This window comes from Mesoplodon mirus (assembly GCF_964341445.2).
Source record: "Mesoplodon mirus genome assembly, chromosome: 6".
In the NCBI taxonomy this organism is placed as follows: domain Eukaryota; kingdom Metazoa; phylum Chordata; class Mammalia; order Artiodactyla; family Ziphiidae; genus Mesoplodon; species Mesoplodon mirus.
Window position 1 is genome coordinate 385,212 of NC_138982.1, and position 288,358 is coordinate 673,569.

At 45.1% G+C, this 288,358-nt stretch overlaps 2 protein-coding genes across 2 annotated transcripts; both read left to right on the forward strand.

Moving 5' to 3' along the window:
- Positions 1–28,526: 28,526 nt before the first annotated feature.
- On the forward strand, positions 28,527–165,123 carry TMEM108 (transmembrane protein 108; the record flags this gene model as incomplete). The annotated part of the gene is made up of 4 exons (XM_082625328.1): positions 28,527–28,566; positions 149,015–150,448; positions 159,731–159,885; positions 164,749–165,123. The coding sequence occupies 4 exons, from the start codon at positions 28,527–28,529 to the stop codon at positions 164,869–164,871; spliced, it is 1,752 nt and encodes a 583-aa protein (XP_082481454.1). The 3' UTR covers positions 164,872–165,123.
- A 3,642-nt stretch (positions 165,124–168,765) lies between these two features.
- BFSP2 (beaded filament structural protein 2) lies at positions 168,766–237,780 on the forward strand (the record flags this gene model as incomplete). The annotated part of the gene is made up of 7 exons (XM_082625391.1): positions 168,766–169,254; positions 205,894–205,976; positions 212,311–212,467; positions 213,449–213,610; positions 227,713–227,844; positions 234,267–234,487; positions 237,606–237,780. The coding sequence occupies 7 exons, from the start codon at positions 168,766–168,768 to the stop codon at positions 237,778–237,780; spliced, it is 1,419 nt and encodes a 472-aa protein (XP_082481517.1).
- Positions 237,781–288,358: the final 50,578 nt, after the last annotated feature.

Genomic DNA, 288,358 nt, shown 5'->3' on the forward strand with positions numbered 1-288,358 from the left:
TCACCTGGCCGTGACTTCAAACCTCTGTTGACCTTGAAGACCTGCTTTTGCAAGTCACTCAGCCCAGCCATCCCACACTACTTGTGTATCTGGGTTTGTCCAGCACTGTCCTTAGGCCAAGCTCTAGTCCTTGTGTGATTTCATATACCTCTCTGAGGGACTGTGTGAAGATTTAATGAACTATGTGCATGGAAAGCATGGCATCTGACATTAAGGCTACACTGTCACCTGAGTCCCTGTAATAGCCTCCTACCTGGCCCTCCTGCTTTCACCCTGTCCCCCCAAAAGCTATTTTCTATAAAAAACCAATAAGATCTTTTAAACATGAACATTCTGTCTCGTCACTTCCTTGCTTAAAGTCCTCCAGTGACTTCTTAATCTTGCCACACTGCTCCTCACCCAAACCTGTGTAGCCCTGTGCCCTCTGCCCCCTACCTCCGGCTCGGATGTCAGTTTTTACAGTCTCGCTCCTTTGATTCAGCCACACTGACCTTCTGCCTCTTTTAACACTCCAAGTACCTGCTGACACTGGCCCTTGTGTACAAGCTGTTTCTGCTTCCTGAGGTGCTCGCCCATTGATCTTCATGTGACCGGCTTCCTCACCCCATCAGATCCCAGCTTAACATCCTCAGAGAGGCAGTCTTTAAGTGCCCAGTCTGAAGTAGCCACATAAAGAGAATCTGTCTATTTACTTGTTCATCTCTTTACTTCCATTAGGAAATCACCTCATGAGGCCAGGGACCTTTCAGGGCCTGTTGTTGTTTTCCCAGTGCCTAGACTAGTGTTGAGAACATAGTAGGTAGGCGATCAATACTTAATGAGTGACATGTGGTAAGTGCTCCATAAATGTTCACTATTAGTATTAATTATATTAGCAAAAAACAAAAAGGTGGAACCTTAATGTAACTGGGGTTCTGTTTGGTCCTGATTCTATGTAGTGACGTGTTCAGAGAAACAGATATCCTGCAGAAAAATATGACTGAAAGCAGCACAAATCTTTATTCACACCCTTAAGAATGTGCCCAAGGTAGGAGGGTGTATTTTTCACCTATAACAAAACTTGTTAAAATCCTGTCTCGCCATTTCTGTTGCTCATCATATCCAACACTCATGGCAGCCACTCCACCAATTTTCTCTTCCCGTCTCCCTGCCAACCCCCAACCAAAGAGCTCTCCTCCAAAACCCATGCCCTGGCTGAGCACCACCAGGTATTTGACCCATTTTCTGAACCAGTGTAACAAAAAGTCAGGAATCAAGGCAGGCTTGAAACCTGGGGTTGGGGAGGTGGGGGTGAGACTAGGGATATTCACAGGTTAACACACACAGAACAAAAAATGGGAAACTGAATAAAGATCTTAGTGAATTCTGAACTGAATGGTATTTAAGAAAGACTATACTAAATAGCTCTACTTGGGAAACATTGACTCTTAGGAACTTTTTATTAGGAACCAAATACACAGAAGGTATATGTCTTCATTCTTGGTTTCCTGCTACAAGGTTTTAGACCTAGGACAGGAGGAGATGTCTCCTATCACAGAGCTTTTCCTCTCTTAGACCCTTACTGACTCTGATTGGATGTAGTTATTAACTTGCTGTATTATTTCATTCTTTACTATTGTGTATTAGAAGCTGAACCTGAAAAGAAAGGGCAACAGTTAGTGGCAGAGAAAAGAACTTGATGCCAGACAGCCTGATGTGAGCGGAGCAGGATGAAGAGTGATCTCACTACCGCAGCCTAACAGCGACCCGATTCCTCAAGTAGGGCCAGGTCCCACTTTACCCCTGACTTTTTTTCTCCAGTAGTGGGTTCTGGCTTCAAGAGCCATCTGTTAGGCTCCCTCAGGTCCAGCACACATTGCAAGACAGACTCTTGAGAAGACAGGCTGCAGTCGGGGAAGCAGGGCTCTACTCTGCCAATCGCCAGGTCTGCCAAAGCAGCTCCCCTGAGCACACTGCTCCAACCAGCTGACCTCAGCTGACTCATCAAGTTATGAGAGGGGTTGGGACAGAAATCATCTCCCTGGGGGATCCTGGCTGTATAATAGCTATCATTTGTATGCAGTTGAATGGTGTACAGAGGAGCAGGGCTCAGGGCTCCCAGCGGCATTCTGTCTGTTTATTTCCGGCAGTGTATGGAACAGTGGGTAGGTGGTTTCCAAAAGGTGATGTGGGCATTATAGTAACGTCTGAGGCTAGGGTTTTCTCCCACCCCATCTAGATTTGGGTCAGAGGTCTACATCCAGAGAACCTGGCTTTAATAGCTGTGGCCTGCTTTCTGATCACACGCCTGTCAGTTCTCCCGTTTCCGCTTGCCGCACTCCTGAGCTTCTCAGCGGCCATCTCCCAGAGAGGACCAAGGGAAGGAGTTAGACGTAAATATTCATGAGGGAAAGAAAGAGACTCAGAAGGCCGGGGTCAGGGAACCCTTTTTCTGAAATGGGCTACTGGCTCCTTGCCTTACTTTTCTTTTCTTCTCATCCATCCTCCTAGAGTAACTTGACATTTAAAGTGGCCATTATCGTCCCCATCCGGTGGGGAAGAGCCAGACAATGAAGGCAACAGAGCCAGGAGAGGTGTGAGAACCACACATGATCCCCTGGAACGGCACAGTGTTTCACAGCCCAGCTTACACTAATCATGGGTAAATGGCCCCACAATTCCTCACACATGCCAGGAGTCAAGGAGGGTGGGATGAGGAGGGCAGAGAATTACAGGTGGTAATGGCTGTCATGGGTGACAGTGGGGGGGGTTGCGGGCGGAAAGGCTGTTCCTGTTTGCCCTTGCCAGGCCGTCTGGGACCCTGCCTGGGGACAGTCCTTCAGGAGCTCGCACTGTTGCCTGATCCCCAGGCCTTTCTGCACCAGGAAAATCAGATTAAGATGATTGAAGGCCGCAGCCTTGAAGGCTGTGGGAGAGGGAGGGTATTTCGGCCCTTTGCCTTCAGGAGGGGTGGAGGGGGTGGTGCTCAGTGGCCTGAGTCTATGAGCCTTTGGAGAACTTTGTCCAATGTGAAGCATCCTCCTCTGCTCTCACCTTTTTCTTGTCTGAGTCAAATCAGCACTGGTCACCAGGTTTCTAAAGCTTGGGCTGCTGGAGAAGGCCCCAGCTTGCCCCATACCAGGATCTGTTCTCTGACAGCTATCTGTTTCAGCCTCAAGTTTCTGATTTTCAGTTTTCTCACTAACCCAAGCTAAGATTTTGCCTATTTCTAGTTACCCTTACCTAGGTTTCATCTTGTAAGTAGCGATCAGAGATGCACAGTTTGATTAACTGTCTCTTCATAATGTTCCTTTTCCTTTCCTTGCATTAGAGTTGGTCTCTTAAGTTGAATTAATTTATAGAGTAGCCATCACAGCTATCTCTGTGTGCCTGCTTTTGTATGAACTATATTTAGTGCCTTTTTCTACTATGTGGCAAGAATACTTTTATTAATCTCAACAGATAAGACCAAGTGTCAAGTCACAGGAAGGGCTGTGGATTTCTCCCTGACTTGTTCTAACACCGTGAAGAGTTTCTTCGCTCCTTTAAAGGCTAGTTCTTCAGGTAACAGAACACGCCAGTGGCTTAACACAGTCCTTAACCCAGCCAGTCTCATGAGCCACGTGGGGAAAGCCTGACACCTTGACTCAGGGAGGGTCTCTAAGCTGAACAGTGAAGACCCAGTAGCCTGTCACTGGTGAGAATGAATGACAAGCATTGTTCGTATTGGAGCTTAAGAGGCCAGCGGGAGGCAGTGTGATACAAAAGGAACACTGCACTTGTAGAGAGTCCTAGGTTAGGGAGCACCCTCACTCTGCCAACTTACTGGCCACAGGACATGGTCGAGATCTTTAACCTGATATTGCTCCGGTATTAGTGACTACTGTATACCAGGCACCACATTTGGCACTGCTGATAGAGTTGTGGACGTGACAGGTTTTGCAGCTAAATGTGACAACCCTGGTTATTTTAGGGGGCTTCTTATGTGAGTCACTTCTTCTATTAACTTTGTGTTCATAATACAAATATTTCTCCTGAAAATAACATGAGTAACAAGTATATTTTAAAGTTCACATGGAATAGCATTAATATATCCATTCAGGATACCAGATTGAAAAAAGTACATAGCAGTGTAGATGGGGAATGCAGTTTATCTTGTGGGAAAAGATTTCTTTGTGCATTTATTCCCATACAATAGCAAAATGTAAAAACACTACTACCATTGACATGAGGGATATAAGTTGGCGTATTTAAGATAAATTTCATGAAGATACATGCAGCCCAATGTTCATAGCAGCATTATTTACAATTGCCAAGATATGGAAGCAACCTAAGTGTCCATCAAGATGATGTGGTATGTATCTGTGTATGCATATATATATGCGCGCGTGTGTGTATATATATATCTATATAGATATTTATATATGTTGGGTTGGCCAAAAAGTTTGTTCGGGTTTTTCCAATGCATACGTATACATACAATGGAATACCATTCAGCCAGAAAAAAGAATGAAATTTTATCGTTTTCAGCAACCTGGATGGACTTGGAAGGCACTATACTAAGTGAAAGAAGTCAGACAGAGAAAGACAAATGCTGTATGATATCACTTATATGTGGAATCTAAAAAATACAACAAATTAGTGAATATAACAAAAGAGAAGCAGACTCATAGATATAGCGAACAAACTAGTGGTTACCAGAGGGGAGAGGGAAGAGGGGAGGGGCAAGGTAGGGGTAGGGGATTAAGAGGTACAAACTATTAGATATAAAATAAGCTACAAGGATATAATGTACAACACAGGGAATACAGCCAATATTTTAAAATAACTATAAAAGGAGTATAACCTTTAAAAATTGTGAATCACTGTGATACACCTATAACTTATGTAATTTGTTTTTAACATCTTTATTGGAGTATAATTGCTTTACGTTGTTGTGTTAGTTTCTGCTGTATAACAGAGTGAATCAGCTATATGTATAGATATATGCCCATATCCCCTGCCTCTTGTGTCTCCGTCCCAGCCTACCTATCCCACCCCTCTAGGTGGTCACAAAACACCGAGCTGATCTCCCTGTGCTATGCGGCTGCTTCCCACCAGCTATCTATTTTACGTTTGGTAGTGTATATATGTCCATGCCACTCTCTCACTTCATCCCAGCTTACCCTTCGCCCTCCCTGTGTCCTCAAGTCCATTCTGTACTTCTGCGTCTTTATTCTTGTTCTGCCCCTAGGTTCTTCAGAACCATTTTTTTTTTCTTTTTTCTACATTCCATATATATGTGTTAGCATATGGTATTTGTTTTTCTCTTTCTGACGTACTTTACTCTGTATGACAGACTCTAGGTCCATCCACCTCATTCCAATAACTCAGTTTCATTTCTTTTTATGGCTGAGTAATATTCCATTGTGTATATGAGCCACATCTTCTATATCCATTCATCTGTCGATGGACACTTAGGTTGCTTCCATGTCCTGGCTGTTGTAAATAGTGCTGCAGTGAACATTGTGGTGCATGACTCTTTTGGAATTATGGATTTTTCAGGGTATATGCCCAGCAGGGGGATTGCTGGGTCAAATGGTAGTTCTATTTTTAGTTTTATAAGGAACCTCCATACTGTTCTCCCTAGTGGCTGTATCAATTTACATTCCCACCAACAGTGCAAGAGGATTCCCTTTTCTCCACACCCTCTCCAGCATTTATTGTTGGTAAAGCTTTTGATGATGGCCATTCTGACTGGTGTAAGGTGATATCGCATTGTAGTTTTGATTTGCATTTCTCTAATGATTAGTGGTGTTGATCATCCTTTCATGTGTTTGTTGGCAATCTGTTTAACTTCTTTGAAGAAATGTCTATTTAGGTCTTCTTCCCATTTTTGGATTGGGTTGTTTATTTTTTTGATATTGGGCTACATGAGCTGCTTGTATATTTTGGAGATTAATCCTTTGTCATTTGCAAGTATTTTCTCCCATCCTGAGGGTTGTCTTTTTGTCTTGATGGTTTCCTTTGTTATGCAAAAGGTTTTAAATTTCATTAGGCCACATTTGTTTATTTTTGGTTTTATTTCCATTTTTCTAGGAGGTGGGTCAAAAAGGATCTTGCTGTGATTTATGTCATAGAGTGTTCTGCTATGTTTTCCTCTAAGAGTTTGATAGTTTCTGGCCTTACATTTAGGTCTTTAATGCATTTTACGTTTATTTTTGTGTATGGTGTTAGGGAGTGTTCTAATTTCATTCTTTTACATGTAGCTGACCAGTTTTCCCAGCACCACTTATTGAAGAGGCTCTCTTTTCTCCATTGTATATTCTTGCCTTCTTTATCAAAGACAAGATGACCATATGTGCATGGGTTTATCTCTGGGCTTTCTATCCTCTACCATTGATCTATATTTCTGTCTTTGTGCCAGTACCATACTGTCTGGATTACTGTAGCTTTGTAGTATAGTCTGAAGTCAGGGAGCCTGATTCCTCCAGCTCCGTTTTTCTTTCTCAGGATTGCTTTGGCTATGCGGGGTCTTTTTTGTTTCCATACAAATTGTGAAATTTTTGGTTCTAGTTCTGTGAAAAATGCAGTGGTAGTTTGATAGGGATTGCATTGAATCTGTAGATTGCTTTGGGTAGTAGAGTCATTTTCACAATGTTGATTCTTCCAATCCGAGACCATGATATATCTCTTCATCTGTTTGTATCATCTTTAATTTCTTTCATCAGTGTCTTATAGTTTCCTGCATACAGGTCTTTTGTCTCCTTAGGTAGGTTTATTCTTAGGTGTTTTATTCTTTTTGTTGCAATGGTAAATGGGAGCGTTTCCTTAATTTCTCCTTCAGATGTTTCATCATCAGTTTATAGGAATGCAAGAGATTTCTGTGCATTAATTTTGAATCCTGCTATGTTACCAAATTCATTGATTAGCTCTAGTAGTTTTTTGGTAACATCTTTAGGGTTCTCTACGTATAGTGTCATGTCATCTGAAAACAGTGACCATTTTACTTCTTCTTTTCCGATTTGGATTCCTTTGATTTCTTCTTCTTCTCTGATTGCTGTGGCTAAAACTTCCAAAATTACGTTGAATAATAGTGGTGAGAGTGAGAAATCTTGTCTTGTTCCTGATCTTAGTGGAAATGGTTTCACTTTTTCACCATTGAGAATGATGCTGGCTGTGGGTTTGTTATATATGGCCTTTATTATGTTGAGGTAAGTTCCCTCTATGCCTACTTTCTGCAGGGTTTTTATTATAAATGGGTGTTGAATTTTGTAGAAAGCTTTCTCTGCATCTATTGAGATGATCTTATGGTTTTTCTCCTTCAGTTTGTTAATATGGTGTATCACATTGATTGATTTGCATATATTGAAGAATCCTTGCATTCCTGGAATAAACCCCACTTGATCATGTTGTATGATCCTTTTAATGTGTTGTTGGATTCTGTTTGCTAGTATTCTGTTGAGGATTTTTGCATCTATGTTCATCAGTGATATTGGCCTGTAGTTTTCTTTCTTTGTGACATCCTTGTCTGGTTTTGGTATCAGGGTGATGGTGGCCTCGTAGAATGAGTTTGGGAGTGTTCCTCCCTCTGCTATATTTTGGAAGAGTTTGAGAAGGATGGGTGTTAGCTCTTCTCTAAATGTTTGATAGAATTCTCCTGTGAATCCATCTGGTCCTGGGCTTTTGTTTTTTGGAAGATTTTAATCACAGTCTCAATTTCAGTGCTTGTGATTGGTCTGTTCATATTTTCTATTTCTTCCTGATTCAGTCTTGGCAGGTTGTGCATTTCTAAGAATTTGTCCATTTCTTCCACGTTGTCCATTTTATTGGCATAGAGTTGCTTGTAGTAATCTCTCATGATCCTTTGTGTTTCTGCAGTGTCAGTTGTTACTCCTCCTAACTTATGTAATATTGTACATCAACTCTACTTCCATAAAACATAATAAAATTTAAATTTTTAAAAAAATTTTTTTAAATTTATGAAACTGTAGTTGATCCTCTTAAAAGCCATTTTTCTGCATTCTTATTGAACACCTGGGAAGACAGTGGGCTCATAAAGAACAACCTCTCTTTACATAGTATATTTCTATATCACTCCTAAAAGAGTCAAAAGCAGCAGAGTAGAGTGGCTGGAAGGGCTGGATTGAGGACAGTCTTCAGATCACCCTCTCATCGAGATGAATAGGCTTCATGAGGGCTTCTTTGCTTATTTGGAGCCTGAAAGACAGCCCCTGGGATCCTCCAGAGAGAATAAATACCCCTGGGATCCTCCAGAGAGATTGGGCCTCCAATCCAGATTGGGCCTGGGGAGACTTAGATGCAGTATGCACTGGGTGATTCAGAGTAACTGCGAAGAGCATTTTAAGATCATTGACTGTAAAGAGAGTTTACAAATCAATAAAAAGACAATATCCCATTAAAAACTCCTCATGACATACTGGTAAATGAAGAAAAAAGAATAGAGACTGTCTTGTACATATAATCTTACATTTTGGAAAAGAAATATTTACAGGTGTATATAGAATATTAACTGTGGTTATCATTGGATAATATGGTTCTGGGCCTATCTCTAGACTTTTCTGTGTTTTCCAAGCTTTCTGCAGTAAGCTTGTATTTATTTTATACTCAGAAAAATGGTGGTTATAAACAAAACCGTAAAGTATTATCCATGCAGGAAAGGGACTGTGTGCTGTTCACTATTTTATCCCCAGTGGCAGGGCTGTACATTAGAATCACCTGAGAGAGCTCATGAACTATTCAACTTCCTGAGCCTCGCGGCTGGAGATGCTGGCTCAGTTGGACTGGTCTGGTAGGATACGAGGCTGCCAAGGAAAGTGGAAGCAGATTCTAGACTAAGTCATACTAAAGAATGTTATCAGAGCCATCATTTCGCATGTAAACTCCAGGTTCATTGTAACATTGGACAAGATCTGTACTACTCCAGTTGAATATTATCACTGTAACCTTCCGTCCATCTTAGCTCCAGTAGTTGCTCTACGGGGGAAAGATAGATCTAGTTCAGTTTCCCCTGAGATGCCTCACAGGCTCCTGGGACTTGGAAAAGGCAATTATCTGCCAAGTACCAGATGGCTGTTTAGATTGGCCCCGATGAGTAAAAACAGTGATGCCAACAGAAGATGTGATTAGCTTGTGGAATAACAACGGGCCATCTCAACACAGATATACTGGAAACAAGGGTAGGGTTGGATTCAAAAGTTTTTATTTTCTTGAGTGTGTTGACAGTGCATTCATTACTTCAATAGGACTCTGTTGTTAGCAGTGGGGAGATATGGAGAGAGGGCTAACTTTATACCACAGCATTCTCATATTTATTAAGGTAACACTTTCATTAAAACTTCATGGTAAGAGATGACAATGTTATTTTCCATCCACTTGTAAAGAATGGTAGTGTGCTTCCTGGGAGATTGATTCTATCTATCTATCTATCTATCTATCTATCTATTCATTAATTTATTTAAGAATTCCAAAGTAAGCATTTTTAGCTCCATTTATGACTGCTATGGAAAACTATTATTCACACTGTCTACCTATACATACACAGACCTATATTGTATAAAAAAGGAAAAGACAGTTGAGGCTACCCAAATGTTTTAGGCCACCATTCCATTTCTGCTTAGTTAAAAAAAAGCAAGCACATTGAAAGTTTCTAAGATGCTGCCTATTGAAAACCCTGCTGTAGACTCTAGGATCTGCCAGCTCTCAATTAACTAAGGTATAAATGGAGTGAGAGGAAAGATCACAGATAATTTAAAGCATGGTTAAACCAAAACTAGTCAAAATATGGTACCAAAATTTTAATTGTAAACATATTTAGTTCAAAACATGTTCAATATTCAGAAACACATTAACATTCTAAAACATCATCTAAAAGCATAAACAATTTAGGTATTGATGATGTGCAAGCAAATAAACATCATTTTACCTCCTCAGCAAAGAAATAGTCAGAATATTAAAATCAAAAATATTTAAAATCAGAGTTTTAAAAAGATCAAAGTCTGTTAAAATATACTGCTCGTTTTTTTTTTTTTTGGTGGGGGGTTATCACCTCTATTCATTAGTATATATTTTTGATATAAAGACACATCCAAAGATGTAGATATTCATGCTGAATTGTGATGATTTTATTTTTTGACAGACAATCATCTATGCATACCTTTCGGGCATGGTTAATCTTCAGACTGATTTCTTTCCCACCCCTAGATAATGAATAGTTAAACCTCATATCACTCTGACCCATGTTCCTAAAATTTAGGAAAGTGATGAAGATTAGGCAAGTAAAAGCAGTGGTTGTTATTAGCAAGATACAGCTCTGTGAGGTGAGTTGGTCATCAGTTGATATTTTTTTCATTATCTTACTCACTTATTTGTGAGCCTGAGGTCACTGGTTCTGGCTTTCTCCTTCCCCTGTCATCTAGATAATTTACCACCAGATAGATGATGGTTATGGCTATTCCCTCTTGTGAGACCACCAGAATCACAGCTGCCTGCTGAACAGTCATTGACAGGAAGACACTGGAACCCACCAAAAAGATACCCCACATCCAAAGACAAAGGAGAATCCACAATGAGATTGTAGGAGGGGTGAAAACACAATAAAATCAAATCCCATGACCACTGGGTGGGTGACTCACAAATTGGAGAACAGTTATACCACAGAAGTCCACCCACCAGAGTGAAGGTTCTGAGCCCCATGTCAGGCTTCCCAACCTGGGGTTCTGGCAACAGGAGGAGGAATTCCTAGAGAATCACACTTTGAAGGCTAGCGGGATTTGATTGCAGGACTTTGACAGGACTGGGGGAAACAGAGACTCCACTCTTGGAGGGCACACAAAGAAGTGCGTGCATCAAGATGTGGGGGGAAGGAGCAGTAACCCCACAGGAGACTGAACTAGACTTACCTGCTAGTGTTGGAGAGTCTCCTGCAGAGGCAGAGAGTGGCTGTGGCTCACCGCAGGGACAAGGACACTGGCAGCAGAAATTCTGGGAAGTACTCCTTGGTGTGAGCCCTCCCAGAGCCCACCAAAGAGCCAGGTAGGCTCCAGTGTGTTGGGTCACCTCAGGCCAAACAACTAATAGGGAGGGAACTCAGCCCCACCCATCAGCAGATAAAGTTTTACTGAGCTCTGCCCACCAGAGCAATACCCAGCTCTACTCACCACCAGTCCCTCCCATCAGGAAGCTTGCACAAGCCTCTTAGATAGCCTCATCCACCAGAGGGCAGACAGCAGAAGCAAGAACTACAATCCTGCCTCCTGTGGAACGAACACCACATTCACAGAAAGATAGACAAAATGAAAGGCAGAGGGCTATGCACCAGATGAACGAACAAGATAAAACCCAAGAAAAACAATTAACTGAAGTGGAGATAAGCAACCTTCCAGAAAAAAGAATTCCAAATAATGATAATGAAGATGATTCAGGACCTTGGAAAAGGAACGAGGCAAAGATCAAGAAGATGCAAGAAACGTTTAACAAAGACCTAGAGGAATTAAAGAACAAACACCTAGAAGAATTAAAGAACAAACAAACAGAAATGAACAATACAATAACTGAAATGAGAAATACACCAGAAGAAATCAATAGCAGAATAACTGAGGCAGAACAATGGACAAGTGATGTGGAAGACAGAATGGAATTCACTGCCATGGAACAGAATAAAGAAAAAAGAATAAAAAGAAATGAAGACAGACTACGAGACCTCTGGGACAACATAAAACACACCAACATTCTCATTATAGGGTCCCAGAAGGAGAAGAGAGAGAAAGGACCCGAGAAAATATTTGAAGAGATTATAGTCGAAAACTTCCCTAATATGGGAAAGGAAATAGCCACCCACGTCCAGGAAGCACAGAGAGTCCCAGGCAGGATAAACCCAAGGAGAAACATGCCAAGACACATAGTACTCAAACTGACAAAAATTAAAGACAAAGAAAAATTATTAAAAGCAACAAGGGAAAAGTGACAAATAACAGACAAGTGAACTCCCATAAGGTTAACAGCTGATTTCTCAGCAGAAGCTCTACAAGCCACAAGGGAGTGGCACGATATACTTAAAGCGATGAAAATGAAGAACCTACAACCAAGATTACTCTACCCGACAAGGATCTCATTCAGACTCGACAGAGAAATCAAAAGCTTTACAGACAAGCAAAAGCTAAGAGAATTCAGCACCACCAAACCAGCTCTACAACAAATGCTAAAGGCACTTCTCTAAGTGGGAATCACAAGAGAAGAAAAGCACCTACAATAACAAACCCAAAACAATTAAGAAAATGGTAATAGGAACATACATATCAATAATTACTGTAAATGTGAATGGATTAAATGCTCTAGCCAAAAGACACAGACTGGCTGAATGGATACAAAAACAAGACCCATATATATGCTGTCTGCAAGAGACCCACTTCAGACCTATGGACATACAGACTGAAAGTGAGGGGACGGAAAAAGGTATTCCATGCAAATGGAAATAAAAAGAAAACTGGAGTAGCAATACTCATATTAGATAAAATAGACTTTAAAATAAAGATGTTACAAGAGATAAGAAGGGACACTACATAATGATCAAAGGATCAATCCAAGAAGATATAACAGTTATAAATATATATGCACCGAACATAGGTGCACCTCAATATATAAGGCAACTGCTAACAGCTCTAAAAGAGGAAATCAACAGTAACACAATAATAGTGGGGGACTTCAACACCTCACTTACACCAATGGACAGATCATCGGGACAGAAAATTAATAAGGAAACAAAAGCTTTAAGTGACACAATAGACCAGATAGATTTAATTGATATTTATATGACATTCTATCTGAAAACAGCAGATTACACTTTCTTCTCAAGTGCACACGGAACATTCTCAAGGATAGATCACATCTTGGGTCACAAATCAAGCCTTGGAAAATTTAAGAAAATTGAAGTCATATCAAGCATCTTTTCCAACCACAATGCTATGAGATTAGAAATAAATTACAGGAAAAAAATGTAAAAAACACAAGCACGTGGAGGCTAAGCAATATGTTACCAAATAACCAAGAGATCACTGAAGAAATCAAAGAGGAAATCAAAAAATACCTAGAGACAAATGACAATGAAAACACGATGACCCAAATCCTATGGGATACAGCAAAAGCAGTTCTAAGAGGGACGTTTATAACAATACAATCCTACCTCAAGAAACAAGAAAAATCTCAAATAAACAATCTGACCTTACACCTAAAGGAACTATAGAAAGAAGAACAAACAAAACCCAAAGTCAGTAGAAGGAAAGAAATCATAAAGATCAGAGCAGAAATAAATAGAAACAAAGAAAACAATAGCAAAGATCAATAAAACTAAAACTTCTTTTCTTTGAGAAGATCAACAAAATTGATAAACCATAGGCCAGACTCATCAAGAAAAAGAGGGAGAGGACTCAAATCAATAAAATTAGAAATGAAAAAGGAGAAGTTACAACAGTCAACACAGAAATGCAAAGCATCATAAGAGACTACTACAAGCATCTAGCAACTCCATGCCATTAAAATGGACAATCTGGAAGAAATGGACACATTCGTAGAAAGGTATAACCTTCCAAGACTGAACCAAGAAGATATACAAAATATGAAGAGACTAGTCACAAGTAATGAAATTGAAACTGTGATTAAAAACCTTCCAACAAACAAAAGTCCAGGACAAGATGGCTTCACAGGTGAATTTTACCAAATATTTAGAGAAGAGCTAACACCTGTCCTTCTCAAACTCTTCCACAAAATTGCAGAGGAAGGAACACTCCCAAACTCATCCTACAAGGCAGCCATAACCCTGATACCAAAACCAGACAAAGATTCTACAAAAAAAGAAAATTACAGACCAATATCACTAATGAACATAGATGCAAAAATCCTCAGCAGAATACTAGCAACACAATCCAACAACACATTAAAAGGATTATACACCATGATGAAATCCCTTGGGATTTATCCCAGGGATGCAAAGATTCTTCAATATATGCAAATCAATCAACGTGATACACCATATTAACAAATTGAAGAAGTAAAACCATATGATCATCTCAATAGATGCAGAAAAAGCTTTTGACAAAATTCAACACCCATTTATGATAAAAACTCTCCAGAAAGCGGGCATAGAGGGAACCTACCTCAACATAATAAAGGCCATATGCAGCAGACCCACAGCAAGCATCATTCTCAGTGCTGAAAAACTGAAAGCATTTCCTCTAAGCTTAGGAACAAGACAAGTATGTCCATTCTTGCCACTGTTATTCAACATAGTTTTGGAACTCGTAGCCATGGCATTCAGAGAAGAAAAGAAAGGAAAGGAATCCAAATCAGAAAAGAAGAAGTAAAACTGTCACTGTTTGCAAATGACATGATACTATACATAGAGAATCCTAAAGATACCACCAGAAAACTACTAGTCAATGAGTTTGGTAAAGTTGCAGGATACAAAGTTAATGCACAGAAGTCTCTTGCATTCCTATACACTAATGATGAAAAATCTGAAAGAGAAATTAAGGAAACACTCCCATTTACCATTGCAACAAGAAGAATAAAATACCTGGGAATAAACCTACCTAAGGAGACAAAAGACCTATATGCAGAAAACTATAAGACACCGATGAAAGAAATTAAGGATGATACAAACAGATGAAGAGATATACCATGGTCTTGGATTGGAAGAATCAACATTGTGAAAATGACTCTACTACCCAAAGCAATCTACAGATTCAATGCAATCCCTATCAAACTACCACTGACATTTTTCACAGAACTAGAACAAAAAATTTCACAATTTGTATGGAAACACAAAAGACCCTGCATAGCCAAAACAATCTTGAGAAAGAAAAACGGAGCTGGAGGAATCAGGCTCCCTGACTTCAGACTATACTACAAAGCTACAGTAATCAAGACAGTACAGTACTGGCACAAAAACAGAAATATAGATCAATGGAAGATGATAGAAAGCCCAGAGATAAACCCATACACATATGGTCACCTTGTCTTTGATAAAGGAGGCAAGAATATACAATGGAGAAAAGACAGCTTCTTCAATAGGTGGTGCTGGGAAAACTGGTCAGCTACATGTAAAAGAATGAAATTAGAACACTCCCTAACACCATACACAAAAATAAACGTAAAATGCATTAAAGACCTAAATGTAAGACCAGACACTATAAAACTCTTAGAGGAAAACATAGGAAGAACACTCTTTGACATAAATCACAGCAAGATCCTTTTGACCCACCTCCTAGAAAAATGGAAATAAAACCAAAAATCAACAAATGCAGCCTAATGAAATTTAAAAGTTTTGCATAACAAAGGAAACCATAAACAAGACAAAAAGACCACCCTCAGAATGGGAGAAAATACTTGCAAACAAAGCAAATGACAAAGGATTAATCTCCAAAATATACAAGCAGCTCATGTAGCTCAATATCAAAAAACAAACAACCCAATCCAAAAATGGGCAGAACACCTAAATAGACATTTCTCCAAAGAAGTTAAACAGATTGCCAACAAACAGATGAAAGGATGATAAACATCACTAATCATTAGAGAAAAGCAAATCACACCTACAATGCGATATCACCTTACACCAGTCAGAATGGCCATCATCAAAAACTTTACCAACAATAAATGCTGGAGAGGGTGTGGAGAAAAGGGAATCCTCTTGCACTGTTGGTGGGAATGTAAGTTGATACAGCCACTAGGGAGAACAGTATGGAGGTTCCTTATAAAACTAAAAATAGAACTACCATTTGACCCAGCAGTCCCCCTACTGGGCATATACCCTGAGAAAACCATAATTCCAAAAGAGTCATGTACCACAATGTTCACTGCAGCACTATTTACAATAGCCAGGACGTGGAAGCATCCTAAGTGTCCATCGACAGATGAATAGATAAAGAAGATGTGGCACGTGTATACAATGGAATATTACTCAGCCATAAAATGAAACGAAAGTGAGTTATTTGGAGTGAGGTGGATGGACCTAGAGTCTGTCATACAGAGTGAAGTAAGTCAGAAAGAGAAAAACAAATATTGTATATTAACGCATATATGTGGAGTCTAGAAAAATGGTACAGAAGAAATGGTTTGCAACGCAGAAATAGAGACACAGATCTAGAGAACAAACGTATGGACACCAAGTGGGGGAAGCGGAGGGGAGGGGGTGGTTGTGGGATGAATTGGGAGATTGGGATTGACATATAGACAGTAATAAGTATGAAAAAGGTAACTAATAAGAACCTGCTGTATAAAAAAATAAAATAAAATTCAGAAAAAAAAGAAGAGTGACCCCCCCCTCAAGAAAAGCAAAGGCTTCAGGGCAGTAATGTGGAGACTTATAATAAGATGGGTTATAATAAAAACAAATTTTCAGTCTCAAAAAGAAAAATACAAATGGCTGTATTCTCACAATTACCTGATACAGAACTGTTAGTTACCTCATTTACCGACTTTAATGTCTTGATTACCACTTTGGGTGTCAGAAGTTCCCATGACTTGTGCATACCAACAAGACTCTTTCTCCTGAACATTTCCTACAGACTCTGATGATGATAATCAGCACCTACACAGTGTTTACTGTGTGCCAGGCACTGCTCTTAAGTGCTTTTCATTAATCCTCACCAGCAACCCTATAAGGTAAAATTATCCCCATTTTCCCGATGAGGAAACTGAGGCACAGAGAGTTCAGAAATTTTCCCAAGGACATGTGGCTTACAAATGGCAGAACCAAGGTTGGGCACTGGGTTATGGCTCCAGAATTCTCCTTTTAAACATTACCTTTTTCTGCTTCTCATCATAGAAATTATTAAACATTTACTGTTTACAAGGCTAGAATTCATGAAGTTGTTGGAAGTGGTGTTGGAGAACAGCTTGAGTCACATAAACAGCATTAACAAATGAGGAGCTGGTAGAATTAGACAATCATCAGTCAGTAGGTATTTCCAGAGAGAATCATTTGGTTACAAAGGAAATAAAATGAAGCCCTGAAATAGATTTTTTTGAATCACGTTCATTATGTTTGTGCTGTGACCATTCTGTGTGAAGTAAAGGATGTTGTATGGTACTATTGGGCCATTCTGTCTAAAAAACACCCCAAGAAATAGTCAATTTATTCTTTATTCAGGGAATGTTCTTTTCCCAATCGTTTTCAGATAAAGACGATCTTCAGAAAGCTAGGCAACCATAGGAAGTTGACCATGCCAAGTGCCAGTAAAGGTTTAGATGAGTCTCACCTGTGGTCAGTTGTCCAGAAAAGAAGAGCCTGGGTGGCCATACCTATGCCCCATCACCCCGACTTCTTTATTTTTCTTTTATCATAAGAAAGGAGAGAGCCCTTCTTCCCCTAGCAGCCACCCGGGGGCTGCATTGTTCCTTACAACTGCTCTGAACTTGGAAAGCGTGCACACATGTGCTTAATTTCAGTCTAGTTGACAGCTTCCTTCCTTAGTTCTGTGGCTTTTGAGAGCAAAATCTGTGTTCTTTCTAAATACCGAAGGCTTGGGATCACTTCTTCATCACTAAAGTTGCTCCTCCCACAGCCTGGACTCAGTCAGAGATTGTCCTCTAAGGAAGAGACCTCACTGCAAAGAGAGAAACATTTTGAGGCACGTTTAAGTGGAACATATAAAAGTTTTCAAAGAGTGATTCTGTTCCAAGAAAATTAAACTTTTAGCAGACTAAACCCAGAAGCACAAATTTCAGTTGAACAGAGGATTTAGTCTGCTAAAAGCTTAAGCAGTAAGCTTTTGCCTCTGAACCCCAAATCTACCTTCCCTAGCACTCCATCTGGTAGATTTCACCCTGTCTAGGCAGCTCCCCTTGACTTGATTTTCCAACATTTATCTGTCACACCTATCAAGGTCTAATAGTTTCTGCAGGTGCTTGACTGCTAGCTTTTTATTCCAGTTTTAATGGAAGCAGATTCCTTTTTTCCAACAGTGGTAGATCAATTGACCACACTGCATTGAGGGCAGGGAAGGTTAACTTTTCAGGACTGATAGTCCTAACAGAATATAAAAGATTAAATTTTGCTTTTATCTAGGAAAATGCATAGATTGGAGTCTCCCCAGAGGGCTTGTGAGAGCGGGCTCTTTAAAAAGGCCTGCAGGGGTCACACTTTGGGGAGAATAGCCTGAGATTCCCATATGGCTTTAATCACTGGGCACATCTACGCATTAGCAGACCATGCGAGGGGAATCCTAGGAACCCCATGGTCATTAGGTAGCGGTGTACTGTTGTCATGATGTGGTCTTTATGTCTGCTACTTCGAAGGTTCATGATAAGGCATTTTCTTTCCATGTTTTAATAGGCTTGTAGCCTTAAATATACTGCCTTCTGCCTTTATTCGCCTATGTGTGTGAGAGAAGCTGCTTCAGCCAGCAAACCTCATTCTTCCCTTGCCTGGGAGCATAGAGCCCAGCTGGAGGTGTCCTAATACACCTGTCCTTTCAGTGAAGCCTTCTGGAGTCCAGGGAGGATGCCTCTTGTGAAATAGCACCCGGACAAAATATGCCTTGGTAACAGCTGTTTCTGTAGGAGGTGCACCTCACTGAGTTGTGTCCTCTCTGGCACCAGCATACTGAATGTACTGTTCAGTCCAGACATCTATATATAGCAATAGCAGGTGTTAATCCTTAGCTGGAGGTAGAGGAGACTTTATAATAATAACAAAAGTATTAGTTGGGAATGTTTCAGCTCTCACTCTGGAATGATAATATATAAATAAAAATGAATAAATAAATGTATGTGTTCACAGGTATTAAACCAATGCATCTTCCCCTCCCCCCCTTAGAGTCCTGTCTCATTGCAGCTCATCATTCCTAAGGTGCAGTGGGCTTATGGGGTTAGTGCAGGAGACTGGCACGATGGTGGGCTTGAAAGCAGTCAGAGAGGAGTGGGAAGGCCCATTAAATTCCTTTACCTGCTCCTAAGGTAAAGAGAAGACAAGCCTGGAGGGCCCAGCTCACAGGGTTCTCCCACAGTGTGGAGACTGGAGTCAGGAAGAAGAAAACGTGATGTAAGAGAAATAAAAGGTCTGCCTCTGTCCCAGCCAGGGTAAAGATGGGAGGAAGGAAATGGAAAGAGGGAGGGAGACAGAAGCAAGAACAAGAGGGGCATCTCCAGACTTTTCTCTGAGCTCTGGTGTTGGGAGACCGAAGCGTTCGGGGAAGCGCCCAGGTACCAGATTCTATCTCTGTGCTCCTGTTGGGACTGGGGAGTGGGAAGGAGCCCTGTGCAGACATTCTCCATGCTGAGGTGAGAACCAGAAGCATCACAGCAAATGTAGGGGCAGACAGGCAGCCCGGGGCCACATGGTGCTGGGGCACACTTTGAGGTCTGCAGCCAGCTGAGGAAAAGCTAAACAGAAAAGGGGAGTTGGCCAGACCTACCTGGGAGCGTTACTGGAGGTGAAAGAAGTGGGCAGCCTCCTATCAGAGGCCAGAAGGGCACATGGTGACAGGGAAACAAGGGATATCACTGCAGACCAGTGGGTGTGAGGCAGTGCATGTGTCAGGCCTCGTGCAGTGCCTGATGACTCTCCCCACCAGATGCTGGGAGGGCCAGTGCCATTTACAGGAAGAGGGGACGCTATCAGGGAATCTGGATATTTTCTAAAGGAACGTGTAAAATTATTGTATTGGACTAAATTTTAAGCTGGATTGGACATTTAGTTACAGTAAAAGGTGTTACATCAGAAGTGATCAGAACTAATTTTTTACTAAGTGGTTAAAACAGAATCATAAGAAAAGTTATATATGTATATATCGTCAACATTTTATTTTAATTTATTGTAAATGTACATTCATATGGCAATCTTTTAATGCGGGCCTAAGACCTTTTCTTTCTTTACATATTGGTCTTCCAATTAGAGTTCTGTTGCTTATTTCTGGCATAAATCATAATGCTTTGTCTACAATTTCTAGTAGTATTTTCTTTATTACGTCAATTACTATTTGACTCTTGCAATGAAATTTGAGCATAGAATCTTCGAGTTTTTACAGTTAAAAAATATTTTACAGTTGCCTTGACACCTAATTGAAAGCATTGTTAAAGGAAACTTGCCTTAATTAAGTCTATTCAAAGCATTTGATTTAGTTTGCATACAGACAAATCTTTCTCTTCAGGTACTTCTTTCTCATTTCACAGTGTGTTATGCTATGTAACTAAAATAACATGTAAACTGGGCATAAACATATTTGGAGACACAACTGGCTCTTGAAAGCAGACAACGTGGAGATACCCCAGAGAGAAACCTGTTACCTGTGAGTTCTCAGTGTTGCAAGGGAATTGGTCAGTGTGATATGGAGAGGAACGAGGGTGCTGGTTCATTCAGCAGGTCAGTTAACTGGGCGTTGGTTAAGAGTGTGAATAGTGTAACGTTCGTTTTCTCTCTAAGAGCAGATGAGGGCTCAAAAGGAAGACAGGTTAGTTACAGAGGACATTTTCACGGTTGTGTTCTCCCCTGCACTTCTATGTTGCAGGCACTGTGGGTTACACTTTGAAAGCCCACTGCATACATTCTGTGATAAATTAAACAAACCATAAATGTATGTAGCTAATTTGTAAAAGGATATTCAATGGAACACTAATTTTTTTCCCTGCTGACTCTTTTCCATGATATTCTTGATTGCATGATAGTACATCAATAAGGTTTTTCTTTATCATCTATAGAGTTCATTCCAATTTCTGCTTACACACCTCCTCAAAGGTCTCTTCAAATATGATCTTCATTGCTGTATTTGGAAGGAAGTTTGTTTCCTGCCACACATTCTTCAAAATTACAGCTGCCTGATCTACCACTTAATTCAGGTTTGGCTTGACTTTGTTGCTCTGGTTCTGTCTATATTTCTCTACTCTGTGTCCTCTCTCAATGCAATGACTTCATTACTCTATTTCCAGCTACTTTTGGTTGGAAAAGTAACTTTCTGCTTGGGAGTCCAAGCCAGAAACTGTTCTTGCCCCCATTGAATGGACACATGGGTGCCTTCTGTTTAACTCTTAGATTTCACTCTGCCCTTTGCCTGCACTTCTCCCTGTCTTCAGAGGTGTGCCTGATTAACCATTTCATGTCCAGTGCCATGCAGGTTTCTCTTGTTCTGTGCTCAGGCACTTTTTCCCTATGCAGTAGTCTAAGGCCCCCTGAGCCTGCAGTGGAGCAGGTTGAAGGGAGAGTTGGTGAGCTCTTCCTTGACATTCTGCCTGTGTATGCACTCCCCTTCTTGTTTGCAGAGCCAGAGATCCTACAGGTGAACTCTTAGCTGTGGAGCAAGGGGCAGAACTTCAACAAGTGCTCATCAATTTCTCCAGCTATAGGAAAATTCTCACCCAAGAATGAGCAGGTGCCTCTGCTGCCTTTAGCAGATGAATTGAGGATCTTCTCAGTCTGTCAGAGGATGCAGTCTCCAGAGCAGGGTTGATATCCTTCTCATGTTGGAAAGTCAAGAGTAATACCCATTTTTTTGGTTTCATTTGTTATTGTTTTCTCTAGAGCCAATACTGTCCACTTTATTAGGAACTGTTAAGGGTTGCTTCACAGAGTTAATAACAATTTCTGATCCATTTGAGGCACATTTCTGAACATTACTTTCAGAACATTGGAAGTGGGAGTTGGTTAACTCCTCTCAGACCATTTGAATTGATACCACTGTTCTGTTCCTGCTATAAACACAGCTTGTAATTTATTTCTTACTGTCCTAGCTCTGAGTCGTGCCTGCAAAGCCATGTCATGTAAAATGATTTTTAAAAACATCAACTGCTGTGCTGGGGTCAAGTTTTAATACTCTGAAAAGGCTTAGGAATCAAAACCCAGTTGAAAACTAGTCTGTCCTGTTTGTGAGTAGAAATGGAAATGTCAGTCAAGAACATATTGTGACAATCTCTGGGAAATGTGTCGTCCACTGATTTGTGCAGTTATCCCTGGAAAGAGCATATAAGGAAATAAGTCTTCCCAATCCAAATTTCCTTTTGATAAAACCTTGGCAACCACATTGGCAACAGCTTTTCTAATCCTAAATTTCAAGTCTTTAAGAATCATTTTACTGGATGATACATGCTTTGAAGATATGGTATTTTAAATATCATACTGCTTCCAGACATTTGAGATTTTAACGTGCAAATTGGTATATCATTTCTCCTGTGTGTGTGTGTGTGTGTGTATCCTGTCATATCAAGTCAGTCAGTCATATCAGAGAAACAGACCTTAGGCAAGTCAGTTAGCCTCTCTGGGCTGTATCCTCACATTGTAGTGTGAAAGAATTGCACTATATTTTATTTTAAGCATTCCATGGTTATAACATTCTTTTATTCTAATGGGAAAGAATCCTGAGGTCGCATGCTTATGTGTGGCCTGCATGTGGAGATAACGTAGACTAAAGCTTTATCTCTGAGAGCCCGGACTGATAAGATTCACATATGTACAAGGACTGTTCTCTTAGCTTTTGTCTTTTATTTTAATATATGTAAACTGAGGGGAGGGGGTAAAGAAAGATTAAAACCTTTTTTGACTAAATATTAGCTCCACCCCTAAGCCAGTCTTCACCATCAGCCCACCACTGCCAACCCCAATGGCGGAAGCCATAGAATAGAATAGTGTTACGTGGGGCTCCTGCAGGGTTGAGGGTTAGGGAGGAATTCTGGGCCTGGGTCTCCAAGGTGCTCACTAACTCATTCACTTCAGGAGTAGTCTTGAGGGGGATCTAACAGGACAACATGGGTTTCCCAGCAGTTTCCTATCTACATTCAGGGGAGGGTCCTAGTTTACATTAATCTTTGCATATATCAGGTCACTGACCTCTGGAAAGGAAAAAGACAGGAACAAATAATCAATAGGCTTTATGTGCCATTTCTTCCTCAGAGCCATTAAAGGCTGTCTTTTAGATTTAATTCTCTATTTCTAACCTGCTAAGATGAGGACCTTAGCTAGCCCTCACCTCCTTTCTCAATTCTCACACCCCATTAAGATTGAAGCTAATTTGTCACACTGACACTGAAGAGTATTATTATTCAAAGCTGAATTAAAAAGGGAATTTATACAGAACAAAACCAATAAGCCAAGCAGCCTTGACATTTAATTTTCTTGGAAACCTTTCCCATCAAACCAGGAAAGTCTGCACACTACACATTTGCAAAATGAAAAGTGGTATTGGAGGAGGATAATCTCCCTGTAGAAATGATGAGTGAATAATTTGAAAGAGATTAGATGTTACAGACGGTCCCTTCTCCTTCCCTTGTCCTCCCCGTCCCTACCCTGAAATGACATTTGTGAGCTCCAGCTTCTAGAGGCAATCCTGTTTATTTTATTCCTTTTTTTCATAGGCATGGAGAGCTTGGGAAAGTAAAGGACAAGAAATTTTATTTATGTTTTTGGCCATCAATTCCAGGTTTGCACTATTAAGAATATTGCTTCTTGATCCTTAAGCTCAGAGGATCAATGAGCAGTGTCCATCTACCACGAGTTGCCTCAAAATTCTAATGTGAATTATTTAAGATTAGTCAAGGACACTTTCTGGCTCCTAAGGTGGGTTAAACATACAAAAGGAACGATGTCTCAGGATCCATTTACTGCCTTTTTTAGTCAGGATAGGTAATACTGGTTGCATTAACAAAAAGCCAAAATCTCAGTGTTTTGACATAAAAATTAATCACTCACATCCTCATCCAGTGTAGGTTGGCAGGAGTTGGGGTGGAGAAGGGCCCTCCCTGTTCCATTTAGGGACCTAGGATTTCTCTATAATGTAAGTCTGCCTCCTCACATTTAGCATCCCTCCACTGGATTCTCTGTATCTACCTGGCAGCTAAGTTAGAAAGAGAGTAGAGGATGGTGCAGGATAGAGATGGGTCTGTATCCAGGCCACGGACTAGAACTTCTCTGCCACATGGTCCCCCCTAACTGCACGGGAGCTTTGGAAATGGAGTTGGCCTCATGACCTGTAGAAGGAAGAAAAAAGTTTGGTGGATCCATAGTACTAACTCTACCTTGGTTCCCTTTCCTTTTGCTACCCATACCTGTGCACACCATCCTAGTTCTAGGGTGTCTACGTGTAATGACGCCCGGGCGTTTAAATGGACTGATCTAGTGGTTAGGCATATATCCATTTGACCCTATTTTATTCCATTTACTTTTCTCTGGAAGGAGAAGACTGTTACACATAGAAGAGGATTTCTCTCCTGTCAGGGATAAACATGTGTAAATACTCTGCTTGAATCACCGTATTTTTAAAGTGGAATTCTACAGGGAGTGGCTGCTGACTGTTCAGTATACACACATGGGAAGTAAGAGGAGATATCATCCATTCATCTATTATATTAGGAAAATCTTTAAATGATTGTTCCTCTCTATCAAGGTGTTCCTCTGTGGGGAAGAAGAAAACATTATAGGACTTCAAGATAACCAAATGATCAAAAGAAAAACAAAGCCAGAGAGATTTCAGATTAAATGATAACGGAATAAAGTAACACCAAGATGTTTAGTAGCAGATTACTTGATTGCAAATTTGAGACACAGGGTTCTAGACAGATTCATTTACGCCCTTTAACCTTACTCCAAAATTCAAGGTCTAAGGGATTCTCAACTCAAGTTGGTTCTTGATTAAGAAGCAATTCAGACATATGAAGGACTGATTAGATGGAACCAAAAGCAGTAGAGAAACATATTGACAAGGAACCGATAGAAGTCAGGAATTGGCCTGTATACTCTGACTTTTAGTGAATCCTTCAGCAGAGAATGGTGAAGGCATAGACTGGCATTTTATCGAGCATGCTAGTATTCCACAGGGGAAATTTCAACCCATGGACATTTAAGACCCAGCAAATATGGTTCTATATGCTTTTGCTTAGAATCCTTTCCCCAAGAGGAATGTGGGAAAGTACTATGTTCTTATTGATTATAGTACTACCTTCATCTGCCAGCAAAGGCCAGCACTGCAGAAAAATCCAATCGCCATGGCAACAGAGATCTCAGCTTTTAACTTGTTATCACTTGAAAAAGTATTGTTTTCTCTAGCCTTGAATATTGCAGTTTTGTGAATGTGGAGAGTGACCTTTGGCAACAGGGTGTTGTTAGAGCATCTGGGCCAAAGGGCTAATGTCCAGGGTGAAGGCCTTTAGGATTTTTGATATGTCAACCCTGATTTTATTTACATCAGGTCAAGAAGTGATACTTAAGCCATGTTAGATATCATTTTCCTACCCAGGAACAATGACCTTTAAAAAACAATTCAGGAGGTATCTCAACAGTAGAAGCATAAGAAATTTAATTTGTTGAACTTCCCTGAATATTGCCAGACCCCAAAAAATTGGAAGGAGGGAGGAACTAATTAAATTAACCTCCATTGGATGTTACTGCTTTCTTTTCGTGCTAAGTTCTTCTGCTGTTATTAAACCTCTTAGTGGGAGCCAGTCCTGTAAGGGAGGGACACCTGATCACCCTGGTCTAGAAAACTGAGCTTCCCTAGAAGCTGTGCTGTAGAGAAATCACCTGCCATCTCTGTTTTAAGACCTTAAAATGACAGTGAGGGGCTTCCCTGGTGGCGCAGTGGTTGAGAGTCCACCTGCCGAGGCAGGGGACATGGGTTCGTGTCCCGGTCCAGGAAGATCCCACATGCCGCGGAGCGGCTAGGCCCGTGAGCCATGGCTGCTGAACCTGCGCGTCCGGAGCCTGTGCTCCGCAACGGGAGAGGCCACAACAGTGAGAGGCCCGCGTACAGGGAAAAAAAAAAAAAAAAATTATCTTAAAGTTAATTTGGGGGGAAAAATAAGCTCAAAGAACAAGGTAAATCTTAAAAAGAAGAGTAATAATGGAGGACTAATTCTGCCAAGAGTTTAGTTTAAACAACACATATTGTTTAATGAAACAGTGAGCAGACAGAGAAGTAAAACATAACACAAAGTCCAGAAACGGATCTAAATGAAATAGAAAATACCAGAAGAAAATACAGGCAACTATTTATGTAATCCTGAATTAAGTAAAGAAGGCCTTTCTAACCATGGTAATGTGTGTGCTTGTGTGTGTGTATAGTTCTTACAATAAATAAATAAGAAAAAAACCAGCATGCTTTACAGCATGAATGAACCTCAAAAACACTATGCTAAGTGAAAGAGCCAGGCACAAAAGGCCGTATATTATATGATTCTATCTATGTGAAATGTACAGAATAGGTAAACCCATAGTAGATTAGTGATTGCCAGGGACTGGGGAGAGGGGACAATGGGAAATAACTGCTAACAAACATGGGGATTTCTTTTTAGAGTGAGGAAATTTTCTGGAATTAGGTACTGGTGACAGTCACACAACTTTTGAATGTGCTAATAACCACTGAATTGTATACTTAAAGGCTGAATTTTATGATACATTAATTATATCTCAGAAAACATTTAAAGATAAATCAGTTCCACTTGGGGTATCATAAAAAAAAAACCCAGCATGCCAATAGAGAATGATTAAAGAATGTCTTTAAAAAATATTCAGTGACACTTGTTAAAGGTGGCAAGGCATACTTTATTCAGGACCATCTGGATGGGTGCAGGGACCACTGCAGTGGGATTTTACTGTTGGGGGAGAGATTGGGCTCCACTCTGAACAAAGCATGGGCAAGTGGGGATTCATAGCCAAGGAGCAGTGTGGGGTCAGTGGATGGAAAATTACTAACAGGAAGCATCAGGGGTCAGGGGCTTGGCTGAACTGGCCCAACAGCGTTGTTGCTGAAGGCAGGCCAGGCCCGTCATCACCTGGGGGTAGTAGAGTAAATCTGACCAGATATTGAGGGTGATTATATATTGAGGGTTTGGGGTGCTGGTTAAACTGATTTAGCAGGGTTCTTGCTAAAACTAGTGTTACGGAACTCAGGTTTGGCTGCTCACCACTCAAGAGCCAATAATTCCAGAGGCAAGTGTCAGTAGAAAGGAAAGGTGCTTTAAGCAGAAAAGCTGGCAATCTGAGGAGAAGGCAGACTCGTGTCCAGAGTCCAACTCCAAAGATTCTGCTCAGCCATGACAGTTTTTAAAGGGAAAAATGGGGGGAAGACTCTCAGCGAATCATTGAGACAGGAGGTTGGGTTCTGTATCATTCCCCATTGAGTGCAGACTGGCTGACTCTCTCTTCAGATGTCATCTTGCCTACATGACCTGCCTGCACTATTGCTTAGGGAGCTGTTAAGGGTAGAGAGCTAGTCATTCTAGAACTACTTCATTCTTCACCCTTCTTTTTGTCTAGAAAAGAACCAGCAGGTTAAACAAGACATGGTATGCATTCAGGAGGGCATAAGTCAGGAGTTAGGTTAAATTGCCTAATGATCCATTCCTGTAATTAGGTTCTTTTAAGGTTACAATGGGAACAGAAGTGGGTGAACAGGAAAGGGGCAAAAGAGCTGCTTTCACCAGGTTTTACAAGGAAATTCACAGATAGGCCTAGGAGAAGTTTCAGGAGTGTGACGAAATACTCTTTGTCAAATGTGAATTTAAAACTTTAAAAAGACAAATGACTAATAAACCTATAAAATGCAAATTAAAGTAATGAGATGGAATATGTGCTGATTTTCTTGACAAAGATGGAAAGAAAATACAAATTTCCATCATTGGGTAAGTTGCAGTCTAATGGAGATTTTCATAATATGATATTGATGAAGGGCAATTTGGCAATATATTTTAGAAGCCTTAGATTGTGTCCTTGTGATTCCATTTCTAGGAATTTATCTTGAAAAAATACTGTGTACCATTTAAAATAAAGTTGTAAGGTGGGAATTCCTTGGTGGTCTCATGCTTAGGACTCCGCTCTTTCACTGCTGAGGGCCTGGGTTCAGGGAACTAAGATCCTGCAAGCCGAGCAGCGTGGCCAAAAAAAAAAAAAAAAAAAACGAAAAGAAAAAGGTAGTAAAGTACAGTAACAGCACAGGAAGATGTCACTACTGCTAGGGAGAAACATTAGAATGTATAATACATAAAGCAAAACAGACCAGTAGAAGTATACACACGAAAGGCTGAAGAGATAGGTAGTTTGTAGTTTCTTGTACACCCTTATCTATATTTTGTTTAGGTGTATTTTCCAGATGTTCTTCACTGGAGGTATCTTTTATAATCAGAAAATAATAGAAAAGTTATTTAATATAATACAGTTTCAGACTGGTGACACTTTTGGGGTGTTTTGTTTGGTGAGCAATAACAAAACTGAGATTAGAAGTTTCTTGTTTCTCCTGTTTCAAGACTAGAGATGCAGGGGAGAAGAATTGGAAGTCCTCAAAAGTTCCAAAGCCAGATTCTCACCCTCTAGTTGCCCATATGAGTGGTATATGTAGTTTCAGAATCTAATTGATTAATTGGTAGTTTTATAACATAGACTGTACTATGGTATATTCACTCCAAGAATTTTTCTCTTCAAATCAGGTATTTTGGGCCTTACAACCAGGATCATATTGAGTGGAGTTCTTTCTGATTCTTGACTTGAATTCTGCTTCCCAGATGTAACAGTTTTCTTCTCCCAATTTCCTAGACAGAATCATGAATAAACTGGAGGACAAGCAGGACCAGATGATACCATGAAGAGAAGTTTACAGGCCCTCTATTGCCAACTGTTAAGTAAGTTGATGTCACATTTCTTCTTTCCTAGAACAGATCAATGTTATAGTTTGCCCAGTGCCAGAAACTTACACACCTTCTGGAGGAAGACCAGGGTTTGGTCAGTAAAGGACAGTACATTTTCCCTCTGCTTCATCTAGGTACTTGAATTATCAAGCATTAAGTCATTCTACTGCCTTGGGCATCAGTTACTGTACATAATTACTGTAGGCTTTGTTATGATAATTCTAAATTGGCACGTTAAGCACAGTCAATTTGAAAATAAGTGTCAAAAACATTATTACTCTTGGTTTTGTGGCAGAATAAAGGGGGTTCCGGTATGATCCCCTCTGGGCTGCTCGTGAAGAGGGAATGGTGGGCTGTGGGATTTAGTCACATAGAACCTATTACCGTTCAGTGACTGTACAGCCTTTGACTTGGAATGTTTTGCATAGTTATGTGTGCTCTCAGATAATGAGTGGTGAAAATGTGGTTTGTTTAGGTTTGGTGGTAGAATGAAGTGTTCGATCCTGATTTTCTCTGCAGGTTGTTCATGTGTTTTGCCTATTGTGCCACAAAGTGCCAGTTGCTATATAGGGAGTGTGTAGTCTTTGGGATTGGATTGTCACTGAATGAATGTAAAATCCAATACCAGTTGGCGGGTTTGATGTTCAGATTGACACATTTGGGACAACAGACGTTGCTCACTCCGGGTCAAACCAAAGGCATTGAGTTGGGAAAACTTGAAATCCACTGTGCTTGTCTAATTCTTGCTGAGGTAAATAGAGGACCTATCTTTTCTGGGCTGAGTGGCTCCTTGTTAACTTTTGCCAAGGAAATAACATGAAAAGAGATTGAGGTGCAAATCACCAGTCAGCCCTTAGAATTTAGCAATTCAGGTTATGTTGTGCCCCCAGTGCAAAGCACTTTATCTACAGACAGCATTCTGGTTGGGTGTTTTAATTGACTCATTTTTACTATTGAATTCTAATCCCTGAAACACAGATCACGTCAGCCTGATTTCAGCCTGATGGAACATCGCCAAGAGTTTTAGGGACTCTCTCCTGTGCTTTCTCCATGTATTCTATAGGGGTTTTTGCCTTTTTTTTTTTTTTTTAATGATAAGCTTGCTTGTTAGAGAAAAGGCTTTACGGATTGAAGAAGCAGTGTCATCAAGGAATGATTAATTCTGCCTTGATGGGATAGGGAACATTTGAAGGATAAATAGGATTTTACACACACACACACACACACACACACACACACACACACACACACAGATACACCCTCAAGAAGGCAAGGCAGGTTTTACAGGCAAAAGAAACAAGAAATGAAAAAGAGCGTAGTAGATTTAGAAGGCAGTGGAATGTTTGTTGAATTCACCTGTGCTGGTTGTGTGCCCCAGAGTGTGCATACTGTTATAAGGTCATATATTATCTGAAAGGCATCAGAAAAGTATTCTGTGGTTTAGAGTCCAGTCTTATGCTATAACACGTGCCCATCCTCCCAGGTCCAACATATTGGAAAGCTGAAGAGATTTTCCTCAAACACTATCTGGATAGCTGCAGAAACTAACCTTGTCTTAACACTTTTCATTGTTTGCAAGCTTGCCTAGAAACACAAGCAACCCAGATTAGGAGGTAGGTAGTGGCCTTCAATAAACCACACTGATTACTAGGTAGCTGATTGTGGGCTGGAGCCCAGCTCTGTACACGGCTGAAAGGGTGAAGCACTTGGGACTAACTAAGATCAGTTAGTCTGACTTCAGAGAGTGGTTTTCATAAGTTCATCTGAGATGACAGGCTGTTATTTAAAGTATTTTTTTTCATGAGATGAGTTAGATATTTAGTAAAGTCCTAGATAACTTAAACTCTGCCATACATACACAAACAATATCATATATGTCATTGGTCAGCCAATTGTTCACTTATGCCTGGATTAACATTGTCCACAAACAAAATGGTTTTTCAGTGTCTAAAACTGACTTGAGAACTATAGAGTCAACATAAACTTATTATGTTACTTTATTTGACTCAGCCAACTGATGTTTTTAATTTGGAGGGGGGACAGAGTGTTCTGGTTATCTTTTGTTGCATAACAAATCACCCCAAAACTTTGTAGCTTAAAACAACAACAATCATTTATTTTGCTCATGAATCTGCAGTTTGGTCAGGGGTTGGCAGACTCTCTGCTCCACAGTGGCTGGGATCTGGGCTGGAATAAGTCCAAGAGGTGGGGCTTTTTCCCTCAGGCCTTTTCACAGGACAAAGTGCGGCTTCCTCACAGCAATAGTGGCCTCAGGGTGGTCATACTTTATACATGGCACCTCACGGCTTTGAGGCCTGGGCAAAACCTACAAGGCTTCTTAAGAATTAGGCTTGGAAATCCCAAAACAATACTTCAGCCACATCGTATTGGCGGAAGAAGTCACTAAGACCAACCCTGACCCAAGGGGAGAGGGATTGGACTCCACCTCTCAAAGGCAAGAGTAGTAGAAATGTGTGACCATCTTTAGTCTACCAGAGAGTATCTGTTTAACAAGAAAAAAAGTCAAGCACTTCCTAGTGGACATGAGCCAGTCCATGGGGCTCATCAGAGAAACTCCTCCCTCTGGAGTGCCCACTGTGTTCCCAGACCTCTGCTGATGAGTTCGCGTGCGCCATCTCACTCACTCCAGAGGTAAATGCACCAATAAGAAGAAATGTTGGCAATGAGTGAGTTAAGGACTGGCTGAGGGTGAACAGGTGGTGAGTGATGAGGTTGGAATTCACAGCCGGGTCTCTCGGACCTCTTTGTTCATGTCCATTTTTTTTATCCTGCCTGGTGTCTCCACCACACACAGAAAAAATGAGCCGTGCGGCCTCTATGGCTAGACAGGGGGGGTTCTAACCCATGATGGGCAAAGTTTGCATCCTATTAGTGATGTCAGGTAAGGCTGAAAAAAAATCCAAGCTCTCTCTCGTCAGTACATCACAAACACCAGTCATTGAGGCTTATGTGTGCTTGAGGGATGCAGTCTTTGGCAGGCAGGGCAGCTGAGGGTTTAATATTTTACTTTTATTACAACTGACTGTCTCTGCCTTTATTTTATTTCTTGGGCTTCATCCCACAGTGCAATACTGAGTATTTCATCCTGCCAGCTTTAGCCCTTTGGGAAGGTTTAACACATTTTAAACAATACCTTGGAATGACTAAGAGCTTGAGGATGAAGGTGGTGATGAGAACCTTCATGATTATGTAAAAAACAAATGCTGCATTCGTTTTTCCTTTTTAGACCTAAGTAATAAAGTAGGTGTGAAGCTAGCGCCAGGAATACCTGGGTTTTTGAGCTGCCAACCAGGGTTCAAATCCTATCCCTACCACTTATTAGGTAGTTTATGTTAGGTAAGTTACTTAATCTCCGTGTGCCTCATATATAAAATGGGATATGACCACCATGGTATATAGAACTACAGTAAATGCCTCTTCCCTTATTGGGCCTTCCTGTCTGCAAGAGAAGGATACAGCCTCTCTAGGAGCTCTGCTGTAACTGACATTTGGTTCACAAAACATTTTTACAGAATTTTTTTTTGAATTTTATTTTTTTATATAGCAGATTTTTATTAGTTATCTGTTTTATACATATAAGTGTGTATATGTCAATCCCAGTCTCCCAATTCATCCCACCACCACCACCCTGCCATTTTCCCCCCTTGGTGTCCATACGTTTGTTCTCTACATCTGTGTCTCTACTTCTGCCTTGCAAACCAGTTCATCTGCACCATTTTTCTAGATTCCACATATATGCGTTAATATACGATATTTGTTTTTCTCTTTCTGACTTACTTCACTCTGCATCACAGTCTCTATGTCCATCCACGTCTCTACAAATGACCCAATTTCATTCCTTTTTATGGCTGAGTAATATTCCATTGTATGTATGTACCACATCTTCTTTATCCATTCATCTGTCAATGACATTTTTACAGAACTTGATCCTTACAAACCTTATTAGGCAAGCAGAACATTAATTATCATTGGTCTCATTCTACAGAGGAGGGAGTTGACACGATCAAGGCTGCCTTTCCCAGGCCATGTCACAATTTTTTTTAAAGTAATAATGGAAAATAAGGAGCATCATCACAAATGCTGAAGAATGTGACATTATTGGAGAGGCGCTGAATTCTAAGTTGAAAGATTTGGTCTTAGTCTGGGTGCTGTGTACTGGAAATTTGTTGCATTACTTCTTTTTTTTTTTTTTTTTTTTTGCTGTACGCGGGCCTCTCACCGTTGTGGCCTCTCCCGTTGCGGAACACAGGCTCCAGATGCGCAGGCTCAGCAGCCATGGCTCACGGGCCCAGCCGCTCCGCGGCATGTAGGATCTTCCCAGACTGGGGCACGAACCTGCATCCCCTGCATTGGCAGGCGGACTCTCAACCACTGCACCACCAGGGAAGCCCTACTTCATTTTTAAGAAGACCAAGACAGTCGTTTTGAGCTCATGAAAATAAGCTTTTATATACCAATATCTATTTAAGTCAAAGTTGTTTGGATACTTAGAGTTAAGGAGCAATTATGTTCAGTAAGTTAAGCATTTGCTCTACACCCAGGCATCTGTATTCTTAATTTGTACTCTGTGTTATTGGTACATCTTGCTTGTTCTTGCATCCTCGGAATATGCTGAACTGTGTTGACCATACAAAAAGTAATTCTTTGCTCAATCCAGAGAACTGTTCATGGGTCCCTGTTACTCAGAAAGTGGAAGAGAAAGAGAGCTCCTGCTGTAGATTTGGGCCCCTAACCTGTAGAATTTAGAAGGTAAAAGATATCACCTTTTTTGTCCTCTTTACCTGGCCCACGGGGATTGCATCTGTCTCAGACTTGAATTATGCACACACACCCCAAAATCCATATTACTCAACTCTCTAGACTCTTTCAGGCATAATGAGAAGCTGGTTGAGAATGGAGTTCATTTCTATTGGGATGATCTGCATCTCATCTGATCTCTGGAACTGGGCAGAAGCCCCTAAAAATCCTTTACGGTGAGCAAAATGTCTTTGGTGCTTTTTTAGCTCTAACTAGCACTTTTTGCCAACCAGCTACCCAGTGACTTTATTCGTCCCTCCAGTCACTTCTTAAACTAGAAATATCCACATAGTAATATCTTCCACAGGGGATTAACATTTCCCCTCTCTTTTTCCTCCATGCTTAGCCTTATCCCATAGTAGACCCAGAGTCCCACCATGGTACCTACCCAGACCAGTTGCCCGACTCTGGTCTGTGATCTGAAGTTCTCATGTATTCATTAAGGCAGAAAGCAATCTGACTAAATTAATTAATGCCAAGGTGTGCTTCATTGGCTAGGGAGCTTCTCCATAACTTTCAGGGATATTTGCATTTTTAAAGAAATTAATTTTACCTTCTCAAGGCAAATGCTGTGTTGGTGTCATTTTAAACCATATTGAGTATAGCAGTTTAAACAGATAAGTTTCCCAGGGCCTGTCCATTTCTCTGGATCTCCTTGAGTCAATGGTCTTGAATCTTCATTTCTCTTTCTGGCTTATCTCTTGCCTCTTTGGCCAACTTAAACCAGAAATGATCTTATTTGGCCCTATTTATACCCATCCTCCTGGATTTCCATCCCTGAATAGCTAAAGTCATCTCGATTTGTTCTCTGTTCCAACCTGGATGCAGTTGGATACCAGCTCCCATGGACTCTAACTTGTTGTGAATACATTTCTCTGCATCCACATTGTCTCTGTTTAGTGAAGGGCTTCCTGTGGTCTTGCCTGAACCCTTTTAATAGTTTTCCTTCTTGCTGCCCTAATCTCAGTCCTCCTCCTTCTAATTCACCCTAACATTGCCACAAAATAACACCTTGTCCTCTGCTGATGATCTTTCAATGGCTTTGCATTACCAGGAACAACAGTTCTCCTAGTGTGGTCCAAGAACCTCTCGGGATCCCTGAGACCTTTTCAGGAAGTCTGTGAGGCTCTCCTTTTCCAACTACATTATCTTTTTTTTTTTTTCAAAGAGGTGTATTTTTTAAATTAATTTATTTATTTTGATTTTTGGCTGTGTTGGGTCTTCATTGCTGCAGGCGGGCTTTCTCTAGTTGCGGCGAGTGGGGGCTACTCTTCGTTGCCATGCGCGGACTTCTTATTGCAGTGGTTTCTCTTGCTGCAGAACACAGGCTCTAGGCATGCAGGCTTCAGTAGTTGTGGCACACGGGCTTAGTTGCTCCGTGGCATGTGGGATCTTCCCAGACCAGGACTTGAACCCGTGTCCCCTGCATTAGCAGGCGGATTCTTAACCACTGTGCCACCAGGGAAGTCCCAACTGCATTATCTCTATGGTTTATAGCCTTCAACTATATTGCAACAGATTGAATGCCGAAGGTGATGTGAGATCCAGCTAGCTCTCTTTCATAAGCCAGATATTAAGGAGATTTACAAAAATTAGAACAATGGCACCCTTCTCACTATTTTTTTGTTTGTTTTAGAAATTATGGTTATATTTTATTTAAAATGTTATTTGTTAACATGTAATGAGCTTATTGCTATTTTAATGGATTAATTTTTTTGTTTCTCAGCTTTAACTTTTAGTGTAGTAAATATTAGTGGATATAACCCATATAAACAAAGGCTCTTTGTGGTCCTCAATTTTTACGAGTATAAAGAGGTCGTGAGACCGAGATATTTGAGAACCACTGTCTTCATGGTTTGTTTTTCCTGAGAAGTGAGAGGAAGTTTTCCCTGAAATTAAGGAGGGAGAGGTGGTATGAATCATAACTGACATGGAATTTATGTCCAAACAAGAGCTAAATCCAGAAATATAAGCTCTTTTCAATGTTACAGGCAGTTATAAAGATGCTGCATTATGTTTGCACATGAAATGAAGAATTTTCATTTCCTCCACCACCATTGAAAGTGCTTCTGTCTCTCATTGAAGGTGCCTGGCCATAACCTCATGTGGAGTGACACTGTGGCAGCCACAGTTAAGAGCTCAGATTCTGGATTAAGACTACTTGGGTTCAAATCCTGGTTTGCCACACATTCTTATCTAAATGATTTTCACCTCTTTCCATACAAAACATGCCAATGGAGCATGCCTCCACTGCCAAACAGCTGTTGGACTGTCTGTCCTCCACCCCTTGCAAATCTATCACTCCAGAGACCATGAAAGTAAAAGAGCATTCTCCATTTAGTAGCAAAGAGCAAAGTGCTACCACCAGTGGCTATAATAATGGTAATGACATGTTTGGTCTCCAGTCAGCATTATGGAAATGGGAGGCATCCATTTCATCCACACTGCAATTCAGTATTTTAGACTGGATTACTCTGATTGGCTTTCATCGGTGTTTCTCCAACCTGGATGTACATTAGAATCACCTGGAGAGCTTTTAACAAATCCCCTTGTCCAGACCCACCCCAGATCAATTAGAATCTTTGGAAGAGGGGGTAGGGAGCATGGGACCTGGGCATTAGGTGATTCCAATGTGCAAGCAGGGTTGAGAATCACTGGCTTATAGCAGTGATAACCATGCAACAGAATCACCTGGAAGGCTTGCTTAAATACAGATTGCTGGGCAGTATGCCTGGAATTTCTGATTCAGTAGATCTGGGGTGGGGACGATAATTTGTATTTCTAAATTTTCAGTGATGCTGAAGCTTTGGTCCAGGGACCACACTTTGAGAATCACTGTCTTAGACTAAAGAAGGGCTATCCTGGAGCCAAAGATGCTTTCAGCTTCCCTGCATCACTCGAGCTGCCTAGTGGTGAAATGGATCTTGGAACAAAATCAGGGTCAGTTGGGAAGGCAGAGGAGGAGAGAAGATGTCAGGAGGAGAACCAGCAGAATCACAGTGTTGCAGGGTTAGGAACTGTTAGAACTTGAAGTTTCAGTTACTCCTCAGGATACACTGGAAGTTAGTTTTTACTCTGTTTTAAGAAAGGCACAAGGGCTTCCCTGGTGGCGCAGTGGTTGAGAGTCCACCTGCCGATGCAGGGGACACAGGTTCGTGCCCCGCTCCGGGAAGATCCCACATGCCACGGAGCGGCTGGGCCCGTGAGCCATGGCCGCTGAGCCTGCGCGTCCAGAGCCTGTGCTCCACAACGGGAGAGGCCACAACAGTGAGAGGCCCGCGTACCGGGAAAAAAAAAAAAAAAAAGAAAGGCACAAGGAACAGACTAGCTAAGGTTATAAAGCAAAGACAAAACAAGAGTAGCCCTTGGCTCTTGACTCTTCACTGCAGTGGGCCTATTTTAGAACTTGATTTTATAAGACTATTTCTTCCTTTCATGCTGAATAATTCTTTTGCAAATCAAGAATTTGAGGCTGGATTTTCTTTTATTATGCGAAAATCTGCAAATGTTCTCTTAGGGAGAACAGGTCTCTTTGGTTCTGAAGGTTAAGTCATTCACACAGAAAAATTGAGGAGGTAACACTTTCAAGTGTGACATTAACCCAGGAAGTCTGTGCATACTGGGCCCTTAAAGGTGTCATGTTGATTTAATGTCTTTCACATTTTAAGTTGTGAATTTTAAATTTGCATTAAGTCAACAACTCTCTTATGCAGAATAACCAAACATTAGTAAGGCATTCTCATTGTAAGCAATGTCAGTGAAGACTGAGGAATAAAATATTTTAAAGAAACTCAATTTTATGACTTTCAAGTGTATTCCATTACATAGTTGGCAGGAGCGTAGGTGAGGGAAGTCATGCTCACACATAGGGCTGTTGACTTATGCAAATTTAAATGTTAACTCTTAATGAGTAAATTCAATTTTCTATATGAAAGTACTTTTGCTTAAACATACGGTGGGAGAGAGCATAGAATTTGGATTTAAAGAATGTACTTTGAGCTCTCACGTCTTCTCTTAGTAGTTATGTGACTTTGCACAGAATAGGTAACCTCCCAGAGCTGCCTCGTTTCCCTTAACTGCAATACACAGATGATGAGTATATCTATCTTGAGGATTGTTGTGAGAGTTAAATGATCAGGGTATAAAAACATTTTATAAGTTGTAAAATGCCTTCCAAACATGGTTTTACTACTGTCCTTAAATAACTGAAGTATTTCCTTAAATAACTTAAGTATTTGTTTTGTTGTTAAATTATACTATTGTTTAGTAAATCTCATTTTAAACTTTTAAGAAGAAAATGTGAAAGACAGTAGAGCATGTCCCCGCCCAGCTTCCAATTCAGTAGAACACTCATTAATGCATGTAAAACTCAATGGGGGCTATTCTAACAAAGGGTTTTCTGGCTTATCAGGATCTGATAAAATTCTGGAAAACTGTGCTAAACGAGAGAAGTTGGAGCAGAATTTTTTAAATGAAGAAAAAGGATTTTTTTCCCAGCAGATTCACGTTGGCTTGTAATAAATCTTCAGTGGACGTTTTCTGAACAGTTTAATCATTGCCTTTCCAAATGTGATGGACACTGGAGATTCTTTAGGCTAGAATCCAAGAAGCTCCCCAAACCTAAGCCACATGGCCTTTGCTAGCTCTCCTTTCATGCCTCCCTCTCCTGTTCACCCATTTCTCCTTCCTTTCCTTTGGTTCATCTCCATCACCAGACTTTCTCTTCTCTTTGCTCTTCCCCTTTAGAAGTTTCTGAAATTTTCTCCTGCAGGGCATAAATCCTTTGTCTGCTGCAGGTGTCCTGACAGCTCCTCAAAAGTGAATTTCTTGTCTTTGATCTGGCCGCACCAGCATACCACTCAGGATATCAGGGTGTCCTGTGAGCTGTGGCCAGTCATATTACTCCGCCTACCCCCCAGCATCTTCATCAGTTTCCCCATCTATAAAAAGTTGCCTATGGCTGCCGTATCAAATTAGCACAAACTTGGTGCCTTAAAACAATAGAACTTTTTTTCTCTCACAGTTATGGGGGCCAGAAGTCTGAAATCAAGGTGTCAGCAGAGGTACACTGCCCTCAGAGGCTCCAAGGGAGAATCTTTCCTTGACTCTTGTATTCTGGTGGTTCCAAGATGTTCCTTGGTTCGTGGCTGCATCACTCCAAACTCTGCCTTTGTCGTCACATGGCCTTCCCTGTTGTCCCTGTGTCTCTCCTGTGTGTGTCTCTTGTAAGGACACTTGTCACTGGATTTAGGGCCCACTTGGATCCAGCATGATCTCATCTCAAATATGCTTAACTTCATTATATCTGCAAAAATACTTTTTCCAAATAAGGTCTCATTAGCAGGTTTCTGGGTTAGGACATAGGTAGAACTTTTGAGGGACCACCCCTCAACCAACTAGAGCACGATATTGCTAGACTTCATTGAGTTGGAAATGTAAGTATGTCGAGCACTTAGCACAGAATATGTGCTCAGGAAGTGGTGGGCGTGTGTTGAGGAGCGGGGTCTGAGGAAATGGAACTAGTGAGCTTATGAGTTTATACAGCTTTTTGGAGATGTTTTCCATAAAGTGAGGGCAAGAGAGGGCTGTAGCTAGTGGTGGTTAGAGGACTAAGTGTTTAAAAAACAAAAGCAAAAACAAACAAACAAAAACAATGAGTTGAGCTGGTGTAAATTTCCCAGGAAAGGTTTGCAGAAACTGAGTGCTGTAGGGCTATGAGCTTTAGGGGATGTGAGATGCACGCTGAGGGTGAGCCCCTAGGGCAGGAGCAGCTCTAGCCGTGATTCCCGTGCTGTATATAGTTGGTGCACAAGCTATGTTTCCTGACCTTGCCAATGAATGCCAGTGCTGGGTACATAATTGTGCTGTGTTTGATGAGAAGAGGCAAGAATTAGATTCCCCTGAACTGTGATGAGTGAGTCTAGTTAACACTGAGCATAAGGGCTTTAATGATTTCCCTGAGTTGTTCTCTCAGTCAGACAACTGTCTCCCCACAGGGCAGAGCCCAGGCTCTGTGCTGGCAGCTGTGGGTCTGCTAATTATAAGGTGGCTCAGGAGAGAACCCAGAGCCCTCTGAGATGAAAAGATGCTACAGTTTACTTTGAAATTCCTTGGTTAGATGAAGAAATGAGAGCATACCCACTTTCCCCAAAAGCCAGAGTCCTTGAGTCACCTAGATGGGGGACCAGTATCGTGCCCCAAGTGCCTCCTAGGTCATGCCCCGGCATCCTGGGTTGCAGTGGGAGCTGATGGGAAGGGAGGTTGGAAGCTCTAGAGTGGGGCACTGGAACAGAGATGGTGATAATTAAGACTCCAGCTCTGGCCTGGAGGCCATTATGAGGCCTGGACAGCCTCCGAGGTTGGGGGAGTGCCAGTCTGAAAGAAGCCCAAGTGGCTGGGCAGCTTTCTTGTCTGAACACCTGAGGTCTCATCTAAGCAGCACTCACAAAGGAGGCTCAGAAAAACATAGTCACAGTATGTCTTTGATATGTTATTGTTATTCTGACCTGTGGTAACTGCAAAATAATTGAGCTAAGAAATAAAGCATACTATTTATTTAAATAGCTTAGCCATAGAAATTCCGTAGGGAAAAAATGTCCCACATTTCACCCAAAAAGTTGGTCTCATATTGTTAGGACATTCAGTTTCTCTTTTGGCAAGTGTCTTTGGCCAGGCGCCCTGGAAACAGACCTTGACTCCTAAGAAGTGACTTGTTGGGAAACATTCCCAGGAAACCAACAGGGGCGTAGGGAGTGGGCCTGGAAAGGGAAGGAGGCCCCTCCAGGGTGCCGTATCCAACAAAGCCCCACAGAGGCTGGCTTGGGCTTAGTTTCTCCTGTGAACTCTGGTAAGAGTGCAGGTCACACCTTGGCCTTGTCCCCATCATGGTTGACAGAGCTGGAGCATCCTATTCCCTGATCTGTGGGTCAGTGCATGTGCCAGGCACCGTTTAAGCACTTTAAATTAGTGACATACATGTTATCACATTTCATACACTGAGACACGCAAAGCGTTTGGAACAGAGCTGTAAATTTTGGATTGTTATTATTTCACCACCATTATCACCCCTTCCCTTACTCCTCCTGTTTCTCCAGAGTTAAAGTAAAACCTCATCTCTCTTTTATCTCTAGGACCTTGTTCTCATTCTTATGCACCATGTTACAAATGCGAACCATTACATCTCTGTCCTTTCCCCCACGAGTCCTCCTGCTAAGTCTCCTTTGAGAACCTGTCTGGCGTCCCAGCTGAGGGCTGGAGGTGACCAGCGAAGGGCTGGTGATGAAGGTGTCTTTGGTTAGAGGTGTAATTGAAATCCCCCTGGATGTGGCCCCATGGGCTTCTCCTGTGCATTATTAAATTGGGATGATAAATGAGTGGGACCAGGTATTTTAATCTTTCCCTGGAGATGTGGCTCTTACACATGTGGTCTCCCTGGGAATGTTTTCCCATAGGTGCAACTTTGTCAAGAGTCATTGCCAGCCTGAGGATCCAGATTTCCCCAATCAATGGATCCTTCAAAAATATAAAGTTCTAAAAACTAGGAAATTATTTATAGACTTCTGAGAGAATTGTAGTATAATTATAAAGGAAGGAGGGCAGTCTTTATGCAGAACGTCTAATTGTTCTTGTGAGGAAGCTGATCCAGGTTTTAGAGAAAAACATTTGTGTGTGTACACCAGGGAATTTAGAAGTTTACCTTCTGATGCTACATGAAAATGAGTTGGCTTGATATCAAATAAATTTCATTTTCTTTAAAAAAAAAAGGAGGAGGAGAGGAAGAGAAAGAGGAGGCATCAGATAAGCAATTGCTAAATCTAGAAAGAGATTAGCAGTCAGGATGTTTCCACTTGCTTCCTCTTTCTTCCATTTTCCACAAGATTTTATTCCCTAGAATATATGGAAGAGTCATAAAAGCATATACTTTCAGAGCCGAATGGAAGATCCTTTAGTAATTGTCACCCCATTTGACAGATGAAGCAGTGGATGCCATCCTGAGAGGATAAGTAACTTGTCCAAGATGCAAGCCTGGTTGATGTGAGGGCAGAGGCTCAAACATGGGTCCACGGAGCCAGGTGCAGTGCTCACTCCAGGCTCTCCTTCCACCACCCTCCACCTTGCCTTGTGCTTTAGTCACACTGATTTTCTCTTCCTTCCTCAAGTATTCCAACAACCTGGCGTCACTGGCTCCCTGCTGCTTGGGGCGTGGCCCCCTGACCTCCTCCCAGCAGCTTCCTCTCCACCCAGGCTCTCTCCATCAGGTTACCCTGGTTTAAGTCTTGCATAGCACATGGAGCCATCTGACATTTTCTTTGCCTTGTTTTTTGCATTGCCTACATCTCCTCTTGGAATGTCAGCTACAAGCCAACATGCTGTATTCCCAGCGTTGAACAGTGCCCAGCTCATGAACGTTCCCCAACAAAAATGGCATTAAAACAGAATGAACTGGGGCCTCCCTGGTGGTGCAGTGGTTGGGAGTCCGCCTGCTGATGCAGGGGACACAGGTTCATGCCCCGGTCCAGGAAGATCCCACATGCCGCGGAGCGGCTGGGCCCGTGAGCCATGGCCGCTGAGCCTGCGCGTCCGGAGCCTGTGCTCCGCAACGGGAGAGGCCACAACAGTGAGAGGCCCACGTACAGCAAAAAAAAAAAAAAAAGAATTAACCGGACAGAGGACAAATGGGCAGGTTTCTTGGGTGGTTCATATTGTCAGGTGAGACCCATGTTGAAAGCGGGTGGAGTTATGGTCTAGATTAGTACTGTCTGATAGACATAAAGAACGTAAGTCACAATTTTATATTTTCCAGTAGCCACATTAGAAAAAGTGGGAAGAAATAGGTGAAATTAATTTTAGTAATGTATTTTATTTAACCCAGTATATCTAAAATATTATCATTTCAACATGTAATCACTATTTTATAAATTATTAGTGAAGTATTCTGCTGGCTTGCTTTCATCCCGGCTCTTTGAAACCCCATATGTAATTTGCACTTACAGCACGTCTCAATTTGGACCCTGCATTTTCATCAGAAACACTTGATTGGCATTTAGATATCATAAAATACATAGTTGAAAAATTAGATTCACATACTTATTAAATCTTTTCTAACAATTGAATTTGTTATCAGTTTTTAAGTTTAGTTAAAAATTAATAAAACTTTAAAATTCAGGTCCACAGTCACGAGCAACGTTTCAAGCACGCAGTGCCGCACGTGGCTCATGGCTGCGGGGGTCCGTATCGGTGGCATCTGGCTGTTGGCTTCGAAGTTCCTCTGCCCTTCCTGCCCTCCATCAGCCCCGCGGCACGGAGCCTGGTGGGTGGGGCCCGCCGGGGCAGAGCGCCAGGGCCTTTGCTCCAGGATGAATGACTGGGCCTCCAGCCCATCGGTCTCTGGCCATCATGTTAAGAGACAGGAGTCGGTAAATCCCTTTAAGTAAAGTTGTTTTATTTTGAGTTGTTCTGGAAGAAGGTCAAGGTCAGGGGATTCTCACACTGCCCACAGAGAACGTGTAGTCCAGGGTTGAACACAAAGCACGCATGTGAGCCTCTCTCGAAGTGGGTAGCATCAGGCTCTTGGAGCCCCTCGGGGCTTAGAAAACAGAACATCACATAAAACAGAGGGCCTGACTCTCGAGCAGCCCTGCTTGGGTAGCTGTGACAGTGAGCCATGGAAGCATTGAGAGTTTATCTGTCCAGGAAGGCTTCTTTCCTCAGATCCTCCGCAAGGCCCTGAACTAATGAGCATCCCTCCTCCAAAGCATGTTTTGAGATCCACAGCCCCTCCGTATCCATCTCATCCTGACCTCTACTGCAATCCTGGCCTGGCAGCCCTGCGTCTCCCTCAGTTCCCAGGGAGCTTAATGATGCAGGGGCAGATGAGTTATTTCTCACAACTTTCCTACACTTGTCCAGGAGGCCTGGGTATCATGCCATGAGCTGATTCCACCAGCAACCCCAAAGGAAACTTTCATGGTGCATGCATCCCTTGGGAGAACAAGGGTCATCAGATGTCACAGGCTTCTGTCATGGCTCTAAGTTAATTACGAAGTGACTGTTCTTCTCTGCTAAGAACATTAGCAGAGTAACTCTAATTGAGATATCCAGAGCACAGATGGCCAGATAGGCAAGGGGTCTGATGAGCAGACAAAGGCTAAAGTTTGTCTTGAGGAAAACTATCTCACATAAATTCTTAAATCACAAACAATTTGCAGGTAGAGCTCTTTCCAAACGAATGAGCTATCAAGAATGGAATTTTTAGAAGACATCCCTACTTTAAATCCCACTCTACAACCTCTGGGTAGATCATTTGGTATCCTTCTGTTTTCATTATCTTTCAACTCACTTTCATAAAGAACCTACTATGTATTTCACTCCTAGGCATTGTGCTAGGCACTGGGAGTGAAAAGATGTGAGCCCTTCTCTGCACAAACTCCAGGCTAGTGGAGAGTGCGGCTTCACACAGAGAGCTGGAGTACAAAAGTGGTTCATCATGACTCTTTATCAGACAGAGCACCTGCTGCACGTATGGCTCTGGAGAAAATTCTGGGGCTACAAAGAGATATAAGGCATAATCTACTCTCCAGAAGCTTATAGTATAATCAAGAAGACAGGTATAGAAGATAAAAAGAAAATAGTATGTTTTAGAATATAAGAAGAAGCCACAGGTCAAGCCATGTTCTTAAGTCCAACTTAATAGTAATAAAGATGACGTTTTGATTCAACTTCTGACTCCTCTGTGTATGTTTTAATGGGTTCCCAACTTGGAGCAAGGCAGTGATTAGTCCCTAAAACCAGCACTACAACCAAAGGTGACTAATGAAAACAAGCCATTTATACTTCACAAAGTGTTTTCTCATCTGATATGCCTTTCATCATCCTGACAACCCTGTTGATGGGCATCATTTTTATCACCATGTTACTACAAATAAAATGGAAACCCAAAGAAGCTAAGTGTTGTGGTCAAGATCCTACAAGGAACTTGGACCCAGGTCTTCATACTCCAAAATCTTTACCCACAGTCTCCCATATTTTATCTAAATCACAGTCCTTGTACTGGGAATACCATACAACCCACTGAGGACAGTTGTGCCATCTGATTGTGTGTTTCTTCTTGGAGTTTTTCAACTTCAGACAATGAACTCCTCCAACCTTTCCCTTGCAATATGCCTCATTTTGCTTTAGCAGCTTTGGTGGTTGGTGTTTTTGTCGTCCCCACCCCCTGCCCCTAGTCTGTTTAAAGAAATAAAACAAACTGTAGTAGGATAAGGGTATTAGCTCCCAAGTTGGCTTGGTAAGATTTGGGAAAAGGATGGAGGCAGTGGGCCATTCCTTTTATAAGCTGATGAATCTGGAGTTCATTTAGCCTAATTATTTCTTAGTTAGCAAGCTCTGCTTGTGCCATCCTTATGGCTGTATTTTTAGAAGTCTTAGATTATTATAGCAACTGTGAAAAAGAATGGGAAAAGAAATCTGGTTCCCAATATACATCTGCTTAATTGTTTCTTGAGTTAGATTTGTCTTCATCCAGCCCTCAGAGGATACTGCACCCATCCTTGTGTGGTTGTTGATGGAGCTACCAGCTGATGAGATGTGTTTCAGGGTGCTGCAGGTCCTCCTCCTCATCCAGTGGTTTATTCTGGGTACCAGATGGACCTGGGAGGGTCGAGGTGGAAAAGGCCAAATAAGAAGCGTGCATAACTGTGACATGACATCTCCCTCGTGGTGCCAAGTGAAACATTAACAATTTGTGTTGAGTCTGATATTCTAGCCATGGCACTTGAGCCTCGTTCAAGCTGATGTGATAAGAGGAAGAGATTGTAATGGGACAGCCCCACTGTGCACTGGAGAGTGACAAGGGATTCAGGAAGTAAATAAATATGGTAAATTATTGGGCTGCATCAGAGCAGCCAAGGGCAGGGAATGTTAGCCCTTCAACGGTTTCTCTCACCTGTGGTTAATTACAGAACAGCTCTGAAGGAGTTGTAGAGGAAAACCCGAGTAGGGAATACTCTGAGCATGAAGGGTGTGACCTGACGCTTCACTGCCGCCCCTGCACCCTACAGCAGCCATCGCTCCCCACCTGCCCTGCCGCTGTCCCAGGGGCTCACTTGGTCTCCTCACCCACTGAGCTCCCATCAGCATCTCCCCCTAGGGAACTGCATTCTGTTTTCCATAAGTCCGCGGCACTGAGGGCCTGCCCCAACAGCCTGGTCACCCAGCACTGTGACAGGGAAGTCGCCTTGGCCTGGATTCTCTGGGTGTTCCTAAACTCCACAGCTGAGCTCTCTCTGTCCAGGGTAGGGTCAGATAGGACACATCGTTGGACTTCCCACGTTGTCAACAGCAGCGCTGTCTGTCTCTAGCTGCTTGGTTTTCTCCGGCTCCTCCTCCTGCCAAGTCTTGGCTCTTCTTTCACATCCTCACTGGTTCATTGCTGAGGGGCTACTGTGCCTTACTGCCAGGCCCATCCAACATAGTTTATTTTCCTTCAGCATTTACAGTATTTCAAGAGAAAAAAATGCAAGATATGGTTGTGGGACCAGTGAAATAATCTATTTTGCCTTTTGTTTCCCCAGAAGAAGTATGATACAGTCCAGTGAGGAGAAGGGAGATGATAAAAATATTTTGAAGAAGCTTAGAGTCCCAGAATAATAAAGAATGAAGAAATGCAGATAACAGAGTATAAGGAATTAGAAAAGTGGTCATAGTTGAGTCCAGAGCTACTATGAAGATATGAAATGAGATCAGGGTGGTGGAAGGCTAGGGAAAGAGATGAAAAAGAGGAAGAAAAACGGGAGACGGAAAGTTAAGAGTTGAGAGGATGGAGAAATTTTTTAAGCAACCCCTAATCCTGTAATGTAATTATAGTCATTACATTATGACTGTAATTATAGTCATAATGATGTGGACAGTTTAAAGTCATTATATTTTATTTGCTATTTAATACAATTTTCATAATAGAATAAAAGTCCCCAGAAGCCCAGCATATGGCACTGTAAAAATCCCCTTGATTTGCAAATACCTTGCAAAATCCTGTTGTTTAGCTATTAAGGCTGTCTACTAACTGCACAAGTGGATTGTTGGGGTGAATTTCAACAGGAGTTTGAGGTTGTGAGTGTATCAGAAGCCAAAAATGTTCTAAGAAATGTAAGAAGAAAATAAAAGCCTAAACTGAAACAAATGGGCACCAGGCTTCTAGTTGAATAACAAAGTGTGTTGAATTTGCTGAGTCCAAAAGTCAAAACACTATGGATCTGCTCATTATACTAAATTATTTATATCAATAAAACATAATCAAGGAAACAGCAGACCTTAGTGATGAGTTTTCAAGTTCATCAGAGATTCCGACAATAGTGACATCAGCCATTGATTCTTAGTTGTTGCCATGGCTACTAGATGCCACTAGGATAACCCTGATCATCTTTATTCCATAACTGATGACATTTCAGAGGTGAGTTTATCTGATTAGGAACACTATAGGAAGCATCATCATTTTAAATTAATTTTGTAGTGATTAATTTTCTTCACATTAAGGAATAAAGAGCTTTTAAATTCTTTGAACAATACAGTAATTTAAATGATTATCATGTATACAGTAGGAAACTTTTTCAAAAAAAAGGAAATTTCTCTTTTATGAAAAATGCAGTTACATGTATTTTTCCAGGTTTATTGAGATATAGTTGACATATAACTGTGTAAGTTTAAGGTGTACAATGTGTTGATTTGATACACATACATATTGCAAAATGATTACCACCATAGTGTTAAATAACACCAGCATTACACCGTATAATATACTATTTCTTTTTTTTGTGTGTGTGTGTGTGTGTGTGTGTGTGTGTGTGTGGTACGCAGGCCTCCCACTGCCATGGCCTCGCCCGTTGCGGAGCACAGGCTCCGGACGCGCAGGCTCAGCAGCCATGGCTCACGGACCCAGCCGCCCCGCGGCATGTGGGATCCTCCCGGACCGGGGCACGAACCCATGTCCCCTGCATCGGCAGGCGGACCCCCAACGACTGTGCCACCAGGGAAGCGCCCTATTTCTTTTTTATGATGAGAATATTTAAGATCTACTCATTCTCTTAGCAACTTTCAAGTATAAAATACAGTATTGGGCTTCCCTGGTGGCACAGTGGTTGAGAGTCCGCCTGCCGATGAGGGAGACACGGGTTCGTGCCCTGGTCCGGGAGGATCCCACATGCCGCGGAGCGGCTGGGCCCGTGAGCCACGGCCGCTGAGCCTGTGTGTCCGGAGCCTGTGCTCTGCAACGGGAGAGGCCACAACAGTGAGAGGCCCGCGTACCGCAAAAAAAAAAAAAAAAAAAAAAAACCAATACAGTATTAACCATAATCACCATTCTGTACATTCGTTTCTCAGAACTTATTCGTCTTACAACTGGAAGTTTGTGCTCTTTAACCAATATCACCCCTTTTCCCCCACACCCCTGGTAACCACCATTTTAATCTCTGTTTCTATGACTTAAGCACTTTTAGATTCCACATATAAATGAGATCATGCAGTATTTCTCTTTCTCTGTCTTTTTTCATTTAATTTAGTGCCCTCAAGTTCCATTCATATTATCACAAATGGCATGATGTCCTTCTTCACATGGCTGAATAGTATTCAGTTGTGTGCGTGTATATATATATATATATATATATATATATCGCACCTTCTTTATCCATTCATCCACTGACAGACACTTAGGTTGTTTCCATATCTTGGATATTGTGAATAATGCTGCAGTGAACATGGTGATGCAGATATCTCTTTGAGATCCTGTTTTTATTTTCTTTGGATATGTACCCAGAAGTGGGATTGCTAGATCATATGGTAGTTCTATTTTTAATTTTTGAGGAATGTTCATACTGTTTTCCATAGTGGCTGTACCAATATTTACATCCTCACCAGCAATGCCCAAGGGTTGTCTTTTTCCCATATCCTTGCCAGTACTTGTTATTTCTTGTCTTTTTGATGGTAGCCATTCTAATGGATGTGAGGTGATATCTCACAGTGGGTTTGATTTGCGTTTCTCTGATAATTAGCGATGTTGAACATCTTTTCTGGACCTACTGGCCATTTGTATTTCTTCTTTGGAGAAATGTCTATTCAGTTCCTCTGCCTATGTTTTAGTCAGAGTGTTTGTTGTTGTTGTTTATGTTTTTTGTTTCATTTGTTTTTTGCTATTGAGCTATTTGAGTTCTTTATACATTATGGATATTAACCCCTTATCAGATATATGATTTGCAAATATTTTCTCCCATTTGGGGGGCTGCCTTTTCATTTTGTTGTGGCTTCCTTTACTGTGCAGAAGCTTTTTGGTTTGATATAGTCCCACTTGTTTATTTTTGCTTTTGTTGCCTTTGCTTTTGGCTCAAATCCCCCCCAAAAAAAAATCGTTGCCAAGACCGATGTCAAGGAGCTTTTTCCTTATGTTTTCTTATAGGAGTTTTATGATTTCATGACTTACGTTCAAGTCTTTAATTTATTGTGAGTTGATTTTTGTATATGGTGTAAGATAAGGGTTATATTAATTTTTTTGATATATATCTTTAAGCTTTAAAAATTATGCTTCCTTGAGGTATCAGACCGTCATTGTGATCTCTAACTGTAGGGGTGGGGTGGCTTTAAAATAATTTCAATTCTCTCATCTCTAATTTGTCTCCTGTTTTTCTTCTTTTTTCTCTCATTTCTCAAAGCGCAATTCTTTGGCATTGAGCCACTTACCTAAAATCATATAGTGTATCACTGCAACAAGAATCCCTGGGATTACGTTTGTTTAGTTTACTTCATTAGAGGTCTAGTCTGATTTGTATAGTGCTGCTGGCATGCCTGGTGGGTCGGTGAGCTTCCCTAGGATCTCAGTCAGTCCATAGCCAGCCATTCAGATGACTCAAACAGGTGCTGAAAGAGATTAATAGACAAATATGCCAGGCACTGTGCTAGATCCTGGATGTATCCCTTAAAAAGCAAACAGACAAAATCTTAAAAATCTTACACTCCCTGTGAAAGACAGATGACAGTTATCCTTTTTCAGAAGAAATTTTCTTGGACATTCATTAAGGCCTTGCTATGAAGGTACTGCAGAAGATATAACAGGTCTCTTCTCTTTAAAAGAATTTCGTACAGCCAACCAACAGATATTCATTGTTTTAATCGGTGTAGGTCATCTGCTGTAAAAAACAGCCCCAAGATCACAACGGCCTAGCATAACAAAGGTTTGTTTCTCACTTACCCAAAGTTCCCAAGTAGATGTTTCTGGTTGGGTGGCTTTCCTCCAAGATTTAATCAGGAACCCAGGTTTCTTCCATCTCATGATCCCACTATCTTCAATGCTGGCCTCTAAGACCATCACAGACGGGAGATAAATATTGGATACCTGTCCTCCTCTGCCTAGAAGTACAATAATAAACATGAATTTCTACTCCTATCCCATTAGCTCGATTTAGTCATTTGGCCTTGCATAGATGCAAGGGGACTGGGAAATGCTGTGTACAGCCGTGCAGCCACTTCCCAGAAACAAGTATACACTATGGGAGGGAAATGTGAATCTTGGGTAGTCAACTAGTCATCTCTTTGAAGCTCTACATTTAAAACTCTAGGCAGAAGGATAACTAACTAATGAAACGAGACAGCCTGTCAAGCATTCGATTCTTCTGACAGCCTGAAGTATAGAGTAAAATAAAGGCAATAGGCATGGTTTTTAGAAATAACTAGTTCTAACCACTGTTGCTATGTAACTCCTGCAGCATTGTTTCACTGTTATGGAGTTCTGTTACCATCACTGCCATCATCTGTTGATGTGAGTGACCTTGAAATAAATGAGTGACCAGAACCACATTAATTTCAAGTTTTGATAGACTCGTGGGAGTAAATATTGCTGTCCACAAGTTGCAAAGGATGAAAGGAGAGTAAAACATGATTCGTTTCAGCTCCCTGCTATGGTAGTATTAAAAGAGCTGAAAAAGTCTGGGTGTGTGAGATGAATGGAAACAGGACCATTATCTAAGGTTATTCAGGATGTGAAGTGCACAGCGATAGGGGCACCGTTCAGATGCAGACTGTGTTAATGGTGTCCTCCTGGAATTATGTGGCTATTCTGGAAAGGACTGAAGGAAAATTTTAGCAATGGAAAAATTTTCCTTACTATTTTCCTTACTAAGTAAGGAAAAAAATAGTGTTTTAAACATAGTTTATGATACATTAACTCGAAGTTCACATTGGGACCCAGCAGATAACTTTCCTTTTACATTTTTCTGGCATAAGTTCTGATCAAGTTTTTCTGGAAACAGTATATAAGGAAGTCTTGTTCATTAAGCAGGTATTTCACATTTCTGTGAAGAAATGGAAAGTAAAATCAAGAGGAAGAGAGTTGAGAATAGAAAGAGAAACAGAAGATGGGAGGCTCAAGGAGCTGTAACATACTGAGATTTAAATGAGTGGATGGAGAGACCTCTCTGAGCCTCTGATCATTCATCTGTGAAATGGGAAGCTTAAACGAGGAGGTCTGACACCATTCCTGTGTAGAGTGTTCAAAGAAACATAGAATGTAGAGCAATCTGTTTCAGGGGTTTCTGTTTTACCCAACAAATACCACATAAAACAAGAACAGTAGTTCTGTGACAGAAACACTGGTCTGCGAGTCAGAAAAGCTGGATTCTAATACTGGCTCTGCTACTAATACCATGCTAATACTGCTCTTGCAGTCAATTATTTCCTTGTTCTGAGCCTCAGTATACCCATTTCTGAGTCTCAGTTTATCCACCTATAAAAAGAACATTTGAAAAAGAACATCAGGGACTTCCCTGATGGTCCAGTGATTAGGACTTCTCCTTCTAATGCAGGTGGTGTGGGTTCAGTCCCTGGTCAGGGAGCTAAGATCACACATGCCTCGAGGCCAAAAAGTCAAAACATAAAACAGAAGCAATATTGTAACAAATTCAATAAAGACTTTAAAAATGGTCCATATCAAAAAAATATTTTAAAAAAACACAGGTGTTCTACAAGGTTGTTCCTACTCTTTCTTTAAATATTTACTTATTTATTTATTTTGGCTGTGCTGGATCTTAGTTGTTGCACATGGGATCTTCGATGCAGCATGTGGCCTCTCGGTTGCCCAGTGGCGTGTGAGATCTTATTTCCCCTACCAGGAATTGAACCTGCACCCCCCTGCACTGTAAGGTGAAGTCCTACCCACTGGACTGCCAGGGAAGTCCCTGTTCCTACTCTTAATATTCTGTGATTCTAGAGTTTTTAAATGGATGGGTGTTTTTGCCCTAAGACAAATAAAAAAGATGTGAGTGTCATTGAATCTCCACATTGGAGTCAGACTGCATGGGAAGATCTCACCAAAGAAGAAACATAAGTAAGAGAGTATGTGGTCTTTTCAGTTAGTCTGTCCCAGGTGTTACTGCTTGTTAAACATGTACTAAACTCTTTTTTTAAAAATTTATTTATTTTATTTATTTTTGGCTGTGTTGGGTCTTCGTTGCTGCTCATGGGCTTTCTCTAGTTGCAGCGAGCAGGGGCTACTCTTCGTTGCCGTGCGCGGGCTTCTCATTTTGGTGGCTTGTCTTATTGCAGAACACAGGGTCTAGACGTGCGGGCTTCAGTAGTTGTGGCATGTGGGCTCCATAGCTGTGGCTTGTGGTCTCTAGAGTGCAGGCTCAGTAGTCGTGGCGCACGGGCTTAGTTGCTCCACAGCATGTGGGATCTTCCCGGACCAGGGCTCAAACCCGTGTCCCCTGCATTGGCAGGCGGATTCTTAACCACTACGCCACCAGGGAAGCCCCTGTACCAAACTCTTTAACTCTTTAGGTATGATCAGATTTATACAGAAAACTGAAACACATGCCACCCTTCTGATAGGGTTTTTGAATTCTAAATCTATAGAAAGATTTCTTTTGCCAGTGGTCAATTTAATTTCACCTGTTTTCCTTGTTTACTAAGCTTCCCTTGATTGGCTGATAGTCACCTTCAAAAATGTGTTTTGTATATTTGAAATTTGCTAAGAGAATAGATCTTAAATGTTCTCACCACCAAAAAAAAAAAAAAATTGAGGTGATGAATGGGTTAATTAGCTTGACTGCGGTGGTTATTTCACACTATATCAACATATCACAGTGTATAATTTAAATACATACAATTTTTATTTGTCAATTATACCTCAGTGAAGCTGGGGAAAAACCAAAAGCAAAAACTGTTCTGAGCATCTCCTGTGCATATTGAGCTTTTGTAGTCACTGTGAATATGAAAGAAAATAAAAGGAAAAAGATAATAGGCCTGATCTCATAGAGCTTCTACTTAATTCCAATAGGTATGGGAAGTAGGTAATTGGAGGGATAATTTTAAAAACTGAATTGTAAACCTGGCTGCAGCACTGTTGGGGCTCTTAAACATGTCATGTAAAGGAACATGAGCCATATTCCTATAAAGGAACATGTAAAGGATATTTATTAAGTACTTGTAGGTTGAATGAATGTGCCTAGGAAATATCTACCTGCAACAAAGGCAGCCGATGAACAAACTTATCAGTCACTGTTATGGCTATTAGTGGAGAAAAATAGTAATAACATTAGCCTCCCTTGAGAATTTCTAACCACAGACCTGCTTTCTTGTGGTTTGGATTTTGAATCCATATTACACGTTCAGTATGGGTAACTCTAAGAGGAGATATAAATAAAAATAATGCCCGTGATAGCACTTCTGGGAGACAGCCAAAGCAAATGGAAATTCTCTTGGTAGGAAAGCATCCTCAACCAAAGAGCCTCAGGATACCTACAGATTAACTTCAGCCAAATGTGAGATCTCAATGAAAAGTTACCAAATACATAAGGAAATGAGCTGTAATGGTGGGAGTCAGCAAGAGAGAGAGGAGAGAAAGGAAAGAGATGGGGGTGGGGGAGACAGATTGATTTAGACTGCCAAGGACTTTAGCTATTGGAATTACCAGATACTGAATATGAACTAACTGGAATTCTTACAATCTGTCAATGTTTAATAAATTACTGCAGAATTTAGTGGGATAAAACAACCATTTGTTACACTCATGGAGTCTGTGGGTCAGGCATTCAGGGTCCAGGGGAAATGGTTTGTGTCTGCTCCGTGTTGCTGGGGTCCACAGCTGGAAGGCTGGAGTGACTCAGCCACAGGCTACTCTGAAGGCTCCTTCACTCATATTTCTGGTGGTTCCTGCTGGCTGTGGTTGAGACCTTAGCTGGAGTTATCAGCCAGAGCGTCCAAATGTGACCTCACCTCGTGGCCTGGGCTTCCTCACAGCATGGTGGCTGGTTCCCAGAGCATCTGTAGAGAGAGCCAGGGAGAAGAGTCTCACCTTTTCTAACCTAGCCTCAGAAGCTTGATGTGTGACTTCCACAGCATTCCGGTGGTCAGGGAATTCACAAAGGCTTGGCCAGGCTTGAGGGAAAGGAAAATAGACTTCACCTCTTGATGAGGGTTGGCAAGGTTCTGAGGGGGAGTTTGGCACTAGAAATATTGTTGCAGCCATTTTATAAAAAGATAATCTGTCATAATAGGTAAAAATATTTGAACAAATAAGAGATGGAAGTGGGGTAGGGGGATAATGAGATAATAGACTGTTAAAATTGACCAGTTAGGTTTGAAAAAAGAACAAGCTAGAACTTATAGAATTATAGAATATATAATCATTGGAATTTGAAATTCAGTAGATGGATTAAATAGCGTATTAAATATCCTTTTTAAAAGAATTAACATACTGGAACACAGAGCTTAAGAAAGTACCCGGAATATGTTATAGAGAAATAAGAAGGTACAAAATTTGAAAGTAGTTTGAGACAGGGAAGGTAGTTTGAGAAAGCCTAATAGGTAGAACTGGGGGTTCAGGAAGGAGAGAATAGAGACAATGAGGAAGAAGAAATACTTGAAGATGTAAAAGCTCAGAATATTTTCTAGGATATATGAATGATATTAATACTCAGATTCTGGGAGTACTGTGAATCTGAAGAAAAAAATAAAAGGAACTCCACACCTGAATATATTACAAACAATGAGATTGCAGATAAAGAGATAGTCTTAAAAGCAGACAGAGGAAAAGGTTACCTGTAAAGGAATAGCACTTAAAGAGACCATTGGCTTCTCTACAGCCACTACAGTATACTGGAGACAGTGAAATAATGTCCTCAAAATGCTGGTAGTCGGTAACTGTCAACTTAGAATTATGGATCCAGTGAAACTATCTTAAAAGCATGAGAACAAAATAAAAACATTTTCAGATTTTTTTTGAAATAGAGCATTTCATAGATGGGCCCTTATTTACAGAATTTCTAAAAGATGTCCTTTAGGAAGAAGAAAAATTTTCTCAGAAGGAAGGTCTTAAATGTAAGAAGGAATAGTCATCAAAGAAATTGGCAAACAATATTCTGTATTAAACAGTATAATAATGTCTAATTTGTCAGGTCAAAGAAAAACGAAACTAAAGAAATATACTGGACAATAGTAGCATTTAAGTTGGGAGGGGTTGAACAGAATTAGACTCTTCTAACTCCCTTACAGTGTTTGAGAGGAAGGAAAATACATCAATTAAATTAGACATTGTCAAGGTAAATAGGCATGGCAAAATTTTAAGGGAACCACCAAAAGAATAGAGATAACTTCCAAACAAGTAGAGCAAAATAATTTTAAAAAGCTATTATTATAATAAGAAAAATATATAGTTCAAAGGAAGATGGTAAAAAATGGGCATAGAGAAGTTGAATGAGTACGATAAGGTAGAAATAAGTACAAATATCAATTTGCACAGTAAATGTCAGCAGATCAAATGAACCAGTTAAGTGCTTCACAACTCACGTTACGAGATTACTATACATTTAATGCAAAAGCCAGAAAAGGATAATCTGAGAAAGGAAAATTACTGAGTCAATCTTATGCTCATCCACATAATTATAAAGTCATGGCTTGGTGGGAAGGCTGGCAACCATGAAAGCAGCAAAGAGCACAGCGCCTGCACCTGTCACTCCTGCTATCAGGATGCCTCCAAGGACAAGATCGTGCCTTCTTCTGGTTTATTTCTTGGGTGGAGGTTGGCAGGAGGTCTTTACTGATATCAATTCATTTGAGGCTGTCTCTTAATATTCATGACCTGAGGCTGCTACCCAGTGCCTGTGTTATATAACAGCACCTCTTTTACGACCCAAGATGTCACAGTCTGATGAGTAATGAAGTGCTTGTGGGAGTTATTGAAGGATTAACTGTAGACTCTTAACCAATCCAAGAGTTGCAGGAGATGAGGCACCATCATAAAGAATTTATCAAAGTGATTTGTCTCTGTTGCTGTGGACAGATTACATTCTCATTCTGTCTCTGAAAGTTTATAACCAGTCTCTGAGTAGTTACAAAATGTATTATTAATAGTCCTTAGAAAAGCAATACATTTCGGCATGGTTTAAGCATTGCTCAAGTCCAGAAATTTGCAACAATCAGACCTGACCTCATAATATCACTGCCTCTTAAAATTTGACCCTCCTGAAACAAAACCTAAAGCAGTATTATGTCTCTCCCTTTGGATGCAGAGGACCTACCTGTCATCTACTCAGTGGCATGTTAAAGCTTGAGTTGGCAAATTAGGTTACAGTTACAAGCGTGGATTTGCCTCTCTTCCTTCCTCTCTCTATGAGAGCTGTCACTGAGAAAAGGGCAAATAAAAAGGGATGCAAACCGCTCATAGGATTAGACTGGGTATCTGAACTGGGCAGAGTAGATGCTGCCTAGTTGTAAACTTTGGTCGATTCCTGGTGAAGAGGGAAAGTGCAGGGACTTCTCTTCCAGGCACTGATCTACTTAGTGCATAGCCCTGAGCTCTGCCTATTGTGAGGAAGTCAGAGACCCAGGCAGTTTTTGCTAGAGGAAAGGATCTCCCCAACATGAAGGTCTCCAGGGGGAGTTGTTTCGTGTGTTTCCCTCAGGGACCGTTTGGAAGGGTAAGACAGGAATCAGGTGCCCCTGAGTCCCACGGTGAAAATACCATCCATACTCCACGCTTGTTTCCATCCAGCTACGAGAGGGCATTTTGCAAAGGCAGGAAAGCACACTAGGTGTTTCTCTGGAACCTGGTTTGGAAGGCCGTGTGGTGGGTCCAGGCCAGGAGGAGCTGGCTGCTGGGTCCTGCTCCCTCTTGGTAAGAGTAGGTGAACTAGAGTGGCAGAACTCCAGAGATGTCCCTCGGGTACTGGTGTGTCCATCCCTGTCCCTGAGGCAGCTGTCCATCCACCTCCCACTCCTGCAACTCAGGGGGCAGAGGTGGAGCCCCAGCAGTGCTCACACTCTCCAGCATCGCCAGTGCCGCCTGCTACACGTGTCCCTCCTCCTCAGACCTGCCCCCTCAGCAGTAGCCATCCTTAGTACTTTGAGGAAAGCAAAAGGAATTCCTCATCCAGAGTGGGAGGGCAAGGGAGCAGGGGCAAGGCAGAAAGAGACACAGAGAGCACAAGGAATTGGACATCTTCTCACACTATGAACGAAGGGCAAAACATTGTGTAGGGACACTTTTTTGTTGTTCTTGAGGATGGGTAGGGTTTCTTTTTTGTCTTGGAGGGACACCTCTATTGAAAAAAAAGATGGTGTCGTTTAAGACTCTTGGACTAAATTTGGAGTATGAAGAGCAGTTTCAGGATTAGCTGATTGTTAGTGCAGCTGAGAAAGCATTAAAACAGACCCTGTCTGTGCCAACAGACCTGTGGACGTGCCTGGAAATAGTAGGAGATTTTACCTTTTCTGTTTGTTTTTGATTTAAGGTAAATGTGAAATGCTAAGTTACTCATTTGCTGTTTTCAGAATTCTTCTGCCTGATTTTTACATTGCAAGTGGTGCAGATGCTAGTGGTTAGAAGTAGCAATTGCATTTTACAAAAGAATTGTATTGAAATTTTTCTAGCAATATCATTATTCTACATGTCTGCCTGTTTTAGCATGACAAGAGGAGGTGAGAAACAAAACCAAGCTTTAATATTATGCTAAATCAATTTGACCTTTAATATTGCTGTTTATGCTTTACTGTTAAGTATCCAAGATATCAGTATTATTTTGGTTTAATATGAACTGACTGTGAGCTGTATTAAATAACAAGTGTTTGCCATTTGCGCTTTGACAAGCTTGCATTCAAAACTTGGTCCTATCATTTACTAGCTGCCTCAGTGTCCTCATCTGTCTAGAAGGAATAATATAACCTACCATGCAGAGGGTTGTGAGGATTAAGGGAGATTACTTATCACCAGTTCCACGCACAATACCTGGTACCTAATAGATGCCAAATAAATAGTAGAAATTATTCCTTATTCACATAGCTCTCTAGTAAGGGCTCTGGGCTTGATGACTGTGGTTTAAGCTTGAATGAGAAACTTTGAGGGGAAAAAAGAGCATAATTCTCATTCAGACAGAAGGCTAGACACCTGATGAGGTTCATGCCCAGCCAACAGCCTGCAAGGTCTAGAGCTGCCAGTGAGAACTACCTGAGAATTAAATTCCTTTCCCTTCCCTTTTCTCCTTCAGACTCTTAAATCTAGTAAATTGGACTGGAAATGTCAGAAATCTGAGCTACGTGAGGCCATAGGATATAGGAGAAGATCATGAATTTTCCAGTCCTGGTTCTGCTCTTTACCAGCTGGGTGCTTTAGTTTGTCTCCTCACTTATTAAATGAGTGGTCCAGTGAGGTAGCGTATGTGGAAATGGCAGCAAGTAACAGATACACAGCGCCTGGAGTCCACGTTCCTTGTTCTCACCCAGCCCACCTCCCATACCCCACCTTTGGCTCCTCTTCTGTGTTGGAAAATCCAGTGCTTTCTAGCAGGCCATCTACCACTTTGGAATAGCTTCTTGGTGTCATCCAGGCATGTTTGTTGAGCAACCCTGGAGCACAGAGCTCCACAAACCAGAGACATGCCTTAGGGACGACCAGGCAAGCCCATTCCATAGCCCAAAAGACCATTTCCAGGAGAAAAGTTTTATTCTTACAGTTGTTACATAGGAAACAGTGGGTTGATCTCTGCCTCAAGTGGCTTACAATTCATTGACAAAATGTAGAAAAATTTAAATGTAAGATTGGGAGAAGAAAAGTTTGCACTCATTTAAATAATAATGAGCAGGTTCTTGTTCATGATTTGAGGATAATTATTTTGTTATTTTAGTATTTACAGACCCATATGAAGTAATCCTTGAATTTTCCTTTGGTTTAGTCTTCAGTCTCTGGCTGTCATGATGGGTAGTGTTTTAATATAGGATAGTAGGTCCATTAAAATTCCTCCCAATCACCAAGACCTTCTTGGCACTTAACACATTACTGGTACTAAGCCAGAGTCTTGCAGAATTCAATGTTGTCATCTGTCTGACTTTGTACCTTAATAAACCGGGTCTGTATACTTCCTTTTGCTTCTAATGCTTCTGTAGCCTGTGGTGAGACATCATCCTTTCCTTTATGATAATTGTGTTTTGGTGACCAAAGAAGTGTTTCTGGTGTTCTGAACCTCTCCTGATGGATCTTTTCTCTTCCCTATGAATGTTTGAGGAACTATCAGAGGAAGCCACAGAGAAGTGGACAAGTCCATGAGTGCTGGACTTGCCTTGGCTCAGATGCTTATTGCTTACAGAGTAAAAGCCCCAGTGCTTTCACATATTTATTTAAGAGGTAGATTTATGCAGATGAGAAAACTGAGGCTCAGTGAGGTTAAATCATATACCAGGCTACAGGCTACAAGTAAATAATAGAATTAGAATTTTAGCCCCTGGATTCAGACTTCAAGCCCAGTGTTCCTTTAACTATTACACATTAGCAGTTAGGGGAAATAATGGGTTACCAAAAAGGAAATATAAGTTTTGCAAAAGGAAGAGAAAGAGTAAGTCTTTGAGTCCCGGTATAGTACCAAGTGGCCACTAGTAAGAACAACTTGCATAGGGGCAAAGGAAGTTTTTCGATACCTAGAGGGTGGCTGTGATTCTTATAAATAGGAGAGGCCTCAGGAGAATGGGTCTGGCAGATCAGTCCTTTGAATTGTCCAAACGGTCAAGGAGGCAGTTCCTAAATTGGCACAGAACAGGAAGATGCCCACAGCAGATTCTCCAGGGTCCAGCTGGGTGGATGCCTTGTGGAGACAGAGCCCAGAGCCAAGGATACTAAGAATTGGTTTTGTGGGTTCAAGGGGTGAGTGAAACTCTCATCAGATGTGGAAGATCTATGCCAACTCACCAACTCAGGTATACCTTAAGCCAGGTGTTAAGTGTCTTTGCTTGGCACCTAGCTTGGTTCAGGAACGTGCATTCAGTAAAGTAGTTTCTTGCTTGCAGAGCTACTCGCCTGTGACCGTTTTAGACTTGCTTTTTGTTTTTAATAAAAATACTAGGCTTCTACTGTGTGCTGGGCATCATTCTTGATAGTGAATAATAAATAAGATCTCTGCCTTCCTGGAATGTACAGTTGGGCAATCCCGACAATAAGGAAGTGTTTAAAGTCAGAAAGAGACCCCTACCATGCAGAGATCAAACCAGGTTATTGTGATAGTGGGTGACTGGGTAGCTAGTTTGGTTAAGTGGTGAAGAAAAGCATCTCAGAGTAGGTTAACATTAGACTGAAATCTGAATGAAAAGAAGCACCCTGCCCTGCCGAGGTGAATAAAAAGGAACATGCCAGGTAGGGAAGGGCAAAAGGGGCAAAGGCCCTGAGGTGGGAACATGCTTATAATTGTTGAGGAACAGCAAGGTGGCCAATTGTGTCTGGAGTGTAGTGAGTGAGAGGACCAGTGGAATAAGATATGGTGTACAGGGGTGAACAAAAGCTAGAAGTTTGGGTTAAACCCCCATTGATTGTTTGAGCTACTTATCCACACTTGAGTTTATAAAGAAAGGGATAAGTGAGCCTTTGTTGAGCTTGGTGCTGATGGCAGTAACCGCATCATCTCTAGATCCTGGGATAGTTTGAACAAATGGACAGCGAGAAACCACAAGGAAGAATTGGGGCTCTCTTTGGAAGTGGTAGCTGTTTCATTCATTTATTCATCAAATATTTAATATCTGCTAGATGTAGCTAAGTGCTGGGAATATATAAAGATAAGTTAGAGCTGCCTAGGAAGCTCACAGTCCTGTGTCCTTGTGGGAATGTCCACAAACAGCCCATCTCAAAGTTACATCTTTAAACTGAGATCTTTATGGATACCAAGTCAGGTAATGTCTGTAATAGACACGGCGGCCCTTTGATTTCGGAGTTGGTTGTGGTCTTTCTAAGCAGGAACAATTTAGACCTTTTCCTTAATGCACTTCTGAAAGAGTGCTGGCATCTGCTCTTGCTGGCTGAGGATCGGTGACCGTTGTCTTCCTGCTCTCACTCACCTCTTCTTCCCCACTCATTCCTGAGACCTGCTAGTGTACAATGGCAGGAAGTATGACTCTTTCCCTGGAGGAATATAAAGGGTGCCTAGAGTGCTCTGATTTCCCCTCTCCCAAGATCCAAGCTGCATTCATTTATCACCGAATATTTCCATTTTAAGAAGCTTTAATTCCAGTAAGCACTGATGGAGGTTTGAAGCCCAAACATTTTAATGAAGTCATAAATCAAGAAACCATAGCAGCTCTCTTCATATGTCCTCACACAAAATTATCTGCAGATAGGTTTCCTAAGGTGTTACAGTGCCTACTTCGGGCAGGCAGGAGCATTCCCAGCTTGGGTTTTAATAAGCTATAGTCAGCACAGTCCAAAAGTGGTACGGAGAAACTTGACTTTGTGATTCAAGTGTCAGACACTGCATGCCCTTTTCTCATCCCCATCTCAGATTCTAGCTTTGATCAGACCCAGCCTTAAAGTGGCACATGTCAGTGGGCAAATATTTGTTTCTTTACTTTATCCCTGCCCTTTTAACCGCAGTAACCAGTGTACTCACCATTCACATCAGGTCCCAGATTAATATCCAGCCTCATGTACTCATGGTTGGAATTCCACAGCTATTACCTTTATGTGTTGAAATGAGAAAGTGTGTTATCTACGGACTAAATTCTGTCTTAAAATATTCACTTACTTATAACCTCATACTTAATGCAGTTTTCCTGGGCTCAGTGGCTCTCTGTTTCAACATATTGTGGCTGGTTTATATAGTGTCATGTATTATTTAAATGCATTTATTAAGAAATGGGACATGCACAAGCTTTGCAGATGGCCAAAGAGGTTGCCCTCTGGGCAGATTTTTCTATGAACGGCATCACTCATGATCTCCTCCTCCTCCCCACTTTCATTTACAGAGCATCCTGATGCCAGGCGTTACCATAGTAACATAGAAAGATTGTTCAAACAAAAATGGGAGAGAGACAGCACTGAGCTTTCACCTTCACGGTTTAAGGTTTCTGTGAGCCCACCAACCCAGTCAGAGGGTCTGGAGGAAGCAGGGAGCCCTATCCCCAAGGTTACTGACTATAATTAGAGATAAGAGTGTTGTAATACTTGTGGATTCTGAGAATTCAGTTCATCAGATATTTACTAAGTACCCACTCTGTGTCATTCAAGCAGCAGGAGATGTGGTGCTGCCTTCAAAGAACCTGTAATCTAGTAATCATACCCCTTTCACAGAAAAGGGTTGTTATGCAGAAATCTTAATGAAATTTCCAAAAAGAATCCCTTTATTACCAGGCATCTTTTTTCCAGATCTCCTGAGGATGGGCTCTTGATTCATGATTATAAAACATGAATAGCCTGCTAATGGGATGAAAATGTGATCCTCCATTTGAAATACGTAAACAAGCCTTCCACGTTTTGGGAAGTTCTCTGCTGCTATAGATAACGAAGTGATGGTTTATAGAACTTTGCAAGCCAAGTGCTTTGTTCCCTTGCAAAGATTTTAACCTGTTGAGAATACTGCAGGTGAGGTAGCGAGCGCAGAGGTTACAGGAACTCCAGATAGCAGTGAACTGGAAATTCATGTAGTTTTCTGGAGAAAAATAATCAAAATTCCATGGTAGTAAGTTAGAGGGAATGAATTGGAGTGAAAATTAGCTGAATTCCATTTTTCGCATAAGCAAGTAGCAAGGAACATTTATGTCTTCTGGAGCTAAGTTATTTCTTGAACGTTTGCTACCTCTGAAAGCTGTATCAGTCCTTCAGGTATACTATATATGGTACTGTTTACGACATTACCATTCTATCCTAATTGCAGTTAGATTAGGTGAGTCTTTTCAGTGCTTGGTGAATCTGACTTACAAGTAAAAGTGAAATTTCTTCATGGATCTAAAAGTGTCTTGGTTCATAGATGAGCTCACGATGTTGAGTTATTAAATGATACACATTAAAGAGTACTCACTGATAGTAACAGCTGATTTATTGGTTTAAATGAGTAGTTTATAATCTTGTGTTTACCTCCCTCAAAGTATTTCTGTGTAATAATAGTTTCTCTCAGAAAATGACTCAATTCCATATAGTATTTTTGTGGTGAAAAAGAATAAGCTAAACAAAAATAGAACGTTATAAATTTTTAAAATTTGACCTTCCCCGATGCCCTGAATGCTGCATCTTTACTCTTTGACTCATTGGAAGGGTGAAAAGAAGCTCTCAGAGTGATATTACTCAGAGACTCTAATGATGCTTAAAAGTCAGATTCACTGGTTTGAGTTTTAATTCTATCATGAATTCCAGCCTCTAGGATGGATTTGTAAGCAATCAAATGGCCCAAAGTTAGCAACAGAAGTGTGAGAAGGACACAGATAATCCACGCACTGTGTAGTCAGAGCTTGCAGGCAGCATTTGAGCAAGTTGGAGAGGCCAGTCTGTCGTGCTGTCCTTCTGCAGACCACACAGCCGCTGCTAGAGCACTAGGGGGAGACCCCCTGCCCAAGTCACCGCCAGTCTAGCAATGTTTTCTTCCTCTCTAGCCTGAGAGAAACTATTTCAGAGCAGTTATTTGATGTGTCCGTGGAGTGGTCAATAGCTCATCCTACAAAGGGAATAACCAGTGAGTTATGAAGTATTGGGGATCTGGAGGTGAAAATGCTTAGAGTTTAGATACCTGACTTTAGAGCAGTAGGTAAACAGTGTCAATTCCCCCAAAGAAGGCTGTTCTTAGCCATCCACATTCTCTTGTCCAGTTACTCTTGAGCAAGAACCTCATTTGTAGCTGCTTGTCTGTGGTTAGAGATTCATCCTATGAACTTAGAACTATGACTTTCTCAGCAGGAACACAGCTAACTTGGGTTTAAATTTACAGCCACGGGTGACAACACCATTTTGTAGCAAAGACAGCATCATCCACCGCAAGCTGCCTTTACATTCTGCTCCTTTCTGCTTTGGGTACAAATTCATCCCCAAAACAAGCATTGATGTTCTAAGCACATGCCCTGGCTTTTGAAACAGTCCATGATATAGGTCTAGATTTGTTTGGAGAAAAAAATGAGACCACGAATGTGCAAAGTACTTACCACAAACAGAACTGGACTTGATTATCTGTAAAACAGGTAATGGTGAAATTACCTACCTTAGAGGGTTGCTGAGGGGACAAAACAAGATCATGCAGGGGTGCTGATCAGGAAAACAGTGCAGGAAGCAGAAATCACTCTAGTAGTTCGAGCAGAAAGGGATTGCATAAAGAGGATGAAGTGCTGACTAAACTATTGGAAAGCCGGGACAGTAGAAGTCAGGAATGGTCAGGTCCAAGCACACACCACTGTAGCAGTGATCCAGAGGTCCGGGACCACCACAGCCTCCTCTAAGCTCTGACAACACCATGGCCAGGATACAGGAATGCTGAATACAGCTGCCTCGCTGCTTGTCATTCTGAGCGGGAGCTGACTTGCAGGTCAGTGGCCTCTCGCTTGCTTGGGCCTCCAGGTCTCCTGCAGCATGCGGTACACGTCCAGAACACTGCCACAAACAGAAGTCAGGGCGACACGTTTTAAGCCTCAGCCTCTCCAACTAGAAGGAAGGTGGAACGCAGATTGGGAAAACCAAGTCACATTATTCACCACGACAGGAAAGTGCTTACCACAGTGCCTGCTGGAGTCTAGTTATATTCCTGCTGCCTTTGATGTTCAGATGTAAGGCAGTGCTTTTAACTCCCATGTCTCCATCCGCATTTCCTAGAGCCCTTCGGACAAGTTGATACCTAATGGTACCCAGAGACCCAGGACGGTGGAGGGGTTGTTCTCCCACAAGGCTTGAACTTGACACTCCTGGCTTGGGAGGCCCTGTTGATCTGGTCAAGGCTGCTGCCAAAGCTCTCAGGGCACACGACCAGGTGTCCCATGGAGCATACAGCTTTACCTGGGGACACCCCTCACTAGAAGATGAAGTCAGGAGCCTCAATTAGAAGTTCCAGAGGAGAAGCAGTTTAGTCCATACCGTATAGAATTGTGCTGTCCAATATGGTAACATATTTAACAACACATGTGGTGATTGAAATTTAAATTATTTGTAATTAAATAAAATTTGGAATTCTCAGTAGCCACATGTAACTAGTGGCCATTGTATTGGACAGTGCAGACATAGAATAGTTCCATCAATTTCAACACTTGCTAGAATGTCTCTTCACATGACAGTCAGAACTTGCAAGCATAGCTGAGCTCTACAATCTTTGCAAGTTTTCTGAAATATTAATGGCATACAGTATCATTTTAGGGCCCCAGTGCTTTCCCAGTCTGCACTTGTAGTCCTAGGGCTTTTTGGTGACCCCCAAAGTTGCCCTTGGTGTTTGGCAAGGAGAGCCAGGAGGATGGTAGTGGCTGTATGATCCCTCACTGACCAGTTGACCACTAATCAAAGGTCGAGTACCCCTGATGGACCAGTCTGGCATGGATCCGCTAAGAATCATCACAGCCAGACGGGCAAGGCAGGATCCTTTGACTGCGTGTTCTTTCTCCAACATACTCACTCCAGATAGCTGCTTCTTCTGCCTCTAACATTCTGTATGCCTTTGAGGTTTGATGTTCTACCTTGAAGCTTTGAAATAATTCATTAAAAAATTTGTCCTTGGGCTTCCCTGGTAGCGCAGTGGTTGAGAGTCCGCCTGCCGAGGCAGGGGACACGGGTTCGTGCCCCGGTCCAGGAAGATCCCACATGCCGCGGAGCGGCTAGGCCCCTGAGCCATGGCCGCTGAGCCTGCGCGTCCGGAGCCTGTGCTCCGCAACGGGAGAGGCCACAACAGTGAGAGGCCCGTGTACCGCAAAAAAAAAAAAAAAAAAAAAAAAAAAAATTTCTCCTTGAGCTCCCAACCTGTTGGTAGACAAAATGCATGCTTTGAGTTAGATGTGATCACTGTACCCTGTGCTGCTGTACAGTGCTCACCGCACTGGCACTTGCAGGTGAAATGTACCTTCCCTGCATCATTCGCTGACACTCCAGTGTGGTGATTCTGAGCCCTGTGGGCAGGAGCCTTCATGAACCAATGTGGCTAGCATTCATTCCACACCTACACGCTTTCTGTCTCCACCTTCCGTCCTTGGCAACAGAGCTGCATTGGGAGAATATCCCAAGTTTGGACTTAGCTACAGTTGGGCTCCTGCAAAAAGTCTGAGTGAGGCCATTGAAAATGAATGGAATATTCATGATATTTTCTCCCCCAGGTTCTATAATTTTCTTGTATCAAGGCAGATGACAATGAAGCTACATACTTTATTATCTGGCTATCCATAGAAATACCTTCACCACCCTAGAATTTAACCTTATGCTTTTGTCTTTTGTTGAAAGTAGCTGTATGTAAAAGTTTCCTGCACTTTTTGTTTGAAAAGAAAGTATCGAGGGCTTCCCTGGTGGCGCAGTGGTTGGGAGTCCGCCTGCTGATGCATGGGACACGGGTTCGTGCCCCGGTCCGGGAAGATCCCACATGCCGTGGAGCGGCTGGGCCCGTGAGCCATGGCCGCTGAGCCTGCGCGTCCGGAGCCTGTGCTCCGCAACGGGAGAGGCCACAACAGTGAGAGGCCCGAGTACCGCAAAAAAAAAGTATCAAAAACATTAACGTGTTTCAATGCCTCTTGTGTAAAGAGTTGAGAGAGAATTCCTCTTATAATTCAATACTAGAGCAAAAGTTGTCTTTCCTGACAAACTTATATGCTACCTCTTTCAAATTGTTGACAGTTGTATAATCCATTCAAATCTCTTTTTGTCTTGGCTCCAAGGAAGCTCTGAAAAAATTTTTGTTCACTAGATTTTTCTGGTATAATAATCATCTCCTACCAAGACTTATCATCACTTGTTCTTATTATTATACTTCCCTATATTTAAGAGTTTTGGTTTCTTTGTTATTGTTGTTTTGTTTTAGTAATCGTATGTTCTTATAAACCTCCTATTCTTTTTGGACATAAATTAAACATCAATAAATGAATATCAACTTGTGTATGAAAAGTCACCTATGGAGACTTTTAAAATGTATATGTCTGGAGCTCACAACTAGTGAGTCAGAATCTCTGGGGGCAGGACTGGAATATGTATGTATGCGTGTGTGTGTACATATATATACACATATATATATATTCTATTAAATCTCCATAGGTGATTTCGATGTGTTCTTCTGGTTAAGAGCCACTGAAGTAACTCAGTGGATGAGTGATGTGATAAAAAACTGGAAACTAAGCAGTCAGTGGATTGTGTCATAGCTGGCCCATGTGAGATGGCAGGTCAAGCAAGTAGTGGCAGATGCTTAAAGAACTTGCAAGAAAAAGGGATATAGTTGCAGTAAAGTCATGATTCCAGGGCAGTTGACTTCCTTCATTTGTTCATTCCAACATATGTAAGTGCCTGTTATGTTTCAGGTACTGTGATTAGCATTCAGTATACCAAAATGGTACGGTCCCCTGCCTCTAAGGAGCTCTAGTGGGACTGTCAGACATATAGATAACAACTAGACATTGTAATAAATATAGGGATAGAGGCATGCCTAGGGCATCATGGCAGCCCAAAGAAGAGTTATCTGGCCAAATCGTGAGGGAAGAGGTCAATGAAGGCTTCCTGGAGGAAATATCTGGAGATCTGGGTCTCAAAGGATGACTAGAAGTTATCCAGGTGAAATATTTTCCCGGAAGAGGCATCAGCATCTATAGCTGCACAACAACTTACCCCAAAACTTAGTGGCTTAGAGCAATAAACACTTACTATCTCACAGTCCCTATGGGTCAGGAATTTGAAAGTGGCTTAGCCTGAAGCCTTCTAGCTCAAGGTCTCTCTGAAATGGTTCGCTCATGCAGCTGTTGGCCGGAAGCCTTAGTCCCTTATCATGTGGGTTTCTTGATAGGCCTGCCAGCTTTGTTCTTATGACATCTGGCTTCTCTCAGAGTAAATAGTCCAAGAGAAAGCAAAGCAAAACCAAAATATCTTTTATGACCTAATCTTAGAAGTCACACAAAATTCTAGTGATTATACAAGTTAGCCCTATGCAAGAAGGGAGGGGACTACACAAGGGCATGAGATCGTTGAGGAGATCTTGGAAGCTGGCTGCCACACAAGGACATCAATATTAAGATAAGAATGGCAGAAGAAGCTGGCAAGGTGCAGGGCCTAATCATGAAGGACCCCAACAGCCATCATTAAAGACCTGACACTTCACCTGTAGGCAGCGCGGAGCCACAGAAGGGAGCTGTAAGAAGAGAAGGTTGGTGTCAGATTTATGTTTTAGAAAGGGCTCTTGGACAGTATGGAGAAAGAGTTTGGAACAGAAGCGCCAGTGAGCTGTCACAAAAGTCCAGCAAGATGACACAGGCCCAGATCAGGGCAGCTGTGATATGGAAATATCTCTCTGCCTCTTTGCTACTCAAAATGTGGTCCATGGAGCACAATGCCAATGGCATCATCTGAGAGCTTGTAGAAATGCAGGATCCCAGGCATCACCCTAGACATAATAAAAGAATCTGATTCACATGGACCTAGAAGTTTGAGAAGTACTATTACAAAGGATGCGGTAGAAATAATTACAAATTTGAGTGCTGAGGGAAAAAGAGGGCAGAAGATTGACTCCTAAGTCATATTGGCTCCACTTCAAAGCTAGAAAGCACACTGTAAACATTTTTACCTGAATCTACAGAATGAGTCTAGAGAGCTATGGATTTTCACAGTGCTGCTAATCATGTCATGCGATCTAATAACAAAAAGACATTCTCTTTTATTATGAATTGTAGTCACGTAAATGGTGCCAACAAAGGAAACATACCGAATACTTCCCTGTTGTAAAGCTTCACGATGTTTTCCAACCAGCGTATTTGTTTTGTCTCAGTCTGAAGAACAGAAACCTACATTTTCAGAAAAGAGGCCCTGAGGAATTATATGATAAACAGGGATTTGGAAAGCTACAAGATAGTGCACATTCTGGAAAATGTCCTAATTTCCAGATGACCTTTCCAAGTATTGTCTTCCCTGGGATCAGATTTGGGAGCCAGTTAACTACTGGGCCTCACACAGTAAATGTCTGCCAGGAAATCCATTACTTGCATTATGGTCAATGGGAGCCACCACCCAGTGGTTTTTGTACTTGTTAAGTACGACTGCATCCTGTGAGGTCTGCCGGCTGGCAAGCACCCACTGCCATCATGTGCCATGTGCCAATCATTTCTTTTCTCCTTCCTTCCTCTACCCAGATCTTTACAATTAGGAAAATTATATAAATGAGTTAATTCTCATCTCAGAACTCAAATAGATATTTTAGCCAGTTCTGCAAAGAAAGAGGGAGGGAGGGAATGAATATATATGAATGAATGAATCAATCAGTCAAACCTCCAGAAAACTTACAACCAAGCATTGGCACAATAGAAGTATTTTATTTATGGAGGAAGAAGAGTTTCCAGTGAGTTATTGATCATTTATGGAGTCATTTTTAGTTGGCTTCTCACAATGATATTTGTTGCCATTTAGAGCGATTAGTCAGTCCCTGACCAATAAATCCGAGGCTCCCAGTAATTACAGAGTCTTGGGTAGTAAATCTGTAAGCTGCCTATCACCTGTAACCTCCTCCTGTGGGATTTCCAGGAATCCCAAGTTGAGGAGGAAGCTGTCAGTAGTAACGGCCCCTCCTGAGCTTTGGGACTTCCATATCAGTACTCCCAACCTAAACCCTTAGTGAGCATTAAAAATAAGATCCAACTTCTCCTCATGGAAATGAGCTAGAGTTGAGGTAAGAGCTGCTAATTGAGATCATTCCCAAATCTTGTGAAAGATAAACCTCATTTTCCTCTTTTTGACTATGTGATCTCAACAGGCATCATGTCCCTATTTCTCAGAAGGTTTACTTAGGAAGGCATTCTTGAGATTCCAGAAAATCATCAGTCAGAGAATTTGTGGCTTGCCCTCCCCCCCAGCCCCTGACTTCACCTCTCCTGGTCCTCCTTAACCTACTCTGCTTTATTTCATCCCACAGTACTGATCACCTTCTAAACCACACTATAATATACTTACTTATCTTTGTTATCAAGCTCCCTCCACTAGAATGTGAGTCCCATGAGGACAGGGATTTTAGTCTTTTGTGTTTTCTGCTGTATCCCAAGCACCTTGAAAGTACCTGGTACATAGCAGGTACTCGATAAATATTATTTCAATAAATTTAAGATCCTAAAGGATGTTGAAACCTGTAGTGCCTTTGTTTAGAGATGAGATTCAAACTCTGAGAGTTTGTGACTTGCTAGTTTGCAGAGGCAGATATAAAACTCAAACCCAGGTCTTCCTCTCAAGCTTGTGTCCTTTTCACCACTTCTGGCCGCCTTTAGCTGGTGGAGCTGGGTTGGAGAGTGGAGGCTACTGGTCCCAGTCCACAAGAAGGGACTTTCTAAGGGCTTCCCAGATTTAGGCAGGTGTCATGGACATCTTCTTAAGAACAGAAGATGGTAGTCAAATGTTGCTGAAGCCTTTTGTTTCTTGGTCATATTAGCCAATTTCTGCTGCTAGGAATTTCTCCCTGCCTGAAGAATGGCCCCACAGAAGCACACACAATTCTCCAGCCTCCCAAAATCAGCACACAGCTCTGTCAGGAAGAGTCATAACCTCCACCCCAACCCTCTTTGGTGCACCTTGGGCAGAAGGACTGGTGATGGAGTCACTGAGGAGCTGAAGCCCCTTCCAAGCCATCCTCCTGAAGCAAGCACTGTTCTGACCTTTGAAATACTGCAGGACACTAGCTTCTGTGACTCTTCGGTACTCACTGCTCCTAGTTACTCCAGATGGTCACAAAGCCCAGCTCTGGACCCAAAACCATAGCCCAACAACTGGGCAGTCTTGCTTGCCCTATCCCCTTCCCCATACTACCCTCACCATCGCCAAGGGGCCAAAAAAGGAGACTTGTAGAAACCAAGCAAGATTGAGCTCACTGAGGGAAAGAGTCAAGAGTTCTACAGTAGAAAGGGAAGACCTAGGAAACAGGAAGAGGACCAGGAAACAGGCAGGGCTCACAGCCTACAGAGGAACATTGTTTTGGAGGTGAATCAACTACAATACAGTGTCATTAGAAAATATTAACTTTTTACCCAGTGACTATTATGTTCAAAACCTCTTTCACAAGGCCCACAAACTTCCTTATTACAGGGCTGTCATTTTTCAATAGGAATACTCAGATTCAGCAGTTCAAAAGTGATTGCTTGGAATAATTTCCTACATGGTGTTAAATCTCTAGAGAAAAATGTAGAAGGTCTTTCTGCCCATCAGATGCTGTTCCCTAGAGAGAAGGGGGGAGAAAGGGGGAGAGCAGGAATTAACAGCATGGTTCCTTTGGCTTCACAGGAGCTCCTAGCTAGTGTGTGAGTTCAGGAAGTGTCTCATTTTCAGGGAGAGAATGATTAACACACCAGGTACTGCTCTGGCTCCCCTGGGAGACAGAGGAGACAAAGCTGGAAGGTGACATTCACAGGCCATCGTGGGCAGCCCCACCTAGAAGCCAGCCTAGCTTGTTTTTATCATCTCTTCCTTCTAGCGCAGAGCCCAGCCTTATTCCTGTGCCTCGTTTCATCCATCTGAGTCCCTACTGTGTGTCAGCCTCTGTGCTAGGTATGCTTCAAAGATGAGTCCTGTGCAACCTGTCTTCAAAGACCTCAGGTGCTCAGTAAAGATATAAGTAGGTGAGCAAATAATCAGCAGCTATTGGCAAAATGAATGCATCATAATAAAAATGCATTGGCATTGGGCTGTGAGCTCTTAACTGCTTCAGGAGCTAAAGCAGGCCTCTGAGCGGAGTTACCATCTGAACTTGGTGCCTCACAATTTCCCTTAATCAGATTCCCAGATTCTCATCCGTAAGCCCAAGCAGGATATCCCCTCCCCTAGGACTTTTTCTGTCTTTTTCCTTTATTCGATGTCTGATCTGTGTGGTCTAACACTTAGAGCATTGAAGGAGCATGCTGGGTCCTTTGTGTCTATCTCAGCCCTATAGGAGCACTATACACTTTTTTTTCCAAAGGGGGGTTTGTTATAATATCTGAAAGGAGACTTCTGGCAACTTCCTTGAGGTAGGGTCCCATAGACTCTACTCATTACTTCGTAGAATCATCCAACTCTAGAGCTGAACTGACCCTCCAGATCACCTCAGCCTGTTTACAGTTGATGGACATCAGCCTCGGGAAGCCAGAGAACTGCCCAGGAGGGCTGAATCTAGGCCAGGCCATGGTTCTGCACATTTTTGGGTACTTTTCAGGTCCTTCCAGGGAACACACATTTGTCAGACTAGTGGAGTGAATAGGAACAGGCGTGACACTCAGAGAAGGGGCCGTGTGTGTGAGGTGTCGCTGAGTCGTGGAGCTGGAAGGTCATCTCTCCCGCCTTCCTCATTTTCCTCATGAAGAAGGAGAAGCGGGAGACGGTAAGCTTCATCTTCTCAACCAGAGGGGGCACTGCCCTCTACGGGGTTTAGAAATGTGTGCGATCGTTTTTGGTTGTCCCCGTGACTAGGAGTGATGCTGGCACTTACCGCGCAGGTACCAGGGATGCTGCACGTATTGAAACGGTCCTACCCCATGGGGACTCGCCCAGCCCCAGGCAGTAGCACCCCGAGAACCACGGGGTTGACGTGGCTGTGCTCATGGTGCACAGAGCCCGTCAGGGGCGCAAGGGGACGGGCTCTGTGGTGGTGCACAGAGCAGCAGTTCATCATCGTGTGCGTGTTCGGGAGCGGGTCACCAACTCCTCTGAGAACGGACTAAAACTCTCCTCTTTGGGGAAACTTCACATATACATGAACTTTGCACTTGATTTTGATGGGTTATAAGCCCCTTTAAGCCCATCCATGAACCCCAGGTTAATAACTCTGGTCTAGAAAGAGACATAAAGGTAGAAGAAATTAAATATGTGTATATTTCCTTATGGGTAAAGGGGTGTCTGCCTAATAGAATGAATAATAAATGTCTTTTTTTCCCTATCAAGTGGGTACAGTGCTATCCAGACTCTTAGGCCCCTTTTTTTTCATTCATCAGAAGCTCTGGAAAACTCACTTGAAAATTAGAGCTAATGTTTCTTAGTGAGAGCCAACTGAACACCGAATCTGCTTCCAGCACCTTCCTTCCCTTTGTTGTCCCCACATTAGAAGTGCTGGGAGGTGGGAGTGGGTACTTACTTCAAAGGATCCCTCTCCTTAGCTGTGAAGAGTCTCTCCTGCAATCATGTGTGTCCTGAGTTAGAAGGACTGCAGATTTAAAGCACTAGTCAAGCTGTAAATCATACGCTGTGTTTTTCAAATTTTCTAAGTGGGCAATTTCTGACTCATTAAATCACTTAAATGGCAAAATGCTCCATTTCAGGATGCTCTGTTCCCGCCTTTTGCAGCAGGTAGTGGATTGTCAAGCCTCTGTGGTGCTGTTTTGGAGAGGAGAGAAGCGGGGGAAGAGGGCAGGAGAGAGGTGAGGAGAGGAGAGGAAAGACGGGCAGCTCGCTGCCACCCTGTGAGAAAGGACTTAGGGTCAAGTGTAAAAGTAGAACCAAACACACGTTCCGAATAGTTACCCTTCAAGAACTTTCACTCACTCACACCTTACAGGACGCTCAGGGGCATATTTTCTTGTCCATTTTACTAATGAAGAAACTGTGGCTCAGAGACATTAAGTAACTTTTTTCACAGTTACATAAAATTCCAACCCAGCCCTCTGTGACTCCTAGGCCAAGTTCTCCCCACTCCAGTGCTTCCCAGACACCCAGCTAGCTTGTGTAAATGAGCAAACGCAGCTAATGATGCCTTCAAACTGCTAAAATTACCTGCTCAGCAGGGGCCTCCGTACCTTAAAATTACTGAAGCTCCCCAGCTACAACACCATTCTCAGGCTGCTCTGGGTCTGTCCAGGATGCTGGGGACGAGGCTGCTGACTTTCTTTTAGCTTTCTGATGATCTGTCAAGGCCACACAGAAACCTGTCAAGGCAACATCTCTCATGGGCTTTCTTCCCTCTTTCTCTTGACTTTGAACCTTTCCTTCTATAGTGATGGGGGAGGCAAGTGCCTGAGAATCCTCCCAAGCAAGGCTTGGACACATCAAGAGGCAGCCTGCACTACATTCACTTAGCTGATAGCTCTGTTTCGTCCCCCAAAGTTCCTTGTTCTGCTCCCCTTGGATATTTGTTTTTCCCTCCGTTGAGCCAAATCCACTGTGTGCTGGTGGACAAGAAGTCCTTTCCCACTGCCTCCCATCGGGGAGTCGTACCTATTGCTGAACAAGTGATTTCCTGCCTACTGCGACAGTGCTTACCATTCTCTTAGGTGGCTAACATCTTATTACTGAATACTTTGTGTCTAGAGAGTGATCTTTCTGAAGGTAGTAGACCTTTGTTTGTACCACTTGCTAAGCAGAAAGGCACATCCCCCCCCCCTTCCTGCTGGGTATGATTTTCTACCCCTGACCCATCTCCAGCAGAGTTGATGAAGGAGCTTAGTTAGGTCTGATCAGAGTCTGAGTGAACTTCCACTGCCTCTCTGGCAGGGCACTCACAGCCAAGATCTCCTTTTCTGAACCTAGTTGAAAACCAGCACATCAAGTGGAGCTAGTGAGCTACAGTCTTTCTCATTTTCTTCTCTAAGTCTCATTCAGTTATGCCTGAAACCATTGATTACAAGTTGGTGTTTGATTTTCCTACTGCCATCAGCAAGAACCACTCAATCAGACTCTAAAATTGGTCTTAGAATTCCAGCGCCAAGTATAGAGCCCAGCGACTGTTGAGAGATTCGTCCTTTGAGGATTTTCATTCTGGAATCCGGCCTTTTGAAGGGAAAATAGAAAGAGCACTAAGCCAGGAGTCAGAAGACCAAAGGTTTAGCTCAGACTCAGCAACTAACTGCTCACACAACCCAAGTCACTTTCTCATCCAGTTTCCCCAACTGTAAAAAAGAGTTTTACACTTAGATATTCTCTAAAGCAGTGCTGTCCACTGCAAATATAACAGGAGCCACCTAAGTAATTCTAAATTTTCTAGTAGCTACATTAAAATTAGAAAAAAAGAAACAGGGACTTCCCTGGCGGTCCAGTGGTTAAGACTTCGCCTTCCAATGCAGGGGTTGTGGGTTCAATCCCTGGTCAGGGAGCTAAGATCCCACAAGCCTCGCGGCCAAAAAACCAAAACATTAAAAAAAGAAAAACAGAAGCAATATTGTAGCTAATTCAGTAAAGACTTCAAAAAGGGTCCAAAAAAAGAAACAGAAAAAACTATTTTCAATAATTTTCATAATATATTTTATATAATCTAATATATCTAAAATAATGTTATTTCAACATGTGACCATATATTTCATATTCTTTTCCCTACTAATTTTTGAAACTCAATGTGTATTTTACACTAACAATGCATCTCAGTTCAGACTAGACATATTTCAAGTGTTCAGTGTAGCCATATGGCTAATGGCTATCATATTGGACAATGCAGCTTTAAAATCTTCTGGCTATTAAGTTTTAAATCTGCCGTAGTTCTCTATTTGAAACTATTGAGGTCAGATGCAGGATTCAGAATTTTTCATCTTAACAGGTAATACAATATTTATCATATATTATGTGATACCCCTAGGGGGTCTGGAGCAGCACTCCATGATCAAACAAATATTTCTGTAGCAAAAAGTATGACAATTCATACCAAGTGAGATAAACGAAAATGATAATTAGTATCTTGTAGGTTGAATGTTGCTGGCAAGTGAGTTAAATAAAAAACTTTCGATTTTCAGAGGGTTTTATCTTTCGAAATTACAGATAAAGGATGTGGATCTGTACCATGAAAACTGTGTGTGCTTAGTTTCAATATTTACTTAGTTGTTTCATTTATCAAAAATCAGCCCAGAATTAATATGATAATACCATTGTCCATTTGCTGGCCATGGACATGGTATAATGGTTGTCTTCTCCCTTATTTTTTCATTTTTTAAAAATTTTTATTGGAGTATAGTTGATCTACAATGTTGTGTTAGCTTCTGCCTTACGGCAAAATGAATCAGTTATACATACACATATATCCACTCTTTTCCTCCCTTATTTTGAATCTCAGTAGTGACGAGATTCAATCTTTGAATCTCCAGCAAACTTAAAAGGTAATCCATGGGGCCTAGATTTAGGATTGCCAGAGAAAATACAGGACACTCAGTTAAATTTGAATTTCACATAAACATCAAACAAGTTTTTAATGTAAGTATGTCCCACACAATATTTGAATTTTAGATAAAATTTATCCAAAATTCAAATGTACCTGGCCATCTTGTATTTTTATGTACTAACTCCGACAGCTTAAAAGCTGTCAGAAGTAGACTGCTGCTTCTTATGGGCCAGCTAAAGCAGTGTGAGGGAAGACTTTCTTTTTCATCTTGCATCACATTTTCTCAGACAAAATATACAGAGCGGTCTGTCTGGATGGTTAAGGAGACTAGAAATCTGGTTTTTAAATTCCAGAATCCAAAAAATCCAGAATGCAATTACTAATGTGACATTTGCAGTCCTCATGGCAAGGTCATTGCTAGGGAACTTTGAGCCAAAAGCTAATCTGACACGCTTAATTGACTATCTTAATGTCCTTAAGAACCTCGTCAGGTTATAAGCCACAAACCAATCATGCAGCCCTGAGTTAGGAGCTTCTTAATCTCCACCAAGGATTCCAGAAAGAAAACCAAGGAGGGTGAATTAGGAACCATCTCTATTTTTTTAAATGGGAGGTGTTGGGGGGCAGTGGTGGGCGTTTGTTGAGAGCATAATTGCCTGTCTAAATGCCTCAGAAATTAAGAGGTGCCAAGAGGAAGTGCTGCTTTAAGAACCATCTGGCTCACCCAGGTGCAGGGATGGGGAGGCTTGACACTTGCATCAAAAGTGGGCTTCAGGGCTTCCCTGGTGGTGCAGTGGTTGAGAGTCCGCCTGCCGATGCAGGGGACACGGGTTCGTGCCTCGGTCTGGGAAGATCCCACGTGCCGTGGAGCGGCTGGCCCGTGAGCCATGGCCACTGAGCCTGCGCGTCCGGAGCCTGTGCTCCGCAACGGAAGAGGCCACAACAGTGGGAGGCCCGCGTACCGCAAAAAAAAAAAAAAAAAGTGGGCTTCAGCCAGAGGTCCTAAATCCCTGGGAATTTGTCTTTTGTATGCTAATGAGATGCCCACAGGTTGGGGAGGACCCTAGATAGATTCAGGATAGGGGCTGGCTGTCCTCACCCCTACTCCAGCCTCCTGAGAGGGGAGAGAGGCTGGAGATTGAATGCAATCACCAATGTCCAAGGATTAAGTCTATCATGCCTACACAATGAAACTTTAATAAAAACCCCCTAAACAACAGAAAAAAAGAAAGTGGGCTTCAGCTCCTATAAACAGCATTGTTCCCAGCCCTCCCTGCCTAGCTGGGGGCTTTAAGTCTCAGAGAGAGTCAGCAGAGCAGGTGGCAAATTTGACAGACGAAGGAGAGGCCAGCATGGTGCCCACTGGTTCAGTGGGCTGCATTCCGGATCTCCCGAACGCAGGTGACATCCTTCCCAATGACTTGTGAAAGTGCTGGGTCAAAAGCACCTGACTGAGGAACTGTTCCAGATTAAAGGAGAACAAAGGGACATGACAAGCAAATGCACTACAAGATCTTGGATTGAACTCTGGATCAGAAAAAAAAAAAAAAAAAGTTGCTGTAAAGGACATTATTGAGAGAAAACTGGTAAAATCTGAATATCAGGCATTTATTAGACAGTAGTTTTGTCATTGTTAAAATTCCTCACCGTAGCTGTATTGTGAATAAGAGAATGTCTTTGTTCCTAGTTTTTAAGGGTAAAGGTTTTATGGTTTCAAATGATTCAGAAAAATATATATATATAGTATTTAGTACATAGAATATATAGTATTCTCTCATATATGTGCACAGAAATGTGGCAGAAATTAACTACTGGTGAATCTATGTGAAGTGTACAGAGGTTCATTGTACTATTCTTATAACTTCTAGTAAGAATTTTTTTAATAAAGTTTTTTTTTAATAAAAAAGGAGAAAAGGGGCTTCCCTGGTGGCGCAGTGGTTGAGAGTCCGGCTGCGATGCAGGGGACACGAGTTCGTGCCCCGGTCTGGGAAGATCCCACATGCTGTGGAGCAGCTGGGCCCAGGAGCCATGGCCGCTGAGCCTGCGCGTCCGGAGCCTATGCTCCGCAATGGGAGAGGCCACAACAGTGAGAGGCCCGCATACCGGAAAAAAGAAAAAAAGAAAAAAAAAAAAAAAAAAAAAAGGAGAAAAGGATGGCAGCCTGGCAAACCCTAAAAACAGACGTCTCAAAAGGGTAGCCATGGGAGGGGGCCAGCTCCCTGAGTCAGGAGCTACTAGAATTCGAGTAGGTTTAGTCTCTCTGCCCTTGAACTTCACTGACTTTCCATTTCAGAGGTCGTGTGGTATGGTGGGAAGCGCCTGCACAGCAGACTCACAGGCCTGGTGTTCCGTGGGCTGCAGGGCCCTAGCTGTTTAACCTTGCTGAGCCTCAGTTTCCTAACCTGTATAAAGGGGGTATGGCAACTTACCTCACAGCCTTGCTGTCAGGATTAGAGGTGATGTTTACAAAGCACCTGGCTGAGTATCTGGCATGTAATAGGTACCCCCCAACACCACCAAATTAAGTATATCTTTGTTTCCACAGGAAGACCATGGCTGGTTGGCTCCAGTCTTTTATTATTTTCAGGCACCGAAAGCAACAGTCTGTTGCCAAGTCTATGGACCTGAAACTCAGGCTCTGCCCCTCTGGAAACCTCTAACTGCAAGCCCCGATGGAAATCCTATTCGTTAAGCTGCACTGAGCAGTGTTTCCAAGCATGATTCGTTTCCTTGCAGATATAATCACTCCAGACAAAACTACTGCAAGCCCTTTCTAGACAGCTTTTGAAAATCTCTCCTTCCCCAGCTGCCACACAGCATGAGAAGTGAGATCAGGTTATCAGCTCAGAGGACTGAAAATGATGAAATTCACTCTGGACTTTTACCTTGAGACAAATGACCTCACAAGACATGGGAGGTAAAAGTAAAAAGAACTGTCTGGGGCTGTGAGTGAATGGCAGTGACGCTGAGCCAGAAGACGGGATAGAACGCTGCTCTGCCATTTACTAGCCTGGGGTTCTAGGCGAGCCACTCGGAGCCCGTGGCTTTATTTATGAGACGCAGATGCTAAGGCTTCAGAGTTGGTGAATTAATCAAAGAGACAAAGTCTGTGGAGGGGCTGGGTAAATTGCAAAGGGCTGTATCATAGGAAGCCTTGCTCAAAGTGTAGTTCAGCATCGATTTCATGGGGAGACAAAGGCAAACTCTTGGGCCCCACCCCAGACCTACTGGATCCGAATTTACATTTTAACACCACTCCCCAGGCATTCAAATGCACGGGAAAGTTAGAGAAGCTGAGCTAAAACACCACCCTTGAGTTGATTAAGTTAGTACCTTTTTTTTTTGCAGTACATGGGCCCCTCACTGCTGTGGCCTCCCCCGCTCTGGACGCGCAGGCTCAGTGGCCATGGCCCACGGACCCAGCCGCTCCACGGCATGTGGGATCCTCCCAGACCGGGGCACGAACCTGTGTCCTCTGCATCGGCAGGCGGACTCCCAACCACTGCGCCACCAGGGAAGCCCAAGTTAGTACACTTAAAGAGGTCTGAGGGGGCTTAAAACCAGAACTTCCAAGTGGCCTGATGTTTGCTGGAACCTCAGAGCTGCTTGATTTTCAGTGTTTTGCCTATTGAGGCTATCAAGTATGTCAGGTAAGGGCCTGGGACACCAGCGTAGTCTCTGGTGAACATTAAAAGCACACTGAGCACTGAGCGCCCTGAGCCAGCTTTTGCCTCAACAGAGGCTGAGCTAGTCCTCTGTGCCACCCCCACCACGACCCCCTAAGTCACTAGCTCTGAGAGACACCTGTTACTTCCAAGTCCAGCAGTTTTTCTGGAGACCACCATGTCCATCATGAGACCATCCTGGCTTTTCGAGGGAAAGACTGTAAGGGCTTAACCCAAGGTCAGCTGCAAGTAGGAATTAGGACCATCTGTCAAGTCTCCTTTTGCTAGCAGAGCAGAAAGGTGGTGTCGGCTGAAAACAATTGCACAGCTTAAACGTTGAGAGTTATGTTTTATTTGGCGGATTTCGTAGGACTTCAAGCCCAGGAGGCAGCATCTCAAGTAACCCTGAGAAAACTGCTCCGAGTTTTATATATATATATATTTATATTTATATATAATATATATATATTATTTATATATATATATGTGTATATATATATATCTCCTGGGGAGCCGGGATATATAGGAGTCTCGCAACAAACAGACCAAAAGATTGCTGTTAATAAAAGAAAACTAGATACCTCAAGTTAAGGAATTCAGTGCTTTTCTGTGTATGGGAAGATGCAAGAGCCTGGGCTCACTGAAATCATTCCTTTGATCTGCACCTCAGCTCTCTGGGGCAAGTATCCTCTGTTTTCATATCCTGAGTTTCCTCAGGGTGCACCTTCAGGTGGCTGTAATCGCTGATGACTGCGACATCCTTTGTTTACTGATATGGCAAGCAGTATTTTATTTCTCAGTGGTGATGACCCAAATGACATCTTCTCACCCTTACGGTGGATTAAAGGAAAGGCCCTGGTCGTAGATCCTACCTAACTCCACAGTTCTTTTCATCTGCTTTACTTTGGGCCAAGACCTGGCTAACTCAGAGCCCTCAAGGGCAGGAACTGAAGGGCCTCTATCCTGGTTCTCAGCACTTAGCTCAGTAGCTGGGCATGGTAAATGGCTGTGCAGTGAATGATTTTGATGAAGACTTCAGCACAATGCTTTATAGGTATTAGGTACTCAATAAATAGCTATTGGCTGATTGACTAGGCCAGGGTGACTTTCCTGTTAGGCACGTATGAGCACAGAGCCCAGAACCTATGACTAATAATGTGTCTAATGTGGTATTATTTACAGAAAAGGTAACTTAAATGATGTATTTCAAGGTATGTGGAGATGTGTGTACACAGGTGAGACTGCTCAGGAAGGCCACATGAACAGGTCACAGCAGTTTTCTCAGGTCAGCAGAGTAGATGGGGGGTAGGGGGAGTGATGAGAATGTTTGCTTATCTGCGCTACTTAGATTTTTAACATTAAGCATATAGTCATATGTATTCGTGAAATTCAAGACAAAATGTTAAACAGAATTTCTTGTAAAGAGTTACGTGGTGATGGTTTATATTTACCTCTGGATGTAAGAAAATAAACAAAAAGTAGGAAAAACTTGCTTACTTGTTCTCAGATTAATAACCCAGAATCCTGGATGTGGAGAGGTCATAAACCTGACCCTTCAATGTGAGGGAAAATAACACAACAAAGGTTGCAAGAAATAAAAAGCCCATGTACTCCAACCTGGACAAGAACCATCTGAAAACATCTGCATTTCAGGTTTTAATTACCCTGTCATTTCAGTTTTGTTCTCAGAGCTAATTCCGAGAAGTGACAGCTTTTTTCAAATACTGTGCAATTTAATTACAATTAACTCCTTACAATTTAATTATAGGGAAGTATTATTTCTTCATAATCTGGGCAGCCAGAAAGCTCACGTAATTAGCAGCTTTCCTCTCTACTCTGCTTTCTGAAAATGAGACAAATAAGAGGCTGAAATTGAGGAACTTTCCCAAAAGCACCTTTCAGGTTCTGTTGTAGGATCAGTCCAGAGGACGCTTAATTTCTCACACCTTCAGCAGTTATAGTACCAATATGCTGATAACTGCTGTTTATAACGACGCACGTTCCTCATGCAACTTTGGCGATTTCAAAGAAGGTTAAAATGTGGGCGGTATCTGGCGTTGCTTTCTGTGTTTTTGAAAACTATAATCCATGTGCCATTTATCCGGTGCCTCTCAAGTACCCAGAAAACTCATCAATGGCATCTCCAAACTGAGAGATGTGGGAGAAAAGACCTGTGCAGAGTGTCTCCAGGCATCAAAAGTGGACTAGCTACGGGGCCTGGGGGCTGCTGTACTGCACAGCGCGATTCTAGCACATTCTGACAGGGAGTCGTCCCGGCCAGGGGGCTATAGGGTTGCGCGGTGCTCAGGGTTTGGAGGAAGGGCTAGCTTGCCTTCCACCCAGCCACATCTCCCTCATCCCCTCTTTGGTCTCCTGTTAAGTCCTCAGCTCCCAGGCAGCCAGAGGAGGCAGCATCTAGTCCCCGCAGAGCACGCATGTCCTGTCCAGCTTGGTGCCCTTTTCTTTGGGCCGCACCCCCGGTCTCTATCAGCAGGTCAGAATCACTCCACTCAGGGATCAGCCCTTTCCTCCACCCTCCTGCCCCCTGAGTCTTATCAGTGCACCCACAGAAAAGGCCACTTGATCAAGGGGCCGGCATGGTTTAGGCCTCCTGCCTCTCTCAGGCAAGTTATTTCTTTCTTCCTTTCTTTCTTTTTTAATTTTATTTAAGTATAGTTGATTTACAATGTTGTGTTTAATTTCTGCTGTACAGCAAAGTGACTCAGTTATACATTATACATTCTTTTTCATATTCTTTTCCATGCTGGTTTATCACAGGATATTGAATATAGTTCCCTGTGCTATACAGTAAGACCTTGTTGTTTTCCCATCCTATATATAATAGTTCACATCTGCTAACCCCAAACTCCCAGTCCTTTCCTCCGCCACCCCCCCTTGGCAATCAGAAGTCTGTTCTCTATATTTGTGAGTCTGTTTTTGTTTTGTAGATGTGTTCATTTGTGTCGTAGTTTAGGTTCCACGTATAAGTGATATCATACGATATTTGTCTTTCTCTGTCTGACTTACTTCACTTAGTGTGATAATCTCTAGGTCCATCCATGTTGCTGCAGATGGCATTATTTCATTCTTTTTTATGGCTGAGTAATATTCCATTGTATATATGTACCACATCTTTTTTATCCAGTCATCTGTTGATGGACATTTAGGTTGTTTCCATGTCTTGGCTATTGTGACAACAGGTTCTCCTTGTCCCTTCAGTCAGATGGCCACCTTCCCTTGGTGATGACCCTACTTGACCCTCTTCTCATGGGGCAGGTACCTTCGCCTTCTCCTCCAGTGGCTGCTGAGGCCCCTGGCTGGCTACCTAGCAACTGGCTGATGTTTTGAGTTTACCTCTTTCAAAAAATGGCTTTTGTCTCTTCTTCCCATGTTATTTTCCTGAGTTGCTACCTATTCTGTTCGGACCCTCCCAGATTAATGCCAAAACCCTGACTTATTCAAACCAAGAATGATCCAAACCCTCCTTTCTACTAGTTCTTGCAAGAACATTTCACTTTGTCTTTTGTGCTCCACTTGGCTTCATGCCTCAGTTCTGTCTTCCAGTTCACTAAATCACTATATCACTGTCTAAGGTTTACTCCATGCATTAACATTTCTTAATTTGATGAACGTATATTTAATTACCAACATTTTAATTGGTAAATTTTCTTATTTTTGCATTCTTTGCTTTCTAATTTCTCTGTTTTTCAAGTGGAAGGTACTGCTTCATTTAGTGTTTTTGTTTTTTTCTGTTATGACCCAGGAGTGGAATGGCTGGGTTTTATGGTGGTAGAACTCCATCTTAAAATGTGTGTTGAAGCTCCTGTTCCACAGCAAGATGGTGAATGTGGAGAGACCTGTGGGTGGCTTGGTTCAGCTCCCATCAGACCATGACTTTGGTCTTCCTCCTCCCTGGACTTTCCACCTGCTAAAACTGCAGCCCCAAGAAGTAGCTAGAAATGACCCATTTTTCACTCTACTTTCACAAGCAGAAGAGCCCCACCTCAGCCCCTGACCTCCAGCTACGAGCCAGGTTCCCACCCCCTAGGTCCTGTGAGTACCACTAGTTCCTTTTTCCTGCCAGAGCCAGACTCCATCACTGTCTGCCTGCCCCCAGACAGACGCCCTGCTGGCCTGTGGCTTCAGCAATTTTCACTGCTTTAACTTTCTCTTCCATTTCTGGCCCATGGATATGTTTATCTTGTTATTTAGTTCAGCTGTGTCCTTTTAGTTTTCTATTCTTACATTATAACTGGCATTGCTCTGTGCTTGAGGCCGGGGGGCAAAGTGGGAGATACATCAAAACACGAACTTACAAAGCTGTCTGGCCAGTGGTGATGTCCCCTCCAATACCTTTCTAATCATAACACACAAATAAAGAGTTTTTCACTCCTACATTCATCATTCGCCAAGCATCTGGTCACAAGTTTGCAAGAATACAGTACAGTAGGCTCTCATTAAATATTTGTTGAGTGAGTATATGAAATATCAAATCTAAAGACAAACGTTACTCCAGAGCAGAACCCCACAAACTTTCAGTAAGGCCCTTCTCTGTATTATCTTAATGGGATGATATGAAGTGTGCTCAAAACTCTATTCCACTGAGCCACACAGGCCCCTAGAAATAGGACGAGCACATAATTTATTATCCAAAGCCAGACACCTTTGAGAGTGAAAGAGAATGTTCTTAATAATTACCCCAGAATAACAGACTTAAACTGGGACTCTGTCCAGCAAGCCAGAGTGAACGGGCACCTTATCCTGTGACCAACTCGGCAGTGTTTAGTTTCATGCGATTCCCACATCAAGCCAAGTGGCATCTTCTTTTCGCTCACTTTTCTGTTGATATTCCAGGTGAGCGGCCACAGCAGTGATTTTATACCCTCTCTTCTCTGGTCCCACCCATCCTTCCGTTCTTCTCCAGAAAGATAGTCAATGTTTTTAAAAATTCAGTGTCCAAAATAGGGAGCTAAGATCATTTTTCTGGATCTCTTTCTCTCCTGGTACCTCCTCCAAATCACTAAAACAATCCATTCTATATGACACTCAAGCAAAGCCCCACACACCAAGATTCCTCTTTAATACTTTCCCTAACACCCCTCACTGGTCTTGATTTCCTTTCAACAAAGCCAGCATCACTCTCCATGCTCTCCTCCAGACCAGCCATGACCCTGAGAGCCCTCAGCTGATCCAGTTCACTAGTCATTCAACAGCACGCCAGCCATTCTACCCCAGGGTCAGGCTCTAGCTCTAGAAGTGGCAGTCATGTTATGGTGCAGCAAGGCAGTATACCTGGTGTTTCTGTTATCCACTGCTGTGTAACAAACCACCCTAAAACTCAGCAGCTTCAAACAACAACCATTTCATTATACCTTGTGGTTTAAGATGACAGGAAGTGGAGGGCAGGGTTCAGCTGGGGGATTCTTCTGCTCCATGGGGCATTGACTAAGAATGCTTGGTGGTATTCGGCTGGCAGGTGGGTTGGCCTGGAGGCTATCAGACAACTTTGCTCACATATCTTAACAAGGGACGGCTGGTAGCCTGAGCTTAGCTGGCACTGACTGTCAGCTGGAGCACCCACATCTGACCTCGCCTGCAGAGCAGTCTCAGGGTAGTTGGCTTTCTTGCATGGCACTCAGGGCAGCCAGAGAGACTGTCAGGACAGCCAGATAGACACTGCAAAGCTTCTTATGACCTAGACTTGGAGGTCCCAGGAGTCACTTAAATTGCATTTTATTGGTCAAGCAAGTCACTAACGCAGATCAAGATTTAAATGCAAAGGGAATTAGGCTCTACCTGTCAATGGGAGGAATAGCAGAGCATTTGTGGTCATCTTTACTTTATCACACCTGACTTTTTTTTTAATTTACTTATTTATTTGTTCACTTACTTACCTATTTATTTATTAATTTTTGGCTGTGTTGGGCCTTCATTGCTCCACGTGGGTTTTCTCTAGTTGCGGCGAGCATGGCTACTCTTTGTTGCGGTACGTGGGCTTCTCATTGCGGTGGCTTCTCTTGCTGCAGAGCACGGGCTCTAGAGCGCAGGCTCAGTAGTTGTGGCGCACGGGCTTAGTTGCTCCGCAGCATGTGGGATCTTCCTGGACCAGGGCTCTAACCCGTGTCCCCTGCATTGGCAGGCAGATTCTTAACCACTGCGCCACCAGGGAAGTCCCACACCTAACTTTTTAATGATCCTGAAAGGGACTCCAAAATGTGATCCACATGTTGTACCTGTATCAGCCTAGGGCTAGAATAGGACAGCAGCAAGAGGAGCAAAGCAGTAGGGAAACCTCTGGCCCCTGGTCGCTGACCAGTCGTGAGCATGCCTGGGTACCCAGTGAATGCACAGGTAGGTCTTGTGGCTCCATCTCCACTGCCTTAGTAACCGAAAAAGCTGCTCTTATCACGAAAGCAGGAAACAGACCAAACATGAAAGATGTAGAGGATAAATGTATGGATACCAAATGTATGGGAAGAGGGGTGGGCTGGGAGGAATCTGGAGACTGGGATTGACACATATACATTATTGATACTATGTATAAAATGGACAACTGATGGGAACATGCTGTATAGCACAGGGAACTCAACCTAGTACACTGTGGTAACCTAGATGGGAAGGAAGTCCAAAAGGGAGGGGATATCCGTATGTGTATGGCTGATTCATTTTGTTGTGCAGTGGAGGCTAACACAACAGTGTAAAGCAACCGTACTCCAGTAAAAATTAATTTTAGAAAAAGTACATAAGAAATGGTTTCAGAAACGCAAGAGAAACAAAACAAGAAATAAAGCTATTAAGAGCCTTAAAAAAAAAAAAAGAAAAGAAAGGGATTGATTCTTCATGTACACACTGATATCTGCTTCTCTGATCCTGTTTTCTTAGATTTTCATCTAATTAATACTCACGTTCTCTATTTTTCCAGCTCCTCTTTGCTTTCAGAGTAGGCAGGGAGGCTGGACAAGTAAGAGGTTCAGGTCCCTCAAAGTCCTGCCTCGCTGCCACAGGAATTGAGCGTGTAGCTGACAAGAAGGTTCTTGGTAGTTTTAATAATTCACCTGCTCCGGACAGTTTTACATAGTGAGGTTCAGGAGATGATGAGCAGAATACTGATAAAGAATATGGATTAAAATTCTCCCAAAGCCTGACTTATAAAACCTTTTTAGAAGTAAATCAAGGCTGAGTATATTTACGGGTATGAGTGACTTCTGTCAATGAATCCATTAACCCAGGAAAAACTGTTTGAACGAAGCACCCTGCAGTATTAAAGGATACGATACAGTGTCTCACATGCATTTACTCCCTGAACAAGCTACTGACAGATACAGTTTTATTGAGTTCCTGTCTTCCTAAGTTGCATGGAGGTTAATAGAGTTACTTCTAGCCAGTTCACTCTGTTTTTCAGAATGATTTCATTTGCTCCTTTGTATGAGATTGCTGGTTGTCTTTGAGGGGAGCTAGATTGAAATTATGATGTAATGTTGATAGCAAATTATAATAAAATGAATGTTGTGAGAGAGGCTATGCTGATAAAATTCCGAAACAACTTCCCAGTCTAAGGTATGCTCAGTGCCTAGAAGAAAGGGATGCTGGTTGTGGTCGGTTTGGTTGTAAATTTTGCCCTTGGGCTAAGTAAAACCAAAAGAATTTTCATTCTGAGGGCCTTCATCTGAGGGCCTCTCTCAGATCAGTAAACCAAACAGACTGTAAATCAAACAGTACAGATCAATAACTTGTTCAACTTTGTTGAATACAGATAATCACTTAGGTTCCACAGCAAACAAATTCAGGAGAGCTGAGTGGAGAATTTTGCTGCTGTGGCATAAAAGTCAGAGGAGGGTTTAATGGTCCCATCATCACCCCTCACTCACTTAGGCTGGGTTCAGGATGATGGACCCAGAGACCCCAAGATGGGAATAATCTAAGTTACATTTTAATCAAGCCCCAGGAGGGAAGGGAGAATTATGTGTAATGATTAATAGAAAATAGCAATTGTTTCTTGCCCTTATAATCAGTTGTACACCTCGTGCCTGAACAGCTGTTTAGATTAGCAGCTGTGCCCCTCACAATCAAATGTGTATGTGGGCAGTTACATGAAGGTGTTACCTCTCTCCCTAAACTGATTTTTCCTAGTTCTTCCAAAATCATGCTATACTAGATTAGCAGCATTCTGATATACTTAATTTAGCAAAACCCCACTGCATCTGAAGTGCCAGGAAGTAGGAAAGAACTTAATCTTCTCTCTTACCCAGAGAACATTTCTACCCAGAACCACGAAATCAGACTACACTGAATGCGGCTCGGTTGTTTATAAAAAGCATGTGATGCCATTTGAATGCCATGTACTTCCTAAGGTGGGTACACAGAATTCCTTGTAGAGAGAATGTTGGCTGAAACCTCTGTGTGGAATGGTGAGTGCGTCTGCAGCGGCCCTGTTCTCTGTGACCGTGGGTGTTCCTTTATATTGGGGAGAGCCTCAGGAGACATACTCCTTTTTACCTGTATGACACATCCTGGGAGCGGGGCAGAGTGCTTGCCTGTGGTAGACCTGCTGGCGCTGAGACGGCAGTGGTAACAATACCCCCACTGCAGGATGCCCAGCACTGTGCTGAATGCCGTACATTTAATAATTCATTTAATTCGCATGAGAAACCTAAGAGGTGCTGAAATACTCACAGACGAAACGTGGGATTCATGTCTCAGTGTGAGGGGACAGAGTACACAGGGTATGCTGGGGCAGAGTTGGCCGTAATTGAATGGTTTGGGGTCTTAGTGATGGGATATGTTTTATTCTGTGTGCTTTTATGTAGGTCTGATTTTTCTTCGTAATGAAAAGCAAAACAAAACCTAAGAGGTAGATACTATTATTTTCTTTTTCTTATTGATGGTGAACCTTGCCCAAGGGTTTGCATCTAACCACTCTATCCATGGTTCTGAAACTGCATCACAGCTCCCCAGGGTGCAGCAGTGGGGGGCTGCAGAATATTTAAGTTGTGGGTGAATGCAGAGCAGTACCCCACACCTGTCAGATACCACCTGAACCACTAGCTCAAATTCGCAGTGTCCACGTTAGAGCACACTGCGTTCCTGTGATGACAGCATATCTTTGTGAAACTGGCTTTTTAGCACTTGCGATAAAATAAAAACTGAAGGTTCTGGTGTCCCATCTGATTCTGGGGTTTGAGAAGTTTTCCATCCCTAATAGGTACACATATCCCATTAGTAAGTAATTACAGTATTAAAGAATAAAATTAAAATATTTTTTCTTTCAATGTGTATTTCTTTTCAGATGGCTACTAAGTTGTTAGGACATAAATACTTCTTAAGTTTTTTGATCCCTGTGAACCAAAGTTTGGGGAATCCCTGCACTGGACTACACTGCCTCAGATGTGGAGGCTAAAACATGGAGTATCTAAATGTCCCCCGTGCTAAGTCACCTGCTTCATTGAAAGAAAGGCAGGTTCACAAAAGGCCCCAAGTAGCCAAAGCAATTCTGAGAAAGAAGAACAAAGCCAGAACCATCACACTTCCTGACTTCAAACTGTACTACAAAGCTGTAGTAATTTAAACAGTATAGTACTGGCATAAAAATAGACACGTAGACAAATGGAACAGAATCAAGAGCCCAGAAATAAATCCCTACATATACAGTCAACCAATATTTGACAAGGAAGCCAAGAACACTCAGTGGGGAAAGGATAGTCTTTTCAACAAATAGTTTTGGGAAAACAGGATAACCACATGCAGAATATAATGAAATTGGACCTCAGTCTTAACACCACTCATAAAAATTAACTCAAAGTGGATTAAAGACCTAAACGTAAGACTTGATATGGTAAAAACTCCCAGAAGAAAACATAAGGAAAAAGCTCCTTGACACTGATCTTGGCAATGATTTTTTGGATACAACACCAAAAGCACAAGCAACAAAAGTAAAACACAAGTGTGACTACATCAGACTCAAAAGCTTCTGCACAGCAAAGGACATGATCAACAAAATGAAAGGCAACCTATGGAACGGGAGACAATATTTGCAGACCATGTAATAGTCCAAAATATATACAGAACTCATACAACCTCCATCACAACACCAACAACGAAACAAGTAGCCCACTTTACAAGATAATCAGAAGAATTGCATAGACATTGTTTCCAAGGACAACATCCAAATGGCCAACAAGTACATGAAAAGGTGCTCAATATCTCCAGGCATCAGAGGATCACAACCGAAAATGGAGGTCACCACACACCTGTGAGAATGGCTACTATCGAAAAAAACAGGAAAACACAAGTGTTGGGGAGGATGTGGAGAAAAAGGGAACTCTCGTAGACTGTTGGTGGGAATGTAAGTTGGTTCAGCCACTATGGAAAACGGTACAGAGATTCCTCAAATTAAAAATACAACCACCGTAGGATCCAGCAATCCCTCTTCTGGGTATATAGCCAAAGGAAATGAAAACAGAGTACCAAAAAGGTATCTACAGTATTTGTCTTTCTCTTTCTGACTTACTTCACTCTGTATGACAGACTCTAGGTCTCTCCACCTCACTACAAATCACTCAATTTCGTTTCTTTTTATGGCTGAGTAATATTCCATTGTATATATGTGCCACGTCTTCTTTATCCATTCATCCGATGATGGACACTTAGGTTGTTTCCATCTCCGGGCTATTGTAAATAGAGCTGCAGTGAACATTTTGGTACATGACTCTTTTTGAATTATGGTTTTATCAGGGTATATGCCCAGTAGTGGGATTGCTGGGTCATATGGTAATTCTATTTGTAGTTTTTTAAGGAACCTCCATACCGTTCTCCGTAGTGGCTGTACCAATTCACATTCCCATCAGCAGTGCAAGAGTGTTCCCTTTTCTCCACATCCTCTGCAGCATTTACTGTGTCTAGATTTCTTGATGATGGCCATTCTGACTGGTGTGAGGTGATATCTCATTGTAGTTTTGATTTGCATTTCTCTAATGATTAATAATGATGAGCATTCTTTCATGTGTTTGTTGGCAGTCTGTATATCTTCTTTGGAGAAATGTCTATTTAGGTCTTCTGCCCATTTTTGGATTGGGTTGTTTGTTTTTTTGTTATTGAGCTGAATGTTATTGAGCTGCTTGTGAATTTTGGAGATTAATCCTCTGTCAGTTGCTTCATTTGCAAATATTTTCTCCCATTCTGAGGGTTGTCTTTTGTTTATGGTTTCCTTTGCTGTGCAAAAGCTTTGAAGTTTCATTAGGAAAAAAAAATGTCATGAAGAACCTAGGGGTAAAACAGGAATAAAGGCACAGACCTACTAGAGAATGGACTTGAGGATATGGGGAGGGGGAAGGGTAAGCTGTGACAAAGCGAGAGAGAGGCATGGACATATATACACTACCAAACGTAAGGTAGATAGCTAGTGGGAAGCAGCCGCATAGCACAGGGAGATCAGCTCGGTGCTTTGTGACCGACTGGAGGGGTGGGATAGGCCGGGTGGGAGGGAGGGAGATGCAAGAGGGAAGGGATATGGGAACAGATGTATATGAACAAAGCAGAAACTAATAAAAAAAAATTTTTTTTAAATATCTACAGTCCCATGTTCATTTCAGCATTATTCAAAATAGCCAAGATATGGAAACAACCTAAGTGTCCATCAACAGATGAATGGATAAAGAAAATGTGGTACATATACAGTGGAATATTATTCAGCTGTAAGTAAGAAGGAAATCCTGCCATTTGTGACAACATGAATGGACCTTGAGGGCATTATGCTTAGTGGGATAAGCCAGAAAGACAAATATTGTATGATATCACTTCTGTGTACAATCTTTTAAAAGCCAAACTCCTAGAAACAGAGAGTAAAATATGATGGTTACCAGAGGCTGGGGAATGGGGGGACTGGGGACATGTGAAAGAGGACAAACTTGCAACTGGAAGATGAATGAGTTCTGGAGATCTAATGCACAGCATAGTGATTACAGTCCACAATGCAGTATTATATATTTCAAAATTGCTAAGAGCCTAAATTTCAAATGTTCTCACCACAAAAAAAAAAGAAGTGATAGTTGTATGACATGATAAAGATGTTAGCTAAAGCTTCAGTGGTACTCATAAGGCAATGCATAAATGTATCAACTCAACATGTACATCTTAAACTTACACAATGTATATGTCAGTTATATCCCAATTTTAAAATGTGGTTTATTCATAAAATGGAATATTATTCAGGAAGAAAATTCTGTCACATGCTACAACATGGATGATCCTTGAAGACATTATGTTAAGTGAAATAAGCCAGACAGAAAAGGACAAATATTGTATGGTTCCACATATATGAAGTACCTAGAGTAATCAAATTCACAGAGACATAAAGTAAAATGGTGGTTGCCCGGGGATGGGGAGTTAGTGTTTAAAGGGCACAGAGTTTCAGTTTGGGAAGATGCAAAAGTTCTGAAGGTGGATGGTGGTGATGATTTCACAACAATGTGAATGTGCTTAATGCCACTGAGATGCACACTTTTTAAAAAAGGTTGAAATGGTAGATTTTATGTTAAGCATATGTTGCCACAATAAAAAATAATCCTTGCAAGGAAAAAAGGAGGGAAGGAGGCAGGGGGCAGAGAGGGAAGGGAAGAAGGAAGGAAGGAGGGAGGGAGGGATGGAGGGAAGGGAAGAAGGAAGGAAGGAGGGAGGGAGGGATGGAGGGAAGGGAGGGAGGGAGGGAGGGAGGGATGGAGGGAAGGAGGGAGGGAGGGATGGAGGGAAGGAAGGGAGGGAGAGAGGGAAGGAAGGAAAGAAGGAAGGAAGGAGGGAGGGATGGAGGGAAGGAGGGAGGGAGGGATGGAGGGAAGGAAGGGAGGGAAGGAAGGGAGGGATGGAGGGAGGGAGGGAAGGATGGGAGGGAAGCAGGACAGTTCATCCACTTACTCATTCACCCACACTTACAAAAAACCTACTACTTGCCAGGTGCTGTGCTAGGCACGGGGGATACAGCAGTGAACAAGACAGACAAAAATGCCTCCCTGATGGGGCTTATATCCTGATGGGAAGACAAACAATAATCAGAACTAACGAACAATAAGCATACATTATATTAGACTTGATAAGTGCTAAGAAGGGCACAGAGCAGGCCAGGAGCATAGAAGATGTGGTGGGGCAGGAAGGAGGTGACATTTTAGAGAAGGTGGCCGGGAAGGCCTCGCGAAGATGGCAGTTTGGTAAAGACCTAAAAGAGGTGAGCGAACTATCAGCCACTTAACCTTGTTAGTTATCTCTTAACAACAACAACAAAAAAATAGACGAATTCAGAAACAGAGCCCTGAAGTTAAGTTGTACAACAAACATAAACTTATGAGAACTGGACTACATCAGATAGAATAATCCTTGAAAAAGCAAAAGAAAACTGGTGTATAACTTTTCTTCTCTGTGGATAACCTCACTTCACTGTTTTCAGTGGGACCTGAACTTGGAGAGTGAGGGAACAAAGATAATCAATACTCACAGCAGCTCTGTACTGTACCTCAGTTACAATGCGAAGTGAAGAAGGGCCTAGAGATTTTATGCAAGTAAGAACTCATGTTCTCATGATCTGAGATGCTACATGACACTAGCTGAAATGCTTGGCTGATTTAAATGGGATCTACACTGTACTCACACCAGCTGCTCCCACAATAACAGCTTAACAATAGTTTGCTTTTGTATGTAGATGCTTTATGAATTTGGGAGTGGAGGGCCATGAGGGGTGGTTTTTCCTTGAACTATGGGGAATGTATAGAAGTCAATACCGAAAATGTTAATAGCAACTAGAAGCATCAGTCGTTCAGGCAGTAGGTTGTTCTCCTTCTGGCACCCTTTTAAAACCTTATAAATGGAAATATCAGAAGGAAAAAACGTTTAAATTACCACCACTGGATTTCTTTATGGGACAGGTGCAACCTTCATGGAGCTGTGCCATTTCCCTGAGCATCGCCCAAGAGAACATTGTAGATTCATTGATTATAAGCCCCCGATGTTCCTCAGCTTGCTTGTTGTCTGGCTTCTGTGTCCTTAATGAAGCCATCACACACACAGGGCAGGGTTCCTAGAGGATCTGGAGCCGTTTCAGCCCCTCTGCTTTCCTTCTTGGCCTTTCTCAGCTCCAGCCTGTTAACGAGCGCCAGATTCTCTCTCTGCCACCTCCACCCCTTCCCGGAAAGTTTGGAGTTAATCCCTCTGTAAATCATCTCCTGTAAAACCATTTTGCAGAGCAGGATCTGCAGTGGCTCCCAATCCTGACTGCATACCTAAGTCTCCCCAGGAGCTCAATAAGAACAGAAGTCTGTATTTAGTACATATGAGATGCCCACAAATTTGTACTTTTAAGTGTCTCAGATGATTCAGTTAGAAGACACTTCATGAGACTCTGGAAGGGTGAGTAGAAGTTTACCAGATTGGCAAAGGGAAGAAGAGAATTCTTTTCACATGGATATAAAATGCCATGTGTACAAATATGGGTGAAGATACGTGTGGGGCAAGTCCAAGGAAGTGCGGGTTTTCAAACTCCAAAAAGTGTTTGGATGGCAAGGAACTATTTTGTAAACATCAGCGTTCTTAATAAGATTTCTTTTAATAAAGGTCTCACTGCCAAGCTCCCCTCCAGCTCTGCTGTTTCAGCCTTAACTGGTGGTGGGCTCCTTGCCCAGTCCTCATAGGCCCAGCTCCAGGGTCTGCGTTGGTCTCAAGCTTTCCTTTGATCCTACCATGGCTGCCTCTTGCTTGTCTTTTGCTTTGGCACTGCTTGTCTTCATAAGAGAGATAAACAACATGGCTGGAACTTGGAACTTGGCTGCTTATGAAATACCTCAGGCAGGAGCAGCCCACCCCAAAGTGCTGTGCAGTTGACAGTGAGTGTGTGTGGTTTTGAGCCCGCCCACTGTGGGAACCCCAGGACAGTATCATCAAGGTTTTCAAGCAGGTATCCCGTACTCTCAAGTACAAGGTCCTGTCCTCCTTTGCCCAAACAGACTGACAGATACCCTGGCCACAGTTTCCTTACTGTAGAATTCTGAATTTTTTATTATCAATTCGATCGAACAAAGTTCTGTGAAGAGCTCTGGTCTTGAGATAGGTGACACTTGGCTTCCCATTCTATTTCATATGCTGCTTACTTATTTAACTTGAGCTAAATCACCTGGCCAAGCGAAATGTTCTCTCCCGTCTCAGTTCCCCTTTCTATAAAATTGGTATAATAGCATGCTTTATGTACTTTTTGCTTCCAGGAATAATGAGGACATCTCATGTGAATGGAGTTTTGAGAAAAGGGATATAGGCTACAAATTGGTGCTATTTCTTAAGAACAATAGGGAACAGAACCTTGTGTAATTCAACCTTGTAAGACAGGTTGCTTTGTCTGAGACACAAAGAAGAATCAATTTACCAGTAGGTACCTTGCAGGAAATTTTAACTCTCAATGATAGCGTTTCCATCTAGACAGTCTGCCATTCATCAGAGGATCTGGCCCCAGCTTTCTTCAGCACTGAACCCGCAGCTGGAGTCAGTCATGCCTTCCCTTGGGTTCCCATTGAAGTTAGCACTTCCCTCCCTGAAAGCCTTTTCATGCTCCTCAAGGTCAGAAACCTTCTTTGTATCTGTCCCCAAGCCTAACACAGGCCCTCGCACATAGTAAGCCCCTAACAAATGTTGGCTATTAAATGAATGCTTGGACACTGTCCAGCGTTGGATTAGATGCACTTTAGGCTACAGATTAGCACGATACACATTCCTGAGTTAGAATTGATCTTAAGGATTCATCTTACCAACTTCCTGCCCTTAGCCAGAGCTAACTTTCAAGCACCTAACAAATTAGGGTCCTTTATTTTCAGTTCCTTCCTGAGAAGGACATTGAGTGGTTTTCCTGGCCAAATCGTTAAGGATCCTTTGTGCAGCTGAAGTCCATTTCCCCTTTCTCCGCTTAAATGAAAGGGGTAGAACATGCCCACATTTTACATATAGGAGGGGTTTTTTAAATATAATTGAAGACTTTTCTTATATCGGGGTCTGATCTAGTTTAGGTTGGAAGCAGGGACCATCCTCTCAATTAGAGTACAGCAGAAGAGCTAAGAAATTGTCAACTTGAATTTTAGAATTACTTCCAGTGACAGCTGGTAACATGGGAATCAGCTTCAGCACACAGAGGGGAGATGCTGCAGCTTGGAACACCGCCATACTTTTGCCAAAGATAGACTAGACTGGTATGCAGAAGATCTTGCATTTCTTATGTCTGAATATTAATTTCCTACTCTCTGAAGTGTTTAGTTCTCTGTGATGTGATTTGAGTGAATTTAATTTACTAGAATTGCTTTTTTGTATAATGAACATTTGTATTTCTCCTCTTTATAAAAATACAGGGCATCTTCAGGCGCAAGGAAAGTGATAGAATTAAACATAAAGAAGAAAGTTTTACTGTCCAGTAAAAATCTCCCAACCCTAGAGCTGTTTTGAGCTGATAGCAACATGGCTCTAAAATTCTTTGAACTTCTAGAAGAATGTGGTAATAAAAAGTGAAACTACCATTTGTGATATTTGTTTTACTTTTTAAAAAATACTAATTTAGAGTTGAGAAGCCAAAGAGAACTATAAAACTGATTCATTATGACTCATCTCAGGATGTTTTCTCTACTTCCTTCAAATATGATTATTTCCGGACAATTTAATTTAAATACTGGTGTAAGGATTATTTCTGGAGAGGGGGGCTTTGCCTCTTGTGATAATTTCCTCATCTGCAGAAGGACAGAGTCAGTTTGATTCCCAAGTAGCAATATTGAGATGTATTTTTATCGGTTTGCTTGATTATTTTTTAAATTTCTGTCACTATTGATGGAAACTAATTAAAACTAAATGCACATCACCTCTTACTAAATGACTGCTACTGAGATGGTGGAGTTCAGGAAATGACAGGCCAGCCCATTCCCTTTAACAATGTTGGCCGATTCACAATCCGGGTAATTTCAGATTTATGAGATTTCAAGCATCCATATGTCCTTACTGTTTCCTGAAGAATCCTTTTTAAAGAAATGAATATATGTGCCATTTCAATATAATGAGAGCAGAACCACCAACTGAATAATGTACATTCCTTGCCTGAAATAAAATCTCAGCAACGCTAGGAGTGTTACTGTGGGCAAAAGCATTTGGGGTTTATCTACCAAGTTAAAGGCTATTTTCAGCTACTCCACACTATGTACTTTTAAAACAACAAATCATGGGAAAATAATGAATTTAGATAAAAATCAAGATGCTAACATCACACGTTATTAGCATATAGGCCATAAGCTTTTTTCTCATGTTTGTTTCATAAAAAGGACAAGTTTAGAGATTAGTATAAGTTATGCAAAATTTTTGATGCAGAAACTAGGCAAAGTTTGCCCCAAACCCTGAGAATCATAGCATTTGAGATCTGAAAGAAGCCTTTTAGAGCAACTCGCCAAGAGGGAGGGATGGAGAAGTGGGCAGAGCAGAGCTCTGGTTCCATCCCTGCTTGCCATTGTCCAGCCATGTGACCTTGGACCATTAGGCAACCCCGTGGCCCACAGTTTCCTTATCTGTAAATGGAAATGGTGGCAACACCGCTGCCTACCTGGAAAGTTGTGAGCATGAAATGAAATCTCCTGGAAGCATGTGAACTACAAAGCCCAACGTCAGGGTCAGTTGTTATGATTTAGAAAACCCCCTTACTTTTCTGATGAAGAGCAGAAGTGTGCGTGACTTGGCCAAGAGCATTCTTTGGCAAAACCAGGCCTGGAATCCAGGAGGTCCCAACATCCAGACCAGGCTCTTCATATCCCCTAGGGACACTGAGAGAGCCGGGAAGGAGATAAGGAGTGCAATGTTAGGGCCTCCACTGGCTGCTGGGCCACTGGTTATGCTACTTCACCTCATCCACTACAGACGGATAAACAGTTCCAGGCCAGAGGCGATGCAGCTGGCCCACTGAAGGAGCCACGGCTCGCCAAGGCCCACTGGATGACAACATCGTCTAGCCAACAAAGGGTAATGGGGCTGTCGATCGGGGAACAGCCTCTCCTCCTAAAACGAAAGAACAAGACAGACTGTTGGAGGACCGGGAAGGGTTCTTGTCTAAACTATTTCTCCAGGATCCTCCCTTCTTCCCATTCCTGCTGCTCCCAGTGTCTAATGACTGTGTGTCCACCCTTAGCACTCTGGTTCACATATTAACACAAGTCCCTCTTTTCTTGGTTTTCTCTTAGTCATGTTTAAGTTTTTTCAGGAATTTTACTAAATACTAAAGGCAGGCCAAAAACAATAATAATAATAATAATAACAATAATAACAAAGTAATAAAATTAATATTAAAGCTATCAAAGTAGTGAAGTCAGAATTTAAATCTCAGAGTATCTGCCCCCAAAGCCCTTGCTTTTGTGAGTTCATTAAACGTAAAGTAACGATTACATTGTTAAAACAGGAGTTACACACAGGAGGCAAGGTGCTTAGAACTCACAGGAATTTATATTTACACACAAAGTGCATGAAAAATCTGTTGCACAAAGAAATCATGTTTCTGCCTCTGTTTCTAGGATGCAAAGTCTCATATAGCCAGGCTAACCAAGAAGTACCATGTAAGCATACACTGTTCATACCAGGTTACTAGGCTGCCCAAAAAAACACTCACAGAAAGCAGTAATCTGACGTTTTCATTGAACTTTATGCTTATCCAGATCTCTGTCCCACTCCTCCTGGGGAGATGGACAGGTTGGAGGAGGGACCTGCCTGAACCAAGGCCACCACTGTGGCAGGGGCCCGTGGAGCAGGACAAGGGGTTGTTGGGGCCATTGGTGGACATGAGGCTGTGGGCCAGCACGAAGGGCCAGGAACGAGCATGGGGGAGCGTCAGGGTGACCGCTGGGAACCAGGTGTGTCTGATGCCAAAGCATAGCATCTAAGGGGACAGCTTTCTCCTCAGGTGGGAAGAAGAACGGGGAGTACGCACCAGTGAGGATGACGCACCCCTGGCGACGTTGGCTTTCCCCACTGTCCCGGGGAGCCTGGTCCTCGGGTGTCTCATCAAGTCAGTAGAACGAGGCCCAGGTCTGAGCTGAGTCTCAGACCTTCTTTCGGATGGAGGTCAGAGCAGCACCGGGCTAACAGTGGCTTTTCCTTAAATGCATGCAAGTACGCTAATGACGCTCATGAGGCAAAGTGCTCACTCATTTAATTCCGAGCATCTCATTGTGTCGCTGTGTCGTTGCCAGGACAGATGTGTGCATGGCTCAGGCATACTTCTCTCTGCCTGAGACAGATGTCTGGATATTGGGCCATGCTGGAACAGTGCCAGCGTGTTTATTAGTGACAAAAGATTGTCAGCCTCCCTTCCCCTGAGGTTTTCATTGTGTAGTTAAAATGTCAATCCCAGCTCAGAAAAAGAAAGATTTTGAGAGAGGTAGAGGAAGAAGTAGGGGAAGCTGGACAAAAAAACTGAAAGTGACCGAGAGGTAGAAGAAAAAGGGAAGCCTTGGGGTCAGTTGTTTCCTGTCACTGAGATGATCTGGGTGATTCATGATTCCCACACATGACTGGGATTCACCTTGGGAGAGATTAAAAATGCAGAATGCTGGCCCCACCCAGAGCTACTACTTCTTAAAGCCCAGTGACCTGTATATATTTAAGTTCCCCTGGAGTGAGCTGTGGGCCAGACTTGGAAGCCACTGGCTGAGGCAATCTCTAAGGTTTCTTTGTATCCTTGAGAATCTTTTCTTATGAGAAGGGAGAAAAAAGGGGATGAGGGTAAACACAGAGGGCAGGACTGCTGTATCCAAGTTGCTTTATCCTGGGGAAGAGGCTGCCCTCCTGGGAAAGACTGATAAGATATCAAGGTCAGAGGAGGAGAGGGAGGGATGCTTAGGGTTGGTGTGGGTGTTGATTTCTTTTGTTGGAGTTGTTTATTTCACTAACTGTGGACAAGTCCCTGGCAAATGAGGGCATTCTATCCCTGCCTTGTAAGTCTCAAATGTTTTGATCTCTTTGATGTCTTTGTCCATCTAATTGGGCAAGATGCTCTGAGCTCCTGTCCTCCCCCATGGACCTCACCACTATTGAATCAGGGAGTAGGCAGCAAGGAAGTGCCTGTCCACTGACTTTAGTCCCTCTTCCCGCTCCTGGCTGCTAAAACCTCTTTCCCCAGTTATCTTCCTCTTTGAGGATATTCTTATGAGTAGGTTTCTATTAACTCTTTTTTTTTTAATTTTTTAAAATTGAAGTATAGTTGATTTACAATGTTGTGGCAATCTCTGCTGTACAGCAAAGTGACTCAGTTATACACAGACAGACATTCTTTTTTTATATTCTTTTCCATTATGGTTTATCACAGGATATTGAATATAGTTCACTATGCTATACAGTAGGCCTTTGTTGTTTTTCCATCCTATATATAATAGTTTACATCTGCTAATCCCAAACTCCCAGTCCTTCCCTCCCCCTTGGCAGCCACAAGTCTGTTTTCTATGTGAGTCTTTTTCTGTTTTGTAGATACACTCCTGGGCATATGCCCGAAAAAAATTACAATTCAAAAAGATACATGCCACCCCTATGTTCATTGCAGCACTATTTACAATAGCCAAGACATGGAAGCAGCCTAAATGTCCATTGACAGATGAATGGATAAAGAAGATGTGGTACATATATGCAATGGAATACTACTCAGCCATAAAAAAGAATGAAATAATGCCATTTGCAGCAACATGGATGCAATTAGAGATTATCATACTAAGTAAGTCAGAAAGAGAAAGACAAATACCGTATGATACCACTTACATGTGGAATCTAAAATATGGCACACATGAATCTATTAACTCTTGGTAGAGCAGGCAACCCTCCCAGCTCTGCCAGAAGGACCAGGTGATTCATTCCAACCAGGGGCTCAGGAAGAATGTTTCCCTCCCACCGCCACCTCACAAACCTTGTCAAAACTTCCTTAAAACTTACAAAAGCTATACAGAACATCTGGAAAACAGAAGATGCCCCTGAATCTCAGTACAACTGTTTTCATTTTATGTAGTCCCTTGATTAATTTTCATATGCATATTTTATATAGAGTACTTATGATTTTGTGGGACCTTTTCTATTATAAGCATTTTCTTCATTGCTGTATAACCTTGATGATGATCTTTGTAACAGCTGCAAAATTCTCCACCTAGAAAAGGTACCACTTTGTTGATGAAATACAGTACTTATATAGTGCTTTCCATGTACCAGGTGCACAAATATTATAATAAATGTTCACTCATTTCATCCTCATAATATTTATAAACTCATTTCACACTTCTAACAACTATCATGCTTGTGTCATAGATGTTATAGATAAGGAAATAGAGGCTTAGAGAGGTTAGGTAACTTGCACAAGGTCACACTGAGTGAGTGACAGAGACAGGCATATACTAGTTTGTGCTCATAACCACTGTGCAGTGCTGACATTTTAGTTAACTGTCCTTCTACTGTTTAACATTTAGTCTGCTTACAGTTCTTTTAGAATTATAAATAACTGGAAAGAACGTCTATTGCTCATGGCTTTTTGCGTTCACTCAGATTACTTGTTTAGGGTAGGTTTCCAGGAGAGCTGCTGGCCCCACTTCCTGTTCTGAGCTGACAGAGAGAGGTGGCCATCCTACACAAATTTCCACTGCGGTAACCTGCACTGTGGGGAAAAAGGACACTTTCTTGTGAGGTTGTTAATGCTTGATTCATGGCAGGTGTAATCTAGGAACAATCAAGGGAAATTATAAAGGTTGCAGCCTAGTGAAGACGAAGCCGGCTGACGTTGGGTGACGCCGTGCAGCCTGCTGTTGCTCACTGCCTCCTGGGCGACCTGGAGGTCAGAAAGCCACTCTTCAAACAAGAAGAGCACATTGTCTCTATTTATTTCAGTGGGGAAATAAGAGTAACTCTTCAGTGGCAAATACCTTAACCAGCCAGTTGGTGAGTCTAATCTTTCTCTTTTAATCTGGATGTTTTGACAACCTGTAAACACAAGTCAATTTGGAGGTCAAGCTCAAATCTCCAGATTTTCTGTATAGCTGGAGATGGGGTTGGCAGTCTTTTTGGAATGGAGTGAACGTAGCTTCAAGGCACGTCCTGAAGCTACATTTGTATAGCAAGCAGGATTTTTCCTTCTGCAGTATAATTTGTTTAGGGGATGGCCTAGCGTGGAGGAGCTCATGGAAATTATGCCCCCCTCCACCCCTGGGCCCATCACAGGGTCAGTCAAGTCATACTTAAGATTTTTGAGTGACGTTGGACCAAAACCATCAGAGATCTTAGTGAGTCAAAGGGCATTTTTTTGCTTTTTCTCCCTTATGACACAGGCCCACTGTTCTTCTTTGACTAGTATGATACTAGAAATAGCAACAACTGAAACTTGTTCCCATTCCCCCAGGCCAATGTATATCTTCAACCTCACACACACACACACACTCTTCTCTTGGACCACCCTAATGATTACAATCATACATCTGTTCCCCTTTCTCCCCAATTATAAATGTAATTATCATATCTCATTAACACATTTTATTAAAATGGTCTTCCTATCACATAGAAGTGATAAATCTGAAAAACAGAGATAAGAACAGGGGAAGGTCAGAGTGAGAAGAAAATAGGACTAGCTGATTTTTTGCCCTAAGTTTTTGGGAAATTACAGTGAGCCAAAGAGGACTGCGTGAAGTGTGTTAATGGCATAGTTAGAATTCGTGGGTTACCTGACAGGTCCACGCCTTCCTTGCTCCACAGAGCACTATATCATTTATCAAGACATTGGAAGTCTCAAAAGTGTTTGTTCAAAAGATAAAGGATATTTTTTTGTGGTGGAAAAGGAGGAGGAAGTTGGTCCTGACCACAATTTAAGAATATAAAATAAAGACCTAAGTAAATAAGTCCTGAAGGAGAGTGATAAATGTCCAGGGGCTGTAGGCAGCATACCTGATGGTGTTGCCTGGCAACTTCAGCCGTTCCTGGAGCAACAGAATCCCAGGCAAAAAGGGAAATTGGGGATGCGTTCAGAGAGCTAATTTTAACACCCCTACCTCCTGTTTGCTTACTATGAATAAAATTGGGTAAGGGACTCTGTTTTGAAATGTACCCAGGATTTGTTTCAATCAGGTATGGTAAGACAGAGACATGGAAGTGACTGTCGTGGAGGAATGTCTCACAGACCCCTAGAAGGAGTAGGCATGGCATGCCACACAGGGCCACATGGGGAAGCCCCAGGGTCAGTCAGGAGGCAGAGGGGAAGCATGGGTGAGAATCTTTATTGTGGTTTTCATATGGGAAGGAGAGGACGAGGCAAGGTAAGCAGGGCAGACAGGTTTAGAATTGGCTAATTTAAATAAGTTTAGTGGTATCTGGACAATAAATTGCCTATATCCTGGCCCTGGGGTAATTAGGGCAGAAGGATAGTATCCTGTACTGCAGGGGCCTGAAACCAGGAGGTAAATTGTGGGAATGGACTCAGGATTGGTTGGCCTGCATGTCAAAGGCAGGCTCACAGGTAAGTTTACAGTCTCTAAGAATTAGCTCACACTGGGAGGGGCAGTCCTCCCTCAGGTCTGCAAGGCCCTAGATGCCAGAGCATAAGAATACAGAAAATAAGGGCTTCCCTGGTGACACAGTGGTTGAGAGTCCACCTGCCGATGCAGGGGACACGGGTTCGTGCCCCGGTCCGGGAAGATCCCACATGCCGCTAAGCGGTTGGGCCCGTGAGCCATGGCCGCTGAGCCTGTGTGTCCGGAGCCTGTGCTCTGCAACGGGAGGGGCCACAACAGTGAGAGGCCCACGTACCGCAAAAAAAAAAAAAAGAAAAAGAAAAGAATTCAGAAGATAAGAAAATATAGTTAATACAGACCCTCATACAACATAAGCAAAAGGTCTACTGTCTGTTTTGTGATGTAGGAGGTATCTGTGTTTTAGGGGCTGGCATTCCCAGAGTAAGAAAGGAACCCTAAAAAGCAACATTAGAAAGATATCCTGTTCTCTCCTTGTCCCTTTGAAGCCCAAGAACATGGTGAGCACACCTACTAATGCCAAACAGCGTGCCTCAGAAAAGCCAGTCTTCTTTCAAGATGTGTGCTTTAGGATCTAAAGAACATTGAAGCATTTTACGCAGTACCAACATGCAGTCCATGAGGTACAGGCTTGAAAGGATAACTCCAAATAGTGCAGGACTCAGGTCTGGTCATTTTGATTATCTCAACACAGAAAAGTAGAGAATGCATTTTCCTCAGCTCACCTGACAGGTTTAACCAGGGTTCAGGCATGAACTGTGTCATTCCCATCACATATAGTGAGCATTGCTACAAAGCAGTATTTGGCAATACTATATTATGCCATTGTTGAATTAGTTTCAATAATGAGAATAAACATTTGCTGAGCCTTTTGTGTTTGTAAAATGGTTTAACAAGCACCGGCTGGCTCACTTGTTAATAATTTCTTTGGGGGATTCTTTTTTTTTAATATATAAATTTATTTATTTCTATTTTTGGCTGTGTTTTGTCTTCGTTGCTGTGTGCAGGCTTTCTCTAGTTGCAGTGAGCAGGGGCTACTCTTTGTTGCGGTGTGCAGGCTTCTCATTGCGGTGGCTTCTCTTGTTGCGGAGCACGGGCTCTAGGTGCATGGGCTTCAGTAGTTGTGGCTCGCGGGCTCTAGAGCATAGTTGTGGCGCACGGGCTTAGTTGCTCTGCAGCATGTGGGATCTTCCTGGACCAGGGCTCGAACCCGTGTCCCCTACATTGGCAGGCAGATTCTTAGCCACTGCGCCACCAGGGAAGCCCTCTTTGGGGGATTCTTAACAATGCATATTTAGGAGATAGAAGTGATGGTTCAGATGGGATTAAGGGAAAAGACAAGTAATAGAAAAGCATTTAACACAGTCATTTTTAGTTCCGTAGTCTGTGCAAGCCTGTACTGACTAACCATCATTTTCATTGCATTTAGTTACACATTCCTAATGTTCACATCCCAGCACAAATGGACACACATTGGGTAAAACTACGTTTTAATCTTTATGTTATCTACTCTTCCTTATTGCCCTTTGGCGTCTTGATTTGCACAGAACACGGATGCAACCCAGGAAGCACTCTTTGAGTGCACCCACCCCCCACCCCCACCATGGGGCAGGAGACCTGGCCCCTGCCCTGCCTCTGCCTCTGCAAGGGGTGACCCCCAGAACTTCCCTACATCTCTAAGCCTCAGTGTTCTCAGCTGTAAAATGGCTGAGGAAGGGAGGCTCAGAGGGCGCAGGTGGTTTGCAAGGCCCTGGCTCTTAACATCCAGTGAATCCATGGTCTTGCCACTTTCATCATTTGCTGCTCCAGTGTGTGACTTCAGGCATCTCTTGCTCATTACCTCACTAAAACTTAAACTGACACATCAGCGGGACCACAGGAGCACATATACATGTACACACACAGGTACACACACACACACCCTAGTTACCAAACTTTACATACCGGGGAATTTACACCCTTGGTAGACTGAAGACATATTCCAAATTGAAATGTAAAATTCAGTTTACATTTTGAAAATATAAAATTTTAAATGTAAAATTTCATAGACCTTCTGAATTTTCTGTTCTACTCTACGTTTAATATTACAGTGTTTTCACTCTAATCTCCAAGTAGTATTGGCCCTCGGGGTCAGCATGATCCTGTAACGTCTGGCATCCCTGGAGCGCCCCCACCCACCCACCCAGGCAGCCCTGAGTGTGAGAAGAGCCTTGTGGGGCTCCGACTTCACTCCTTGCTGGACCCTCAAGCCTGAAGTGAGGTGATAAATGGAACAGTGGACCTCTTACCCCCTGCCCTGTTTTTTAACTATCTCTTGATGAGTTCTGCTGGTAGAGGCTAAAGTGGTCCAAGAAATATGATCAGAACCAGAACCCTGTTTGATAATAAAGCTTTTCTATGGGAATTTTTTCTACGACACTCACCTCTAATTTTACAATATAACTCTAATTATAGAAACAGGTGTTCTTTAGAGCCAACAATGGTAGCAAATTTCTCAAGAAGAATCACTGTGTGTAGTATTTATATATTAGAGTTGTCATTTTGAAAACACTTTTACATACATTTTAATGGTAACCATTGTATTTGGAGGATGTACATGCTACATACTCTGCCTTACATCAGCCAGGTCAGTGAGGATCCCCATAGGGAACAGGTGGCCCTCACAGCGGAGAAGTGGGCAAGTTGTGGACCTTTCAAAGGCAATGTTTCATAATAGTGATAAATCTCATAGTCAGTGAACTTTATCAAGTTTTGCCAAAAACAACTCTTTTTCGGGTGCCTTCCTAAACATCCCACAATGTATAGAAAATCAGTGTAATGTAATAAGTTGCTGAGTCAGAACACTTCTGAAAATAGCTTCCTAATATCCTTCTCCTAAAATCAAGAAACTTGAGCAGTGAAGGAATCTGGTCATTGTTTATTCATTATTTATTCACTCGTTATGCAATCTTAATGAAACGTGAGAGCCTGCCTTAGTCATTAAAAAATGCATACACTCTTAAAATGAGTACTATTAATTTACTAACCCAGGATTGATTTATGAAGGTTAAGGCACATGTAATTATGTGACAATTCACTTTGCAGAACTTTACTGCTATCATAATGAAATATCAAGGAAATCCAATTTCAACTGATTACTTTTTTGTAGTGGTTTTTTTTTTTAATCTATTGAAAAGTCAGATGGTTGTATAGTTATGTGGTTGCTATTTCCCTTCTGCCTAAGCAGAAAATTGAAGTCTCTTTCTGTTAATGTAGTTTCTGACTCTATAACTATTCCTGGCTCGGAGCTCCACATTTCCCATGCCTTGTTATGTAAGCCAACACAGCCATGTGGCAGCTACTACTTCCAATGTCTCATGATGTGAGATCCAGGCTCATCAAGATATACTAACAGGGCTTCGCCATCCTAACAACTTCTGAGCCCAAACCTGCAAAATGAGAATAATTATCATCTTTGTTGGCTGTCATGATGATTAAATAGAATAAATGTAAGAAAAGGAAACATCATGATGTCGTAATGCCTGGTATATACTGCCTGGATCAATTCTTTACCTTTCCTACCTGTGCCATAAAAGAGCTGTGGTCATCTCACTCCAAAACAGTACTTGACATTCTGATTCAACCATGATCATACAAGAATGGCCTGACAGAGTGGAAGCCTTCTATATTACATTTTCCTTCTGAACTTGGCTATACAGATGGTCCCCAACTTATGCTGGTTTGACTTAGGATTTTTCAATTTTACAGTGGTGTGATATGCATTCAGTAGAAACCGTAATTTGAATTTTGAATTTTGAATTTTGATCTCTTCCTGGGCTGGCGATATACAGTACAGTCCTCTCCTGTGATGCTGGGCAGTGGCAGTGAGCTGCAGCTCCTGGTCACCCACGTGACCACAAGGGTAAACAAGCAACATACTGTACTTACAACCGTTCCGTCTTCCACTTTCAGTACAGCATTCTGTAAATTACATGAAATATTCAACCCTTTATTATAAAATAGACTTGGTGTTAGATGATTTTACCTAACTGTGGGCTAATGTAAGTGTTCTGAGCTAGGTAGGCTAGGCTAACCTGTGGTGTTCATTAGATTAGGTGTATTAAATGCATTTTTGACTTGTGATATTTTCATCTTACAATGGGTTTGTCGGGACATAGTCCCATTGTAAGTCAAGGAAAATCTGTACTGATTCGTTTAACAGCTTTATTGAAGTAAGAATTACATACCATAAAATTCACCATTGCTGGTGAATAGTTCAATTATCTTCATAAATGTATGGAGTTGGGCTTCCCTCGTGGCTCAGTGGTTAAGAATCCACCTGCCATCGCAGGGGACACGGGTTCAAGCCCTGGTCCAGGAATATCCCACATGCTGCGGAGCAACTAAGCCCGAGTGCCACAACTACTGAGCCTGCACTCTAGAGCCCGCGAGCCACAACTACTGAGACTGTGTGCCACAACTACTGAAGCCCACGCGCCTAGAGCCTGGGCTCTGCAACAAGAGAAGCCACCACAATGAGAAGCCCGTGCACCACAACAAAGAGTAGCCCCCGCTCGCCACAACTAGAGAAAGCCTGCACACAGCAGTGAAGACCCAACTCAGCCAAAAATAAATAAATATTTATTTTAAAAAATATGTATATGGAGTTGTGCAACCATCACCATGGTACAGTTATAGAACATTCTATCACTGCAAAGTTTCCTCTGCCCGTTTGCAGCACCTAATTGCCACCACAATCCTAGGCAGCAACTGATCTGCTTGGTTTCTCTATAAATTTACCTTTTCTAGACAGTTATATAAATGGAACTGTATAATATATGCAGTCTTTTGCACCTGGCTTCTACATCGTGCATGATGTTTTTGAAGTTCATCTATTGTACCATTGTGTTAGAATTCTCCAGAGAAATAGACCAACAGGAAATGAATAAATATATAGAAAGAGATTTATTATAAGGGATTGGCTTATGTCATTCCGGGAGCTAAGATATCCCACAGTCTGCCATCTGCAATCTGGAAGCCCAGGAAAGCTGGTGGTATAGTTCCAGTCTAAATCTGAAAGCCTGAAAACCAGGCTAGCCAGTGATATAAGTCCTAGTCTGAGTCTAAAGGCCCAAGAACCAGGAGTGCCATTGTCCAAGGCAGGAAAATATAGGATATCACAGGTCAATCAAAGGGAAAATTTGCCCTTCCTCTGCCTTTTTGTTCTATTCAGACATTTAAAAGATTGGTTGGGCTTCCCTGGTGGCGCAGTGGTTGAGAGTCCGCCTGCCGATGCAGGGGACACGGGTTCGTGCCATGGTCCGGGAAGATCCCACATGCCGCGGAGCGGCTGGGCCCGTGAGCCATGGTCGCTGAGCCTGCGCGTCCGGAGCCTGTGCTCCACAAAGGGAGAGACCGCAACAGTGAGAGGCCCGTGTACCGCAAAAAAAAAAGATTGGTTGATGCCCACCCAAATTGGTGAGGGCAATCCTCTTTACTCAGTCTGCTGATGCAAATGCTAATCTCTTCCAGAAACACCCTCACAGACACACCCAGAAATAATATTTTTTCAGCTATCTGAACATCCCTTAGCCTAGTCAAGTTGATGCAAAAAATTAACCATCACAAGCATGTATCAATATTTCATTCCTTTTAATTGCTGAATAGTATTCTATTGTATGGATATACCACATGTTACTTATCTTTCATCAGTTGATGGAGATTTGGATTGTGTCCAGTTTGGGGCTATTAAGAATAATGCGGCTATGAATATTCATGTATATGTCTTTGTGTGAACATTTGTTTTCATTTCTCTTGGGTAGCTTCCTAGGAGTAAAATTTCAGGGTTCCATGGTAGGTCTGTGTTTAGCTCTTTAAAACTGCCAAATTGTTTTCCAAAGTGGCTTACCATTTTACACACCCACTAGGAATGTATGAATATTCCAGTTTCCCTACATTATCACCAACCCACACTTCTCTTGTCTTTTTTGTTACAGCCAGTCTAGTGGATATGAAGTGATATTTATTGTCGTTTTAATTTGCATTTCCCTGATGACTAATAATATTGAGCATCTTTTCCTATACTTATTTGCCATCCATATGTCTTCTTTGGTGAAATGTCTGTTGCCCGTTTTTAAATTGGATTATTTTTTACTGAGTTGTAAGAGTTCTTTATGTATTCTAGACACACGTCTTTGTCAAATCTATATTATGCAAATATTTTCTCCTGTAGCTTATATTTCTCTTTTTATCTATGGCTTACATTTTCACTTCCTTAATAGTATCTTTTGAAGCATGGAAGTTTTTAATTTTGATGTGTTTGGTATTATTTCTGAGAACTCTGCCCAACCCAAAGTCTGCCCAATCCCACTGGAGGATTACTTGCATATATCATGCACTTTACCCCTAAGGACTTCAGTGTGCATTCCCCAAGAATGACCTTCTCTTACATAACCACAGTGCAGTTACCAACTTTTCTAGATGTGCTTTCATCTGATCATCAATTACCTATATTCCAATTTCACCAATTGGAATGTGCTTCATAGCATATTTTCCTCCTGAACAGGATCCAATTTAGAATCACACAGTTCATTTAGTTGTCATGTCTCTTTAATCTGGAACACTTCCTCAGCCTTTCTTTGCCTTTTATAATATTAACAGTTTGGGGGCTTCCCTGGTGGTGCAGTGGTTGAGAGTCCGCCTGCCAATTCAGGGGACACGGGTTCGTGTCCCGGTCCGGGAAGATCCCACATGCCGTGGAGCGGCTGGGCCTGTGAGCCGTGGCCGCTGAGCCTGCACGTCCAGAGCCTGTGCTCTGCAACGGGAGAGGCCACAACAGTGAGAGGCCCATGTACCACAAAAAAAAAATATATATATATATATATATATATATAAACAGTTTTGAAAATACACTTTCAAAAAACATTAGCCAATACATATATATTGACAGTTTTGAAAATTATTTTAACATCATTTTAAAATACATTTTAAAGTAAATGTTCTTTGCTTTTTCTCTGTCTGACGTTTCCTGATTCCCGTCAGGTTGTGCTTCTCAAGTCGGAATACCACTTAGGCGATGGTGTGTCCTTCACAGGGCAACACATCTGGAGGCACACAATGTCCATCTGCCTCACTGATGTTAGTTTTCATCACCTAATCAAGGTGGGCCCAGTTTTTCCACTGCCTAACTACCATTTTCTCCTCGCATTTAGCAAGTCCTCTGATTTCTTTTTGGACCAGCATTTCAGATTCTTCTCAGTGTCCCTGGCAGGGAAAGGAACTGCTCCTCTACGTGCAATACTGCAAGTCATTGCTGCCCCCTGTGAGGAGAACCCTGATAATGGTGTTAAAGCCTGAAGACCTTCTTAATGTGTATTTAAGACTTTTCCCTAATGCATGGATGATTAGAATTAGAGAAAGCTGCTACCAAATGGATGACAGTTTTCTTATCCACTGTAATCTAATACAAGATTAACTCCTTTCCGCTGTGCTATTAATATCTCCAAAGACTTCCCTGATTTGATCCCTGCCATGCTTGTTCATGAATAAATGGATGGAGCTGTGTTCCTGTAGGGATTCTTAAGCGTTTTTTTTCTTTTTCCTATTCCATCAAATCAAGATAAACGAACAGCTCAGAAGAAAAGAAATGGCTCAGACTTTATTGGAAAGCATAATATTTGGGAAAAAAATATTTTTAATAGCTTGGGAAAATAAAAAAGGATGCTGACAACTCCAAAGCGTGTGCCATCTCTCATTAGTATCTCGACATCTAGTTAATAGGAGAGGATGACAGCTTTGTTATTAAATTATGTAGACGCTAATTGAAGGCACAACCAAATAGGAGGTTCAGTTGCCTTCAGAAGCACTCCCACATTATTAGCTGTGATTTCAGTGATGGAACTCAATTTCTAGACCCATTTCCAATTCTCAAACTGATACTTCTCCTAGGAACATGTATGGTTTGGGAAGGAATGGTTGTACAGCCAGTCTTGACGGAGAACCCTCATTCTCAAAGCCACTTTTATACCTGAAGATGTAAGCGGTCCCCCATTATATGTTACAGGCAAGGTCACGGGAGAGCTGTAACCTGCACACTAAAACCATTTCTCCACCTAGTCACACAAAGGTCTAGGGCTGGAGCTTTGTAACATGGAATCTATCCTGGTGATTAGTGGATGGATTAGACTTTGCCTAAAAGTCTATGGGGCAAAGACGGGTAGCATCAGTTTAGGATTTGGCATGGTCAGATCCCAATCCCCAAATCGCAGTACTATTGATACACCTCTCTGAGAGAAATATGATGGCAATGACCATCTAATTTGCATAGCCCTTTTCCCTTTCAAAGGACTCTTAGAAATATCTCCCTTCAGGCAATATAACCAGAATGCCTTGGAGTAAACCTTGGCCTCACCATCTCATGACTGTATAATCTTAAAATTGTCTAACCTCTCTGTGTCTCAGTTTCCTCATGTGTAATATGGAGATAATAGTGGTTCCCTGCTTGTAGGTGATTGTGGGAACTAAGTGAGATAATATTAATCAAGTGTTAGAATGATGTCTGGCACACAGGAAATGCTTAATACAAGTATTGTCATCCTCATATTCTGTTGGAGAAAGTGAAGGCATGGATTGATACCCTGTTTTTAATGATGCAGAAGTAGCAGCCAGCAGTTCAGTGACTTGCCTATGTTCACACAGAAATTGAGGGAACCTAAGAGAGAAGCCACTCTGAGCTTGTGAGTCCTGCTCTAGGTCCCTAGGAAGGGCCCTCCTCCCTCCAGGCTTTTGAGCATTGCATAATACTAAATGGTTCTGAAGCACAGACCCTCCTGAATATGTGAAACAGGCCTGGACCAGACTGTGTCCCCACAGAAATGCTTGACCCCTTGCCCAGCCCCCAGGCCCACCAGAGCCTGGATCTGTGGCAGCTGCCAGCACAGATTCAGTGAGGAGCCAGTCAAGATGGGGGTAGGAACGACACAACACCCCTGCCCTGCCAGGCGCCCAGCTACCCCAGCAGGAAATCTCTCTGGCATGCTGGTTCCGCCAAGCCCATCAGTCCCAGTGACAATAGCAAATATAGAAAGTTAGGTCTCCCTCAGAAATAAAGACCACAGAGGGACTTCACTGGCGGTCCAGTGGTTAAGACTCTGTGCTTCCATTGCAGGCGGCATGGGCTCGATCCCTGGTTGGGGCAGATCCTGCATGCCTCACAGTGCAGCCAAACAAACAAACAAATAAATAAATATCAAAATGCTTTAAAAAAAAAAAAGGAAATAAAGACCACGGACATATTTGAGATATGGCTTTTGTAACTTCAGCTCTTTAGGGAATGAAAATTAAATTTGATACAGCTTTAAAAGTGGACACCACAGAAGCACTTGTTTGCAAAAATCACTTTCATTTTTGTATTACACATTAACATTAAAAGGAAAAAACAGAATACATAATTGAGTGAGCACTTGTATCATCCAGTTATTAAGAGAGATAAAAATCATACACACGCTCCGCAGCTTTAGCAAAAGCACCTGCTCTTAAAGTAGATCTCCTTACGCCTCAGGTCCAGGGACAGCAGAAAGCCCTGCAGCCTGTCCTGAAACTCAGACAGATGACAAAGGGGGAAAAGGGCTGATACAAGACAAACATTGCTGCCAGTCGTCAACTGTTCTGGAGTCCCTATTTCATTAGTTATTCCATTAATCACACAAAACAGGAAGGATAAAAGGAAACACATATATGGGGGAGGGGGAGAAAAGGACTTAAAGAATAGAAAAGAAATATACTCCTCACATTCTTTAAAAAAAAAAAAAAAAAAAACGCTGGAAGAAATGTACCAAAGGGTTGAGTGATTCCCTTTGGGTGGTGAGATTGTGGGTGTTCAGTTTGGATCTTCCTTCTATAGGTATCCTCCGAATTTCTAAGAATATATTTTACAATGGAAATTGAAGAAAGCAATCTCTTTAAAAGAAAATCAGTATCCATTGGGCAGCAGATGTAAAGGTCTATACTGCAGAGCCTGCGTCTCTAGCATCGTCACTTAGGGAGCTGTGTGGTCACTAGGTTTGTTTCCGTCCTGTGGAGAGAGTACTAACTATGAACTGAACACCACTTTGCCTGGTACTTAACAGTTCAAGAGGTCTGAACCTTAGAAACTGAGGACTTGCCATTACAAGGAGAGGTAGGTCATATAATAGCATGGGTGAACATCTTTTTGTGGGTAAAACATGTAGCCAAGCTCTGTATCTCACCGTTGCCAAACTCCGTGTCTCACCGTTGCCTCTGAAATGATTGAAAATGAGCCAAAGTGTCAGGTTCCTCCTCTCATCCAAACAAGACCCAGCTGGCGAGGTCCCCAGGGGCCTGAGTCAGAACTAAGGTGGGCATATTTGGCCCTCAGTTTATAATATGCGAGACCAAGGGGGAAGCTGAAAAACAGGGTTTGGGGAGTTACCAAATCAAAAAGCCAGAAGAGTGAGTTGGTATAGACAGAGCAGAAAAAGCTGGGTAGCCAGGGATGAAGTTGAGGGTGGGGAAAGTTCTGTGTGGGCAGGGGATCCACAGCAGCGTCCTTCACCATTGGTGGGGAGCTGAGAATGCCAGAGAGGCCTGGGTGGGCTGGTTTGTAAACTCTTTTGAGCTTGTCAGAGTGAGGATTGATTCAAAAGTGAACTGCAACTGTGTTCCTGTGATCAATTGAAAAGCATTCCAAGTTCCTGGGCTGACAAACATTCTCTGTGTTTCCACAGCCCTATTATTGCTCATCTCAATCTGACGACAGGGAAATCGAAAGGGATTTGTATCCCCAAAGAACGCATGCATTGCTGTTACCGTATTACTGTGATGGCTTAAAATATATATATATGCCATTCCCATGATACCAGATGTTTGACAGGCTGTCAGTAAAAATGCTGAGCTTTTACTACCTTTGCTAAGGAAGTAATAAACATTATCTCAAAGAGAGGAAGAAGATTTTTGCCAAATCTTGAAGATCTTGGCATATATCAATCATATGATTTTTATAAGAAATGAGATTCTCCAAATTGTGGGTAACGGATTTACGGATTGCCCAGATGGCTTAGCGAATAAGAGATTGGAAACAGAACATAAATTATAGGCAGGAACATAAACACCAAACCAAAATTTGAAAATAATCAGAATAGAAATCTGAAGAGCATTAACAAATAGTAGTTGCTTATAACCTTTTTTTAAGCCTTTTTATTCATTTATTTACTTATTGGCCGTACCGAGTGGCTTGTGAGATCTTAGTTCCCTGACCAGGGATCGAACCTGGGCCCCTGGCAGTGAGAGTGCCAGGTTGTAACCACTGGACCACCAAGGAATTCCCTGCTTATAACCTTAATGTCAAGTTGGCTAGAGATGTTGCTTGGTGTGGATGCCCCAAATAGCAACTGAAAAGGCTTTTTTCACCATGGTTCATTCTAGCAGATATGAATAGAGTGCCTCCTATGAGCCAGACACCATTCTAGGAGTTGGGGACACAGCAGCAAACAAAACAGCCCAAGTCCCTGCCCTCATGATGCTGACACTCCAGTAGGCAAAAATTAATAAACAGTAATAAATAAGCAAAACATCTGGTATGTTAGATGGGGATGCATGCAATGAAGAAATATAAAGCAGAAATGGGAGTAGATGTGTTGAAAGATGGTGTTTCGGCTTGGAAAGGGGAGAAATGTGCCAGAGGCCCTAATTTCAGGATACACATGGTTTCCTGAGTGGACGGAGGCTCTGGCCAGGCACCTCACTCCCTGGATCACAATTTCTCCATTGATCCAGTGAAGCGGTTAGACTGTGATCTTTGTCACAAACAAGCTCTCACAGCTCTGGTCGATGGTGGTACTTTGACATATGACACAAGGGAAATTAAGAAACAGATTGGATTTCAAACTTGCAAAGTGATTCACCAAGTTGTGTTCTTTTGTGCCAGGAAAGCAAAGCCACAGCTCACCCTGAGGGACCATCTGCTTTGGATGGGCACTCCCGAAAGTGGCCCCACTGGTGCTTCCACTCCCGTGATGGCAGATGGGAGGGACAATGGGGATAACGGTTTTATGTCTTGAGGATACTACAGACTTGTACAGTTGCCCCTTTAACATTTTGTTCTTTGACATTCACCATTTAGTAGGCACTGTCCTTTTTCAGGCCCATTTTATAGGTTAACAAATGGAAAATAAAGATTAAGTAACTTTCTCAAATTCATCCAGTTAGTTTCAGTTTGAGGATTTAAGCCCAGATCTGATTCCAGAATCTATCATCTTTCACTACGCCTGGCCACATTCTTATAAGTGCCTCACTCTTTACCTTAAAAACCTTTCCCAGATGTAGATGCACTCAGCAAAATCCAGAATGTGGGACACTATACAGGACAAATTACCTGGTTCCTTTAGCAAATTAATTACAGGAAAAAGAGCGAGAAATAACCTATAGATTAAAAGTGACTTAAGAGACAACAAATTTCGATGTTTGGACCTTATTTGGATCTTGATTCGAGCAAACTATTTAAAATCAATGACATGCATACAGGAATTTGAACACTAAGGTATTTGATAATATTAAAGAATTATTTTTATTTTTTCAGGTGTGATAAAAGACTAATGTTTTTTAAAACAGTAATTTTATTTTTTTTTTGAATTTTTGAATTTTATTTTATTTATATTTTTATACAGCTGGTTCTTATTAGTCAGCCATTTTATACATATTCGTGTCTATATGTCAATCCCAATCTCCCAATTCATCCCACCACCACCCCGCCCCCCCGCCACTTTCCCTCCTTGGCATCCATACATTTGTTCTCTACATCTGTGTCTCTATTTCTGCCCTGAAAAACTGGTTCATCTGTACCATTTTTCTAGGTTCCACATATATGCGTTAATATACGATATTTGTAAAACAGTAATTTTAAAAGTACATGCTTACATATTTCCAGAGAAAATGATATGCTGCCTGGGATTAACTTTAGAATAATGCATTGGAGAGAGTATAAATAAACAAGACTGGCCATGTGTTGATCACCATTGTAGCAGTTTGTTATAGTATTCTCTTCAGTTCTGTATATGCTTAAATTTTTCCACAATAAAAAATAAAACCAAACCAAACACCCCTGCCGTGGTGAATGTGGAGTTGGTTGCACTGACCATCTGCCACTTTCTTAGGTACCCAGTCTCTTCCATTAGACTCGAGGCAAAAACCAAGTCTAATGGTCAGGGCACATCTGCCAGGCCTGTGGCTGCCTTGGTTTACAGAGCTGGCTAAACGTTGGACTTCCTGCCCCTGGTAGACTCCCCTGTCCCGGGTCTGTGGCTTTTCTGCAACTAGCGGCATGGGCTACCTTACCCAAGGAACCAGAGGGTGATGTGATACAATGAAAAGAAGTCTGGCCTTACTTTTTAGCAGCTGTACACCTTGAACAAAGCTCTTCACCTTGCTGAGCCTTAGCGAGTTGTGGTTGTCAAATGGAGTAGCATTAAACATAATAGAATAAGATCTATTATGAAGATCCCTCCCGAGAATCTGGACCCCCAAATGCCCTGGTCAGCTAAGACCCAGCAATGAATGAATCAGGGGGAGGACTGGTCTCTGTAGAGGGAGTGACTCACATTTTCTGGATCATCTCTTTGTCCCACGTTGAACCACGCCCCTGAAAGAAGGAACCTGCATTGTGCTTCTTTGTGTTCCCAGGATAGTGAGGTGGGAAGAACATGGCCTTGGCGTCAGAGAATCCTGGGGTTTAATTCTATATCTATCACTTACCTACCAGGGAGCCTTTGGCAAAGCAACCTCCTTATCTGTGAAATAGCAATAATAAAGCCCACTAAGAAGAATTAATGAAAGAGGACATTCAATGTACAGCTCATAGTTGGTGTTCAGGAACTGTTAGTTTCCCACCACCCTCAGGTGCTCTCTTGATGCTTGGTGAATGAATGTGTAACTAGATGTTTCTCTGAATGTGGAAGCCTCAGCAGCAGGGTCACCAGGTACAGATACACAGGCGTTTCACTGCACCAGGGCACCTGGCTGGACTCAGCTGTGCACCTGAGTGCAGGACTGTCTGCCCGAAGGAAGAGTGCCTTTGTCTACTTTGTGCAAAACTACTGAGTGAGCTATCAGTGTCCCTGCTCAGAAGGAAAATGCTAGTCACCAGAGAAAGGGATTTGTTTTTATAATGCATGACTCCAACTAGCGCCAAGAGGCAAGAGGAAAAATAACTCCAATTCATATTGTCAGAGCACTGGGCCTTCTTTGAAACAAGCCACATTTTGAGACCATGCTAAAATTTCTTGTTGGTTGATTCAGGTCCCTAGCCTGGGCATCATGGTACCAAGGTCATTAAAAAGACAGAAGCATGAAAATGCAACTTATCCAAATGGGCTACATGTTAGGACTGACTTCTCCCAGGCCACTCTCAGGTCACAGTCAGCTCTGCATCCCAGATTGATGCCGGGTGAATCTTAACTAGTGATAGGAGTCCCCTGGCAAATGTCCACTGGCAAAAAGACCCCAAGGGCCGCTGTTTCCTTTGAAGCATTTAAAGAGGTGCTGCCTCTCCAAAGCGGTGTCAGGGTCAGTGTGGTCTGGGTGAGCGTTTACATCTTCTCTGCCCCATCACACTACTTCATCTCAGAAGTTCAAGGCCACAGAGGCTCTGGGGCCAGAATCCCACCCTTCTAAAAGAAAAGAGCAGAGGCCAGGCCCACTTTCATAGATGTGTTTGGGGTGGAGGTCAAAGTGACTCTAAAGTCTGTCAGGACAAGCAAAGGCAAGAGGAGAGCCAAGAAAGTTTTGAAAAGAAGAGCAGTGAGGTGCAGTGAAGGCAGAAGGGAAGGCAAGAGGGAGGCAGGCATAACAGGTGTACAGTGTGAAATACGGAGATACATCAAGTTTCTCTAAATGTTTAACTGATTGTCCCAGTACCATTTCCTCCTTTTTCTTATTTCCCAAAACCACCTTTGTAGACTAATTTTTTCATCTATGAGGGGCTTTCTGTTTGGTTCCATTAATCTGTCTCTGATTTCATGCTGAGGTCTCTAGTTTGTATCTAGGAACACTAGTAGTCCAAAGGGGATTTGGAACCACGTTCAAAATTGAAGTTAGATGTGTGCTTCCCTAAACAGGGATTGCTATCTTTTTGCATTTTGGAACCTAACATCGTGAGATCAGAGGAACTGTTTCAGATAGTGGTGTGTACACAATAGGGAATTAATCATTTGTACCTGAGTGTAAGATCATGCCATGACCTCCTGACCACGAGAGAATAAGCGGATGTTGGAACAAAAGCTCGTCACCTGTAATTAAAAATCTGGTAGAGATCAAAACTAGAAATAGAGTTACCATATGATCCAACAATCCTACTCCTGGGCATATATCTGGAGAAAACTCTAATTCAAAAAGATACATGCACGCCAATGTTCATAGCAGCACTATTTACAATAGCCAAGACATGGAAGCAACCTAAATGTCCATCAATATATGAATGGATAAAGAAGATGTGGTACATATGTACAATGGAATATTACTCAGCCATAAAAAAAGAATGAAATAATGCCATTTGCAGCAACATGGTTGGACCTAGAGATTATCGTACTAAGTGAAGTTAAGTCAGACAAAGACAAATGTCATATGATATCACTTATATGTGGAATCTAAAATGTGATTCAAATGAACTTATTTACAAAACAGAAACAGACTCATAGGCATAGAAAACAAACTTATGGTTACCAAAGGGGAAAGGGGTAGAGAAGGGTAAGTTAGGAGTTTGGGATTAACAGATACACACTACTATATATAAAATAGATAAACAACAAGGACCTACTATATAGCACAGGGAACTATATTCAGTATCTTGCAATAACCTATAATGGAAAAGAATCTGAAAAAGAATATATATATATTATCATATATATAATATATATTATATATCAGATATATAATGTACATAATATATATGATATATATATATAATACATATATTATATATATGTATTATATATATATATCTGAATCACTTTGCTGTACACCAGAAACTAACACAACATTGTACATCACCTATACTTCAGTTTTTAAAAGTGGAAAAAAAAATCTGATAGAGATCAATGCAAGTCCCTATAACTTGATCAGTTTTTGCTTTTTCTACAACTAACATGACTGTGTGAGCTCTCACTGCCCTGCTTACTGTCTGGAGCCCCCAGCCTGGGTCCGCAGGTGTCTTCCTCTAAGGCCCTGTGAGAAGCAGAGGGACTCTGGCTGTTTCTGCCCAACCAGGTGAGAACAATGTTACAGGCATTTCCAGGCCGAGAGCAGTTGTGGATTTTTCCTAACCCTGTCCTACCCTCCTCACTTCCTGCTGTCAGCCTATCACACGGCTGCACACACAGCCAGTGCACTCTCGCAGAGCAGTGGACAGAGGAAACCAGAATGTGTTTTACTCTTAGTGTCCAAGTCTGTAGCAGGGCACGTGTAATGTAGGACTGAACCCTGAACAACACTCTGAACCGTCTATGCCACAGGTTCCCTGAATAGTTGGGGGAAGGAGGAAGGAGTGGAGCAGGGAGGTGGTTAGAGGTGCTTTTCATGCCTCCCTTTCCAGCCCCACTGTGTTAAACCCATACCTCTGTTTTAACCCTTATGACATTGTGATGCTGTTTATTTATTTATCTGGCTATTATCTCCCGCCCACTGCCCCCACCCGCCTTGAGCTGCCTAAGAGTGTCAGGACTGCAAACCATTTTCATAATCTAGTATGGTGTCTGGAGTACAGTAGGTGGTAAATAAATGTTTGAAAAATTATTAAGTTAGAAAGTCTCAGAGTGTATATGACATCACTAGTGTTTTGTGAAAACCCCTGTTCCTGTGTCCAGTCCAGCCACATTGTGTGTGTGGTGGGGTGTAGAAGGGAACAGGAAAGAGTCTCCTTTAAAAAAATTAACAGCCCCACTGTTGCCTGGTGCCTTGGAACATTTTCCAGGTCTATGTCACTAAAACCAGAGAAGGAATCTGGGAAATGAGGTTGGGGCTCTTGCTGAGGAAGATAAATATTGTTCTGTAAGCAGGTGACACATTACCGCGTGCGTTCATCAGTGCCTAGAACCCGTGACATCCTGGCGGTGACTGGCAGAGCTTTTCTGGGTCTTGCATCTGCAGACAGGATCGCGAGGCCTCACAGAAAAGCTCCAGGGAAAAGGAGCAGGGAAATCCTGGAAGTGGCGGAAGCCTGGCTTCCAGTTCCTCCGTTCTGCGGCTTCAACTCTGGGCAGCTTTGCCAACCGCACAGGAAAGTCATGAGAGAAAATTTTACTTACCCTTTCCTTTGCTTGGTTAGCCTCATTTTTGTTTATTGTTTACTTTTAAGGCAAAGAAAAAGTTCACATAATTCTTATCACAGCTCATGGGCGCACGAAGTGAACGCCCAGGGCCCTCTGTTCAGCCCCACCCAAAACTGCACACAGAGCAGCGAACATCTCAGAAGCATCTGGGAGTGGATGGGTCATTGCTAAGTAAACATGCTTCCAGAATGTGGTCAGGAGTTCCTGGGGGAAGGCTATAGGGCGGTATGTGGTTACATCCCCTCCACGGAAGGAAGATTAAAGTTCCGCATAAAGAGGAACTTGGTGCTGGGGAAGATGCAGTACGGTTCTCTAAGGAACAGGTTTCCTGGCCTTTTCATCCTTTGTATCTGGCAGTTTTGCTTTTGAAAAGAAACAATCACAATAATGAGAAGGAGGGAAAGGAACATTGAAAGGTCATAAGCACAGCTACTTACGTACCCTGAGATGTGCTGGGTACACACAATTCCTTTTGGGAAGACAACTCTTTAAAAATAAGTAAGTTGAAGTTAGATGAGAAGCTTTCTCTTGGCCAGCTCCGCTTCCCGGCCTTGCCGTGTGTGAGTCCGTGTTGCTGTGGAGAGCAGCTTGGGCCACAAGTGGGGAGGCGGAGGGCTAGGACCAAGCCCTCTTCTAAGTCTGAAGTCTGTCGGGAAAGGTTTAGCGGGGGAAACGATATTCAAGTGTGTGCGACTGTGAAAGAGAGAGAGAGGGACAGAGAGACAAAGAGGAATATATTTGATATGTGGCTTATAGTTAGTTTTCTTGGAAAAGTTCTTTTCGAGAATGACGTAGGTGAACATCTTGGGCAATCAAACCGTCCGGTTTTATAGGAAAGTGTCGCACCACGTAGAGTTATCTTGTGTTCTTCTTTTGTTGTTGTTGCTGTTTCTGGCGGTAGTACGGTGGCTTTGTTTTGTTGCTTTTGCTAAGATAAAATTCAGTACTGTGTCTTCCAACTACAGTCAGCCCTCTCTAGAGACTGGAGCTTGTTTGTGAACTGTATTCTAACTCACACTTTCTCTGCTGACCACGTTGCACCTGTATTTTTAATGTGTTCAAGTTATTAAAAGTAATGAACAGGGCTTCCCTGGAGGCGCAGTGGTTGGGAGTCCGCCTGCCGATGCAGGGGACGCGGGTTCGTGCCCCGGGCCGGGAGGATCCCACATGCCGCAGAGCGGCTGGGCCCGTGAGCCATGGCCGCTGAGCCTGCGCGTCCGGAGCCTGTGCTCTGCAACGGGAGAGGCCACAACAGTGAGAGGTCCACGTACCGCAAAAAAAAAAAAAAAAAAGTCCACAAATTACAAATGTGGAGCGGATGTGGGGAAAAGGGAACCCTCTACACTGTTGGTGGACATGTGAATTGGTGCAGCCACTACGGAGAACAGTGTGGGGGTCTCTCAAAGCACTATAAGTAGAACTACCATATGATCCAGCAATTCCACTCCTGGGTATATATCCGAGGAAAGCGAAAACATTAATTCGAAAAGATACATGCACCCCAATGTTCATAGCAGCATTATTTACAATAGCCAAGGTATGGAAGCAATCTAAATGTCCATCAACAGATCAATGGATAAGAAAGATGTGAGAGAGAGAGAGAGAGAGAGAGAGAGAGAGGATACACATACAACATACATATGTACATACATACATACATAAACACACACATACACAATGGAACATTACTCAGCCATAAAAAAAATGAAATTCTGCCATTTGCAGCAGTGGGTAGACCTAGAGAATATTATGCTTAGTGAAATAAGTCAGAGAAAGACAAATACTGTATAATATCACTTATATGTGGAATCTAAAAAATAATACAAATGAATGTGTATGCAAAACAGAAGCAGATTCACATAGAAAAAGAACAGTGCTTATATTGTAAATCAGCTACACTTTAATTAAAAAATAAAATAAAATGTGTGTTATTGTATATAAATTGGAATCATATAGCCTTGGCACCTTCCTTTGGCCACGGAAATTCCAGGAGAGGGATTCTGCTGTGAGCCGGCAACACTCCTATTTGGGGAAGGACAGCCTCAGTCTTGAAGAGGAGATCTGAGTGGCATACAACATTCTCTACATGATTAAATGTAAAAGATGAAATTATAAAACAAATGGAGTAAAATATTGATAAATAGTCCAAAAATGGTATTGAAAGGGACTTTTTTGGTGTGATATTTTCCAAATCAGATAAAAAGAGATGTAAAATAGCTATTATAACAATAGGTTTTATCAAGGTGGGGAGTGTAGGTGGGAAGAGAAAGCAGTAGGAAAAGCCACCAGCATCACTGTGGTCCAGGTGGGACCTCCCTTGCCTGAAAGGCTGAACATCTGGAGGAATAGCTTTTCCTTCCAGTGCCGACAAAGCCCTGACAAATAGAGCACATAAGCTTTGGTTTGCAGCCTGAGCTATTTGCTCCTATGGGACCCTCAGGATTACTTCACATTTGTGTATGGTGGGGAGGGGCTGATTTTCAGTCACCCGGAGGGTCCTGCTTACTTCAAACTCAACATGCTTGTAAGAAAGCATGGTCTCCAGGGAATATTCTCCCACTGGCTCCTACCTCCCCCAGCAACTTGCAGTTCCCTGGCTAACCTCACCCCACATTTGCGTGCCTGTTATAGAAAGTCAAGGCCATAGGAGCTGCTGAACATCCAGCATGGTGGGCTTTTTCTGGACATCCTATGTTCTCACTTGCTGCTTTGTTCTGAACCCTTGGGAAGGCCGATGGGTGGTTAGAGACTATGATGCTCTAGAAGGGAAGAAGAAACCTTCCGGGTTGATATTATAATAATAGCAGCCACAGTGACTGTACCAGACACTGTGAGCAGCACTTTCATATATTATCTCACCAAATTTCATAAGTCTCCATTTTACATATGGAGGAAATGAGGCTTAGAGTGATCAAGTGCCCAAGATCACACAGCTGAAAGCACTTTCTCCAGCCACCTGAATGTGAATGAAGATCTGTCTGATTCCAAAGACCTCATTGTTTTTGCCAGCTCGGTTCATCTCAGGCTCCATTCAGTGAGGTGGGCTATGGAGACTACAGGCAGGAGACTTAGTGTGCAGCTATTATTACATCAGTGATTCTCAGTCTTGGCTTCACATTAGATTCGTCTAGGGAGTTTCTTAAAATCCCACTGGTTCCAGTGAGAAGCCAAGGTTAAGAACTACTTATTAGATGCACGCCAAAAATATCCTAGAACACAAAGTTTGTGTCATCTTAAAAGCTAATGTTACCTCCTCCTTATGCTTTAAGGAGATTGCATCATTGGATGAAACTGTGACTATTTTGAGCATTTTATTTACAACTTTATTTTCATATTAACCTAACAGAAATGGTTACTAAACAAAAGCACAGAACACAGCAGCTTCAGTAAGCTTAGAAATTTTAGGTACTGCAGTGCATCCTCATGTGTGGTAGGGAGTCATAGCTCTGAACAGAGTTAGAAAACCTAGGTTCCAGTTTCAGCCCTGCCACTTACCACCTATGTGATTTGATCTTGAAATTTCTCCTCAATCTGAAGGAAGCCAACTAGATTTTTGAGCAGCAGAATGACATGCTGGGTTGTCCTTTGCTGTGCAAAAGCTTTTAAGTTTAATTAAGTCCCATTCGCTTATTTTTGTTTTTATTTTCATTCCTCTAGGAGGTGGGTCATAAACGATCTTGCTGTGATTTATGTGGAAGAGTTTTTTTCCTATGTTTTCCTCTAAGAGTTTGATAGTGTCCAGTCTTGCATTTAGGTCTTTAATCCATTTTGAGTTTATTTTTGTATATGGTATTAGTGTTCTAACTTCATTCTTTTACATATAGTTTTCCAGTTTTCCCAGCACCATTTATTGAAGAGGCTGTCTTGTCTCCATTGTATATTCTTGCCTCCTTTGTCATAGATTAGATGACCATAGGTGCGTGGGTTTATCTCTGGGCTTTCTATCCTGTACCACTGATCTATATTTCTGTTTTTGTGCCAGTACCATACTGTCTTGATTACTGTAGCTTTGTAGTATAGTCTAAAGTCAGGAGCCTGATTCCTTCAGCTCTGTTTTTCTTTCTCAAGATTGCTTTGGCTATTTGGGGTCTTTTGTGTTTCCATACAAATTGTATAATTTTTTGTTCTAATTCTGTGAAAAATGCCATTGGTAATTTGATAGGAATTGCATTGAACCTGAAGATTGCTTTGGGTAGTGTAGTCATTTTTACAATACTGATTCTTCCAATCCAGGAGCATGGTATATCTCTCTATCTGTTTGTGTCATCTTTGAATTCTTTCATCAGTGTTTTATAGTTTTCTGAGTACAGTTTTTTTGCCTCCTTAGGTAGGTTTATTCCTCGGTATTTTATTCTTTTTGTTGTGATGGTAAATGGGATTGTTTCCTTAATTTCTCTTTCTGATCTTTCGTTGTTAGTGTATAGGAATGCAAGAGATTATCCTGCAACCTTACCAAATTCATTGATTAGTTCTAGTAGTTTTCTGGTGGCATCTTTAGGATTTTCTATGTATAGTATCATGTCATCTGCAAACAGTGACAGTTTTACTTCTTCTTTTCCAATTTGTATTCCTTTTATTTCTTTTTCTTCTCTGACTGCCATGGCTAGGACTTGCAAAACTATGTTGAATAATAGTGATGACAGTGGACATCCTTGTCTTGTTCCTGATCTTAAAGGAAATGCTTTCAGTTTTTCACCATTGAGAATGATGTCTGCTGTGGGTTTGTCATATATGGCCTTTATTATGTTGAGGTAAGTTCCCTCTATGCCCACATTCTGGAGAGTTTTTATCATAAATGGGTGTTGAATTTTGTCAAAAGCTTTTTCTGCATCTGTGGAGATGATCATATGGTTTTTATTCGTTAATTTGTTAATATGGTGTATCACATTGATTGTTTTGCATATACTGAAGAATCCTTGCATACTTGGGATAAATCCCATTTGATTATGGTGTATGATCTTTTTAATGTGTTGTTGGATTCTGTTTGCTAGTATTTTGTTGAGGATTTTTACATCTATGTTCATCAGTGATATTGGTCTGTAGTTTTCTTTTTTTGTGACATCTTTGTCTGGTTTTGGTATCAGGGCAATGGTGGCCTCGTAGAACGAGTTTGGGAGTGTTCCTTCCTCTGCAGTTTTTTAGAAGAGTTTGAGGATAGGTGTTAACTCTTCTCTAAATGTTTGATAGAATTTGCCTATGAAGCCATCTGGTCCTGGACTTTTGTTTGTTGGAAGATTTTTAATTACAGTTTCAATTTCATTACTTGTGATTGGTCTGTTTATATTTTCTAATTCTTCCTGGTTCAGTCTTGGAAATTTGTACCCGGATGAATGGATAAAGAAGATGTGGTACATATATATAATGGAATATTACTCAACCATAAAAAGAAATGAAATTGGGTCATTTGTAGAGATGTGGATGGACCTAGAGTCTGTCATACAGAGTGAAGTTAAGTCAGAAAGAGAAAAACAAATATCTTATATATGTGGAATCTAGAAAAATGGTACAGATGAACCTATTTGCAGGGCAGGAATAGAAAGGCAGATGTAGAGAATGGACGTGTGGACACAGCGGGGAAAGGGGAGGGTGGGATGAATTGGGAGATTAGGTTTGACATAAATACACTACCATGTGTAAAATGGATAGCTAGTGGGAATGTGCCGTGTAGTACAGGGAGCTCAGCTCGGTGCTCTGTGATGACCTAGATGGGTGGGATGCAGGGGGAGGGAGGGGATATATGTATACATATAGCTGATTCACTTCATTGTACAGCAGAAACTGACACAACGTTGTAAAGCAATTATACTCCAATAAGAAAAAAAAAAAAAAGAATGACATGCTGGGATGGTGACGGGGAGCACCTCTTTCCAGAATACCAGAAGGCCCAGGACAAAGATGTTGCTCAAGGGATACCAGGGTATTGATAATTCTGCCTTCACCACCCACTTCCATGAAGTTAAAGTTATGGGAAGCGGTCTGATGCTGATTGTGGCTCAAGAGTTAGGAGAGCCTGTTTTTGTAAGGATTCCTTAAATGGAACCACATATATTGTTAGTCTTAGTTCTTCCAAAATGAAGATATAAGACCCGACCCTACCAGAGCAGTGACATAGCAAGAATCTGGTGTGACTTCAGATGTCCTAAGGATCCTATCCATCAGGGAAATGGAGGCCAGGTGTCCCATGCGCAGGATTGCCGGATCTGCTTCTGCCCCGTGCAGTCTCCTCATCTATGGCAAATCAGGACCTTAGATTATCTGACTCAGAGTGGGCATGTGGGGTCTGCCCCAACTCTTACCGTCCTCCTGCTTCTAGATTGACAGAGAAGAACTAGGTGTGAGATGTGAACTGGGAGAAAGGTGGTGCAGTGGGAAGAAATAATCACCTCTTACACACATGGAGGCAGCTTAAGAGCCAGCCAAGAACCTTGTTGCTTCCCCAGTTGCTATGTTCAGGTCCTCCCTTTCAGTGAAAGGATAGTGTTGTGTCTTGCCTACTATCCGTTTTAATCATACAGCCCATTTCCCAATCTTTCCTTCCCAAGAACCAAGCAGGCACATGATTTCTCCCAGATATGGTTCCTTGACATTTGGGAGAAGCAACAATTTGCTTGTATCCTTTAAGGTTGCTTAGCAATTAGACCACAGGAAGCAGGGCGAGCAGCATGGTATTTCACAGGTGGCTCTTTCTTCCCCTGTTCCCTTTGTTTCCACCCTCTGTTTTGCCTCATTTTAGTCTTCTTACTCCTCTGTAAAGTTTTGATCTCAGTTTTTATGTTACAGAGGCTTATGTTTGTGCCCGTCCTGTTGTAAACAACCTTGAAGCCTTTTTGAAAGTGTGAAAGGCATACGTCAGAAGCAAATTTTATCATTTCAGACTTCCACATCTGTGATAGGAGTGTGGCGTACACCACATCTGGTGTGTGCCAGTGAGGCACTGAGCTGGGGACACATCTGGAGATTGACTCGCATGGAGGCACCCAAGACACCTGTCAGGCATCTGACAGACCCCTGCCATGCTAGAGGAGCACAGAAGGATGAGCTGGTACCCAGAACATCATGTCACTCAGCCTCATCTCCAGGGGAGCCTGGCCAGGAAGCTTGTTTACTACATTGGGTTGTACAGAATAGAAATATTAGGGTTTTGATATTGGATTCTAGCAGCACATTTGTGAAACAACATAAGGTGGAAAGAATAGGAGATTGGGTTAGAGAGACCTGAGTGTGAATGTCAGGCAGGAGAGAGACACAAGATCCATAACCAAGAGAAGAGACCCACAGTACAGCATGTGCTTTCCTCACCACACCAACAAGCACCCACGCCTCCCTAGATCCCTGCACCCCGTCCCCACCAAACAGAACCTGGCAGGCCCAGCTAGGAGAAGGGCTTAAAGGAGCCAATCAGCCTCCTTAACTGTAGCGGTAGTTGTCAGATCTTACTTTAAATGTCATATAACCATTTTTTACACAGATATAAATTTCTAACTTGGCTTTTTCCTTTACACATTTCTTTGGCATATGTGCTAAGCACATGTTGGGGAAAAAAACTAGTTTAATTCTGATTTTCTTCCTTTAAAATGATCAGCGCTTCACACTCCTTTGCACAATTCATTATGTAAACCAGAAGATTTTTTTTGAGCTCACGGGGCGGGAGGAGGACAAGTGTGAAGATACAGTTTTTGTGGGTCATTTCAACTTAGCACCCACAAGAATTCCATAGTTAGACCTGTTTCCATCCAGGTGACTTCCAGGGCACAGATATTCTGCTGAAGTATCTGAATATCACTGCACAGCATTTGGAAATGGTTGCAAAGAAGGAAGATGCTACAACATGCTGCTTCAAGGCGGTTGGTTTTTTTCTTTACCTCCTAAAGTTTGAAAGTAGGACTTTGTTTAAGCACACATCTTCCTCTAGGTTTATATTGTTCACTTTAACACCTCTGCGACTGGGATGCATCTTAAGGTCATTGTCAGCCAAACAGCACTCAGACAGTGATCACAGCCCACGCAGGCGAGTGTCGGCTGTAGTTGTTCACCTCGTCATCTCTCCATTTGAGGCACATGCATCATTGGTACTATGCTTCTTTAACTGCTATTTTAAATTCTTCAAAAAGATTCACTGTGACTCAGCATTGACTCAGAAGGTTGCTGTGTGTGCAGAGGGGATCAAAGCAGAGCAGCAGGGCAGAAATTTGATATTTCTGGAACAAGTGTTTATCATTGTGAGAATAGTCTCCATTCCATTTTCCAGAGCAACAACCAAGTTCTAAATGGGACTAAAGGAAAGAAAACCCTCACAGAGCAGTTGAAACTGGGTTGTGTTTTGTTGCTGAAATGCTTGCAGAAGGATTGACAATTATGTACTGCATGATGTAAGTGAAGGGATGCATGATGAAAGTGTCTGGATAAGTCTAAAGGAGCTCTCTCAATAGTATAGAATAAAAATTGTAAATTTAAGAAGTGTTATAGTGTAATTGGCAGTATTTTTTTCTTTCTTACTGTTACATAAAACAATAGTATGTTGCTTCTTATGTTTGATGAAATATGGTACTTAAAACAGAAGAGCTAGAATTTTTTAGATAAGTATTGTATCTATTGCCTGGTTGTTAGCATGAGAAAACTTATAAAATTCACTCCCAGAATCACACTTCTGGCCATAAGCTGACACATCCTCAGATGGTTTCAATGTGAGCAACAAAGATTTCGTGGAATCCTAGAATAAGGAAGCTGTAAAGGAGTCTTGGGAATTCTATGGTCTTAGACATGGAGCTGCTGAAGCCCAGAATCCAGAAGCCTCCATTCAGTCACTGGACATTTATCTAATCAAGTGGATCATGAGACTGTGAGGCATGCATGCCCTTTTTCCAGTGCTCCAGGTGGACATTTTGGGCTTAGAAGGGAGGGGAGGAGAGAGGAGAAATGGGAAGGGATGAGGTTTCAGGTTGGGTGGCTGTTCATTCAGCCCTTACAGGGTTTGTTTTCTATGGACGCCTTCTCAACAATTCCCCTCTCACCTTTCCCTCTCCCTCCACCCCTATCTTCTTTCTTTGCTTTTGTCCACTCCTCTCCTTCCTTCCTGCCCTCCTTCTAAACCTTGAGGAGGCAGATTAGTTGGTGTGGGGAAGGGAATGGGGCGTGTATGGAGAAAGCAGCACAAACAGGAGGCCTTGAAGAAACACTTTAAAAACTTAACTGGGGGAATTTCCTAGTGGTCCAGTGGTTAGGACTCCACGCTTTCACTGCCAAGGGCCTGGGTTCAATTCCTGGTCAGGGAGCTAAGATCCTACAAGCCGTTCAGCACAGCCAAAAAAAAAAAAAGAGTTAACTGGAAACTTTTCCATCTCAAGTCCTACCGTACTCTAGAGCAGGAGTTGGCAAACTACAGTCTTCTGCCTCTTTTTGTAAATAAAGTTTTATTGAATCACAGCTGCAACTGTTCATTTACATCTTGTCTATGTCTGCTTTCACATGGCAATAGCTGGATTGGGTGTCCTCAAAGCCCAAAATGTTTACTAGTTTGGTCTAGACAAATGCTTCTCCAAGAGTTCTCTGCAGAATTCTACTTCTGCAAAATGTTAAATAGGTATTGCTGGAAAGAAAAAGATTCTCAGGTCAAATCATTATGGAAACTCTGCTTTTTAATCAGAGGACTTCTTAGAGCCCTTAATAAGCTAACATGCACTGTGAATTTCTGAGAGGTAGTTGAAGTATACAGCATTTTCCCAAGTTTATTTAGGAACCCTTTTCTTACAGAGCACCTAATAGGTATAGAGTTTCCAGGAAACTGGAAAATGACTCTGTAACAGTATCCAAGGTATATTATTAAGTGAGAAATCAAGGTGTATGCATTACCCACCCATCAGTATAAAGAGTGAAAAGGGAAAATGTAGTTAAGTATTTGCTTGTGAATGTTTCAATCATCTCTTGAAAGATCCGTCATGAACTGGTAACACCATTCAGCTTGAGGTGCCTTGGAACTGGGAGGCAGACTCTTCCCTGTATTGATTATCCACATTTTGACTTTGGGGTCATGCCAGTGTACTTCATTACCTAAACAATCGGTCTGTCAATGAACATCATTAAATTTTAAAACTAAAATGTAAAATGGTAAACCACTTTGGAAAACAGTTTGGCAGTTTTTAACAAAGTTAAATATACACTTACCATATGTCCCAGCAGTTCTACTCCTAGGTATTTACCCAAGAGAAATGAAAACATATGTCCATGCGAAGACTTGTAAACAAGTGTTCATAGCAGCTTTATTTATGACCGTCCTAAACTGGAAACAGCCCAAATGTTTATCAGCAGATGAATGAAGGTACTAATTGGGGCATAGCCATGTGATGGAATACTACTCAGCAATGAAGAAGGAGAAAACCACTGAGACAGGCAGCAAGTGGATACATTTCACAGAAGTTACACCAAGTGAAAGCCAGACACAAAAGATTCTATCTAAATTCACTTATGTGAAAATCTAGAACAGATGAAAAAAACCTATAGTGATGGAAATCAGATCGTTGGTTGCCTGGAGTGGGTGTAGGGGAGATCTGACTGCAAAGGGACAGGAGGGAACTTTCTAGAGAGATGAGAATGTTCTATGTCTTGATTACGGTAGTGGCTAAACAAGGGTGTACCCTTGTCAAAACTCATCCATCTGTACACTTACAATGTGTGGGTTTTATTGCATATAAATCATACTTTAATAAAGTTAATTTTAAACAGAAGGAAACAAATGTCTCCCTGAATCACTCCAAAGGGAGCAGCGAAAGAGGAAAGAGTATCTGATAATGAGAAGATAGAGTCAAGTTAGCCCTCCAGGGTGGTTGTAAAGCGGATAAGTCTCCGTCCTATAGTGCAGGAAGCCTGGAGAAATGGAGACAGTTGAACACACTCTGCCTGTCCCAGTTCTTTGTTTGCCAGCTGTGGGTTCTGGTCTGGAAACCAGACCAAACTTATTACAGGTCACCTTTCATGAGCTCATAGTGGAACTTAGAACCCATAGTGTCACAGGTGTACCCAGCTGCAGGGAGAGGGAACATAGACGCTATCTCTAAATGAATGTCAATGTGACATTGTAGGAAGAACCTGTGGGGCGAGATATTTTGGTGTAGTCATGCTTGGAAGATGTACTCTAGCACAGTAGCAAAAGACGTAACCTAGCACCTGGGACGCAGTAAGACCAAACAAACGATACGTGTCTGAGCAGTACGACCACCAGCACTGCTCTCACTGTCTCTGTGAGCCATAGGTTACCGCCAGGAAACCTGACGTGCCTGTCACTGTTGGTGTTCTGGTGCCTCCCTTCCCGGGGTGGTTGAGAGCCCCAGAACCAAACCTATTTCCAGGAAACTGTTTAATGGAAACCCAGCTGCTGGCCCAAAACTTCTGCATCATAATTCACAGTGAGTGAAGGTGGTATCGTCATTGGCAGATGGCTGTGAGTACACAAGCTATAAATAAAATGAAGCCTGGGGGGCAGAGAGAAAAGACAGGCTTCCATATAAAGATGTGTTTGTTATATACCTGCAGCCTCCTCCACAGTGACGCTGCCCCAGGGAGCCCCTTCTTCCCAGCTCTCCCATCCCACTCTCCTAGGGAAAGAAATGCGGCACGAGCTTGGCAAGTCCTTTCATTCACAGTGGGTCCTACCCACACCACAATCATGGACATCTCTGGACTGGCGACCCTCTGTACAACCCCACTGAAGACTAATAGCAGAATTTGGACTTCGTCAATTAAAAGGCATTCATTTGGTAGGAGCCCGGGAGAACATAAAGACCACAAATCCAAAGTGCAAAATCATGAAGTCAGCGTAGAATATTTTCCTAATGGAAAAGCATCTCTGCAGCCACCCCTAATCCTCCACTGGCTTATGGTGCTCTCGGGAAGTGGCTGTATTTAGAAGCTGACCCACTTGTTACGGGCTGACTCTGGAGCTGCTGCTTCTCTCTTGCAGTCTGTTTCTGAACCTGGGCTACCCAGTCGGCTCCACATCCACAACCCAGGGAAGAACAACCACCGTTTGAGGTTGTGCTTTACAAATGCAAGTTAATTTCACTGCTGGCAGACAGCTCAGATTCCATTTGCTCTTGGCTCACTTTATGTTAAAAAGCCGCAAAGCACAGGGAGTTGAGCTTGGTGCTTTGTGACCACCTAGAGGGGTGGGATAGAGGGGGTGGGAGGGAGGGAGACGCAAGAGGGAAGAGATATGGGGACATATGTATATGTATAACTGATTCACTTTGTTATACAGCAGAAACTAACACACCATTGTAAAGCAATTATACTCTAATAAAGATGTTAAAAAAAGAGGGGATATATGTGTATGTAAAACTGATTCATCTTGCTGTACAGCAGTAACTAACACAACACTGTAAAACAGCTATACTCCAATAAAATTAATTTTTTAAAAAAAAGGTACAGAGGACGAGGAACCCAGCCAGGCCAGAGGGAATTGGTTCCAGAAAAAGCAGCGTCTGAAGGAGCCAAGCAGAGCAGAATGAAGCATTGCTGTAGCTCACCTGACTATTTTTATTTCAAATTTACTGACTTCCTGGACCCTTTGCACCTGGGTGGCCTCTGCACCTACCTTTTCTCCCTTACTATCCTGCGGACGACACGGTCTCCTCCACTGATTCCTCTGCAGTCCTTCGGGCAGTACCTTTCAAAAACTTTGGTGATGTTGGAATCACCTGGAGGTTTTATTTAAAAGAAAAAAAACCAAAACAACGGATCGCCTAGCCTGTTCCCTGAGTTTCTGACTCAGTAGGTCTGGAATGGGGATCCAAGGGTCTCTATTTCTAGCAAGTTCCCAGGTGATGCTGATGCTGCTGGTGGTCCACACTTAGAGTAGCTCTTCTGGCGGCACCTATACCTCTGTCATGGTACCTGTTCTGTTCTGCTTTCATTGTTAGTTTTACAGGAAAGACTTAGATCACTATTGTCCAGTAGAAATGTGACCTACATATACAATTTTAAATTTTATACTAGCTACATTAATAAAAATAATGAAATTAGGTTTAACAGTGTATTTCATTTAATCAAATATATCCGAAATATTATCATTTCAGCATGTAATCAATACCAAAATAAATATTAATGGGATAGTCTACATTTTTTGTACTAAGTTTTCAAAATTACATATGTGTTTTACACTTACAGCACATTTCAACTTGAACTAGCCACACGTGGAGTGCTCAGTAGCCACATGTCGCCAGTGGCTACCATATTGGGCGGTGTAGACTGAGAGCATGCTTACTGTGCACTAGACAAGATTATAAACCCTTATATATTAGCTCATTAAATCCTCACCATAATCCTAAGAGGTAGACAGTGTTATCAATCTCATTTTACAGGTAAAGAAGCTAAGGCACAGAGAGCTTAAGTAATTTGCCCACGGCCACTGAGCTAGAAAATGGGGACAGCGGGGCTGAAGCTTGGTAGTCTGGCTTCAGGGTCAGTTACATTTCCACAGGGCCCTCCTGCTCACTCACAATGTAGGGAGGAAACAGTATCTTTGTGCATCCCCATAACACAGATCATGCTTAGCTCTGATAGGACACCCAGTAAATGTGTGCTGAATGAATTAAATGAGACAGAGAGGAAGGTTTTGTCAAACATCCAGCCAGTAGGATCAGGTAGCCTCTAACCACCACTGTATGCAAGTGGGTGGAGGGAATATTTTAAAATTAAATTTGAAGTTGTCTATTCTCAGGTTGCTCCCAGGCTAATAGAAAGATGTGAGAAAATACACAATGACAAGAATAAAGGTCTTACCTACTATCATTTATAGTGGCGTTCACGATTAGGGTGACTGAAACCAGGAAGCGGTACACTGAGAGAGGCTACCCAGAATCGGTGAATCTAAAGAGGTGTCATGTGACATGGAAAGAATATGGTGGAGTAAGGCACAGCAAAGGGATGATAAAGAGGAAGAATCGTCATCAGCATTGATTGGATACTGTTTGCAGCAGACCTAGATCCCAGGAAACAGACTATGAGCTGCAGATTTGCATACAACATCTTTTGGAGGGCTTCCCTGGTGGCGCAGTGGTTAGGAGTCCGCTTGCCAATGCAGGGGACACGGGTTCGATCCCTGGTCCGGGAGGATCCCACATGCCATGGAGTAACTGGGCCCGTGTGCCACAAGTACTGAGCCTGTGCTCTGGAGCCCACGAGCCACAACTACTGAGGCCATCGAGCCACAACTACTGAGGCCCGCGCGACTGGAACCTGTGCTCCGTGGCGGGGGAAGCCACCACAGTGGGAAACCTGTGTGCAGCAACGAAGACCCAGTGGGGCCAAAAATAAATAAATTAATTAATTAATTAATGGAAAAAAAAAAAACACCTTTAGGAGAGTAAGAGCATGGAAAGAAGTGGGGCTGTGATGTAGTCACACCAAAGGCCTCAGCCAACCCCAAGGAGAACTCCCAAGCTGGGGTGGTCCTCCCAGACTGAGGCAAGGGGACCAGTCCTTTTAACCACACGTGAACAAGTCACTGGATGCAGGTTTCCCAGGAAGGAGGCGTCACCTTGACCTGGGAGCAATTCCTGGAGAGAAACTCGGCTGTGTATCCTCAGCTGCTAACACTCCTATCAGTGATGGAATGAAGAGCTCCTTGTTGGGGGGCAGAAGGAGGACTCCGGGTGGTGGAGTGCAGTGTTCACTAGACCAACTCAGTGAAAACTCTACAGAACCAACAGGAGAGCAGCACGGGGCTTCCCTGGTGGCGCAGTGGTTGAGAGTCCGCCTGCCGAGGCAGGGGACACGGGTTCGTGCCCCGGGCCGGGAAGATCCCACATGCCGCGGAGCGGCTGGGCCCGTGAGCCATGGCCGCTAAGCCTGCGCGTCCGGAGCCTGTGCTCCGCAACGGGAGAGGCCACAGCAGTGAGAGGCCCGCGTACCGCAAAAAAAAAAAAAAGAGAGCACCATGGTGAATGGAAATCATGGAACAGAATCCCAGCATAGCCAGCTTGTGTGGGAAACTGATGCAAGGCCATACAATTAGTGAGTTTACACATAGTTCTGTTTGGTTCCAGTGTCTGTGTTCTCTCCATACCTCTCCAGGAAAGAGGAGAGAGGTAAAGAATAGAACTTAAACACCCTTTATTACCAAGTGTCCTGTTCCTAGATCTGTAGTATTCAAACACTGTATGTTCTAGATTCTAAAATCTGGACTACGTTTGGGGGCCGCATTTCCCCGTGTGCCTTGGGTACCTGGCTTGTTGGCTGCAGTGGCTGGAGTGAGGGAGAGAACAGCTAAGGAAATTTCAGTGGCAAGAAACCATCTCCCCTTCTCCCCCTGCCTAGGAGGTAGGGGCAGCTTCCTTTCTCCTATTAAGCAGGGTGTCTACAAAAGACAACATCCCAAGTGGGGCTTTGATGGCGGTCCCCACGCCACCCACAGTATTGACCTGGGGATCGGAGCCTTTGAGAGACGTACCTCAGTTTCCATCCTGACCTTATTTTCTTGGGTTCAGATCAGAGGCAGGGTTTGAACTGTGTGCCTGGAGTGGAGCCAGACCCGAGTGGAACAGCCTTTGAGAGTCCGACGCAACATAATCACCCACTTGTCCTCTTCAAGGCCTGCTGAAGCTAGGAGTCCTTTGATCAGGTGGTGAGCTCGCTGGGAGCAAAAGTAAGCAAGTGTTACCACTAAAGGGCTTTTGCAGCTGGCAGTGTCCACTGAAAACAGAAAAAGAGAAGGAAGGTAGAGAAAAACAGAAATATTACGTGTGTATCGTGAGTCCCCCTTGAATAGATCCTTTAACCTCTCTGGACCTCAGTTTTAGAGAATGAGACCCACCTTGCAAAATTTAGTGAGTATTAAATTAGTTTGCAGGCGTGAAATACTCACAAATATAATATGCTTAATAAATATATGTTCTTACTCTGAACATTAACACCCTATAAAGTGTTTCCCACCTGTAGATAAACTTACCTTTCAGAATTTGCCAGAATTTTCTCTGCCAAGATGCATTTTATTACCCATGGTGGGGAATGGGTAATGACAGCCATCTCCATGGCTGAGGCCCGGATGCCAGTTTACCCAAGAAACACAAAGCCACACTCAGCCCTCAGTAGATGTTTGCTGAACAAGTGAATGAAGAAATGGATGAATGGTGGAATGATAGTAAGAGGCTTCCTCCAGGAAGCCTTCCTGGGTTCCTCCCACTTTTGTGGGTTCCCTGCTTTCCCTGCAAGCTGCTGCCCATAAAATCTGCTCCGTCCAACATAGTCCTGGATTACAGCCCACCTTCCGTTCTCTACTTGTTCTGTGTTCTCATCTCCTTGGCTTGATGTGGACAAGATGATTTTATTATTTTTTCCTCCAGAAAACTACCTCCAAGTCCACACTGAACTATTCAGTTACCTAAATTCGCAAATTTATAGTCCAAAAGAGAATAATAAAGAGGTGGAGGGCGAGTAGCAAGTGCCCTTATAATTATACAGGACATGGGTTGAGATTTGTTCTTTTTTATCTCATAGGGTTTTGTGAAGTTTGAGTAAGATGACATATAAAAATTTCTTAGTAGAGTGCCTGGCACGTAGTATGTGCTCAATAAGTGGAGATTTAGACTTAGTGACACTATCAGTATTGGTACTGGGGAGAAGGAGGGACGAGGTAGGAGGAAAGCTTTCATCCCCAAGCACGCACAGCCTGGAGGGCTGACTTTCAGAATTCAATTGTGAAATCTGACTCCTGCCCCAAACCTGAATTATACATTGGAGTATGGGCATCCTGCCTCGAAATGGGAAATTAGACAGTTTCACAAGGATGCACAACCGTGTTGCCTGAGCCGTTTTGTTCCAGGCAAACTGGAAAAGGTGGTGAACTTTTGGCAACCGAGGAGAGCAGTGCCAGCCGGCCTTCAGCCTGCCCAACAGGACCGGGGCCAGAATACCGAGCAGCCATGGGCTCAGGAGCAGCAGAGCCAGTGCCGGAGAGAGCCGGCACTCTTCTTGACGTCAGCCCCTCCCCAGTCGCCCCAGCCTGCCCGCCCCTCCCCCCAGGCACCTTGCCACGGTCCCTGCTACCTTCCTGCCAGCCTCCTCCCTCCTCCTGTCCTCTTCTCTCCTCGCAAACTCTTTTGTGAGGAGGGGCACGTGCTGAGACGTGACACTTCAGACTGTTAGCAAGCCCAAGAGGATGTCAGGTCGAAAGCCCCAGTGCCCTTTTTAGGTAAGTGACTCTTAGGCGTGATCAGGCCTGGACTCTGTCTTTTCTTCTCCTCCTGGCTTTGGAGAATTCTGAGCTGAGGATAGGCAGATGCCCATGTGCTCAGGCAGGTCCTGGGACTCCCCAGGGCTTCCTCAGGGTCCGAGAGATCCTATTATAGTTGCTGAGGTGCCCACTGGACCAGACCCCAGGCTGTGGGGCTAAAGGCTCTGGGGGAGTCATTTTATTGGGTTTGTAGGAGCCACAGGTTCGGAGACACCATGGCCGTCTAGGGCACACCGGGCCCTCCATGGGCTGCCCTGCCAGCAGCCGCCCAATACAAGTCCTCCTGTTTGTCCTGCTTCCTTTCTGGTTTCATCCAAACCTCCCGAGAGCACACGCCTTGAGTTAGCAAGCCAAATCTGGGACTTGTCTGTAAAACCCAAATCCTGGCAAACGCTCTCACACACCCCGTTAGAACTTTGGAAGGACAATGAAGGCCGATTTGCTTAGGTAATGAGGAATGGAAGTGGCAGTGGCGGGTGTGGTTGTGAGAGGGGTCGTGGCAGGGATCTGCAGGAAGCTGGTTTCATCCACCTCAGCCTCCTCCTGCCTCCCTGTCTTATGGGATTTGTGTTCATTTGAACCTATTAATGTTAATCATTAAAACAAGCAAAGTGAAAACAAGATGTGCACACACACACACACACACAGGACTCACGTTGCTTACTGTATTCTTTTGTTGATATTGTCTTCGAAATAAACATCTATAGTTTTGTGGCAAGCATTCAGCTGCAAATACCTCAAATGCATGGAATTCTCTAAGTCTTCTTTCATCCTCACATCTTTTTCAGAAAACATTATTGTGCTTCTAGTATGAGTCAGACAGTGAACTAAGTTCTGGGGCTCCAGATGCTGAAGAAGCTCACGGCCCCAGGGGGCCGAACTAAATGTAGCAGAAGCTTAAGCAACAGTTTCCACCTGTTGCATCCAGCCCATGTGTGGGGCCTCTGTGCCTCTTCGTGTCCTGTCCCCACCCCTGAAATCACCCTGAAGTTAGGCATTATCTTCCTTACGTACAGCGAGGAGAGCAAAGCTGAACTAATCTGCCTGAGGTCCCACCACTAGGAAGTTCCAGAACCAGAATGGACCTAAATCCCACTGACCCCAGGTCTATCCCTGCCCTCCCACCACGCCCTTGGCTGAGGGGCTGTGTGGGGAGAAGGGCCACGTATGAATGGGAGCCGAGTGCCCTGGGAGCACTGGTCAGGGAGCCACCACTTCCAACTGGACGAGTTGAGGAGCTATGATCTCATCAAGACAAGGTGACAGTCAGGTTGGGTTTTTGGAGATGGATACATGGTCACCCAGCAGGAAAGGGGTATGGGCAGAAACTTTGATAGGTTGGGTATCCGTCTGTATCCAACACCTCATACCTTCCATGTACGTGGTAGATGGTGCCTCCATATTGAAGACATGACCATTTCCTTCAAGGGGCTGCCATTCTAGAAGGGAAGAAAATCAGCTGTGACAGGGGAACAAACCTACACACCAAAGAAGATGTTCTCTCAAAGACTTTCTCCAAACAACAATGAAAATCAGAATTTTGTAGCAATGTAGCCCCGTAGTAATGATACATAAGCTTTGATTTTCATGCAGCCTGCTTCCTTGGTCAAGAGTGTTTATATTACATGTGTGGCATGTTACATAAACTGAATCCTCAGTTGGAATTTGAACAGGTTAAAAAACTATGTGTTCAAGCTGTCAGTCTCCCTGATGATTTCACCTCCAAACTCCACACTCTGAATGAGAACACTTTAAATGGTGAGAACCAGAGGGAATATATACAGATGCGGCAATAGTCATTCCCCTCTCTCTAAGTGGACTCCAAAATGTGTCTGTGGGCACGTGATCTCACACCAGGGTGCTGGGAAAGTTGCCCACAAACCTCCTTCCAGGACCCACCCTCACACTGTCCCTGCTATCTGACCTCCGTGAAACTTTTCTTTAATCTCCCAGTAGTTTTGAACTTACAGGAAAATTGCAAAGGTAAAGCAGAGAGCTCCTATATAGCCTGCACCCAGTTCCCTCTGTAATCAGAATCTTACATTACTGTCCACTGTCACAATTAATGAGCTAGTATTGATACATTATTATTAACTGAAGTCCATACTTTATTAACATTTCCTTCATTTTTCCCCAATGTCCTTTTTCTGTTCCAGGACCTCAGCCAGGACTCCACATTATGTTTAGTTGTCATGTCTCCTTAGGCACTTTTGGCTGTGAGTTTCTCAGACTTTCCTTATTTTTGATGACCTTGATGAGGAGTACTGGTCAGCTATTTTGTGGAATGTCCCTCAACTGGGATTTTTCATATGTTTTTCTTACGGTTAGACTGGGGATATAGGTTTGGGGGAGGAAAGCTACAGAAGTAATGTACTATCTTTATATCCAGGGTGCATACTATCACCATGACTTGATCACCTGGCTGAGGTAATGGCTGTCAGGTTCTCTCCTGTAAAGCAGGGAACATTTTTATGAGTCTTTTCCATTTAGTTTGGGAGAGTACAAAGCAGTCTGGACTGGTGCATTTGTGTTCTTTCGCATGATGTCAGCGAGATGTTACCTGAATATAAATGATCCTGTTATTTTATTAGAAGCTAAGCTGACCTTTTCATCCATCTAATTCTGATTTTCATTGTTGTTTGGAGAAAGTCTTTGAGAGAACATCTTTTTTGGTGTGTAGGTTTGTTCCCCTGTCACAGCTGATTTTCTTCCCTTCTAGAATGACAGCCCCTTGAAGGAAATGGTCATGTCTTCAATATGTATGCACCATATACCACATACATATGCATATTGAACTCATGTCTTCAATATGTGGTCACCTTATACTAGACTCCACCTTTATTCCATCTGTGCCCCCAGCCCACAAAGTACATGCGTGCCAGGAGCTTCATGCCACTGCTAGTATGCATTGGTTCATTCCTTTCTTTAGCGGAACTGGTAGCTGTAGATCAGAGAAATCATGATGCTGTAGAAAGAGCCCAGAAGTGAGATGTTTCCCTTTCCTTGAGTCTGGGCAGGAGAGGACAGTAAGGGAACCCAGGTCAAGGTCATCCTGTTGAGCTCCAGCACTTAAAAACCCTGATGTTTAAATCCAGAATGGTCACTGAGAGAACTTTAATTTCACTTCTACAAAGATGATATTCGTTACTATTACTGCCTAACAAACTACCTCAAAACTTAAAACAACAGTAATCATTCATTTTGCTCGTAAATCTTTAGTTCGGGCAGGGATCACTTGTCTCTGCTCCACCCAGGCTCGGCTGGGGTAGCTCGAGGGGGGCTGAAGAAGGCTCACTCCCCTGGCTAGCAGGTCGCTGCTGCCTTCATCTGGAAGTTCAGCCTGGGGCCTCAGCTCCTTTCCACATGGGCTCCTCGGTGGACTACTCAGACTTCCTCACAGCATGGTGGCTGACTTCTGAGAGTAACACCCAAGAGTAAGGACTAGGAATAAATTTTTTGTGTGATTAAAACTTTTAAGATCTGCTGTCTTAGCAACTTTCAAATATACAATAAGTATTGTGAACTATAGGCACCATGCTGTGCATTATGCCCAGAGCTTATTTATTGTAACTGGAAGTTTGTACATTTTGACCACCTTCCCCCCATTTCCGCCACCCTCTATTCCCCACCTCTGGTAACCACCAATGTGTTCTCTGTTTCTGTGAGTTTGCTTGTTATTTTAGAGTCCACATATAAGTGAGATCATGTGGTATTTGTCTTTCTCTGTCTGACTTACTTCAGTTAGCATTAATGCCCTCAAGGTCCATCCATGTTGTTGCAAATGGGAGCATTTCCTTCTTTTTTTGTGGCTGAGTAATATTTTTCTGTGTGTGTGTGTGTGTGTGTAATACCACATTTTCTTTATCCATTCATCCATCAGTAGAAACTTAGCTTGTTTCCATGCCTTGGCTATTTAAATAATGCTGCAGTGAACATGGGGATGCAAATATCTCTTCAAGATAGTGATTTTTGTTTCCTTCAGAAATGTGCTCAGAAGTGGAATTGCTAAATAATATATTAGTTCTATTTTTAATTTTTTAGAAACCTCCATCCTGTTTTCCATATTGGCTGTACTAACTTACATTCCCGCCAACCGTGCACAAGGCTTTCCTTTTCTCCACATCCTCACTAACACTTGTTATCTCTTATCTTTTTGATAATAGTCATTCTAATGGGTGTGAGGTGATAGCTCATTGGGGTTTTGATTTGCATTTCTCTGATGATTAGTGATATTGAGCACCTTTTCATGTACCTGTTGGCCGTCTGGATGTCTTCTTTGGAAAAATATCTATTCAGACCCTCTACCAATTTTTTAATCAGATTATTTGGGGATGTTGCTAATTGAGTTGTATGAGTTCTTATATTTTGGATATTTAGGAAGGTTTCTTCTTCTTCAGCAAAGATTTGTTGTGGCTAAGGTGCTGGACTAGATATGGGGAAATATCATTGATCCAGACACAGTCTTTGTCCTCTGGCAGCTTAGAGTTCAGATAAGGAAACAGATATTTAGGCACTTAAAGAGATGGGGGCTAGAACAGGGGTAGGCTTAGTGGTTACAGGCACAGAAGGAGGGGCTCCTAACAATGGCTTCAAGGCCCAGGAGGAGTTCTAGTTGGAAAATGCTTGTCCCAAATGGAACTGAATGACTAAGGCAGAGAAGCAAAAGCTGAGGATAAAAGGTGGTGTGGTTACCAAGTGTTTCCACTTTGGAGGAAATTTTTGTTTTTTAATTGTGGTCATCACAGCCGTTACTATTGTTATATCATTGCCTGTCTTCATAAAGCGTTCTCCTGCTCACGTAGGACATTTTCCTGGATCAAAACTTTCTCAGTACCTAGGTTCTGGAGCAGCCAGGGTCAGAGAGACATGGGTTTAAATCCTGGTACTGCTACATGGTGGCCGTTCTGACCTTAGATGAATGACTTAACTGTATGTTAGCATGGAGATGATGGGAGGACTCACATTTGTCATTCTTCCCAAGTTCCTGCTCCCAGGAGAGGACCTGTACAGTGCTTGTCTCTGTGTGCGTGTGTGTGTGAGTGTGCATGCGTGCGAACTCACATGCATGCACATGTTTTTGTTAGGAAGCTGTGATCTGTCAGCCTCCCAGAGTTGCGACACGAGGTGAGTTCATAGGTGTGTCTGGGGCACCCAGGCCCATCTCGTGTGGTTTTCTTGCACGCATGTGTTCTAGAGATTGTACTCTGAGTAATAATTCCCAGTGGAGTCATGGACCTCATCAGCCCAACTGTGAAACCAGTGATCTCCAGACATTTCTGGAACCCACCAGGCGATGGCCTCAGGTATCTCTAAGAACTAAGCAGAACCCTCTGTGCTTTAGCCCTGTGACCTGAGGCTTGTCCCCAGCAGGACTTGATGGGAGAGAACATTTGGAATGTGGCTGCTTGGAAAGAGGGTAGCAGCAAAGATATGTAACCAAAACTCCTTTTTTTCTTTGTGAAAAAAATCTCCCTTTCATAAAGAAGCCCAAGGTCACAGGCATGAGTACCTCTTCCGAGCAGTCACCCAGCTCACCCTGAAGTCAATGATGCATATTTATTTCTGAGTGAGGGAAACCATGCTCTTAGGAATGAGGAGGTTTTTGATCTTCAAAACAAAAGGGATCACTGAAGTACGGAGGATGGAGCACCAGAATACCGGGACCACAGTGATACAGAAAGAACCCTGTGGGTTGGTGCTTCATAGTGGGGCTGGCCGGGCAGTGTGTGGCCCAGGGCAAGGATTCTACTTTGTTGGGGCTCAGCCTTCTCACTGTAAAGTGAATTAGATACCAGAGAACCCTAGCGCCCCTTCCAATTAAAAGACAATAATCTTGAAATGAAAAGAGCCTGTTTCCTGGCAAGATGGTATGTTATTGCCCACGTAGAAAACAGACTCCCTGATGGTCAGACTTGGTGTGCATGGGTTCTCTTTCTTTTTGTCATTGAAACATTGGATGCAGAAGCTAAATTCCCAAGTATTCGATTACTTATTGCTGCAAAACAAACCCCACCCAAACGTGGAGTAAGGCAGTAACAATTGTTTATTTTGTTCATGAATGTCCGGGTTGACTGGGCTCAGATAGGTGGCTCTGTCTTGGGGTCTGTGTGGTCGAGGTCCAGTAGTGGCTAGACCAGGCTCATCTCCTGGGCTCCGCCTCTCTCATGTCCAATGCCTGGCTGGGGCTGGAACAGCTGGGGCTCCTCAGGCCTTTCTGTTGCTCTTCACACGGTCTCTCCACATGCTGGCCTCGAGGTGGCTGGACTTTTTACATGGGCCTGAAGGCCCCCAAGAGAAACCTGCAGAGGCTGAATGACCTTTTCTTCCCTGGCCTCAGAAACCACGTGGTGTCGCTTCTTCCCCATTCTCTTCATCAAGGAGGTCACAAAGGCCCAGCTAGGTTCAGATTCCACCTCTTGGTGGGAGCAGTTTTGGAGAACTTGCAGAGCCAGCTTTAAATCACCACACCAGGCATCTGGGATGGCCATGCTGACATCTTGCTTAGTGATGGGGGATGGCTTAGAAGACTTCTCAGACTCCTGTGGTTCTGTCACAGGATTTAGAGGCAATGGAAGACTATCTGGCAGTGGAAACCTAATTTAACTGGGAGGGAAGCTCTACTTAGCAGATATTTTAAATCACAAGGAAAATGAGATAGGATTCTATTTATATGTGCAAGGGAAAACGTATACATGTAATAAATGTGCATGTGTGTAAGCAATTTTAAGATAAAAATTATACAATGAATTTAGTTAAACAATGGTGTGCATGAAATGCCAGGATTGGAAAAAAAGGAGAGAATTAAAGCAGGGATGTCCAGCTTTTGTATTATCCTACTACAAGTCCCCCCTAGTTACTTGCAAAATAAAGTTAATTGACTAACTTGTTAAAAGAACATAAATGTTAATATAGAGCCCTGAAATGGAGCTAGAAGAAAACAGGTGAGAGGAAAGAAAAGTCCAAAGAGCAACAATAGAAAACCAGTTCCCAAAAGATAGTGGATCACTGCTTTTGAACGTGCAGAGCAGAGCGATGTGTGAGCGTGGTTGAGAGTGTGGACTCCGGGGCCAGGCTGCCAGGTTCAAATCGCAGCTCGCCGTTCCTGGCTGTGTGGAAGGAGGCAGCTTCCTGTGCCTCTCTCTGCTGCTTTTCCTCGGTTGCAGTGGGGAGCTAATGATAGCACCTGCCTCATCTGGTTGTTATGAGGAGTCAATGTGTCAGGACAGGCTCAGCCTTGGAGCGGCGTGTGGCATGAAGAAAGCACTCAATGCAGATTAGCCATTTCTCTCTTCACCAATTCCCTCCTTGCCTTTGCCACATGCAAATATCATGCCCAATATGGACTGTGGGCAGCCAACCAAATAAACAGAAGGAGGAAGGCCTTTCCTTCCCTTGGGTCCTGGGATCATGTATGCATTGGAATTCTAGGTAGGGGGAGGCCTTCCTGTGATATCAGGGCACCCATCAATCTGCAGGTTTCCACCCCCTACACTTGTCCTTATTCTGACATGCAGTAAAAACTGGTTCCACATTTCAAACACGTCAAGTTAGATTTTAGTTATAGTCTCTCCTATATATTTGGAATTAGAGCCTCCTGAGCCTATTATGCAAATCTATGCAAATGCTATGCACAGAGGCAGTGGCCCCAGGTTGTGGGGAGGGGAGTGAGCAAAAGCCAGCACAAAGGGCCTGGGGTAGAGATTTGCATCTGTTAGGGGAGCCCTGGGTTGAAGGCCTTGCACAGTTATTGTGACCGTCTGCGCCCTTGCATTCAGTCCTTAACTTTTCGTGCCAGAGAGGAGAGACGGTTTCTGTAGCGAAGGTGACAGTGGATGTTGAAGGAGGCATTTGGACAGTGCAGTGTTGTAGCAATTTTTGTGATACAAGTGAAAGGTTGCTTTGAAATAATGGCCGTGATCCAGGCTGTGTCCCTAACCAGCTGGGCTCCTGGACAAGTCAGTTCACTCCTTCCGTTGCCCCCTCTGTGAAGTGAGGGGATTGGACTAAGTGGCCTCTAGTGCCCTTCTCACTGAGACAGCTAAATGTCGTCCTCCAGGTGAAAGCCCTCTGCACCCAGGATGGCAGTATCCATTCACTGTACCAAAGTTTTAAAGCCTAAAGAAGAAAGGGCTGGGAGGTAATTTGCCCTAACAGTCCTCCTAGAGAGAATAACTTCAGGGGATGCTGGCAACTAAGAAGAGCCGCAGCAAGGGCAAACATGTTTACTTCCACTGTTAGTCTTGCAGGAAGCACTCCTGTGGTATACTTCCCAGCTGGGAGGATTTTAGCCCCTGAAATGCTCATGGTGGGAAAGTCAGGGGAATTTCTTTCCCTGAGTATTTTAAAGACCAGGATGCATTAAGCCCTCTGCCTCTAGAGGCTGCAGAAGATCTCCTGGAGGCCAAGCTGCTCCTCTCCCACCCCCGGCCTGTCCCTGGGGTCCGTCAGGTCCTCTCTGAAAGCTTTGCGCTGCCCCTGACGCTACTGCCAGAAGGCGGCAGTGGCCTTGGTCTTGGGCCTTGGATTGTATGGAACACATCTGTGCTCCACCCCAGAAGTCCTCTGGGCTCTTAATTTTAACTCCAGCAACCTCCAGCCAGGCACAGGTGTGAGCTGACAGCCCCCACCCCCCCCGGGGCGTCTCTGACTCAGCCACTTGGGCCTCGAGGAGGAGGCAGGAGGTGGGGTGGAGCAGCACTGGGCCACGGGACGGAGAGCTGCTGGTGAGAGGCGCTCCTCTCACAGTTTGACATGCGTCTGCTCAGCTCCTCAGAGACCCCCAGTGGATCTGAGTTGCACCCTGAGCAGCTGATTGGGATTGACTTTCCCTGTTTCACTCATCTCAGACCCCCACCGCTGTCCGCTACAGTCACTTCCCAAAATAAACCACCTGCACACGAGCCCCAGTGTCCGCCTCTCCTTTTTCAGGAATCCCTAAGGTATGACAGGTATATCAGTCTGGTCAGTCTGCCATACAAGGTACCACAGGCTGCGGGGCTTAAACAACAGAAAGTTTTCTCCTCCCAGTTCTGGAGACTGGAAGCCCAAGATCCAGGTGCCAGCAGGGTTGGAGTCCCCTGATGCCTCTCTTCTTGGGTTGCAGGTGGCCGGCCTTTCCTGTGTCCTGCCTGTGTACAGGCATTCCTGGCATCTCTGTGTCCTGAGCTCCTTTTCTTATAAGGATACCAGTCAGATTGGGTTAGGACCTACTCCAACGGCTTCCTTTTGCCTTCATCAGCTCTTCAAAGGCCCTGTCTAACGTACAGTCCCATTCTGAGGTGCCAGGGTCAGGGCTTCAACATACAGATTTGCGGGGGATGTGCTCCACACTTACAGTGAACCAGGGTGCTCGTGAGCCAAACAGAGGCTTATAAGAGAATGTCCCTTAAAACCTCTGTAGTCGCGACCACCAGCTGTAGGAGTAGATTGTCCCTGTGGTGCTAAAGTGCCAGGAAGGAGCTGGAATAACCCTGAACCAGTCAGAGCACGAGCACGTTGTTCCTTCTGTGGCTGCGACGCCCGTCCTCTTCTCCTGCCTCACTGCTGTGGGCGACCAGGAACGCCTGGGCGTCACATACGCCTTCTGCTACTGAGGGGCTTTGAACACGTTACTTAATCTCCCTCAGCCTCAACTTCCTGCCCCATCAAGTGGTTGTGAGGGTTAAATCGAGAGGGAAAGACAGGGCCAGAGCCGGTGCTCAGCGTTAAAAAGATTTTAGGATTGACCCGGAGAAGGAGAAAACACTGTTGGTGTATGGGCTTGACTATGAATGAAAGTTTAGAGAAACTGGGTCGCTTAGGGCAAAGTGCTGGTCCAGGAGATGTGGGTGCTGCCGCCTCTGCTCAGTCTGCAGTCCCTCAGCCTCCCCCACCCACTAACTTAGACATGCAGGGTGAGGGGACACTGGTCCACCCCACCCTCCCCTAGTTGGAGGAGGCCTCAGTGGTGATCCTTGTTTCAAAGGAGTGTCAGGAGGTCTCCTCCTCCTCTCTGCTGCCAGAAACTCACCAGGGCCCCAGATGTCCCCTGTCAGCTTTGCTGACCACCCCAGGCTCCCAGGAATCATTGCCAGGGCCCCTGCTTTCACCATTCATCCTGCTGGGATCTGGCGGAGGAGGGAGGCGCCAAGAGAGTTACCAGGCAGAGGCCCATCTCTACCATTGTCTGGGTGGCTAGCAGGGCTGAAGGAAGGGCATGCGAGTGACCAAGCAGGGGGCTCATATGAACAGGGCGAGTGCTCAGGACAGAGTCAGGCCTTGGAGGTTTGTCAGGCGCTCCTTGGCAATACGGAGCAGCTCTTCCCAGCCTGTGTGTTGTACGGAGTGGCCAGTCTTCCCGTCTATAATCTGGATAGATCCTATGTCTCACATTGATATGAGGTGTTATTTTTAAAGATAGGCACATGCTGTTGTGATTAATAAAATCCATGCATATTTAGAAGAGTTTTTAAACGTATAGGTTTTTGTCCTTGTGCATTTTTTCTCAGTGAACTGAAAGCACACACACTCACCATCATGCAAAGTCCGTGGTTTCCTTCTAATGCTCCGAAGGGCTCCTCTTCCTCTAAAAGGCTGGGCACCACCAGTGGTTTTCCACAGAGTTCAGCCTCATGAGCACACAGGACAAGCAGTTAACATGACAACAACCGTACAACCAGCTGGCGTTCATGGAATGCACTTCTCCTGCAGGCTCTGTGCTAAGTGCTTAATAGGCACCAGATCTGGTCACCCTCTGAACCCCTGTCCCCTTCTGCCTGTCAGTCTCCGATGGCACTGAGACGTCTCTGCCTTGTTTTAGGATTGTTTGTGGATGTGTATGAGCTCACCCAGGGCCAGAGACTGCCATGTTCATTCTTGTGTCTCCAGGGTCAAGGAGGGGCTAGACCCTCCTTAGTCGTTTGGTGGGTGGGCCTGAGGGAACAGAGGTCAGTCGTTTGTGCCTTTGTCTAGTTCATAAATAGAAGAGTCAGAAGAGGTGTGGCAGCCGGTCCGCTCTGCCCACCCAAGCCCTACTCAGTGGCTCGGGGCAGCCCACACAGAGCTGCTGGCTTCCTTGTGGCCGCGCTGGCCTTGACTGCTCCCTGGTGCAGAGGGCCAGCAGGCACTCAGAGGCCACAAGGCTTCTTCCATGGCCCTACCCCCAGCCTGTTGTGAGCAGCTGCCCTTGGGCGGGGGGCCATGGCATTTCAGAGGTGTTTGGGAAAGGACGGGCCTGGCTGGTTTAGCCAGCTCTGCTTCCCCTGTGGCTGGGTTCTCTCTGGGACAGGGGCTGGGTGGCACCCACCTGCTGAAGCTTCCCCAAGTCCCCATGGTCCTGTGTCTGATGGGCGTAGGCCTCAGGGATGCTCCCGATGTTTCCCTTGAGTTCCCAGGCGTTTCAGTTTCGTGGGTAAGGGAGGCCCAGGGCCAAGCTACTCCTGGGCATTTCACCTCTCTGCTCTGTCTCCCTCGCAAGGCTTCCTCCTGACCTTGGCGCTGACTGAAGCACTGGTATTTGCTGCCCAGGAACCATCTCCCAGGGAATCTCTTCAAGTCTTCCCCTCAGGCACCACCCCAGACACCATGGCGACAGCACCCGTCACGTCTACCAGACACTCCTCCGTGGTGGCTGCCCCCGCTTCCATGGTGGCACTGACCCCTCATCCCGACGGACCCTCCTCACAGGCTGCAGCTTCCACGGCAACGACAACGCCCCATCCAAGCGGACACCCTCCTAAAAACGCCATCTCCACCATCATGGCGACGGCAACCACCCCCCATTCTGAAGGCCCCCTGTCCACAGGGCCACTTCCTGCTGCCGTGGCAACCACGTCCTCCCATTCAGAGGGCCGCCCCCCGGGCCAGGCTGTGCCCACCATCCTGCTGACAAAGCCAAGGGATGCTACCAGCCGTCCGCTCACGGCCCCCTCCCGGGCTACCCCACGCAGGCCCCCCAGGCCCCCCGGCTCCTCCCGAAAGGGAGTCAGCAGTTCCCCACGCCCTGTCCTGCCCGCACCCAGCGGCCACTCCAGAAGGAAGGAAGGCCAGCGGGGGCGAAATCAGAGCTCCACGCATCTGGGGCAGAAGCGGCCCCTGGGGAAGATCTTTCAGATTTACAAAGGCAACTTCACAGGGTCTGTGGAGCCTGACCCCCCCACCGTCACCCCCAGGAACCCGCTCTGGGGTTACTCCTCATCTCCACAGCCCCAGACAGTGGCCGCCACCTCGGCGCCCAGCCGGACCTCGTGGGTACGACCCAACGCGACCCTGGGGTCTGCGGAGAACAAGCCCGGCCTTAACAGAGCAGACCGGGGGGGTGGTCCCACCTTCACCAGCCAAGCAGGGGAGCCGGCCACCACCGCAGGCTCAGGCACCCCCGCCCGTCCACGTCCTGCCCCAGTGCCTTCTCAGCACCCCCGCGGTGACCCGCAGGATGGCCCCAGCCACAGTGACTCCTGGCTTACTGTCGCCCCTGGCACCAGCGGACCTCCATCTGCCAGCTCTGGGGTCTTCGCGGCCACCGTGGGGCCCATTCAGGCTGCCTTCGATGCCAGTGTCTCAGCCCCTTCCGAGGGGCTTCCTCAGGGAACATCCTCAGCCCCGCAGGCCCCGGCCCGCCCCCCCGGGGTTTCAGAAAGCACTGTTTCCCTAGCCAAGGAGGAAGCTGCGGCCACCCCAACGCCCACCATGACTGGCAGGGTGCCCAGTCCTCTCTCCACAGTGGTGTCCACAGCCACAGGAAACTTCCTCAACCGTCTGGTCCCCGCTGGGACCTGGAAGTCTGGAACAGCAGGGAACATCTCCCATGTGGCCGAAGGGGACAAACCCCAGCACAGAGCCACCATCTGCCTGAGCAAGATGGACATCGCCTGGGTGATCCTGGCCATCAGCGTGCCCATCTCCTCCTGCTGTAAGTGCCTCACCCTCTCCCTTCTCCCCCCCACCCACCCACCACACCAGCTTGCCCATCCCTAGAGTCCCTTTGCCCCACACGTGGGCAGCCCCCACCAAGTGGGCTGCGAACTTCCCAGAATCCTGGGAAAGGAGGTAGTGGACCAAGAATCATGGATTGTCCTCAGCCCTGGTCCTTGGCTGCTCAGGCCGCGGCTCACATGCCCACTGATGGGAAATGCACAAGTGTCAGGAGCTGGGGAGTCCAGTCCGACTCTGCATGTGCAGAAGGAAACACCAAGCTGGGAGGGGACATGGTTCCCCCAGGACCCCAGAGTTACTGAGAGGCAGGGCTGGGATGTGAGCTCCGAGCACCTGTCTTCCAGCCCAGGGCTCTTGTCGTGACACCGCCCTGCCTGCTCTCTCCTGTAGCGACACGGCACCAACACACCGCAGGTTGAAAACTGGTGCTTCCAAACTTAGAGCCTCTGAGTAGCAGAGCCCTCGCCTTCCTCCCCGCCTCCCTTCCGTCGCCTTTCCTGCTGTTCTTCTCCTCTCTCACCTCTTTTCCTCCCCCTCCTCTGTCTTCCCCCGAGAAAGAAGAAAAGATGAAGCTTTGATCTTGCAGGAAGATCTATCAGCCTTGATAAAAACAGAGTTCTTGGGCTTCCCTGGTGGCGCAGTGGTTGAGAGTCCGCCTGCCGATGCAGGGGACGCGGGTTCGTGCCCCGGTCCGGGAAGATCTCACGTGCCGCGGAGCGGCTGGGCCCATGAGCCATGGCCGCTGAGCCTGCGCGTCCGGAGCCTGTGCTCCGCAACGGGAGAGGCCACAACAGTGAGAGACCCACGTACCGCAAAAAAAACAAAACAAAAACAAAAACAAAAAAAAAAACAGAGTTCTTGTAGCTAAATTGAGGCTTGAGAGCTACATGTGCATTTAGAGGTCCCTCCCCCGTTTGGTTTGCTCACGGGTGTGTGTGCTGCTGTGTTGTGGACCTTGTCGTTGTCCTCTGCTCTCACTGGTATGTGGGGAAGGGCTCCCCCCGGCCGCCAGCGCCTCCTTGCTACGCCCATCACTCCTTTACTGAAGCGTCGAGGGGACCCCACTGACGGCTCCATGAAGAGCCTGATGCAGTCACTCAGGACCCAGGGCTTCCTTTACGTCTTCCCCGAGTAGTCGATCCTCCGTTCTTAGCCTTCCTCCGATGGCCCTACAGGAATCCTCACTGTACCCGCCACTCCCCAGCCCGCACGGCCGTCATCCAGGCACCCCCTCAGCCCTTCCAGGGGTGAGAAACTCCCTGTGCTCCCCACTCATCAGCCCCTTCTCCTGTGACCCCCTCGGGTTGTTTCCAGCTCTCCTGGGGGCCTGAAATTCACCTCTTTGTAATTCCCACTCTTTGGCCCTAACCTCTGCCCTCTGAAACCATACGTAAAACAAGTCCATCCACCAACCCCTGAGATACGTGAAATGGCTCTCAAGGGCAGGTTTTCCTTTTCCAAGCTGCTTATCCCTGTTCCGTCGAGTCTCTTCATAGGGCCGCCTGGCCCTGGCCATGACCCTGCCCCAATCTGCCCCTCTGACAGCCTCCAGTTTACGCCTGCTTCCCCAGAGGGAGCACAGCGTTGCACAGGCCCTGCCGTGACAAAGGAGAGCAGGTGGCAGTTGCTCTGTTCTGGACACTTTGGTCACGACCGGGCAGCCTGCACTGCGTCAGCTCCGGTGATTGTAACGCCTCACGTCACACCATAGGCTCAGCCCAATCTCAAGGGGAACCAAGCCCCAGAAGCTTTCCACAGAGGAGGCCGTCAAGCCAGGTCTCCCAGCCTTTCCTGTTGTGGGTCGATCGAACGTCAGCACAGGAGGTGTGTGCCTTTAACATTAAGCTGATTTCTGCTTGGCACTGGACTCTGGCAAGATCCTCTTTGATCTGGAGTCTGGGCTCTTTCCAGGAGCCACATCTCTCCCAGCACCCTGTCTCCTTCCAGTTGATAAGCAAAACCAACTTTCCATGTCAGGGGTAGGCGGCCTACGTTGGCTCAAGGCCCCAGTGCAGGAAAAGTGAAAATGTTTGCAGGTTGCATATTTCATCCTTTCATTAAGCAGCTGTATTGTCACTTATGGAAGCACAGAGGTATTCATAAAGCTGTAATTGCCCACGTCTAAAACAGAAGAATGATAATGAGAAAATGTAGCGCTGTTAGCCAATAAATTATTAATAATGGTCATGTTTGAGAAGTAACCACATTAGAGACAGCTTTCTAATTTTCCATTCTTTCCATGTGTCTAGAGGCTCTAGTTTACAAAGGGAGTTCCCATTATTTTTAATCATTCATGCTTAAAACAGACTAGCCAGAGGAATAAAACAAAACAGAAAAAGCAAACATACCATACAGATGGGGAGTAAATCATCAAGTGAAGTGACTTGCCCAGGGTCCCAGTCACACGAGTCAACCCAGATCTGGTGGTGGAATCCGTTTGACTCAGCACAGCATTTCCTGAGCGCCTACTGTGTGCCAAGCACTGTTCCAGCACTAGGGACCCGGAGGTGGCTGCTGTGGCTCCCCACACCCCCAGCTGCCAGAGCCCTCTCCCGCCTGCACCCCCACGGGCCACACCCACCTGCGTTTGCAGTTCTAAAAAGACTTCAGCCCTTTTGCTATGTCTGAGGTTGAGATGAGATCAGGTTTTACTGCAAAGTGGAAAACGCATGGGCTGCCTAAACCATGCATAGTAACATCAACCAAGACAGAAGCAAGGACGCAGCCTGGAACTGCACCACGAGAATGCTTCTGGCCCTGACAGGAGCCTTCAGCTGCGGGGACAGAGCGTATTACTTCATAAAGGAAGACTGCCCCTAGGAACTGCAGCCCCTGCTTCCTTTGGTGTCTGTCTTGCATTTCCACCATCCTCAGGCCACAAGGTTCCAGCCTACCTGCCTCCACAGACAGCTCCCTGTCCTGTGGGACCATCATTGACCCTGTGAAGGTGCTGATGATAGGGGCGTTGAGAAAGGAGACACTTATCCAGCCTGAGAACGCTGTGCTCTTTGGAGGCACAGATGAGTAACTAGCCAGGCCGTTCTCATAGCCTGGCGCCACTCGAGTCATCAGGCAAGCAGACGTCTCCCAGGGCTAAGGGCCCTTGTATTCCAGACCTTCCCAGAGCTGCATTTACCCTAAAGCACACTCTCCAGCCCCCCAAGAAGGGTCCCCTCCTTTGCTAGTTTGCCAGATATTTCAGGCGACCTGTGTCGCGAGCACAGTGTGTGCGTAGATTTCCTCATCTGGCTTTTCAGAGCAGCCCTGGCCCTGGTCCTGCTTTTCTGCATTCAGCAGAAGCCAGGCTTCAGAGGCCGGGGCTGCCAGGCAGGCTGGCAAGTCCCCAGTTTCTGGTGGAAGCAGAGGGTGATCACAGCAAGCCTCAGGCCTGCCCAAGAAGGGGTGTCACCGCTTCCACCTGTCCTTCCAGATCGTGAGCCCCGCCCAGCGGCTGGATGTATATTGTGCCAGGTCTGAGAAATGCTTTGTCTCCTGAGCCATGCTGGAGACAGCCACACACAGTTTCAGATGTGCTGAGAACCGAAACTGATTGGATCCAGGCCACATTTGGCTGGGTCCCAGGAGCCATGTGGCTCCTGAGCCGGTCTCTGCTGCCACCATCAGGACACACAGCCCACCACCTCCTACGGGAAGCCTCCGCCTGGCACTGAAGGGGTCCCTGCTCTCAGCTGTCAGTGCTCTGGGTTTTCATCAGGAGGTCGGTTGTGTGGCTCTACCAGGTTCCCTGGCCTGTCCTGCGCGTGCCACATCCGTCCTTGAGAATGTCGTCATCCAGCCTCCTTGAAAGAGATGGGGTTATACGGGGTGAAGCAGGAAGCGAGCCCAGCTACGGCTGTTGTCCATCCTTGGTACAAGTGGAGCTGTGTCCAAAGCAGAGCAGCGCCTCTTGCTGACCCTGGACCTGTGAGCGTCCACGCGCACCTTGCCCAGAGCAGGTTGGCTTCCTTCCAGATGCACAGTAAATGCCGTTGGAGCATCAGCACAGTACTCAGAGATAACACATCCTTGTGCCCATATGGCTCTTGGCTATATTACCAGTTGTCCTGTGAATGTTACTGAAAGCTGAACGTATCTGTGTACCTTTTACTCACAGACCCCAATGACTTTGTAATTATTATATTAAAAAACCTGGGTCAGAAGTGCTTTTCCAGTAAGAAGAATAGAGATTAGAACAGGAAGGAAGTTTGACCAGGAGGTTGTCTCCTTGGGGCTTATGAGCCAATTGAAGGAAGTGGGGAAGCCTTTGGACAAGGCAGGCTTGTCCGGGGGTGTCCCCGAGGTTGGACCAGAGTGCCGTGGCCGCGCTCTCACAGCTGTTCCCTGTGCTTCCTGACCAGCGTCCCCTGCAGGAACCTCCTGGAGCTTCCTCAGGCACATCCCTACCCACCAGGCCAGGGAGTCAATGAGCCCCCAAAACTGCTTTCCCCAGGCCCATGGCCTCTGTCCAGCCTGGTCTCCTTCTACATCCTGAGGCCTCCCCTGGCCTCCTCCCCAACCTTCAAAGTGGGGAAATGACTGTCCACAGCTGGGCTGGCACTGCTGGACTAATCCCCCTTGAGGGTCTCCAGTTTCTCATCTACCTAATGAGGGGCCAAACTGAGACGTCAGAGCTCTGTGCCCTCTCTCACTTTCCTAACTTTAAACCCATGTGAATCATTTGAGAGGGAGCCTGGTGTGATAGGAGGCCTCAGCTTGGGAATCAGACACACCTGGACGTAACCCCAGCTCTCCCACTCGTCACCTGTGGGACTTGGACAGGTTAAGCCTTGGGCCAATGTTTTCTCACCTGTGCAAATAGGACTAGCGTCCACTGTGTCAATTCAGGGCCTTCAGGAGGCAGATACCAAAACAGAATTAGGCCTGCAAGAGATTTATTGGGGAAACACGTGTGCAGTCTTAAGGAGGGGGCTGGAGGAGGCAGGGAGAGCCTCAGACCGTGGTGCAGGTATGACACCTGAGGAAGGAGAAGGGGCCAGAGGGCTGGGAAGGAAGAGGCTTCCCAGCAGCGCAGTGCAGTCCTAAGGAAGTTTCTGCCAGGTGAGGGTAGTCCTCAGGCTGTTAGAGGAGTCTCCTGGCCTGCAGGAACAGGCCTGCATAGTCAGCCACGGCTGGGAGCAGCCCGGGAAGCGTGGCCTCGGCACACACGTGGTGGTGAGTCCAGGGGCCGGTGGCCGGAGCGGTCCCTCGGCTGTGCCCCTGCAGCAAGAAAGCTGAGCAGGCACTCCCAGGGCTGCAGCAGCCTCCCCAAAGGCTTGCTGCGCACAGCAGAGCTGATGCATCTGAGGTCCTATCACAGCATCTGACACGGAGAGGCGCCGGATGAGGGCAGTGGTCAGAGAGTGATTATATTCATCTTGTTGTCAGGATTTGCCACGCATTCTCCAGCAGGCCACGGAGAGCACTTTCATCAGGTATTTGAAAAGCAACCTCAGGGTCCTGCACACTCTCATTTCCATTTCCCATCACACAACAGGTCCCATCCCTGAAATGAGGCCCCTCCCAGAAACGTCAACACAGTACCTGGGCTTCGTCTTCACATCAGCAACCCTCCTCCTTCCTGTCATACATCTGACAAGCTACAGCTGATTCCCCACTGACATGCCTGGGAAGCCGAGAGAGCTTGCTTCACCCTCACTCCAGTTTCAAAACTGTAGGAGGGCTTCCCTGGTGGCGCAGTGGTTGAGAGTCCGCCTGCCGATGCAGGGGACACGGGTTCGTGCCCCGGTCCGGGAAGATCCCACATGCCGCGGAGCGGCTGGGCCCGTGAGCCATGGCCGCTGAGCCTGCGCGTCCGGAGCCTGTGCTCCACAAAGGGAGAGGCCACAACAGTGAGAGGCCCGTGTACCGAAAAAAAAAAAAAACAAAAAACTGTAGAAATAGGGATCTCACTGACCTCCTTAAGAGTCTTGACAGCTGCTCCCTCTGGAGCAGCAGAGCAGGTGAAGCTTTCAGTGGCGTGGGAGAGCGGTGGCTCACGCCCTGTGTGTGCACGGGGCTGTGTGGTTCACGCAGTGCTCCCACCTGCCTCAGGCACGCCCCATCCAGTGCTCAGGATGAGCTAGGACAATGCCCATCAACGTCAGGGTGGCAGAGACCTGGGTTGAAGCTCCAGTCATTAGCTGGGTAACCAGGATCAATGCTGTGAACCTCCGTGAACTCCAGGTGCCTCTTCTGTGACTGGGAAGAGTGCCAGCACCTTCCTCAGGCAGCTGTCCTGTGGGTTAAATGAGACTGTCGAGCACCTGCGAATACAGTAGAGATGCCACAAGTCTGATTGTACTGTTCTTTCTGGGATGAAAGTTCAGACCCCAAAATAATGAAAGCGCTAAACCACAGTTGGAGCCCTGGCCTTGAACCACCCAACAGTCATACAGCCCAGTTTTTCTTTCAGGATGTCTCTCCACGAATGATGCTGAGAGAACAAGAAGGAAACTCTTATTAGTTAAGCACCAGGCAGGGCGCTCAGCATTTTGCATTCATGATCTCTAACTCTCCTTACATCCTGGCGGAGTCCGTAGTGATCAGCGTGATGAACTGACACCTAGTGTAACTCACAGCAGAGTCAGACTTGAACGCAGGCGTCTTTTGGACTCCAAGCCCGTGCTCTCCCTGCAGCTGGGCTGGCTTCTGGTATGTAAGCGAAATGGTGTTTGAGAGGCACCAGGAACTCCCTGATAGACGTGTAATCAGGCTGGGGGCACTAACAACGTGGGAGGGGGAGAAAGCTAGGAACAGAACTCCCCGTTCCGGCCCCCAGCCCTTCCTGCAGGGCAGGATCCTGGTCCTGCGTCCTAAACAGGCCCAGGCCCCGGAGCAGGGGCCGTGTGGGCTCAGAGGGCACTGGACTGGGGCTCAGAGGACCTGGATTCTACAACCTGTTCCCGCCCGGGTTAGCAAGGGGATTCATGCATCCTAGCCCTCTCCCTGTGGCTTAGGTTTGCCCAGCTTGAATTCCCCTGGGCTGCTTCACCATCCCAGTCCTGGAGCAGGGTGAAAAGTAGTGACCCTGAAGAATAAAGACTCCAGAAAAGGGGAGAGGGGACCTGGGGCCTCGCCCCAGTCCCACCACTCGCTGTGACCTGTGGCAAGTCAGCTGGCTGCTTTGGACCAGAGTCTTCTCATCTGTAGAACAAGGAGGTGAGCCCGAATCTAGCAGATTTTCAGGCTGACTCTGCAGCCTCCCTCCTCACCCCTTCCTCCTTCAACCAGTTGAAGAAAGGGCTCTTTGGAAGGAAGAGAGGAAACCCACAAAGCTTGAAGGAATCTCTGCCAGCCGGTCTAAAATTTCTTTTCGCTCAAATATTCAGAAATCGCCTTTCTATTTTTAAAATTTTTTGTGGGGACCTGGAGAAATGGTAACCAAAGTAGAAGTCTTTTTGATCAAAGCAGATTGTCTAGAATGGAAATTTGCCCAATCTCTTGACTTTGCCTGGAAGCCTTTTCAGGTTGAGATACCATCTGGGCAGAGCTACAGAATTCCCCAGTCAGCCCGCAGGGCTCTCGGTTCTGGGCCCTGAGGTCTCAGCCTGTGTGGATGCCAGCTTTTGCATCTTCCCCACACCCTGGCGTGCACAGGCCCCCAAAGCCAGCCAAGCCTTCAGGCTGCGGTAGACAGAGATAGCCTCCACTGCCCACCCCCCACCGATGGCCAGCCTTTGTGGGCCACTCAGCATGGGCCCCCCTACTCCCCAATGCCGATGATGGGCACTGCCAGGTTGTTGGATACAGCCCTGCCCACCCCTGGCCGAGAGTTTCACCCACCCTAGGGGCTCTGGTGATGGGAGCCTGGGCAGGAGGTGTCCAGTCTTCATTTACCGGCTTCTCCCCAAGAGGGCTCCTGTCATCCTGGTCATTGCATCACCTGTTCCCCTGTGTGACCCCAGACAGGCCACCCCACCCTCCGACCTCGGAAGCCTTCCCTGTCAGCATGTCCAAGCCACTCTGTTCATACCTGGTTCATCAGCAACATCCAAACATGCCGCTTCCTCCCGGGACCCCCAAGTCTCCGAGACTGAACAGACAGTGTGGCACATCGAGCTGTGTGGAGGCCGCATCAGGCCCACCTGTGCAGTGCGGACTCCACATCAGCGTATGGCTTGTCTTCGTGAGGCAGAATCGTAGATGGTTGAGAGCATGGACTTGGGAGTCCACAGATGTCTGGGTTTGCTCTTGGGCAAGTCACTTCACCTCTCTGAGTCTCCGTTTTCCTTTCTGTACAATGGGGACCTCATGGAGTTACGCAGAGGATTAAATGAATTAATGTTTCTAAAGTGCTTGGAGCCACCTGGCACATAAATGCTATAAGACTGTTAGCAGCTATTTGTTTTTGACGATGATGATGAGGCCAGAGCAGCCGTTTAATCAGGGTCCAAGACCTCTGCCCAGAGATTTGCTCTGTGAACCCCTGCCCTCTGTGGAAGTCAAGGCTCATTTTGTAAAATTCCCCGGGCTCTTCCCGTCTCTCTGCCACACTGTCGCTCTGACTGAGGACACTCCTTATCAGTCCCATGGTGCAACTTGGTGCACACATGCCATTCTCTGCAGCCAAGCTCTGGGGAGCCCTCCCAGCGAGAGAGCAAGGCCTTTCCTTGGAGCAAACTCACTGGGTGGCACTGCAGCATGCACAAGTGTCCAAAATTGCATCCACGCCTCTTGCCCCTGAGCCTATGGAGGCAGCCTCTAAGCATCGCTCTGGCCTCACCTCCCACCTCACTCTCCCACACCCACCCCACTCCAGCCATGCGACTCTTTCTTCACACACAGGCAGCTTGTCCCCACCTCAGGCCCTTTGCATGTGCTGTTCCCTCCACCTGGGACACACTGCCCCTGTTCCACACATGGCCAGCTTCTTCCCCAATTCCAGTCTCAGCTGTAAGGTCACTGCTCAGGCAAGCCTTTCACGACGGAGCCTCTCCCCCAGCCACCCCCTACTGTCCCTCTCACTTTGCCACGTTTTCTTTTCTTTGAACAGTTCTCTTGTATGTTTTCTGACTCCTGTGCACCCCTGCATCCACACGCTAGGAGGGAAGCTTATGAAAGCAGGGCAGCCTTGTCTTTCTCTTCTCTCCCCCTCTCCCCAGCACCCTGCACAAAGCAGGTGCTCAGCGTTTATAGATATTGGTTGAGCAGATGAACAAACGAATCAACAAGCAGGGCAAGTGGCTGGATGTGTAACCGTCATGGCCTGCCTGGCCCTGCTCGCCACCCTCCCGCTCTCTAACACGGACTGTCTCGACAGCCGTCTTGCTGACCGTGTGCTGCCTGCGGAAGAAGAAGAAGCCGGCCAACCCCGAGAACAGCCTGAGCTACTGGAACAACGCCATCACCATGGACTACTTCAGCAAGCACGCCGTGGAGCTTCCCAGGGAGATCCAGTCCCTTGAAACCTCTGAGGTAACGAGCCCCAAACCGGGGGCTGCCCCGGGGAGGGCTGCCGCTGTGGGAGGAGCACAGGCTCCAAAGAGATGAGAGCCTGTTCATGCCTCGCTCCTCCGGGCAGCGTGGTCCTGGAGGCTGTGAGCCCGCCCAGCCCTGCCAAATGGGCATCTGCGTTAGCGAGAATCCCCGGGGCCTTCTGCTCACGTTGAAGTTTGAGAAGAATGGTTCTTGGGACTTGGGGTTTCTGGGAACAAGTCAACGACTGTTGACTGAGGATCGTTTGGGGTCAGGCACTCTCTGGGGACTGTGAAGGTGAAAGCTTGCTCTCAAGCGGCCCGGGATCCAAGATTTTGGGTGAGGTACAAACCCCGACATCATTCAAAGCAAACTAGGGGGGCTACAGGGAGAGGTACAGAGCTGTGGAACCCAGTGGAGGAAAGCTTCACAGTGCAGGTGCTGGGAGGGTGCGTATTTGCCTGAAACCCCGGCCGGCCAGTGAGAGAGCTGCGCTTTGACCCAGGTCTCTGACTGCAGACCTCTTCCCACCCCCACCGGAAGATAGGGCAGAGGCCAGGGTGCGGCTGGAAGGGGAGACGGATTAGGCACGGCCTTGGATGGGGTTGAATGGAGTTTGTGCTTTAGTCTTGGGCAGCGGAGGGTCATTGAAAGTTTTGCGCTTTTTGTGAACTGGTTGTAGAAAGATTGTGCTGATGGTCTGGTGAGGGCACGTCGTCAGTGAAGGGATAGGGAGGAAAGGAAGGGTGGTTTAGTGGATGGATGCATGGATGAGAGGACAGACAGACATACAAAAAGTAAGTAGGTCACCTGGGATGCAGTTGAGATGGCCCTAAAGAGGGATGGCAGACGTCTGAGTGAAGGCAGGGGTAGCTGAGAGCTTCTGGAGGAGCCGTCCCCTCTCATCCCTCCAGCAGCCGGATGAGCTTTTACAAACAGGCATGTGATCGCATCACTCCTGTGCTCAGAAGCCTTCAGTAGCTTCCCGTTGCTGGGAAGTTAAAGTTCCAAGTCTGTTCAGGGCCTGCCAGGTGGACCTGTCCCCGCCCAACTCTCCAGCCTCACGTTTCGCCCTCTCCCTCCTGTTTGCTAAGCTCCGGCCACGTTGCATTTCTTTTCATTCCCTTAGGGCACCAAGGTGCATCCCACTCCAGGGCTGTGCACGAGCTGTTCCCTCTCCTGGCATGTCTGCTGTCCCCCCCTGGCACCCCCTTCGCCGTTCAGCTCAGTGACTCCTACCCACCACTCAGGGCCCAGTCCAACCGTCACTTCCTCAGAGACGCCTTCCCTGTCTGCCAGGCTGGGTTCACTCTCCCGTCACAGGGTCTCAGCTCCTGTACTTTTCCATCGTGCCACTTATCAGGGTTGTCATTGTGCAGCTATTGGTCTGACATTATAGGTTAGAATGTCCTTCCCCCACTGGAATAACCAGTTATCCCCACATTGCTAACGCCGAGGGCCGTTCTGGGCACTCATTCCACTCCATCCACCAGCAGCATCGGCACAGTCGGTCGTCTCCTCCTCAGAACGTTTCTCCGCTGGCACCTGGGCCCCATGCTGTCCTGTTCTCCCCACCCACCAGCAGCTCCTCCTCAGTCTCCGTCGCTGGCCCCTGTCTTGCCCTGACCTCCAGTCCCGGGGGGCTGCTCAGCGCTCCCACACTGCTTCTCTTCTCTTGCCTCTCAGCTCCGTGCCTTTAAATCCCGTTCCTCACCGTGACTACCACGTTCCGCTCTAGCTTGGCTGTCTCCCCTGAGCTCCAGACCCCTGTGCCCAGCTACACATGCACACGTTTCTAACAGGCATCTCCCAGCCAACAGCCCGAGACTGAACTCTCGCCTTCTCCCTCCTGCCCCGACGCCCAGAAGGCCCCCTGGTGTTTCGCGCTATTAGATGGCCCCGCGGCCGCCTGCTCCTCGCGCACACCCCACCTCCCGTCTGTCTGCGGCCCCGTTGGATCTTCCCCACGCGGGCAGTGCTCACCGCTTGCGCTGCGACCCCTCGTCCAGGCCGCCATCGCTCCGCCAACAGCTCTCCCCGCTCCTGGCCACCCGCCACGGTCTGTCCTAAACAGAGCAGCCAGATGACCTTTCCAAGGCAGGACCTCCCGTCCTCCCAAGCTTCACAGGGCCCCTCATCACACTTTGGATGGAATCCAGATTCCTCTTAGCAGTCTGGGCTGGCCCTGCCCACCTCCTCCCCCTCTGCCAGAGAGCACATGCCCCAGCCCAGGAGGGAGCTCGTCCTGGCACCTGTGTGAAATACTCTTCTCCCGGCTGCCTCCACCCCTCACTTCCTCCAGGCCTCTGCTGCAATGCCACCTCCTCAGGGAGGCCTTCCCTGACTGCTCTACACAGGTTAGAACCCCACCCTCCAACTCCTGGTGCCCTGTCCCCATCCCTGCTTTGAGCACTTCTCACTGCCTGGCATTGCACCCTTCTCTCTCCGTTGACTGGTGTGCGTCCATCTCACCTGCTACGACATAAGCTGCCTGAGGGCAGGAGGGTTGTTTGCTCTGTTCACTGCCCTATACCCAGCTCCACGAACAGTGCCCAGCACGTGGTAGGTACTCTGTAAATGGTTGTCGCATGAGTGAACTTTACTCACGATTTACTCATTACCCAGCCCAAAGCCTGACACACAGTGGACGCTCAGTAAGAAGCTTTAGCTGAAGGACAAACAGAGGGACAGGCCTCACAATGGCATTGACCTTCAGTGTGGCCAGGGTGCAATTTGGTGGCAGAAGTGTTCCTGAGAACTGTTACAGTGAGTGAAAAAATAGATCACTTGGACAGGGGGCTGGCCCACTTTGAGTGTGGGCCACGCACCCCTGGATCCTAAACTCCTCATATGCTCTTTACAAATTGGTAAATGAAAACCAAGGCTAGAGGACGGTGCCGGTGAACGTACTGTCGCAAGGGCCCTGCTTGCAGAGGCCGCAGTCGGGACCCCAGGGTCAGGAGGCTGCAGCGGCACCAGCGGCAGGAAGCTCTGCCGGCTCTAGAGTGGGCTGGTCGCCCTCCCCTCCCAGCCAGCCCCCTCCCCTCGTTCTGCTGTATTCTCAGCAACAGCAGCTGTCCCCTCCCTGGGCGCGGAGGCCCTGCCGCCCACCCACAGAGCGACCACAGTCACAGGACCATGAGCTCACCGCCGGGCTGCCAGTGTTGGAGGCTGCCAAGTGCTTTGCCTAAGCAAGTTTCCCCGGTGCCCCGCTCCCCTCCTGGGCTGATGAAAGCCACACAACAGCATCCGGGCTGTATGGGCGGAGCTGTGCTGCCCAGAGGCGCCTGGAAACTCTTCCATGCTTTCTCTTCTTTTCCCTCCCCTCCTTCTGTTTTCTTCTTTCCTGCCTTAGTTATTTTCTACATAACTTTCTCTCTTCTACGCAGAGTAACTTCTCCCACGTGGTTCACCCTTGAACGCTTGCGTTGTGAGAACTGTAAAGCCACAAGCCAGATCTCAGGCTCCAAAATTCCCGTCCGCAGCTCAACCCCAAAGCCCAGTGGAGAAAGAGGATTTCTGTCCCCTCGCTGACATGCCACCCTATTCTCCTTACTTAGACGGCTGGTCCCACATCCACCCTTTGGCTGGGCGCACAGCTGATTCCAGACAGTGCAGGAAATTCTTGTCTTCTGAAAAGACATTTTAACAACAAATGACCTTTCTTCCTGTCTCTCCTTATTACCCATAAAGTAATACATACTTGTCAAAAATAACATGTTTTGTTTAAAAATAATCTGCAGAGTATTAATCGTGGCTTCTTAAAACGAAGCCATTTCTAAGCTGGTCTGGCCTAAGCCTGTTACATCTAGGCCTCCTGCTGAGTCTTTGCCCTGAAATAGCCTGCAGGCTCTGAGCCTTCCGTTGTGTAGAATTAGAACAAACTATGGCTTTTTTCTCTACATTAACACCTGGGCCTGAGTCTGAGAACAGCCATCTTGTGGGCCGCAAGTGCTTGCAGTCCTTGGTAGCTGCAGCCAAAGCCATTCAGATGACCCAAGCAGACTGCCTGTGTCTAGGCTTTTCCACTCCTCAGGCTGTGTCGGCGACGGAATGTTTCACTCACCACCTACTGTGCAGTCACCCAGAGATTCAGACCCCTTCAGCTCGGTACATCTAGCACTACAAGAAATGGGTCGAGAGTTCTGACCAGGCTATGGGAGGATCCGGGGGGCTGGGACTAGCCTTGGGGGCTCTGCCGGGTGGGTGGCGGGAGGGGAAGGAGGTGGGCAAGCGCAGGGCATGTTCAGGAAAGGAGAGTGACGAGGCCTCCTGGACGTCTGTGAGAAAGAGGCAGGAAGGAGAGTCTGGGGCCCACGTGGACCAGGTTTGGCCCACCAGGGCAGCGTGGAAAGCAATGCCACCTCTCGCAACCTGAGGTGGAGGTGATTCAGGAAGCAGGAAGTCTTCTTTGGAAGCTGCTATAAAAGTCAAAAAAGAGCAGAAAGGGCGCTGTACCCCAGCATCAGCAGTGAGGATGGTGAAGAATGGCTGTGGCGGGTAGTGAGATAGGTGAAGGAGATTAAGGGGGACAGACCTCCAGTGATATAATAGATAAGCCTCAGGGATGTAACGTACACCATAAGGAATATGGTCGATAATATTGTAATGACTTGGTATGAGGACACACGGTTATTAGACTTATCGTGGTGACCATTTCATAATGTGTGTAAATGTCAACTCACTATGTAGTACGCCTGGAACTCACACAATATTGTTATGTTGACTATATTTCAATAACTTTTTTAATGTTTACCAAGCACTCCCAAGGGGAAGTAAACGTCCCCGTGGGTACGTTTCTTTAAGAATGGCCACCTGATAACCCCTACTCAGCTCATGCCATCTGCTCCCTCTGTCCCCCAGGACCAGCTCTCGGAGCCCCGCTCCCCAGCCAACGGTGACTACAGAGACACCGGGATGGTCCTCGTTAACCCCTTCTGCCAAGAAACTCTGTTTGTGGGAAACGATCAAGTGTCGGAAATATAACTGCAGCAGCCCTCGCTTTGCCAGTCCCTACCTTTCGTCTCTAAATTATCAATATACAAATATATATTATAAATATAATCTTTGTGTAACCCTGACTTGATGAGAAACATTTTCAGCTTTTTTTTCCTAAGAATTGTCAACATCTTTTTTATAAGTGTGGTTTAAAAAAAAAAAAACTTGACAGAGCAATCCGTGGCTTTATAAAATAAAGGTATTTATAAGCAAAGCAGTTGCATTGATTGCTTCTCTTCATAACTGTCCTTGAGCATGTGGGGGTCCCAGCAGCCCCAGGCAGGTGAGGGGAGAGACCGACTTGTACACGTTGATGTTAAAACGGCCAAGTGCATGGCCTCTGAGGCTTCTTAAAGCTCTGGTTCCTCTCGATTCAATGTGACGGACCCCATTTCTGCCCCCTCCTCCACACACCAGCGACGGAGCTGGGCCGCCGCCTAGAGGGACACCGGCGGACGAGGAAGAGGGAGCACCTAATCCTCCCAGGTGCCCCGAGCCTCGCGACGGCACAGTTGGGATTCGGATGCAGGCAGGAGCTGGAGATCGCGGAGGCATCCTCAGGCCACGCCCCCTGACATCCCACACTGGGAGCGTCCAGGCAGGACTGCTTTCCCGGCGACCGAAGGCTCCCCTCCAAGCACGTCCCTGCATCCTCCCACCACCCACAAATGCATTAGACGGCGTGCCTTTCTCTGGAGAGGGTTTGGATGCGGATCCCAGCCCTGGAGCTTCGGAACGCTTGCTCTTCTCCAAGGATCCAACGTTTCGGGGTTCACCTTCGTTTTCTCAAAAGGCCATCCCATCACACCGCTGAGGAACGTGTTTGTGGAAGAAACCTTGGAGTGTGGAGCTGTAATTTTCTAAACCTTCCTCCCAGGATCTTAAAATAACAAGATTGCCAAAGCGGATGGCTCGGGAGGAAGATGTCATTGTATTCTTGCTCAGCCCTGCAGGCCTGCCTGGGGGTCACGGGGACGTCTCCCCTCACTGCTCTCTCCGTCGGTGGTCACCTACTGCCCCGTGGGCCCACGGCCAACAGGGGTCAGACCCCCAGAGATGTGAGAGGGGCTTCCGGAGATGGCTGCTTCTCCATTTTATCCCTGCTGTATAGTGGCTGGGAGAGAAGATAACTGCTTTGACCTTCCTTTCTCTAAAAGAAAAATAGTTTGATAGTATATTTTGAATATAGATGTTCTTATAGTCAGATTGGGACCTGAACTTGAATGTTGAGTCATATGTTCGTGTTATTGCTGTGGTCTCTTTATCATAACTTTTTTCCTTTCTTCCTACATTTTCCTTAAAAAAAAAAAAAAAGATGGCCTTCAAAAGTGTGTGTTCTCAATGTCTATGAACCTACTTAACATGAGTTTGGTGATTGTCTGTCTTCAAAGACTCTTCAACCCACAAAGAAGCAGGTTACGTGTTTCTCTGAGATTCATTTCCCAGCGTGTTGCTGTCTGATCTTTCAACCTTATCATAATATTTCTGTCCGTGATTGCATTTAAAATATCAATGTGTGTGTGTATATAGAGAAAGAAATCTGTTTGAAAAGTAAAATTTATATATAATATATGTAATCAGAGATACATATGTTATATATACATATGTGGGATGTATGACTTATTTTTCCTTATCCACAGAATTCAGCTACCATGTATATATAAATAAACTTATTTTATTAGCCAGATGATTAAGTTGCTAATACATTTTGCATTCTTTCATTTTTAAATAACTTTTAAGTCTTCCTTCAGTACCAACACTACCTGTCCATCTGTATTTTTTAATCTGTTTTAACAGTAAGTTGGATTTTTATCAGAGTGATGAGCTAACAGCCATTTGTCATTTGATAAAACAAAATCTTTAGAACATGTTTGGGATTTCTCCTCCCAAAAGTCATTTGTCTTCAGGTCTTTAGAGATACTGGTGTCAAGACACCCTCCTCCCCGTCCCTGGGCTCAGGATTGTATTGTAAATATCTTTGGTCGGAGAAATCTGAAAACTCGCCACTGAGTGTCACCATTCCGTAGAGTAACAGTGCCTAAACATGGCACCTTTGCAAACAACGTAAGCAGTGGCTTGAGCTCTTCACTTAGCCTTGGATGATGCATCCTAGAGTTCCTGCAGCTCCTGGGACCCATCAGCATCACCTGTTTTAAGAGGATGTTATTATAACACAGACTAGTGGGAGCCACGGGCCTTCGGGGTGCACCAGAGGTGGTGTTCTCAGCGAGAAAGCCACATCTAAATAAACAAGGGGCACTGCCCGCCTTTACTTGATCAAGTCGGTTCCTTAATCTGATAATCATATAACCAACATTGATATTTATAAAGTACCTTCCATGTCATTTCAAATAGAAAAAGTAGAAGGAAGAAAGAAAAAGGGAGGAGCACATAGAATATTCCAGAATATTTAACTCTACCTGTGTGACATCGGGAGGTACCCTGTTTTCTGGGTTTAGGGAGACAGAGGGGGTCCTAGATAAGTCACTGGACTAGGAGTCAGAAGAGGCCTTCTCATCCCAGCTCCGCCACCTCCTGGACAGGGGACCTTGGGTGAGTCACGGCAGCTCTCAGGTTGTCATCGCACAAGGGAGAATAGGTGATCACAGGACATGTGAAGATGCTTCTGGAGTTGTGCACTGTGCAGCCCAAATGTCAGTGCATGTCAGCCCTGAACCTACCTCCTAAGGTCGAATTGAGAACTCGGTGAAGTAAAGCGTGGAAACCTGCCCAGCACAGGATGGATTCAGCTGACCCCTTCCCCTTCTCTCCTCAAGGGACATTGCCACATTGCAGGATCTGGGGTAAATATCCAGCTCTGGGTTTTGGATACTTCATTTCTCTAGGGTTAAACTTAAATGCAGTGGATTTTAGGTCCATTTTGTTATCCTGGGGGCTGCAAGGTCCTTTCTGGATACTGAGGGCATGAGTTAAAGTCTAGAGGGTGTCATCCAATCCTAACTTGGAACAGCCTTAAAGATCTTACCAGAAAACCTCTTGTTTTTATTTACTAGTTTTCTGGCAGTTGGGGAAACAGAGGTGTGGGGAACATCTGGAGCATAATAGGTGGCTGACGTGTGTGGGACCTGAATTTGCCCACGGTCCCTTGTCTAGTGTATGAGAGAGTTAAGAGCCCAGGCCAGTGCATGGAAAATAAGGTCCAGAGAGGTGAAGCAGTGTGGCCAAGGTCAAGCAGCTGATGAACACAGTGCGGGAGGGTGGGGGCGGGGAGGGGGGCAGGAAGGTGCCAGGGAGGGACCTGAAGCCGCTGCCGGGACTGAGGGAGGAGGCGTGAAGGAAGCAACAGGCTTACTTTGTTTCTCTGGAGTCCCTGGGGCTGCCTCCCACCAAGGCTGGTTCACAGCCATTTCCAGGCACACCTCCACAGTCACACATGCAACACAAGTAAGGCTGGAGAGCCCTGACATCAGCCCTGGAACACCTGGAGTCAGTCCTGGCTCAGCCACTCGCTGCACTTGTGATCTAAGGTCTCTGAGCCTCAGTTTACTCATCTGTGAAGTGGGGCTGCTGGGTGCCTGCCTTGCCCTCTCAGGTAGTGAAATACACAAGCCCAGATGAGCCACCTTCACAGCCTGCACTGATCCAGCCTCCCCACTACCCGCAGAAAAATCTAGGAGGTCATGTGCACAGCCTGCACATGACCCTGCGGAGAACGCCTGAGGGCCTCTCTGCACACAGCCCTTGGGGGGGCCATTTCCCTTTCAGCTTGGTGAATGGTGGAAACTCATGGAAAACAGCAGACACAGCAGCCCTGGCACAGGGAAGCTGCCAGAGAGGCCAAGTCACGGGGACGCTGGGGCTGGAAACCAAAAGCCACCGGGCTCTGCAAACCCACTAGGCACAGCAGAGGCAGAAGGGGTGATGAGCACAAGGCGGGTGGTGGTGGACGCGCCCGCGGGGGCCAGCTCCAGCATGCCGCTCCAGAGGCACAAGGCATCCTTCCGGGGAGCCCAGTCATCGTCTTCCCTGGATAGCCTCCCAGCCTCCAGGACTATTGCCGTGGGTGGTCTTGCCCGCACACCCAGGGTCTATGTAGGCATGACACCCAGTGGGTGCACAGGTGGCCTGGGTGCCCGCGTGACCCGCCGGGCCCTGGGCATCAGCAGCGTCTTCCTGCAGGGCCTGCGGAGCTCAGGCCTGGCCACGGCACCCACTCCAGGCCTGGAGAGGGACCTCAGTGCCGTCGAGGACCTGGGGGGTTGCCTGGTGGAATACATGGCCAAGGTGCACGCCCTTGAGAAAGTCAGCCAGGAGCTGGAGGCACAGCTGCGGATGCACCTGGACAGCAAGACCACGCGCTCAGAGAGCTGCAGTGCCCTCCGGGCCTCATGGACCAGCAGCTGCCAGCAGGTGAGTGCCTGGGAGAGGATGCCGACAGCTGCCTGCTGCACCTCTGGAGGGTCATTATCAGACAGCAAGGGTGCCGAGGCAGGGGGCAGGGATGTGAGCGGTCTGAGGCCAGAGAGACTGACCCTAACCCCTTACGCTTCCGTGCTAAAACCGTGAAGGACAATAACAACAGTAATAATAATAATAATAACAGTAACAGGGCCCACCATTTACTGAGGTGCGCTCGGGGCCGCGCCCACGCCAGGCCCTGTGCAGGCACTATCTCCTCTGGGGCTCAAAGCAATGCTGGAAAAACTGAGGCGCAAAGAAGTTATGTGCCCAAAATCACACAGCCCGTCGGGAGATGGAGCTGAGATTTGAACCTGAATTTTTCCAGGTCCAAAGCTTGCATTTGTACCATCAGCCTGGGCTGACTCTGTAACCTTTGTGTTAAGAACGGGTTTTTACAGCCATCATCAAATGGAATACCACTGAATGGATGTGGCATTAAAAACAATAGCTAAATGGAGGTGTGTTCCTGTATCCATTTATACAGGGCTGTCCTGTAGAAATCTGAGCCATGCAGGTAATTGACAAGTTTACCACCCACAGTAATAAAAGTAAAAAAAAAACAGGTGAGGTTAATATTAGTATATCTTATTTAACTCAATATGTTTTAAATGTTATTTCAACATGTAATCAATATAAAAAGTATTAATGAGATCATGTACATTCAACGAGAGCTTCTGCAATGATGGAAATGTCCTGTATCCTCACTGTCTAGTCTGGTAGCCACCAGCCACCTCTGGCTATTGAGCACTTGACCTGTGGCTAATGAGACTGAGGAGTTAACATTTTTCTTTCATTTTCATTCATTTAAATTTAAATAGCCACATGTGGCCAGTGGCTACCTTATTGGCCAGGTCAGGACACAGAGGTTTCCTCTCTGTCCCTTTCTTGGTCAGGACCTGCTCTCCAGAGTGCCAAGCTCATCCGTCACGTCTGCCTGCAGCCTGTGGTTCTGACGCTGGGGCCGCAGCCAGCTTTGCACAGCTCACCTATCTCTTTGTGGGTGGCTGGCTTCTCTCCTCCCCCACTCCCACAAATGCTGGCCTTGGCATCCCTCTGAGCTAAATCAGCCTCTAGCCCAGCCAGGAACTGCCAGCTCAGACCCTTCGCACCCTGGGGCACCCAGCACGCAGCCCACGGGGGGAGCTCACGGACCTTCACTCGTGTGTGGCCGGGTGATGCTGGGCAGACACACTCAGGGGCTCCCCATTTGCCCCTCCTGCCTCCCACTTCACCCCAGGATGCTTCTCCCCCACCACCAGCTGGTGCCTAGCTGACAGCACAGTACGCATGACACCCAACACTGTCCTCTCGGCTTTTCCCCAGAGCTGCTGTTCTGCTGGCATCCACCTATGCTGTGAGGAGAACCATCTTAGAGCAGTCCGGGGCCTTAAAGCTGGCAAATCTCAGACAGCCATTCCTCCAGGGTTCTCTCCAACAGTGCTGATTCCAAATATTTGTGTCCTGTAAACCACCAGAACGCCCTTATTCCAATATTTCAGCATTTGCCAGACAATTTCTTGCACTCAGATGCCACACGGACTTTTCACGAGAGGTCAGGCATCCCAATTTGTAGGTCAAAAAGTATGACCACAAAACCTAGTCCATACTCAAGAGAGACTGACTTGGTCTGGCTCTAGAGGTTTGGGCAACTTTTACCCAACTTCTTTGAGCCTCAGTTTCCTTATCTGTAAAATGGGTATAATAACGCTGTGGGTATTCCAGCAAGTCCGTAGATAAATAAGTTGCATAGGTCCTGCCTGCAGGTAGGCTACAGACCAGAGAAGTGCACAGTGAGAGCAGTACAGGCACAGTGCTGTGGGCTGGATGCCAAGACAGTCAGCCCCCGAATGGGGGTCATTTTCCTTTCAAGTGACTCTAAGTGAGATTCTAAGTATGAATACAGAGTTCTCTTTTTCCTCTTTTATAAAACATGGACTTGAAGATACAGTTAGAACAACCTATAAAGTGGAGTCATTTCTGTATCACACAGCCCAGTCCTCCAGCCATGTTTAGCTCTGTTCCATCAAAGAGAACAAAAGAAAATTCTACATATCTGAGATAGACACATGATTTTTTTTCTGTTGCTGTTGCAAAACTGACCCACATTCGGCTCTAAGACGGCTTTGCCGATACCCGCTCTCCACCCCGTTATCTCCACCCCGTCACCAGGAGGCTCACCTGGACATGTGCCATTTGACTGCATTCTGTCCCGGCCGAAAACCCTCTGGGCTCCTCCTCACCCACAGGACACAATCCACGACCCTGGGCTCAGTCCACAAGGCCCTTCCGAAGCCACCTCCATCCTAGCCACACCTCCCACCTGGGAGGCCGTGAACACACCACATGCCCTCGGCCTGGCTACTCCTCTGAGCTGCTTTCCTGCTCCTTCTGCGATCGCTTGACAGCCTGCACATACATCCACTGCGGCAGTTACCAGGTTGTCCTGTGTCATCTGCAAGTCTAGACCCTCACAGTCCAGGATCACTTAGGCAAGTGGAAGGGGCACAAGCTGGGGGTCAGGGGAACCTGCATTTGACTGTTGACTCTGCTTCGTACTAGCTGGGTGGCTTTGCATCAGTTACTTACTTCTCTGAACTTGTTTCCTCATTTGCAGTTTGGGGATCACTTTATCTACTACACAGGGCTGTTGGGGGTTGACTGAGTGTAACGTGTTTAGTAAAATCAGTGACTAACAGCGTAGAAAGGAAGTTTCACTGCTGGCACCGCAGATACCTAGAGCCTTGTACACGATCGATGCTCAGAGATGAGCGGGACGTCCCTCAAATCCTGGTTCTGCCACTCACGTGGACCACCCACTCATGCGCTCCATGTCTCCCTTTCCCCGTCTTTGAAATGGACGAACACCTCACCAGTAGGATGGGCCACTATGAGCATGAAATGAAATAAGATGTGGAAAGGGGCTGTGCACGTGCAGCGTGGCATCCTCAGTCAGAGCACTTGCCCCCGGGGGCTGGGCCTCTGGCCAAGGGCTTGCTTTTGGAGCCATGGCTCCCTTCAGGGCCTTAGCAGGAGTCCTTCCACCCCCACCAACAGTGTCCTCTCGTCACCCTGGGGAGACAGCTCCCTCCTAAGCCCTCTCTGTCCCCAAGCGGTAGGCCCAACTGCTGGGCACTGAGAAACAACACCCTTCCCCCTGGGCGGCAGGCCTCACTGCCTCCCTGGGTGCTGGTCAAGGAGCCCTAGACGCCCCCCACCAGCCAGTCCCCTCAGAGCTCAGGAAGGACCCGACACCCCCCCCCACCAGGCCGTCTCCCCGTTCCCGGCCTAGAGCTCAGCCCCCCGCACCTCCACAGTTCAGTTACTTCAGGAAGCGGCGCCTTCTCCTCACGGAGTCTCAGGGGCAGCCACACGTGCTGGGGGTTGCTGGGATCCAGAAGCCGAAAACTCTTGTTCCTCTGCCCTCGCTTGGACTTCTTGGCCTGGAGCTTCCTGCCCATCTTCCCAAACACCTGCCCCCACATTCCTTACCCTTCACAACGCTCCCTTACCCTCGCCCCTTGGAAGCCCATTTTCCTCCATCTGCCACCACCTCCCCGCCCTTGTGCACCCAGCAGACCTCCTCACCCTTCAAGTCCAGTTCAATGGCACCTCCCCTGTGAAGCCCTCCCTGATCTTCTTTGACTCCTCAGGACCAGCACTGTGCTTGAGGCTTGGGATCAAGCTCTCCGTTACTGAGCCCTGAAGGGGCTGAATGGTGGTTGGGCACGTAGAGAGACATGTCACCTCCTCCTTAGCCTGGGCCCCTAACAGAATCCAACAGGGACCTCTGTGGCCCAAGAGCAGGTTGGGCTGGAAGTGCATTTCAGCGGCACATTCTCAGACCAGGCTGCAGGAGCCACGGGGACGTTCAGAACAAGTGACCAGCATGATTTCCTTTTATGTCCAACATTTCTGTAGCTGTTTGTGAAAAGAGAACAAAAGGTTGGATGGGGACAGGGCAGGATTAACTGAGAACTCCCAGAGCCTTTCTGGGAAAGGGTCTCTCCCATAGCCTCTCCCACCCCCACCAAGAGCTTTCACTCACCAACCATGAGGAGACAAAGGCACATATTCAGGAAAACAAAGAAGGGGTTGAGAGGGGGAAAGAGATTGTTGCCACTGTGGGAAAAGCCACAGCATGGAAAGCAGCCCAGAACGGGGTCTCTAGCAGGGGTTCACACCATAGCAGGGTCGGGAAAGCAGCCTGAGGAAAGTGTCTCCATCCTCTTTCACTGTATACGTTTGTGAGCCTTGGAAGAACCAGGGTCAGAGTCAGGGCCAGCTTCACGGGTATTGGCCGAGTACAGCCCTATGGAACCTGAGCTCTGAAGGCCCCCAAAGTTGGGTTTTAAGACTCAGTAGCCACCATCTTGAAACTCTCACTAGCTGTATCTTTGAATCTGTATTTTGTAAGTGAAGTCTAAGGGCACGATGAAGCGTGGGTCAGGAACTTGGAGCCTTGGCTCAAACGGAGTCCCTGTCTCCCGGGGACAGCCAGGTCCCATGACCCCTGGAGACCCGAGGCCTCTCCTGAGCCCCCCTCCTTGCCCCACCCCCAGCAGAGGCCTGGTCACAGGGGCAGGGAGGGGCAGGGTGGCATGTTGGGTTCAGTACTCTTGGGGGTCTCCTGTCCCCCATGGCTTAGGGTGGCCAGTATATAGGAAAGGGAGATGCCTGGCTGGACTTCCCCATCCCTGGCCAGGGCCTGGCACCTCAGTCCAGTGGCTGGCAGGAAGGGTAATCCCCCAGTAGTGGGCCACAATGTGCCCCAAGTCATGAGGCCCAGCCCCCTGGGTGCCTGTGAGGGTCGCAGCTGCCCCTTGACCATCCCTGTGCTCAAGGGATTGCAAGATTAAACAGCAAACATGACCATGATAGGTCAAGAGAAAAACCAGGAAGAAAGGAAAATCTTAGTACTTTTAAAGGCCCCCTTTCTCCTGCTTTTTGAACACGGAGCTCTATATTTTCATTTTGTACTGGGACCCACAAATTATGGAGCCAGTCCTAGTTAGAGTTAAATGTATATGAAGTTCCTTTTCAAGTCCAAATCTCTCTCTGTGTGACTCAGCTGTGTTAGAAACTCTCAGCTATTGATACTTCTGCTAAGCAGTAAAAACAGATGGAAGAATTCCCAGGTGGTGGCCACAGAGGCCAAGGCGGACCCGGGCACCAGCCCACTGCTCGGGCAAAAGGTGGCCCTTTCCGTCTCTGGCTTTGCTGAGTGCTCTGACTTTCCTTGCCAAGTGAATAATACTGATAATAAGCTCTGGCAGCAACATCAGGCCCTTTCATCCTCTAACAGGCCAAACACAAGGTTGGAATTAGCAGCCTCCCTTCCTCGGAGCTGCGGATAAAAGGAGAGTGGCGACAGAGGAGGTGCAGCCGCACAGTCTCAAAGCACAGGGAGCGGGCGGAGGCCAGGTCCATGGAGCTGCTGCCTGGGGAAGAAAGGGGAACGTGGCGGCTTAAATCTCCACCGAATTTAGGGGTCTCCATGGGAGAAACCAGTGGCTTACACCTCCAACAGCAAAGGCTGTCAGCTGGAGTACAGGAGAAATCAAAATTATTGAAAGGCAAGAGGATTCGAATTTTAAATATGCCTGATCTGAATATTTTCCCTGCTCTCACAGTCCCTCTTTCTGTCCCTTGCAGAGAAAGGGAGCCCATACTCTGGGGGTCTACCTATTTGGGGAAATAGCTGGAAGCTTAGGCAATCTAGGTCTGGGCCAGGTTTCTCTCCCCACAGCACTTGTGGTCCTAGCAGGTTTTTAAATAAAAGATACGAGAAGAATCCTCCCCACTGAATAAAAAGAAAGGCAACAGGGTCCTTGTTGTGATTCACAGCCTGGTGTCCCTGAAAGGGGGGAGGAGAAAGAACTGAGCAGTTTTAGAGCCAGCAAAAGCTTGAATGCATTTACCCAAGACAAACCACGCAGTCTACTGCTCAAGAAATACAATTTCTTTAGTGAGAGGAGGCCAGTAAGATAGTTACTCTGTTAGCTGGTCTATAAGGGACACTGACGTATCGTTAGAAATGTAACCATACAGAGAAAAATATATTGAGAATTCCTCTGAGGGAGAGGGCTGCGTAAGACTGAAAAAAAATCCTCGGACGGAGCAGGGGAGGGGAAGGAGGCTTGAGGCTCTTGACTGAGTAATACAGGTGGTCAGTAAACTGCGTTCTAAGAAGGGTGGTTTCCTGGGGGCTCTTGTTTTGCTGCATAGAGTGTCTGGGAGGGAGCAGAATTGCTAAAGAATTTAGGGGAGAGACTGAGTCCTGTTACTCGGGGCCTCTGTGCCCTTCCCATACGCCGAGCTCAGCCACTCTTAAATCTCTTAAGATCTGTTAACATATGAGGTCCGTGCTGAGGAAGGGGTCAGAGCAGTCTAGACAACTGAAAAGAGAGGCTGTGCTGCGAAGACTGGGGATGATGAAACCAGAGAGCCCTGAGGTCAAACCCGGGCCCCACATGACCTCGAGGCAAGTTCTTCCTTGATCTCTCTGCATCTTGATACCTCATCTGGATAATGAGGATGTTTGGAGACTTTCTTGAATGATAAATTGTCTCTGAGAAGAAAACACTAGTGCCCTTCCTGCAGAAATTAAAAAGAAAGGGATGTGTACTATCTCTACTACTATGTGACATTGGTCAGACGTAGTAGTCAATGCAATCAGAGAAGAGAAAGTGATCGGGAAGCACCAAGAACTGGAACAAAAAAGGGAAAATGCTGGTCTTGCTGGAGAGTCCAAAGGTTCCATGTGACAATTTTACAACAAACAATAACATGATTTTAGTAAAGTAGCAGGTTATAAAAAGAAATAAAGATCAATGCCCCTCATATCTATAAACAACAAAAAAAGATATAACAGAAGAGAAAATCTCATCTATGATAGCAAAAAATAAAATGAAATACCTTTAAATAAACTTAACACGACATGTCCGGGACTCCCCTGGTGGTCCAGTGGTAAAAACTCCGCCTTCCAATGCAGGGGACGTGGGTTCGATCCCTGGTCGGGGAACTAAGATCCCACATGCCGCAGGGCAACTAAGCCCGTGCTCCACAACTACTGAGCTCGCATGCCTCAACTGAAGGGCCCGCATGCCGCAACTACAGAACCCACGCACCCTGGACCCCTTGCACAACAACTAGAGAGAGAAAACCCACACGCAGCAACTAGAGAAAAGCCCACACGCTACAACTAGAGAGAAGTCTGCATGCCACAACGAGGAGCCCACGCCACAGCTGAGACCCAATGCAGCCAAAAAACAAAAGAAGAAAATAAATGGGACTTCCCTGGTGGGGCAGTGGTCAAGAATCTGCCTGCCAATGCAGGGGACACGGGTTCGAGCCCTGGTCTGGGAAGATCCCACATGCCATGGAGCAACTAAGCCCATGCGCCACAACCACTGAGCCTGCGTGCCACAACTACTGAAGCCCATGTGCCTACAGCCCGTGCTCTGCAACAAGAGAAGTCACCTCAATGAGAAGCCCACGCACCACAACAAAGAGTAACCCCCGCTCACTGCAACTAGAGAAAGCCCTCGCCCAGCAACGAAGACCCAATGCAGCCAAATAAATAAATAAATTCTTTAAAAAAGAAAAGAAATGAATAAAATGAATAAATATTGTTTAAAATGTCCAAAATCTATATGAGACTACAATAAAACCCTCCTGAAGATACAAATGGAAAGAAACACCATGTGCTCAAATATAAAGACTCCATAGTATAAAGATGTCAGTTCTCTGTATTAATTTGTAAACTTAATGCAATCCTAATTTTTAAAATACCACAGTTGTTTTTTCTTAGCAGTAGATGGGCTTATCATAAACTTCATTTGTAAGAACAAAAAGGCAAGAAGAGCTAAGAAGAAAAACTAAAAAAAGAAGAGCAAGGGGAAGGGAAAGCGCTCCCAGGTAATAAAACATACTAGAAAGTCTCGATCATTAAAGCATTAAAGGACACGAGGGATAGGAAGGCCAACGGAACTTAAAACAAAATTTAAAAGTAGGACCCACTGTATATGGAAATTTAGTATTGATAAAGGCAGCATCTGAAACCAATGGAGGACTTTTCAGCAAGTGGTATTCAGGAAACTGGATAGTCATAAGGAAAATAATAAAATAGGATCCATCCCTCACTGTACTCTAGGATCAATTCTAAATGCACCCTAGATTTAAATGTAAAAGAGGAAGCCGTGGGGCTTCTCTGGTGGTGCAGTGATTAAGAATCTGCCTGCCAATGCAGGGGACACGGTCCGAGCCCTGGTCCAGGAAGATCCCACGTGCCATGGAGCAACTAAGCCCATGCGCCACAACTACTGAAGCCCGCATGCCTAGAGCCCGTGCTCTGCAGCAACAGAAGCCACCGCAGTGAGAAGACTGCGCCGCAATGAAGAGCAGCCCCCGCTTGCCGCAGCTAGAGAAAGTCCGCGCGCAGCAGCGAAGAACCAGTGCAGCCAAAAATAAATAAATTTAAAAAAAGAAAAGAAAAAGAGGAAGCCATACAAAGCTAAATTCCTTTATAACTTGGCTGTGGGAACATTTGTTCTTGATACAATTCAAAATCTAAAAGCAATTTATTGATTTTTTAAAATATTGGTAAATTTGATTACCAAAAATTTTTTAAATTTTACATTGCCATATAACACCATAAGCAAAACTGAAAGATAAATGGCAAACTAAAAAAGAAGTATTTGCAACTTAGAATATAAAGTGTTAATATCCCTATTCTATAAACAGCATTTAAAATTTGAGGTTTAAAAAAAAAGCCAGCAACACTCTTATTTTTAAATAAGCTAGAGATATAAAGAGACATTTGAAATAAAAATTAAATGAAAATGGTTCTTAACCATACAAAAGTTTGCTCAACTTCACTCATGATAGAGAAATACAAAAATAAAACAAAACAAAACCTACCTGAGATACAATTTTCACCTATCAGATTGGCAAAACTCCACAAATATGTCAATCTGTTTTGTTGGTGAAGCTCCAGGGAAGTCCATACAGTACTGATGGGGATAAAAAACGTTGCAACCACTCGTAGAGAAGAAGTCGGCAATTTCTAGACAAATTTATATGCATTTATGTATATTGAATTTGATCCAGCAATCCCACTTCTAAGAATCTCTCCCAATGACACATTGGCAAAAACGTGAACAAGAAGTATGCATAAGACCATTTATTTCAATCCTACGAATAATGGCAAAAGACAGGAAACAGCCCAAATACCTATCAATAGGGGACTAGTTGAATAAGCAATGATAAATCCACAAAAGGTATGAGGAATAGCTCTGTAACTATTATGGAATGATCACTTCCAGGGTATACTGTTGAGTTATCTTCATAATTTAGCAATACTGTACTGAAATATCTGAAGAAGAAATAATACGATATCTAGGATTTGTTTAAAATAATCTGGGGTGGGAAGGAAATGTGAGGGGATATTGGTGAAAATAGGCCATGCATTTATAATCATTGAAGCTGGTGATGGTTATACGGGGGTCCATTATACCGTTCTTTCTTTTTATATATGTTTGAAATTTTCATAATAAAAATGAAGATAGAATGTCTACCTCCTAGAATTGGTCCATAGGTATTAAATGAAATAATGTATGTAAATTGCTGGGTGTGTAAGCAATACCCAGTTAAAGTTTGTGGAATTGAATAAACAAGAAGTTAGAGACATTGAGCGGGTAGTAACATAAACAACTGTGTTTATATACATGAATTCATGAGAGGTTCAAACCACAGACACTGCAGGAGTTTAGAGAATGAGTGGGGTACTAACCAGCCCTCAGAGGTGCCCCAGGAAATGGAGATGAAATGTGAGACCCAAAGAACCTGCCAGAAGCTCGGCATGGACCAAGTTGGGAGTCAGGACCAGGCATGACCGTCTGCAGGGCAATCTGCATGTGGGGTTGACTCCCCAGCTGTCAAAGGGAAAGTCTGCACTGGACACTTGGTTAAAATCAGCAAGACAGGTTTTATTCAGAGCACAGCAGTAGGGAGAGAGACTTCAGAATAGGACTGAGAACACTGAAGGAGGTTGAGGCAGGGTGGTCTAGGTAATCCGGCCACCCGTGCTTGCTACCTGGCGCTTATCCAGAGGAGAAACACGCCTCTCATATCTTTATGACACGAACAAACGGGAGGAAGTGCCCCCCCAAGGTTAGCACCATACCCTCCTACAGGAACCCAGATGTTTGCATTTCACAGGTCCTGGAGGAAACATTCTGGGTTGTTGGAGATTCATATCTCGAAGGAGTAGAGAAAGCAGTTACAGTTCCAAGTTTCCTAAAGTAATCGTCTAAGAAGAGGGAGGTCAGGAGCCTCTTGTCAGGTTTTGGCTGGAACAGTAAATTCTTTGGCAGTGTAAGCTTTCTCAGGCAGGCATTTCAAGAGGGCTGGGGTCATCCTAGGGACGTGGCCTGGAGCAAATGGAAGCCATGCTAGCGTCTGGCCAGGTCTCCTAGTGGAGGGAGGGGGTGGCTGGAGGGTGTGTGCAGTTTTCAGGTCTCACCTCCAAGCGCCAAGCTCTCCCGGTCTGTGCCCCACCTCCCTCAGCTCTCTATTCCAGGAGTGATACACCGCAGCGCACAAAAGGCAGCCCACAGGGGCTGGGCAGGGAGTGCTGAATACAGAACCAGGCAGGTTCAAGGTTTCCAACCGGAACCCTGAAGAGAAATGCTGGAAACAGGCCGAATGCTCCATAGGCTAAGTAATGCAGCAGAATCCTCTGCAGTTGTAAGAAAGAAACAAGGAAGCTCGCTTGGTACTGATGGGTAGCTAGCACCAATCTACATTTTTTTGAATGAAAAGGCAGACTGCAAAACCTGTCTGTGCTATGCCACTGTTTGTTTAATAAAAAAAGGGAGGGAGGGAGGGAAGGAGGGAGGGAGGTGGGAGGACACAGCCTCTCTGGAGCACACACAAAGTGGTGGCAACGGATGCTTCTAGCGTGGGGCTGGGGGACTGGACACAGAGGCAGAAGCAGGCTTCCTTGGGACTCCTGCACTGTTACAATGTTTTATCTTAAAAGAAAATGAAGTTATAAGTAAAACTCCTGCCAGTGACTTGTCACTGAGGGCCAGGGAGGGGAGGGGGTATTCCAGCCAGGTCCAGGGCTGCTGAAGTCCCCACAGCCTCACAGAAGCACCAAACCAGGTGGGAGGAGGAAGTCTTCTCCACAGCCGCCTCTCAAGACAAAACCCCTACACAGTTCAAGAGCCGTGTACAAGAGCAACAGGAAAGACCTCCTCCTGGCCTGTACTCTCCAGAAGAACCAAGTTAAAACTTAACCCAGGCGAGTGCCGAGGACACACGTGGTGCCTCTGTGCGGGGAGTTATTGAAAGAATGGCTGAACCCAGCAGAATGTAATCCGGGGGCCCCGGCGTTGCCCCAGAGGGTTTATGCTGATCCATTGAAGTTGAGGACTCAGTTTAGGAAAATAAAACCTAGTTTATTGTTGTCTGGCTGGGGAAAAGCACATAAAGATTCATTTATCTGGCTGTAAACGAGCTGGTAGAGCTGAGTGTCACAAATGCATTATTCAGGAGAAATGAGAAGTTATTTCAGCCACTATCGGTAAGTAATGAAAAGCAGTGTGCAGGGAGTGGAAAACTCCATCACAAAACCGACCTGCTGTCGGAGAACTGGTCATTTTTATTTATTTATTTCAGGGACCGGTGAATAACCATCTAAATAAGTCTTAGGGGAAACAAAACGCTACAGCCTGGAGAGAGAAATGAAGTTAGAAAGGCCCCCTCTCAGCAGACTCTGGGCAAAGTTACACTGGAGGCTAAGAACCCTCACCCTCCACTCCCGCCCACCGACCCCCCACCCCCATCCCAGAGCGCCCGAGGCCCCGCCCTCACTCGCCCTCCCTGGCTGCCCAGAGCACAAGGCCTCACCACCAGCCTTTAATTGTGTCAACCCTTCATCCTCTCCCACCCCTCCCGGTAAGGGCCTGATCTCGGGTGGCCTCGGCCTGCAGTGGCTTGAAACAGGATTTCTGTTCCCAGACAGAGATTTGAAGTCAGGCCCCGGCAGTGAGAGCGCTGAATCCCAGACACTAGACCACCAGGGAGAGTGGCCAGTGACAAGGCCCTGGCCCGTCAGCCTTGTAGAAATGAATTTGCATCAAGAGACGGAAAGTAGTGAAACAAGTAATGTGTTTATCAGGAGTAAAAAGAGTACGTGTGAATACACTCACATGGACGGGCTCAGAGGGAGAGTCGTGCCCTCGTGGTAGTTTGAATCACTTTTTTGTTTGTTTTTTTTTTGCGGTACGCGGGCCTCTCGCTGTTGTGGCCTCTCCCCTTGCGGAGCACAGGCTCCGGACGCGCAGGCTCAGCGGCCATGGCTCACGGGCCCAGCCGCTCAGCGGCATGTGGGATCCTCCCGGACCGAGGCACGAACCCGTGTCCCCTGCATCGGCAGGCGGACTCTCAACCACTGCGCCACCAGGGAAGCCCTTGAATCACTTGTACGGGGCATTTCTTCCGGGTTTCCTCTGGCCAATCATCTTGCTTTGCCTGGCTCTGAGTCCGTATCCAGTATATCTGGTGTAACTCAGCGTCCTCCCCTGTGTGCGTGCGCATCTCTTAGCCAAGGTGGATTCTAGTGAAGAGGCCTATGGGTAGGTTGACATCACCTACTACAGGATGATGCCCCCTCCCCTTTTGGTCCCTGAGGAGCCTTTCTGCGCATGCGTAGTCAGGAAGTTCTCCTTGACCTCAGAATGAGGGACACGTGGCCTCTTTGTCTCTTATCTGGGCAGGGCTCAGCTCCTCTTCCCTCCTGCTATTGTCTTCATCGTGGAGTGTCTGTCCACAGGGGACCAACTCCAGCGGCTCAGCCTGCGGCCCATCCATCTCCTGCCTCAGGCCCGCTGCTCCAGCCTGCTCCCAGCCACTCTGAGGAGGAAGTTTATCTGATAAATGAATTGACTGTTACTTGGGGAGGGATGTGTCTCTTAACTTAGTAGCACTGGTTCATGTACAGAATGAAGGTGGAAACAGCTTTTGGCCCATTGGTGGCTGTGAGGTATGAATGAGACAAGGGAGTAAAGTTCCTGGCCCTGGCCCCCAGGAGCACTGCCTGCAGAGCGAATTGCTCCTGGTGGGATTTCAGTGCCCACAGGTGCCTGGGAGGGAGCCAGGAGGCCCCCAGCACACCCAGGGCTAGCCAGGCCAGTCACTCACTGTGGAGGGCAAACCCCCAATTCCCGGGGGCTCTACCCAGGTCCCAGCCACCCTCTGGAGCAGGCACAGGTGCCCTTGGGGCTCTACATGGTTCCCTCCAGTGTCTCCTAGCAGAATCCTGCTCTCTGATAAGACCCATGGAGGTGAGCTGTGCACACTGTCACTCTGAGCCGCTGGCCTCCGGTAGGACCCTCATTTCTGCGTGACACCTGCAAGTATTAACAGGAACTTTTACTCACTGTCTCAATGGATTCTCTCAACAATGTCTGTGTCACCCAGGAAGATGGGGGAATGCCCACTGCATCAGTCTGTGAGGCCCACCTAACAAAGTAACACAGACTGGGTGATACCACAGGGCTTAAACTACAGAAACTTATTTTCTCACAGTCCTGGAGGCTGGAAGTCTGAGACCAAGGTGTCTGCAGGATTGTTCCCTCTGAGGCTTCACTCCTTGCCTTATAGGTGGCCATCTTCTTCCTGTGTCTTCTTGTGGTCTTTCCTCTACACCCGTGTCCAAATTTGCTTGTCTTATAAAGACACCAGTCACATCAGACTACGGTGACCTCATTTTAACTTAGCTCTTTAAAGGCCCTCTCCCCAAATGCAGTCACATTCTGCATGGTACTAGGGGTTAGGACTTCAACATGTTGATTGGGATGGGGGACACAATGCAGGCCACAACACCCATTTTATAGACAAAGAAACTGAGGCCCACAGAGATTAAGTTCCTCATTGAGTTAGTGTCCCAGCCAGGACTAACTCAGTATGTTGTCTGTCCCCCAAAACTTATGAAAAGCCTCCTGTTAAACTCATTTGAAAGACCCCAGACCCTAAAGGGTAAACGGGCCAGGGATGGCTTGAGTGCCCACTGCTTGAGAAGATAGAGCCGTGGTCAGCCAGGACCGTTCTCTGAGAGGAGTTTAAACTCTGGGATGAGCCTCCTTTTTCTCCATTTCTCTGCCTCTTTCAATTTGGGAGAAACTGCCAGAAACAGTGATTGATCCTTACCCAAACTCACTCTAACTGGAACTAACCGCTTTAGCGGGGGTGCGTGAGGCTGGGCGCCTTCCAGCTGTCACACGGCTCGGTACTCGCACTTGAAAGTTTAATGGCTTGGCTGTCAGGAATGGTGCAGCCCCCTAGGGATTTCTATTTTCCTTTTTCAGTGATTTTTAACTCTCAGAAAAATGTGCTGAGCAGTCGGCCCTGGAGGCGGAACCTCTCTGAGCAGAGCTGAGGAACTCCCCGTGGTGCAGCTCCGCATGGGCAGTGGGCGCCTGCGGGGGGTGGTAGGAGTGCCCCTGGGAAAACGCGCACCTACACCACGGGCTCCCACAGACCGCTGGGCTGGGGCCCCGGTCCCCTGCAGGGGTGATCGCCTCCCACCACACCTAGGTCCACGAGCCCCTTGGAGAGCTGAGGGGTCTTCCTGGGAGGTGAGAGGCCACACCCAGTGCGAGGCCCCCAGTGCTGACCCCCAAGGGCCTGGATCTGGGAGTGAGGCAGGCACCTGTTACAGCCACGCAGGCCACCAAGAGCACACGGCTAGGGGGACAAAGTCAGGTTTGTCACTTGCTGCAGCAGGAGAGAAACTCTGGGGGAACCTGGGACATCTCAGGAAGAGGGATTGGAAGGGGCTTGTTGTGAGGTTTGGGCCTGTACTGGGCGATCTGGGGGAAGTGAAGAGTAAGGACTTGCTCTACATTGGATGCTGTCAGGAACCGGGGGCCCTTGGACGAGTGGGTAGCTTACAGTTTATAGCCAGTGGACAGGAGTGAAGCAGGCCTAGAGCCGTCAGGGGTAAACAGCAGTCCCTCACGGAGCTGGCTGCAAGGCGCGTGTTGAGTCTGTGTGGCTGCAGAGCGGCCTTGCCTCTCCGTTCAGATGCAGTCACGGCGTGGTCTTGTCTCTGTGCCCTCCCACCAGGATCACAGAGTACCTGTCTGCCGGTCGCTGATACTCTGTGAGCGTTCGTGTGCAGGCGACAGTGCCATGGCCCAGCTGTTAGCCGCCGCTGCCCGCTGTCAGGGCCAGGGATTTGCTTCCTCCAGCCAGACTGGGCTTCCTGAGCCCCGTCCTCAGCGGCGGGAGGGAGGGCTCGGGACACAGCTGGTGCGTCAGGGTCTCTGCCTCACAGTGGCTACGCAGGGCTCTCCAGGCTGGGACCGAGGTGCAGTGTCTTTGGGAAGCAGGACCCACTCTGGCCTCAGAAATGCTGGATCCCACGCTCCTGCCTGTGTCACCTTCTCCCCGGGAGTCAGGTGCACGCCTCTGCGGTCAATGAGGTAGAACAGAGTGACTGAGAAGGGCCGGGTGGTGCCCTCAGACAGAGCCACCAGCTTTGTCCTTCCCCCACGGGAGGCCCTTACCTCAAGTTGAGGGGGGTAATCCCTATTTCACAGAACTGCTGTGAGGATTCTGGCAGATAATGCAGGGGAACTAGAAAGTAAGCTTCCAGAGGGCAGGAGCTTGGCCTCTCTATTCCCTGACCTTTCTCTGGCGCCCTGGACAGTGCCTGGCACATAGTAGATGCACAACAAATAGTGATTAAATCAACAAAGACGTGCCCAGCAAAGTAATTCGTTAATAAGAGGTTTTCTATTTCTATTATATTTGTTTTCTAGGGCTGCCATAACAAAGTATCACGGGGACTTCCCTGGTGGTCCAGTGGTTAAGACTCCACACTTCCACTGCAGGGCGTGTGGGAACTAAGATCCTGGTTGGGAACTAAGATCCCACGTGCCGTGTGGCGTGGCCAAAATAATAATAATAATAATAATTTTTAAACAGAAACAAAGTATCACAAACTGTGTGGCTTAAACAACAGAACTTGATTCTCTCCCAGTCCTGGAGGCTGGAAGTTGGAAGTCTAGGTGTCAGTAGGGCTGGTTCCTCCTGAGGGTTCTGAGGGAGAATCTGCTCCAGGCCTCTCTTCTACCTTCTGATGGGGGCCACATCCTTGGCATTCCTTGGCTTGTAGATGTATTAGTTCAGTCTCCACCTTCCTTCTCCCTGTGTGTCAGTGTCCAAATTTCCCTCTTACAAGGACACCAAGTCACATTGGCCTCGGGTCCACCCTCATGACCTCATCTCCACTTGATTACATCTGCAAAAATCTTGTTTCCAAATCAGGTTGCCTTTACAGACATTCAGTAGGGGTTAGGACTTTAATATATCTTTTGGGTGGTACACAGTTCCACCCATATCAATAGCTATTGTTTTTATCACCTTATAGTCCTGATTTCCAACATTTTATCCTATTTCCTCAAATGTCATTTTAAAGGTTCCAGAAATGTGAACATTTCTGCACCTAATCCACCTCACCCTCACTTCCTTTTGCACTTGAAATCAGATCCCAAATCCTATGAAACCACACAGAGCTTGGGGTTCAGAAAGGAAAGCCATGGTACAGACAGCCATGGTACAGAGAGCCCGAGAGAGTACTATTCATATAGTTGAAACAGTAAATGCTACTAAGTTGCTGTGTGATCTTGGACAAGTTACTCCACCTCTCTGAACCTCAGTTTCCTTAACTGTTAAATGAAGAGATTGGGTCAACCTGACCTCTCCTTGCAGACACACAGGGAATAGGCCAGATTCCCTTTCATAACTCCTTTGAGCAGGTGGTCACTTTACCACACTCTCCATGGGCATGAAGATTCCAAATACAGCTGACTCCCATGTCTGTCTTCACTCTGTGCTGCTAACTGGCTGCATGCCCTGAGGCAAACCCCTTTCTCTCCAATGTTCCTCACCTGTAAAATGAGAGGGTGGAATTCTCTGCTCTCCCCAGCCTTGACCCTAGACCTTTCTGTCACAGTTCCTCGTTATTCCCAAGCAGTGGAGGACGTCTAAGGGAAGAAACTGCCCTCCCATGAGCGCAGTTCCCTAATCTTTCGTGGCTCTGCTAGTTGGCCAGCTGGGATAGGAACGTGCAGTACATGTTGGCCGCCTCCTTCATTTTCAAGTGTCAGGTGGTGACCTGTGCCCCAGCATTAATGAAGCAGTTTTATTGACACCCCCCCTCCACACACACACCTGCCAGAATATATCCCAGGCCTTGCTAACTGTCAGTGAAGGGAGACATTTTTAGTCAGAGGGTTACTGAGAGAGCCCAGAGCCCATACCTGATCTGAGATCACAAAAAACCCAGATTAAGTGTAACCAACAGACACCTGGAATTTCCGACTTGAACAGTGCCCAGGATCATGCTTGACCTAAAGGTGGTACCAGATACAAGTGAACCTTCTTTCCTGTTCTCCAACATGCTCCGATGGCCCACTGCTCTCATTCATCCCCAGGAGCAGAGGTATAGTCCGACGGGTCCTGAATCGAACCCCCGGCACAATGCCGGGTGCACGGAAAGCGTGGGAGGGAGGAAGACAGACGGAGAAGTGCATCCCAGTGATTCATGACACAAGCTACAGAGTCCAAAAGACCTGCATTCAAATTCTGACTTAGCCATTGACTGGATTTGTGACCTAAAACAAATTTCTCAGCCTCTATGAATTTCAACATTCTCATCTGTAAAATATGAATAATAATATTTACTCTACAGGATTGTCATGGGAATTAAATAATTCACTTAGAGCACTTGGCTTAGCGTCTGGCCGGCCAAGCACTCGATAAACTGTGGTAGTAACTGGCGTCACTGTTTGCAGTGGTTAAAATGACAATAACTGCTTGGATTGCAAGGCCCTCCTATTATTACCATCTGCTCAGCCAACTCCGCAGTGCCCGAGGGAGAAGGGATTAGCAGTTGCACAGGGGCAATCAGAGATGAACCCTTGGTGTTTGGGAAGCATCTCGCCTCGTGGCAGAAATCCAACAGTGGCCTCCAGGCCAAATCAGAGTGGCGGAGGAGCCCCAGGCGGCTGCCTCTGACTGGGTTCCCTTGGCGAGTGGCGCCACCTTCTGGCTGCTCCAGGAACTGTATTGCAGCCCTAGTCACCCAGCAGCAAAATGTGGTTTGTGCCAAGTTCTGGATGCCTAGAATCATCCCTTCCCTGCCGGAGCCACCCTGATCCGGTGAGGCCAGCCACGCACTTCATGCCGCCCCTCATTCATCTCAGAATTTCCACGACAGCTCCCAATTTCCTGAGGATTCTACATCAACCATAAGATTGCACTTTACCCTGAGACTGCATACATTATCCAGCAAGTCTTATTCTCTCCTGCTGCCGTTTGTGGTGGGAGAAACCACCCCCACCTTTTCTCTTTCAGTTGCATTTTCTGTGGCTTTGGGTTTTAGGTGAGAGCTTGAGTTTGGAGTAGGGGTCCTGAGTCTCACCTAGTCTCAGCTCACCAAAGGCTTTGCCTGGGTCCCTGATCTCTCCACCTTCAGCTTCCGCATCTACAAAAGGACAGAGATAATTACACCTGCCATCATGGCCCCGACTCTTTTGAAATCTGAGGAGAATAACATGAGTGGGAAAAGCCTCTGTCAGTGTCAGAGATGAGGCTGCAGCTCCTCAGCCTGTGGGCGTAATTAGTGTCACATGTAACTACAGGATCTTCGTGATGTTGGTGCGCGCGGGCCCCGCCTCCTTCCTCACCAGCGGGCTCGACAGTGTAACCTTTGTCATGGTGGCTGCTGTGGAGCTGGCACAGAATTCCTTTTTATTCTGTTCATGCCTCAGGCACTGATGGGTTGACTCTGCACCAGGCACTATGGAATTCAGATATTAAAGAGTCAAAATTCTTGGCCTCCAGGACCTGGAGATCCCAGAGGGACGAGGAGTAAATAAATGAATCCACACATTGTTGAGAGCCTGCCGTATGCCAAGCACAGCGCTGGGCGAGCAACGGATGTCAACTGTGTGTGGAACAGGAGAGATTCTCGAGGTCCACTTACAAAATCAGCTTTGGCTTGAAAGGAATTTCTTCCAAGGTCCCTTTCAACGTGTTCAGTGGGAGATAAATACTGCCTCCTGCCCGTGGTTGAGAACATGGATGGTCTCAGGATTTTTCTGATGACTTATAAGTAATTAAAAATTCTGTGCTCGTTCTAAGTCACAAAACAGTCTCAATCCAGTAAACAGCACAGCTAGTCAACTATTATTCAACGTGAGGACCCTCGTTCTCGACCCACAAGGGGGGCAGCAGCGCTCTCCCACCCCCACTCCCCCTGCTGTTTCTAACGCAGCCAGAGTGTAAGCAGGAAGGAAGGCGTGGAGAGGAGGGCGGCCAAGTCCCTTCCAGACGCGCTGCTGTCGGGTGGCTTCCCCACGCCTGGGTCTGGCTGGAGTTCAAACCAGATTCCTTCTCCTGGGGACACTTTCATGAACTCTGCTGAGACCCCCGCTCCCCCGCCAGACCAGCCACTCCTCGGCTGGGGCCCCACGGCCTCCCCCACCCCACAGGTGCCCTCTCGCCAGGACCCCGCTCCGCGTATCCCAGGCCGCCATGCCTGTCTCGGGTTCCGACTTTGCTACCGGGGCGGATGCACCCTTGGGCACTGAAAGAGGGGTGAGTGGCTTCCCCGTCTGGGCTCAAGCTATTTAACATTCTGCTACACATGCACATCGTTTAATCGTCTTGCTACTCTGGGGAGAAAGTTTCCTCATCCCCGTTCTACAAACAGGGACTTCTTTTAGCGCACACACATCCCCAACTAATCGGGACAGGGTTTGAAGCCCTGCGTCCCTGGTCAAGGCCCACGGTTCTCCCATGAGTCCTCACTGCGGTCGCTAAAGAGAGAAGGGCCTGGGCTTCCCTGGTGGCGCAGTGGTTCAGAGTCCGCCTGCCGATGCAGGGGACGCGGGTTCGTGCCCCGGTCCGGGAAGATCCCACATGCCGCGGAGCGGCTGGGCCCGTGAGCCATGGCCGCTGAGCCTGCGCGTCCGGAGCCTGTGCTCCGCAACGGGAGAAGCCACAACAGTGAGAGGCCCGCGTACCGCAAAAACAAAAAAAGCAAAAGAGAGAGAAGGGCTTGCTGTGAGGCCTGGGGTCGGCCGTCACGCCTCTCTCTGCCTTGCTTCTTCACCTTGCATGATCTCCGAGAGCCCTTTGCAGTCTAAAACCGCGTCATGGTACTTCTGAGTTGAGGGTTCCTGAAAGCTGACGGCAGAGAAGTCTGCAGGGCCTCACCCCCAGCGTGGAAGGCAGCCGGGCAACTCAGCGCTCTTCTTCCTGTTCTAATGCCCTGCGTCTCCTACAGGCCTGTACCTTAAGCAAGCGTAGGGGAGAGAGACACCATTTAACTGGTGCTGGCGTTCTGCTCCCTCAGTGAGGATGTGCCCTGTGCCCAAGAGATGGAAGGCGTGAACTTGCTTCCTCTTCACACGGGCTCATTTGCCACGGGTCCCTCCTGGTGTGAGGGACATGCCTTGCTGGGCATGATCGGTGTTTCAAGAGAGGAGCTTTCCAGATAGCATGACTCCTCTTTTAAGTCAACTGTTTCATACGAAGAAAAACCCGTCTGTGCTGGATGTATTGACTGTGGGTCCCCCAGATGGCACCCTCCTAAGGGATTTCCAAGGATAATTTCCAAGAACATGCACTGGCCGTGTTCTCCTGACACCTTGCTTTGGCGCCGTCTGTAGGACTGCAGAGCACAGCCGCACACAGTACCCTGCGTGTTCTCTGCTGTGTCCCCCTAGATCCTCACAGCCTCTCTGCGGAGTAGCAGAACTGGTGTTATTACCCCCTTTTACAGAGGCGGAAACTGAGGCTCAGAGACGAGAAATCCGTGTCTAGTGATAACCAGAGGCAGGACTGGAACTCGGTTTCCTGTTCCAGGTCCACTACTTCGAGTTCTGTCCTCTCTTTCTTGCTGATGTTCACACAAGGATGAGTGAGCCTTTCTCCGTCCTTCCCTAATTGTCTCCCTATCCAATCCCATTCCTGGACACGGTGTCCAAACCCACCTTCCCGCACTTCAACCAGCCTCGGGCGTGGGCAGTGGGGTGGAGTCTCAGGCAAAGGAAAAGTGAGGATTCTTCTAGAGTTCTCTCAGTAGACGGTTAGCCCCACACCCACCCTGCCAATCTACTGACCGGTCCATTCTACACCGTTGTAATAAGTTGAGGTTATGTGTCCACATAACAAATAAATTGAGGTTATTTGTCCCCTTCATTAAATTAGCCTGGGTTAATTAAATTAAGTTAGCAGACACAGGCTCAGGGGTAAAGCGTATTAATTCCTGATTGCCCTTAAGTGTCCCTTAAGTTCCAGTGAAGGGTAACAAAGGTAACGTTTATTGAGCACTTACTATATGCCAGGATTTGGTCTGAGGTTCTTGCATAACCTAACTCATTTGACCTCACAACAGCTTTATGAGGCCCATACTTTTATGACCCCCTTTTTAAAGATGAGGAAACTCACAGACATAGAAAACAAATTTATGATTACCAAAAGGGAAGGGGAGAGGGAGGGATAAATTAGGAGTCTGGGATTAACATATACACACTAATATATGTAAAATACATAACCAACAAGGACCTACTGTACAGCACAGGGAACTCTACTCAATATTTTGTAATAACCTATAAGGGAAAAAAAATCTGAAAAAGATATATATATACACACACATAACTGAACGACTGTGCTGTACACCTGAAACGAACACATTGTAAATCAACTATACTTCGATTAAAAAAAATAAAATTAAAAAAATAAAATAAAGATGAGGAAACTGAGGCACAGTGCAGTTAACTAACTTTTGCAAGGTCACACAGCTAGGAGGTGACAGAGACAAGACTTTCAGCTTGGGTAGTTTGATTCCAGAGCCTGTGTGCCCAGCAACCCTCTAGATGGACGACGGCTCGCAGCATCCTGACCCTGGAGAGTTTCTGGGATGAGAAGAACCGTTGTCTTAGGTGGATTCCCAAGAGGCAGACCCCAAGTCTAGGACTCTAGCAGGTGGCATATGCTGGAGGTGTCCCCGGGAAGCCTGTGAGGGAGGAGGGAGCAAGCAAACCATCTCAGGCCAAGGGCCAGCTTCAGGGGAACTCAGGAGGGGAAGTTCCACCTCAGAGTTGTCCCAACCCCAAGCAAGGGGCTTTCACACCCCATGCCTGTCAGTCATTCCCAGAGGACTCGCCCAGGGAACTGAAAAGCGGGCTCTGCTGGCCGGAGGGCACTGCTCCAAAAAGAGCCCCGACTGCGGACCCCGCAAAGTGAAAGCACAGGGAACCCACAGGCGCAAGATGGGTGGAAAAAACAACCCAAGGGGATGTGGCCGAGCGCTGACAGTGTCTGCTCTAGCAGCAGCACCTGAAATAGGGAAGAGGAGTTCGCAATCCGGTTTAAGCCTCAACAAGTACCCCATGTATTTCTGAGCAACACAAGTTCCTCTGATGTTGGCAAGCGCCCAGGAAACAAATCTTGTCAGAGGGAAGTCGAGGATAACTATTTCTGCAGGGCCTCCTCCCGGTAAACACAAAGTGCCCCTCCGAGCCCACGTGACCGTGGCCATGTCCACGGGGCCGGCCCACGCCTCTGCAGCCACCTCCCAGCCCCAGCACACTGGCCGCGCTTCTCCGCCCCCTCTCCCACGCCGGGAGAAACCCGCTCCATCTTCGTGCGCGCTGCCCAGAAGCCGCTTTTGGAGCTCTAGAGGTCGCCCTGCCCTCCACCTAGTGGCCTCCCACCACCGCTGACCTGCCTTCTCCATCCAACTGTTCCAGCCACTCTCGCTCTACATGACAGGGGCCTAGGGCGTGCCAGTCACTGCACTGATTTTCGTTGTTTTGTGACGTTATCTCATTTTTCTTAATCATGAAATATGTCAAACACGTATAAAGGGGTGCCCAACATCCAAAAGTGTCCAGCTTAATGTTATTTGCTACAGACCTCTTTTAAAGACACAAAATCAAAGATTCCAGATACAACTGAAACACCTTTCGTGCTGCTCCATCCTGAGTCCATTCCCCTCCCCGGAGGCCACCACTGCTCTACATTTGGCATTTATCATTCCCACCAGTGTTGTTTCAATTTTACTATATATGTATATAAATCCTTTATAGGATTGTTTTGCATGATTTTAAACTTTATATTCAATTGTATTACACTGTGTATTAGGGTTCTCCAGAAAAACAGAACCAATAGGATGTTTCTAGAGAGAGAGAGATTTATTTTGAGGAATTGGCTCACACTATAATGAGGCTAGAAGTCCAAAATCAAGGTGCCCGCAGGTTGGAGATCCAGGGAAGAGCTGTTGTTCCAGGTCAAGTCCAAAGGCCATCTGCCGGCTCTGGGGACCTCAGTTCAGGATAGTTTAGGATAGTTTGTTCTATTCAAGCCTTCAGCTGACTGGATGAGGCCCCGCCAACGTTGTGGAAGACAATCCACTTTACTCAGAGTCACCAATTCGAATGTTAATCTCATCCAGAGTAATGTTTGACCAAATCTCTGGGCACCATGGCCCAGCCAAATTGACACATAAACTTAACCATCACACACTACTTCCTTCAGCAACTTGCTTTCTTCACTCCTCATTTTGATTTTGAGATTTATCCATGTTTATACATCGAGCATTTCATTGTATTTATACCATAGGTCATGAATTTTTCTGCTGATGGATAGAGGTTGCTTTCGGTTTCACTATCACAAACAGGAGGGGCATGAACCTTCTCATGCACACATGGGAGAGTCCCCCTAGGTCCGAGGTGGGCAAACTATAGGCAGAAATCTGACCAGGCGCCTGCTTTTGTAAATAAAGTTTGACTGGAACACAGTCACACCCATTCATGTACTAATTGTCTAAGGCTGCTTTCATACTCCCAAGCAGAGATGCGTAGTTGCAGCAAAGACCACAAAACCTAAAGTATTTCCTCCCTGGCCCACTATAGAAAGAGTTTCTGGGAATTCCCTGGTGGTCCAGTGGTTAGGACTCTGCACTCTCACTGCGGAGGGCCCGGGTTCAATCCCTGGTCGGGGAACTAAGATCTCACAAGCTTCGTGATGTGACCAAAATAAAAAAAAAAAGAAAGAGTTTCTTCCCCGGCTCCAGGTCAGTACCTAGGAGCAGAATGGGCTGTGCCCATCACCAGCTTTTATACGGCATTTTCAAATGGCTCTCCAAAGTGGCCACACCAGTTTACCCTCCCGGAAACAGTGTGTGAGATCCCCACTTTCTTCACACCCCCACCTCCCAAAGGTTTGCCAGTCTGATACTTGTGAACTGCTTTCTCATCCTTATTTCACGTTTGGCTCTTTAAACACATATCACTTATTCATTCAACAAACATCTATTAAGGGATCATTGTGTGCCTGGTACTATCAAGATAAAGCTGCCTCTTTTACAAGAGAAAACACTGAGCTACTTAGTGTGAGAATCACAGCTCAAACATGGTGGTAAGGCAAGATGGTCGCGTGTGGGTATCGCAGGCATGCCCTGGAGAGAGTAGCACCATGAACATAAAATCGAACAGCTGACATTGTTCTGCAGGCCTGAGGATGCTCAGCTGGAAAATAAAACAACAATTTGGCTCTCTGCCCACAGCTTCTGACAGGGGCACCTCCATCGCAATTCTTAGCAGAAAGGACCTACATTTCACACAGGCATCAGTAGAGTTGCTTAGTAATTAAACTGGTTTTCTGTCTTCTCTTTTGACCTTAGAAAATAAAACATCTGCAATTATAAGAGAAAGACTGAGTGTGAGAAAGAAACTGTCCATAACTTATACAGCAAGACATACAGCTTTATTGTTTAAAGTTACCAAGATAGCCAATAAATAAAGGAAAAGGGAGGTGGAGTGTGAGTGAGCTAAATCTTCATTTGTCCACCAGGAAGTCAATAAATAATGCCTGTGCCTGACAACTCAAACAATCAAGAAGTTTGTAGAAATATGGGGCAAGCTCTGGACAAGTGAACAGCTGGGGACTAGAACATGGGGAGAGAAAAATGTGGGAAGGGGAACGCTTTTCTTTACAAGCCTTTATAAGCATCTCTTTTTAGTATCGTTTAACTTTTTAAACCAATGTATGTATTGCTTTGATAACTTTAAAATTGAAATACAGGAAGTACAAAAGAGAGCATCTGAAATAGTTATAGATGAAGTGATATGTATGTAATAATCTCAGAGATAGGAGTAGAGGTCAGTGGGAATAGAGATTTTTTTTTAAATTAGCCGTGAGATTGTCATTGTTGAAGTAAGGAGGTGAGTCTCTCTCTACCTTTATATGTAGTTTGATGGAGTTGAAATTTCCCACAATAAAAAGTTTTGTTTTTTTTTTTTTTGCGGTACGCGGGCCTCTCACTGTTGTGGCCTCTCCCGTTGCGGAGCACAGGCTCCGGACGTGCAGGCTCAGCGGCCATGGCTCACGGGCCCAGCCGCTCCGCGGCATGTGGGATCTTCCCAGACCAGGTCATGAACCCGTATCCCCTGCATTGGCAGGCGGACTCTCAACCACTGCGCCACCAGGGAAGCCCTAAAAAGTTCTTTTGAAAAAAGAAAAAAAGAGCAATGAGCTGTGTCAGACTGATACAGATTAAATTCAGCTGGGCCACTTAGTTCTGGGGGCAAGTTCCTAAACTCTCTGGGCCTCAGTTTCCCCATCTGTATAATGAAAATTATACAGATGCACCCATTCTGAGGGCAGAGATGAGAGACTGTACTTGTCTCAGGGACACACATGTTAGTGGTGGGGAAAGACAGAAAAATATCAGAATAAAGTCTAACATGACAACTACAGTGATAGAGGTATACCCACAGGGAATATGGGAAGTATAGAGGATGACCAGGGGAGCGTGAGTTGGTTTTTTAAAATTTATTTTATGGAAGTATAATTGATTTACTATGTTGTGTTAATTCCTGAGCTGGGTTTTGAAGGATGGGTAGGAGTTCACCTGGCAGATAAGGAAAGCATGGAGGCTGGATGGCCTAGTTAGGTCATGACACACAGAGGTAGCAACATGAGTCAAGGTCTGGAAGCTGGAGAGGCCCACATCTGTTTAGAAAAATAGTTCCGCCTATAGCAGGGGAGAGAAGAAAAGATAAAGCCAGAGTGAAGAGCAGGGCCCAGTTGTGAGGGTTTATTCAAGAGCACACACCCCTGAATAAGTTCAAACTGCATCTTAGTAAGTTCATTCCAGTAGAAAGGGGACTGAGAAGCTGGAAAGCAGTTGCTCCAAATCTAGGAAGCAAAGAGAGACAGAGATATCACAGAGGGAGACCAGCTGGCTGCCCAAGCAGAGCCTCCCAGGGTCACTGTATCTTGATGTGCCTGGTGCTCAAAACTCAGATTTTATTAGGGCATGTGTAGAAAATTAGGCCCTGAAGGGCCGGGTCATGACACGTACGCCCAGGCTTACATACTGGTGTGTACTGTGGCAGTTAAACTCTTTAGTGCCCAAAGCAAGCCCTCCTATATCCAGCCAAGGTAGCTGCAGGCAGGATGCTGGGTGAGCCCGGAGCCAGAACTTGTGGGAACGGGATGAGGGAGGCCTCCGCGGAAGGTGAAGCCTAGGGGACTTTGTCCTCCTCGAGACAGAGAACAGCCTCTGGGGACCAGGTGCTCCCGACCGCCCAGCACTGGGAACACCAGCACCCACCAGTTCTGGCCTCTCACTCCACGCTCCTCCGACCTCTCCTACCAAGACCTTCCCTCAGCCAGAGCGCGGTGTGATGTTGAGGTCAAGGCTTACATGCAGTACAGCTCAGAAGTGCCCACCCTCCTGAACTTGCCCGGAAGACCTGACCTTAGCCCTCAGTGTGCCTGATTCTCCCGGGACCCACAGTGGCTGTGACCGTGCTTGGGGGGCAGCTGTCTGGGACATGGCACCCTCTCCACTACCTGATGACATGTCCCCTAACTCCACTTGCAGATGCAACCTTAACTCACTGCATGGGCTTCGTATTTTCCATCTTCAGGTAACAACTATCAGGTTGAACCAGGAAAGAGCCGATTGGGGCTCGAAGCAAGGCTGGCTAAGGGACAGGAATGGGGTGAAGCTCATCAGTGTGGGGAGTTGATATGTTCTGATTTGGGAGTGAAGGGGAGGGAGGTACCAAAGATGATTCTCAGGTTGGAACCAGGTAGGAACCTGGGTGTCCCCGGAGGGTCTCGCCTTCCTCATGGTTGTCCATGAAGAAGCAGCACGACTTCTGGGCTCCTTAATCCAACTGTGTGTCCTGTACCAGAGACTGTGCTGGGGATGAGCAACAGCAGGACAGAAAGGCGGTGCCTGGCCTCAGGGAGTTTATATTCTGGCAGCAAATACAGAGATAACAACTAATAGAATAAACAAAAAATTGGTAATAATTACAAGCTGTGGGAAGTGTTTTAAAGAAAGTGAACAAGGCAGAGAGGGGCAGAGAGGAAGGAGGTCCTACCTTAGGCAGGGTGATCAGGACGAGGGAGCCACCCAAACACAGGAGAGGGGAGAACAGTCCAGGCACAGGAGTCCGCACATGCTGAAGCCTCAAGGCAGGAGAGAGGCCCGCGTGGTCCACAAAGACCCGGCACCGGCAGGGTGGAGCCTGTGAGCAGTGGGAAGGTTGACACACATGCAGGGCCTTGAGGGCCACTGTCAGAAGCTTGGATTTTATCTTAAGCACAAGAAACACCTCAGAAGAGTTTTAGTTTAATTTAATCAGAGTGACATGATCTGATGTGAAGAGTTGAAGAAAATCACTCTGGAAGCAGGATGAAGAATGGACTCAAGCAGAAGAGGACAGGGGATTAGGAGGATGTTGCCGTGGGGCCGGAGGGCGTGATGGGGGTATGCAGCAGGGTAACAGCAGTGGAGATGTGAGGAGTAGGTGGACCTGAGATGCATTGGGGCGGGGGGGGGCATTGACTAACCTTGGTTTTGGAGTAGATGTGGGACATGAGACAAAGCGTGATGTCAAGACGCCCTGGTTTCTGTTAGTCCTGTTTTACTGGCATAGAGCTGGGGCGGTGGGGGGGGGGTTGCGGTTTGCTTTTAGAGGGCAAACGTTCCATTTTGGTCACGTTGAGTTTGAGACATCTGAGCCAAGTAGAGAAGATGTTGAGGAGAGAATGGTACGCAAGCCTAGAGTAGAAAGGAAGGTTCTGAGCTAGAGATAGAAACGCAGAAGTCATCCGCACATACATTTCAAGCCATGTGAATGGATCAGATAACTCAGTGATTAAAGAGAAAAAGCCTCAGGACCCAGTCCTGAGAACTCTAGCATTTAGAGGTCAGACAAGGGAGACAGACTTCATGCAGGAGGAAGCCGAAAGATAGCCAACAGAGTAGAAGGAAGAGCAGGGGAGAGTGGCTCATGGAAGCCAAGAGAGGAAAGTGTGTCTAAAGACGAACATAGTGGCACATCAGGATGAGCACAGAGGAGCATCTGGCTGGCTGGTGACGTGCTGGCCTTCACCATCCTGGTGAAGATGCAGTAAGAGTGGGGTACAGGGACAGATGATGATTTCTTGTTCATTTATTGCTGGAAGCAAGTCATGCTGAGCATTTATCCTAAACTTGCAAGTCAAACAAATGTGAGCAGTGTTTCTAGGGCTCTTGTATCTGCCAGTGCACCAGCTGAGTCTCATTTCCCAGGGCCCAGTCTTCCCCACCTCCTCTCTCACCTGCAGCTCTGGTTGCTGGGATGCCAATATCATTAACTCCAAAGAAAGCCCTAATTATACCCTTGGGCCCAAATGATAACCCTTTTGAAAATGCGTCTCATCCTTGCCTTTTTGAAACAGAATGAAGGTTAAATCCCTCACCTGCCACCACCAGCCCCGTTTAGTTTTCTAACCGCCTCTGCAGTGAGGACGGCAGTAGGAAAGGGTAAAATCCTCATCGTTGTAGCACCAGGGACCAGGGCTTTTCAAATGACGATGGATGGAAAAACTGAAAGACAAATAACATGAAGCCACTAGATAGAAGTCTTCATTCAGCCAACTGTGCATCCAGAAAAAGCAGAGTGGGGACGTGCCAGACCACACATGCCCAGCAGACTCGCTCAACAGTCACTGAACAACTGCTCTGTCCTAAGACGAATAACAACCGTAAAGATGGCTACCATCCATGCTTACCCTGCTCCAGGCATTCAGCCAGTGCTTCGCATGCACAACTATCCCAGGGGGCAGGGAGTGGCATTATCCACATTCTACCGATGAGGAAACTGAATCTTAGAGTCACTTGTCCCCGTAACTGGCCCAGATTGGTGAGGGAGGAGCTGGGGTCAAGAATAGGCCCATGTGGTCATTGCCTGCTTACTGTTTACACTGCGTGGAGAGACGGGGACAAGCTCCGCTGTGGGGGGAACGTGACCCAGATGCAGGATGATTCAGGGAGGGAGGGAGGGAGACAGCTAGGGCCCATGTGCAGCCAGTAGCTCTGGCTAAAAGCCTAGGGGCCATCCTCAATTCCTCTCCCTCACTCTCCCCACGACTGCTCTATCTCCACCATCCCTCAACCACCCTAGTCAAAGCCGCCCTCACCTCCCCTGGATGAGTGCAGGAGCCCCCTAGCTGGGCCCTCGGCACGGCCCCCTGTGTCCCACAGGAGCCAGGGGGATCCACTTACCACGCAGGTTACCCCTGTGCCGCTCAAAACCTTCCACTGGCATCCCAGCAAATGCCACTTCCTCCCCACTCTTCCCAAGGCCTTTCCCCCAGGATCTGGTCTTTGCCTGCCCTTCTAACTGCATCTCCTACCAGAGCTGCTGATTCCCCAAGACCAGCACAGAGCCTGGCACAGAGGAAATAATAATCACGTGCTGAAGACATGAAGGCAGTGATGGATGAGCGAATAAAGAAGCTTCATAGAGGAAGCCACGTTCGAGAGGAGCGTTAAAGTGGGGAAGGGTTTCTCAGGTGGCCAGGGCCAGGGAGTGTCAGGTGGTAAGGCCAGGTGTTCTAGGCAGAGGCACGGCGTGGGTCAGGACAACAAGGAGGTCCAGGAGCAGCCTGGGGGCGGTCTGAGCAGGACCGGAGGCAGGTCTGTGCAAAGCAAAGGCTGTCAAAGTCGAGTGTGCATCGTAAGTCCCCGGAAAGCATGTTAAAAAACAGCTCAGGGGCTTCCCTGGTGGCGCAGTGGTTGAGAGTCCGCCTGCCGATGCAGGGGACGCGGGTTCGTGCCCCGATCCCGGAGGGTCCCACGTGCCGCGGAGCGGCTGGGCCCGCGAGCCATGGCCGCGGAGCCTGTGTGTCCGGAGCCTGTGCTCCGCAACGGGAGAGGCCACAGCAGTGAGAGGCCCGCGTACAGCAAAAAGAAAAGAAAAAAAAAAAAACAGCTCATTAGGACCCACTCCAGAGATTCTGACTCAGACATCTGAGGTAGGGTCTGAGAATGTGCATTTCTCACAAGTTTCACGTGGCGCCGACGCTGCTGGTCCAGGGACCACACTTTGAGAACCACTGGTGTAAAGTCTGCTAAGGAAGCGTCCACGTGGAGCCTCAAAGGAAGACAGCTCCAGGGAAGTCAGAGGAGGCGGCTGCCGGCCAAGCCCGGAGCAGCTTGAGCCGCCGCAGCCAGTGGGCAGCGCCCCGCCCCTCACAGAACACACCCCTCTGCCCCCCATGACCTCTGACTGCCGTTCCCCTGCCGCTCAACCCCAGCTACTCTCACCCACGGCGTTTCAGGCTTTGAAGGTGAATTTTGTTTCTGGCTCCAGCAAAATGAATGGGTGCTAATCCCTAAAGCCAGCTAAGGTCTCATAGCGAGTCGCACCGCTGCTGTTACGGCAGCGCCTCTCTCCAACAGAAGGCCTGCTGTTAAGTTACGTAGCCTCAGTGGTGGGGGTCCCAGCTCTGTTCGGGCAGAAGGACAGGAAGGGGAAGATGTCACCTGCTGGCGTCCCCAGCACACCCTGTGCAAGCCGCCAGCCCGCCCTCCCTTAAATGTGCGCCTGAGTGCAAACGCTACATCAGTTTACACTTTTCTCCCACGAGAAAAGTGCGCAGCAGTGGTCCCAGGGTCACGGGTAAGTGTGTTTGTATTCACGGCATCAGGCAGGGACTGTGCATTTGGTATTTTCATCACCTTCTCCCCTGGAAAGAAAAGGTGATCAGAGAAGTGAGGTTAATTTGCATCCACCTCAGCCATAAATCCAAGAAGACCAGATAGCTAATGTACATCTCTCAAAATGTTAAACACAAGTGCCCTCTCCTCTCTAGGGCCTGACAGCAAAGTTCGCAGCCGCAGAAGCCCCCTGGGCCTTCAGAGTCGGACCGCAGATCTGCCTCAGCCCTCCTCAGCCTACAGGGCTCGGAAATGAAAGCTCAGGGACTTGGAGTGGGAGACGGTTCGGTTTGATTGCTTAGCGTCCTCACACGCGGTAGGCAAGATGCCTCTTTGTCTTTGTGATGCAGCCCACATAGGAACCAGGAGTCCTGACTGTTCTATGTTACAGCAAAGGCAGAAAACAGTCCTCCACAACAGACTCTCTCTTGATTCTGATCTGACTCAGTTTCCAAAACAGATGACAAAGATATGCACACTTTCAAGTCACGTTAACCTGGTTTGGCCTTCTGGCTCTACCACATTCCAGCTATGCGATTTGGGCCATTATCATCTGCTCGCTGAGCCTCGCATCCTCATCCATAAAATGATATCAGCGTTAGAGGAGGGCCGTGAGCATTTAGTGAAGTCATGAATATTGAGTACTGGGTGGAAGGTGGGCAACAGTCAGTGAGCTGGGATCTGTGTAACAATTGGCTCTCCATGGATGAAACGCTCTACTTTAGGGTGTTCGCCAGTTTCCCTAGTGTAGCTACCCTCACCACAGCTGACATCAAGCTACCAGCATGAATCCAGAGTTGGGAAGAGATGCATTGTAGGACAGCGTTGCAGAGTGCTCCCACCTGTCGACTGAAGAAAAACACACAACTTAGAAGTTGAGTGTTAAGTTTTATTAGGGAACCTTACTGAGGACTATAGCCCCAGAGACAGCCTCCCAAATAGCTCTGAGGAGCTGCTCAGAAGAGGTAAGGTAAGAGGCAGGATATATTGGAGTTTTTTGCTGGAAAACAACATGTGGTTGAATATCAAAAGATTACTGCTAGTCACAAGAAACTGACGTCTCAAGTTGATGATTTTAGTGCTTTTCTATATAAAGGAAGATGCAGCGTCTGGGCTCATTGAAGTTATTTCTGCAATGTGCATCTTAACTCTCTGGGGCCAGTATCCAAAGCACAGAAGACTTCTTGTTTTTCTCCACCCTGAGTTCTCTGGGTGCACCATGGGGCTGGGGGCAGCTGCAGGGGCTGACGGCCGGGTCCTTGTCGAACTGGAATGGTGGCAACGTTCTTTGTTTACTGGGATGGCAAACAGTGTTCCCTGTCCGCACATCATTACAGATACAATAGAAGCAAATGACCTCAAAAGCAGAGGTGACCGTCACACATAGTAAAACAATTAGGAAATGATGAGTAGTCATTGCCTTTGTATTTTGAGTATTTGTTACCTTTGTTTTTAGTATAATTTATGTAATTGTAAGTTCACATAATTAAAATGTTCATGGTGGCTGTGTTTACCAACCGGCTCACGAAACTCCTGAGATGTTTATTTAACAGTCTGCCCTGGCAAGCAGGTACCAGCCAGCTCCAGCATGTGAGTGGGCCACGCCTGGAGGCAGTAAGTCCAACCTCTCTCCCTCTTCCTTTCCTGTCCTCAGGCCCGGGGAAGGTTTCATGGTTTTCCCAGGTATAGAGACAAAGATGGTCCCTGTCCACTGCAGGCACCACACTTACTTTTGGCCTTGGCCACCATCCCAGTCCTCAGCCTGTGCTAAACCTCAGCCAACGCCCCAGCCCTGGACCCGTCGCCTGGCCCTTTCCCGGCTGGGGGCGCTGAGCCCCCCCTGACACCCAGAGGACGTGGCTTCTGTGGGGCCGAGGGGCCGCGGGAGGACAGAGGAAGCCTCGCTATCCTCAGCGATGGCCTGGAGGTCTATTTTAGGATCCGGTCTGTGGAGATGGGGAAGCATGGCCAGCAAACTGTGCTTTGGCAAGTCAGGGCCTATAATTACCCTCCACTTGAGGGTCGAATAAACCCCTGGTTGTTGCTAAACAACAGCGAAAGCAGGAACCTCCAGCTTCCCTGAGCCCAGAGCTGCCCAGCCTCCTTGGACAGACATTAGACAGAACCTCCCCATCTGCTGGGCAGCGTCCAAAGTGTCCCAGTAAGGAGAAGCAAGGACACAGCCCTGGCCTCGCCTCCCATCAGCCTGTATCTCCTACCGACTCCTGCACCGTTGCTCCCGGCAGCCTCTTACTTATGAAGAGTCTGCAGTCCGCTGGGCAGATGTCACCGATTCACACACAGGGGACAGTTGCTGCTGGGCAGAGCAAAGCCCAAGTCAAAAGGCAGCACATGAAAGCGGTAGTGTGTTTGCTCTGGACGGTGGGCCATAGGTGACTGCATCCCCAGGCACCTTTCTGCTTTTCCAGAATTGCGTGCCTCTGAGTATGGTACGCATACCCCCCACGCCCCAGGGTTGGGGTTTTTACGTTTTCTGTCCACCCCCTGCATTGCATGTTTTCAAAGCAGAAACAAAACAGAGCTGTACCCACGTGAAGAGTTTAAGCCTCAAGCTCCCTCACTTGCACGTCCCCCTTTGTATTAGTAATTTTTTATTCTTTTTCGTAAAGGCAGTCTCCCAACTTGTACAAGCTCCAGGCCCACATCTGCCCGCATCTGGCCCTGCATGGCCACCTAATCTAGAGCATTTTGGAAGCCATCATCTCTGTAGCTGGGGTTTTTGAGCCCACAGTCTGGACACCTGCTATGACTCAAGGTCCCGTGCTAGGGTGGAATATTTGCCATGGGCACCATTGTGAGAAAACAAGCAGGGTAATTGCCCTGGGCTGCAAATTCATCATCTGCGAAATGGCATCATGGAGCATCCAAAGACAAGGAAAGGGGCTCCTAAATGTGGGTGCAGCAGCGTGTGAAGGAGGACCAATAGAGGGCTATAGGTCAGAGCAGCCAAAGCTAGTTCTCAGAGGCCTCACATAGCCAGAGCCTTTGAATGAACTATACTCAACGATATTAACTCAATGTTCTTATTTTCTGTATTCTTTTTTTTAAAATTAATTTATTTATTTTTGGCTGTGTCGTGTCTTCGTTTCTGTGCGAGGACTTTCTCTAGTTGCGGCGAACAGGGGCCCCTCTTCCTCGCGGTGCGCAGGCCTCTCACTATCGCGGCCTCTCTTGTTGCGGAGCACAGGCTCCAGATGCGCAGGCTCAGTAGCTGTGGCTCACGGGCCCAGTTGTTCCGCGCCATGTGGGATCTTCCCAGACCAGGGCTCGAACCCGTGTCCCCTGCATTGGCAGGCAGATTCTCAACCACTGTGCCAACAGGGAAGCCCCATCTTCTGTATTCTTGATGCTGTGGCAGCTGGGGCCTCACTGACAGGGAGAGACGGCCCCATTGCAGGGCTAGTGAATCCTAGAGATAAGAACCACTTACCTGTGAGCGAGCCTTTGAGATGCAAACCAACCCATCCTGAGTCAATATCCCAACCTGCCTCCCCTTGCTGGGGCTCACACTCCAGGAGGCAATATTCCTCTGCTCTGACCACCCAGGGCTGGGTGCCAGACAACAAGGGACCACCCCTATAGCCCAGAGACCATTGAAGTTATTCAAACCAGCCAATCCCAGCTGCTTGCACTGCTGTGCCTGTTCCTTCCCATGAAAACCACAATAAAGCCTTTGCCCACGCTTTCCCCTCGCCCCTTCTGCTTCCTGACCAACCTGATTCGTCTCTGTGTTGCCCTACATGGTATGGCTGCCCCCTCCTCTTGGGAACTGTAAGTAACAAATGGTCTTTGCAATGTCAGTTGTCTCCTGATCTGTTGGCCTCTCCATACCAGAATAAAAACAAAATCCCAGGTACATCTTAAAACATCCTTCTTGGGGGCTTCCAGAAAATGATCTCCAGACCTGGGACAGGGGAAGACCGGGAATAGCTCACCCGTGGTCACACAATTCATTCATGCAGGCATTCACTCAACAGGTGTTGATGGAATGTCCACCACAACCAGAGCTTGGAGACACAGCAATGAACAAGGAGTTGACCCTGGGAAGGGCCACTTCAGCACAGTGGGTTGAGGGCTTTGCTGGGGAAACCGAGGGAGCACAGGCGCAGACCACAAGTCCCATATCTGGGTGGAAGGGATGGTGCTCCCCTGTTCCAGTAGGGTCATCCTGTGTTGTTTGTCCACTTCATTGAATTTCCCACCAGCAACCTCATCTTCTCTCTGCTGCAGCCCTGCCTTGATGCATACTGGGGAGCAGGCAACTGGGGTCTTCCCGTCCCCGTTCTTTCTTATCTTACTCCGGTCTCTGACCTCTGGTGCCAGAAGTCCTTCACCAAGTCGGTGAAGAACTTCCAACTCATTTACTTTCAAGAGCAAAGGACTCATAAGAGCTTAAAACAGTGATTTACAACCTTCTTTTTCTTTCAGTTTTATGTATTTTTATTAAACATAATTTACATATCGTAAAATACACAAATCTTAATGGTACAGCTTAACAAATTGTTACATATTATACATCAATGTAATCACCAGATCCAGATATGGAACATTTTTATCACTCCAGAAAGTTTCCTCAGATTTGCATCCTTATTTTAAAGTAACAGTTAGTTTATCCCCCATCCCAAGCTGAAGATTATCCGAAAGCCAATATGTAAAAAATATATTTATTTTAAAAAGAAGGTTCTCAGATTAAGAAGATGACTATCCTCCCAATCCCCACCTGTGGGGAACCCTGAGGGGTGCTGAGGGCCAAGTTTGAAAAATCATTCTTCTCCATGAAACCCCCGAACTGTATGTACAATATTTATGTACATACATAAACTGTATGTACAATGTTTATGTTCACATGTATGTTCTGAGGGTGGACAGAATTCTAGAGCTGAGCTGTCCAGTTCTGGAGCCACCTGTGGCCACCTGTGGCTATTTAAATGTAAATTAGTTAAGATTAAATAAAAGTAAATGTTCAGTTCTTCAGTTGCCTTTGCTACATTTTGCGTGCTCGGTAGCCACGTGTGGCCACTGTGTTGGACCACACAGTGTAGAACAGTTCCATCACCACCGAAAGTTCTATTGGGTAGTACTGGTCCAGAGATTTCATCAGCTTCCCAAAGGCATCCATGACCAGAAAATGTTAAGAGACACTAAGTCAAGCCAGTGAAAATTCATTTAAGGAGCCAGAAATTTCACTGGAGAGCCGAAAGCTCATCATTGTGACAGAGGCCACAGACAAGTCTGCCTTGAGTAATCTTTTCGCTCCAAAAATCCAACCCTAAAAGCCCTTAGAAGACACTGAGATTTTATGTTTTAGTGTCTATCTCACCCCCTCCTTCTTAGAGAGGGACACTTGAATTCTAAAAACATTTGCCATTAGAAAGTGCTCTCAGTGTCCCAGAGCCTCTGTGCCCAGCGTGAGGCACCATTTGAAGTAGGAAGACATCGCAGTGACCTTGTCCTTTGTTGTGTGGTCGTTCTAGGTGGGCGACGCAGTCCTGGAAAACGCACGGCTCATGCTGCAGACGGAGAATATCCAGGCTGGCGCGGACGACTTCAAGGAGAGGTAACACTCCACAGCCGAGGGCACAGGCCCTCCGTGCCCCAGACTCCTGGGCCACTCGGGTAATGCGGCCCCAGAGTCTGCAGCATGCACCCTAGCCTCATGGAAGGCTGGGTGGGATAACAGCATTCCCAGGAGAATCCAGAGCCAAGAATATCTGGCTCAAACCCTCCTTGTAGACACAAATCAGTTCCAAGGCCTCAGAGATTTTGCCAGTGTCACTTGGCTTAGAGCAGAGGTCTCAAAACCTAGTGTTCATGAGAATCACCTGAGAGACTGATAGGAAATGCAGCTTGCTGTGCCCACCCTCAGAGTTTCAGATTCAACAGGCCTCAGGCGGGACCTAAAACTTACATTTCTAACCAGTTCCCAATGATGCTGATCCTGTTGGTCCTGGGACCAAATTTTGAGAACTACTGGTTTGGAGCAATGCTTCTCAATCCTGGCTGCATGTGAGAATTACCTGGGCCCTTCAACTGCCAGCGCACAAGCCCCACAGACATTGGTGGGGGTGGGTCCCGGCCTCTGTATTTTTAAAGTTCACCAGGCTTTCTTATGTCCATCCAGCCTTGAGAGCCACCTCTTTGGAGTCTAATAGTGTTTCCTATAATGTGGCTGATGAAGATCAACTTAAGCGGTATAAAGATAAACGTTTTAATTTTAATAGTCATGTAGTTACTTATTTATAAATTTATCTATTTATTTATTTATTTTTGGCGCACTGGGTCTTTGTTGCTGCACACAGGCTTTCTCTAGTTGTAGTGAGCAGGAACTACTCTTTGTTGCAGTGCACAGGCTTCTTATTGTGGTGGCTTCTGTTGTTCCGGAGCACAGGCTCTAGGCGCATGGGCTTCAGTAGTTGTGGCACAAGGGCTCAGTAGTTGTGGCACACAGGCTTAGTTGCTCTGCGGCATGTGGGATCTTCCTAGACGGGGAATCGAACCCGTGTCCCCTGCATCGGCAGGCAGATTCTTAACCACTGTGCCACCAGGGAAGTCCCAGTCATATATTTTTTAATTATTATTATTTTTTTGCGGTATGCGGGCCTCTCACTGTTGTGGCCTCTCCCGTTGCGGAGCACAGGCTCCGGACGCGCAGGCTCAGCGGCCATGGCTCACGGGCCCAGCCACTCTGTGGCATGTGGGATCTCCCCGGACCGGGGCACGAACCCGTGTCCCCTGCATCGGCAGGCGGACTCCCAACCACTGCGCCACCAGGGAAGCCCCATATATTTATTTTTATAGTTACCTTCTGTTTATGGCCCATGAAATTGTTTTTCCACTACAGTGCTACCATTTATAGTGGCAATTTAAAATTTACTTAATATAAAGAGCTTTTAAAGTGTATTGATTTAAGATTTGCTCTTTAAGTACATGAATTTAAGTAACAACATAAAGTAAATAATGATACAGAAGATACCCAGTTAGTGCAAACTCGTGTAAGTGAGCGGGGTTTGCAAAACACCGGCCTAACGGAGAAGCAAAGGGAAGATGCCCCTTATGGATGAACACAGTGATTTTGAGAATATCTGGAGGGGAAGGTGTCCTGGGAGTTGAGCAAATGGGCGGATAATGGGATTGTTATTCTCTAAATTAGCAAAGATGAAGAGAAAGGCATATAGTTAGGAGTCTATGGGGAAGACCATGATTCCATGGCCATTCTTATCTTAGGAATAAGAAGGGTGCTGTGATGAAACAGGGAATGTCCACCATCTCCTCAGATCCCCAGTCACTTCCTTTCTTTAAGACCAAGCTTACCCACCTGCTAAAAGGCCTCCTTTCATGCCACTCTGGAGTCAAGGAGACTCCCAACCAACCAGGGCTGCCGTCTTGCTCAGCACTGGTAGCCAAGGTCAGAGGTGCACAAAGAAGTGCAGCCATCATCCAGCCACTGACAACTCTCTGCATGGTAAAGACAGATGCCAACTGGGACTTCGCTGGTGGTCCAGTGGTTAAGACTCCACACTCCCAGTGCAGGGGGCCCAGGTTCTATCCCTGGTCAGGGAACTAGAGCCCGCATGCTGCAACTAAAAGATCCCGCATGCCACAACTAAAAAGATCCCTCATGCCACAACTAAAAAAGATCTTGCATGCTGCAACTAAAGATCCCATGTGCCACAACTAAGACCTAGCACAGCCAAATAGATAAATAAATATTAAAAAAAAAAGATGCCAATAGACATTGAACTATTCACACTAAATTTAAGGTAGAATTTAATTAAGTGTGATAAAGGTAGCATCTGACTGAAATGTTTTTCACTCATTCATTCATTTATTCCTTTTGGCATGAATTCATTCATTCATTTGTTTATTCATTCATACATACCTTTGTCCTGCCATTCAACAGAGTAGAATGTAAACTCACCGAAAGCAGGGGCTTGGTCTATTTTGTGCCCCAGTGTATCACCAGCACCTAAAAGAGTGCCAGCACAAGATAGATGCTCAGAAAATATTTATCGAGGGCTTCCCTGGTGGCGCAGTGGTTGAGAGTCCACCTGCCGATGCAGGGGACACGGGTTCGTGCCCCGGTCCGGGAAGATCCCACATGCCGCAGAGCAGCTGGGCCCGTGAGCCATGGCCCCTGAGCCTGCGTGTCCGGAGCCTGTGCTCCGCAATGGGAGAGGCCACAACAGTGAGAGGCCACGTACCACAAAAAAAAAAAAATGATCGAATGAGTGAATGAATGAATTCAACAAATGTTTGAATGTCTGCTTTGTGCCAGGCTCCTTGCCAGGTACTGAGAGTGAAGTGAATCAGGCATGGTTCCTGACCTCAGTGAGCCCACAGGTTAGTGGCAAAGACAGAGGGTGAACAGACAGTGATTACTGAGCAGATGTGCCATCACTGAGATGAGCCCAGATGAGGGGGGTCACTTAGCCTGGTTAGGGAGTGTTGACAAGAGATGATGCCTGATTTGGGTCCTAAACGCATGTAGAAGTTGAACAGGCAAATAAAGTAGGCATGACTTTCCAGGCAGAGGGCACAGCGTGTGCAAAGGCAGGAGGACATTAGAAGACATGGTGCGTTAGTGGAATCCCAAGCCCCCCAGGATAACTGGGGCATATAGAGTGCATGAAGGGGACACAGATCCTGGAGGACCGTGCCAGCCATTCCAGAGGGCTTGAAATTATCTGAGGGCAGAGGAGACCCATAGAAGGGGTTCGAGCAGTGGCTCATCATGACCAGATTTAGCTTTAAAGGAAGCTTTGAAGGGTGGAGAGGACAGGCAGGCCAATGAGCAGGAAACAATGGGAGTGAAGGGTTTGGACTGACAGAGGCAAGGTCTGGATTGGGAAGTAAGCTGAGATCGGATTCTTGCGGATGACACTGAAGGCGTCTGAGCAGAGGAGTGACTCCATGTGGTTAAGGAGAGTCACTCTGAGGGCGGTGCTGTGGTCCTGGGAAGACAACGAGGGGCATAGTTCAGGGCCTGCCTGGGATGGTAGCAACGGGCAGACTTGAGGGGTGGGTTAAAGAACTAACCGGCTGGATTTGAAAATTATCTACATAGATAGCCTGAAAAGAGAAGGTTAAAGGCAAGTTCCAGACTTTGAACCTGGGTGATATAGAAGGTGATTCTTTGAATGAAATAGAAAATTGGGGAGGGAACTTTTACCTAAAATTCAGGGTTTGATAATAAGTTTGGTTTTGAGGAAGCTGAGTAGAGCTGATGGTGGAGCAGCCAAGCAGAAATGATGGGATACCATAAACAATGTTGTGTTACAGTGGCCTGCAGGTCAAGGCAAGACAGCTCTGGGTGTCATGAGCACCCAGGGGTTCTAACCGAAGCACCATTCAAAATGGGGTAGTGAAAAAAATGCTCAAAGTGTAACAGCAGCCTTGGGGGATATCACAGAGTTATCCCTCAGAGGACTGCCAAGAAAGCGGTCTGTAGGAGACCAGAACCTCCAGTCATGCTGAATGGATCATGTGCCGAAAGGGACCAGGCTCCCTGGAGAGGTGAGCAAAATAGGACTCCAGAAGCATGTGGGGGATTCTTCCAGCTTGGGTCAAAAGAGACTAATCCCCGTTGTATGAGTGGGTTTCCATTTTCAGCTGGAAGGATAGGACTTGTTTCCAAAAGAACTAAATGTTAATGAGAACACAATCCTTCAAAAAGAATAAATTTGGGTAGAAAATCTAATTCCACATATAAAGCACAGAAAAACGCTTCAGAAACCAGCCCCCAAGTGATGATTCAAATGTACAGGTCCAACTCCGAGGGAAGTCTCTGGTGGTATGCCACAGGACTCTGTTTTTTTAACTGCAAGGTGCTTGAAAGCAGGCGTGGCAAAATGGCAGATGAGACAAAGCCAGTTGGGGTGGTGAAGGGTAGAATGACAGGATCACGATTCTGATCCCATACATTGGAACAATGGACCAATGACATGGAAAGAGGATAAACATAAGCTCCGATTCCTGGGTTCAAATACCAGTTGCACCCAGGAGGACAGGGAAATTGGGTTGAAAGTAGCCTTTGTGAAAAATGTTCAGGACGTCTACTTGGCAGGAGACTCAATATTAGTTAGCAGCAAAAACAGCTAATCAAAATGAAATGAACAAACATACAAACAAACAAAACCCACAATACAAATCTTAGGATCCGTGATGAATAGAATTAAAGGGTTTAAACAAAGGAGCAGACAGTCCCACAAGACTATCTGAAGTAATCAGGTAACATCTGGAGTTTTGCATTTCTTTCTCTGTATCACATTTTAAGAAGGACACAGACCAATTGGAGCATTTCAAGTCGTTCCAAAAATATATCTTAAACCTGCTGCTGCAAAAACAAAAATGAAAAGGTCATAGTCCCTGCCCTCAATAATGACAAATATGGGGCCTCCCTGGTGGCGCAGTGGTTGAGAGTCCGCCTGCCGATGCAGGGGATACGGGTTCGTGCCCCGGTCTGGGAGGATCCCATATGCCGCGGAGCGGCTGGGCCCGTGAGCCATGGCCGCTGAGCCTGCGCGTCCGGAGCCTGTGCTCCGCAACGGGAGAGGCCACAACAGTGAGAGGCCCGCGTACCGAAGAAAAAAAAAAAAATAATGACAAATATGAAAACCCATTTGCATGAAAAATGGAGGAAGGAAGTAGGAATGCTTAACCTGAGTACAAAAAGTCTCGGAGGGGTGTAGGGGATGGAGATGGGGGACAAGAGAGTGACATAAGAGAGTGTCTCCAAATATTTGTAGGACTGCCAGCGGAAAGGTTAGACTGACTTTGGGTGTCCAGTGGGTGGAACTCAGACTCTTTCAGGAATAGAGACTAAAGCTCTTGAAGGAAGCAATTTGCAATAGTTAGAGCTGTCCAAAAATGGCATGATGGCCTTGGGAGATGATGCGGTCCCCGTTGCTGGAAGTATTGAAGCAGAGCCTGCGTGATCACCTATCAAAAATGCCATCAGGGGATTGTCACCAGGCAGGAGTTTGGATAGTTGAACACGGAAATCCTTTAAAATTCTAAGACCTTAAGAGGCTTTCTGAAATGAGAGGTGTGAGATTTCTCCCTTCTGTGGATGGATGAAGGTAAGGTGTGAAATTTGGCTGAGTGGAAGGCCATGGAAGAAAGGAGTGCCACTGGGAGAAACTGCCAGAGATGTTGGGTAGTTTCAGACTTGTGTCTGCGTGTATATGTGTGCCTGTGTGTTTCTGCATATTTCGCATGCAAATCCAGGTTTCTGGTTTCTCAAGAGAAGGGCGTACCCCTTCCCACGCAGCAGTGATGGGGAGGGCTGTGCAGCAGCGCCCCTTTAGGTGAAGCATGTGCTATCCTACACCTGTCAATCCCCACCTCTTGCTGTTGCCCAGACCTGGCCCTCATCCCTCATCTACATTCCCCACTTGGTCCCTGAAGGCATTTGGGTTTGCAGCCACGGTCCTGAAATTTTACCTGGGCTTTTTGGGAGAGGAACCATGCATGTTCTTCATTTGGGGATCACCAGCACACAGCCTGGGACTTAGCAGATTCTCAGTGATGTTCGTTAAAGGATTCCCGGGTGAAAAGGATGTCAGATCAGCATAATGATGACAGCACTGGTCCCTTACCTGGATCTGGCCTCTTGGAGAAGCTTTCCCTAGAGCTCTATGCTTCCAGTGCCCCATGAGGATGGCACCTAATTCATCCAGGTGCCCTGTTATCAGAAGTTGGCTGCAATCGCTTTCATTTTAATAAATCAACAGGCAGCAATTGCATTAACAGTGTCCTCAAACTCATTGGAACAGTGACTTTTAACATTCATTGCCTGAGTATCCCATAATTGGTCTGTTGGTCACATTTATAATCTGATTATTTTTCTCTGGGGTCACCCAGCTCTGCTGATTGAGTGCCTTTACCTACAGATATGAAAATGAGCAGCCGTTTCGAAAGGCGGCGGAAGAGGAAATTAACTCTCTGTATAAAGTCATTGATGAAGCGAATTCGACAAAAAAGGATCTGGAGAGTCAAATAGAAAGCCTGAAAGAAGAACATGGCTTTCTGTCAAGGAGCTATGAAGAGGTAGGAGGGGGCCCTCACCTGTCGGGCTGAGCTTCACAACACAGGTGACGCTGCGCGTCGCTTGCCCAGGGCTGCAGGCACAATGCCAGGACAATATTTCCAGCTTCTTGTAGTGGGTGCGGTTACCCTGAGTTTCAAACTCAACTGGCTTCAGGGACCAGGCCGGTACTTCAATGGGGAGGCAGCCGGTCCAAGCAGTCGTGAGTGATGGAACGTGTGTTGAGTGGAAGGGAGCATCCCCTGAGCTTTCTAGTTCACACTGTTTTTTCAACACTGCACTGGGCAAACAAAATAACTCCGAGAGTAGACCCAGGCTGTGGTTTAGTCACACTCAATGAAATTCGGTCAGATCGTTGAGTGACAGGACTGAAGGGGACCGCCTGTAGTGATGTCCAGTGTCCTGCAGAACTGCAGTGATTCTAAACAACCTCACACCGGTCAAGACCCAAACATCCAAGATCCAAAAAGTGCTTGCAGTTGGAAAAAGTCAAAACCCATTTAACCATGTTCACATTGGGAAGTTCCTTCTTTTGTCCAGCTGTAAGCTAACCAGGAATCAATAAGCCCACTTCCTCCTGTCCTTAGCTCCATAGTTTGTCACCACTCTCCAAAGGTAACGTTTTAAAAACTCGGCAGTTATCTTTAAATCTCTTTCCGCCTCCTCTGACTTTATGAAATTCATAAATTTCATCTTGCTGTTATTGCTTACTCTGTGTTGTTATTTATTTATTTTGATCTTTGCTTTGGGTGGGCATGGCTTTGTGAAGAGTAGCCTAAGAAATGCATCCTGGGGAAAAGAGAATATAGCGCCCATGCTGGGAAGAGGACCAGGGACTTTGCCCGTCTTTGTGAAGCCCCATGTCTGGCAGCAGCAAAATGAGAAGCAAAGTATTGCCCACGGAGCTGGGCTTCGGCTGGCTGGAATTCCGTGTCTTTTCTTTCTCCTCTGGAACTCACTGAGGTATATGTTGTCACTTTCAGGATGTGAAAATGCTATACAAACAGCTGGCAGGGTCTGAGCTGGAACAATTGGATGTTCCCATTGGCACTGGGCTGGATGACATCCTTGAGACGATCAGAATTCACTGGGAGAGAGATGTCGAAAAGAAGTGGGCGGAAGCGGGAGCCTTGCTCCAAGCTAAGGTAAGAGGCAGGACCAGCACCCTCCCTCTGCCCTGTGCAGAAGGAGGCCAAGCAGAGGTGAGCAGCAGCCAACATGCAAAAGAAGAAAAGCAACCATTTCAATCTCGTTAGACAGAAAAGAAATGCAATTTAAAGCAAAGCTTTTGGTTTACCTGTCTAAATGCAGAAAAAGTTTTAAATGGTAATACTCAGTGCTGGCAAGCCTGTGGAGATGTGGGTGATCTCCTGAGCTGTTGGGGAGCACAAATCCATGTGACGTCTTTGAGGAAGGGATTTGATGACATGTACCAAGAATCATAAAATGCTCCTGCCTACCACTTGAATAATCTAGACCCCATCCTAAAGATATAACTGAAAATACAGGTAAAGTGTACATCCAAATAGACCCACTGAAGCCTTCATTATTATAAGGGTGAAAAAAATTGGGAAGAAAACCAGATAAATATTTAATAACAGGAGAAAGACTAAGCCACAACCTAACCATGCAATAAAATATCAAGCAGTTATTAGAAATGATATTTATGAAGCATTTATAGCAATATGGGAACTGCTCAGGCAATAAGGTAAAATGGGGAGAAAAAAGAGAATACAGATTGGTATGTACCAGGGGTCAGCAAACTTGTTCTGTAAAGGACAAGATAGTAAATATTGAGGCTTCCTGGGCAAGATGGTCTCTGTTGCAATACTCAGCTCTGCCACTGTGGTGTGAAAGCAGCTGCGGACAGAAGGTAACCAGTGAGCATGGCTGTGTTCCAATAAAACTTTATTTACAGAAACAGGAGGTGGTCTGGATTTGACCTTCAGGCTGCAGTTGCCAACCCCTGCTATACACAGTAGGTAAAGCATTCAAACAAAGAAACTAGGCATCAAGAAAAGGTCAGAACACGGTTTATTGTACTTCAATTATACCTTAATAAAGCTGTGAAGAAAAGGTCTCCCTTAAAAAAAAATCAGAAAGAAAACTCTAAACTGTAAAGGTATTAGCATTAGCAGTGGTTGTCTTTAAGTGTGGGACCCATTTCATGTTGTGATGTTTTTTCTTTCTTGCTTCCGAGTTTTTCTTAAGTTTTCTTAAAGTAGTATGAATATAGTCATGGGGGGAAAGCATCTTTTATTAAACCTCATAAATAAGAAAGGAATTAACCAGAAAATAGAATGCACAGGGTTTGTCCTCCCCTTCCCCTTCTCCCACCCATACATGATTCTGGAATTCTGAGGCAGAGGATTGAAAGAGCAGAATAGGAAAGAAAGCATGAAGGAAGTGGGAAAAATAAAGTAGAATTTGAAAGAAGGCAAGAGGGCTGCTCCTGATTTCTCGGGGACCACTGAGTGGGTCTCAATCCTGACTGCACAACAACATTATTTCAGTGCACTTTCAGAAACACCCAGGCCCAAGACCAATTAAATCAGAAGGAGGGGAGGGACTTCATGGTTTTTAAGCTCACTGATGATTCTAATACACAGTCAAGTTTGGGAACCACAAGAGTTGATAAAAAACTCCCAAAAGAAAACCGGAGGACCTTTTCTGCTCTTTCTTCTCCCAGCCCTCCTCAACCCCTGCCCCCCAAGTATCAACAGGAAACTTCCCCGCAGGGTCTTCACAAGTCTGGATCCCCCAGTGTTCTCCAGCCCAGAAAACATCTTCCACTCCCCAATGCTCCACCCCTTACCCCTTCTCAAAAGCTCTTCTTTCTAACCTTCAAATCCTTGGGCCAGGTCACTACAAACAATTTCCACGGTAAATAGTGCCTAGTCACTCCATGAAATACAACCCCCATAACCAGTGAGAGGCAAAACCACACAAAGAGAAAGTGAAACCAAAGCATATATATGGTTTGGGTCCATTGCTTCTTAGGGGACTCATGAATATTTATAATTAATGACCCTAGAGACCATCAGTCCCATTCCCTCATTTTAGAGGTGAGGAAACTGAGACCCAGCGAGGGCAGTTGATGTCCTGGAGTTGCACGGCTGGTTGGAACACCACGGTTCAGCTCTCCTGGCTCCTGACCCGGGATTGTTTTCTCTGCGTTAGGCTGTCACTTCTCCTTGGCTCCGCTTCCAAAATCACAGTGGCCCAGGGATTTGCAGACTTGTTTCTGCCCCAACCCTCCTGGGGTCTACACCACACCATAGTGATGATCTTTTGGGAAAGGGTGGAGGGGTATTGTAATTAACAGAAATTAATCCTGCATAGTGTGAAAAAGAAAAAAAAAACTTCATTATTATTCACCCCTCACCCTCTTGAGAACCATCACCAGCCCAACAGTCATTCAAACATTAATTCTGAACAGATTCATTAGTGTTTTTTTAATAGAGTAATCTGAAAGCTACATCTCAGAGAAAACAGACAGTACTTGTTTCAGTTTGGCCATACTCCCTGGGCCTCTTGCAGAGAGGAAGAGCTCAGAAAATATTTGCAGAATGAGTGAATTCCTCTAATCATCAACAGAGATCAGAACTGACAGCCAGAAGTCCTCCAATAAATAGTTTTGTCAACTGCCGTCATGCCCTCGGGGGCTGACTTTTGTCCAGCCTAAACATCGTTTCTTGGCTGCGAAGCGCAAATGTGAAATGGTTTAGCACACACTGCTTTCTAAACATTCTGCAGACAGAATACAGACATGTATTTAATTACCTCTCAGCTTGGAGAGGCTAAAAATTAATTGACACGATTAAGTTGTCTTCATTTAAGTTCCTCCAGAAACTGATCCTGAGACAAATATTGAAGTGTAGGTGGTTTCTTTGGAAGTTGCGGGAAGCAGAGAAGCAAACAAAGAACACGTTATCCAACTAGCTCCCACTGGGGGAGACTGGAGCATCCCCATGGGTGCCTGGGGAACAATACAGAATACAGGAGAGGAGAGAGGTGAGGAAGCTGGGGTAGTAATACCCTCTCCCCTCAGTCATCTGCCATCTGCTAGCAGAGTGACCTTTCAAAGACTTCAGAGAGAGCTCCCAGGGAGAGGTGCAGAATCTGACAGTGGGAAGGAAGCTGGGGATAACTAACATGTAATGGCCCAAGGAGTCAAGGTGGATGTTGTCAGCATCTGCTATCACTTTCCTGCCAACTCTTTTTATTCCTTAATCAGTAAAAGCTTATAACACTAGGTTCTCTCCAGCCACGGTGTTATAGATGTCAGGAACCTCAGTGGTCCAGTCTTTGGAGCTTCTCAGGTTGCATGATTCAGTGACTGGGGGATCACGTTGGTCCAGAGAATTTCCAGAGTGTTTTAAAGTCTGGCCCTTCCTTTTCTGTTTGATGTGATTACCCAACTCAGGGTATTTGGGGATCCTTCGAGAACCTCCAACAGCATGCCATACCACCCTCCACACCTCCTCCTGGCTAACCATGGAACACACTTCTCAGTCTGCAACTGACACACCTTAAAAAGACCACCTTGGGGAATACTGAAGGGTCACTCTTATTCACCTGTTTCCTGGATTCATGTGCTGAGACATTTCCACTCTGTAGAGCGACAAAAAAAAAAGAGAGAGCCCTGAGTGCACGTATGCTGTACACTGACGTTGGCTAGATTAAGATGTCTCAGTGCCCTTGCTTCCTAAAACTTGCGGAACTTATGGATACATCGAAATCGTCTGTCAGTCATTGTTACGAGACCTAGAATTAAAAAATAAAACTGATAACCATGTGAGGCCATTTGTGCTGGCTAGACAGACCTCTGACATCCTTTCTGCTCATTCAATTCTCACAACAGCCTCAAAAGCAGGAACTCTTGTTGTTCCCATTTCACAGATGTGTTTTCTGCTACCAGGAAGGAAGGAAGGGAGGGAAGCTTCCCTGCAGCGAGGCTGTTTCTACTAAGTTTTTTTTTCACAAATGCAAGCATTTCAAGCATCATATCATCAACAGTAAAATGAAGTTCCAGGTAGCCAAAAAGACACTTTCAAAAATATTATGCAGTTGGGCTTCCCTGGTGACGCAGTGGTTGAGAGTCCGCCTGCCAATGCAGGGGACACGGGTTCGTGCCCCGGTCCGGGAGGATCCCACATGCCGCGGAGCAGCTGGGCCCGTGAGCCATGGCCGCTGAGCCTGCGCGTCCGGAGCCTGTGCTCCGCAACGGGAGAGGCCACAACAGTGAGAGGCCTGCGTACCACACACACACACACACACACACACACACAAAATATATATATATATATATATATAAAAAATGCAGTTATAGTCTTTCATGTCCATGTCAGTCCATCATGATACATATAATCCCATGTTTCTTCCAAATGACCTTTTCCTTACGGTGTGCGGTCCTCCTGGAAACGGGGCCACCCTGAAGGCTAAGGGCTCCCAAAGTTTCAGAATCAGGCTGCTTAGGGTTCGAAAGGTTGACCTACCCCACTTCAGTTTCCCCTTGATGGGATTGGAGGCCCTCCCCTCAATTCCCAGAAGCCAAATCTCTGTCCCTTGTTCACTGCAGCTGGGTGACATGCACAGTAACCAAAGGCTTATTCAGTCACCAGCGTGAGCTGGAGGCGGGTGGCTGGCAGCTCCTAGGAGCCCCTCGGGGCCAGGAACTCCACAACAAATAGATCTCTCCCTGCTCCCTGCCCTGACAGCAGGTCACACTTGCCTCAGATCAGTTTAAGGTATTTGTGGTCAGAAACTTATCTGAGCTGTAAGCATCATGCCTCAAACAGTCAGGATGACAGATTGTGGAGATGGTTAAGAATGAAGAGAGGTGAAGAGATGGAAAGGAACTGCGAGGTTTCTGGTTGTTGATAGTCTTAGAGCTGCAGGAGGCACCAGACAGTGCCCTCTAATGGAAATCTCTGCAGTGATGGGGCTGTTCTGTAATCTGTGCAGAGTCCAGTGTGGCAGCTCAGCCACGTGTGGTTACTGAGTGCTTGAAATGTGCCTGATACAGCTGAGAAACTGAATTCTTAATGTTATTTAATGTTTATGACTTCTTACATAAATATCTACATGTGGCTAGTGGCTACCATACTGTATAGCATAGGTCTAGATCTACCCATGAGAGACTAGAAGACTTGGGTAACATGTCACCATGTCATCCGTATTCACAAACAATAACTTGCTCTGTGAGGGCAAGTATTTTATACAGGATGCTGTGTGTATGCCTTTTCTTTGCTTGCTTTTACCAAGAAGATTCAGTATTTTCTAGGATATATGAAATTAGATTAAATGGATTTCTGGCACTCAACTGTCCCTTGCTCTAGTCTCCAAGACAGCCTAATGTGGTCCTGCCATGACAGCCAACTGGGAGAGTTCCTTTGAGAGCGCAGAACGCTGAGAGCATCTGTAATCTAGGGGTCCCTGTGTGCTGATGAATTGGCTATAATCTCAATGGCTCTTCTGTGAAATAAGCACTGGCTTATTCCTCCTGGTGCGCTCACAGCAAGCACTGAAGATGAGTCACCTAGCATTTCTAAACCTCAAAATACGTCACAGAGCAAGTTTTGCAAAAGGGCCTCAGCTTGCTTTTATTTCTTTTTTTATTTATGCATTTTAATATCTAATACCTTAAGGGACTTGGTTCAAAATTCAAAATGATATACAGTGAAAAATGTCATCCCACCCATGTCCCAGCCACCCAGTCTTTGTTGTAGGGTCAGTCAATGTTTTCCTTTTCCCATGTGCCCTTTCAGAGACATTTTATGCATGTACAAGAAACTATGTATATATTTTCTCTTTTAACACAATTAGTAGCATTCAGAACATATTGCTTTTTAGCTGCACAATATTGTACCACAGGGGACAGCAAACTACGGCCCACAAGCCAAGTCTGACTTGCTGCCCGTTTTTCACAAATAAAGGTTTATTGGAACATAGCCATGCTCATCATTTACATATTGTCTATGGCTGCATTTGCATTACACCAGCAGAGTTGAATAGTTGCAACAGAGACCACCATATGGCCTGCTAAGCCTAAAACATTTACTATTTGGCCCTTTACAGAAAAACTTGCCAACCCTTGTTCCAGCTAACAGGTATCCCAGGGTTTCTTTAACCTGTGCCCTGCTGATGAATGGTGGCTTCCAATCTTTAGCTATTATATATAAGACTAGTCACTGACTTTGTATGTCCCTCATTTCCCAATATAGAAATGTATCTGCTGGATAAATTTATAGACATGGAATTGCTGGGGCAAAAATTATGTGCATCAGTAATTTTGATAAACATTGCCAAATTATCCTCTATAAAAGTTATAACAATTTATATTCTCATCAGAAATGTTTGAGAGTGTCCATTCCCTGCATCTTCATTGATACTGTGAGTTCTCACAGTTTGTGATCACTTTGTGATCTTTGCCGATATTATAGGTAAAAAATGGTTTTCCAGTATACTTTTATCTTGCATTTGTCATATGAGGAATGTGGAACATCCTTTTACATATCTTTTTTTTTTTTTTTTTTTTGCGGTATGCGGGCCTCTCACTGTTGTGGCCTCTCCCGTTGTGGAGCACAGGCTCTGGACGCTCAGGCTCAGCAGCCATGGCTCACGGGCCTAGCCGCTCTGCGGCATGTAGGATATTCCCGGACCGGGGCACGAACCCGTGTCACCTGCATCGGCAGGCGGACTCTCAACCACTGTGCCACCAGGGAAGCCCTCAGATCATATCTTTTGCCCATTTTTATTAGGTCTGGGATTCTTTTTTACTGGTTTGTAGTGGCTCTTTGTAAATTAGAGAAATTAGTCCTCTCTCCGTGATATAAGTTGCAAATATCTTCCCAGCTTGTCACTTGTCTTTTTTTTTTTTTTTTTTGGCCACAGTGTGAGGTTTGCAGGATCCTAATTCCCTGACCAGGGATTGAACCCAGGCCCTGGCATTGAAAGCTCAGAGTCCTAACCACTGGGACACCAAGGAACTCCCTGTCACTTGTCTTTTTACTTAATTTATGGTAGTTCCAGCTGGCTTTCAAAAGATATTGTTAGCCCGTAAGGAAGTGTTAGTATAGCTGTGTGCTACGGCGTTGTGCCCCAGCGGGTATGGCTGGGGGCAGGAAGGTAGGGTATCAGACTAGGGAAAATAAAGAGACTGTCTCATCAAGGGGGCACCGCCAGTCCTTTACCCCACTACCCAGCACAGCCACATGGAGCGGGGGAGGCGCCCAGGTCCTCATCTCCTATATTGTGTTTTCAACCCCACGACTGGTCAACACCCATCCACCATGGCAACCTCATCCTCATACCTTCCACCAAGGAATCTTCACTCACTCATTCAGACTCCATTTGTCAACCACAAACCAGGCTGCAGGCCCCATGCTTGGTGCTGTGGACACAACGTCCCTGGCTTCAATTCTTGCTCATCCCCAGCCACTGATTTAGACGATCTCAAAGCTGTCTTAGATATTTCTTAATAGTAACTCTTTCCCAGGAAAAGCGTAGGGATCTTACTTTGAAACTAAGAGATCTGCAAAGACAAAGCAACCCAAATCCGTGAGAAATTAAGGTAAGGGGGCTCGTATCCAGCACTGAGTCTCCTGGCAGGGATAGAGCAGAGACGAGCCTTCTTGGAATGGAGTGACCTTCATGACCCCGACCCAAAATGCTGTCACGTAGACTTCTCCAATAATTACTTGCAGATGAAGAATATAGTTTTCTCCTCAGAATACCCCTCCTTGCTGAGCCCCTTCTGCCTCGTTCATCAGCAGGGTGTGCTCACGCACGGCCAATAGGGCAGCGAGTCTGCCAAGCCACACGCTGCTCTGTGTTTCCTTTGGCAGCTTCGACCGAGGCTGGGAATCGGTCCTACACCCTAAAGAGATACGCTTCAACAGCCAAGCAGCTCTCATGTAAGTTCAAGGAGAGACATGGCTCAGCCTAGCCAGGCCAGCTCTTCTGCCAGTGTTGACGTTTCACCGAGTGAGACATGCACTTCTTTTTAATTCCCACTAAGGAGGACGCATGTCTCTGGTGAAGACTGGATGGCATCCAGCTTTCTCCCAGGTGAATCCTACACCTGGCTGGGGTAGTTCAGGTGTGTGTGCTGCCTATCAAGCTCTATCCTCAGCTAAATAACATTTATATGACACTGGGTGGCTGCAAAGTGCCTTATAATCATTACAATAATGACAGCCGATCCTCCTGATGAAAAGGACATTTAATTCCATTCCTGGTAGGTCTTCCTCTTCCACAGTCCCAAGCCTGCACCTGAAACACGCTGTAGACCTCCAGTAAACATCGCTGGGCATGTTCTAGGGGTAAAAACCAGATTAGGTGCCCGGGGTGTCGAGGGGTGAGCAAGAAGTTGTTCCTGTACACAAGGTGCCACTGTCTAGTGTGAGGTTGGCTGGGGTGCAGGTGAGAGACAACAGACAGAAAGACCTCGCCAGGCAGAGTGAGCTGTGCGGGGAAAGCGGGGCCAGCAGGGCATTTACTGAGGGCTTACCGAGCGCCCGACGGTGTCCTGAGCACTTGACAGGTCTGTTCTCATTTCATCTTCCCAGACCGAGATAGGTATTGTGATTTCATCCATTTTATAGAGGAGGAAACTGAGGCACAGAGAGGTTAGGTAAATCACACAGTTAGACCACGGCAGAGCTGGGATTCAAACCACATGTTCTGACTATAGAATCAACACTCTTAACTGCTACTCTGACCCAGACAGACCTCATGGAGTGGGCGGACCTTGATTCATCCTCTTTTTTAAGGATGAGCACAAGTGACATCTTGTGTGAGGTTGGGAGGGCTTTGTCTTGAGGGACCAAAAGGTTAGGCCAGACTTCTGTCGGGATCTTTCCAGACCACAAATCTGTGCCTTCACTGCAGATAAGCTTCTTCTATCATGCAAGATCGGGAACCCCTTTGTCCCCAAGGAGCCCACTGCTTTCCCTTTCTCTATGAAAGTGACCCTAATGAGGTCCGTGTGATCCTGTGAGATCTGAGAAGCTTAAGAGCAAGGCCGTTAGCTGTGCTCTGCATCAGAGCAATACTCTCCTAAAGCTGTCCCCCAGCTGCAAAACCCGGAGAGCTTGCGACTTGCTGGAACCCACGCAGCAACTGCTTGGGGAAAGGCAGGCTGCACACGTCCACCCTTGTGGGCTCAGTCTGGACACGTGTTCTGCTAAGAACACACCAGAACCACTGCTCTCCACATCCTGCCCCCTCCTAAACTCTCACTCTCCCCTCACACCACAGAGTGGCCATTTTTTCCAATCGCCAAGGGTGTTTGGGGGAATGACCACGCTAATCAGCCAAATGGGTGGGGTGTGGAGATGCCTCTTTTCCCCTCCATTTGCAGACCCTCCAATTCTTCATTCTGACTCTCACTCAACAGCCTGCTGCTCTTTGTCTGTCACATCCATCCCTCATGGGCAGCACTGTGCCAAGTTTTAAATTTTAATTTGAAAATTTTTACCGTATTTCAAAATGCCAGCATGCTTTCCTGCCCCAGAAACACAGCTGGAGTGCAAACCTGGGTGGCTCGGCTTGTGCGTAGTGGAGCCCAGAATTCCAGCTGGTTTGCAAGCCTGGGAACCAACATATCTGAACCTCAGCACACATCCCAGCAATGGCACTGAACGGCAGATCAATCTTCCCTTCCCACGCTCAGGAGCTAGAACCACACACCTCCTATTTGGTCTGTGAGGAGAAATCTGTAGGCGTTGGGTTGAAATGGAAACAGAAGTAGAGTTATTATAATAATGAGAAAACATGAATCTAAATAGCCATTGGAGAAGAACACGTAATACTTTTAGGTGAGTTAAAACAATTAACAGTCCCCAGATGAAGGACAAGTATCATTTGCGGCAAGCTGATTTGAGAAGGTCTGGGATGTGATATAAAACAACACTGAAACCCACAGTGATCAAATTAATTTCTTTTTCTCTTTCCATCTTAATTAAAAAGTGGTGCAAGAAAGTTTCCATTTGGTGCTGGGACATCATTAACACTTCTCTTATACTTATTAATTTTGCCTTTCAGCAAAGAGAAAGCCAGCTTTGAGACTCAGCAGCTTGGCAAGCAACATTTGCTAGAATATAATACAGTGGCTTGCTTTAATTTTATTGATTTTTTTTCAGTTACCTTTTATCTATGGCAAATAATACAGTTTTATCAGTTTCTGTAGCAATCTAGAACTTTGCTGCCATGAACCAGGCATCACGTGGAAGTTTTAAATGCAGATTCCTGGGCCCCACTCAGGATCTTCTTAATCAGAATCTGCATTTTCACAAGGTCCCCCAGATGATGTTGACACACTTTAAAATCTGAGAACTTAACTGTAGTTTACATTTTAAAGACATTTATTTACAAAGAAAAAGTGAATTGGTTCAAATAAAAACAGTTTGAATTAGTATTCAGATATATGACAAACCATGCTGATTGTCCAAGAATATTTGGGAAATACTTGGGTACAGCATTTTGCCAATAAAACTAAGACCTGGGGATTCATTTCTCCAGAGACCAGTGTGTGCCACTCAACTACCGAGTACATTATCTGGGTCGAGAGGAGGGACAATTCATTCAGTGCTAGGGCTATGGCCTTGGCCAGCAGCTTTACCCCAGACCTGCCCACCAAGGCTTTAAAACATGCCTCCGTGGGACTGGACTTCCCCTCATGCCCGGCTCTTACCCATCCTGTGCTGGTGATGTTTCCCAACTGCTCTCTGCAAGGAAATGTAAACATATGTTTTTATGTGCCAATCAAATTCATAACACTACCTAAAAGGTAACATAAAAGTTTCTGTTGATGTTTTCTTTCTGTAGTTTTAGAAATAACATATTTTAAGATAAAATACTTTGCTCTTCCATTGACATCTATAGCTTCAGTGTGACTTGCTATTTCTTGCGAAATCCACCAACCATTTTTATAATTCTGTCATCAACAATGGTGTCACAAAGTCAGATTACAGAAAAATGCTTGATTATTAATATCTGATTAAGCAAATAGTCTCTCATATCAATGATGAATGAGGATAGCTCTGCTATGAATTTTGGTTAATATTTGGATGAGTTCATTCATCAGCGTTGTGAGTGACTTCTTTGTGAATCACATGATAATTTTCAGATACTGGAAGAATAGTCCCTCTAATTTTTGTGCCATTCCCAGTGCAATAGCTACAGACATGACCCACTTTTAAGTTTAATCTGCATTATTAACATTTTCTGCATCCCTTTCTTAAATCTGGACCATCAACAACACAATAATTCAAACCCTGATTTGTAGTGTTTGCCAGTTTCCATGGTGTAAATACTCTCACCATGGTTGATTTCAAACTACTAACATGATGTAAATGAACACAAAGTTGGGAAGAGATGTGCAGGAGCACAGCTTTATGTGTTATTTCTACCACACAAGTACCATTGATGTAAATTACCTCAGTAGCATAGATAATGATAAAATGCAAAATAATTAGCCAGTGATGTGTTTATTTATTACCCTTTTTCATATAACTTATTTGATTGTAACTTGATATGATCTAATTTCGAATGACGGCTACATAACCACCAGATCACAAAATTCCTGAAACTTTAACACTTGGCTTTTGTGAGCTTTTAAGAGCCAGCTTCAGTTCACGGCTGCCCCTGGCCACTCTGACTCCATTTGTCTGCCAGGGTACCCCTCTCCCACACAGCCCATCTGGCCAGGCCCCAGCCCCAGAGGGAGGAAGAAAAACCGGGCTACTGATCACAGGAGTTGGTGAACCATGAGGTTATTTTAGAGGGATCCACCTTCTCTTTGAGGGAGACAGCTCTAATTTGGAAGGTCTTAAGTTGAGGCATTGGTGGAATTGGCAGCATTAAGTACTGGTTGTTAAGAGCACAGCACTGGGGTCGGCTGCTGGGCTTGAGTCCCAGCTCTGACAATCAGGGCCATACGCTCTTTTTTTTTTAATTTTTAAAAATTTATTTCTTTTTGGCTGTGTTGTGTCTTCATTGTTGCACACGGGCTTTCTCTAGTTGCAGCGAGCAGGGGCGACTCTTCGTTGCGGTGCGTGGGCTTCTCACTGCGGTGACTTCTCTTGTTGCAGAGCACGGGCTCTAGCTGCCAGGGCTCAGAAAGTGTGGTGCCCCCGTCTTAGTTGCTCCGTGGTATGTGGGATCTTCCCAGACCAGCGTTCGAACCCGTGTCCCCTGCATTGGCAGGCAGATTCTTAACCACAGAGACACCAGGGAAGTCTGGGCTATTTGATCCTGAATAAATAGCTCAATCTCTCTGTGCCTCAGTTTCCTCATGTAAAACGGAAATAACAATGACATTTGCTTCACAGGGTTGTAAAGATTAAATGATATATGGACTTAAAGCAGTTAAGGGAATTCCCTGGTGGTTGGAGAACTAAGATCCCACAAGCCGCATAGCACAGCCAAAAAAAAAAAGCAGTTAACAAAGTGTTTGCCACAGAATGCTCAATATATATTAGTTATCGTTAGTAGTATTCAACTCATAGTGGCTTTTTACAAACTCATTTGTTGGGTACTACACTCCTTGTTACACATAAAAAATATATATAGCCGATATTTGCATGATTTTAAGGTTCTAACAGCCTCCACGTGCATAACCTGATGGGAGCCTCATAGTGATCCCAGGAGGCAGTCATCATATGATTATCATTCCCCACTCAATGTCATCTACAGGCGGAGACTGGAACTCAGAGAGGCTGAATGATGGCCCGGAGACACACAGTCACGGGCCAACCAGTCAGAGCAGGGTCCACGGGTTATGTTCTCCTTCAGCTGCTCCCAAGCCTTTAATGGATATTTTTGTTGAGCTCTTTATAGCCCCCAAACAGCAAGAACTGGCAGAATTACTACTGAGATGTGAGCCTTTTGACTTGGGATTTCTTAGCCAGTCAGTTAGGTTGGACTATTTGCACATAATTCTGTAAATAAGTATTCATATGTGGTAAAGATGGCAAATTCAGAAAGCCAGTAACTTAGGAGAGAAAGCAGTTTATTTTCTCCTACATCACTGCCTTGTAGACATTTTATCAGACTGCACTGAAGATAAGTGAGGGAGAGCTCTCGTGTTTTCCCTTTTCCCCGGCAAAGAGGAGTAATCAGATTATGTCCATCTTGCTCTGGGGAGAAGGTTCAAAGCACAGAACTTCCTCCTAAATTCACAGTGTGGTCAGATGGGTTTTTACAGGGAAACAGGGGCTATCAGGTCAAGTTTGTTCACTCCTCGTTTGAGCAAGGTGTGGGGCATTTGGAGCACTGGAAAGGGTTACAAATTCCCAACGTTTATCAAAATTACAAACGCCTACTTTTTTTGGTATGGGGGCTGCATTGGGTCTTCGTTGCTGCACACGGGCTTTCTCTAGTTGCGGCAAGCAGGGGCTACTCTTCATTGCGGTGCGTGGGCTTCTCACTGCGGTGGCTTCTCTTGTTGCGGAGCATGGGCTCTAGGCTTGCAGGCTTCAGTAGTTGCAGCATGCAAGCTCAGTAGTTGTGGCTCGCGGGCTTAGTTGCTCCGTGGCATGTGGGATCTTCCCGGACCAGGGCTCAAATCTGTGTCCCCTGCACTGCAGGCAGATTCTTAACTACTGAGCCACCAGGGAAGTCCACAGGTGCCTATGTTTTTGATTCAGCAGTTCCACGACAGGAATTTACCCCTCAGAGGTCCTCCCATGTATGGAAAATGAGGGACGGCATCATTGTTCATAATAGGCCAAGACTGGAAACAAGCTAAGTGTCCACCAGTGGGGAACTTCCAAATAATAATAGTACTTCCAAGCAAGGCATTACCATGCAGCCCTTAAAAAAAATGTAAGTGATCTATTTATACTGCTATAGAATAATTTCTGAAAATATGTTAAGTACCAAGGCAAGGAGGGATGCTCATATGCATTTATTTATAAATATATGAAATATTTCTGGAAGGAGATATGAGAAACTAGAAACAGGAGAACAAAGTAAGTAGGGCACAGGAAGAAAAGGAGACTTTCTACTATATATCCTTTAGAAAATCTTTTGAATTTTATTCCATTTGCATGCATTATATGTTCAAACTAAATAAATGTTGGAATACAAGCTGGTGTGGGCGCCGATAGAAAAAGAGTGATTTTTAAATCAGATGGCTGTTTGCTCTGCGTTAGGGGCTGCGGAGTGGTGACTGGAGAAGGTAAGAGGGAAGGACGGGTTCAGGCCCTGGTTCCCCCTGCTCACCCCTGCCTCTCCACAGCAACAGACGGAGGTGGCCCGCAGGGCCCAGACCCAGGAAGAGAAGCTGGCTGCTGCCCTCAGGGTGGAGATGCACAACACTTCCTGCCAAATCCAGAGCCTGCAGGCTGAGACGGAATCCTTACGGGCCCTGGTGAGTGGGCCAGGAACAGCCTTGGCCTTTCCTGTGTGAAGTTTTACTCTCAGCTGTCTAACTGTAGTCATATGGGTTTCCCATCTCACAGCACATGCATTTTGAGGCCTGCAAAGGATCATCCGATACCAAACGACAAATGTAGTAGACACAGTTAGTGCCCCGGTGAAATTCCCTTCACCAGGCTGCTGCCATGACTGTTGGCTGCTGATGCCACAGATGCCCAGAGACTTGCCCTCCGCCAAAAAGAAGACCTGGCCTAGGATGGTAGGCATGCCCCACCCCCAGTCCTCAGCCGTCGCCCAATGACTGACTGACAGTGGGGTTTAAAAGCCCAGTCCACTTGCTTCAAAGTGGACTCTGCTCTGTGGTGTAATCCACACTCCAGAGCTCTCCAAGGGATCAGGCTGTAGCCAGAGTCCAGCCAAGAGCACCTCCTGGCTTAACACTTTACATTGCCCTGAACCGCTTTCCTTCTCCTCCTTTTCCTGAAAGGAACTCCTTAATTGTTGACATGTGCCAGGATCCCTGTGTCTGGCTCTGCTTCTGGGGAACCCAAGCAAAACTAGTAAGCTAGTTAGCTCTTCAGACTCACTGTGGTTTGTGGATGGATCCCTTGCATTATTAATTATTATTGTTAGTTAAAATGATGATTAATAATACAGTAATCCACCCTCTGATCTCTGGGATGGACTGAAGTTCTGTTAGGGTCAAGCACGGCTCCTCCTGGATGCCTCCAGGGGGCCATGTGTACTGAATCAAACCACAAGTGTTTGTACACACCAGAGTGCATGAAGGGGTTGGGTTGTATAAACCCCGCGCAGCTGAGGTAGTCTGGACGTCGTTGAGGCCCAAGAAGCCCCTCTCTCCCATCAGCCTCAAGTCCTGGGCTACTTGGGTACCCATTCTTCCACCACCCCCCATAAACCTCATCTCAGTATTGCCACCCATAACAGCTCCATCACAAACCGCCAGCCCCACCTCCCACTGTAGCCACAGCCTGCCACGAAGTTAGCTCAAGTATTTGTTCTAGTTGGTTCCCCTCAGAAACAACTTTTCCTCTGCCTGCTGCCAAGATCATCCCACCACCCCCAGTTCCCTTCCTTCAAGGGTCTTCAGTTCACTTGGTCCATTGTCCTCGGCAACAAGGTCACATGGTGCCCAGTCAGCTCAGGGAAGATGCTCAGTATTGCTACAACACGACACACGTCTCATTGCTCCACTTTTCTCCGAGTCATCCTCTGATGGGATCTGGGTCAGTGCAAGGGGGTGTGAGGAAAGGACCTGAGGTGAGAAAGATCAGCAAACTACAGCCTAAATCACTGCTACTTTAACTAAAAAGTTGTCTGAAAGAGATTGCGTTGTTCAGTGTTATGTGGATTTTATGCTAATCAGTTTTATTCACCTGCCATAACCCTTGATAAACATCCTAAGGTTGGGAATGCAGTGGCTTTAGACACAGTTAAGAGGCTGCCATTTCTCCCCCAGATGTCCCTGTGGCTGCCAAAGTTGCCACTCTTCTGGTGATAGAAAGTTCCAGGCAAAAGGTGAGGGATGTATCCTCAAGCCACATCATCAGAAAGGAAGCCTGGCGAAATTGCAGCCTAAGTAGCTGGCGCACATCACTCAGCTCATATTCCACACACACGTATTGGGAGCCTACTACGTGCTGAGCCCTCCCTTAGGCTTGGGAGAGGCCATCAAGCATTAAATGTTTCCTGTCTTCTAAGCGCTCATCACCTGATTGGTAAAAGAAAACCGGTACACAAATGACAGAACAAAGCAGGGGTACTTCCTGTGCTGCCCAGAGTGGATGCTCCAGCGGCCTCCATCCTCACACGCCCCCAGCCCGCCCTTCCCTCTGCCCCTTGGCAGGTGCTGTCACCAGCACTGCTCTGCAGAGAAGATGAATGTCCTCCAACTTGAGGTCTCCGGCTTCCATTTCCCACCTCAAAATATCTCTGAAGCTTTATCCACCCTCTCCTCCCTTCGATAGACTCTACCTGTCCCCTGTTGCACCATCTGGGCCATTCCTCTATCTACCGTCCCCTCTCTCCTGCATTATCAGTGTCCCCACCCCCTGGAATTGCCTGTGGGTAAAATAGAAAGTCTTCCTTTGCCAGACCTTCCAATACCACCCAACTCAGGCTTCATTTTAATGCCCAGAACTCATCCTTTGCTTTCCTGCACTTGAGCCCTTGGATGTGTTCTCCCATGTCTAGAAGGAGACGCCTCCCCCTACTCTGCCCCCTCTACCTGCTCCTGTCATCCACACCCTGGGCACAGGTGAGGTGGAGCTCACCGAAGTGCCACACCCACCGTGAAGCCTAGACCCTGACTCCAGAGCTGGGGTGATCCCTCCCACCTGCCACCCACTCACACTCAGAGCCCCCTGGTTCATGTGGTTATATCAGCTCATGCACTGAACTCACATTAACTCCTGGAGGGCAGGGACCATGTCTAATTAGTTTTATGTCCCCAAAGCACTTGGTACAGTGCCCAAAACACAATTTCTTCAGTGATAGAAACAGTAGTAAGAGCACGCTCACCTGCATTCTCTCATCAGAGCTTCATGGAAACATTAAGTAGGGTGGACCGTGACTGCATCCCATTTTGCCGAAGAGAAAACGGCGCTTCAGGGATTTTCCCACTAACACGAGTCATAAGTAGAAAGGCAGAGCTCTCTGGCTCTATCACGCACTAGATGGCGGCCGTCCTGTGGAGCTGGGGACGGGCGCTCAGACCCTGGAGTCTTGAATCCTTTCTCCTTTACTCAGTAGCTGTGTGACCCCCCGAAGATGCCGTTTTCTCCCTTGTACAGTGAGGATCTATTTTGGTTATCACATCCATCTGCTGTGTTAGTGGCTTAGGACAACAGGAAATCATTTGCTCATTTATTCAGCAATTTAGGGAGCGCTCGGCAGAGATGGCTCTTCTCCATCCCATGTGGCATCTGCTGGGGCTGGAACGTCCAAGAATGGCTGCTTCAGCTCACACACCCAGTGCCTCAGCTTTGCTTCTCTTTTTCTCTCTCCACGTGGCCTCTGCATGTACCTGGCTTTGACTTCCTCGTATCATGGCAGTCTTACATTGTTGGACTCCTGACATGGCATCTGGCTTCCCTCAGAGGGTGAGCACAGAAAGTACCAGGTCTCTTAACACCGGGGCTTGAAAGTCCCCGAATATCATTTACGCAGCATTCTGTTGGTCAAAGCAGTCACAGACCAGCCCAGATTCCACAGGAATCTGCCTCTTGATGAAACAGTGGCAAAATCACAGAGAGAAAGTGCAGGTGGGATGGAGATCATTGTTGCAGCTGCCTTTGGAAACGTGATCAACCACTGAACCATCTTAGGATTTTCCTCATAAAGTCATTGGCATGAGTAACTAGATAATTCAGGTCAAGCCCTTAGCACCGTGCCCGGCATGAGCAGTCAATAAATGGTATCTGTTATTAATTATCATTATAAAATTATTATTATAACCACTAGTATAGTAGCCCCAAGTTGGCATCATCTGATCACCACACCTAAACCCCATGGTCCTGACTATTGGGACAAATAGGACAAGAACCCACCCCCCAACCAGAAGATGGAGCAGTGATGTGCTGGCTGGGCTCAGAACCCAGGATGGGCTGCCTCTGTCCCCTGTGACTCTAGCAGATCACAGTTCTGGTCGCTGGGCCTTGCAGGCAAGGTTAGGAGCACAGGTGAGCCAGAACAGGTAGCACACACGTCTACAGCTTTCCGACATGGCAGAGTTCATCCAGCCAGCCTGCTACCCTCAGTCACAGCAACCTGTGCACACACAGGCCCTCAAAGCTATGTAAGCCTCAGACAGCCGAGCTGGTGACATTTGCTGCTCCTTTGCCAACAAGGTACTGTTTATAGTGGCAGCCAGGCATCAGTAATGGTGTCTGAGGGCCCCTGAGCTCTGTGTTCAGTCAACTCAGACCAGGAATGGAATTCAGTCCAGAAATCACAGGCCACTATTTTACTTTCCGGAGGGCTTAGCAATTTAAGGAAGTCCCTTCAGATCTCTAGAGACAAGAGTAAGCATGCTTTTGTGATCTCAGTTTGCTTGCTGGTGCTGTGTCGTGAGTGGGCCGGGGCAGGAGACCCACAGCAGCAGCTGATTATAGAGACTCAAGCACAGGCATCTCTGTGAGAACCAGGCCAAGATGTCAGGGACATAGGTGCAGAAGCTTGACTTGGACTCTAAGGGTGGAATGGAAAACACGTGGCACCTCTGATAGGTGTTCCCATGAACCCACCTTGGGCAGTGGGTCCTAAGTCTTCAGCTAAAAACCCCAGGCCACATGGAAAAGTCACCACGTACACAGGGCAAACACTATAGACAGATGATCCAAACCTGATTCCATGAAAGGTTTTTCCAAATCACAGGTGTTACAGGTCCAATGTCAACAACCACCACCCACAAACCAAGCAGTTTCCTGATGAAGGGAGAAAACCCAGAGAGGTTGGAATAACTGATTCTCAAAGTCCAGGTGACCATTTCTGCCTCCTCACTCCATGGAGGGCTTTTCAGGTCTCACCAGCAAGATAATAACCAGACCAGACACTGATCTAGATTTATTTCCACTAATCACATTTTGCCACCTGTAGACATACCTAGGATGGGAATCTGACTCAACTTCCTCATAGCCTATGGAATTGGGAAGATTTAAATAAGATAATATGGCGGCCCCTGCTTAACAGCAGCCATGATTCAAGATGACATCATGACCAAGAATCTTCGATTTCAGCCACAGTGGTCAAAAAAGGGTATAGAAACTTGTTTCATCAAGACTTGACTCAGTCCAATTTAGAAAGATATTTATTTATTTATTATGTGTTATATAAAATAAAAAGCCAGATGCTAAATTATAGAACTACATAATTACTACTACTAAGAGATGTTAAAGAGAGAGGCATACCTTTTTTTTATTGGTCAGCCCTACAGTTTGCAGGGCTTGGTATACGGGAAGAGGAGAAGAAAGTTTCAGTCTAGTGGGGAGACAAGGCAATAAGTGCACCATGATACAAGTGCTGTCATTTGGGCAACACACACACACACCTATTCTGTGCCAGGCCCTGTCCTGTCTCTGGGGTTAGAGACTAGGTTCCTGCTCTCAAGGAGCTCAGCATCTGCTAGAGCAGACACTCCCCTATGAAGTTCAGCCCGGTATGATAAGTTCAAGGGCATGCATGTGCTTGGGTAGCTGTGAAACCCAGAGGAGGGACACCCTAACCGAGCCTGGTGGTGGCAGAGGCAAGAGGGCATGGAGGACGTCTTCCCAGGAGACGTAAGCCCTGAGCTTGGACGTGGGGTGAATAGGAGGCAGCCAGGTGAGGAGAAGGGGAGGTACAAGCCCCGATTTGGACTTTAGACAGTGCACTGTGGCTACTGCGGGGGGATACAGAGGGGGAGGAACCACAGGCAGGGAGGTGAGCTAGGAGGCCTCGGAGGTTACCCCGGGTGAGAGGTGATAAGAATCGATCTGGGGCATTGGTGTCTGGGCAAGAGGGGGCACGTATGGGAAAATGTTTCAGAACGTACAAGAGGTAGGACTCAGTCATGCCTGAATTTGGGAGGCAAGCAGGATCAGGGCCCTACCTTTCCCCGGTTTCTAGCTCATGTGGGTTCACCACCAGCTGGAGCACAGGAGAGGAGGGGCCAGCAGCTTCCAAAGGAAGCCGATGGCTCCATTTTGGACACCTCGGTTTGAATGGGGCCCATGGCCTGCATAAATTACCGGTAAGAACCTCAGTACCGAGTCTGCTTGGGGGAGAGATCTGTGCTGGACGCATCAACACAGGAGTCATCCACAGAGATGACCGAGCTGCGCGTGGAGTGGAGACCAACCTGCTCAGGGAGAGGAGGGCGCGAGTGGGCAGCAAGGGGCACAGGAACTCGCAAGATGAGTTACTAAAACCACTAAAACCACAGGGAGCGTGTAGAGGCCGGAGACATTCGTTCTGACTGCGGAACTCTGGGAGGAATGCCGAGGAGACCGCGTTCCAGCTGGACGGCGGGTGGCGGTCCCAGGGAGCAAGATTTCTGTGAAAAAACACCTGCAAACTGCCCCGTGTGTGTGTGTGTGTGTGTGTGTGTGTGTGTGAATCTCTCTCTCTCACTTGTCCTCTCGCATTCTCTCTCATCTGGCTCTCCGGTTCCTGTCTCTCTCCCTCCCCACCTCCACCCCTGTCCGAAGGATCAGTGAATCAGACTAAGCAAGACTCTGGCCTCCCCAGGAGGATTCATTACTTTCCCACTGAGCCCCGTCAGCCCGTCAAGGTCATCGTCCTGGGAGAAACAGACAGACCAGGCCGGTGCCAGCCCCTCCCACTGCTCTGCCCATCTCCCTCTTCCAGGGCCCTGCCCATCGGCCTTGGGTCTGGACCGTATTCCCTCTCTTGTAGAAACGAGGCCTGGAGAACACCTTGCACGACGCCAAGCACTGGCACGACATCGAGCTGCAGAACCTGGGCGCCGTGGTCAGCAGGCTGGAGGCGGAGCTCCGGGAGATGCGCACAGAGGCGGAGCAGCAGCTGCAGGCCCGCGAGCACCTGCTGGCACACAAGTGCCAGATGCAGCGGGACGTGGCGTCCTACCATGCGCTGCTGGACCGCGAGGAGAGCAGGTGCGTCCCTGCTTGGCTTTGTTAGGAAAGGAGTAGATACTCATGGGTTTAAACTAGACACTTTTTCAAACACTATAGAAGTAATTAGTGTAAAAAGGAGAAATCACCTCCCAAACTTCCCAACATCCAGCCCCACTCCCACAGCCTGTGTCCTTCCAGGATTTTTCTATTCATATATATGCAAATATATAGACAAAAATATATTATGTACTTATGTATGTATACGTATATGTGTGGATGTCTGTATGCATTCATAGATGCAGACATACAGCCACACAGCATATACATACCTATATGTGTTCATGCATACTTCCTACCATACATGGTAGCAGTTAGGATTGCTTTCAGCTGCCTGTGATAAAACCTAATTAGTGTAGCTATAAACCAACGCTCCTGAAACTTTAATATGCACTCAAAACATGCCAAGCCCGGGCACCATTTTAAAATGCAGATTCTGGGCATCCCTGGTGGTGCAGTGGTTGAGAGTCCGCCTGCCGATGCAGGGGACATGGGTTCATGCCCCAGTCCGGGAAGATCCCACATGCCGCGGAGCGGCTGGGCCCGTGAGCCATGGCCGCTGAGCCTGCGTGTCCGGAACCTGTGCTCCTCAACGGGAGAGGCCACAACAGTGAGAGGCCCGCGTACAGCCAAAAAAAAAAAAAAAAAAAAAAGCATATTCTATTTCTGAAGGACTGGGGTGGGGCCTGAAACTCTGCATTTCTGACAAAACTCTCAGGTGACACCTATACTGCTGGTCCACAGACCACACTTTGAGCAGCAAGGGCATAAACCATGTTTACCTAAGAGTTCCAGAAATGAGGTAGGCCAGCCTGTTCCATGATATCAGTCAGGTCCCAAGCTCATTTCATCCCTCTGATATACCATCCCTGTCTTCATCTTTGTCACCCCCAATTGCCAAATGCCTACCACAGCTCCAGACATCGTAACCAGACATCATGCATGGCCAGAAAAAGGGAGGCAAGAGGCAACAGCAGAAAGGCTTTTGCCTGCATGTCTCACTCCTTTTTTCAGTGAAGGAAAAATGTTTTGGGAAGGCTCCAACGGACTTTTCCTCCTATCTCACACGACCAGATCTACCTGCAAGGGATGCTGGGAAAGCAACTATTTAGCTTTTCCAGCCTCCATCCTGGAGAGAGGCAAGAGGTTGGGAATGGCATGGAAACGTCTATGTATATATATGTGTGTATGTGGTATATATACATATATGTATACACATGCACATATATATGTAGTCTTTTTTTAATGGGTAAGGATTCCTGTGGCATATGCATGAGTCTTGGGGCTTAGCTTCCTTGCCAGCTTTTTAAGGAAATTGAAGCCTTTATCACAATTCTATATCTTCATATTGCCCTCCAAGGTCCCTTCCGTCGCATACATTGAATGAGGAAGAGAATACATAGTAGAATAGCAGCTCTAAGAGACAACTTATCGATTACGTAGTACAACCCCTCCTGATTCCAGAGAGAATAAGAAGGCCAGAGCAGAAAAGGATTTGCCATTTGCCAATGATCAAAATAGGAGGAAGAGGCCGAGCTGGTCCAGAGCCTAGGTCTCCTGGGTCTCCAGTGTGCTCTCTACCATCTCTTTCCCAGAAGGCAAGAGGGCCACATGGAAGCAACCTAACCCTTGCTCTTTCAAGCAAAAACATGTCATCCTGCTCCTTTCCAGCTGTCTTTTTATTGGATTGATTTCTGTTGATTATAAAAGCTAGATGTTTGTAACAAAGCTAATTTTTTCAGATGCCTATGAATATCTGAATACACAAAATCGTATTAAACAAATCCAAAAAGTAACAAGATAGACTGAATTTACTTCAAGAATATAAGGACTCCATCCAGTGAGTGCCTGCTATGTGCCAGCACAGTCTTAAGCTCTATGTTATCGTCATTTCTCCACAAAACCCTGCCAGAACTACATCATTATCCCCACTTTACAGACAGGAAACAAAACCTCAGAGAGCTTAAATCATTTGCCCAAGGTCACACAGCTAATTACCATGGAGGTGGGATTTGAAAGTCAAACTGTCTCGTTCCAAAGGCCAAGTTCTTTCCATGAGGCACCTGCCTTTCGTATAATTCTGTTGTGATTTCTTCACTAATTTTCATCATCCATTGCTTGTCTCACTCAAATGTGTTTGTTGCATTTTGTTTGTTTGTTTCAGCTAATGGAGAAACACCCTCTTTTCATGAAGAAAATGCTGCCTTCCTCACCGAGTGACCAACCAAGTTCCATGAGGAGTCCCCACCCCCTCACGCCCCCCAACCCGCCTCTTCCCTCCCCCTCCCCACCCCATCCCAAGCTGGATTCCCTGCTGGATGCCCCAGTTGGCTCAGCTTGAGCTGAAAAGCTTCCTGGAAGTGGAGAGTGTCCTGCTGCCTGAATTCAAATAGTCTGTAGCTTGAGCAGCCTCCCTTGCCCCTCTCCAAATAAATGCTTTGTGTGTGGCTTCCAGTCTGCCCACCTTGTTCAATCCACTGTCGGATGGAGATGGATATCGCTTTACCTGCCTGACCTTTCCTCCTGGGGCCATTCTTAAAGGCTTCTGGAAGGGTCCTTGAGCGTGACGCCATCTTCCCTGTTGTTCAAGGGTCAGCTGCTCTTGGGTTTATCAACATAAATGTGCTTCTTGGGCAAGAGTTGTGCTCGTGGCGGGCAAGATTGCCACCACTGGAGGCAAAAGCAACGTTCTTGCTACAGAGGGGGTCTGTGTGTATCATGACCACAGGCATCACAAAGTATTTGGGTGTCTTTCACGTGCCGTTCGTGGGTAGTAATGCACAGACACACCCGCTTCACTGCTGTTGGCAGAACACTTCTCGATCAGCTTAAAGGGAGCTTCAGTTTAAATCTGTGGGGGTTGAATTAGGCTGTGGTTGCCTACACTTGCAGCCTCAGAATATACTTCCAGGGTCCTTCCCCAGCCCTCTCAGGGCCCAGGCCAGCCAAATATAGTTCATGAATCCGCCACATACCCAGCCAAGACTCCCCTGCCTTCTGATTAAAACTGAAACCACCACCTGTGTCCTAGCGCAGTCTCGCATGCCTCCAAAACCACACACACGCAGCCCAGACTTAATTTCTCAATTCTTCCCCCAAGCTTCTGTCAGTCCACCTGTCACACAGAATTGCAGACCAAAATATCCAAGCTGAATCTCCGTCCTCACGTAAGCTGCTCATCCAGACAGAACGATGTGTCCAATATGGGCGCATTGGAAGACACCCTCCCTCAGTACCTGGGCTTCCAAATAGCCAAGGCCGACATAAACAAATGAAATCTTATTTACCCTTAAGAAAGCTGGAAAGAGAAGCAAGGCAAGACATTAGGTCTCCTGGTTGAAATTGTTCCAGCTGCTTTCCCTTTTGGGCTTCCAGGATCAAAGAAATTGTAATAATAAGTCCCGTGGGCAGGACAGCTATTTACAGTTTGTATGGCACCTTTGCACAATTCCCTCTGTTGTTTGAGGCACAGAAACCATCAAGACACCACCTAATGCTGCATTTCAGCAAAGCTGCATTTCAGCAAAGCACCAATCCCCTCCGCAGCTGCACACCCCAGGGGTGCCCATGACTGAAACACTGGGTACCAGGGCCTCCCCAGAAGACAGAGTGTGCGCCTGGCTATATCAAATGCCCATTCACTGAGGTCTGTTTCTTTTCTTTCTTACTTGTTACAGTGAATTTTTGCCCCCCAGCCAAGACCTGAATCCCTAACCTAAACACAGCGGGAGGGCCTCAGAAGGAGGTACTTCTGTGTCTGAATGGCTGTGCATTTTCCAGAACCTGGAAGCTGTCTCAGCCATGGGAGGAAGGGGAGAATGGATTTGCACACCCTCCTGAGTTTCCACCAGACACACGCTGTGCTGGGCCGCACACACTCCGTCTCCTTGGCTCCGTAATCTCAAAGAGCAGCTGCCTTAAGCCATTAAGTTAATCATCCTTTGTCAGGGAGAGCCCAGCAGACGGGTGCTTCCAGTTCTCAGCACAGTTTCTTGCTGTTTCTAATGAGGCTTCATTAACAGGTAAGAAAAGGCACTGCTGACCCCCTGACTCCTCTGGGGCCTCATTTACCTCAGACTCCCTCTTACAACATCCGGTACAATTACACTCTGGCGGCAGTTCACTGACAGGTGGCAGGAAGGATGCTGCTTCTGCTGGTCTCAGGGACCGTTTGTTCTGGGGCAGAGACCAGAGGAGGGCTCCCGACGGACTCCTCCGAAAGCGCAGACAGGCTCTATTTCCAGACAAGGTAACGAATTCCACTGGCCTCTGGCCTGGCTCCTGGAGCACAGTGTAAACTCCCACTGAGATTGCTGGAACATCCACTGGATTTCAGACCAAAGTCCTTAAGTCTCACCTTCATTAACATCTATGACACTTCCAAGAACCTGCTGGTGCCCAGACATTTTGTTGGACTTTGGGGATCCCAGTAAAAAGAAGAGACAGTTTCTGCCCTGGTGGGTTTACAATCTCTGTGAGGAGTTCACATGCGCACATAAAAGGAGAAACAAAGCAAAGCAGGCAGAGCAGCACATTACACTTTGCACGACCCCTTCACATAATTCAGTGTATCATAGGAAACGTGAACGTAGACGTTCAGGTCTGATCTCTGTTGGTTTCGGTAAGATGATTCAGCAGGAATCATCAAGCACCATGCTGGTCTCTGATTATCTCCAAATAGCACACAAATATTTTTTCCAGATTTATTAAGATAAAATTGACATACAACACTGTATAAGTTTAAGGTATACAGCACGATGATTTGATATACTGTGAAATGATTACCACAATAAGTTAACATCCATTACCTTAAGTAGAGAGCAAAAATATTTTTCTTCCTTGTGATGAGAACCCTTAGGATTCACTCTCTCTCTCTTTTTTTTTTTTTTTTTTTTTTTTTTTTTTTTTTTTTGTGGTACGCGGGTCTCTCAGTGTTGTGGCCTCTCCCGTTGCGGAGCACAGGCTCCGGACGTGCAGGCTCAGCAGCCATGGCTCACGGGCCCAGCCGCTCCGTGGCATGTGGGATCTTCCCGGACCGGGGCACGAACCCGTGTCCCCTGCATCAGCAGGCGGACTCTCAACCACTGCGCCACCAGGGAAGCCCAGGATTCACTCTCTTAATAACTTTCATCTATACCGTACAGCAGTGCTAAGTGTAGTCGTCATGCTAACTATAACATCATGTATGTTACGTCCCTAGTACGTCCCTAGTACTTATTTATCATATACTAGAAGTTTATACCTTTTGACCACCTTCATCCAATTTCCCCTAGCCCTACCCCCTACCACTGGTAACCACAAATCTGATCTCTTTTTCCATGATTTTTTTTTTTAAGGTGCCACATATAAGTGAGATCATACAGTATTTGTCTTTCTGTGTCTGACTTACTTCACTTGGTATAATGCATTCGAATTCCATCCATGTTGTCACAAATGGCAAGATTTCGTTCTTTCTAATGGCTGGATAATATTCACTGTGTGTGTGTGTATGTATGTGTGTGTGTAATCTCACAACTTCTTTATCCATTATCCATCAATGGACACTTAGGTTGTTTCCATACCTTGGCTTTTGTAAGTAATGATGCTATGAACATGGGGGTGCAGATATCTCTTTCACATAGTGTTTTCATTTCCTTTGGATATAGTCCCAGAAGTGGAAATGCTGGATGATGTGGCAGTTCTATTTTTAATTTTTTGAGGAAACTCCACACTGTTTTCCGTAGCGATGGTACCACTTTACAATCCTACAAGGGTTCCCTTTTCTCCACATCCTCTCCAGCATTTGCTATCTTTTGTCTTTTTGATGCTAACCATTTTAACAGGCATGAGGTGACATCTCATTGTGATTTTGATTTACATTTTCCTAATGATTAGTGATGTTGAGCATCTTTTCACTTACCTGTTGGCCATTCATATATCTTCTTTGGAAAAATGTTTGTATGCCCTTTGCCCATTTTTTAATTGGGTTATTTGGTTTTTTTGTTATTGAGTTGTGTGAGTTCCTTATTATAACTTGGATGTTAACCCCTTATCAGATGTATAGTTTGCAGATATTTTTTCCCAATCCGTAGGTTGTCTTTTCTTTTGTTGATTGTTTCTTCTGCTGCACAGAAGCTTTTTAGTTTGATGTAGTCCCACCTGTTTACTCTTTATTTTGTTTCTTGTACTTTAGGTGTCATCCAAAAAATCATTTGTCAAGACCCATGTCAAAAAGCTTTTTTCCTATGTTTTCTTTGAGGAGTTTTATGGGTTTCCATCTTGCATTTCAGTCTTTAATCCATTTTGAGTTAATTTGTGTGAGTGGTGTAAGATAAGAATCTAGTTTCATTGTTTTATGTGTGAATATCCAATTTTGCCAGTTATTGAAGAGACTGTGTTTTCTTCATTGAGTATTTTGGCTCCCTTGTCAAATACTAGTTGACCATATATGTGTGGGTTTATTTCTGGGCACTCAGTTCTGTTCCGTTGGTCTATGTGGCTGTTTTATGCCAATATCATACTGTTTTGATTACCATAGCTTGAAATCGGGAAGTGTGATACCTCCCACTTTGTTCTTCTTTCTCAGGATTGCTTTCACTCTTCAGGATTTTTGTGGTTCCATGTAAATTTTAGAAGTGTTTTTTCTACTTCTGTAAAAAATGCCATTGGAATCTTGATAGGAATTGCATTGAATTTCTAAATGGCTTTGAGTAGTATAGACATTTTAACAATATTAATTCTAATCCATGAACGCAGAATGCCTTTCCATTTCTTTGTGTCTTCTTTGATTTCTCTCATCAGTGTCTTATAGTTTTCGCTGTAGCGATCTTTCACCTCCCTGGTTAAATGTATTCCTAAGTATTTTATTGTTTTTGATGCTATCGTGCTATAGATATCCTTTCATAAACACATCATCTTTTTGTTTTGAGAAATGGTAAAAGAGGATGGTGCCTCTTTGGGGGCAATTCTAGCATCTTATCTGGGGTTGCTGGACTTAGAAAATAAAAATACAAGGTGCCCAGTTAACTCTGAATTTCAGATAAATAAAGAATAATTTTTAATAGAAGTATGTCCCACATATTGTTTGAGACATATGTCTACTAAAAAGTTATCTGGCAGCCCTAATCATATCAGACAGAAACACTCCATACTTCATATCCCCGAAATAGTTATCTGACCTCAAATACTACATGAAGTTTTGTCCAGCATTTCTAGCTTGGATATTCCAACACACAAGACGAGGAAGGGGTGACCCAGGCCATGTCCTTGCCCAGTCTTGATTGAAAACTTCGTCTCCTGACACAATACCACAGCAGGTCCGGTCATGTTCAAGAAATTAATCTGCTAGATGAGTGATGAAATAAAGCAAACTAGTTTCTCCGCAGAAGCGGCGGGCTTAATTAGATCATATAGACCGGTTATTCTGAACAATAGATTGAGCAGGAGCTAGAGTAGATCCCAGCATAGATGTGCTGTGCTGCAGAGTCAACAGAAAACCCCATTGTCCTGGTCATGCACAAGAGGAAATACTCCATTTTCTCCAGCTCCTCCTGAGAGTGAAAAGTAATTCACACCACAGGGAGTCAAGCTTTCAGTGTAGTTCTAGGATTGGACACAAAAGCCATGTTGCATTTTAGGGGAAGGCATTTTGCAAAGTGGGTGAACAACAAACTACATAATTTCTTCGGACAAGTCATAGATACTTTGTTGGCTTGTTTTGTTTTGTTTTGTGCAGCGAAATTTCTTATTGACGGCCTGGACAGGACAAATGTATAAACAAGGTTCACAATGTTAAACTAAAAAGCGTACTTGGCAAAAAAGCTTACAAGTTGTTGCTAACCAGTCGTGCTCTGGGTGCTTTAAGAGGGAATCACAGGACGGGCGGTGGGGAGAGGGGGCGGGTGGCAGGAATAAATAGCCTAGTGGTAGGTTCAGCACCTCATCATTTAGCTACTGGTGACCAAGAGAAAAGAGGTAAGAGAAACACATAGGGTCATACACTGTCCTGGGAAAGTTAAAGAGTGGTTTTACACATTATTTTGGGAATTCAGTCTTAGCAGTTTACCTGAGCAACCATCATGCTCAGTAGTGGAAAACTCACTCCAAGATTAAATCCTCTTCCTCAATAACATTTATGCAGCCCTGTTACATGTCACCATGGTATGTGCCAAGGATACAGAGATGTACAAAATGTGGACCTGCCTTCAAATAATCTAGGTCAGCACTGTCCAATAGAAATAGAATGCAAGCCACATATGTCATTTAAAATTTTCTAATAGTCACATTTTTAAAAGGGAGTTGGGGGGGGCTTCCCTGGTGGCGCAGTGGTTGGGAGTCCGCCTGCCGATGCAGGGGACACGGGTTCGTGCCCCGGTCTGGGAAGATCCCACATGCCGCGGAGTGGCTGGGCCCGTGAGCCGTGGCCACTGAGCCTGCGCGTCCGGAGCCTGTGCTCCGCAACGGGAGAGGCCACAACAGTGAGAGGCCCGGGTATGCTCTGCAACGGGAGAGGCCACAACAGTGAGAGGCCTGCGTACCGCAAAAAATAAAAAAATAAAAAAAAAATAAAAGGGAGTGGGGGACAGGTGTATATATTTCAAACTAATTTTGATAACATTTTACTTAATCTCATTATATCCAAAATCCTATCATTTCAGCATGCAGTTTATGAATTAGAAATTTTACATTCTTTTGGGGTACTAAATCTTCTAATCCGGCTTATATTTTGCCCTCTAGTCCATCTCAATTTGGATACTAAATTTTCATCAGAAGTACTTGATCTGTATTTAGCTCTCATAAAATTTATAGCTGAAAAAGTAGATTTACAAATCCAAGTTGTTCCAAACGTACTTAAAACTTTTCCAGTAGGGCTTCCCTGGTGGTGCAGTGGTTGAGAGTCCGCCTGCCGATGCAGGGGACATGGGTTCGTGCCCCGGTCCGGGAAGATCCCACATGCTGCGGAGCAGCTGGGCCCGTGAGCCATGGCCGCTGAGCCTGCGCGTCTGGAGCCTGTGCTCCGCAACGGGAGAGGCCACAACAGTGAGAGGTCCGTGTACCACAAAAAAAAAAAAAAAAAAGTTTTCCAGTAAGTGAATTGAGGACCAAAAAATTGTTTTCCTTTGACGTTTACAACTATATTGACCACCTATATTCACCTTTTTCAGAAGAGTTCATGTAACTTTGAAGCAAAAGCATGTCAATTTCAAAACCACACCTGCCCAAGTTGAGTAAATCCACTCACTCTTGTGTCCAATTATTAATATCATGTTTAAGGAGGTATTACATAAATTGCAAAATCAATTCTAAATCTATAAATATCAAAAGTGAAACATGTTTCAAATTTTTCTTATAAGTTTTACAGGACAAATATTCTATACTGTTTCAATTTTTAAATTAAAATTTTAATTAAAATTAAACAACATTTTAGTTTGCAAGGCAGAAATAGAGACACAGATGTAAAGAACAAGATGGACATCAGATGGACATCAAGGGGGAAGGGGGGCTGGGATGAACTGGGAGATTGGGGTTGACATATGTACACTAATATGTATAAAACAGATAACTAATGAGAACCTGCTGTATAGCACAGGGAACTCCACTTCGCTGTACAGTAAAAACAAACACAACATTGTAAAACAACTATATCCCAATTAAAAAAAATTTTTTTTAAATTTCAGTTCCTCAGCCACACTAGCCATATTTCAATAGCCACACATGGATGGTGGCTACCATATTGGACAGTGAAGATTAAAGTTGAGTAGAGGTGGGTGGGATGTACAATGGGCTTAACCATGAAAACAACTGAGGTCATATTTGCAAGCTTATTTGTGAGGAGTCCTGCTTCCACTTCCCCAATTATGTCTGAAGTGCCTGGCAGGAGAGTATCCCATAGTATCCTAAGTGAGTATAAATTGCGTGGCTGCCATTCCAACAGTGTTGCAGCCTTCCTCCAGGTAATCCTTCTACTCCACTGCACTGCTTCTCATAACCAGCTCTTTTGGAAGGAGTTCCCCTAGCAGAGCGCTTAGCCTCCTGTGATGTAGGTCTTTCATTTTATGTGCATCCCTCTCCTTTCTTTGACCTCTTGGAAGGGGTAATGAATCAAGAGAGGCTCACATAACCTCACATCTAGCTCCCACTTGCTCAGCTGAACCATTCTGCCAGTTTCCTCTCCCTCATAGTGACTTTCTCTCCAAGGTCCCACAGCCTCTCCCTCAGTCTAGCTACATCAGGACTTACCACCAACCACTTCAGTTCCTCAGACAGATGTGAACCCCACATCTGGGCTGAATTCATATTCTTTTCTCAGCCCCGTGCAAATCAGGGTATGTGACCAGGCATCTGTTTCAATGTCCCCAGATATTTCCTAAGTTTTAAGAAACTCCTGAGCTGTCAGTTTGAGTTAAGGGGGGCTAATCTCCCCAGAGCACAAAAGGGACCTCTAGGGAACAGGGCAGTCCAACTCCACAGGGTCTGGACCCAGCCTGAGTGCCCTATTACATACTATGTTCATAGAACTTAAGGAATCATTGATTATAAAATGCACTATTACTGGATGTAACCCTAAGAAATAAAACCACCCCAAATGGAAGTCTACTATGAGACCCCAGATAAAACTGAGACACTAAAGGCCTCAGTTTATGGGTAAATGAGAATATACAGAAAAGAGATAGCAAGAAAAAGACAAGCAGAGTAGGACAGCAAGAGAAGCTTCAGCCAGAGCCTGAAGCTTACACAATTTGGAGCCATCTTTAGGAAAGGAATAAAGAATATCTTTTTCTTGCAAATTTTACAAAAACAGATGAACATGTGAAGCTGTGACTCAGGCCCCTTGTAGGGCCTTGGAAGAGCAACACAAGTGATGGGCCTTGAAGTTTTAGTTTCGTTGGCTTCAGGTAGATCCGTTTCTGCCCCCAAGGGACTGGTAGAAGCAAACAGAAATCCTCTGTGAATGAATTCAATTTCAATCCAATTGGAAAGCAGTAACACATCATCAACTGTTATCATATATTGATTTCAGAGATGTTAAAGTGTGAAACAATGTGCTTCCTAGGACCAATGAAATATGGTACTTATAAAGGAAAGTGGTAATGTAAATTTTGGCTCTGGTTTGGCTTAAACAATAACAACGACAACCATGACGATGATGATGATGATGATGATGGCTATCATTTATCAAGCTCCTTCAGTGTGCCAGCCTTCTTATAATGCTTTTCTCTGCCCCCCATGAGAGTTTAGTGCCACCACCAAAGACTTGAAGATGCAGGGTGGTGGTTCCTACCTTATGCCCAGCTAACTCACCTGGATGGTCAGCGCACAGTCAGGTGGGTCAGGGAGAATGATCACAGAGTAAGCAAATGGTGAGGGGAATCACAGCAAGATTGCAGGGGTGGTATTTTCACTGGAGCAAATCCACATAGCCCTGGCACCTGGTGTGCCTCTATTGACCCGGAAAATGCTTTTATCCCCATCCTCTCCTGTCCCTCCCAGCAGGGACAAAGGTATACATTTCCTGTCTTGCCTCCGGCCATGTCTGCTCCCCTGCACTTGGTCATACTGTATTCTAGAAGGACCCAAGAACACCAAGCTGATCCATTACATGTTTTCATGATGCTAATTGGTGGGCCCAAGGAGCTAGCATTTGGTGCCTCAGTAAGGTACCTTCATGCCAGATGGGGGAGATAAACCCTAAGAACATGGGTGAAGCCTCTGAGGGTCCAGTGGTCTGGGGTTGTTGGGATAGACCTTCTAAAGTGAGACACATGCTGTACTTTACACACCAGCCACCACAAGGAAAGGGGCGCAAAGCTAGATTTCCAGAAGCAACACAAAGTGTATTTGTCTGTAAACTAAACTCAGTAACCCATAAGGCTACAACGTTTGGGATTTGAAGATTTTTTTTCTTTTACTTATTATTTTGACATAATTTCAGACACAGAAGAGTTGAAAGAATACATTTCAAAGAATTCCTATATACCCTTCACTCAGATTCCACGAATATTAACGTTCTAGATAGATGATGACAGATAGATGATTGATGGATAGATAGATGGATAGATAGATAGATATAGATAGATAGAAAGATAGATAGATAACCACCCTAAAATTCTTAATGCAGTATTAAGCTTTATGAACTTCAGACATATATATGCTACAACTTACAAAAAATTATTTTAAAGTTAAGGTATTAAAATTTCTTGTATACTTATCTAGCTCTAGAAATTTTGACTGGCAAACACTGAGACAAAAACTTTAAATTTGGGATTTATTATTTAAAATTTCTAAAGTTAGGTAATAATTTCTAATTAGTAGACTATTTTTTATAACGGTTTTAGGTTTACGGAAAAATTGAGCAGATTGTACAGAGAGTTCCTGTATACTCTCTCTCCCACACAGAGTGTTCTCTATTATTAACATCTTGCATTAGTGCAGTACCTTTGTTACAATTGGTGAACCAATATTAATACATTATTATTAACTAAAGTCCATAATTTACATTAGGGTTTGCTCTTTGTGTTGTACATTCTTTGGGTTTTGATAAATGTATCCACCATAACAGTATCATACAGAATAGTGTCACTTTCCTAAAGATCCTCTGTGCTGTACCTATTCATCCTTTCCCCCTCCTGGCACCCCTGGCAACTACTGATCTTTTTACTGTCCCTATAGTTTTGCTTTTTCCCGAATGTCATATAGTAGGAATCATACAGCATGTAGCCTTTTCAGATTGCTTTCTTTCACTTAGCACTATGAATTTAAAGTTCCTGCATGTTTTTTCATGGCTTGATAGCTCATTTCTTTTTATTACTGAATACTATTCCACTGTATGGATGAAATATGGTACACCAATTTGTTTATCCATTCATCTATTGAAGGAAATCTTGGTTGCTTTCAATTTGGGGCAATTATGAATAAAGCTGCTACAGACATCTGTGTACAGACTCTGTGTGGACATAAGTTTTCAACTCATTTGGTTGGAATATTATGTATTACTTTATAATACATGTTTTGGTTTTATATAGTATCAGTTCTCTATACTAGAAAACATGCATTTGTTAGCACAGCTACACCCTTTCTCTTTTTCTTTCTCTTTCCCTCTTAGTTTTTTTTGTTTGTTTGTTTGTTTTGTTTTGTTTTTTTTTTGGCTCACGTCATTTTTACTTAATCAAGGTTTGTAGTATTCACATTCTTTTCTGAAACTATAATTCCTTTTGTTGTCCAGCCTTGGTCTGTCTATATTTAAATGAACTATGATTACTTTAACCACAGCTTTGTCATTCTTGGATTCTTTATTGTGTTTCATCTCTTGGTTAAATAGATTTATCTTTAATGAATTTTCCAAGAAGTGCTGATGGCTGATGGGAACTTGACTTCCTGACTTACTTCATGTTTGAGCATGTCTGACTGATTCTGTTACATTCGGGTAAGAATTGACTAGGTACAGTGTTTCTGGGTCACACTTTGTTTCCCTCAGAACTCGGCTGACTTTACTTCTTAGTCTTTGGCTTTTGGACTTTTAAAGTCTAAGGCCAGCCTAACTCCTACCTCTTCTTCCTGGACACCTGAATAATTTTCCTCCACTTTTTCAAGTTCTTAAATAAATCAGAATGTAGATCTGCTTTAATCACCATCAGTCTTAATCAGTTTTTCCAAGTATGTGATATGCCCTTTCTGCCTAAAAATTTTATTCTTCTTTCATTCCAAGGCAACTTTTTTGTATTACATCTCTGAATATTTTTTCTGTTCCATCTGTGAGAGTCTCTACTTCAAAGCCATCAAAGGGTCATCTTTGCCCTCTTCATTTCTATCATCTCCTGTCTAATTTAAAAGAATTTTTTCTCCTTTTCTCTGCATTCATTCTGATTATCTCAAGACTCCCCACCAAAATTTGACTTGCAGCTACATCTATTCATAACTATATTGGGCTTATTTATTACATATTAATAGTATTAACTTTTATTTAGCTCTGCAATATCCTCTTCAACCCATTCTGCTGTCTTGTTGATTATCTCATAGATATTATCATATTAAATTAAGAATCTACATGTTCTTTTAGTACAAAGCACTTATGGAGAATACGCCCCAGGTTAAGGGTGATATTTTCTTCCATGCTGGTATCTTTCTATATTGTTTATATTTGAATCATTTATTCAACATAGATTTGAGTACCTACCACTGCAAGACAGGGTTTTGGTCTCTGGCAATACCACAAAACAGAAAAAGTTCTTGCTTTCGTGGTACTTTTGTTGTGTGGGCATGTTTGTGTGTGTACATAGAGTGTGTCTGTGTATTTGGGTTTGCTATGATATGTTTACATAATAACTATATCATTTTTTTGCCATTTTACTGATAGTTAATCTGGGCTGTGCTACCCAGATCTTTCATTTCTCTAATGAAGTGAGATTGAATTTACCTTGACATTTATTGTTTTCCTGTTCTCTGGAACCAGTTTGAATTCCCCTCAGGGCTTCAGATTAAATTATCCATGTTGATTTTAATCTACTTTTCTGTAGCCTGAGGATAAAATTGTTGTGATTAAATTTATGGGCTTCAACCTTACAAATGGGAATTCAGTTTGTTGTCATAACAAACTTTTCTTTATAAACTTAATTACTAATTATATAACTACATTTTCAAACAGTTGGAAAAGAATAAAGCCACCTCTATATGATTCTATTGGACAACAATTTATATATTTTTTATTTGTTTGTTTGTTTTAGTAACTGGACCATTACCTAAAAATGAAAAAGCTGAGGAACCAATAGAAGGAGCCCACGGTCTCCATGGTAACCTATAAGAACATGCATTATATGACTCTGAAAACCCCTTATTGACTATTTGGGAGCAAACCACTAAGCTTTTTCCCAAACGACTAAGCAATCCTGAAGGTATTCCATATCTTGGTTGTATTTCATCACAAAAATAACCATATGCATAATTATGATCCATGTGCAAGTGTAATTTTATTTCTGTCCAAACTAAATACAGCTTCCACGTTCTCCTTTGTCTTCCTCTCAGTCAAGAATCACATTGATTTCTTGGGTGGAATGGGAAGGAATGGTGTCAAGTATCAGAAATGAAATATGTCCTCTCTAGGTTGTCTCCAAAACCAAAGAAGAAGGCAAGAGGCGGGACCTTTGGCAAATTCAACAAACACAAAATTACCTTAAAGTATTCACAAAGAAACTTTTCAAGGACTGACTCTCAAAGGAACCAAATACAGAATGATAATACCAACTCAGACTAAAGAACACTCTTGCCTCCAATCATTAAATGTATCTCTGAGTTTCCTGGCAGCCAGAACAAAAAGGAAAATAAAATAGGTGTCATACTCCTTTTTGCCTTATAAATGAATGTTTTGCAGATTATTGCAAGACTCCAAATTTTTCCCATCTTTGCAGTCTGAAAGGACAATTTTTACATGGATCTTTATGTATAGGATCATGAACAGTGGAATAGACAACATTCTCAAAATGTACAGAGAGACCTACTTATGTCTTCTATGATTCCAGATATGAAGACAATAAAGAAAGATGTAGTTTTATAAAGTCAGTGCCACAAAAGGAATTCTTCGAAGTCCTGTCTAGATTAATGTATCCCTTGTGCGGCTTTCTTCTTACTCAATGTTCTATTTTCCACTGCTCCTGCCTTTGCGCACTTTCTGTGATTCTGTTTCTCTCTTGGGCATGAAAGCCTCATCTGTTACAAGCCATTGTTCAACAAACCATTCTGACAGCCAGAAGAGAATGAGTAAGCTGTTGTCTGAAGCAGGTCATGGTGAAAGCAGGAAGCAGGAACCAGGAACCATTCTTCCACTGACGCTCTCTCACCTCTGCACGGCCCTTATATCTGCCACCCGTGGTGGGATCTCACTAATCTCTGGGCTTACAACTTCCCACTGCCATATCCCTGTCTAGGCTCACCTCTCAAATATTGCCACAGCTTTAAGATTACCTCCTCTCTCTTTGTTTTTTTAACTTAGTTTATTTTTATTGAGGTATAGCTGATTTACAATGCTGTGTTAGTTTCAGGTGTACAGCAAAGTGATTCAGTTATACATATATATATATTTTTTCAGATTATTTTCCCTTATAGGTTATTACAAAATATTGAATATAGTCCCCTGCACTATGCAGTAGGTCCTTGTTGGAGATTACCTCCTCTCTTTATTTTCTATCAAAACCTCTCTGTCCTCAGGGCTGAGTGAAGCATCAAAAGGAAATTATGTATATCAATCCAGGTTCAATCAGGGAAGCAGAACTGCAGTGAGCTCTGGGATAACGGATTTGGAATTAGACCTTTTACAATGATGGGAGGAGCTTGGAAGTGGAGGTCAGAAAGGAGGAGTGAGATGAGAGAGTCGCCAGCCTGTCAATCAAAGAAGTACATCCGCTGTTGAAGTGGGATGCGAAGGGGAAGCTGATGGAGAAGCATGTACGAAGCTGTGCCTGTGTGGGCTGTGGGTCCACAGCATCTGGTGATGGGCCTGGGGCTGCCAGTGGTCATCAGGGACAGCACTTGGGTAGAAGAGCTGGTCTCAGAGCTCAGGAGGGCCAGGGCGAGCCGGAACGCGCTGACACCTCTTCACCTGTCACTGCCTCTAACCATGATGACATCCAAAAGTAATGCCTTCTGCTTCTCTTCCACCTCCCGAATTTGGTGCAGGTTCCTCTTTTGGCCAACTCTAACCTGAAACCATACAGGAAAGGGGATTCTGGAAACATAGTTCCCAGTTAACCAAGTTGACGACAATAGAACAATCCAGCATAGTATGTTTAGGTTAATTCATACAGAGTTGCAAATGCCTGATAGTCTCTGTGAACGCCTCTGAGAAAGATACTTTCCAGTGAAGCTTTCAGGGATCTCAGACACTGGCAGGCCAGTGGCGAACATCCTGGGTGCGGGGTGGGGGTGGGGGATAAGATAGCTCCCTGCTGCCCTCGTTACATTCTCCAGGGCTTTGCAACCTCTCCATCAACAAACCCCTGATCAGATACGACAGTAAACGTAGACTCAGGAGGACTGGGATCGTATCCCAAAGAAACCCACTACAAACTCACGATTTATTTAAAGTCGTCTCTTTTATCTCTATTATTCCTGCAAATCCTGTGTCTTACTTTGCTAGTTTCAGTATCAAAATAAATTTTAAGTTGCTTATTGGATACATGTCTTAATTTTTTTCTCCTCTAACCATTCCCTTACATGCAAGAAGATGCACGCATTCATCCTGTGGCTTCAAAAGCCCCGAACACACCACCATATAACCCCTGGGAAGTGCACACCCAAAACTGAGGAACATAGGCTTTCCCTTGAAAAGTGGCTCAGCTAATCAGCCACTTCCCTGCTTCAAACGTCCAAAGACTCCTGACCGCTCTCAGGATCAAGCCCAACCTCCCTAGCCCAGCATTCAAGGCCTCCATGATCTGGGATCACCCGCTTCTCCTGCCTCTCAGCACCCACTCCTACCTCCTGAAGACTCCCTTCCAGCACTTTCCTCAGGGTCCCTGACCACCCTGTGCTCCTGCTGCTTCCGCACCCTTCCCCACGCTGTTTCCTTTCCTCTGCCCCACTTCTTTGCCTGAAGAAATCTTCCTCAAGCCCCAAGACCCCACTCATATGCCTGTCACACCCCTGAGGCGTCCCCCCTCCATCTTCGTTTACACCATTAGTGTCGTGGCTTCCACTCCATCACCTGTTAGCATTTTGTCTGGCTTCCCAGGTGGGCTGTGAGTGCCTCAAGGCAGACACTGTCAGAAGCCTACCCAACAGCCACGCCCCTCTTCCTCCTTGCAAACAGAAGACCAATCATATTTGGAGACATCACGATTAGGCTAAACCAGTCATGGCAATCCCACAGTCCTCTGCCAGTGAGGGATGTAAGCTTGGGCACGTGGCTCATTTCTGGTCATTAGGGTGTAGAGATGCCAGACCATGTGCTCGCTCTCTCTCTCTCTCTCTCTCTCTCTTTCTCTCTATCTCTCCCATGTAGGACACAGCAAGAAGGCAGCCATCTGCCTGCCAGGAAGAGAACTCTCAACAGAAACTGAACCCTGCCAAACCTTGACCTTGGACATTCACTCTTCAGAACTATGAGAAAATGAATTTCTGTTGGTTAAGCCAACAAGTCTATGGCATTTTGTTATAGCAACCCCAGCTGCTAGTTGATAATGCTTAAATAGCTGAGATTTGCTAAGTGCTTGCCATATGCTAGACACCAGTCTAAGTATTTTTAAAGCACCAATTCATGTAATATTCACAACTTTCCAGTGAAGTAGGTACACTTACGATCTTATCCACCATACAGATAAGAATCTGAGGCACAGAAAGGCAGAGTACTTGGCCCTAAATCATGAAGCTGACAAGTAGCAGACCTGGGATTTGAACAGAGGTCTTCTGGCTCCGCATTCACACTCTCAACCTCCATAGTGTTCTATCGCTTCTCAAGGGCTGGCCTTATCTGACTCCTCTTACAATTCTCCAAGACCAGCACAGCGCCTGACCCTTGGTAAGGCATTTATTGAGTGCTGCTGTTCTAGGCAATCTGCCAAGCTTTGTCAACAACCATCAATTTCAGCCTCACAACAAGCCTATCCGCATGGAGGCTGAGAGTCCTGTTTGCCCAGGGCTGAGGGGGTTCATGGGATGCAGGACTTTCTATTTAAAACTGGGACGGATTGGTCACCTTACCTATTAGGTCAGTTCAGGGCTGTGTTATGACTTTCTTTGGCCCAGGAACTTTTGCTTTCGAGGGACCCTCCCACCGTAGTAGATTTTAGTGGGCCCTAAAAACTTCATTTTTTTATGATATGAGAAAAAAATGTAAAATGTTTTCTTCAACCCTGAAGGGTCATTTTCTTCCTTCTGATTTTAAAAGAAACCAAACATTTTAGTAGGCTCCTAAAAATACCATGTGTCCCAGTCATCGTGCCCACATCCTCCCAGGACTAACAATGTGTCGGCCCTGAGTCATATTCTGCCCTAATTCCCATTTCACAGAGAGTTTAAGTAATTGCCCAATAATCGTACATCTAGAAAAGTGATGGAGCCAGGATTGGGATCATTCTGTCTAACTCCAGAGCCTGTGCTTTTCACTGCTCTATCAGTGTTTTCAAACATTTTCATTGGTGACTCCCAATAAGAAATGTTTTACAGCACAGTGCAGTACTCACACTCACACACACACACACACACACATACACAAACACAGAGGAATCAAAAGGTGCATGTAACAATATTTACCCTTACTGCACATAATTCGTGCTGATGTATTCTATTCTATTTTATTTGGTTCTATTTCATTTTTTTAAAGGCCAATTGCAGCCCACCAGAGTTCATGACTCATCCATATGTTGTGACCCACAGCTTGAAAAACCCTGCACTCCACTCTAATACCATTAATAAATATTTGTAGAAAGAATGTCTTGGATGTAGAGACAGAATAGGGACATCACCCAACATAAATATTTTCAGCCAAATAACCATCAGTTTCATCTGTCTCTGTAACAACTGAAATAACATGAAAAGGAAACATGTGCTATTTTAGAAACACAATGCCAGTGGCTGAACATTTTAAAGTATCTGCTTCCTAGAAAGAATGTGGTGAGAGCTTTGATTTTACATGGCTTTGTCTTGAATAAGTGTTAACTCTCAGCATTCCATTCTTAAGACAGGGCATGAAAATGTGCTTCCCAAAACTCATGAATCCAGGGGCTAAAATGAGAGAGCTCACTCTCTTGTGTCTGTGTATGCCTGTTTCCTCCTTGATTCATCAAACATGAGCCTTTCACCAGTTTCCTTAACTGTGTGCTAGGGGGAAATGTGAATTTCAAGCTGGCTAGCTGGATAAATAATGGTTACTAAACTAGACCAAAAATAAAGATGAGGCCATGTAAATAAGCTATTGGGCTAGTTTTCAATCATTCTGAAGCCTGTAGGACTTCTGAACCCCTAAACAAAGATGTTAATACTACTGGTATTAATTAGAAATCCTCAAGTGACACTGAGGGGCTGGTGCTCCTGTCCTTCTATATTTGGGGACTCTTCTTGATAATGAAGAACCTTCATTCACTAGGACCCTCTGATATCTAGCTGTACACTCAATGTCCAGACTGGCCCTGGGTACCAAATAGCGGCTGGTCGCTGATGGATGGACAAAGGCCTACATGAAGGAGTGCATGAGTGTTAGCACAACCTCAAATTAAGGAAGTTCAGAGCAAGGACCTATAAAACCCAATCTCTCAGAGTGGGGGTGGTGAGGCAAGAAGGATCCTCGTGGAAGGCAGGTAGAGGGCGTAGGTTCTGTCAGTCTTGGTGTCGAGCCTGCAGTATGATAGTAGCAAAGCCTTCACTTTTCTGACCCTTAGTTTCCTCAACAGTAAATTGAGGTGTCTCCACGCAATGACATTAAATGTTCCTTTCAGCTTTCAAATTTCAGACTTTCCAGATCTGAACACTGAAGGTCCTAGCTTGGAAAATTTGACATTAGAAAGAGGTCCTCATGCCCAAAGAGATGGGGACCTATACTCACATCTTCATTGGATGGCACTGCTTTCCTGGGGCTGGGCTTCAGTGATTTGTCAGCTAACCAAGGAGAAGCCCCAACATGCCCTGTACCCTTTAATGTTCCTAATTATAGGTACAATTGGGCCAGGCATTGGGCTAAATTCTTCTTGTGCATGATCTTATTTTGTCCTCACAGCAGCCTGTGAAGTAAGGACCTCTATGCTATAGACTCCCACCTAGGGAGATTTCATCTTCTCTTTTTGCTGCTCTTTTCCTACCCCCAGCTTTCAAGATCCTGACCCCCTGAATTCACGTACACTTCCTCCTTCTTGGTTACAGTGACTATGGAATTCTCACGAGATTCTATTACTTAATCCTCTGGTATTTGTTATGCAAGCTTTACTATGTAGTTCTTTGTGTTCAGTTATTCTTGTTGGTTTGGGAATTTGACCTGTGGTATTTGCTCCTCTTCATAGCATATGCTGCCAGTTTTCTTGAATGATTTTAAAATTAGAAGCCTTAATGGATTCCTCACCTTTGCACCTTGTCGGAGAGGCTTTCTGCAGCGTCAGTGTGGCTCAACTCACCCCTCCCTGAGAACCACCTGACCCACCTTCAGGAAGGGGACTTGGCAGCCATTTTGTCACCAGTGACCTGCCCATCCCTGACCATAGCTGACTGGGTCAAGGATGGACACCTGACTGAAGATCAGTCAGTCTTCTCCCAAAAATGTAAATTGCGCCTAAAACAAGTGAGTCCATTTCTGTTGGTTGCTTGACTGAAAGATGGGCCAGCTCAGGAGCTGTGGGTGGGCAGAGAAACCTAGAAGGCTGGTCTACTGAGGGGAAGACAGGAAGCAGACGTTCAGAGAGGAGGAGAGACAGAGAACTCCCGGCTTTGGAGACTGAGGAAGATCTCTGCCTTGGCTCTCAGAGTGTACAGGGCTCCTGTTCAAGGCCTGGGCAGACTCTGTTTCCTGTGGGTCTCACGAAAGACCTGTATGCTCTAGAAAACTTACACGTTTTGTTTTAACCTAGCTTCAATTTGACCAAGACCTACATTACTGTCCTGCCCACCAGCCCACCAGTTATCCTTTAACACTAGGCACAAACATCCTCTGCTCTGAAATGCCTTCCCTGACCCTTCCTCAGAGTGACCATTCCTGCTTAGGATTCCTGTACTACCATAGTCCCCCTAAACACTGCCACAGTCACCCTATATACCACCACAGTCCATCTGTACACTGCCACAGTCCCCCTGTGTACAACCACAGTCCCACTCTATACTACCACAATCCCCTGAATATTACCCCAGTCCCCCTGTATACAACCACAGTCCCCCTGTACACTACCACAGACCCCTTGTATACAACAACAGGCCCACTGTATACTACCACCGTCCCCCGGTATACTACCACAGTCTCACTGTATACAACCACAGTCTCCCTGTACACTACCACAGGACCCCTATATACTACCACAGGCCCCCTGTATACTACCACAGGCCCCCTGTACACTATCACAGGCCCCCTGTACACTACCACAGTACCCTTGTGTACAACCAGTCTCCCTGTACACTATCACAGTCCCCCTGTATACTATCACATGCCCCCTGTATACTATCACAGTCCCCCTCTATACTATCACAGTCCCCCTGTATACTACCACAGTCCCCCTGTATACTACCACAGACCCCCTGTACACTACCGCAGACCCCATGTATACAACCACAGTCCCCCTGTATATTACCACAGTCCCCCTGTGTACAACCACAGTCCCCCTGTATACTGTGACTTGCTCTGGCCAATGGGATGTTAGCAGATGTGAAATTAGTAGGGATTTGAAGTGTGCCAGTGGGGTGAGTCCCCTGTGTTTCTCTCATCATCGTGAGAACACGCTGGAACTAGCCTGCTGATCCCAGGGGCAGGATGGAGACATACGGACCACAGTCACCCCAACTGACCTGAAAACACTTAAGTGAGAACTCATGTTAACTGTGTGTGTACTGAGAATTTGAGATTACTTGTTACCCAGCAGTAACTGACTAACAGGGGGTTGACTGAGATTATTACATGACATGAGGAAATATTCCCAATAAATTACATAATGGCAAAAGAAGATTACTAAATAATTCATACAGTAAGATCTTATTTTGTATTTTAAATAAATTTGTGTATGTGTTTGTGTCCCTGAAAAAATATAAACCAAAATGTTAGTCAGTGGTTATCACTGATAGGTGGTAATATTTATTTTTTTAATTTTTTTTAAATTTATTTATTTATTTATTTATTTTTTGCGGTACACGGGCCTCTCACTGTTGTGGCCTCTCCCGTTGCAGAGCACAGGCTCCGGACGCACAGGCTCAGCAGCCATGGCTCATGGGCCCAGCCGCTCCGCGGCATGTGGGATCTTCCCGGACCGGGGCACGAACCCATGTCCCCTGCATCAGCAGGCTGACTCTCAACCACTGCGCCACCAGGGAAGCCCGGTAATTTTTATTTTGTATGTGTTTTTTTCTATGCTTTAAGTAAACTAAATGACCACTTTTAGATTTTGTATTTAGAGTGTGAAACATTACTTGAGAAGATATCTAAGCGGATGGAGAGGTGAATGGTAGCTGGGTAGATGGAAGCAGTCCCTCCCTGGTGCCTGTTCTCTCATCCCAGACTTTGGTCTGGATTCTTCTGTGGTAACAAAACACACACTGCAGTGGGGCCACACAGAATGTCTGTGACTGTAGGAGTCTGAAAAATGATTTGTAAGATAGCCTTTCAAGACAACTTGTTAAGATTCTTCGAGGCCCTCTGAAAGAATCCTGCAGGGCTTGGAACATCGTGTTTAAATGCATTTGGACACATGCCAGGTCAGGGTGAAATTAGAGGTTAGCTTTTAGTTTAAGAACAAAACAAGAGAAGGCCTGAGGAACAAGTTGAAATATCTGCTCTGCTTGCAAAAATTACTTCATTTTAGGGCACGCTGTCCCACACCACTGCATTGGCCTTCCCAGGGTGATCAGCCCTGGTAGGTGGCACCGGGGTGTACGGGGCACAGACTCTCCAGCCAGAGCAGGACAAACTGTGCAGCCTTGGCTCCATCTCACTTTGGATTCAGAATCCACACTGGCTTCCAGGCCTTGGTAGGAAGCCACCACAGTGGCTTCCCGGCCTTGGTAGGAGAGACTGCTGGTATTTTCTTTTCTGATCTTTTTTTTAAATCAGCTTTGTTGAAATATAATTTAGAGCCAGTAAAATCCATCCATTTAAAATGAACAGTTCAATGAGTTTTGACAAATGTACACACTCTTGTAACCAAGATATAGAACTTGTAATATATATATATATATCTTGTAATCAAGATATAGAACTTCACCATCACCTTTTCAGGTTCCTGCAGGTCCCTTTGTAGTCAATCCCAACCCCCATTCCCAGCCTCAGGCAACCACTGATGCGCTTCCTGACTGTACATTAGGTTTGCCTCTTCTAAAATGTGACAGAAATGAAATCATACAGCATGCACCCTTTTGTGTCTGGCTTCTTTTGCTCAGTATAATGTCTATGAGATTCATCCAAGTTGTGTTTGCCAATATTTCTTTTCTTTTTGTTGCTTAAGAGTATTCCATTGTAAAAAGGAATGAAATTGAGTCATTTGTAGAGACGTGGATGGATCTAGAGACTGTCATACAGGGTGAAGTAAGTCAGAAAGAGAAAAACAAATATCGTATATTAACGCATATATGTGGAACCTAGAAAATGGTACAGATGAACTGGTTTGCAGGGCAGAAATTGAGACACAGATGCAGAGAACAAACGTGTGGATACCAAGAGGGGAAAGCAGTGGGGGGCGTGGGTGGTGATGTGATGAATTGGGAGACTGGGATTGACATATATACACTAATATGTATAAAATGGCTGACTAATAAGAACCTGCTCTATAAAAAAATAAATTAAATTAAATTTAAAAAAAGAGTATTCCATTGTATGGATGAACCACAATTTCTTTATTCATTCACCTTTTGATGGACATTTGGGTGGTTTCTAGTTTGGGGCTATCATAAGTAAAAGTTTTCTTTTCTTTCCTTTTTTGAGTTTTAACTGTACTTATTCAATAGCTGCTATGGGACTCACTAGCTACGGAATGAATAATTTTCCCTGAAGCTTGTTTTTGCACTAAGAAAAAATATCTGTGATCAAACAAGTTGATAGTTCATTATATCATTCAACCAAGCTCTCATTCAGTAAGCCATTTATCCAGTAAGCGTTCACCTGTCACCTACTATTACTACCAGTAATAATTTAGTAATATTCTTTATTGAGTGCTTAATAAATATTAAGGTCACCATGCCTCCAATGTTACTGGATCATCACATTCATTTCTCACAACAGTTCTGTAGGGTAGCTGTGACCGGTCTTGGATTAAGGTGCTTCTTAAACCATAAAGTGCCATGCAAATAAAGTTGCATTTTTTAAACAAAAGAATTTTCTATATAACTTAGGTTTTTCATTTATTTATTGGCCTGCCCTCCTCTCTCTCTCTCACTCCACTTGCTATGAACTGATGTGGTTTTATGACATCTCTTCTTTAATCAGGACCAAATGGTCTGTGACATTGCTCAGGCCTTTATGTTTATTGGCCGACACTGAGAGGACGACATTACACTCCCTACATCCCTGGTGTCAGAGCTGGATTGGTATTCACTCTGGATGCACACGGAACACTTCATCTTCCAGACACACGACTGAGCCAAGGTGCCATATAAGTCAAATAAATAAGTAAAGAGCTGGAAAGCCAAGGGCAGTTCTGTCCTTATGTGGCACACGGAAATTCAGTGAACTTTCTGAGTTCCTACTGAATGCTAACACGCACCAGCAACTTTGGAAAAAGAAAGAAAAATGAAGAGGAGGCAGAGAAAGCCTCTCTTAACTCTTGAAGAGTTTACTTAATGTGAGAGCCAAGAATAAGCTGAAAGAATAGTTATCAAGAAAGTATAAATGAGGGGAGAAAGCTAGCTTATCTTGAGCTTCTACCATCTGCCAAGGAATGTGTTAATCCGGTGGTTCTGAACATGGCAGGTCCTCAGGATCCCCTAGGAGACTTGTGAAAATGTAGATTGCTGGGCCCCACCCCAGAATTTCTGATTCAGTAGTTCTGGAGTTGAGGTCAAGAATTCACATTTCTAACAAGTTTCCAAGTGCTACTGATGCTGCTGGTCCAGGGACCACACTTTGAGATCCACTCAGAGTTGATAATATGTGCTAGACCCATATATTGTCTCATTGAAGCACCCCAAGAGCACTATGAAGTAGGTCTCATTGTCCCCATTTTGTCCATGAGGAAAGTGGAGCTCAGAGAAATTCCACAATTTACCCTGGGTCCATAGCTAGTGAGTGGCAAAGGAAAACTTTGAATTTAGGTCTGTCTTACTCTAAAACCCATGGTTTTCTCACTATTTCAAACTTCCCCCAGACTCTTCCTGGAAAAGCAGACCTAGAATATTATCTGAGCCGGTCAATGTTGTCAGAATCTCCAGTGTTTGAGAATAAACAGGCACAGTGACATCACTTACCATCACATGCTACCAAAATAATAGGGTAGTAAACTGAATGGTTTGGAAATGATCCATAATGTAGGAATCAATGACCTTGAACAAAACTACCTACGTCTAAAAACAAAACAAAACAGACTACCTGCTTCTTTGAAGCAACTCAGAATGCAAAAAACCAAGGTGACCCATCACCCCTGCTTCCTCCTTTCATAAAGACAGAGCCTGGTTACAAATCAGATTTTCATCTGTCTCCCTTCTGCTTCCCATAAGCCTCCTGCTGCATTAATTCAGCATAAGGAATAAATCTATAAAACGTGTAAAAGCAAAAACCTCTAACATAAGTAGATTCTCTCATGTGAACAAAGAAATTCTGTCTTCCTGTTGAATTTTTGTCTTCTAAAAGACTTTAATTCAGGGACTTCCCTGGCAGTCCAGTGGTTAAGACTCCACGCTTCCAATGCAGGGGGCACGGGTTCGATCCCGGGTCGGGGAACTAAGATCCCACATGGTGCAGCCAAAAAAAAAAAAAAGACTTTAATTCAGACACAAATTACCAATTTAAGAAATGAGAGAGAAGACATCACTATAGATTCTACAAAGATTAAAAGGGTAAGAGACATTTGGGACTTCCCTGGTGGTGCAGTGGTTAAGAATCCGCCTGCGAATGCAGGGAACACGAGTTTGAACCCTGGTCCTGGAAGACCCCACATGCCGCAAAGCAACTAAGTCCATGCGTCACAACTACTGAGCCTGCGCTCTAGAGCCTGCGAGCCACAACTACTGAAGCCCGCGCGCCTAGAGCCCGTGCTCCGCAACAAGAGGAGCCACCGCAGTGAGAAGCACCCGCACTGCAACGAAGAGTAGCCCCCGCTCACCACAACTAGAGAAAGCCTGCGTGCAGCAATGAAGGCCCAATGCAGCCAAAAATAAATAAATAAATAAATAAATAAATAAATAAATAAATTTATTTTTAAAAAAAGGATTAGAGACATTTATGACCAACTTAACTTTATGTCAATATATTTGACAACTTAGATGAAATGGACGAATTCCTTGAAAGACACAAACTACCAAAGCTCACTGAAGAACAGACAGATAACCTGCATATCATACCTATTAAAGAAATTGAATTTATAGTTTAAAACTTTTCCACAAAGAAAACTCCAGGTCCAGATGGCTTTACAGGTAAATTCTACCAGATAATGTAAGGAAGAAATAATATGAATTCTATACAAATTATTTTCAAAAACTGAAGAGGAGGGATTATTTCCCAACTAACTATGAAGTTAAAATTACACTGAAATTCAAAGACTTTACTTCAAGACCAAATACTGCACTTAATATTAAGGGGAGAAAAAAATATCACAATTTTGGTAATAGCAGGCAAATGGAATCCTCAGTCTCATAAAAGCTCCAGGAAGTAAGCAGTTTCATTTGTGTCCCTGCTTCGCAGATAAGGAAATAGGTTGGGGAAACTTTGACCTACACATCTCCCCTCTGGGGGTAGGCAGAGTAAGGAGAACACCCAAAATAAGGTGTTTCACAATTTCCTTGTGGATGAGGTCAGAAAAAGTTTGAAGTCACTAGAGAACAGAAAAGATGGTCCTTAGAGAAGGACTCCGGAGATGGCAGTTCACTTCATGGGAAGTTTTTTTGTTTTTTTTTTCTGGCTGCGCCACGCAGCTTACAGGACCTTAGTTCCCAGATCAGGGATCAAACCCGGGCCCCCTGCTGTGGAAGAGCGCAGAGTCCTAACCACTGGGCCGCCAGGGAATTTCCTAAGCTTTTTATTATAGAGAATTTCAAACTTATCTAAAGGAGTTAGAATATAATGAAGTACCATACCACTTACCCAGCCCCAAACGACAACCATCAACCAGTCTGTGCGTCCAGACCTCTATCCATTTCCTCCGTCACATACAGTAGTCCCCCTTGTCTGCGGGGGATACAAGACCCCCCGTGGACGCCTGAAACTGTGGACAGTACTGAGCCCTATATATATGATGCTCTTTCCTATACATATATACCTAAGACACAGTTTAATTTATAAATTAGGCACTGCAAGAGATTAACAGCAATAATCAACAATAAAATAAAACAATTACAACAGTATACTGGAATAAAAGTTCTGTAAATGTGGTCCCTATAAAATGAGGGTCACTTGAATATGAGAACTGCACTACCGTGGCAGTCGACCTGATAACCTAGACGGTTACTAAGTGGCTAATGGGCAGATACGCTGGACAAAGGGATAATTTACATCCCAGGCAGGATGGAGTGAGGTGGTGTGAGATTTCATCACGCTACTCAGAATGCTGTGCAATTTAAAATTTATGAATTATTTCTAGAATTTTCCATTTAATATTTTTGAACCAGAGCTGACCACAGGTAACGGAAACGGGGCAGAAAGCAAAACCGCGATGGGGGCGGGGGGGCAGCTACTGTGTTATTTTGAAGCAAATCTCACCCATAGGATCCTTTTACCCATAAATATTTCAGTATATATCTCTAAAACAGAGCCTCTTAACCTCAGCACTATTAACATTGTAAGCCAAATAATTCTTTGTTGCGAGGAGCTGTCCAGTGCATTGTAGGATGTTTAGCAGTATCCCAGGGTTCTACCCACTAGAGGCTATAACACCTTCACCCCAGTTTTAACAACCAAAAATGTCTTGAGATTGCCAAATGTCCTGAGCAGCAAAATCTCAAAACTGAGAACCACTGCTGTAAAAGATGAGGGCTCTTTTAAAAAACATAGATATGATAATACTATCATATATTTTAAATTAATAATTATTTCTTAATGTAATCAAATATCCAGTGTTGGGGCTTCCCTGGTGGCACAGTGGTTGAGAGTCCGCCTGCCGATGCAGGGGACATGGGTTCGTGCCCCGGTCCGGGAAGATCCCACATGCCGCGGAGTGGCTGGGCCCGTGAACCATGGCCGCCGAGCCTGCGCGTCCGGAGCCTGTGCTCCACAACGGCAGAGGCCACAACAGTGAGAGGCCCACGTACCGCACCCCCCCAAAAAATACAGTGTTAAAATTTTTAATTGTCTCATAAAAGGTATAAGTGGACTGTTTCCGAAGGTTTTTTTTAAAAATAAGGATTCAGATAAGGTCCATACGTTCATTGTGACTGACGGATATGTGTTTCAGGTATCTTTTACTCTATATGATTCCCCTCCATTCTTTTTTTTTTTTTTTTTTTTAAAGAAAAGAGGTCGTTTGAACTATAGAGTTTCCCACAGTCTGGATTTCACTGATTACATGTTCATAGTGTAGTTTAACATTTTCTCTGCACCTGAAGTAAACAGCCACTGATGATCAATGCCATGGTAATTCTACCATTCTTTCTCCATTTATTAACTGAATGAGCAAGTTCTTTACATTAGTAATGGCCACCAGCAAGGCTGGGATGAATAAGATTCTGAAGCCCTGTTGAAATTCAGTAGAAAGAACGGCAGGGTTGATTACTGATGTCTGACGTGGGCATGTGATGGGACAGTGGTAGTGATTTCTACTCCTAATCTAATTTACTCCCCTCTTTAAGAAGTGAAGTCTCAGTAGAAAGAAGATCATTAATGTTTAAGGACAGAATGCTGAATGTGATTATGGAGTCAGGGTAGGCTCAGAATCAAAATGGTTATTTTTCTTTTAGTTTTTAATGATAATTTCCAATGTTGACAATATGCAAGGAAATGGCACTTTCAGATACTATTTGTGAGATTGTAAATTGGTACAATTTTTGCGGAGGACAATTTGACAATATGTAAAAAAGCCTTAAAATTTGCATATCCTTTAACCTAGAAATTCTACTGCCAGAAATTTATCCCAGGGATGTGCAGAAAGACTCAATGAAGGTTGTTCATGACAAGTCTGTAGTAATAAAACATTGGACACAGGGACTTCCCTGGTGGCGCAGTGGAAAAAGCTCCGCACTCCCAATGCAGGGGGCCTGGGTTCGATCCCTGGTCAGGGAACTAGATCCCACATGCATGATGCAACTAAGAGTTCACATTCCACAACTAAGGAGCCCACGTGCCGAAACTAAGGAGCCCGCAAGCCGAAACTAAGACCTGGTGCAACCAAATAAATAAATAAATATTGAAAAAAAGAAATCTAGCCTTTAAAAAAGCAGTAAGTAACATTGGACGCAACTTAAATGTTCGCGCCTATAGGGGATTCGCTGAAGGCTGTGTGCTATCCCATCAATGGCCTTGCAGTCATTTGAATGTTACAGAGTACATAAAGGCACAGAAAGATGTTCATGACATATTACTGAGTGAAAAAAGACAGGTCTAAAATAATGTATTCAGTAATTCTCATTTTCTATTTTAATAAAAGGAATTTATGCATATAAACGTATGCATGGAAAAAGAGGTCTCAGTAAATATACAAAAGTATTAACAGTTAATATTAAAAGATTAATATTACCTGATGGTAAAATTAGGAGTAATTTATATTTTTTCCTTTTGCTTATCATTTCCCAAAAATTTCTACAAGTAATTTGTATTATCTTTTAAAAGAAAAAATTTTAATGACAAGTACTTTAAATTACAGTTGCCAAATATCATGGGACATACTTATACCAAAAAATTATTCATTGTTTAATCTGAAATTTAAATTTAATGAGGTGCTTTGTATTTTTATTTACTAAATCTGGCAAGCCTACTTTTATTTATTTATTTATTTTTTTGCAGTACGCGGGCCTGTCACTGTTGTGGCCTCTCCCATTGTGGAGCACAGGCTCCGGATGTGCAGGCTCAGCGGCCATGGCTCACGGGCCCAGCCGCTCCGTGGCATGTGGGATCCTCCGAGACTGGGGCACGAACCCGTGTCCCCTGCATCGGCAGGCGGACTCTCAACCACTGCGCCACCAGGGAAGCCCATGGCAAGCCTACTTTTAATGCAAAGCAATCAAAGGAGAGATCAGGGTGCTGCACCCTGATGTGCTGGCCCCTTTGAGGACAGGAGAGTCATTGATTATTTCAAGTCTTTTTTTTTTTTTTTTTTTTTTCTTTTTGCGATATGCGGGCCTCTCACTGTTGTGGCCTCTCCCGTTGCGGAGCACAGGCTCCGGACGCACAGGCCCAGCGGCCATGGCTCACAGGCCCAGCCGCTCCGCGGCATATGGGATCCTCCCAGACCGGGGCACGAACCCGTATCCCCTGCATCGGCAGGCGGACTCTCAACCACTGCGCCACCAGGGAGGCCCTATTTCAAGTCTTTTAAACCAGGAAATAGGATTTGATGGAATAAGAAAGGAAGATCAATTTGGAAGTCACGTCGTCCTTATCTGAAATCTGGACTCTGCTACCACCACCATCATCCCTACTCCCCCACCCCAGCCCCATTCACCCCACAATCTGGACGTCCCTGGGCAAGTCACTTGGCTCCCTGAGCCTCAGTAATAACTCCTGTCATGCCAGGATCAAATGAAAACATGTGTGTGAAGGCACTTAGTAAACTGCAAGTGCCAAGCAGAACATTATTACCATGTTAGTAAATTATACACACAAGGACATGTTGAACAGGAGCAAAACATCTGCCACAAGACAACTGCAGAATTGTTCCTTGCAGCAGACTTTTGATGGCTCTCTGAGGTCAAAATAACTCAAGGTTTAGTCACTCCAGGACTGGACCCATACATTAACATCCATCCAGATTGTTCTTACGACCCTATTTATAGATGCACTGATCATTAAATAGTGTTGGAACACTTTGCCACAAGCCGGTTGTTAAACTGCTCGGCGAGTGGCTCAGAGGAAGCCCACGTGGTTTACGAGTTTGGCAGCTCATAACTACAGGCCCTCACCTTATCCTCACACACCAGGCTCAGTCACCTTGGAAACTGCCCTATTCTAGATGCAGAGCACAGAACGCCCGGCTGACGTAGAATTAATCAGCAGCTGCCTTCTCTTCTGGTCTCTGTTACTGACAAACCGTCAGTGCTTCTCAAGCCACTTTAGGGAGGAGCTCGCAGGGCAGTTTCAAGGATCTTCCAGGGGAAAATTAATACAGGAGGTTGAGGATTATCACAATGTGGAAAAACGAATTGAGGGAGAAAGAAATTAAGGGAGAAGGAAAGAGGAAAGGAGGGAAGTTAGAGGAAAAAGAGGAAACGTTCAAAAGGAAGAAAATGAGAGTATTATCCTATTTTACAGATGAGGAAACTGAGGCCCAGAGGCCCAAGGTCACATGACCAGTAACAACCCCTCATGGGAACCAGACACTCTGGAAAGAGTGACACGAAAATGCACCTTGCTAGTGAAGTGGCACAGCACAGGGGAGCCATAGAGAGAGGCAGCCACCCGCCAGCCCTCACCAAACACTGACCCTGTTCTGGGACTCTTCAGCCTCCAGAACTGTGAGAACTAAATGCCTGCTGTTTAAGCCACCCAGTCCATGGTATTTTGTTAGAGGAGCCCAAGAGCAGACTAAGACATTTGGCAATTCTCTTTAACTGATGGAGGAACGGCGGAACTATTTTCCACGTGGCTGCACTGTTTTCTATTCCCATAATTGATGTCTGAAGAGGGAGTACCAGTGTGGAGTCCCAGAGTCCCCAGCCCGAATCTTAGCTCTGCCACAGACTCAACTGGGTGACCTTCTTACGTAACCTCTTAGAGTCTCCATTTCCTCATTGTAAAATGGGGACAACAGACTTGAGGGAAGATTACATAGATGACATACAAAAAGCTCCTAGCACATGGTGCTCAGCAAATGTCAGTGGTTACCTGGTCAGTGTGGAGAGAATCACAACATCTCAGTGTGGGAGGGAGCCTGATAGGTACAACACACAATGCTACTTCCTGGGTTATCATAGCAGGGCCCCCTGTCCTGTGTCCTACCCAAATATCCCCATTGTTGCTCACCGTAGGGCATCAGGGGAACCAACTCCACAGGACGTAGGGAGGCATTTCCCAGCATTTCTTGGAAACCTGCCTTTCACAGGGCATAAAGAAGTGCTATAAGGTGGGGGTAGCGGGGAGGAATTCTGAGGTCAAATAACTGGGAAACACTGGGTTAAAAACATCAAAGTAGGTTTCTCTTCTGCAGGACTCCTCAGAGCATTGAGCAGAGTCATGCACTTTGAAATCCCCAATGAGACATGGAGTCAACAGCGTTTCCTAAACCTCTCTGTCCTGGGAAAGGAAAATCTGCATCCAAACATAAGGCATCGTCCACACAGCAGGGAAACCACATACAACCACCAAGGTCAGCCTCAGCTGCGAGTTCTAAATATTCACTCCCAAACCTCTGCATTGTAGCAATTCTCGCCTTTCCTGCTTTATCCCAAATGGCAACTTAGAAACTGCAGCCACTGCTACTCTGCCACCTTCCGTAATGGCACCATTCATCCCTGCTGCATGAAGCCAATATCCAGGTTCAAGTTCAAGGTGTTAGATAATCTTCCGCGGCTGAATGAAGAGAGTCACCTTCTCAGGATTGAGGGAGTTCGCCCTCCCCACTCCCACACTGAAGCAGGTCTTGAACACAAGTGGGCAGAATTAGGTATCCCTTCTCAACTCAGGTTCTCATCTGAGTTCAGTACATTTCCAGAGAGCCAGCTTTCTTGGGTCCTGCAATTGCCCTTTTGTATGTTTATGCAGTTTTTTAAAAAATCCATGATCTGTTTGGAGGCTGTAACTAAGAGATGTAAGAAGAGGTCAGGATCTGGGACAGAGCAAAAGGCTTAGCAGTTTTTTGAGACCCCGGGGAAGGGGCTGAAGGGATTGTTCCGGAAGACCTGACCTCTAAAGTGCACAGTAAAGCCAATGCGGATAAGCCATACCCTTCGGTTGCTGCCACTTCCCAGAATGGCAAATAATTCCATCTCAGACGGTGATCAGATACATGACTCTCACTTCACGTACAAGCTTACCCCGAGTCCTTTCTTCTCAAGGGCACTGAGGAAACTGAGGCTTTTTCCTGAACTCTTTTAACTAGAATGAAGAAAACAGTCCCAGGATGACCACAAGACAGGAACAACTGGTGCCAATGAATCTTTATTAAGCACCTACTATGGGATAGATGCATACAGTCCAACAGCTGGAGAGAAGAGCCAACCGTACAAATGCATATGGCTGGGAGAAATCCAACCCAGCCCTGGGACCACCACCAGCTCCTCCAGACTGTCTGCTCAGCTGGAGTTTGGGAAGCTCAGCAATGTCTGTGTAAGGAATCTGATGCACCCAGCCCTATCAAACCTGTCTGAAGACTGCAGCTGCAGCGAGGCCCTTAGGACTACTTACTTAGGTATGAAGTTAGAAGTGGGTTCGTCTTTCATCAACACACTTGAAGGCAGTAGGCACTGGAGTCAGCAGAAGAAAGGCTGACCCAGCTCTATGGGTGGGTAAGGTGGACTGCTGCCTGGGAAGCAGGGGGGCTGGCTGCAAAAACTATGGCGTGGCATGTAGCTCAGGACTTTGCATGTCCCTGGATCTTAGCTTTTTTGGTAGGGCCTGGGTGTAGGGGACCAAGGATGTTGAGGAAGAGAGGCAGCCTGCTATGGCAGGCTGGGGGTCACCAGCCTTGGCTTTACCCCTGACAGGCTGGGTGACCTCACCAAGTCATTTCCTCTTTCTGACCTCAGCTTCCTTATCAGTAAAAAAAAATGAGATGGTTGTTCTAGATCTGTTGATTGGGATTTTTTTTTAATTGTTGTATTTTGTAAAATTCATATAACATAAAACTTGTCATTACTGACATTTAGTACATTCACAATGTTGTGTGACCGTCACCACTATCTAGTTCCAGGACATTTTCATCACCTCAAAAAGAAGTCCTGCACCCATTAAGCAGTCACTCCCCATTACCCCCTCCCCCTAACCCCTGGCAACCACTAATCTGCTATCTGTCTCTGTCTCTATGGATTTGCCTATTCTGAATATTTCATATAAATGGAATCATACAATTATATGGTCTTTTGTGACTGGCTTCTTTCACTTACCGTAATGTTTCCAAGGTTCATCCATGTATCAATACTTCATTCTTTTTTCTGGCTAGATAATTTCATTGTAGAGATATACCACTTTTATCCATTCATCAGTTATCAATTATGGACATTTGGGTTGTTTCCACCTTTGGGCTGTTGTAAAGAGCCAAACATTCAATGAACATATGTGTACAAGAATCTATTTGAGTATCTGTTTCCAATTCTTTGGGGGTATATATCCAGGAGTAGAATTGCTGGGATATAGGGTGTTATGGACTGAATGTCTGCATCCTCCCAAATTCATGTGTTGAAGTCCTAACCTCCAATGTGATGATATGTGGACATGGGGCCTGTGAGAGGTAATTTAAGTTTAGATGAGGTCATGAGGGTGGGGCCCCCATGGTGGGATTAGTGTCCTTATAAGAAGAGAAAGAGACCAGCGGTCTCCCTCCCAACCCCCCACCCCTGCCCACCCGTGTGAGGACCCAGTGATCTGTAAGTCAGGAAGGGTGTCTTCACCAAGAACCTAACCCTGATCTTATACTCCCAGCCTCCAGAACTGTGAGAAATAAATGTCTGTTGTTTAAGCCACCTAATCTATGGTATTTTGTTACAGCAGCCTAAGCAGACTAAGACATATGGCAACCCATGCTTAACTTATTACAGAACCACCACACTATTTTCCACAGTGGCTGCATCATTTTTCATTCTCACCACCAAGGTTTGAGGATTCTATTTGCTCCTCATCCTCACCACACTGATAATATCTTTAAGCAGGAGGGGAATTTAGTAATAAAACCTTTTCTTCTAATGAAATCTTTCTTGGAAACCTACTATAGTAAAACAGATCAAAGAGAAACTGCTGGGGTGGAGGTAATGGCGCATCTGAGGAACCCCCTAGGGTTTGAAGAAACACAGTTTGAAAACCATTTGCTCCAGGTGGGTTTGTTATATCCTTCCTGGCTTAGTATCTGCATATCCCATCTTGATCCCCTTCAAGGTCCATCCTGGTCTCTGGACGTTTGGCTTAGAGAGGACTCTCCCCATCTCTATTCTATACTTTTAGGAAAGGCCTGAGATTACAGCAATCTTCAATGTGTGGTAATTTCCCCGACCAGGGATTGAACCCACGCCCCCTGCACTGGCAGCTCGGAGTCGTAACCACTGGACTGCCAGGGAAGTCCCAGCTGGTTCTTGTTAAAATAAAAATTCTGGGATCCCACCCCACACTTAGAGAATGGGAATCTTTGGGGAAGAACCCGAGATTTTTGCACTTTTTAACATACTTCCTAGATGATTTTGATGCCCCCAGATCTGAGGACCACTGAACTGGAAGGGACTGAGAAGGGAGGGTTAGGAGAGTAAACACCTAAGATCGATAAGGCCACCGTCTTACTGAACTGTTGTGAGCTTCCTCCTCTGCTCTCTGAGTGGGAGAGAGAAGTTGGATTTTGCTTTGGGATCCAAGTGCCAACTGGGGCTACCCAAAGGTCATATTGGCACCACCTCTGGCCCACAGGACGGGGAAGTTCCAAAAGATAAGGACACTCTTATGACCTCAGGAACTGCGCAGAGTGTTCAAGCATTTCCAAGTACTATTTTTTTTTTAATGATGGTTATTATGGTTACCTTTTGAAATTTAAAAATATAGCAAATCAGTAATAAAGCAATGACTGTTTATGTGAGTTTTTCCAGCATTAAGCCATGCCTTCTTTGTGCTGAGAATCAACATTATTTACTATGGGAATCTTTCCCAGATTTCTGTCAACTCATTTACACACAGTTTCTCCTCCCAGACTTGTGACTCAATGAAGTTTTCCCCATCTGGGGCAGGGAGCAAGGAAAACTGTCATATATAGACCCAGCTTAGCGCACTGAGTTCATAAGGATCATCAAAGGCTCCCTACCCCAGTTACACCCCCAGAGGAGGAACCCCCTCTTCAGGCTCTGCTGGGATTCATCCAAGAATGAGTAGCTCCTCACCTGCTTTGGTTACCCATTGCTACGTAACAAATCTTGCCAAACCTCAGTGACTTGACACAAAAACTATTTTATTATTCGTTCTCACCAGTCTTTGGATTGGCTGAGCTCAGCTTAGCAGTGCTGCTACTTGTGATGTTGGCTGAGGCTGCGGCTAACTGGGGGCTCGACTGGGCTGAAGAGCTGGGCTGCAGGGTCCAAGCTGGCTCACTCACATGGCTGAGAGCTGATGCTGGCTGGCAGCTGGGAGCTCAGCCGGGGCTGTTGGCTGACATGTCGACACATAGCCTCTTCATGTGGCTTGGGATTCCCACAGTATGGCAGCTGGGCTAGGAGAGGGAGTATCCTAAGAACAAGTGTTCCAAGCACTGATTTGGCTCTAAGGCCTTGGATAAATTACTTAATCTCTTGGAGCCTAAGCTTCTCCATCTTCCAAATGAAGATAATACCTTCCCCATCCGATTTCTGTGAAGACTAAATGAGACAATACATGTAAAGTCCTTCACACAGTGCTCCGGAAACCAGAGTGGGTTATGATCATGGCCACACCAACACTTGATCCTGGAGCATCCTTGATAGTACCTGCTGAATCTCTCCATTCTTTCTCCCTGGCTCATACAAATTGCTGAGCTGCCACCCCTGACTTGAAGAAAAGGAGGTTGCCTTCTTTAGTGGGGTCCTGTAGGACTAGATGCAGAAATCAGAAACTATGACATGACTCCTTGGAATGTACCTTTTTAAAATAAATTTATTCATTTATTTATTTATTTTGGCCATGTTGGGTCTTCGTTGCTGTGTGCAGGCTTTCTCTAGTTGCTGCAAGCGGGGGCTACTCCTTATTGTGGTGCGTGGGCTTCTCATTGCAGTGGCTTCTCTTGTGGAGCACAGGCTCTAGGCACGCGGGCTTCAGTAGTTGTGGCACGAAGGCTCAGTAGTTGTGGCTCACGGGCTCTAGAGTGCAGGCTCAGTAGTTGTGGCGCACGGGCTTAGTTGCTCTGCGGCATGTGGGATCTTCCCCGAAAAGGACTCTAACTGGCGTCCCCTGCAATGGCAGGTGGATTCTTAACCACTGTGCCACCAGGGACGTCCTGGAATGTATCTTAAAGGGAAAAAAAATATCTTACAAGTATTCAAAGATATTTGAATGTTCTTTGCAGCAGGGTGTATAACATCTTATCAATAGAAACTTATCAACCTAAATATCTATCAATAAGGGATGGAATATGATACATCCATATTCTACTGGATATTTGTTGCTTTTAGAGTATCTAGCATCTGATCTTCCTTCCTTTTAAGAGAAAATTCTAAAACAAGAAAGAAGTACCTCTGCTTTCCACTACAGAAGCAGGAAGAAGGCAGATATGCCTACTCCCTGCTCCCTGGAAGGCAAGGTACAAGCATGTGAGCTGAGTGGCCAGTGTGATGCTCCTGCCTAAGGTTTTGCCCACAAAGATACAAGGACGGTTAGTGCTTTTCAAGATTGCCACGTTGGCAGTGGAGCCTGGATTCCAGCAGCATAGAGGTAAGCGTCTGCTGGAGCAGAGCTGCCTCAATGAGCTAGACCACTCCCCTTGGAGCTGTTATGTGTGAGAGAAATAAACTTCTATATTCATTAAGTCACTCTTAGTTGAACTTCCTTTGTTATGGTATCTTAGCTTATCCTAATTATGGCAATTTTAGAACATGGCCACAAATTCTCTGATACTCCTCCCATTGAGAAGCAGAGAGTATGTCCCCTCCTTTTGAATCTGAGCAGGCTTGTGACCACTTCAATCACTGGACCTTGGTGGAAGTGACTTCCAGGGCTAGGTCATGAAAGGCCATGCAGCTTCCTCCCTACTTGCTGGGACACCAGCTCCTGGAGCACTGAGCCATCTTGTAAGAAGTCAGACTACCCAGAGGCTGCCACACTGTGAGGAAGCCCAAGCCATGTAGAGAGACCTCATATAGGCACTCTGATCAAGAGTCCCCACTCAGCCCATAGTCCAACTCATGCCATCCCAATCTCCAACATGTGCATGAAGAAGCCTCCAGATGATTCCACCCACACCCCACCCCAGCCTTTCATTTCACTCCTAGTTTGAGTTTTCCCAGCCGAGGTCCCAGACATTGTGGCATCACCCCTGCTGTTCCCTATTGGAATTCCTGACCCACAGAATTTATGAATACATTAAAATGGTGATTCTTTTATTCCACCAAGTCTTATGGGTTGTTACACAACAAGAACTAATGGAACTCTAAACTGACATATCATAGATTCTATGGGCTATCCAATACGCTTCAAAAATTTCCTTTTCTGCTAATTAAGTTAACCACGGTTTGTTTCTGTTGTTGCCATCTACAGTCTCAGTTGGTAGATACACAATGAAACACTATGCAACCCTTAAGCTGAGGTAGCTCTGTATTAACTGTCACAGAAAGAAGTTCGTAATGTAGTTTTAAGAGAAAATGGCAGATTCAAAAATAGTAGGTACAGAATGGTTACAGTTTTGTAAAATAAAATTGGGTTTTTTTCCATAAATTTATTTATTTTATTTATTTATTTTTGGCTGCATTGGGTCTTCGCTACTGCGTGAGGGCTTTCTCTAGTTGCAGTGAGCGGGGTTACTCTTTGTTGTGGTGCGCGTGCTTCTCATTGTGGTGGCTTCTCTTGTTGCGGAGCAAGGGCTCTAGGCGTGTGGGCTTCAGTAGTTGCGGTGCACGGGCTTAGCTGCTCTGCGGCATGTGGGATCTTCCCATTCCAGGGATCAAACCCGTGTCCCCTGCATTGGCAGGTGGATTCTTAACCACTGCACCACCAGGGAAGTCCCAAAATTGTTATTTTTGCATAGAATAAATTCTAAGATGCTATGTACCAAAATTATACAGTATTGTCTTTAGGTATAGGAATTATAGGTTTTTTTCTTATGCTTACCTGTATTTTCTATTTATAATGAAGCTCATTACAGTTACATGTGTAATTTTTTAACTAAGAATATTTAAAAAATAATAAAGCCAGGGTTATAGATGCATAAATTTAAGAATGCCTGGAGTACTTCTCCACCCCTGGGGATTTTGCACATTGGCCAATGAGAGGCCTTGCAGCACAATCTTTGGGGAGTGGTAGCCCCATTAGGCAATGTAGTAGCCCCTAATAATTTCTCCCCTTCCTATAAACATATGCTGTTCCTCACATCAAGAAGTATGGTTGGGGCTTCCCTGGTGGCGCAGTGGTTGAGAGTCCGCCTGCCGATGCAGGGGACGCGGGTTCGTGCCCCTGTCCGGGAGGATCCCACATGCCGCGGAGCGGCTGGGCCCGTGAGCCATGGCCGCTGGGCCTGCGCGTCCAGAGCCTGTGCTCCGCAACGGGAGAGGCCACAACAGTGAGAGGCCCGCATAATGCAAAAAAAAAAAAAAAAAAAAAAAAGAAGTATGGTTTATTTCCCCTTTCCTTGAATCTGGGCTGTCCCTGTGACAGCTTTGCCAGTGGAATGCAGTATAAACTGTTCGAGGACTTCTGATCTCAAGTCTTAGGAGATTTGGCAGCTTCTGTTTCCTTGCTCTTACACACTTATTCTTGGGATGTTCCCTCTCAGAACCTAGCCCAAGCCATGTGCAGAGGTCACAGGAAGCAGAACCAAGATGTTCCCATTGGCAGAATTAGGTGAGCTCCTAGCCAACAGCCAGCACCAACTGCCAGCCATGGGAATAAGTCATTTGGGATTCCAGCCCAGTTGAGCCCCGAAGACTGCAGGTCCAACAGACATCATGTGGGACAGAAGAACCCCCCCAGCTGAGCCCTGTTAACCCACAGACTCATGAGAGATATTAACATGGTGGTTGCTTTAAACCAATGAGTTTGGGGGCCTCCAAGATGGCTCCACTGATCCCCACCTCTTGATATTTACACCTTGTATAGTCACTTTGCACACTGTACCAGGGCTCGTCTGTGTGACCAATAGAATAGACCAGAAGTGATGTACACGGTAGGTTACTTCCAAGGTTAGATGATAAAAGACCTTGTGGCTCCTGTCTTGGCCACTCTCTCAGGTCACTCTTCATGTTCTGAGCAGCCCCTGGGAGAGAGGTCCACATAGGATGACCAACTTGTCCCCAGGTTGCCCAGGACTGAAGTTATAGACTGAAATTCTCACATCCTGAGAACGCCCTTAATCCTGGGCAAACCAGGATGATTGGTCACCCTATGCCTATGTGGTGAGGAAGTGAGGCTTCTGGACAATAGGGAGCAAGAAACCAAGGCCTCCTACCAACAGCCACATGAGGGAGGCATCTCAGGAGCAAATCTACCAGCCCCAGTCAAGCCTTGGGCCACCTGCAGCCCCAGCCAACAGCTCAACTGCAACCTCATGAAAGACCCTGATCCAGAGCCACCCAGGTAAGGTGACCCCCAGAGACTGTGAGACAATAAATACTGATTATTTTAAGCTGCTCAATGTGGGGTAGTTTTTTAAACAGCAATAGGTAACTTATGCAGGTGGTCTGATACCCCCTAATAGATAACAGGAACAGGGGTGGTTAACAGATATTGATCTCCCCCTGTTTTAAACAGCTGTGATGGTCTTTCTCTTTGGGAATTTCTTTTCCTTTCCTGAAAATCAACCTGAGGGAATTCTGCTTCTAGAGTTCCTGAAGAACAGTGGCTGGCAGGGCCCCTGGTTGCTGCTGCTTGAGCTCATTCCAACTCTTGATTGTTTTCCAAGCTTTAACAATGAATCTCTTGGGCTCACAAAGTCCTCCTGCCTCTCCATTTCTGAATGCTCTCTGAGGCTGTCCTGATTTCCCTGAAGGCCTGAGGTGCTTACCTGGGCTGCTTAAATCACCTTCTCTGCTAGAAAGTATCCCTTGATCTCTGGCAACATGGATATCTGTGTGCAGAGAGCAATGCACAGGGTGCATGTCCTGTCAGACATGCAAATATTCTGTGGGGGCCTGAGGGGTCTTAACCTAAAATCTCTTCTAACCAGGCACCAAGGTATCTGAGATTTCACCTTTCAAATGTGATTAATTCATTTGGGAGGCACAAATTATCCACTAGCACCTTCTTCAGAATGAGTTTATTGAAGACATTCTGCCCTGCCCAGGATAGCATAGGAGTACAGTAGTTGGAACTCAATCCAGGGAAGCACAAAAGGCAGGTGGGATCTCAAAAGCTGACCTTGGTCCACCTCCTAATACATTAGACTGACTCTATGTACAGTTAGGCTGCAGGGCTGCACGTGTGCAGGGCACCCAGCATGCTCAGTGGCAGGCTACTGTGCGCACCCAAAGAACCCGAGACACACTGCAGAGTGAATGACGGTGTAAGTACCATTCACTGACCTGTTAGATCCCTGGGGCTGCCATAGCAAAGTGCCACAAGCTGGGTGGCTGAAAACAACAGAAAGGTATTCTCTCATAGTCCTGGAGGCTAGATGTCCAAATTAAGGTGTCAGCAGGGCTGGTTCCTTCTGAGAGCTGTGAGGGTAAATCTGTGCCAATCTTCTACCTTAGCTTCTGGTGGTTTGCTGGCAGGCGTTGGCATTGCTTGGCTTGTTGATGCATCACCCCGATCTCTGCCTTCAAGTTCAGATGGCACTCTCCCTTTGTGTCTGTCTCTGTGTCCAAATTTCTCACCCTAATGACCTCATCTTAACTTCATCATCTGCAAAAACCCTATTTCCAAGTAAGGTCATATCCATAGGCACCAGGTACTAGGGCTTCAACATCTTCTGGAGGGATACACTTCAACCCATAACACTGAGCAGTTAGTAAAAAGTTAATATCCATGGAATGCCAGGCACTTGCCATGATAGTCATTTTATCTACATTATTTCTAATCCTCCCAAAAAGTTTCCAATTTTATACATCAGAAACTGAGGAGCAGAAAGATTACAGGGCTTGTCATAACTCACACAGCTGGAAAGAAAGTATAGGCTCTGGAATCAGATAGCCTGGGTTCACCACTTAGCTGGGAGGTCTTGGGTAAATTACTTAATCCTGTGCCTCAGTTTCCTCATTTGTAAAATGAGGATAACAACAATCATACCTCCATCCATATAGAGTTGTTGTAAGGATTTTAAAAGATGCACAGAGCCTAGTGCATAGTAATTACTGAACTCATGGTAGCTGTTATTTTAGTTATAGAGTCAAGTGAAATAAGATAGAAGGTGAAAAACAAAAACCATATGATATCACTCATATGTGGAATCTAAACAAACAAACAAAACAAAACAAAAACAGACTCACAGACTCAGAGAACAAATTAGTGGTTACCAGCAGGGAAGATGTTTGGGGGGGTGGGTGATAGGTGAGGGAGGGTCAATCATATGGTGATGGATGGTAACCAGACTTTGGGTGATGATTGCTTTGTAGTGAACACAGATGTCTTATCATGAGAAAAGTAGTGGAGTCAATATTTAAATCCACATCTCCTTAGCTCGTTACCTTTATTTATTCCTCTGACTCAGCATAGCTGGGTGTCAGGTACTTCTGCATGCATGGTCTCACTGAATCCTCACAATACACGAGGAGGTGAACACTTGTGGTTTTAACATTATAGATGAGGGAACTGAGACGCAGAGAGGGGAGGTGACTGGACCACGGTCACCCAGCAAATAGAACATTCTCATCTAGCTCTGCTGCTTCTAATATTTCTTCCAGTATGTTATCTGTCATCCCAACGTATAGACATAATAGAGTAGAACATTTTCCTCTACAAAGGTTTGCTGATAACCTCTGGATGCAAGGTAATCAGCCAAGATTATGAGTTCAGTCAGTGGCCTCCCTCAAGTCTACAGCAGGTAAAGGGTTCTGTTTCCATAAAGGTCAGCTCCTTCCAGGTTCAGAAAGCCCAGCGCAGAAGATCTGCTGTTAATTCTGAATTCTTCAGAAGGAAGAACTCTTACACACACACACACACACACACACACACACACACACAAATGCTTATATGAGGCCTCACCCCGGGACATAGAAACAAACCACTGAAAGAGGATGGAATATATAAGATTTTTTAGTGAGAAACCTTGAAAAGTGAGAACCAGCTGCCAAGCCCAATCCAAAATTCCCTGGCAAACCAGCCCTAGGGTAGAGAGGATTCCAATAGACAAAACCAAAAACACACGCAAAAACTCTGGAGATGAATTCCCTCGGATTTCTTCGGCAGGACAGAAAGAGAACAAAAGTAGCTAAGTCCTCTGGCCGAGCCGTATCCTGGTCTTCCCTCCAGCCCCTCTGCCCCAGCCACCCTTCCAAACACAGTTCAGCCCTACAAATATCCAAGGAGAGCTAACACCCACAGGCCTCATCTGGCCCATAGTTTTTACGTATTGTAGTGGTAAACATTTTAAAAGTGAGAAGTTTGGGGACTTCCCTGGTGGTCCAGTGGGCAAGACTCCATGATCCCAATGCAGGAGACCTGGGTTCAATCCCTGGTGGGGGAACTAGATCCCACATGCATGCCGCAACTTAAAGAGTTTGCATAACGCAACTAAGTCTGCATGCAGCAACTAAGAAGCCCATACGCCACAACTAAAAGATCCTGCATGCTGCAACTAAAGATCCTGTATGCCTCAAATAAAGATTCTGCATGCTGCAATGAAGATCCCACATGCTGCAACAGAGACCCAGCACAGCCTAAAATATATATATATATATATATATATATATATATATATATATATATATTTTAAGTGAGAAGTTTTCTCTAAGAATCTGGATTTTTTTTTTAACTTCTTTTGGAAAATCAAAGGTTCTGGCCAAGTGGCTTCATATCCCTGAATGGTAACTATGACAAAGTTGAGTAGTGGCTACCTCCAAGTTGATTATTTTTATACCCAGACCATTTGACTCACTTATCATCCCTGCCTGACCCCTGTGGGAATCTTTTTCACTCAGGCCAGGTGAGACTTCCCCTCTGCCTATCAAGTGAAACAGATCTAATCTCACCCTGGCATTCAAACATCCTTCACAGCACAGCTTACTGAGACTTACCTCTGTGACTACACCTCATTCCGAATCTATCTCCTCCTTCATGCCCAAACAGGTCCCTTACCTTCTCACATTCACACATTTGCTGGTGCTTTTTTATTTCCTCTAAGATGCCTTCCATCCCAACTGGACCTGGGAACTCTCCCACACCCTCAAAAGTCCATGTGAGGGCCTTTGCAGAATCTCTCACACAGATATAAGCTTTTTTTCATCTGAGGCTCCAAAGTACCATGTTATTTTGAAGTATGGGCATACCTCATTTATTGTGCTTTACAAGTATTGTGATTTTTACACATCAAAGGTTTGTGGCAACCATGCATTGTCAGATGATGGTTAGCACTTTTTAATAGTAAAGACATAAAGCCATTGCACACTTAATAGATTACAGTATAGTGTAAACATAAATTTTATATGCACTGGAAAACCAAAAAAATTCATGTGACTCACTCGATTGCAGTATTTGCTTTACTGCAGTGGTCTGGACTGAACCCACAATATCTCCCAGGTCTGCCTGTACTTGCTCTGGACTTTCACAACTTCACACATTTGCATATTATAAGTTCTCCTCCTGTGATTCACTTCTGTCCTGGCCAATAGTCCGGCTGAGCCCAGCCTGCCAGTCATCTTCACCAAGGTGTTAACCTGTGAATGAGGAAGCTGTCTTAACCCTCCTGACCAGCCCAGTCACCAGATAAATACCATGGAGTGGCCTCAGTTAATGCCATGTGAAGCAGAAGAACTGCCTGGGTGAGATTTGCAGAAATTCCTGACTTTTGTGACAATTGTGTGATATGATAATAGTGAAACGGGAGGGAAGGAAGGGGGCAGGACACAGCCTTTGAAAGAAGGACGCAGCCCGAGGACATGACATACACTGATTAGAACCAAGTGGGTCCAAGATGGTGGACAAGTCGACTTCCACTAGACCTTGAGTTTCAGTATATGTTCACTGTAACACATCAGCAAGCTAAATGACACACCCACAGGCGCCATGACAGTTCCAAGACCGACCATAAGGATCAAAAAGTGGGTGGTGGCCCAATTCCTGGAAATCCCCGCCCCTTCCTGAAATAGCTGGAATACTCCTCCCAGTCTTTAGCCTATGAAATTACCCACCCCTATAAAAACTGACAACCCCATACCCTGGTGCCTTTCTCACTTCTGAGATGGCCCACACTCTGTGGAGTGTTTCTCTCTAAATAAATCCACTTCTTACCTATTACTTTGTCTCTCACTGAATTACTTCTGTGAAGAGACATCAAGAACCTGAGCTTCACTGAGTCCTGAAACCCGGTGTGTGATCTCAGTTGGAAGACTGTGGGTTTTGGCTGGGTTCGTGTCCCGGCACGTGGGTTCAAGTTCCAATCTGAGGCGCACGGTTTCAATAAGGTGGTTGTTTTAAGCCACTAGGTTGTAGGCTGCTTTGTCACACAGCAACAGATAACTGAAATGGTTCAGAAAATAAAGTCTTTAATTTTGTTAATTATTTTCAAGTCTTTTTACAAAATTAAAAATATACACACACACAACTTAGAGAAGGGGAAGGGAACTAATACTTACTGAGCTCCTGTTTTGATTTCTGCCTGGCAATTTTATATGCATTACCTTATCTAACACTCAAGAGAATCTAGCTTGTGTTACTATCTACATTTCTAAAAAAGAAGAAATCAAAGCCCAGAGAAGTTAACTTGCAGATGATCACACAGCTTGTGAGTGGGGAGAGTAGGGGCGATTGAATGGCCAGTCTATATATGCAGCTAAAAAATCCACGTTTTTTTCACCATCTCACATCCCTACGCCACCTCTCTTGTCTCAGACTGTGATCTACATTCCACTTAATGTGACATAATATGTGCTTCTTCATGTTGCAAAGCCTTCAAAACCTTCCTTTTATTTTTTAAAATTTTATTTATTTATTTATTTTTGGCTGCGTTGGGTCTTCGTTGCTGCACGCGGGCTTTCTCTAGTTGCGGCGAGCTGGGGCTACGCTACATTGTGGTGCATGAGCTTCTCATTGCAGTGGCTTCTCTAGTTGCAGAGCACGGGCTCTAGGCAAGAGGGCTTCAGTAGTTGTGGCACGTGGGCTCTAGAGCGCAGGCTCAGTAGTTGTGGCGCACGGGCTTAGTTGCTCCGCAGCATGTGAGATCTTCCCGGACCAGGGCTTGAACCCATGTCCCCTGCACTGGCAGGTGGATTCTTAACCACTGTGCCACCAGGGAAACAGCCCAAAGCCTTCCTTTTAAATGACAGCATATTAATCCAACCGTAGTTTACATACCATTCCCCTATTGTTGAGTATTTACATTCCTTCCAAATCTTTTTGCCATTAAAAGGAATTCTGATAGTTGCATAGTATTGATACAGAGTAGGAATTTTAAAGGGAGGGGTGGGCCATTCTTTGGTATTACTAGGAATCTCATTTACAAGACTCCACCTCCAGCCCCCTCCACAGTCCTCTCCACCCTGACTGCCTTAATGAACCTTGTCACCAGCAGTCACCTAAGGAGAGTGTCACAGGCAGAGCAGAGAAGGGGGCAGGAAAAGCAATTCCCTCGGAATTCACACCCATTCAAGCCAGATGAGTTAATCACCTTTTAACAATTTAATGCAGACCTCATAGATCTTAAATAGTTTTGACAGCTGGAAAATTAAGGTTGTGTCAGGATTCTTGCTGGTTTTGAAAAGATTATAAATCCCCTTATTTCAAAAGGGCCAGGTGAAAGGTTTTTAAATCCTGTTAAGAATTGTAGCTGGTACCCTGAGAGCAATGAGTAACCATTGAATGGTTTTAAACAGGGGAGTGATAACCTGATCTGATTTTTTGATCCAGAAAAAAAACACCCCGGTTTGGAGGGCAGGGTTTAGTGATTAAGGGGATGGAGCGTGAGGAACAAGGAGTACTCTAGCATGACCCTAGGGCTCTGCCCAGGGCAGCTGGGTGGGTAGGATGAGAAGCAGAAAAGGAAGGGAATGATAAGTAGTTCTTTCTTGGACCAGTGAGCTAGGCATGCCTGAGGGCAGGGCCTGGGGCAGGCTGTGATGGAGGCAGGCAATCAGGCTGACTTCAGATGCTTATGCCCCAGGGCTCTGGCTGGCTGGCTACTTAGTCACAGGGACTGAAGACCAGAAGGAGGGACCCATAGGCCAGGCCAGCTCATGGAATCAGAGGGCTCTAGGAAGGCACAGCTGGCCCAGCAGAAGAACTGAGGACACTGGGGAAGGCCCTGAGTCCATGAGGCCTTAGTAACCCAGAGACTGTTAATCCCCTCCTTTCTACCAAGGGACCAGGACTACCCCATCTTCAGGGACCGTTTGTGCTAGAGGTCATCAAGTCCCTGGAGCTTTTCAGTTTGAAGATTCTGACTGATTCTATACCTAAGGGAAAGCATCAGCTCAGATGTAGGCCCAGGAAGAAAATCCCCTGGGTGCCTGCCCTCCCAAAGATCTATAGCCAGCCAGCGACAAATACCAAGGTGACTAGCACAGGCTGGGATCAGTGCTTTAAGAGAGATGCAAACCTGGGAAAGGCAGAGTTTAATTCCATCTGGATGCCTGGGAAAGTGAAGAAGTGATGGCGGCCCTAAAAAACAGGTTGACTTCCACAAGGAGACAGGAGAATGAAGAACATTCTAAGAGGCAGTGGTCAATGAAAAAGTCCAAAGAGGGGAAATACAGGATGTGCGGGAGACAGAGAAGCTTTGCAGTGGCATGATTCTTTCCAGATGCAAGGAGGCACAGCTGTTCATACAGCTCAGACTCACAAGACTGTGAGGGTCTGGGACAACAATCCAAACTTGGCCCCCAAATCATCTTTATCGTCAGTGGCTAAAATCAAAATTTCCTGTGACATCATCTGGGAAAAATGCTAGGCAGCTCATTCTGAGCTTGCCCTGTCCCCACCTCCAAAAGCAACTTTCCAGAGCATTTGGATGTGTATTTTTTGCACTAGCTTCATCTCTCCCTGCCTTACATTCCTACCTGTAGTTTTCCTTTTGCCTTCTTTCTATTTAAGTCTTTAGATGAGGAAATAAGGTATGCAAAAATAAACCTATAAAACACTAAATCATATCTTTCAAAACCATTCCAATGTCCACCAAATCTCAAAAGGGCCATGAGTCTCATGGGTGGATCCAGACAGAGCAAGGGTCCAGGAGAGGACCCTGAATGAAGTGCAGGAAGGAGCAGGCTTGGGAAGGGGACTCTGGGGACAGTGCTTTGAGTAAACTGGAACTGAACACAGGAAGTCCTCGGGAACCTCGGAAGGTTATCAAAGTCGACATGCACCTGGAGTCAGCTTCCACCGAGGCTGGTCAGGCAAGACCAAATGCCAGGTCGTTTTCATCCAAATGTCACACTCAAGGGTAAAGGGAGGAGATTTTCAGGCTGCACATTTTCCACACCCAGGAAACGAGGTTCCCTTTTGTGTAGGCCATCCTGGGGAATGTGAGGACCCAGGGACCTGGGAATTGAGTTGGAATATGGTGATAAGCATTCTTGGAGCCATTGCAGATTTGCTGCAGTTTGGCGGAGCAGGACAGGGTAAGCTGGTATCGGAGCTTCTTTTTCATGGATGTGGGGCTAGGGGAGACAGAAGGGCACAGCATCACTAAGAACCTTTAATTAACTTTGCCATTTTACTAGAACTTACAAGCAGAGGTATTCTTCATTGAGCTGCATTTGGCAGCAGCTTTAATACATAACCTTTGATTGTATCTTATTGATTTATATTATTTTACAATTGGTTACATGCCATGCTTTTTGTTCCTCCAGGGCCAAGACCCCCAGAGGCCCATAAGGAGGAGGTTTGCCAACAACAAGGGTGAAAGCTCCCAGCAGCCTCACAAAAAGTTTCCAGTTTCTACCCTCTGGCACTTCTCAGGCTGGGCAACCCACTGCATGGAGATGTCTGCCTGAGGATGGGCCTGGGGGTGGACGGGGGTAGGGTGCAGACCCCAGAATCATACCATCTTGGAGGAACTCCACACAGGAGGTTGGTCCAACTCATCAAAATACTTTCTTCCTCTGTGTAAACATTTGACTAGGGGCTAATCAATGATTCCTTGAGGCTATGCCAGGCACCTCCCTCAAACCCCAGACTGGGGAGTAGGCCAGCAAGCCAAATTCTATTGGGCTGAGAGGGAGGGTTCCTCCTCAGCTCAGAAGACTGAGCGGATGTCAGGTAGCACTGAGGTCCTCAGGGGAGGCCACAGGAGCTCTAGGCAGATGGGTACTTTGCAGTGGTTATTTGGGTCCAGCCATTTTGAGGTCACAGGTAATTTTGAGATTTGAGAGAAGAGGCCAATATACCAAGTGATTTCATATTTAGTAATTACAATTATGCAGCATGAAACTTTAATTTTTTTAATTGTCTTTTTTAAAATTTTATTTATTTTATTATACAGCAGGTTCTTATTAGTTATCCATTTTATACACATCAGTGTATACATGTCAAACCCAATCGACCAATTCATCACACCACCACCACCACCACCCCGCCACTTTCCCTCCTTGGTGTCCATACGTTTGTTCTCTACATCTGTGTCTCAATTAATGCCCTGCAAACCGGTTCATCTGTACCATTTTTCTAGGTTCCACATATATGCATTAATATATGATATTTGTTTTTCTCTTTCTGACTTACTTCACTCTGTATGACAGTCTCTAGATCCAACCACGTCTCTACAGATGACCCAATTTCATTCCTTTTTATGGCTGAGTAATATTCCATTGTATATATGTACCACTTCTTCTTTATCCATTCGTCTGTCAATGGGCATTTAGGTGGTTTCCATGACCTGGTTATTGTAAATAGTGCTACAACGAACATTGGGGTGCATGTGTCTTTTTGAATTATGGTTTTCTCTGGGTATATGCCCAGTAGTGGGATTGCTGGATCATATGGTAATTCTATTTTTAGTTTTTTAAGGAATCTCCATACTGTTCTTCACAGTGACTGTATCAATTTACATTCCCACCAACAGTGCAAGAGGGTTCCCTTTTCTCCACACCCTCTCCAGCATTTGTTGTTTGTAGATTTTCTGATGATGCCCATTCTAACTGGTGTGAGGTGATAGCTCATTGTAGTTTTGATTTGTATTTCTCTAATAATTAGTGATGTTGAGCAGCTTTTCATGTGCTTCTTGGCCATCTGTATGTCTTCTTTGGAGAAATGTCTATTTAGGTCTTCTGCCCATTTATTGATTGGGTTGTTTGTTTTTTTAATATTGAGCTGCATGAGCTGTTTATATATTTTGGAGATTAATCCTTTGTCCGTTGATTCATTTGCAAATATTTTCTCCCATTCTGAGGGTTGTCTTTTTGTCGTTTGTAGTTTCTTTGCTTTGCAAAAGATTTTGTTTCATTAGGTCCCATTTTTTAATTTGTGTTTTTATTTCCATTACTCCAGGAGGTGGATCAAAAAACATCTTGCTGTGATTTATGTCAAAGTGTGTTCTTCCTATGTTTTCCTCTAAGAGTTTTATAGTGTCTGGTCTTACATTTAGATCTCTAATCCATTTGGAGTTTATTTTTGTGTATGGTGTTAGGGAGTGTTCTAATTTAATTCTTTTACATGTAGCTGCCCAGTTTTCCCAGCACCACTTATTGAAGAGACTGTCTTTTCTCCATTTTATATCCTTGCCTCCTTTGTCATAGATTACTTGACCATAGGTGCGTGGGTTTACCTCTGGGCTTTCTATCCTGTTCCATTGATCTATATTTCTGTTTCTGTGCCAGTACTATATTGTCTTGATTACTGTAGCTTTGTAATATAGTCTGAAGTCAGGGAGTCTGATTCCCCCAGCTCCGTTTTTTTCCTTCAAGGCTGCTTTGGCTATTCGGGGTCTTTTATGTCTCCATACAAATTTTAGGAATTTTTTCCTCTAGTTCTGAAAAAAAATTCCACTAGTAATTTGATAGGGATTGCATTGAATCTGTAGATTGCTTTGGGTAGTATAGTCATTTTCACAATATTGATTCTTCCAATCCAAGAACATGGTATATCTCTCCATCTGTTTGTGTCATCTTTGATTTCTTTCATCAGTGTCTTATAGTTTTCTGAGTACAGGTCTTTTACCTCCTTAGGTAGGTTTATTCCTAAGTATTTTATTCTTTTTGTTGCAATGGTAAATGGGATTGTTTCCTTAATTTCTCTTTCTGATCTTTCATTGTTAGTGTATAGGAATGCAAGAGATTTCTGTGCATTAATTTTGTAACCTGCAACTTTACCAAATTGATTGATTAGCTCTAGTAGTTTTCTGGTGGCATCTTTAGGATTCTCTATGTATAGTATCATGTCATCTGCACGCAGTGACAGTTTTACTTCTTCTTTTCCAATTTGTGTTCATTTTATTTCTTTTTCTTCTCTGATTGCCTTGGCTGGACTTCCAAAATTATGTTGAATAATAGTGGTGAGAGTGGACATCCTTGTCTTGTTCCTGATCTTAGAGGAAATGCTTTCAGTTTTTCACCATTGAGAATGATGTCTGCTGTGCCTTTGTCCTATATGGCCTTTATTATGTTGAGGTAGGTTCCCTCTATGCCCACTTTCAGGAGAGTTGTTATCATAAATGGGTGTTGTATTTTGTCAAAAGCTTTTTCTGCATCTATTGAGATGATCATATGGTTTTTATTCTTCAATTTGTTAATATGGTGTATCACATTGATTGTTTTATGTATATTGAAGAATCCTTGCATCCCTGGGATAAATTGCACTTGATATGGTGTATGATCCTTTTAATGTGTTGTTGGATTCTGTTTGCTAGTATTTTGTTGAGGATTTTTGCATCAATATTCTTCAGTGATATTGGTCTGTAATTTTCTTTTTTCGTAGTATCTTTATCTGGTTTTAGTATCAGGGTGATGGTGGTCTCATAGAATGAGTTTGGGAGTGTTCCTTCCTCTGCAATTTTTTGGAAGAGTTTGAGAAGAATAGGTGTTAGCTCTTCTCTAAATGTTTGATAGAATTAACCTGTGAAGCCATCTGGTCCTGGACTTTTGTTTGTTAGAAGATTTTAAATCACAGTTTTAATTTCATGACTTGTGATTGGTCTGTTCACATTTTCTATTTCTTCCTGGTTCAGTCTTGGAAGGTTATACCTTTCTAAGAATTTGTCCATTTCTTCCAGGTTGTCCATTTTATTGTCATAGAGTTGCTTGTAGTAGTCTCTTAGGGTGCTTTGTATTACTGTGGTGTCCATTGTAACTTCTCCTTTTTCATTTCTAATTTTATTGATTTGAGTCCCCTCCCTCTTTTTCTTGATGAGTCTGGGTAAAGGTTTATCAATTTTGTTTATCTTCTCAAAGAACCAGTTTTTAGTTTTATTGATCTTTGCTATTGTTTTCTTTGTTTCTATTTCATTTATTTCTCTTTTTTTAAGTTTTAGAATAAATTTATTTATTTTATTTTTGGCTGTGTTGTGTCTTCATTACTGTATGTGGGCTTTTATCTAGTTGTGGCGAGCAGGGGTTATCTTTCTTTCAGTGCGCAGGCTTCGCATTGCGGTGGCTTCTCTTGTTGTGTAGCATGGGCTCTAGGCACGCAGGCTTCAGTTGTTGTGGCATGTAGGCCAGTAGTTGTGACTTGCAGGCCCTAGAGCGCAGGATCAGTAGTTGTGGCACACGGGCTTAGCTGCTCTGCAACATGTGGGATCTTCACAGACCAGGGCTTGAACCCGTGTCCCCTGCATTAGCAGGCAGATTCTTAACCAGTGTGCCACCAGGGAAGCCCCTATTTCATGTACTTCTGCTCTGATCTTTATGATTTCTTTCCTTCTACTAATTTTGGGTTTTGTTTGTTCTTCTTTCTCTAGTTCCTTTAGGTGTAAGATTAGATTGCTTTTCTGAGATGTTTCTTATTCCTTGAGCTAGGCTTGTACTGCTATAAACTTCCTTCTTAGAACTGCTTTTGCTGCATCCCATAGGTTTTGGATTGTCCTGTTTTCA